The 243,511-nt window shown below is 38.4% G+C and overlaps 2 protein-coding genes across 13 annotated transcripts; both read left to right on the forward strand.

Annotated features, from left to right (window-relative positions):
- Nucleotides 1–30,966: 30,966 nt before the first annotated feature.
- On the forward strand, nt 30,967–148,437 carry PPP1R12A (protein phosphatase 1 regulatory subunit 12A). Of its 7 annotated transcripts, none has more exons than XM_061454704.1 (25): nt 30,967–31,313; nt 77,850–77,980; nt 93,981–94,099; nt 102,523–102,682; nt 104,530–104,674; nt 107,492–107,566; nt 107,994–108,082; nt 108,210–108,367; nt 111,029–111,156; nt 114,447–114,662; nt 115,430–115,524; nt 118,379–118,501; nt 120,341–120,502; nt 120,943–121,119; nt 123,547–123,637; nt 124,861–125,058; nt 125,238–125,403; nt 127,480–127,598; nt 128,335–128,397; nt 133,400–133,416; nt 134,552–134,693; nt 135,359–135,463; nt 136,335–136,382; nt 140,384–140,434; nt 146,275–148,437. In XM_061454704.1, the coding sequence occupies exons 1-25, from the start codon at nt 31,077–31,079 to the stop codon at nt 146,359–146,361; spliced, it is 3,102 nt and encodes a 1,033-aa protein (XP_061310688.1). In that variant the 5' UTR covers nt 30,967–31,076; the 3' UTR covers nt 146,362–148,437. The 7 variants fall into 7 exon arrangements, with proteins under 7 accessions (XP_061310688.1, XP_061310686.1, XP_061310681.1 ...); XM_061454702.1 differs by lacking the exon at nt 146,275–148,437 and adding an exon at nt 142,132–142,567; XM_061454697.1 differs by lacking the exons at nt 133,400–133,416; nt 134,552–134,693; nt 135,359–135,463; ... (1 more) ...; nt 140,384–140,434; nt 146,275–148,437 and adding an exon at nt 113,965–114,081 and having other exon boundaries at nt 128,335–128,450.
- A 13,695-nt stretch (nt 148,438–162,132) lies between these two features.
- On the forward strand, nt 162,133–241,441 carry PAWR (pro-apoptotic WT1 regulator). 6 transcript variants are annotated; one of them, XM_061454707.1, is made up of 7 exons: nt 162,133–162,458; nt 162,817–163,479; nt 202,177–202,305; nt 221,704–221,738; nt 229,836–229,983; nt 231,350–231,454; nt 235,464–237,372. In XM_061454707.1, the coding sequence occupies exons 2-7, from the start codon at nt 162,976–162,978 to the stop codon at nt 235,548–235,550; spliced, it is 1,008 nt and encodes a 335-aa protein (XP_061310691.1). In that variant the 5' UTR covers nt 162,133–162,458; nt 162,817–162,975; the 3' UTR covers nt 235,551–237,372. The 6 variants fall into 6 exon arrangements, 5 of the variants coding, with proteins under 5 accessions (XP_061310691.1, XP_061310692.1, XP_061310693.1 ...); XM_061454708.1 differs by having other exon boundaries at nt 162,133–162,412; XM_061454709.1 differs by lacking the exon at nt 162,133–162,458 and adding an exon at nt 162,568–162,662.
- Nucleotides 241,442–243,511: the final 2,070 nt, after the last annotated feature.

Here is a 243,511-nt window from a genome sequence, read left to right on the forward strand (position 1 = left end):
CATCTACTTTTTCATGACTGTTTGTATGGAAAATAGATTACTAACCACAATTAGCTCTCCATCAGCACATAGTCTCTTCCTTTAAACCATAGACTCACAGAATCATAGAATACCAGGTTGGAAGGAACCTCAAGGACGACCTGGTTCAACCTTTCTTGGCAATAGCACAGTCTAGACTAGATGTCCCAGCACCCTGTCCAGTCCAATCTTAAAAGTGTCTAGTGTTTGGGGAATCCACCACTTCTGTAGGGAGATTATTCCAATGGCCGGTTGTTCTCATTGTGAAAAATATTCCTTTTGTGTCCAACTGGAATTTCCCCCAGAGTAAACTGTGCCCATTAAACCCTTGTCTTTTCATGTGAATCCTTGTTAAAAGGAAGTCTCCATCATCTTTGTAGCCACCCTTTAAATACAGGAACATGGTGAGAAGATCTCCCGTAAGCCTCTCTGCTAAGGTTGAACAAACCCAGTTCTCTCAGCCTTTCCTCACATGGGTTCCCAGTCCTTTGATCACCTTTGTGGCCCTTTTTTAGACCCTCTCCAGCCTGTCCACATCTGTTTTGTATAGCAGGGTCCAAAGCTGAAGACTCTTTTCCAGGTGTGGCCTGTCAAGCTGTGAGTAGAGTGGACAATGACACCTTTAACTCTGCTGGTGATGCCCTTGTTGATGTAACCCAGCATCCTGTTGGCTTTCTTTGCCACAGCAGCTCACTGTTCACTCATATTGAGCTTGTTTTCCACCAGCACCCCACGTCCCTTTCCACAGAGCTGCTCCCCAGCTGGTAGATCCCAGCCTGTGCTGCACTCTTGGATTGTGTTTACCCAGGTGCAAGACCTTACACATGTCCTTGTTGAACTTCATAAGGTTCTTGTTAGCCCCCTCTTCCAGCCCATCCAGGTCTCTGCCTTCAGAACTGTCCACTTCTCCACTCAGTTTGGTATCGTTGGCAAACTTGGGCAGGGTAGGCTTGATCCCATCTTCCAAATCACTTATGAAGATATTGAACAGTGTTGGGCCCAACACTGATCCCGGGGTACCCCACTTGTGACAGGTCCTCAGTTTGAAAAGGAGCAATTCACCACCACCCTCGGGGTGTGGCTGGTCAGCCAGTTCCACACCCACCGCACAGACCCATGGTCTTTGTTGGAACAAGTTCAGAAGAGGGCCACGAGGATGATCGGGGACTGGAGCACCTCCCGTATGAAGACAGGCTGAGAAAGCTGGGGCTGTTCAGCCTGGAGAAGAGAAGGCTGCGTGGAGACCTCATAGCAGCCTTCCAGTATCTGAAAGGGGCCTATAGGGATGCTGGGGAGGGACTCTTCATTAGGGACTGTAGTGATAGGACAAGGGGTAATGGGTTAAAACTTAGGGGAAGTTTAGATTGGATATAAGGAGGAAGTTCTTGACTGTAAGGGTGGTGAGGCACTGGAATGGGTTGCCCAAGGAAGTTGTGAATGCTCCATCCCTGGCAGTGTTCAAGGCCAGGTTGGACGAAGCCTTGGGTGACATGGTTTACTGTGAGTTGTCCCTGCCCATGGCATGGGGGTTGGAACTAGATGATCTTAAGGTCCTTTCCAACCTTAACTATTCTATGATTCTATGATTCTAGATCACAACACATCAATTTCTCTAGGAGGAGACTGTAGGAAACAGTACCTTGTAGAACACCAAATAAACTGTTCAATGTCAGAATAGTGAAACACACCAAATGAAATCCTGGCAAGGCTCTTTCTACGTTACATCATTAAAATTTTATATTTAGATGAAGCTTTTTGGGTGACCCAGTTAGCTGTGTGTTAGCTGATGTATCTTGACTTTTTAGTATGTGACAAACACAGCTATTCCATAACTCTTCAGGGTGGCTTTGTCTTTATTTAAGAAAACAGGACAAAACAAGTGGGGATGGTGCATGCTGTGAGTGAGACTCACACCCATGCGCTGTGTGGCACCATGCTCCCTCCAAGAGTGTGGCTGCTGGAGCTGGTGAGAGACTCAACTGGGATACGGGGTCAGCACCCAGGCCAGACAAAGCAGCAACCACAAAAAAAGACATTCGTACACATTTGCGGTGGGTTCTTTTGTTCATATGCATTAAGTACAGATCTCTTACAGCAAAAGAGGGCTATCGCTTATTCCTGTGTATACATGGAAGAGAGAACAAAGTCCGATGGTGAGGAAAGACCTTTTCCAGAGAGCACTGCCATAAGCCTTGGCAAGGGTTCTTCTTTATGTGAAGGGCACTAGGCCAGGGTATATATTACGTCACAAGAGAGATTCTCTGATTTGAGTCAGCTGGTTCAGACAGAAATAAGTCTGAAGCACTGTGCAGCAATAATTGCTGGCTGAGGCACTAATTGGAACAAATTGCCCTTAGGGGGGAAATTAAAAACAAAGGGTACAGCTTCCCATGGTCTTTGCACTGCTGCATCCATTTACAGCAGTGAGCTCTCCATCCCTGTGGGCAGGGGCAGCAGCGGCTCTGAATCAGTGCAGAAATGGAACAGCTATCAGCAGGTGCCATGAGGCAGCTCTTCAGGAGGGAGAGAATAAGACAGGCTTAAAGGCTCCTATTGTTTGTAGGATTATATAGCTGGAGACAAAAAAATTAAACCTTTAACTTTCTCATTCAATATAGAGATGATCAACAATATGTCATACTAATAGGACCTTCCCTGTGCAAGGATCATACTCTAGTAAAGCAAGAAACATTGTTTGGTTTCTTATGGTACCGGAAGCAACTCATAACAAATAATTTTGCACATTCTACTGGTATCATTTCCCACTCTTAAAATGATCATCATTGAGATCAACAAACTTCATCTTCTTCTGACTTGGTCATAAGACTCAGAAGTGCATGGAGTATGACTTATGGGGCTAAACTGTTCTCTGGGAACTTTAGACATATTCAGCCTGCTACATTTCCTTTTTAGTCCTTTTCAAAATGTATTTGAATAATCTCACCGGGAGACCTTCTCCACTGGATTGCCTGTGGACAATGGGGTTTATATTCCTGGGCACAAAATAACTTTTATGGCTTATGTTACAGGTTCTTTCTTGAATATAGGCAAGCTTGTAGTGACACTAAATAACTTGGCCAGTGCTGAATTCCACAGTACTTGTAAGTATGCAGCAATAGGTCCCATTCTAGTTTGTTTATGCTACCCTGAGCAGCAAAGATTCAGCTACTGAAGCCAGTGTTGTAGTGCCTGAAAGAGCAAGTTCAAGTTAAGGGCTTTTTCTCACTTAAATACATTATCCCAGAGGTGCTACCACTGTCTCTGATGGGCTCAGATTTGGCCAGGGGCAGGTCCCTCTTGTAGCCAGCTGGCATTGGCTCTGTTGTACATGGGGGAAACTTCCAGCAACTTCTCACGGAAGCCACCCCTGTAGCTCCCAGCTACCAACACCCTGCCATGTAAAACCAACACAAGAATATACCAAGGACACATCATTATGTGTTTGTCCTGGTTTTATATTCTTCCATAAACAACTGCTTTGGCCATTGTCAGAGACAGCGTCCTAGGCTAAGTGGACTTTTCAGTCAGACTCAACCTTGTTATTCCTCTTCCCTTATATCCTTCTGCTAAATTTATTTTCTGGTTCATTGACTCAGTCTTCAGTCTGCAGGGCCCATTGCTTTGTTATAAAGAAAATCAGATAGACAAAGGATTCTTGACAATTCCTCAGGGACTGCTATTCCTCACTCCTTGCTTTGTTACCCTCTCAGGATGCACAGGGACAGACCGGGATACCTCTTATTTGGGTTTGCTTTCATCAAACTCTCATTTTTCCTATGGCCATAGCAAAATTAAATTTTACTTTAGATAGGTACATCACAGCAATAGGGACTATTCTATAGCTCCTCTAATTTTTCTTTTCAAGCCAGCAGGCTTTCCTTTGCAATAATTCTTACTTAACCTCTAGATAAGAAGTGCTAAATTCAGTAAAGATAGATATGAGGCTTTAGCATTTAGTGACCTGGTTAGGTTGCCTATCTGAAAATAATGGCGTATGAGTTACATTGGAACCCAAATAATATAGCTGAAAAGCAGGATGAACTGTGTCTTTGATGATGATGTACCAGAGAAGACTGTTATTTGCTTCAGTGGAGAAAGGAATTTACTAACATTGCTATTGCATCCTTTAATCCATCCTTTGACCTCCATTTCACAGTTCAGTTGCAGCGCTCTGAAAAATATTGCTTTCAGCAACTGTCCCAGCAGTAGAATAGGCAATCCTAAGACGCAGGGCACACAGTACAGGAGTCACAGAGTTAGTTCCACTGAAGGGTGGTGTATGGGGTGACAAATCCCAGACTGCAAGTACCAATGAGACAACAAATTGCTTCATCATTTACTTCTGACACGGTCTTCTTGTAGCTTAATCACTTTCGTAGCTCAAATATATTTCTCATTCAAAGACAGTGTTAGGTCTCCAAAGTCATGTTCATTGTTGTTTAGGTAACAACAAGATTTTTAGATATGTTTAGACACTTTAGACATGTAAACATGTTACTAAACATGTCTAGACATGCTACGTGTTACTGCTGGTTTAGATTGAGCATCAGTAACATTCTTAATTGGCTGGGTACAATTTGCTAATTTTGATTTTCTTAATACAGTGGTTACAGAGCTTCTAACAACACCTGACTGACGAGGGATTTCAAACAGCTCATGGGCAATGAGAGCTTATTTAACATTTCTGAGTCATTTTCAATTCTCTGAATCTCCAGTTAGATGTCTGTGCAGCTCTCTTGACACATTCTCACCAGGTCTATACGCTGTAGTTAAGTATATGGCTTGACAAAATACAGGTGAAGCAAATGAAATCATAGATGAAAATCTGATTTATTCTGTCATTAATATCTTTAGGGGTAATTTATTCCTAAGACTAGGTTTGTAAGAGAAATTCTGAGGTGCTTTTGCCCAAAATAATGATTTGGTTTGATTAATGTCCTTTGCCCCTTTTTTCCCTAAAACTTGGTATGTTGCTAAATGTCTTGGCCAAGCCCAAATTCAGCAAGTTCAGAGGAATTTTGTATAAGCACTGAACACTTTCCTCAGTCTGAATGTTCTCATTCAGGTATAGTTCTGTCACAAAGGTGCAAGAACAAGTGCTGCTCACCCTGTGTGCTGGGCATGCTCCAGAGTTAAATAGAGCAATATTGTAGGAGCCCACTTCACCCCTGTTGAAGTTTCAGTGCAAACATGCAGAAGATTCTTTCCTTGTTCTTTTCCTGAATATTTTTCTTGTTTTCTGCATAAGCATGTGTAAATATGTTTGGGAGCAGGAAGAAGGTTGTACGCACACTTCCTCATTTCACAGTACCTTCAAAACAACCATGTTTTCTGAAGTCACCAAAGAAGATCAAAGCAGCATTACTCTTCCTTGCCCAGAAGAGTTCCGTGTCTCAAATCCACCCCCCACTGAGGACAACGCATACATATTTTTACACTGTCTCTGCATTGCTTTTGGCAGTTCAGAGATGCCAAAGATCCTGCTCTGTATGGTGACAGCATCCTCAGAGGCCTGAATTTGGCCAGTGGAGCAATTGCTCCTGGTGCTGCAGCAGTCAGTGCATGCTGGGGCTACGCTAGGTGACAGCCTTAACCATCCTTTCTGTCCAGTAGTGACCACTGCAAAAATGGTGCTTGGAGGTGGCCAAGCCAAGCACAAGCACTCTGCATCGCAGAAAAGAACATGTCTGAGTATAATTCAAAGTACAAGGCACAGCTGATGGTTTCCTTCAAACATAAGATAAAGGTATCTCCAAGAACATGCTGGAGTGGGCCTGTTGCCACACTTAGTACTGCGGCTATAGCCACCCCTGACTTCAGTGGATCTTAACTGCTTCTCTACTTTTCAACATAGATATTTTCTCCTTTCTTTTATCACCATGTTTTCTATTCATACCTTGCAAAGTTAAATGTGGAACTTGTTTATATCAACATTGTTATTAATAGTTGGACTGTGCCACTTAGCATATTATCGTGACATAAATTATGTTTTTCTATAAAAATACTAAGCTTTGCAGAAAACCACAGAACTCATCAGGATATCCCTGATACCGGATTGAACATTTTTCATTGTACAACTTCAATAGAGTTGAAAAGTTAAAGCCTTTTCATTCAAGAGCAAAAATTGGCTGAAGGGGAGAATACTGGATGTTTGTTCTGTAAATTGATGATTAAATTTGAAAGATTGAATTAAAAAGTTAAATATCCTTAGAAGAACTTAATGAACCTCAGATGCTTTTGAAATTAATGGGGAAAAAAAATCCCAACAACAAATTCCCCACCCCCAACATCTGGACTAAGCCAGAGCCCTGGTATCAATTCAATAATGGGTTGTTGATTTGCCAGTTCATTTTAACTTGTTTGTTGTTTTAGTTTTATTGAGCTTACCTGAAGGTAGAAATACACAATATCAAGAGCACAACTGCCACTCTTTTGTTTATATCTGGTTTTTTTTGTTGCTAGACAACTTACCGTTTTTTAGCTGATTCCCCATCTTTTAAAAAAAAACACTATAGCAGATAACATTAGAGAAAGTAAAATAACATACTACCTCTTTTGTCCTAATAATGAGAAGGTATTTGTCTGGATAAGGTCACAGTTGCTTCTAAGTATAAATTACTTAATTGTTTTCAGTAGGGCTGTTATGAGCTCCAGGACTAGGCAATCTAATCTAAAGCAGAACTCTTTGCCTTTGAAAGAATGTTTTCGGGAGATGATCTTTGCAGGATATAGAGACTGCTAGGTCACCAGGGGCTGGACAGCTCGGGTTTTATTAATACTTTTTATTCTGGTTTTGAACAGAATATTGATAATAATGAAACATCATTTTACTGACATTGTCTTCTATGGCTGTATACTTTAAATTCTTTGTACTGTTTGGGCAGAGAAGAAGACACTGCCAAAACAAAGGTTGTCTTCACAATAGCTGCATACACCTGCAAGCATAGTTTGTGAGAAGTTTAATAATAGCCTCGGGGGGTTTAAACAAAGATTTTATGCTATTTATGTTATCCATGTGGTAGCAAAGATCAGTCAATTTAATAGGGGGAGAGTGGCTCCCTGTGATGCACATGTGCCTGATGCAGCTGGAACCATGTTGCTGTGCGCTCACAGGGCAGCTCCATCTTCCTGGATAAAAATAAATGTAATTCCATCTAACTTTGTATATGCCTGGAATATGGATGGACAAGCCTGTGTGCAAAGCTTTGCAGAGAGCTCTCCGTCTGCATAAACACTCTCTCACAAAGCCGAAGCTGGAGGACAGTTCAGTGAAGATACGTACTGGTTTAACAACAAATTGTACCAAGGATGGTTTTATAATTGACATATCTGTGGACAGTCTAACTCCCTTTTTAACCTGGCTTGTATCAACTAACAAACCCACAGCTTTTGTGGGAAAACAAGCCTTGGCCCTACCCAAACCTTGTGCTTGTGCATGGAGTTTATAGAAAACTATGCAGCAGGCTGGATTAGTTACAGTGCAATCAAGGATTCACTGGGAGGGAACAAAAAGAACTTGTCCTTGTGTGAACTGTGCATAAGATGCCTTTAATTATTTGTGTAGGCATTTGTGGTAACATATATTGAGGGAATGCTGGAGACAGAATTACAACATAAATTTATGTAAGTTTTAGGAGCACTTTTGAAATTATTACTGAATCCATTTTTAAAATATCCCTTTTATTAGCCAAATGCATGCAACAGTCCTAAGATGAGCAAATGCCAATACTGCAAGAATAAATATAGTATGCACCACTATGGTAACAAGCAGCTATCCAAAACCCAAAGCTTGAGAGGGGTGGATTTCAGGGGGGGTTGGTTGATTCTGGTTTTTTGTTTTCAGATTTTCCTCTGGAAAGCTAGAGTAATCTTCTTGGAAAAAAAAAGGCTTGCTTAGGAGCTTTTTCCAGGGCAAGCAGTACATATGCACAAACCTACACTTGCAAACACTTGCAAACACAGATAAATACTTTACGTTGCCAGTGGAAGAAGGCCTGTTCAACACTGGGCATGTAGGGAAAGCAGGGATGAAAATAAATACTTGATTAAATATCCCAAGCCTCTCTGCTTAGCACTGACGTTTGAATAGCTTACTTCCAAGTGCTTGTTACATGTTTGCATTACAACTTTGACTTCCTTTTCTCATCTCTTGTCTTGAATCATGTTCTGTCTTTCCCCTCTGCCTCCATTTATTCGGTCCTTACACCTCTCCTGCTTAGGGCTTTTTTCTTGTAAACACAGAGTAAACTTAAATGTGGGAGTATCTGTGATTCCTTTACTATGCTTTTGGTGCTCAGGAATGCTAACAGAAACATTTCTAGTTTTACCTTTTGATTTCAATTGTTTAATCTTCTGTGTGTTTAAATTGGACATCAGCATGGTTCCAAACCTTAGCAGGCAATCCTATTCCTCCAGTGAGGATGCCTATTTTGTATAAAACATGTGATGTTAGAAAGGATTGTTAGCATATACAACAATGAGACAGCTAGGATGCCATCTATGGTTTTTGCTGCAGCTGATTATCTTATACAGCAGCTACAGCCCGATAAATGTTTAAATGCCTGAAAGTGTGTGTTTAGCATGGAGCAAGCATTTATATATATGCAACTCTTGTTATTATCAGTAGGATATATATCTACGACGTGCTTCACTCTTGGTGTGATACATTAACTGTTGGATTTATAGCTGCACTCCAAAAAAAACCCAAGGATTTCTGTAAAGGTACTGCTGCATATATTCTGGAGTATCTTTATTTTACTATGTTCAAGGGAATAAAAGTTTGCTAATAGTCTTCATATCTTTCTGTACAGCTTCAAGAGCAAAAAAGGAATAATGTATAGTTGAAATGCTTCACCAACACTGAAAGGCTCTGGAAAGCTGCAGCAGCACATAAATAAAGAGCAGCCCACCACTCTGCGCCAGCTACTACTTAGTTGGGAAACTATGCAATGATTAAACAATGAAATTAAACACATAGGACCTGGTACATTTAAATATTTAAATGCCACTTTCATAACAAATCATGCTAATGCATTACTGTGAGTCTGACCTTGCCCTAGGACGGCCCATAACACTGCATGCAAGACAGCTAACTTTGTGCACTCCTCCTCATCTTCAGTTAAGATCTGTGCTCCCACAGAAAGGCAGGGCTACCTACATGAGATGCTTATTATGAAACATATTTGTCCATACATATTTATCAGTAGCATGACTGTCATTCTAAGTGAAAGGAGTCTGCTCTCATATAAGCATAAATCTGAAGCAAATCCACTGCTCTCAGTAGCACTACAGGAAAACATGAGTCTGGTTTCTTGAAGGCTGTTACTTTAATAATTCCTCATATTATTTTAACTGCTACCTACATTACCTGTTGAGTAATTCCATGTTTTTTTTTCCGTGGAGCTACCTCCCCCCTTCATCTGCCATTCAGGCAGACTTCAGGGTGGAAGGTCCACAGAGACGTCCTTCAGGAAAGAGGGTTACAGGTAGGAGGAAACCTCCAGCAAGAGGAAATCTCTGTACCAGCTGTGCAATGAATTCAAATATTGTTATGTGTTTCCAACACAAGTTTATACTCCAGAAGGGGAGGGTCAGCAGGTGTCCATTCAGTGGCATCCTGAGCAGTAGTCCTCAATTTTTTGTGATTTGATTTATGTCACCAAAGAGCTGGTTATAACATATTGGCCCCTCTTTGTTCCCATATCAAAACTGTATTAGAAGATGCATGTCAATACATTAACTGCTTTCCTAAAATTAATTCCCCTTGAAAGCAATTGCATGGTTATAGCAATATCGTGCAGTCATTGAGAGGGTAACTTGCTACTCTGTTTACAGCATGCCCATGGGGCAAAAAGAAATGCCTTGTTAACAGCTAAGCTTGCTTAACTAACAAGTTAAAACAGCAAGAAAAGCAAGGTAACTTGGGATCTAATCTGGATAATAGTTCGAGTTCAAATCAGCCCTTTCCACAGGTGCCAAGCAGAGCTAAACCAGACTCGCACTGTCACTGTCTCAGCCAGGGCTTTGTTCTGCTAGAACGGGGTGGGAAACAGATCAGTCTGGGACTATGCTGTTCTAAAGGTCACTCTGCCTTGCACAGGCAGCCTGCAGCAATGTGAATTCCTGAGTCAAGATGGTCAGGAAATGTTTTTTAGCTGGAACTACCTTTGAAACCATGTTAAAAAGCCCAAAATAAATAAAAAGGGATCATTCTCACAAAGTCCCTTATCAGAGGGACATTTTCTCTTCAAGGCAATTCATCTTGATAGAAGTTTTTAACCAGCTTTAATCGTAAAATACACTATTTGTGGAAATATTTGCAATGGCCCTTGGGGGTTATTATAGTAGTCCAACCCCGACACCTGCACATCTTCTGTTTGTTCAGATTTTGCCCCAGGGGAAACATTTGCCCCTACATGCAATCTTAACAGATTTTCTATCACGGATATTCTGTCTCAAAATTTCAACTCATATTTTTGAAATCTGTCAAAGTACATACTCAATTTACGCTAAGGACTACTGACACATTGTGCTTTGGCTCCATCATTCATTCTTTTTCAGTTGTTCTTGTGGGGTGCTTGTATGTGTGTGTGCATGTATATCTACCCCACCATGCACGCATCCATTCATCAATCCATCACCCATCCATTCATCCATCTGTCCATCCATCCTATCTACCTGCCTGTATCTTTTCCCTTTCATAAGATAAAAACATACATAGATTGAACAATCTTTTCACTTCCTGTTCACATCAACATGAAAAAAAACACCAACATCCACATACGTGGATAATATGGCTTTAGAGATGGCTAAGATAGAAACAATTTTCAATTGTAAATGACTGATATATGTCATCTCTTTAGCTCTATCCATTCAGCAATTGATTAATTAATTAATTAATTAATTTCCTGGTTTATGGTTTTAGAATATCAAGAACTTCTTTGCCTTTATCCATAGCCACTAGAAAACTGATTTCTTCCCTTTGAGGAATTCTGTTTTATTTATCCATTTCACCAGTTTACAACAGTGGGCTTAGAGCAATGTGCTACCTTAAACCTTTTAAAACGCTTTTCTTGTAATGTAGGGGCAGACTTATCCATAGAGAGCAGGACTAAGTACTACATCATGAAGATCACACAAAGGTACTGAGAGTGGAGGCAAGGCTGTTCGGCAGTGGGAGCGGTGGGGACATATGTCAGTGTGGCTCAGGCTGTGGCCCTCTCACCCCTAGGCTGAGAGTGGTTGTTGCAAATCTCATTTTCCGATGCTGTGGACAGAAGCCTAAACAGTTAGTGGTTTTATCTCTCAAAAAAGACACTGACCAAGGGCTTCTGGAAGTTGGAGATTTCAGGGCGTATTTTGGAAAGAAAAGGGGAACAACCCCAATGCCTTGGCCGACATCCCAGTCTTCAGCAGAACTAGTATCAAAACAGTGTGATTAATGCTAAGTGCATAATAGCTGCCACATTTGCCTTTGCAAGCAGGTCTCCTGCAAACCAGCTTTTTATTCTTTCTTTCTGGTTCTGGTTAAAAGTCACAAACTTTACTTAACTGCAGGACAAGCACTGTAAAATATGTTGGTGCTCTAATGTTTTACAAAGATTATCTTGATTTACAAATATGCTTTCACTGCCAATTTTAAATTGATGTAATTTAAATACTTTCAGAAGATTTCCATTCTTCTTAAAGGCAACAGTCTGTGGCTGAACTTATTCTCTTCACATTCAACACTGCTGCTCTGATCTGTGAAAACAGAACGGTACTTACTGTTCAATGATGGCACTATTCAATGAAATAAAAAGCTTTTTTTTTTTTTTGTTTCTGTTGCTCTTGAAATGCAATGTTGCTAATGCTCAGGTGGGCAAGTTTAATTTGATTTTCAGAATTATACTCTCCAAAAAAACACGTGTTTAGAAAATTACTATGATCTTGCTAACATGTTCTTAAGCATGTAGGAGCTCAGACTGTGGCTCAGCCACGCTGATCACATATGCTTCAGACTTAGCATATAAACAGCATCAGAATCAAACGTTACAATTAAAAATTATCTTAAGGCATATACAAATTCACTTTCACAAGCAGTGAAGTTGAACTGTGGTAGCTGTTTGGGGCAGTCCACATCAGCTGCACAGCTCCTAGCTGGGGAAAAGAATACTCCCTGAACTACCTACTAGCCTAGTACTTGCAGGAATTAGCCTCTAAAAAGTAGGAAATTAATCATTGAAATGGCAGAAACTCACAATCCTAAAATGCAGGAAGTAGAGAGGTGAAATACATCCACTTCTGAAATGCAGCCTTAACTCTGCCCCAAGGCCTGCAAAGGCAACACTGCATGTACCAGCAGGCTGCAGTTGCAGATGCACCCTTGGAGAGAACCCGTATGAATACTGTAGTAAAGTACTTGCTCTAACACCTTCTCTGTGCTATGGCAGAGCTCAGCAAACAGGAGATACATGGAGTTGGCTGATTTTCAAATACTCAGGTCATGTCAGCACAAGGATGTTCAGCTGCTGGGGTTACTTCTGACAGGCAGCTGCCAGAACCGCAGTTTGGACAGACCATGTGAGAAGGCAGTGCTTTTTACCTGTGGTGGCCTTCCCCAGGGAGCCCTGCAGGGACATGTCCCATCGTCCCCCGTCCTGCTGCAAGCTATGGTACTGCCCCAGAGGACAGCGTAGTGTTGTGCTGTGAGTCCAAAATCCCTTTCTAGGCTTGTGATGGGACCTATGAGGAAAAGTTCTTACATACCAACCTACACTTCCTATAGTCTTCTCTTCTCCCGTCTTTTATTTTGCATTTCCTGTGTAACAGCCATATTCTTTTTCCTGTCACGGTTCACTCTCTTCATTAATTTGCACAGAAATACAGGTGATACATCAGTCAATAAATGTTTTGGTATCCGAAACAGGTATAATGGGGGGGGGGGGGGGGGGGCGTTTTGTTTTGTTATTTGCAGACTTTCTACAATTACTAAAATGACTGGTTGTAAAGCAGTGAAAATAACTGAAGTGGACAATAGATGAGTTCCTAAATGTTACTGGGAGTCAAATAACACCTACACTTGGTAAAGTAAAGCTACAGATTGCAAAACAAGTAATGAGAAGTGAGGCTGAACTTTCGTGATGATCACCAGGAGAAGAGAAGCTGTTAAAAACAACTCTCTTGGATTGCTCAGCCCCAGCCCTACAACTCGGCATTCACTGTACAATCAAAGCTTTGAAGGAGCAAAGAGGTGACACACTGCAGAAGACTATTATTTGATTTTTTGGCAACTACATGGAAGCTGGAAGATGCAAGGTGTTTCATCCAAGACTGCATTGTGACCATGGGCAATATAGGGAAAGTAACAGAGGAACACAATGCAATTTGCCTCCCAAACTCTGATTCAGAGGGAAGTAATATCACAGCTTTGCCATCCACAGCCTCCTCTCTACTTTGCCAATGAAAGAAAAAGAGCTAATTTACCAGGGTTGCGCAAATGTTACTGGGTGACTGGGGACACATCATTACTGTGATCATAATTGGCTGGGGACATCCGTAAATCTTCAGAATGAAAGGATTTTTTTATGCTTTTTGAAAATCCTAAGGGGGACATCTTCCTAGACTGGCTCATTCACATTAGTATTGTTGCCAGACTAACAGCTTCCTGAGGAACCACTTATTTTTCCTATTCATCATTGAGCCACTGGGATGCAAAGGCAGATGTAAGCATAGCTTGAACATTTTGCATTGCCATGCAAAATGACTGTTTAATGTGTATTTGTAGACGGATGCTGGAAACGCCTCATAATTAGACTGTTCCTAAGTAAGTCAAAATATTTTTGTTGTGATATTTAAATGTTGCATTTTACAGAATATTTGTAAAGCAAAAAGGAAAATGTTACCAGAAAAAGGAGTAGGGACAAAAATACCCCTGCTGATGCTGAACTTCCAGACACAAAGGCAATTATCAGAGCAGACTGGAGATGTGCACCTGAAGGAGGCCTTACGGGCATGCTTTGACAGCATGTCAGAATCAGAGGAATATCTGCTTTGTGCTAATTTGTGTCATTGTAGTTGGCTTGCATTTAGACTTTAAATGAACTGGGGATTTTAAATGAGTATGTCAGTTTTGAAAGCCAAAATAAATCATCATCTACATAAGAAATCACACCAGAGACGTTTCCATGAAGATTTAAGCCATGAACAAAGAAAATCTGAGGTACTGACCATTCTTACAGGACTCACAGTTTAGCATATCATTCCCCTTAGTATATGCTATGGTCAAGTGAAAAGACCTGTTTTGGCCATAATATGTTATCATGTGGCAGAAGATGCCTGTAAACCTAGATCACAATACCATCTGTACATCTCCTAGCAAGTAATTTTACATTCTTCTGTGTCCTAATGTTTTGTAATACATTCTTTTGGTATTTGCAAGGCTGTATACATCTTGTATGCTTCCTGAACCACCTCCTAGTTCTTCTGCCTTCTCTTGAAAAGATGCTCTCTTCACTTCTTGACTTCTGCACACTCTCAACCAAGTTAGAGACCATGTTCTTTTTTTATTCTTTCTTCTGGGTAAGTTCCCATACTTGCTTTTCAAGCATAGCACAGGAAGGCCACCGAGAAGTGTCTAACGAGCAAGGAGAATACCATGAATCAGAAAACTCTTTAAAGTTTTCCATAAGGATATTAGAAGTATTTATTTGCTTTTAATGGCTCATTTAGGAGAGTTCAGCAAATCCCAGTAGAATGAATACCTGAAGGACATGACCAGTGGACTGCTGGATGTCAGCTGTGGTAACTGACTATTCTTGAGATTCTGACTGATGTTTTGCTTGTCAGGGTGCCAAAGGGCTGTTAGAATAAGCTGAAATGGATCAAGAACTTATGCTGTGGGGTAGTTCAGAGTGATAATTCTGCCAGAGTATCATCATTATTCCTGGGGTTGTTCTGCAGCCAAGCTTATCACCAATTCTTCTTCATGTGGATTGAGGAAATTCAGGCTTCTTTCCTGGGAGTGAAAAGGACATAGACTTCGAATGGCTTTTTTTTTTTAAGATCTGCAGTAAGTCACAATTTTATGCTTTAGAGGTGAATGTATTGGAAAAGAGACATCTGAAAAACACACTGGGAATTACAATGGAGGGAAAGGAAGGGCTTGAGATGTAATCGCTGTGACTTTGGGCCATGGAGTTCAAGTCAAAAACATGAACAGTCCTACTTGTAGAACACAAGCATCTTTAGTGAAGGACTGCTTTCACTGAGGATCAATGCAGCATCCAGATATGCAGTAACAGAAAAGAAACAGACAGGAATATGTATCAGCTATTTTTATTTAATCAGCACACATTTGAGATTTTACCAACTAGATTTCAGATTGCAACATGGACATAAATGCCAAACCAGGAGCAGTTCTATCGGTAAAATCATGGTGCATAGACCTTGCCTGCCTATATTTAACAGTAGCCACATCAGATTTGCTAAATGTTAGCAGTCTTCATCATTATTCTGACAACAGCTTGTAAAATACGCCAATCTTTACTCATCATTATACCATGGAAACTATAGTTATAGCCTGCAAACAGGCTGCTGACAATCAAATTGACAAGATATCTTTCTGCTTCGACCGTTCGCAGTCTACAGCCTACAGACTGGTACATTAATTCCATCTATCAGGAAACCTGTCTTCATATCTCAGTTTATATATCCACTGCTCAGGATCAGCCTTAAGGGTCTCCTTCAACAGTGCAACTCAGAGAGAATTTTTTTCCTTGCCTTTCTCTAGGTCCCTGAATGCCTGGCTGCCCAAGGGCTGGATTATGAAACAAGGAAAGGAAGAGTATATCTCATGTCCCAGTTCAACAGAGTGGCCAGGCTGGAAGGCATCAGAGGGCTGAGCTGGAAGAGTGATTATGTCTGGCTTCCAGGGCAAATACAAAATCCACACTAATTATCCTTGAAGACACAGCAACATAACAGAAATTCTTGCAATCTTCTCAAATTAGAGTCTTCATCATTCAATAAAGACAGAGTGAATCTACAAACTCATCTCTTCCAGATGGTTGTAGCTGCTAAAATTTAAATCTGTAGAAAATTCAAATCAGGGGAAGCCAGCTCAATAATGACATTATTGTTGTTGTTATTATTATTACTATTAATCATCTCTGCTTATTATCGAACAGCAGTGGCTTCATAATTTTTAGTCACTATTACCATAGAACTCCATGGAAGCAATTGAAGCTTCTCTCCACTAAAGGCATATACAATACTTCCTTAGCAGTAGTTTCTTTTAAGTAATTGTTTTTCACCCAAAGACATTTTAACAGACTCTGAAATACAATCCATCTTTGGAATGCTGGAAAGACTTTGTTACACTAAAGACACCAAAAATACTTTTCCAGTTCTTTCTAAAGAGAATCATCCAAATCTCTGCAGTAGCAAGCACCTCCATGCAGATTCTAAAGCAGAATCTTCCTCTCCTGATAGTTACTGTAGCATTAATATTTTAACAGATTTAGGACACTAACCACCAGCAAAAATGGGTATTGCTCTTATCACACCTCCCCTGAACACCTCTAAGGAAAAGTGGTAGAAAAAACCTAGACTGTGATTCATTTTAAAGCATCCCCAGGGCTTCTGAACACTCCTCAAATTATATTCATTATATGGATGCTGTTTATAAATAAACTTTTCCAGTCTGGGCTACCTTAGTTGAAACCTAATTTTCTAAAACCTCTGAAATTTTACATGCTTTATACTCCTAACTCAAATTAGTTTAAAATTAGAACCTCCTCTCGTGTGTCTTCAATTTTACTGTGGTTACTCTTGTTTAGAAGTTTTCAATAAACTCCATTTGTTTGTAAAAACAGAGCTTTTGAGATAATAGATTTCTAACCTGAAACTTGGAGTCCCTTCCCAAGGATTTAATAGACATGACAGCTTTTGTAAAGCAGTTACCAAATGTTACAGAGGTTGCACAAGGACCAGGTGCTTTTATTATTTACATTAAAATTTGAAAGTTAGAGGAAAATAACTTTTATTAGTAGGCAAGTTAAATAACCCCTTTAAAATCATTCATCACTATGGCATTAACATGTACTTTTGTTGCCAGACTTCTCTGTTCTGAGCTGGAAGAATCTGTTTAAAGTGAGCTGGAGATTAAATGCCGTTATTGTCAGACCAAAAAGTTCATGCCCTGGGACAGCAGCAAATTCTTCTGAGACATTACAAATGTAAGAAGACCAAGGGTAATTTATTAGGAGCATATTTAGTGAAATACAAGGGTTTAGATTATTATCATTCATATATTCGCAGTAACTTATGTCATGTGTTATTCGCTTCTAAAAATGAAAACAAGCATCTCTCTTCAGTTCTTTAAAAGTGAATTCCTCCTGCATGAAGACCCAGGATAGCTCTTTTTTATCCACTGTACACAATGAATGCCACAAAACAAACTAAAGTGAAAAACTGCAAATCTCCAGTTTCCATTGTTCTAAATACAAGGTTTAGCAGTGCTGAAATAGCAGGCTGATGTAGTTCATCACCCAGATGTGCAGCAACATTATGTGCATTTTTATTAAAGGCAGTGGTCCTTATCCTGCTGAGGATTTGGTCACTGATTTACAGTAGCACAGGAGCAGCCTCAGTAAGCAGTCTTTGGTTCCTAGAAGCTGCACTTCCAGCAGGGTTTTTGTTCAGAATAGGAGTGAGGTTTTGAAGTGAATCCTCTGATCATCCCCACTCACTGTGTGTTGGCTTGGTTTGCAGAGTGGGGCTGGTGCATACAAAAGGTACTGTTTCTGGGTGAAATGAACCTGCACGTTTCACTCCAAATGTGTATCATCTGCAGTGCCCCATGCCTAATTAGGGCAGAAGGATTTTGAAATACACGGATGGTAGGCAACACCCACAATGTAAAACTAGAAATAGTTCAAGTATCACAGTAAATTTGATCTAAGATGCCCATACATACAGAATATAAATGTAGGACTCAGTACCAGCCATTTCCAGCTGCTGATCTGCTCCTATTGCACTGAATTACTTGTTGATGTAGATGTGACCATGGCACTAACGCACAGTAGCGTGCAGCTGACTACTGAGTATTGAACAGGGGGTCAAGTCTGAAGTGTGTAATAAAGCACATTTCCAAAACAAATCTACAAAGCATGGGATCAACAGTGAAAGCTGCGGAAATCCAAGAGCTATAACTAAAGCTGTGAATAATTACTCCTTCCTTGCTCTGCAAGCTGAGTCTTTGGATCCTTCTTCCTTTGCTCATATCAGTTGCATATTGTCAGTGAGTTTCTTTGCAGGCCGAGATGTAACTGAAAGAGCTTAATTTACTGTACAGCCACTTACAGGTGTGCAAAGAAAATATAAGGGGAATCTTTAAAATTATCCCACCAGAAGCCTAGTCCTTTCTTTCCACTTTGCACTTGCATTTGGTTGGTTTAAATGAGTGTGAAACGGGGGACATTAATGCTGCCTGACTTCAGGCACCCATCTTAGGATAGCAGACTCCTTGGATTCTACAGTCACTGGAAAGCAAAAGACCTTTCTGGAGGGGAACTCTGACCACCTAATTTGATGACTGAACTCAGACTGTGCAAACACTCTCTAAAACACAGCATCAGAGAATCAAACCTCTTGTCAATGGAATTAGGACCTCTATAATGTAACAGTGCATTGATATAGCGAATTAATGCATTTTAATGTGCTAAAATCAATGGGTTTTGTACATCATGGAATTGAAAATAAACTGTTATTTCATGAAAACCCATGTGATTCTTAAATCTGATGTAACAGAATTTTATGTTGTAGAACCAGAGGAAAATAATCCTAAAGCTTTATAAAATCTTCCTTTTTCTAGAGCAAGGCCAATACACGATTGCAATCTGTTTACTGGGACATGACAAAGTCATCCAAAAAAACATAAAGTAGTGGAAATCTCAGTATTTACTTTGGAAACATATCCTAACACGATATGCATATCTAACAAGATATGACGTTACCTTTTTCATTACCTTATTTAACATGGAAGGAATACAAAAATTATTTGAAATTGTTGCTTTTTTTCTTTACTCCTTTCTGCCTTCCCACTGGGGGGGGAAACATCATTGTCAACAGATCCTGAAGATAAGCCAATGTGAGTGCACTTTACAATCTTATGTATGCTACTTCAAGAAGAAAATTCTGTTTGAGGAAGGTGCCTGAGAGAAACAAGTGAATGTGAGTAATTCAGCATGCAGAAAAACCCATTTCATTGCTGACAGTAATTAGTCTTACTAATAGTTTGTAAGTCTAAAGGTAAGGTTCAAGTCTAAAAGTAGGTAAGGTGGGGGTGAACTGGTGCACTGTCTAAATGGCAAAGGCCAAAAGCTTTTTGGTTTTGAAGGACCAAAAGACGGAATAGTGTCAAGTGGTACGTTGGCAGAAGCTCAGCTTCTCACATATATATATATAAGCCTCACAGCTTTCCAGATAGCAGCAGACGCACCAAAGGAAAAAGACTCGTATCCAGTTCTGTTGGCACTGCACAAGAGCAATGGGTGCTACAGACACAACTGTTGTTACATGCCTTTGATTAGATTAACGTAAGTATTGCCATGAATCTCCTGGCAGTCATTTCACAGGCCCTATGCAGAGATGCATACACCTCTGCAGCAAAATGTTTTATTATAATGACTGGCAGACATGCTAGGAAGCTAACCCATCTTCTTGCACCACCTTCAGCCCTACGGGTACTGAAATGCCCATTCCACTGTTTATTACATCCTTTCATCACCTTAAAAATTAAGGCTCCTTCTTATATTGAAGTACAGGCCTTAATAAGTGTATGCTTACTTAATAAGTGTACATGTAAGCATATGCATACCTACTACACCTTATAGGTTTCAATAGATCCGATTATATGATTGCACCTCATTATTACACTGATTAATATTATGTGGAAACAAATGTTCCACAGATTTCTTTACCGTCCTCTTCTAACTTCATTAAAATTAATAAATGCAGTCCCTTCTAGGTATGACTGTGCAATGACTAGCCAAGAAAGATGACTCTTCCCTCACATAGCCAGTCATTGGGTGCTGTGCCGTCAGGAAGCAGACCCAGCTCCCAAAACTGGTGTTATAGCCAGCAGACAGATGTCATTAGATGTTGGTAGATAGGGAGTGCACAAAAGATGTCCTAAGAACAAGTACAGTCACTTAAACTCTGTTCTCTGCCTTGCCTCTAGGCCTGGTCTTGGTTATTGTCTTTGGTTTCATTGTTCAGGATCCAGCTCACATCTGCTGCCTGTTCAGTTGTAGTTTGGCCGAAGCACACAAGCTGCTGCTCTGTTTGCTCCTTCTCCTGGACTCACCTCGTGAATTGCAGTGCCTTGTTTCCTGGCTCCATGTGAAGTTTAACTGCTCTCTTGTCAACATGCGTGCAAGCTCCTTGGTGCCAAACCCTACCTCTAACCATGTGCTTACCTTACTCTGTCAAGCTAATGAGTATTATATGTTTCTGGTTCTTGATTTCAGATTGCCTTAATTACATCACCTGGCTCCTGCCTCCACCCAGACTCCAACCCTGGGGCCTCACTATGAGGCTTGCAACACCCATGTCCCGTCATAACAGTCTACACAGACAGGTGCTGACAGCAGCTTGTTTCGCTAGTGCTCCAAGCTGGGCAGAAACAAGCTACCTTTGGTCTAGGAGCTGTACACCTACAATACCTGAAAGGAAGAGCTCTTTTATTTCCAGACAAGATACACAGCAGCTTGGAGCACAGAAAAACTGAATCCATCTCTGTCTATACTTGCTTGCTCAGCTAGACATATTGTGTACACCTATACTAACTTTTAGGATACAGAGTGATTTTAAATGCTAAGTACAGACACACTGTGTAGATGCCTCAAATGTTTGCCAAGATGCTGAACAGAGACACAGAGGTAGACAGAAATCTACCATGTGGATCAGAGGGCACCAAGGCATAAAGATTTCTACTGACCTTTATAAAAGCTGGTTTCAGCTTGCCTGAGAGCATTATCTGTGTTAACCGTGCCACTCAGGTGAAGCACAGCAACTGTATTTCATTATCACATTATATTTGGGTATCAACCAAATTCAAGCACACTTTTGTGAATTAGGTGTCTCCATTTGTTTCAGTAGAGGTAGAGTTAGTCTGGACTTTCTCAAAACATGTATTTCTATGAGTGAAACACAAATCTTATACCTAAAGTACTAAAATCCAAAGTTCAGGCCTTCATCCAGTGTAGTTAAAATACATTTATATCAGCTGATGATTTGATCCTGTTTAAGTTACATGCCAGCAGGTGAAAGAAACATCAACAGATACAGGAGACGCAAGGAAGATGTGCTTGAATTACCTTAAAACTAACTAGCTGGGCTACTGGTAGTAGTGTTCCCAGAGCTGCATAAAGCTTAAGTGTAAACTAAGTTAGGCTAGATTTAACTTAGACTACCAGAATTTTGTAGCTTAGGCTGAGCTCTGTGCTTGCATATCTTGCACCCAAGCCAGGTAACACAAACCTAACAAAGCCACTGTATGCTGGAATCATTAAAGCAAATACTGAATTTAAATGGTGCTTATTTTAGTGCAATTTTAAAAGCAAATGAAGCACTTATTAACTTCCAAATTGTTTTTAATACTCTAGTACCTCAATGACACCGCTCGTAAGTACTGTACAATGTGAGCAACTGCAGCAGGATCTGACCATAAATGCTTTCAGGCGTGTGATAGAGACAGAGACTTTTGTGCTTTTGTTTCTAGGTAACTGCCTGGTTTTGTTTAACTATGTTTTGATTATGGTATGGAGCTCATGTAGCATTGTATGAGCAAATGGTGTGCTTTATGTTATATTTAGCTTTATCTCTCTACGCAAGAGGACCAGAGGGGTAATTGCTTCTTTGAGGCCTGATTCTCATCTCCTTACTCAAGTGTGAATCTGTGGGAACGTTATGTAACAGAGGAATACAATTCCAGATCTGCTATAATACATTTAACCTGAACAAATAGTAAGGCTGGAAATTGTCTGTTTGCTGTATGACCTCATCAGTTACACATAACTAAATTTCAGATTTTGGAACTTATACTGGAAATCATTTACTTGCATAAGTAACTCCAATGGGAGTGGGAGCTAATATAAACTCACTAAAACATGTAGGAGTTCCTAAATCAAGCCTTGACTGTTTTAAATGAAAACAAATTAATACATTTAGACATTCTCTAGACAGAGCAAGTGTCTAACATGACCTATGTATGTATGTACCACCAATATGATTATTATACTTCTAGAAGAAATTTTCACTCAAATTACTGCATACATTTTGGGTAGAAAATATTAAGAAATGCATTTTCCTTTGCTGCTGCAGAGAAGTGCGAGTGTGATATGATGGAGACTGTATGCAGGATATGGTTGCAGGATATTCCTGGTTTGTGCAGGGAACTGCCTGGCATCTCTATGTAAGTAAGAATCTTCTGAAATATGCAGTGTGGAAAAGCAGTGACATAGATTTTGAATTTAAGTATGGAATAGCTATTTGTTACAGAAAGAAGACATTGGGATGATACTTTAAGCTTTTAATTTTTTACACTGTTTCCTTTTCTATAGTAGTTAGGCCTCTCCTCCAATGTTATCTAAATGCAAAGTGATGAAAGAGTAGGGCCTGATCCTTCTCTTTCTGAGGTAATAATTTGCCCTTTATTTTCCTGGGAGTAACACAGTGATTTTTCCAAGCTCGTAAGATTTAATATTATGCGCAACTTCAAAATTGCAAACCCTACATTTTTTAAATATAGGAGGCTTCAGAACTGTAATGCAGACATTTTAGCACAGAAATCACTTTAGTGTTTTCTAACACACAAGAGTGTTTGTGTTTCTTTCAGGGTACTCTTTGCTCAGTCAAAATTCCCACTGCAAAACAAGTTGCAGCATTGGGTGCTTCATCTCTATCAGGCTTTTATATCTTTATTAAGACTTTAATTTACATCTCTTAAATTATGAACACTGCGAGTGGAAACATTCTAATTCATGTGATTAAAATTCTTTATTCACCTCTTGAGGTTTAATACAAACTGAGGCCAGAAATACAAAATTAAGGACTTTGAGTTATTTATCCCATGCAAAATCAAGATTTAGATGCAGAGACAGAAATGTTTCAGCTTTCTATTAGCTATTCTATTTATCAGCCACAGTCCTAAATAAGTAATCAAAATGTTAATAATAAAAATAATCAAAACGATTCAATTTTTAAATTGTACCTTTAAACTATTATACACAAGCAGAAAGTTAATTTACTGTTATGAGTCTAGCTGAAATAATGTAATTTCATCTATCTATCTATCTATCTATCTATCTATCTATCTATCTATCTATCTATCTATCTTTTTACCCACCCATGCATTTGTCTTAAAATAAGTGTAACACAGAACTCTTCTGGGAGCAGCTTTTACTTTCTTGAGCTGGTTCCATTAGAGGTATAGAGCAACAAAATGCATGTAGATAAAAACAGAAATCAAGGAATGCTTAACACAACCTGGAGCCAAACGTCTGACCTCAGCAAAATCAGTGGTTTAGGTCTCAGTGCTTGAAGTAAAAGTATACCATGACTGTTTCATAATCATAAAGAAGTAGCTATACCAGTGTTGTACAAAAGGAAGTAAGTGATCATGACCTAAACATGCTTGGGAGGAAAGGGCAAGTGGACATGGGTGATAATATCAGCATTGCCTGGTTGTGGCTGGTGTGTGAGTTTCAGCTGGGGTCCTGGCTTGCTTTGTGTTTGCTCACCTTACTCTAGTTTACCTTGCTCTAGCAGATATATTTTCCACAAGCCAGAATCCAGGTCCAAAGTACATCAAACCATTAAAGAAACCTTCCAGAGAAGAAAAATAATGACTTACTGGTCACAGCTAGAACTATGGGTGTGCTTTCACGTGATGGTTGAGCCTACCTAATGTCTTCCTGCTTCTGAGGAGAGTGCTTCTGTCCTTCCTCAAGGCTTGCCATGCACTCCCATCAATTTTGGAAGCCACATGTCACCCTTTGATGAGTCTGCTCAGTTTGCTAGACCAGCCGAAAACTAGTCAAGCCAAGAAGTAAATAGTCTGCCAGTACAGACAACGCAGGTTTTACGAACACCAAAGCCTGAGGAAAGGTTGGGAATGCTGTCTGTGCATCCGGGGGTAGGGAATAGGCAGTACAAAGAAAGGAGGATTGGCCCTTTCCATGGCAGTAACCTGCCTGAATGTCACCATTATCTAGTGAAACATCAGCCTATGTCTCTGAGAAAATGCTGGAAGAGGTGCCTTTCTTTCAGGGAAGCAGAAGCTGTGTCCTAAATCCAGAATGTTTAAGAAAAGGAAAGAAAATTAGTAAAGATCTAGGGGTTACAGCCTTTTCCTCAGGTTACACTATGAGACTGAATAATGTGTTGGTGGGAACAAGATGGTTTTGAGTTACTTTAAGCATCTGCTAAAGGAAAAAGATTTTTACGGGTTCCTTCTCAATGGGGTCTTTTGAGTTATTGAGATGACTGAATGGGGGAGTTGCAGGTCAGCAAGCCAGTTTAGGAATGGTTTGGAAATGTGATTTCATCAGATGAAGGTTGAAAGTCCTAAGCCTTTCAAACCAGAAGCCATTTAAAAAGATTCTGAAGTGTACATCTCTGTGCGTTCATGATACAGACATTAAAGCCTCTGGAGTACCTTAGCATTACATTAGTGGTTGCTGCAGATTAATGTTGCCTCAGTTTAATTGTCTCAATTAAGCCACTCTTCTTTTGAACTGCCAGGATGAAGCAATTCAATGTCTTTATGGCCTTGTGCTAAGGAACAACAGGAGGCCACTGAAGGAGTCACTTGATGGTTTGGGATGAAGTCTGATCAGTTAAGGTGTAGCCTGAGGAGCTACTGACAGAAGAAGTAACTTTCTGCAGCACAGAGCTAGTAATAAACACAGGGGACAGAAAGCAACAGCACAAGCATTTACTAGGACACTGAACTACTAGAAAAAGTGGTTTCTGAGCAAGGAAACTGGCTTAAGTTGTTTCTGTTGTATTCAGTGTAACAGGTCTTAATGAGTATTATAAAAGCATCACTGTACTCTATCAAAGCAGTTCTCTTTTAAAAACTACTTGGTTTTCTTTTTAACATCTGTCTGAATAGGATAAGGATGACATTATTTTTGTCAGTGATACAGGTGTGTTACCTGTGTTACTACATTGCTAAGACTAAACATGATGTGTGCAGTTACATCATATGCTCTGCTGGCTCATAAAAACAGAGCCTGCAGGTACCATGAACAGCAGCGCATACTTCTAGATGCCCAGAATTCAAGCCAAGCCAATTGTTCATCCGCACAGATTTTAGTACTTTAACCCCCAAGTTAGAGAAAGGACATTTGCAAACACCAAATCAAATACGCAAAAAAGGAAATTCACATACCTTTCTGGTAGCAGAAAGGCAGAAATCTAAGTATTACAGCTGTCAATAACCCTCGAGTGTATGTATATTTGCATTGTGAGTATATAACAGGATATCTTTCATTTCTCTTTGTCCAAATCATCCTCCCATGGCTCTGGAAGTGTGCTTCTCAGCTGTGATATGTTCAGAATGCAACTCACAGGGAACATCTTGCATGCATTTCAGAGGGACAGGTCATTCCTTTCCCCCTCAATATTTAAACTGTGTTTTTCAACAGTACGCTCCTTGACCCGAGCCACACACAAGAGTAGAAAAGAAACACTTTTATCTGCAGAAATGCTGAAAAAAGGTTCATAAAAGCTACTGTAAGATTATGCAGCCTTTTGGACATCAGAATTAAGTGAAGATACTTGTTCTGAACAGCAAGAGGCCAAAATGGACAACTGTCATGACAGTATCTAACATTATGACTACACCCATATGTGTGCAGCATTCCCAGGACTGCAGAGACTGAACAGAAACAGAGTGCCTGTATTTCTGTTACACAACATATGGCTCGGTTCTGTTTTTTTCATTAAATGACTAGGCAAAACTTAAATTTAATTGAAAGTAAGAATGATTTTATAATGTCAATTTTATAAATAAGTGTATTTCCCTATTTCTAAAGGACACGGTGTTACTTTTTAGTAGCCAAGACAACTATTTTTAGCTTAACCTACACACTGCTGAAATTGTCAGTAGACAGAATGCTGCTTTAACAGATGGGTACATGGAGAAGTATGTGAGAGCACCTCTATGTGCATCAAGTTTAAATGTTAGCTTGCATTGCCATACAGGAATACAGAGACAGCAATCTATGTAAAGCTCATGAAAGATGGGAGAATATACCATTGCAAACATTCAAAACTGCATAGTTTATAAATATGTGCCCTGGTTGCTATGGCACTTTTAGTTTTGGTGACTTAGGATTATACAGCATCTAAAAGTAACCCACCTTGAAAGGCAGGGTTTCTGTGTAAGAATCACAGCTGACAAAATCAAAGAGCAAGAAATCTGTTTCTTATGTAATTTGCTCTAAAATCTTGTTAGCACTTTGTGCATGGTTTTCTTATCTCTTTTTTTCTGGATAAGAAATGTACCAGAGTTTTTACACTGTAGCTTATGTGGGTTTGTCACACAATCAGAGTAGAGAACAACCAAATTTAAAAATAGAAAGAATTACGTCTGTCAAATAAAAAAAAATGAAAGAAATGCCTTATTCTTATGGTAAATATCTCTGTCATGGCCTTTCCATGTTGAAAAAGGCTTTTATATTTTCTTATACCATCTCTCCTTTTACATAAGGAGATAATTACAATAATTTCATAAATCCTTATAAAATTCTGGAAGATTTATTAGAAAGCTTTGTGTCAATATATACAGTATTTATTACTGTCTCTTCAAATTACTCATTTTTCCCAGAGCTGGAGTTGATGAAATTAACTTTGATATATTAGTTTACTTCACTGGGGAGAAAAAAATGTTAGGACAAGATTTTTAGAAGCCACACTGTGTCTGTTGCAGATCAAGATGAAAGACAAGACAATAATTACCCTTAGGAGGTCAGAACAATTATTCCACATCCCAGAAGCTGACTATTTTGGGTAGTGCAAAAGCTGAATCTGTGTATTTCTGTGGTCCAGAAGCTTGCATGAAATAGCTATGAACAATGATTGTAATGCTTTTAAACAAAAACGGGCACCAGGAAGGCACACTGATAACAATCTCATTGCTAAATCATTTTATTAATCACTTGAAGCCTGCCATTAAAGTAACTGAAAATATATACACACTTAGATGCTATCTCTGCAAATGTTTACATGGTTACCTCTAGAGAAAAGTAGTCCTCCTGAATTCAGTGCCAGTATTTGTATGTGGAAAATTACATATTCAATCACCTTTAGTGCTATGTATATACACTCAAACAAAAGATTTTCCAGCACACCTAGTGTGTTGGGTAATCTGGTAGAGATACACCAAAACAGCCTGATAAAACTAGGTCTACTTAGTGTGTCCTCAACTTGCACACATCAGGTACCCCAAATGGTGTCTCTTGTTAGCATACCATTATGCAGTTATCTAATTTGATCTCATGATATTTTCATGCAGTAATGACTGCTTTAGGATGAATTTTATACTCACTTTCACTATGATCTTCAAAAAGAGCCCTAATATATAGGGTTTGGTCTAACTCTCTGCACAAATTTCATCCTCCATGCTTGGGGAGCTAATTGGAAAAGAATATCAGATTTCTGCAGCAAGTATTAGTGGTAACCATGTATGTTTACCCCAATTAGTACTGAATTAGAAGCTGTTGACAGTCTCACCTGCCCTCAGCTACAGTGATTTTACAATGAAATTGAATGACATCAAACTGGTAGGATGGGATAAGGAATATGGCCCAGTATGCCTCTGCTATTTAAGTTATAGACCTTTATCCAAGATATGAGATAGAAAAAATACAGAAATTAAAACAATAATAATAATGCTTTTACTGCTATTCCCTTATTGTTCTGAATTTTATTGAACACAGAAAATGTAAACAATCGCAAAGATCAACCAGTTTACATGTATGTCAGCTCTACTTTTTGCTTAAGGAAGACCATATGCTTTGCTAGATCACATTTAAGGAGCATATATAATTTACTGCAGAGCACAAAGCTATCTGGGAAAGGCATATATACTCCATATATGTGGAATATCTGAATTTCAGCTGGCTGCAAAAATGAATAATACATTGGCCGTGGAGTCTGTAAAAAGCCTCACACATAATGTAACTCCCAAATGAGGTGAAAGCCAAAAAAATGAAAAAGTCAAGGAAAAATAGTCAGTGTAAGGAAAGATATTTGCTGAAGTTCTCTGAAGAGCTGGAGCTGAATCAGTGAAAAATGCCCTGGAGAAAGAATAAAAGGAAGCTATGAGACCTGGTCTTTTAAACCTGTCTTCAATGATACTTCAGAACACAAAAAGGCATGCTTTCTGAGGTGTAGAACTCTGCATTTCACTAACAAGCTGAAGGAGTTAAAGGAGGATCCATGACCAGAAACAAAAAACTGAGCTGGAGGAATGAAGTCAAGGAGAGGACACTGCAGCCCTGATGGACACATAAAAACATGCTCCCTAACAGTAACATTCTTAAAACTGAATTTTGAGTCAATGCCTATCTGCTTGCCTAGAATTACTTTGCTCCTAATAAAGTACTTGATTTAAACACTGCTTGCTGAAATCACTGTATTACATTCTTCAGCCATGTGGCGTTTTTGAAAATTTTTCAGCCAGCCAACTGAATGAGAGCAAAAGAGAAGCAGCATGCTGGGGAGGGTACATGTAAAATATTAGAGACATCTGGGTAAGGAGGACGTGGCTTTTATCTTGCACTGTGTTTCTCTGGGTTATAGTCCTCATCTCTTTAGGAAATGGCACTCAATTGAGAGTCTGTCCCCAAGGAGGACTGCCCACAAGGACAAGGCCACAGCAGACAGCTGGAGCCTGCAAAAATCCCCTCCTTTGGCATGAGTCAGTCGATGCAGCCAAGTTCTTGGCTGGTAAATACCATACTGGGCCGATGGTACCAGTGCTATGCCAAAGCACAACTCAATCACCCATGTGAGTAATAAACACTGCAAACACTGCTTCAGAAGAGCGTTATGGAGACAGCCATACCTTCAAACCCAGGAGCCTGAACTGTACCCCTGCATAATCACAGGGGCTCGCAATGGGAAGGTATAAATGACGTGCCAGGCAATTTTTCACCCACCTACCCAAGACTGCAAATCTTTCTCTGGCAAATCTTTCATCTCAACTGCCATCTTTTGCTCACAATCACATTGCACCTGCAAATTGTCAGTGCACTGTATGTCATGCATTGCTGTATGAGTGAATCTGGTGGTTACCATGCAAATAGCTCAAGATGAAGTTCTGCTCTGACAGACAGTAAGAACAACACATTGTTGCAAGTACTCTATAGCTACTACTTCCTGCAAAATGCTGCTGACATTTATATCAATAGAAGTGGAAATACGAAGCCTGCACAGGCTGTGATACTGCCCACCGTAAGCAGGAAACATTGTAATTAGGAAAGAACAAACCATGCAAAATTCAAAGTGTATGAGGTTTGGTGACCCTCTCAAACTATGCTTTGTTTCCTATAATTAGTTGAAAATAAAACTTTTTTTTTCCAGTAAGTTTAAAACTATTTTCATCCCCAGAGATGATTCAATTTAAAGCAAAATACATATTGCTTTTGGCTAAAGAAAACATGTTATGCATGGCAAAAAATTTACTATGTACAATAGCTTAGTTCCTAAAGTCACAACTCCAAATGAATACATTTTAGTCTTTGTATCTTCAAATACCGTATGCTTTGTTGTGAAAACTACTTGTTTTCTCTCAACAGAAAAGATGGATGTGCTTCCCCAGGTTTTCAGATAGCAGAAGTGACCTCTAAGTAAAACAGAGTACAAGCACAGGGATTTGCCCACTGCCACACTGAAGCATCATGGCATATGGGAGATGGTGCTTCTGTGCAGCAAGCTGCCCTAACAGATGAATCTAACCTCCCAAAATGAGGGATCCTAAGGAAGACATCATTGAATTGTTTGGGTTGGAAGGGACCTAAAGGTCATTCAGATCCAGCTCCTCTCCCATGGGAAGGGACACCTTCCACTAGACCAGGTTGCTCAAAGCCCCATCCAACCTGGCCTTCAACACTGCCACGGATGGGGCATTCATAGCTTCTCTAGGCAACCTGTACTAGAGTTTCACCACCCTCACAATAACTTACTACAAACTCACTCCATTTCTCTCCTCCTTTCCTCTAGGTGGGTGCATTTACCCTATTTGCAAGTGCAAGCAGGAATGCTGATGCTTTATCACGTCTGACACAGAGGTGGCTGGCAGGGACAGCCAGCACCCCTCATGAAGGTGAAGAGCACCATGACTCCAGCTACAAAAGCAGCTGGGAGCTGCACCTCTGAAGCTTGGCACAGGTTTCTGGGGGCAAGCCAAATAAACTGCACCATTCCCTATCCCCACACGCTTCGTTCTGGAGCAGCACACCCGTGGTCACCCTTCTGTGACAACCGCTTTACTGGAAAATCCCCCATCGCTTTCTGAGTGTGTTTTCTCGACTCTGACAGCAGGCACAACCACAGCGGGCCCTGGGGGCTACACCCAGGCAGGCAGCGGGTGCCGTGCGGCCGGACTGCTCCCCGGCTATGGCGGTGATTTCCGCCCCAGCAGGGCAGGGCAGGGCAGGGCAGGGCAGGGCAGGGCAGGGCGAGCCGCTGAACTCCTGAACTCACGGGCCCGAGCTGAGGAAAACCAAGACGGCCCCGTCCCAATCACAATACGCGCACAGGCACCGGCACCACCGACACACCCCTACTCGGCCCCCGCCAGCCACACCGTCCCTAAGCCCCGCCCCGCGGAAGTCTCGCGGTGTTATGCTAACGAGGCGGAGGACGCACCGCCCCTCCGGTTGCCTCCCGCCTTGTGCCCTCCATCTGGGTGGGTGAATACGGGCCGCGGTGCTCTGTGGGATACTGGCGGTATAGTCTATCCTCTGTGCGGCCGCAGCGGAGGGGCCAGGCAGGAGCAGGGTATGAAGATGGCGGACGCCAAGCAGAAGCGGAACGAGCAGTTGAAGCGCTGGATCGGCTCCGAGACCGACCTGGAGCCGCCCGTGGTCAAACGCAAAAAGACCAAGGTGAAGTTCGATGACGGCGCCGTCTTCCTGGCCGCCTGCTCCAGCGGGGACACTGAGGAGGTGCTGCGGCTGCTGGAGCGGGGCGCCGACATCAACTACGCCAATGTGGATGGGCTCACCGCGCTCCACCAGGTCGGTGCGGCGCTGTTCCCGCCGGCCGCGGGGCGGGGTGGGGGGAAACCTGGGTGAGCTCCGCGGCGGGAGCAGGGCTTGGGCAGACAGGGAAGGGGAGGGGGGCGAGGCCGGCCGGCCGGCGGAGTGCGCTCCGGGAGGAGGTGGAGGAGGAAGGGGCCGGAGGCGGCTGCTCTCCCCTCCGCTGGGGGGTGTCGGGGCGAGGAGGGGCCGGCAGCGCGGGGCGGGAGGTGGTGGCCCCCGGGGTCAAGCTCGGGGCCGGCGGTGGCCTCGGGGAAGCGGCCCGACCCCCCGGGCTGAAGGAGCGAGAGGCTGCGCCCTCTCCCCGCGGGCCGACTGGCGGAAGGGGGCGGCTGGGCCTTTCCTTCAGTGGGGAGGAGGTGCCGGTGACCCTCTTTCGCTTTGCCCGTCGCCTCTTTTCCCCTGCTGGCAGCGCCTCCCTCGGGCGGGACCGGGGGGCGGCCGGGCAGGTGCCCCCCGGCGAAGGGGTGGTGGCCGGCAGGTGAGGGAGGCGGGCTCGCCTTGGGGGGCGCTTCCCCCGGCTGCCTCTTGCCTGGGATCCCGGTAGCAGTTTCCTGCTTCCCTCGTTCCCCCGGTTTCGCAGCAGTCGATCCGATTAAACCCGGCTCCTGCGTGCGGGAGGGCGTGCGGAGAGACGGATCGTCTGTTTCTCCCTGGTTTCTAAGGGGAGCCAATGTTTTGTTCCTAATATAGAAACGTGTATCGATAACAAGCTTCTTGCTTTCTTTAGTGATGGCTTCTGCCGCAGTGTGAAAGCTGAACTTTAAGGGGAGCAGAGCTCTTTACATTTTTCTTCCGTGCGTTGGAGAGCAGTTAAAAAACGAATCCATATTGCTTTGTTCTAGCGCGGGTATGTGGGAGGGGGGGCTGGTGCAGAGGGAGATAACTTTCAGTTGGGGTAGGGGGGGAATGGAAGGGAAACTGGCTGTGAAGTTTCCTCAAAATGGATGCTTTGTGCATGTTGAACTTCGTAGCAGTCTGATTGGAATCTCAAAACGTTAGCCAAATAAGGAAAGGCTGTGGCAATCCGGAGATAATGCGGGTTTGCATGAATAGTTTTTGTTTCTCTAGAAAGCCAAAAGCTTCCACACGATATTAGATTCACTGCATATCCAAAAAGCAAAACCAAACATACATAAAAAAGGTATTTGACAGGCTAGCTTATTGATCTTTAAGTTTAGAGTTTGTCCAGTAGCTTGAAAAAAGTATCTGTTAATGATTGAGATGTAGGTTGATCAAGTAGAAATCTTCCCAGAATGGTTAGGTGAGGTAACTATATATACACACACAGTGCTTTTTTTCAGTTCACCAGCTCATTTTTGTTTAATGTATTTTATCCATCCCATATAGATTTTTCAAGGATGTCAGGCTCTGACAAACATACAAATATGTACGTTTACCCATAGTCCTGTAGAGAATCTTCTCCTGAACTTAAGATAGAGAATTCTGCTAGTCTTTGCTGTGTTTCCTGTGTGTAAGTTGTCGCTTGCTCCCCTGTGAAGGGTATTGGTTTACTTTCAGTTGTGAACTGAACTGGAAGAATGAACGTGTGTTGTTGTTAAGGCTGTCAGCATGTTACTACAGCATGGTTACCTGACTTAAGGCTAGCTTGTCACTTCACAGCAATGTTTTATGTATTTAGCATTCTCTAATCAAGCTATGATTGCTTAATGCTTCCAGGATAGCTCTGTATCAGAAGTCATACCTTAACTGGTTAGAGTGTTGGGTCCAAGAGTTACTGTACTGCAGTGATTGGTAGGAAAGGATGACGTTTGATTTAACTGTATTGTTAGAATATGAGATGAGTGATGTTCTCCCTTTGTGAAATCCAGAATGCATTTTCAAGATGTTTATGATGCTATATACCACAAAACCTCCATCAAGATCATTATGAGCTTATTGTCCCCTTCTTTTTACCTGTAGTCAGCTTGCAGTTTTGAAGGGAACAGAGGTGAAGATTTACATCACTGCTAAAACTTGCTCTCTCTCTTCCTCTCCTATTCCCCTCCAGTGATACTGAAGAGCCTTTTCTGGTTTGATACATTGGAAAGCAAATAAAAGATCAGTTGTGAAGTTATAATTGTCTTGAGGCTGTCCTGTAAATGAACATTGCCTGTTGCTATAAAAATGAACATTGCCTGTTTGCTATAAAAAGCATATAAGAAATCCCTGCTTATGACCCAGCTGTTAATGGTTTCACTTTGTTATTATTAATAAATCTTATTTTTCTCTAATATGCCATATAAAAGGTGCAAATCCTACATGATGCAGCTTATAGCATGAATTAATTTTATCAGTCTTGGCTGTGGCATGGAACAAAGCTTTCATCTGCTCCCAAAGGAAACTCTTCAAAAACTTGTCATTCTTTCTGATAGAATTTTGACTGACTGATGTCAATTGTGCTGAAGTTTGTGTTGTTGTGCTTAAGACTGCCATGGCTTGCTGTTGCTTTGTGGTTTGTTGATTGTTTTGTTATTGTCTGTCACATCCTGTGTAGACTTTACTGCTCACCAGAATACATTTGTTTCAGCAAAGATAGAGTCACTTTATCTTTTTTTTTTTTGGGGTTGTGGCCTTTTTGTTTTGCGTCAAACTTTTTTTTGTTATTGAGAACAAATGAATGTGTGAAATAGCAATAAATATTTAACATATTAGTCAGCTTTTTTTTTCTGCTAGATATGACAGTTACAGACAGAAATATAAGTGGTGTTTTCTTTTCCATGGCCCAGGTAGTTGGAAGTGCTAAGGGGAAACTACCATTAATGCTGAAATTCTGATGAACTTCAGATCTGGTCTTTAATGGAGCATCAAGCTTTGTTACTAAAGCCATTAACTACTCTGATACCAGTGAGGTAGACAGCCATCGCTATCGGGAAGCTTTGTGTAATACTGTTTTTCTTAATACATATGGGAAAGAAAAAATTACAACTGGCTTGGTAGCTCAGAGGCGGAGGGGGGGAGAGTGTGTGTATATATGTGTATGCATGCATATATCTATCTATATAATGTAGGTACTTTATTCATGTTTTGACAGTGTCAGTAAGTGATTTTGTTTTATATTTTCATGTGCATAAGTGAGTGGACTTGAATGCATAATATTTGAGGAGGCATCACATAAAACTTCTGTGAAGTAAAGATCTTGCAGAAGGGGAAAAATATGTCATTAGATGATGATGATTATTCCTGTATGTGATGTTGGGTTCAAATGTCATTCTCTTTAAGAACTTGTTTTAGCATAAGTTCAGGTTAGCCCTTCAGCACAAAGGAGCAAACTAGGTATACCAGTTTTCTTTCTGTGGGAGATATAAACAATGTAGAATATTGCATCAGGGTAGTATGTATTCTGCTGCAATATTCTGTTATGTAGGTATTATAGTTTGTGTATATCTGTAAGACCGGAAAACTTGCATTTAAGTTACACCTTAAATTTACAGTAGGATTTCTGCTCTGTTTAGTTAGTGGAGGTTGAAGTTGGTTGTTTTTAAATCTTATGTTCTGAGACAGTTCTCATGCAAGATGAGATCTAATTTATAGATAGTGCAGCTTTTTTTAATCTGCTTTAACAATTGTATGCAAGGAGAATGTGAGAGAAAAAAGAAGCCCAAAGGTGATCTATGAGCTTGCAGATTAATAGTTTCTGCAAAGGGGGTGAGAAGTGGCATTTTCTGAAATAATGTAAAGAAGAGACTATATACTGCTTTCTAAAAATCTTGGTCCCTTTTAGGGAAGGCATATTTATTTAGAGTGGGGCTAAATTTGATCATACTGAAAACTTAGCATCTATCATTCCTCAGAATTTGGACTCTTCCTCTACTTCCATGAAAGATACCTTGGTTCAGTAGCTCTGATTGGAATTTATTGCTGAAGTTACGCAAAGTAGTTTGCCTAAACTTGTAGAGCTTTGTACAGGATAGAGGAGCCTACCCTGTCTGGGCAGCACCACGGGAAGGCTGCATGTGGTGGGGAGGGACTGTGGTGTGACCAGTTTCCTGGAAGGCTGGATTTCCTGTGCTCACTGCTCCCCTGGGATCATGGGGTGTGCGCTGTGGAGTACCTGCACGTTCCTGATAAAGAAGCCAGTTGAGATTAGCCTGTGGTTAGGTATGACAATTTATGCAGCCAGCTTTTTGGCTGCCCTTTTTCTTTGAGTCTGCCCAGACCTGGGAGGTGCTAACCTGTTTTTTTGGCCTCATTCTCTCTGGGTGAGGAAGGTGGGAACCGCAGCCTAATTCCACCACATAGAAAGCAGCATGTTCTGCTGTCTTGATCTTGTTTTTTTTGTTTTTCTGGGCAGGGTACTGCTTTGGAAGTAAGTTAAAGGAAATAGTCTTGGCTGCGCATGGGAATCGTTGAGTACTGTACGTGTTGTCATTGGTGAAGGCCGAACAGGCTCCTAATCATTATGGAAGCTCCCATGTGCTCTTTTTTTTTTTTCCCGTCCAGTTTAATTAAGCAAAGTTTCCCAAAGTTCTCTTTGTTGCCAGTACCTGCTGCAACTGTTCAAGTACTAAATTGAATCTGAGCATGAGACTGTTTTACCGACATTAGTTATGTGTTAGCTTGCAGGCATAGCAGTATGCAGTGTTAAATAGAAATTTTGATTTGATGCCACTGCTGTAGGGCCCTGCCGTGTTGATCCCTCAGTAGTAGTTAAGATACTGAGAAACTGCTCACAAGCGTGTTTCGCTGAACACTTATTCTCTCTAGCTGATTGAGGATGGTTACTGTTGTCTTAATATTTCCTGTGAGTTCCATGGGATTAATTTCTTTGATAAGAAGTACCTTCCTTTGCAGGAGTTTCTGCAATGGCTTAAGTGAAAAATTCTCTCAGGACTCTCTGTGGCATGCTTATAGTACCTGATATGGTAAAGGGTGTCGTTACTGTGGGCATTAGCTGTTATCCTTGTTACAGCACCCTTTCAGACAGCAAGGAGTGATGAAAAAGGGACATAAAATCTACCAGCACTGGTTCCCTTTGCCTTAGAACTTGATAGAGGACATTAAGGCTATGCTGTTGGAATCCTTTTTGACAAATGATAACACAGGTCACGTATTTGAGCTGGGGCCACAGCATGCCCAGCATGTCAAGTCGTAAGAGCAAAGAACAGGTTGCTACAGTCTTAAATCTCTAGGGTGTTTGAATCATAACAGTAGCACCCAACAACCAAGGATAAGGAAGATATGGAAATAGCTCAAAGCTATCTTGGTAACCTCCTAGCTATGACTTCTGCACTGCCTCGTTTGGAGAGTGAAAATACTGCTGCGTATGGTAAACTTACTGTTTTTTCAAGACTGTCAAGTAAAAGAGCTTCCTTTTGTGCATAAAGGTTGCTTAAATCTCATTGTTTGGAGAGGAAACAGCCTCCCACCCACTGAACCTCCTAATGCTCTTGTTGTAGGTGATACAGAACTGAGGATTTTGGAGTCATTTGCTCAGCTTTTATTATGTTATCCTGTTGATTTTTTTTTTTTTCCCCTTTTTTCTTAATTCTCTATGTGTGTGACAAAGCAGAGCAAATGAGTCTTGGAATAAGTGTAATGTTGACTTCACTCAGTGATTAGACTACAGAGGCATATTTGTTTGAAATCCCTTTGTAATAGGAGTGGTTTCTTGTGCAAGCCGTAGATCTTTCTCTCTAGTTACAGTAGCTAGGTTCAGATTCTACAATAAGTACTTGTTAGCTTCCTACTGATCTTGTCATCTAAGTTTTGGGTTCTATTTTTTTTTCCCCTTTGAAATGGAAACAAGAAGAGGAAAGAAGATGTGATTTTTCATAATGTACTTTAATAATAGAAATATAAATGCTGCATTCAAAATAATTGTGTGCTGTGTGGTGTTTTACAAAAGAAACAAGTCACATTCTTTTCATGTTTTAGTTTTATATCTACAAGTGTTTCTTAGCCTTATCATGGTCTATCAAGTTTGAACCTGGGATTTCTGTGCCTGGTTACGTAGCAGTTGCCGTTGCTATGGATATTTCATGTGCACAAGTAGAATAACCCAAGTGAATTCTAGCATATAGTAGTTAAGTATTTAAAGGAAGTTTCCCTGTTAGTGTGACTGACAAATTTCTTAAATTTACTTAGTCATGGAGGAAGAGTTATGTTCAATGTAAAAATGAATTCAACTGGTAAGGCGTTAGTATTTACCAAAGCTAATGTTTGGGGATAATTTCTGCTGGTCTTTAGCTATGAATTTCACTGTGGCATTGATGCTGCTTTTACAGTAAGGCTTTATCTATGGATTTCTGTGTATACTGGCATATTCTTGGTATTGTTAGAACACTCCATGATAAATCATCAAAAGCCTGTAACATCTCATCTGGACTTGTAAGAGTAGATGAGGTGTGCTCTTGTATGAATAAAATGTATGTGAACATGCTTGATTTGAGGCTTTTTGATCTTGGCATTGTAGTAGCAAGTGTATTGTTTTTTACCAAATTACTAATTTTCAGTTTGTTAGCTAAATTTTAGGGTAGGAGATAGAAGCAGTCACTATAAATCATTACAAGAGGTACAGTTAGGTCTTCTAACTGAGGTTCTACATTCCAGGCTTAAGGGCATATGCTGAATTTTAGTTGGAACAGATGGTTTGACAGGCTCTTGGCCAGTTCTTCACTTGTTTGCCCTTTGCTCATACTCTCGCTTTCTTTCTCAGAGTTGTTATTTGGGCTAATAAGATGCTTATTGCAATATTCTCAAATTAAGAGCCCAGAAAATGGCTTGCGTCTTTCTGTGTCATTGTGACTTCTGAGGGTGGACTGACAGTGGAACTGAGGAGCATGCATGTGCTCTAGCACGTACTTACATTTTATCCAGGACTATGTTCTGAATGTATCAGACACTGGTATGTTCTGAAAGGAATGTGGTGGTAGTTTTGGATAACTATAGCATGAGTACACCTTTCTGGGACTCTTGCAACCAAGAAATTGTGAATTATGCCTCATTACTGTCATGCAGTGGTATCAATATAGAGTATATGCATATTGGACATGCAGTGTATGAGGACATTTACCTAACAAAAGTTATATCAGTGCTTTACAAAATCTTTCTTTGTTGATCTGGGCATCTGTAAAATGCAAACTGGAATGCAGCTGCAAGACAGTGAAGCTGTTGGTAAGCTGGACAGCTTCTGATGCTGCTGGGTGGGTGGAGACATTCCAAGCTCCTTTACTTTCCTATAAGCATTCCTGAAATGACAGTCAATGGAAAGCATGGCATAAGAGTGGCAGCATTCCTCAGCTGTTTCCTTTCTAGTAATTTCAGGACTGTAAGGATAGAACAAGAAGGCAGAAGATGAACAGGGTACTTAGGAGCAGAGGGGAACTACTTCTAGATTTATTTTTTTAAATGCTTTGTATTAACAAGACCAGCTTTCAGTTGGTTTTTGAGAACACGGAATCAGCCACTGTGCTTATCCTGGAAACACTGAATCTTTGACAACTCATTCACAAAACCAAAATTAGAGCAATATGATGAAGTCTTTGAAGAAGACTGTTTCCCATTTATGCCTTTGTGGTGTTAGCACTTAACCCATTAACAATATATTTCTCAGACTAATGGCTTGTAAAGGTCTGTTAAACAGTGAAGAGTGAAGCTGGCTGTAAGAGGAGGTAAACCCCCTGGAAAAAACCAGCAAACGCATCCTCATTTTGGGCCTACACTCAGAAGTGAGTTTGTCTGCAAGGCTCCAAGTTACTGCTGTAACTTCTGAATACTTCTATGTTTGATCTGTAGCAAGCGCATAGCCACCTGTTTTAATACTCAAATATTTGTAAGAGATGGGGGTTAGAAATGGTTCCAGCTCTAAAACGTTCTGTCAGAGACCAAGTCTCACAGATTTTAATTTTATTATTTTTAATCAGTCTGAAATTTCCTTTGTATGTTATGACTGTAATTTCAGGGTCTTGAGTTAAAACAATAAGAATTTTCTTTGATGTGATCAGTTAGCAGCCAGCGGTGATTACTATGCGAGTTTTAGTTCCGGGCTTATTATTTACTTAGTTCTGCAGTTGCTGTTTTACCATCCTCATAGTGGAGCTAGAGGAGTAACCAAAGTGTCTTCTGTATACATACTTGAGTATTTGAAGTTTCTTGCGCATCAGGAGATTACATGCAAGTGTTAGCCTTGTGCTGTGGATTTCAAATATCCACAAATATACAGATACATTTATACCACTTCTGGTGTGAATTTCATTTTCTTGCTACGTTTTTGCTTCTTTCACAGAATGACTGAGATGCAACATGAAAGCTGCTTGTTAATAGTTTTCTTCAAACTTACAGGATGAATTTGCCTAACAGGGTTTTTTTTTTTCTCACTTGAATTGAGTGTTTGTCTAAGGCAAAATAACAGTATCTTCATCTGGTAACAAAAGTGAACATAGTTGACAAGCGTGTACCCTGATAAATGCGTGTACACTGATACATGTGTATGGTCAGTGCCACCTTTTGAAACAAACTTAACTTGGATGAAGCTTTTGCGGAGAAGCTGCATTCCTCTGTCAAATTCAGGAACCTTGTGGGCCCCTTTTGAAACCAGAATACTGTCTTGGACTTCTGGCTTTGAAACTCTTGGCTTACTGGTGTCCTGAAATTTGCTTTAACATTCTTGATTGAAAACCTGTGCTTTCATTACTGAAGGGGAAACTTTGTTATTTTAAAGCTGCAAAATATGTTCTTCCTAAGTTCTAACAGAAGTATTGCTGCTTGCAGTATGTTCATGCATCTATGCAATTGTACTTGAATGAGTAGGCTTTTAAGAATGATCTTAAAGAAATCAATGAGACTTCTCCAAAAGTATGTCCCCAGTCCCAGAGATGGAACAATCCTAAACATTATTTCTTTGATCAGTCTTAATATTTGACTACCTTCCCTGTATCCCATAAAATATAAGTAACCCTGCATATTGTTGTTGTAGCATTAAGTTATTTTTTAAATCTACTCACAAAAAGTCAGCAACTCTTGAACTTGCTTTATTAACCTGTTTTCTGGAAATGTTTTCAAATCAGTCCAGCCTGGTGCTTTAGGTGTTAAACTTGTTGCAGACTTGGGCAAAAATGAATTGCCTTAGGTTTTAATCAAAGTAGGGTAACAGCACTGTGCCTATGGGCTAGATTGGGACTCCTGTTGTTGAGTAATAATCTTATTTCTATAAAATCATATAAACCAGTGTTTTAGAAAACTTGCCAAACTTCACAATGCTTACCACTTATTTTGTTCAACTACTGCCACGTGAATTATGTTAGGTCCTAATTATTAAAATTTCATCCGCGAGGAGCTTTCTCTTTGTCTCCTGCTCAGTTGAAAATAAAAGTTAAACACTTTCATCTCTGAAATGAGAACTTTTGTGTAATGGCAGTTTCTTGGCTTCTGAGGGGAGGGGGTGCAAGGTTTCACTAACAGGGTCTTGTGAGTTGGGGTATTGTTTGTCACTCTAGACATGGCTTTCTGGTCACTCATTTTCTACTTGCTTGCAGACAACCTAGCCAAATGTTTGGCATGTATTTCTCTGTATAGCTACACTTGTATGTGTGTAATAGTGGTATTAAATGCCAATCCTCATATGTCGCAGTGAATATCAGGTATTTGTATGCTTAGGAAAAGAAACAACTTTTCTCCATTTCCCTGAAGAAGTAACTTAACAGACCTGGAGGCCCTTGTGCTTTATGCTTGTAACATACTTGTAAAATACTGAAGGCAGTCACTTACAAGTATATGATTGCTCTCTGTTTTAGTTGAGCTGCCCTCAAACTTGGTTTTGTGTGAAATAGTTTCTTCATATTTTTACCTGCCATTTGCAATGTCATGTCTTAGTCACAGTCTACCTGGCTTTGGCCTCATCTGTCAAATGTGACTTCAAAGAAAGCTCGTTAAATTACTGTATAAACAAGTTTTACCTATTCCTGTATGTAAATATAGCAGTGGTGATTTAAAACCTGCAATTTCAGAGGAAAATGATATGTGAATTTTGGTGTGAATGCTAGGAGATACAGTGCTTATTTTACAAAATGTTCATCAGTTACTGGCCACGGTAAGAAGATGTGGCAGCAGGGGAGCGAGCTCTTTTCCAATTGTTTTCTCAGCAATCGAAGGGGATGCTGTACTTCTCCATAAAGTGTCGATTGTAATTAAAGCTCTGCATTTGCAGGGTCAAGTGGTGTTTGGATTTTTAGAATACCTCTCTGCTGCTTGTTAAAAAAAAATTGCTGCAAATAAATACTGCTGAAAATGTGGCACTTGCTGCTCTTTGTTTTGGTACACAGATCGCTCCAGATATAAAAATAATGAATGTAAAATAATGGGAATCTATATTCATTTTAATAGTTTTGTGAGAAGAAAGGCCTAAGAGGAGCTGTAGCTGGGAACCAGGAAGAGGCTGTCTTGAGAAACTTAATGCTTTAGCAACATATACCAATGCTGGATGCAACTGTAGATACTGATGTGAAGTATGGAAACATGGGCAATCCTGGCTGCTTGTATATAGAAATTACAGTTTAAAAGAGCTATTGCTTTTCTAAAAGTAGCATGAGAGATGTGGGGGATTTCATCCTTTCACTAATTTCCTCTAGAGAATTGTTCCTGAATTAGATTATGCTAGTGCTAACCTCTATATGTAGTTATCTGTCCTTCTCTTAAAACTAGTAATTCCTAACTAATTCCTTGCTAATGGGCTAGCTTTGCACTAATGAGTAGCAATGATAACCTAATTTCATAAGGTTGTCAAGTTTGGAATCCATGTTCTGTCCTAGTGTGTAAGAAATGTTAATGATGTCTTACGATGAGGTTACTTAAAAGAAAAAAACTAAAAGCAGATAAGGCATTTTTGCCTTTTTCTCCCTCTAGAGAAGACTGCGCTTCATTTAGGGATAATTGTAGCTAGATAACTACCATTAATTGGGAAGAAATATTTAGTATCACATACTCGGTTTACATGATGATATGGTAGATTACTTCTGCCTCTTTAGTAGTGCCAGCATGTTGGATATAACTCTTCTGTTTTTATGAGGGAGAACGTGCAGGAGAAGAAGGTATTTGTGTCACTGGGAGAAAAAGCCCATTCCCATTTAACTCTCCTTTTATCCTTTTTTTTTTGTCATGCAGTTGTTCTGTGACAGCTTGAAATACTGCCTTTTGTATTTAAAAAAAAATAAAATAACTTAGTTGCTAGAGTTCATTCAGTGTATCTAAATTCTTAGACAATACTTTTCCTCCCCAGTCCCTAGAAAAGCAAAGCTATATGATATCAATAGGTCTGAGTATGTTGCAGATGATGGAAATTCTGTTTGGAGAAACTTGCATGGTAGGCTTAAAGTGCTAGGTGATTCTGTGGTACTGTCTTAACATGCCTAAGAAGGACTGATTTATCTTCTCGCTAGTTATAGGTTAGCTCATATTCAGGTTTAGTTTGTTGGTTTTGGTCTTGCTTAAGCCTAGAGGTTTCCCCAAAGTATTTGAATGTCACATTGCCTTCAGTAAGAACTTCGTGCTCAAACATGTCATTGCTCTTCTCCCTTCAAGAAGAACTACCATCCTGAACAAACTTTACTGAAGACTAATATAAGTATTTAATACAGTTTTCAGTACAATTGAATACAGTTCTAGAGTCAAATGACTGTTGGAGTTTTTCTTAATCAGCAATTTCAGTGGAGAGTTTGAAAAGATCATTTAAATATGAAATCTTAAGTTGCAGCTACAACATTCAGTACCTGGTTATATTTGGTAAGATAACTGGAGGCCTATGACTGATTACCCACTCACTTTAACTAGCTGCCTTATTTAGTATCTACCGATTGAGATCTATACATATGAACTCTATTTGTCCAGTTTGAGAAGCGTGCTGTGTCCAGAATGCAATAGGAATTGTCAGCTCCTAATGCAAAGTGCCGTTAAACTTATGCCAGCATAAAAAGGACATGGACCTATAGGAGCAAGTCCAGAGGCTCCGAGGAGACCTTAGAGCAGCCTTCTAGTACTTAAAAGGGGCTCTGCAAGAAATCTGTAGAGGGACTTTTTTGCAAGGGCATGTAGTAACAGGACAAGGGGGATGGCTTTAAACTGAGAGGGTAGATTTAGATTAGACAGTAGGAAGAAATGCTTCACTATGTGGGTGATGAAGCACTGGAACAGGTTGCTCAGAGAAGCTGTGGCTGCCCCATCCCTGGAAGTGTTCAAGGCCAGGTTGGACAGGGCTTTGAGCAACCTCGTCTAGTGGAAGGGGTCCCTGCCCATGGCAGGGGGTTGAAAGTGGATAATCTTTAAGGTCCCTTGCAACCCAAACCATCCTGTGATTGCATTTAAAGGGTGTTTTTTTTGGTGTGTGTTTTTATTTTAAAAATATGGCACATAAATAAAAAGCATCAATAAAAGTTGAAGGCATGCAAACTATGGGCATTCCAATAAAAAGCCAGACAACACTTAAAAGTAGCTTTCTGCTGAGAAGCATTGTTGGCGTCAGAGTCATAGATTCTTCAGTGACATAGTTTATCATCAACTACACCGAGATATGACTCAAGTGCTTGCTTGAAGAGCTGATGTGTAATTTCCCCCTTTTTGGAGATCTTCCAAGGACTTTGTATCTCAGCAGCTGTTCACTTACCTGTACATATAGTAACAAGTTCTGAAGTCTTTTTCAAGACAAACTCATGTGACTTGTGTTTGGAAGGCTTTGCTGTCTTAATTTCTTCCTTCTAGGATTTCAAGCACTTTTAATTTCTTCTCTATGATGTGTATTCTATGGCTAAGTTAAATGACTTGAGCATAGAAGAATTTTCCTGATGTTTTTCCTGTTCATTTTGCTTTGTCATATTTCACTGCTGATAATGTATCTGATGATAACATGCTCTGCATTCTGTTAATACTTGGAAGGTGTTTATGCAGAATTTAAACAAATAACATCCTAAGTCAACTGATTTGGGCTGCTTTATTGTAGCTTAAACTACAAATGCTACTTGGATATTAAAACCATTTAAGCCTTTAGGTAGAACCATCAATTTTTAAAGCAGATATGGCTTAAAATCTGGTGTCAGATGTTTGGCGGTTGAGCTCATGTGACAGGTTGTAAAACTGAGGAGTGTCACTTAACTATGAATGACATCACTAACATTTTTATCAATACACTTCTGTACTTATCTTTGGTAGCTGTCTGATTCATGAGACCCATATTACATTGTACAGCTGCATAAGTTGCTCTTTGAAGAAGGTATTTGACCTACACAAAGGTGGGCACTGGGAAAGACAGGGTAGGAAATATTCCCTGATCATAAGATAGAACAGTGACTGGAATACTTTTTAACCCAGGTAAACTGCCCCTTTTTCTGTTCTCCTGTTTCCTTGCTCTACTTAAGTTACAGAAACTGGATCTTGACAATCAAATTATTTCAAATGATTTTTAATAAATAAGCACTACTTGGTAGTTACTTGTGATTTTAGAGGTATAAAAGCAGGCTCTGAATTCAAGTCTGCATCTGTAGAGAGTTTAACAAGGTGCTAATGCTTATGGAAACCCAGCATGTGCTCTGTGTTGATTTCTTCCTTCAAGAAAGGTCTGTCACAGGTTTGTTTTCTTTCTTTGGTAGTATTGGCAGCCATCAGGACACAGGATATTTACATCTTTGCTCCTCTTCATAAGATAACACCCCATCCCTCCAGACAGAAAGCTGTTCGAACCCTGAACACCATGATTGCACTATGAATTTCTCTGAAATGTTTCTACTCTGCTTAATGCAGGGAATAGTAGAATGTGACGAGTTGTTCCTGTAAAGCCTGTTATGTGAACCCAAGATTTCTGTGAACTCTTGCTCTTGTCAGTCTCAGTTTATATATTGTTAAACGCCTCTGGCACTTTCAAGTGAGTCTTGATTCCTTGATAATATTGATGACTCCATTAGGTTATTTACCTTCTTAATTTTGAATATTTCTGGGTCATGTCTCATTTTAGTAATGCTGTGACTTTAGAAGTTGCATACAAGAACTTAAATTCTTACGTTAAGATGCAAATAATTTGCCTGCTTTAGGCTCAGTGTAGCATGTGGGTTTTCTACCAATTATCTTAATTTATGAATATAAGACTTGAAGTTCCATATACATCAGTTCAGTTACTGAGTTTTATCAGTTGGTGGAACTTGACTTCTTGAAAACATAATGCTTAGGAAGAAAAGTAGTTAACCACCAGTGAGTATTGTGAAAATAATCAGTCTCTTGGAGGAAAATTACCTATTTCCCAGAAACACTTTAGTCATACAACAGTAATAATGTTGCCAATTTAGAAGAGGATGCTGAAAGAAGGGAAGTTGCTGCTTACAAGATCATGCTGGTGCATAAAGGGTGAGTAGCAGACTGTTGGTGGCCTGCTGGAATAAATAGGGAAAGGTAATTTGTCTGTCCCATCTGCTTTGTGGGAGTGGAGAGGATGACACCAGCACTTAATTTGCAAAATTACAGCTTCAGATTGGAACAATGTCTAAACCAAAAAATCAGGCAGCAGGTTACTGGCTAAGTGGACAGGTCCATAATGCAAAGAGAAACCTCTAGCCAGCAGGGCATGCATTCTGGTAGTTGAGCCAGTAGTTCTGGCTACTTTGCTTTTATTTGAATGTGTATTCTGAGGCCTGTTTAACCTGGGGGTTTTGACTTGTCATCATGTTTGTCCCTTTGGCTCTGTCACAGCTAATGTCTACAGAAGCAGAAAACAAAGGGAAGTGCTTCATCTCACTGAATGAGGGAGCACAAAATGTTAGATTGGACCATTTGTGGTAAAGGCTGTAGGAGTTGCCATATGAAGTGAAAAACTTGTGCAGAAGATGCTGTAATTATAAGCAACTGTGGAGAAGAAAAGCTATGTTTTTGCAACAGAAATGCATGTTCTTTGTCTGCAAGTATCAAGAGGTTATAGGTAAGAGCAAACTTATAATGGTTTTGGTTGACTGTGTAGTTTTAAAACTATTTGGAGGTGCCTTTGTGATCTATTCCACTTCAAGAACTTTCAGTTTCTAGCCCAAAGAGTGGTAGTGTATTTTTTAAAATAGGCTGTTGTATATCTTTTTCTCCCTTCCCACTTCAAGTGCAAGCTACATCTGTGGTTAATAATTCTTAACATTGAGTGGTTTTTCTTTGCAGTTATTAGGAGATGTGTTCATGCCATGTAGTCTGTTGAACTCAAGGGATGCCATGAATATCAGGGTTGAATAGGCAGGTGTGCTCTAGAACCTTCAGGTGGTGGTGTAGTTCACCTGCAGTATCCCCATGTTATTACTAGGTCTCCATACTATTTTTACTAGAGTTTTGACAGCCTTGATTAGCAAATGGTACAGGTGCTTTGCTGGTTCACTGTGTTCTTCAGCCATGAGTCCAGCGCAGAGCCACAAAGATGATTAAGGGAGTGGAACATCTCCCTTATGAGGAGAGGCTGAGGGAGCTGGGTCTCTAGCTTGGAGAAGAGGAGACTGAGGGGTGACCTCATCAATGTTTACAAATATGTGAAGGGTGAGTGTCAGGATGATGGAGCTAGGTTTTTTTCAGTGATGTCCAGTTATAGGACAAGGGGCAATGGGTGTAAACTGGAGCATAAGAGGTTCCATGTGAACATCAGGAAAAATTTCTTTACTGTGAGAGTGACAGAGTACTGGAACAGGTTGCCCAGGGGGGTTGTGGAGTCTCCTACATTGGAGATATTCAAGGCCCGCCTGGACAAGTTCCTGTGTGATGTACTCTAGGTTACCCTGCTCTTGCAGGGGGTTTGGACTAGATGATCTTTTGAGGTCCCTTCCCACCCTTGGGATTCTGTGATTCTGTGATAAATAGTTACACTTTTGGCTTTACTTATGTTGATGAATCTTTTATACAGTAAATTTCTAGAATGTCCTTTTTGAGCTTTGGAATTCAAACAAATATGTCAACAGTAACTTTTTTATTTCTTAAAAGAATTTTCAAATTGGCAAGCTTTACTTTTGTCCTCTCTAACTTGTGTTGAGTTTGACCTGTGATTTCAATATACATACCACATACAGTGAAATAATTGTGAATTTTACTGTGTTGCCATATTTTTTTCCTATATTATGCCAGTACCTGTAATGCTTTGTACTTCCACTGTTATGAATCAGTAATGCCTTTTTTTTTCCTGAGTTCTGGGGAAGGAGAAGAATGGATGTTCTGCACTTGCAAATCAGAGAACATATGTTGTACATGCTACTGAATTTGATGACAGAGGAGTCTTTGAATGTGTGAAGCGAAAATGCTTCACACCATTACCGAGTATGGGATTATTGAATTTGTAGTTTACTTCAGGTAAAACTGCTGGAAGCAGATGCTAAATTCTCCACTAATAGCTGAATCTCAGTATTTAAGTATAGTGCAGCTTCTGCCTCAGCTGATGAAGTTCCAGTATACTTGCTTTGATGAACTAACTTAAATTATATTTTGTGCATTACTGGCACAAGCAGATCCTTCAGCTCATAACCAACCATGATATGTAATCAAGGATAGCAAAATCGTTCTGACCTTCTGCAAGTTAGTCCCCTAAAATGGAAATTATTAATTTTGCAGGTGGAAATGGCAGCCAGGCAGCAGTGAATTCCAGGAGACAAATACTGAGGCAAAGTCATAACTTTGTTCTTCTGTTCAACAGCCAAATGACAGTTGATTCCAGTATTTCCCACTTGATTTTCATCTGTGATTTAAAGGTATTTTCCATAAATCCATCAGGTATTTCTACGAGGACATTGCTTAATATCCAAAGTCTGTTGTTGTGGGCTTTTTTTTTTTAATCTTCATAATCCTCCCCTAAAACAACAAGCTCTTTCCGTTCCCCAACCTTTAACTTCTGTGGCTGCTGTTTCAGGCCATTATTGTTAATTTGCGTTTAATCAGCTCTTGCAGACTGAATGGCAGAAAACTAGGATAGTTTGATAAGTTTGTGTGCATGTTTTCCTACGCCTGCAGCAGTGACTCTGATAACCTGCAGCTTGAAAGGTCAGTGTGGAACTGCTGAACTAAAAGGGCTGTTAAAAGTAGAAGTCAGAAACTACACGCTTATAAATGATTACTCCATGAATCCATGCTCCACTGTGGCTCAGTATAAATGTCTTTTCCTAGATGGAAGACTTCCTGTTCCATCTTTGGCTTAGCTTTGGAAATTCAAGACAAAAACTGGGTGAAATTGTGTTACTGCTATTATTAGTGTTTTGTGTTGTTCCTGGGGGACTACATCATCTAACTGATGCAGAAATTTTCAGTCTTTTGCAAGAGATTGCTGTGTCTTTTATGTTTGGATGGAGACTTGCAACTAGCAGTACTTCAGGTTTTGTTTTTGACCAAAATCTGACTTTTACGCAAAAGCAGAGCTAGGAATGTATGCAGGCAAACTACCAAACAGCTCTACTGACATTCCCAATGGTCCTACATAAGCTGGAAGAAAAACTGTGTGGCCTCCTTAAGCTGCAATCCTGGTATTTGTGTTCAAACCTTGCCCTTAAAGAAATAAGGCTCTTGTAGCCTAGGGCTACTAAAAACCTAATGCAGTGTCATACATATGCAGAATGGTTTGGATCCTTTCCCAATAGTTAGGTCAGCCTAGGAATTCTTTTTGGTGGGAAGTGGTCTTTTTAAGGACCATTAAGAAGTTGGAAGACAAAGTAGAACTGTGGTTTGGTTTGAATTATATATATATATATATAAAATAAAAGGCTTCTACTGGGCCTCACAGACAAGAAGCTACCATTGTATGGCTTTCACAACCTCTCTGATTCAGCTGTCAAGTACAGTCAAGGGTGAATGAGATACTACTTCCTGTTATGAGGTGGGCTGCATTTAAAGTATTTAAAGTACCTGGCTGTTGAGTGTCTAGTGGAAAACTGTGCTAGTTCTACAACTGAAATATCAGGAAGATACTTGCTTAAAAGCTCCCCCCCCAAAAAAAAAAAAATAACAAAACACCAAACAACAACCAACCAACCAAAAAACCAAAAAAACCCAAACCCAAACAAAACTGATTTATGTGGCTTTTGATTTATAGAGTCTAAGGAATTCTAACTTCCTCAGATCCTTGGCCATGAAAGGCAAGTAAATATTTAGAGGCTGGGTACTTACTGCAGTTGGGTACCAATCGTCTGTTTTCTGCTATATTCTGGTTGGCCTTTTTGGTTTGATCCCTGCTCTCCCCATTTTTGCCAGAAGCAGTAAGATGATCTTTGCACTGCTCTTCTTTTAAATATGTATTATTTAACAGAGAAACAATTTTACAATGCTGTTTGGTTTTCTGTTGACCTTGATAGCTTGTGGTGTGATCTTTCCTGCTTCAGTCAGTCCAAGCAAGGCATTTCTCTCTGGTCTAAATGCAAGCTTTAGTCTTTTGGGAAGGGATACTTTGCTCAGCCTGTTCCTGGACCTTATTTCTTTGGCAGGTAGGTAGGCTGTGTTATAATCTTCTCACCTACTGCTAAGTTGTCTGGACAGAAGTTGTGCTCATCTGAAGTGGTCTTGGTTCCTGAAAAGCATAATGTACAAAGAAGGGAAACTGAAAGTGCAGAGGAGGAAAGGCAATGGCATACTGAACAGAAAATCTTTAATGAGAAAAGAGTAACAAGCTTTGTTACAGCAAAGTATTCTTTGTTCCACAAAGCAGCAATGTATAATGCTGTTCCTAAGTGCTATATAACTTAGAGAATCTTTATTTAATGCATAGATTACCTTACATAACCTTTCTGGAGTTTGCAGCAATCTATGTCTTTAGATTGGCTTTAGATTTTATGTTTTTTTTAATGTGTCAAATGTGCAAATAAGAGATATGGGGCCCTGGCTTGATGAAAAATAAGTTTGAACAGAAGGTTTTCTTTAATGATGGTTTAGATTGTCTGCTTTGAATACTCATTTGTATAATTGGATGCAGAAATTGAGGTGCCCAGGATACTTCTTCAGCAGTCTTGTTTGTGGAGTTCAGGACTTATGGTGGTGTGCTAACTAATGCACTAACTATTTTATTTATTTATTTCCTTGTTGGAGACTCTCCTATTTTTTTGCTACAGTCGTGCAGATTTTTTTTTTGGCTACTGAAGCAGAAACCTCTTCCGGAAAACTGACTTGCTCCACAGATGTGGGTGTAGATTCTTCGGAAGATCCTGGTCTATGTCTAGAGCTCCTAGGTGGAATAGTAATAGAAAGTAACTGCTGTAATGCCATGATATGCCTGATGTATAGACCAAGCAGAAATCCTTAATGAAACAGTGGCTTCACTTTGCCTAGGCTCTGTACAGACCTCTGAAGATGTCCTTCCTGTTCTACAGTGCGTCATAATGGAAGACGCATGGGAAGTTTGGGAAGGAAGAATACAGTCAAACACATGAAATTACATTAGTTTGCATTTCTATGTCAGTTTCTTGCTGAAGGAAAATAAAGTTTTGTCTTACTCTCTAGCACCTCTGTCAGAAATGTTGTACTTCATTGGAATCTGTACCTGAATTGAGGGGCACTATATTAATACTGGGGGTTAAAAAAAAAAAGTCCTGTGTTTCTGTATTCAGTTTTTGCTTTGTCATGGGTTTTTTTTTCCTTACCTGTTGAGTTTAATTAGAGAAGTTGGGCAGGAACTATTAGTCAGAATTTCTTTAGGGTTTTACTCCATCTTTAAAACATGTTTTTTTGTTTTGTTTTTTTAATCTGAAAACTGGAACACTGTTGCATATGTGAATTATCTGGTCCTGTAACCTGTAACCTATACAGCAGTGTATGCGTATATTTAATGCAATATCTATTAAAGAAATAAATGTGATCTTGCTGTTCTGGGGGTTTATTTGTCATGTGACAAACGAGAGGATCTTTCAGCAGTCTGTTTTGCTGGGGTTTAAAATTTTCCATTTATCCTGAGGTAGTAAAACAGCACAGTCAATTACTTTCGGGCAGCTGTGATGGTGGAAGTTAAGATCCCTCATGTTAAAAAAAATAATCTGAATGTTGGATCCCTAAAATCCACCCAAAAAGTGCTAAAACTGTTGCTCTGTGTCACTTGATGACAAGGAAGGAATGGGTTAAACAGTGTATTTTTGTATTTTAAATATTGTACAGATTTTTTTTTAAAGTAGATGGGCTGTAACTCTTGCATCAAGCTCATTTTGTTAATTTAAGCAAATTTTATCTTGCTTTAACTGTAGTTCAGAACTTCTGATGTTCTGAACATGCTTGGACTGAAAGAATCCAATAAAAACAAAGTAGCTCGCAGTAATGGAAAAAATGACTCTGTACAAGTCGAGAACAGAACTTAGCTAAAAGGCAAACAGTAATCCTTAAAACAGAAGCTAAGTTTAAGCACTTCAGGGTTGAAGATCAGTCTGTTCTGCTGGTTTTCCAGCTACGCAAGTGCCTCAGTCATAGTGTTCATGTGTAATTCTCCCTAAAATTTCCTAGTTTTGTCAAATGGATTTCATGCTTTGGTTTGGTATTCTAGGGTTGGTCATTTATTACCATATATCAAGTACTGTAAGCCAATGTAAGTGCAGTCATCTGAGGTTAAATTACAATGTAACTGTGGGAGCTCATGCTTCACACTTTAGAATGTCACCATGAGAGTAAGGATGGTGTTAGTTTCCTCATCTTCTGATGGTTGTGCCAACAGGTGCACACTTCTTTGGAGAAATGAGCTTGCTGGTCACATGAAGGCCATCAGCTGTTCAGCTTCTCTGGTTGTGTCTGTGTGCCAGAGTTCCAAGGTGTAGACTAAACGAATCTCAAAGAAATAAGCTATTTTCTTATGAGCAAGACAAATCATGTATTGCAGTTCCACATTTAACCTTCATTTAGACATTGTATCTTCAGTTCAAGACCTTAAGTACAGGCTAATTTTAAATATTAAACATTAATAGGGGAAATTACTGTAATTAGGGACTCATTACTTCATAGTTACAAGTGAGGCTACTTCACAGATGTCTCATATAAAGAGTGGTATTAATCAAATTAAGAGTAAGGTGCTTCTTTCTTTGGATTCCTGTCTAATTCAAGCTGCTCTAACTGTACTTTTGCCCAAACTAAAACTAACTAGAATATTCTGCATAAACTGCCTAGTCATGTTCTGGAATGTTACAGTCTACAGTACAGTAGGTACCTGCTAGACACACAGCAGGTACCTACCAAAGCAATAGCCGGAGCTTATGTTGCAATACATGTTGCAACTGGGCAGAGGTAATGTCTTTTGTTACCTCAGTGATCCCTAAACATGCTTATAACATGGGAGGAACTAACTCCTGATTTTATGACATCCAGATGAGTTCCAAATTACAGAAAACTGGCTTTGTCACCTGGTTTCCAAAGAGGAAGTGAAAATTAACCAGAACTTACTCCTAAGCTTCTTAATGACTTTTTTCAAGGTGTTAATTCTCAATTTTACACTCCTTTTACTTTTTCCACATCCAAAATCTGATTTTGGCTCCTGCATGAATGATGTCTCTGTTATGTAGGTGGTTTAAGGCACAAGCATGCATAGACTTTTTCCCTAGATAACATTTGCTTTCCCAATAAGAATGGGGAAGTTCTGAAGCAAGGGATTTGGGTTACCATGTAGGCATTGGCCGTTGTTGAGTCCATCAATATTTTCTAGTCTCATTGTTGATAGACTCTACAATCACTTGAACACAGTGATTTAAAGCACCAGGAAAATAAATACAATTCATCTTTATCATTTTTTGTTGTTCTATTGGTGATAAAATTTGATTCACATTATACTTCATAACTTCTTAACCAAATACTACAAATCATTCTTCTATGAACATTATTAATTCATCTTCATCTGAAAGCCCTTTCTTTGTATCCTGGGCTGCATATAAAGGAGTGTGACCAGCAGGTCGAAGGAGGTGATCCTCCCCCTCTGCTCTCGTGAGACCTCACCTGGAGTATTGTGTGCAGTTCTGGTGTCCTCAACATAAAAAGGACATGGAACTGTTGGAACAAGTCCAGAGGAGGGCCACGAGGAGGATCAGGGGACTAGAGCACCTCCTTTATGAAGACAGGCTGAGAAAGCTGGGGCTGTTCAGGCTGGAGAAGAGAAGGCTGCGTGGAGACCTCATAGCAGCCTTCCAGTATCTGAAGGGGGCCTATAGGGATGCTGGGGAGGGACTCTTCGTTAGGGACTGCAGTGACAGGACAAGGGATAAAGGGTTCAAACTTAAACAGGGGAAGTTTAGATTGGATATAAGGAAGAAGTTCTTTACTTTAAGGGTGGTGAGGCACTGGAATGGGTTGTCCAGGGCAGTTGTGAATGCTCCATTCCTGGTGGTGTTCAAGGCCAGGTTGGACAGAGCCTTGGGTTGACATGATTTAGTTAGTGTGAGGTGTCCCTGCCCATGGCAAGGGGGCTGGAACTAGATGATCTTAAGGTCCTTTCGAACCCCAACTATTCTATGATTCTGTATGTGGGAACGTCCTTTTTTCAGTGGCTTACATTTCACAGTATCACAGTATGCTAGAGATTGGAAGGGACCTCAAAAGATCATCTAGTCCAATCCCCCTGCTGGAGCAGGAACACCTGGATGATGTTACACAGGAATGTGTCCAGGCGGGTTTTGAATGTCTCCAGGGAAGGAGTCTCCACAACCTCCCTGGGCAGCCTGTTCCAGTGTTCTGTCACCGATTTAAAATCATATATTCTAGGTTTTCCAGAACTGTAGCTATAACTTCATGCAGCTTTGCAAATTGCAAAGGCGTTGTTTTCCCTATCTGTAGAAAAATAAACAACTCCTGTCTAAGCACAGAGTTTGCATCTGCTTTAACTAAATAAATTGCTTTGCAAAAGGAGCTATCTATGTTAATACCTGAACCTGTTTTACTGAAGGCAGTATCAAGGTACTTTTTTCTGGCTGCTGAGTAATTATATGCTCTGCTTTTGGGATAGTGTGGTTAAATGCAAACCTCTAGAGCAGCAGGGTGGTGTGAGTGTCTTCTGTTTCACCACTGGTTTTGCTTGCCATCTTCATGTGGGGATCTGAATTTGACACAACTCAGCTGTTAATTCTACTTGAAAGTAACCTCATCCATTCCTAAGTGTGCTGCTTCTGGTCTCCTTGAAGTCCTGTTGCTTTTCATTGGGGTTGAGAGAACTGATTCTCATAACCACCCTAAAACAAAGCCTTTTCTTCTGAAACTCAAATATGTATGGATTTTAATGCAGATATGTACACATGCTGTTTTATTGATGAATATATGTCATGGTCATGTGTCAGTATTTTTCTCAGACTAAAGCCAAAACACAGCACTGTACCAGCTACTAGGAAGAACCAGGACACTATATAAATGGCTTTAAACTGAAAGAGGGTAGATTTAAATTAGACAATAGGAAGAAATTCTTTACTGTGAGGATGGTGAGGTGTTGGCACAGGTTGCCCAGAGAAGCTGTGGCTGCCCCATCCCATAAGTGTTCAAGGCCAGGTTGAATGGGGCTTTGAGCATCTCATTTAGTGGAAGGCATCCCTGCCCATTGCAGGAGCATTGGAACTAGATGATCTTTAAAGTCCTTTCCAACTCAAACTATCTTATGAAAATCAACAATACAGTGTTGTATGAAGATACAAAGAACAGCTGCAGTGTTACTGGAAGCTTCTTGGCCAGAAAATGACTGAGTTGGGTTTGAATTCAGCTAGTCTGGATCTGAACTTTTCTTCACTTTGACCTCAGAAAGTGATGATTGTGTTCTGCAGTATCATCTTCTTTCACAGCTGTCCTCCCCAGTTGTGAGATGCAGCTTTGTGATAAGAATAAGGATGAGCACTGCCTCAGCATGTGATCAAGGTCAGCTGTTCATAGGTTTTGAAAGAAGATTGCTTGTTATTCTTTGTGACCTTACAAGGCTTAAGACTTCAAAGTTGTCACTCATTATACTAAGATGATGCTTTTGTTTTGCCCTGACCTGAATTACCATTCTTTTGCTAAGTGATCATAAGGACTGCTGGGCTGAATTTTGTTGATAATTAGTTACCCTCTCCTCTCACAGTTCCTAGCCAGCAGGAGGGGAATAAGGGAGGGCCAAGATAGGAACTGATTCTAAAATTTTAAGCTAATGACTGCTAATGGCTGTGTAAAAAGTCACAGAGTGATGGGGCAGCATCAGCTGTTAATCTGTGTAGAACCCTGTACCTTGTACATGGCAGCTTGAGGTATTTTAAGTGCAAAGTACTTTGCTGTTTTAACAACCTTTTGTGTCTCAGACATCAGTTACTTTCATGGGAAAAAAAAGGTAATCTGTAGCCCAGACTAATTTGGAAAGGTGAAAACTCACCTGCTATCTTACTTCCTTCTCCACCTTGCTTGCTAACACATTGCAGAGGACTTTGACATGATCATGGCATTCGTATGTCTGCAGCATGCTATAGTTGTGCTGTGTTTTTTACCTTAACTAATTTAGTCTAACAAGAGCAAGTCCTCAGCAGAGCAGTAGGTATTTTTTTGCCTTTCCTAAGGCCAGCAGTGTATTAATGCTCTATTGTTTCAGTGTTAGCTTGATGTTATATATTTAGTGCAAGACTGTTAGAGAGTGACTGTTGTATTCTAGAAGCATCTCAATACCGAATACAGTCCTTCCAAATGAAAGGTCACCATTTTAGCTGCCATAGAGGCAATCTCGGGGATGCTGATAGGAATTGAATGAGTACATTTCCTTAGACATTTCTTCTGTGTGGCTTTTAAAGTCCAAGGCCACATAAAACATCCTTTTAGCAAACTGATGCCCTGCAGAGCAGAAAGGTAGTTGTTGCTACTATAAAGTTATCTAAAGTAGCTTAGTATAATGATACTTTTTTATAAACTAAGTGTGCATTTAGATAGTTAGGGATGTAGATACTATGAACTACAATGCCATCATTATAATAGTGTAAATGCCTATTTAAGCAGAGTACTTACTCATTGACAGCTCCTGTACATTCCCATGCTCGTTCACTCTTGTGAGAAGCTTAATTTGTCCACTTGGCAAGTAATGTCGTAGACAAGCTTGCAGTTGGAGTGCAGTAACTTCTAAAATATTGTTAGAAGAGCTAATTGTGCAGTCCATTAAATTCCTGCTTAGGACAACCCAATGATAAGATCTTGAGAACTGAAGTCTTAGCTCTCTTCTGTGGACAAAATCACATAAATCTAAATGCTTTACAGCTCCTTAAGGGATCTTTGTAATTCAGGGTAGTGATAGCCAAGTGAATGCCAAACTTGAATAGAGATGGCTCTGCTCCCTGGTGTGGTACATAGGTTTCAGAGGTGGTTAGCGCTGGGGGCAATGTTAAGAGCAGACTGGAATTTCATCTTGCATGCAAATGTTGTTGTCATCTTTGTGTATTTATGCCAAGGTCATGTATGTAGCTAATTTCTGCAATAAAATTGGTTATGAGCCGTGTTGTGGCCATTCTTTTTTGGTTTGTTTTTTTTTTTTTTACTTTTTAACTGATTTAATTGCCAATACTATTTGTCTATAAATCTCAGTGACTGTGAGATTTAAGACTCTCTTAAACGTCACACTTTTTTTATTGGATATATGAGGCAAAATTGAGACATAATGTTTGCAGAGATCTAGCCCAGAAAATTTTCTCTAGGTACATTTTTCTGTCTTTGTTGGTCCAAAATGTTTCCTGATAATTAGATTTTGATGTTGAACTTCTGTACTAAACTTTGTAAGTATGAAACCCTGCCATATAAGCAGACAGGCCTTTTTAGTTAAGGCCTTTAGTTTTAAGGTGTTTTAGTTAAGTTTAGTTAGATAGGCCTGTCCTGGGTTCAGCTGAACACTTTTAGCAGTTAAGGCCTTTTTAGTTATGAGCAAAATCTTTGAAGTCCATTGGATTGTGGCTGGAAACTAAGTGAAACATTATTGCTGAAACATCTGGACTTAACTGATTTTTGAGATTTTTGTCAGTAACTCACACCTTAACTGGAATAGAAAAGGCATCTGCAGGAGATCTGTATGTATATATTTATATAGTTTAACTGGAAAATTGTCTGTTAACAGAAAGTTCTGTTCTGAATCTCAGTGGTAGCCATCATTTTATATTAAATAACTGAAAAGATCCTTCTGCTAAGATTTATTAAATAAATATCTTAAGAGTAAGCAATAGGTTTGTTTATAATTTCTAAAGCTTAATGCTTGAAAGACCACAGTGCTGTCCATTAGTATTAAATCTGTAGCTGAAATCTTACTTGGTCAAAGATGTTCATGCTTCCCACCCGCCTTATGGATTTAGAGCTTGAAGAGTTTCTTCTTTGCATGCCCAGACTACCGTTTCCCCAGAGAGAAGCCAAATTTCTGAGTATTGCTGCTTTTATGCTCTATCCCAAATCTTGGGGACAGTCTCCGTAAATAAACTTTTTGTTTTATCAGCCCACCCCATTCTGAATCTGTTGATTCATGCTGAGGAGAAAACCCCAGGTGTTCTTTTAGTGCTTGGAAGTCTGTTCTTAACTTAGTTGTCAATGAGCAGAGAGTTGTTCGCATTTGTCAGTTATGGCCGTTGTGTTCTGGTTATAGATACAAATACAAATCAGTATCAGAGTAGAATCTCCATCCTGCTGTAAGAGGTTTTGCTTTTCCAAATTTGAGCCCTGTCTTTTGACTGTTGCTTCAACTAAAAATGCCAGTTAATGATTACATAAACGGTAACATTATATAAACAGTGAAGTAGGTGGGACATAATCTTCATCTTTTCCTCAGGAAATTAAAAAAAAAAATAGAGCAAACGTAGGGGATGTGAAGAATTGTTGAAGTTGACTTTAGTTCTGGGATACAGGAGTTGTTGTCTGTCGTTATAGCGGGTGTTCTGTGTGCTGATAGTTAACATAATTCTCCAGTGTGCTTACAGGAAGAACTCGGGTGCTTTTGCAGACAATATAATGAAAATTCATCAGAATCCCCTGTATTTTTGTGGAGGACATGTGAAGTTGATCTCACTATCTGTCATTTTACAGATTCTTTGATGTAAGTGGTTGGAATAGTAGCTAATAGATAGGTGCCATTGTCATTCTGTTTGTAAGCAGTTTGGTTGTGGCAGAGGGAACACCAAAGCAAGTGTTAAAGAGGAATAACATAATCCATATGCAGTGGAGGAAGCATGTAGATTTTGAGTATTTAATGTATAGAATTGTTGATGCCTGATACTAATTACTGTCTGTTGTCACAGCACATGGTTTCAGTGAAAATAACTTACTCTTACGATACTCAGGATAGCGACAATCTAAAATTTCACTTCTCTGTTAGGGGAAGGAAATTTTTAGGTGGAGAATTCTTTATTGGAAATACCAACTTTCAGCATTATGCTACATGAGCCTATTTCATACTGACAGTTGGTAACCAGTGCACACATACTGAGGAAGTAGCGATGCTTTCAAAAACTGCTGAGTATCATTTTTAATTTTAGTACAGAGGTTAGGTTTATGTTAGATGGGGTATATTCTCTTGAGGTACAAGGAGGCAGCTTGATCTGGCAGCAGCTGGAATTTGTTGGAAAGAACTGTTCAGCTCGTATTAAAATACAGACACATTTTTTGTTCTTCTTTTGAATCAATAGAATACGTGTTGATTGAAGAATTATATTCTAGTCCCAGTTAAGGCAGGTACAAATGTCCTAGTTAATGGAACAGATAAGGTGGTCTGGTTTACAGAATACTGTGAGGTTTGGATACCTGTTTGAAAAAAAAAAAAACAATGTTGACCAAACTGCACAATGTTTTGGCAAAACTGGGTTCTCCTAAAGCATTGATCTGTGTTGTGAAATTAATTCCTAAAAAGGTATTAATTAAATTAATTGACCTTTTAATAAATGCAAATAGTAACTGAAGGTAGGATATAAAAGGAATGACAGAGTTTCCTAGTAATTCTGATACTGTGTTAGAAGTGTTGCTTCCCAACATTTAAGTGCTTGATTCCTTCTGAAAAATAAGTCCTAGAGCTGGGAAGATACTGTTGTCATGCTGGCACATGCCTCTGACCAAGGCTTTCTGTATTCCTGTATTTGTCTGTCTGACTGTAAAGTCTGCATATATTTCTTTCTTGCCCCTTCTTTGATTCTGACAATGTTTTCCTTCTGCCTTCTCAAAAGCTCCCAAGCTCTTCTGAAGTGGAAGCCCTGTGATCCTCTTTATTTTGCACCCCCTCCTGTTCAAGAATGGTGCTTTCTCCAGTTCTCCCTGTCCTTTCTCTGTAGACTGTGTATTACCATCTCCTTATAAGCCCTTGCTCGTTAGAGTTATTCTTGTTGGAATCTAGGCTACAAATAATCTTTCCATGCGGCAAGTTGCTGCCTCTGATAAATGCAGGCTGCAGCCAGCGGCTGGCAGGGAGACTCATTTGCTGTCATACCCCTGAATTGTGAATTAGGCTTTTCTGGTACTTTTCATTTGTACCAAAATCAGGAATGTTGTGTTTATGAATGCTGCCTGTAGTTTTGAAATCAGTCTGGTCTGATACTATGTAAAGAAATGTATTCAGTTGAAAGTTAAGCTACGAATTCTTCTGGAAGGCTACTTGCATGAAACTCCGTTAAAACAAAAGTAATGCTGTATCTGTAAGATATAATTCTGAAGTGTCTTTTAAAAATGTACTGTGAATGTTCATATTAACTATAATATATAAACTAAAATGACTGCGTGGATCTGATTTATGTAAGCATTTTCCATGGGAATCCCAGTGCCTTATATGGTCAACTTGCTTTGTAGTGTTTCAGTGAAATGAAGGCAGCCATCCAAAAACCAAAGGGAAAAAAAAAAAAAGCCCAGCTGGCTTTAGCTCTGTCTATAATACCCTCTTTCTTGGCCTCCTTCAGTAGCACAGTAGCTAATTATTAAAACTAAAAATGTGGCAAGAGCCTGTGCAGCTAGTAGAAGAAATTCTTTTTGTGGCGGTGACTGTATACCAAAGATTTAATGCTAATTTAATAAAGAACTGTAGCATATAGATAATACAGCTTTGTTGCATGATGAACTTTTGCCATCAGATAAGCTGCTGTGCCTTTACCCAAGCTGCTTGTAAACTGGTGGTGATTCCTGTAGCTGTTACAAACAAAGTTTAGTCGACAGAATCCAGCATGCTTTTTTTTTTCCCCCTGCTTGAATAGATGCTAACAGTTTAAATAAGTGCCTGTTGAGGCTTGCATATTACGGGATTGCTTCAGAGAGATCTGGTTCAGGTTCCTCTGGAAAGAGCATCTGAGTATGGTAGCACCAGTCATTGAAAATGACTATGTTTGCAGTGAGGTAAGCTGCCCTGTATTTACTCTGAAGTATTAGGATGCACATGAGCTTGACTGTAATTCTCCTTGTGGTAACTTATATACCTGTACTTTAAAAAACCCTTCCAAATGAGAGGCTAGACTATTAAACTTAGTCATATTTCTTCCTTCAGATACACAGAATCCTGTTTTACAGCAAGTATGATAAATCGAGAATGCAAGAATGTTGGTACTTTTATTTGGAATAGTGTTTAAAAACACAACATATTTTCTATTGCAGAAAAGAAAGAAACAGAGCACTTCATCACTTACCTGCTGTGATGAGTGTAGTATGCAGAAAAAATGCTATAGTGTTCATTTGACTTGCAATTAAGGGAGTGGGTTTTTTTTCTGTATCCAGACTGCCTGCGGCCTTTAGGACTCTGTCAGTTAATCATATAGCTCCAGTGCCTGATTTGTATGGAAAAGAAAGGCCAGTCAACTGAGCTCAGTAATAAGTCATCTCTGCTTCTGCTGATACGGGGCATTCCAATCAGCTTTCAGAAAAGCAGCTTTTGTTTCTGTATGTCTTTTGGTTTCAGCTCTTACTTTAGTTAGCTTCATCTGATGACTTCAACTCCTTGTACTAGCAGAAAGGGTGAACAGCTGATTTGTGTTCAGTTTCTCCGTATTATTTCTGATTTTGTAGTCGTTTATTGTACAGTCATCAAAGTCATTTTGGTCTAGGCTGAAGGGTATCTGGCCTATTGAGTTCATGTTTTTCTGGAAGATAATCCATATGTTTGTTAAAAAAAAAATGGATCTCTACAAAGTTTGTTCTCTTACTATTTTCAGCCAAGAGCTGTAAAGGATTTTTTTTATACTTAATCAGATTGGGGGAAGCAAAGAGAAAGTGTTCTTGGATGGATCTCTGTGTTTAATACCCTAGCATTCTGGAGGTTGCTAGGATTTTTCAGAAGGACTCCTTTTTTCAAACATTTTCAGATTTTCCAGAAGACAGGAGTGTTTCAGAGAAAAGCTGATATCCAGCAGAATTTACCAAGACCTAAAGAAAAACTGCAGCATTGTACAGTGATATATCTGAGTTAATTTTGAATATACTAATTCAGAGCATGAAAGCAGTGCAGATGTCAGGTTGCTGTGGACTTCTAAAATTCATTTAGAGATATGTTAGTGCTGTCTGTGCTGTGACCTCTTTGCCTTCAGTAGCACAGAGGAGGAAGCTGCAAGATGCAAAAATAGAGTAGGGATGTAGGAGTGAGTCAGAAGAGTGGAGGCAAAAGCAAGCTGTCAGATGTGGGCTGGCTGTCAGGATGAAACTGAGAGTTAGGAAAATTAAATGGTGGTGTGGAAAAGGAAGGGGGAAGAAAACAGATACTGGGAATACTGAAATAATTGAGCTCAGATATTGGTGTATTGAATATCAGATAATTAATGTTGCCGGTGAAATCTGTACTTGGACTTAACACATGTTAACCTTTTAATACTCCTTTATGTCATCATACCTAGATTGTAGGGCCTGTATAGAGGATTTGCTCTTGGGATAGTTCAGGACATCTGATAAAACAGATAAAACACACTGTTGCTCATGGGACTTCTGTTTTGTCAGTGTGGGGGAAAGAATATGGGTTAGGAGACTGCAGGGAAATCTGTAGAAACATTATGCATTTGTTGCTGTAAATGTAATGAAAGGAAGCTTTTCTTTAGACAGGGAATATGGCTTATGATGATCTTTTTTTCTGTTTACTGTCTGTGAAATAGTAACTCTTGTAGTGGAGGTTTCATGAAAATTTTGCTTGTGTACCTAAATGGTTGTAGGTGCTGATAGGTGGAAGAGCCCATGAGAAAATGAGTTCTGTTTCAAGCAAGATTTGAGTAATACAGGCTGAACACTGAACAGTGAAGAAAAATCTGTAATTTTTAATAGCTGCACATTCTGAAAGCACTGATCATCTATCTCTTAGATTGCATGAAACAAGTTCCTTTGGCCACAAGGAAGTAAGAGATATGTAGGACTGCACGCAGATCGTATGTTTGTAGAGCCAGTTGCTTTGGCTTAGGCAGCATTAGAGCATTTCCTAGTCCTGGAATATTTGGCTGTTCAGCCTTACTATTGCTTAGATATAGGTGTGTGCATAAATGAATATTTAATGTAAAAGTAGAGTCCTTAGAGAAGCATAAAGCTTAAGCATGTTTTGGCTAATTTAATAGTGTAAATTAAGCTGGCAGAACAGCTTTCCCCTCCAGGAATTCCTGTAGAGGTGTGCACCATAGAAGAGAAAAAGCAAGCTCAAGGCAGTGAAGGTAGTCTGCTGGTGCGTCCGGGAGTGGGTTTCTCCTTTCTGTTTAACATGGAGGCAGTTTCTCACTGTGCACTCTGAGGTATTTGGAGCACAGCCCCACACCAGATGAGAAGGTCTTTCATGAAAATAAATTGAGAACCCATTTTAAAAACAGTTTGCTTTGCAGGAGCTTTTGGTTTGGAGCATGAATAGTGGATGATTCAATAATAGAGAAAGCCAGATGGGCCTTTGTCCATTTGTCTGAAATAAGGAAACTTGGAAATCTTCCCTGTTAAACCCTACCCCTGCCCTTGCTACCGCTCCATCCCTGCCAAGGCCACTGAATGGTTATTTGCTAAAACTCAGCAGCACATAGACTTTCCCCATGCTGAGACAATGTGGATGTTTTCTCCATATAATCAAATCTGTTTTGTTTTTTGTGTTCTTTCCACCTGTTAGCAGTCAGTAAAGTCAGTCACATTGCTGTGACTGACCTTGAAGCCAGTGTGCTTTTCAACCAGCCTTTTATTTTTGTGCTCTTTGATAATAATCGTCTTTAACTAGCAGTATGATGTACAAGAAGCAGACTTTAAAATATTTATGGTTAATTTCACGATGACATGCGTACTCCTACAGTCAGGTAAACAATAGATTTCTGGGTTCTTGCTATGTCTTTCAAGCTGACACAGTCCTGGTAAAGAGAAGGGCAGCCTGTTTTCTGTCCTGGTAAAATTCAAAGATGTCAGCAGTCTCTCAGAAGTTAGAACTCAACACAGATGAGTTACTACATAATTAGAAATGTAGGCTTCTACCCCTTTCTTCGGAATTCTTTGTGACAAGGTAAGCCTGAAGTGGTTGCAGCTCCACACGTGACTGCGGCAATACTGTACTTTGTTGCCTTGGAAGGGTGTGCTCTTGCTTCGTACTACAAGTGCGTTTTTTTTCCCTCCTGTTTTCTTAGTTATTTATTTCAGTGGGTGACGAGGGAGAAAGGGTTGTTTCTGCCTTGCCGGTGAGTTGTATTGGCTAATGGATAGTCTGACAAATGCTTTGGGGAGTGTGTGGTTGAGAAGGAGGAGACTGGGACCTCCATGTTTGTCAACAGTGAACTCCTACAGAATCATGCCCTGAGTGGTTAGCATGTGTTAGCTCAAAATTGAGTTAGGGTTTGCTGGTTTTATAATACTACCTCCTGCAGGGAACAGAATATTGCTTAAAACTCATCTTGAAACACAGAAATGCAAATTATCCAATAGGGATGGCATTTATGAGTACTTTCAACACTGTTGTCATCTGAATGTCAGAGATCCTAATGCAGAATATGCAGGTAAGGGTCTAATTATTGTCAACAGGGATATTGATTTTATATAATTGTGTAAAATCAAGTGTAGCAGGGGAAGAAGATCCTATAAGCTCAATTAGAATAAATTATTAGAGTGTGTTTTTATCAGCATTTGACTACAATAACTTTTACCAAAGATGTCTTCTGCTAACTTCTTGAAAGTGATTTTATGTGCTGCTAAAGACAGTGGAAGTAATACATCATTGTCTTACTTTGACTCAGCTGAAAGCTTTCTGTGAAGTGACACTGTTGATGAAGTAGTGACCATAAACACCCTTTTTTAAGTAAAATTTTGGGTTTCTGGCATTTTTCTTCAATGCCTTTTCTCCTTGAAACTTCCAAAATCTGGCATGCTGGACTGAGAAGCTATAGATTACTGCATTAATGTATGAATTCCCTGTGCTGTGGCAAAAGAGCAGATAAGGCATGAGTGCCGTGCAGATTTCTATGTGTATATTATTGACTACAATTGCTCATCTAGGTACAGTATTTTCCTGTTGCTTTCTTGCTTGGATAAAACGTGCTCTTTAGTGAGAAGTGGAAAATGTAGAGGTTGCTAGACTACAGGTTTATATTTGCATACAGAGGTAAAAATGCTCTATGAAAATACAGCTGTGTCCTTGCTCTTTTTGTAAGCTAGATGCTTGCAGAGAATTAGGGGATGGCAAGCATGACCTCTTCGTTGTGTGCCTAAACAGTGGAGTTAGTCTTTGATACTTGATGTGATGGTTTATGGCCAAATCAGGACTTCATGATTTATTGCCAAAAAAAGAGAGAAACCTGTTTAACTCAGATTTGGGGAGACATAATTAAAGGTGTCTTCTGATGAGGAAGCCTGTTTAGGTTCTTCCCCTAAGGTGTCTTTGCTAATAAGCTTTCATGAACATTTATGAACTGTGTGGAGTCAACTTCCATCCAGCAAGGCTACAAGCCTCTTTGGACTCATGTTGGTTCAAAACCGTGTTTGCTAGTGCCCTAGATTTTAGGAGTGTGTCTCAGCTGCATCCTTCAGTGTTGATGAGGTCTAGCTCCATGGTGCAAAAAGAGGCAATGGCGCTCTTGGTGAAGCTAAGCAAGCCCTTGAAGCATTATAACTGTGTTGACATGATACCGCCTTCCTGCTAATAAGCTTAATGAACCTCAGATATCTTGGTATCTGTCACATGGACTTTTCTGTGTGTGTGTTTTATTTATTTTATCCAATATGGCTGACAAGCTAACGCATTTAGGCATCTGTGTTAACACTTGGCTGTGCTGGTACAGTGTTAACAGTCCCTCCACTGTTTCCCAGGTATTTCAAGATCTGTTCAGAAAATAAACATTGGCAAGCTTGACGCTGCCTGAAGTTCTTGAATATGGCTGGAGAGCTGCCTAAGCATACTTGTGATTTCTGTTACCAGGCTCTAGAGAGTTAAACACTGATCTGGGGTTTTTAGTGTTTTTTTTTTATTTCTAGTAGACTAGAAATAAAATAGACTAGAAATAAAATAGACATTACGCAAGACAAAACTTTCTGCTTCTTTCAAAACACAAAGTGGAGATATTTGTTGATAAACTCCTATATTAATTGTATATCTACCCTATATCATTGCTGGTTTTTTTTTCCTATTCTTAATATATTTAAGAAACGTGTTAGCATTGCTGCCACTGCCAGCTTTTTTTCATTGATGTTCATATCTTTTCTCCTCAAATTTCTACTCTCTGTTACTTAGTGTATACCATTTATACTTGTTCTTTAAAATTCCAGTTTTATATTGTCACAGTTTTAGTTGTTAAATATTTTCTTTTTAATTGCTGCCATTCCTTTGCTTTGTCTCTTCCTAATCAAATTGCTTTGTAGAATAATGGCTTCGGAGCTGTGTGATACCCATGAGAAAATGAAACCAAACCAAAACTTTGAAATTTGGCCCATTTAAAAAGCCATGTATTGTGTATATATAGTGGTACATTCTGTTGCAGATGCATCTATAGAAACTTTGATGATTTTAGTTGTCTGTTATCTTCCTGTCCATTTTTCAGTGTAATTGGGATGTAAGGGGTTTCCTAGGAACTTGTGATTACTTGCAGTTTCTTCATTAGTTTGTCATAATGAGTTTGTAATGAGACAACTATACCAAAGTATTTCCTGTTTAAATAGACCAGACGGAGTCCATTGTCAAAGCTGGTACTTCTGTTGTGTTCTTTTGGGAGAAGGAAAGTTCACAAAGTGGATGTTGTTTTTACGCTTGTGGAGGGAGATAAATTGTTAGGAGGTCTCTGTTGAGAAGCATTTGTGGCTATTTTCCTGTGCTTGTGAAAAATTTGGATGCAGTCAAAAGATAATTGTTGGAGGTAGGACTGGAAATGCTGCTGGGGCAGAGGAACCATATGCAAGTGAGTGCAGGTCTCCTCTTGGTTCCAGCCAGCGAGGGTTTGCTGGGCAAGTTCAAGATGTGGCTAGCCTATTGAAAATAGAGTGTTAAGTTACATCGAGGCAAAAATGACTTTTTTAGAAGTTGCAAACCATAACTGTGTAGATGAACAGCTGCATAGCTAGTCTTTGAGAGAGAGGGAGTTAGATGTTGAATACTTTTTCGCATTCTTTATACTGCACAGAGGCTTGCAGTGCATTTGATGACTGTCTCGTTTGTGCAGTTTTGTTAACTATGCATGGCAATGTACTTCGTGTGAGTTATTTTAGAAGATAGTAAACTTAGTAATGGCACAGCATGAGTACACCCTTATTTAACTTCGAAGAGATTCCTGAAGTGCCTAGTCTGACTTCAGTTTTGGCTTTAGGTGTATTCTGAGTTGATCTTGTCCTTGCCAGAGGATTTATTTGAATCTTGGTGACCTTTGTCTGTTGCAAGTACCTTACCTTTTGGGGATGGCAGTGACATTTCTTTTTTGCAGATTAAATGAGAAAAGAAGGCTTTGCACAGGTTGTTCCAAGTGATGCTGATGTGGAATATGACAATGTAAATGGAAATTACCTGACACTGGATTTTTTTTAGCATTGTCTATGCCTTATGTAATCCCCTGAGTAATTCCTTCAAACTTTTGGCAGATCAGAGAACAAACCTGCTCCCAGTTTCTTTAGATTTTTGTTCTGAATATTTTTCTGAAGTCAGAAATGAATTATTTTAAAATGTAGTTATGTGTGTACCACAGCCAGTCTTTTCTGAAAAGGAAAATTGGAGAGCTGCGTCTTGTTTTTTTCTGTTGAAAAGTGAAGTTAAAATGTGCCCACATTACTGGTGAGTGTAACACACTTCTGTCTTTAGGTGTTTAAAACCCTAACAGGATTATTCTGGAGTTTTACCAACATGTCTGTGCTTCCCTGTTTCTGAGCTAGTGCTGCCCTGAGGAGTTGTTCCTTCTGCTACACCTGGCACAGGTGTTGTCTGACACCTGAAGGGTTGTGGGACAGGAAGCTGCAGGTTTCTCACCTTGTTATCGCCTAAATAGACAAAATCTGTGTTAAAAAATACAGTTCTAAGAAAGAGCAACTGTTTGATATTTACCGTAACAAATCTGGCTAATTTGCTTTTGGATCATGTTACTAAAAGTCTGTTTAATTTGCTTTTTAGACCATCCTTGTTTCTCTGCTAAAATTTCAGTGAGGCTGTCGGAATACTCTTCTTTCATCCTGAACCTGCTGATCTGCAACCTAAGTCAGTTTCGAGACTTAGTAACATTTCTGAAGAGCTCAAGATGCTTTCCAATTCATCTAGTCTATTCAGTGAATCATACATTTGATCATACATCAAAAAACTCCCTGGGACTTGTATTAGAGAAGGAATGCTTTTCCCAGTCTAAGAACAGAAAACAGGAGTAGCAATATATTCCTTCCTTAAAAATGGAAAATTATGAAAAACAGTTAAGTTTCCTGTTTATGTCATACTACCTTTGATTGGTTTTATGTGCAAAATGCAGTTTTGATTAATATATTTACCACAATTAAAATAATTTTATTAATGTTTGTGTTTCAAATGCCACTTTGACTTCTAATTTAATTCTTGTTTCCATCCAAGTACAACATGATTGTATTAATTTTTTACATATACAATACATATAAATCTAACCGATGTATCATTTATATTTTAAGTGTACTTTTTTATTCTGTTAAATTTAATTATGCAAATTAGTTGTTTATTTCCATAGGTTCACCTACTTAGGAAAAAAGTCCTGAACAATTCCAGCCTTATCAGCTTACTAAAAATATGCTTTTACTACTAATATATTGTATAATGATAAAAATGATAAAACCACGTGGCAAGTGCTAATTGAATAAAGCATTTATAGGTGTGTATGAATGCTTCATTCATTTATAGTGAGTGTGTTACCTCCTTTTTGTACCTGTATTCTTGGTTTCTTCGGTTAAAGATGCTTTTTACTGTCAACAGTAATGTGTACTAGGAAAGTGAGCACACAGAAAGTCTGTCTTGGTTAGTTTAGTATGCTCTATCAACGTGTATATTTTTTTCCCTCAATTGCATGAAGGATTATCATTTTTTTATTAAATTCAGTGTTACTACTTTTATTCTACTCAGCTTTGCCACTTCACTTGGCTAAAATTAGACAGCAATGAAAACTTCCCTAGATCCTGCTAAAGCAGAAGATTAAGTGTTGGATCTATGTAACCTATGAGAGTTCATAGCAAAGTGCTGATAGATGCGGCCAGATTTGCTTTCTTCCAAGGCAGTGCAGTTTTCCTCTCTGAAGAGCTCAGAGCTGTATAGAGGTGATAGCAGCAGAAGAAAAAAAAGGGAAACTTGGCACAGATGGTTTAAATTTAATCCAGGGTACATAGAAGTGAACAACAAACCTGTCTGTGTATGTAAACAGATTCTTCTAGTAAGTTTTCTTGATGCCTTTTTGTTTTACTAGATGATTAATTTGATTAAGAGCATGTATTAGAGGATATCAGTATGTTAGGTATCTTAAATTGAAAAGCTGCTTTGGCACTGGAAGTTGTTTACTTGCCCATATGCTAAAAGCAGAATATGTCTGCACATGAAAAAATTTAAGTATTTGAAATATGATTGGTGTATTCCTAAATTTGACTGGAACAGAAATACATACACTATGTGACACTGCCTTCTTCTCAGATTTAATATTTACCCATTGGGTGACCATGAAAAATAATCAGTATCTGCCAAAATTGCCGCACTAAATTTTTAGTGAAAGCATAGCTGTATTTGCATAGCATAGCATGCACTGTATTTTAAGGTATGAAAATTCTGTTTAATCCTAGACCCCTCTTTTTTAAAGCATAAAGACTGCTTCCAGACCTATCAGGAGGTGAAAGTGGAAGTTGTATATCTATGTCCTACTCACTGTGGTGCATGAGCCCCAAATGTTGAAATTGCCTCAGAAAGCAAACTGAAGGCATAGGCCAGAGAAGAGTGAGGATGCGATTTGTGAAAGGAATGAGTCTGAAATTTGGTTCTGGATTTAACTCCCAAATTCACAAATTTGGTACTGCTGGACAAATGTCATAGGTTTCAACACCATGTAGCAGAAATAAGAATATCATACATAATTTGTACATACTACCTACCTAAACCTTCAGGGTTCAAGACAACTGTGTAAGTTTTTTCCAGGTATTTTTTTTTGGCAGGTTGTCTGGAAATTTTTCCTTGAGTTGAAAGAAAGGAACACCATTAAAACTTAACACTAAACATTTAGTATGGTATTTTTAATTGAGGTGTAACTTTTAGTTATCTTCAGTGTTCCTGAAGATAGATTTGCACTCAGCTAAAAAAAAAGCCCCAAATATTTATTTAAAAGTAGATTTGAGTGTAATACTAGGTAGCCTGGAATAGTTGGGTTTTGGTTTTTTTTTTCAGCAAAAACAGATAAACACACATTAGACTCGTTTTTTTTTTGTCCATAGAGTGCCTGTCAGAGTGAGTCTTTATCCGTTGCTGGCATTGCTAGCAGAAATGGTAGCATCTCTGGTTATAGTAAATAACATGTCATGGCTGACTCTCTTCTTTCCCTTATTTATCTTAGCAGGAGGTTAAAGGACAAGAATAATTCTATCTCTGCTTGAAAGACAGAAACCCCACTTAAATATATGTATTTTATTACAGTCCTGATTAAAAACTATGATTAAGCATCCATTAGGGTTTAAATAGTGCAAGTCCGTATGAAATCTCTAACACATAGATTGTCAGTTTCAACAGCAATAGATTTTAGTGTTTTTCATGAATTGTGCCTTTAATTAAATGTACAAGCTTAACTATAAATTACAAACTAGCAAAGCTTAAGGGCATGTAATTAATTTAATAGTGCAGTGTAACAGAAAAAAAACAAAGCAGAATTGTATAGAAATTACATTATGCTCTTACTGAATATTTGAGCTAAACGGTTATTGATTTTGTGTAACTCCTGGTTTTATCCACCTCTTGGAGCTGAAATAAAATCTAAGTGAACTTTCATTGAGCTATACTTGTGCATGTGACAAGGTGGTTACATGAAGGGGATATAATAACTAGAGAAGTGTGAGTTCTGGAATGGTTTGTCTATTTTTGTCAATCCTCAACAGCTTTGCAGCATTCAAAGTAATGGTGGTTAATGGGTGCTCGGTTTCAATAGTCTCTGCATGCCTTCCCCATGAGACTTAAATGGACATGAAAGGTTGCATCAGCCTCAAGTAGTGTTTTCTGCTTAAGAGGAAGTGTCTTGCCCACCTGTTTTTGCAGGTGTCTGAAAGGATTCTCCTTTTCTACACTTCATAGTGAAATATTTCCAAGAAATTTCTCTGGAGAAAAGTTTGCTGCAGTGGAGTGGGGGAAAGGGTTTGACGTTGAAATTGATGCCAAGATTGACTCATGTTCTGGGGTGAGAGAAATACAGACAATAAACTTGAAACTGCCACAGCTTGCAGAAGCAAAGAGATGCTCTTGAAATGGTTGTTTAATTGGAGTTGTTGGATATGGCAACTGTCATTTTAACAATTTTGTATGGACCGACTCTCTAGGATTTTAAATAGTAGGCCTGTTCTTAACTGACAGTAACATACGCGTGCATCATACACACAATATTTACAAATAAGCTAAGCAACACTAGTGTAGCAGAAGGGTAATATTACTAGCTTGTCAAGGATTTCTGTGAGTGAAGCGGTTCAAGTTTTACTACTAAGCATGCTGTAAGAAGTAAAATGTTAAATCCTAAAACTAGATTTTGTCAGTATGCAGAGATATCTGGTATTACCCCACCTTACTGAAAAACAGAAGCTGACTTGTGAATTGGCTAAATGAACACTGGAAAGATTATACTTAATTTCAGAATTGAGCAATATTTGTCATCTGTAATACTAGATTAGTGCCTGAAGTTCTCTTACAACACGAGAACTGTCTTGTTTTTTACTGTAAACATGAATATCAACAGCAGCCTTTCCACCCTGTATGTACTGTATTAAAAAGAACAAATGGAAAATACATGCTTTTATAGCCATTCCTTAGATAGTAAATAAGTGTAATAGTTACTAATATTTCATTACTTTATATGTTGGTCATACTTATTACACTTTTTTGCTGGAAGTTTTCCCAAGTACTCAGTGAGTCTTAGGACATTGTCATTACTAATATTAGACACTGGAGATGTTATACTTTATATGAAAACATTGAATTAATGTAACCTACAAATAAATTTAAGGTGCAAAAAAAATATCCCTCCTGTGTTCTAGTGGCTGTAACTGCTGGGTTACCTTGAATCTGTAGTTGGGAAGTTAGATAAGGATCATGTTTACATTTTGAATGCCATCTGCCACTTCACTTGTTTGTGCTGCATTGTTAATGTGCAGAATAAATACATGACCTAACAAGAGGAAAGTGTTGTTCAAGTGTTGCTGTGGATCTTTTGACCAAATATCTTTCTATATCTTCTCAGTGGTTTATTGGCAGAAAAAGATAAAATTAAGAATTGCAATATGTAAGCTTGTTCTTTTCTTTTTTGTTTGTTTGTTTGTTTTCCCAGGGAGAATGAAAATGGGCAGAAGATGTTCACAAACAGTGTAACTAGTGAACTGTAATGTCATCTGTCCTCACAAAACCTTTTCTCAAGAGGGCAGAAATCATTGCAGACTTTGGGACAAGTGTTCTGACTGTCGGGAGCTGAGCTCACCAGAAGGTCAGCGAGAGGACCTAGGTCAAAGTAGTAATTGTTGAGTTCACGCTGTGAACTATTCTGTGGCAGCATTAGTTCAGAGGACTCGTTCTTAAACCACCTTTTCATGATGAATAGTGAATTTAATTCTCTTCAGCCTCTATTCCAGTCTCTATTTCAGTTGAAATTGCTGAGGGAGGGAGGACAACCAGGTAGACAGAGTGATTAACGTGATTTCCTTAGGAAGTCTGTACAAAAAAGAAAGTAGGCTAAAATGTGTTGTAAATTTAAAAGTGTGAGTGGTAGAAGTGGTTTCAAATTAGCAATGTGTTCTTTGAGGTGTCGGTTTGAAACAAGAAGCTTTAACACAAGGTTTGTAATGGGTCAAATTCCATAGTAAAACAAATTTTGTTTCTGATACTGCAATTAGGATGTGAGGATGAATTTCAGAGCACAGCTTCTCTGAGTATAAGAAACAATTTTAAGATAATCAAAGCAAATAATTCTGCTTTAATCAGACACAGATAATACTATATTGCTGTCCTTTTCTTATTTTATGTAATTTTAAATTCTAATTGCTTTTCTGATGCACTTGGATCCAGTTCAGCAAAGTATGTCTGCATAACTATAAGGGTGTGGTATGTGGTAACAGAGGGAACAAGCAACCCAGGGTGAAGAGAACAGGAACTGCTTTTAACCAGCTCTGCTGCTAGGTGTGGATGCCCTCTCTTAATTTGGTTCTTGGGTATGTTAACAAAGATGTTAATGTCCTGCTTAGTTCCACTGGACTCACTGGATTTGGTTCACTAGATGAATCAAAGGAAGGGATAAACTATTCTCCAGGACACTGCGTGAGGTCTTTCTCCTGTTTCTAGCATTCCCACAGGAATTCAAAATGGTTGTTTGGCTTGGTTTATCCCTTTAAGTCTTAACATGTTATTCCATGTTCATATTTTTGATTCCTTTCCATACTAAGACTAAATAAGGAAAAATGAAATGTGATGACAGATATAATGTTTAGCTTCTACTATTAGAGGCAGAATATTTTGTGGAATAGATCAGGATATTAGTCAGGTAACAGTAAAAGGTAGGTTTTAATCTCTCTAGAAAATACTGGTAAAAAAGTACATCTAAACCTGGCATTATCTCATTAGATCTCTTCATTGATGAAAACCAGTAGAAATTGTAGTCTGATGTAAGCTGCATGTACATGGGACAGTCTAACTCATTGATTGCCTCTTTCCCTACAAGATTCCTGATTTATTTAAAACAATAAAAAATACAGATTTTTTTTCCCTGTCTTTTGGGGAGGAGTGCTCTCTCCTGAATTCTTTGGGTGGTTACTCACCGAGGGGCCAAGCACTAGGTACCTCCTTTAAAGCTGTCTATTTTTAAGGTACTTACTAACTTAGGACTACCCTTCATCTATGTACCTTACACCTGATAGTAATGAGAGCCAGCTTAAATCACATGCCACTTGCACTGGGATAGGAAGTCATGCTGAATTACAGTTAACATCTGGTGTGTTCAGGAGGCATCTGGTGATCCCCTTCTGAGTGATCAGAAAGTATTTCCGGAAAAAGTTTAAAGTGTTGTTTCACTTAACATAGACATGTTGTTTCCAGAACAAGTTGTATCTACCTAGTGTTGGTCTGTGTGTGAGCTTGGTAGTGTTGTTGATCGTTGCTGGTCTTTGCAGTCCAGGTTTCAGGCTGTTGTACAAATAGAGAGTGGTTTTCTTTCCTGGGCCTTAATATGCTTCCTTTGAGATTTCATCTCTGTTCTTATCAGAAAAGGTAACCAGACTTTGTATTATCAACTTTGCTTTGTTTTGCTTCCTTTATGACTAATTAGCCTAGTTTCTAAATTAGTTCCCAAAGGAAGCGAGGTTTATATGATTGCACTGTCCAGCTGTTGTTCTGTTTAGGGCCTATTGGCTAACTTCCATCAGATTTGGCAGGGCAATGAGTGCTTCATGCAGAAATGCTGCTTTTCTACACGTTTATAGAGGCTGAGAATGGGGTTGAGAGACAAAACTAGTGCATGGGATCGAGGCAGTCTTGATTGTGAGCTCCCATGCTCATCTTTTGGCTCCTGGAGCTGGCTGATGCGTGCACTCGTACAGATGTGGTGGTTAGCAAGTTCTCGGAAAGAGTTTTAGGGCAACCTGTTGTTTCGCTAAGTGGTGAATGAGGCTCTAGGTAGGAACTAAGGATCATGAAGGGAGAGACGGGGTGTGGAGATGAATGCCAAAAAAAGAGATTAATCCTTTACGGATTGTAGCAAACACGAAAGAGGAATGCCTGTGGCTGTCTGTCCTCTGTGCAGAGAGTAAGACAGAACCAGAAGTCATCATAAGAATTTCTCTTTCCAAGTCACTAACATCAGTGGAACTCTTTTGTTATATACATCTGGTGTGTGCATTGATTTTTTCCTTTGTAATAACTTTCAGGCTGAGATCTACAAGGGCAGACTTTTTGGAGGCTGCTGCTTTAAGTTTATCATGCTGTTTTGACAGGCTTTCCTTTTGGGGCCAAGATGCCAGTCTTTAACAACAGAGACACTTCTGGCACTTGATAAATACTGCTTTTAGAAGTGACTACAAAGATAGTGCAATGACAAGCAGAGTAGAAATGGAAAAACATGAAGATAAAATTTCTCTTATAACATTTGTTCCTTGGTTTCCTGACTAACTATTCTATGATTCTATGGTTCTATTCTATGACTTAAAGTACCTGCTTATAGTCAGAGGTGTCTATCATAGGGAAAGTGCTGAGAGTGATAGGGTCCATCAGACACCTGCATTTTGAGCTGTTAAAAGGAGAAGGGGACAAGGAGAAATAGGATGCATTATGTACCTGTTCTTAAGCAATAGGATTGACTGCACTTGCTTTTCTTAACCTTAAGATGGGTAATAACCTTCTTGGAGGCTATAGTGGGTTTTCTATTAAATATTTTGGGTACAAGGCTCATTTATGAGCAATCTGTATTTAAAGAGGCTCAGAAGTTGTATTTTTTAAATTAGACAACTGTCTTCTAGTTCATCAACTTCAGCTTCTGTTGTTCCATAATAAAATTGTTAAAACAGTTGTTCAGATTGTGTAATCAGTTGAGGAACATCATTTAAACCTCCCAAGTGTGATCACTAGTGATGCCAGTACTCTCCCATTTGCATAAGCAAGTACATTCTTTTATTATCTTAATAGTTACTCTTCTATCGTCCAAATATATGTATAATCTCACAGATTGTTTATCTTTGCTTGTCATGAATGTGCAATCTCTGATAATACATGCGAAGTGTGTTTGAGCTCTCCTGATCCTTGCCATGTATGGCACAATAAACTGCCCAAATTTGGTCAAATATTTTTAGCCACTTAGTCATATGTCTTTTAATGAGCTGCATATGTAAGCCTTTGATTCACTTAGCAACTGTATTTTTATGAGTATGTCTTGCCACTTTTTCTGATGTATACTTGAAAAATGGGTAAGGTCTGTTCTGTTTTGGGGTATGTCACAACCAGATGGTTTGGTTGTTTTTTTGTTGTTGTTGTTTTTAATAGTGCTAATAAATTTTAAGATACCCTTTTTCACAGATTATGAATTTTAATTATTTTACAATATACAAGTACGCAGAATATTGAATGTTAGATTAATCTATACTTTTAAGTGCTCGGGCAGTTTCAAAGCTTTCTGATACATTTTCCTCATAATAAGCTTGTGGACATTAAGATATACATAGAATATCAATGGTCAGCCAAATTGGATATCAAGAAAACTGTATATATGGCATGTGTGAAATATGGCTAGGTTAGTATTTCTGCTAAGTGCAAAAAGCTGTGTTTCTTGAATTTGTTTTCCTTCTGAACTGAGTTATGATGTCTTGCATTTAGTTCCTTTACATTTAAGTAACAAAATGTATTGCAAAGTGAGGTGATTCTTTTCTTTCCAAGCTTGTTGAGAGCATATATACATTATACACTGATGATCAGTGGAAGAAATTTAAGACAGTATGCTTGAGGAGTTTCTAGTCTTTATTCCTGGAGTATGTTAGTAAATTATTTTATTGGAAGAACTGCTGGTTTTAGGGGTGGATGCGACTAAAAAGATAATTCCAAAAATCCTCTAAGAAGGGAGTTTTCAAGAATACCTGGAAAGGTAATAAGGTTTATGAGTATTTTCACTCACAAATGTTTTTTGCTTTTAATTGAAAAACAAATAATGCAAGCAGTATACTGCAGTCTAGTTGCAGTCTAGCTGCAAGCTTATGGATGAACAAGTCTGAATGAGACTTGGTGTTAAAACAGTTCTGTGTTGCATTCTAAACAAAGTGTTGAGTTCATACTTAACTAAAGCAAATGGGGTCAAAGAGGGGTAATCTGCTGCTAGTTTTGTTTGGCTGGTTAAACAGAGCAGCAGCATGCTCCTTATAGTGTAGCAGTTGCCTCTGCGCTAAATAATGGAGGAAAGCTTTGAGATTCATTTTGGAAGGCACAGTTACTTAAATAAGGAAATCTGAGGGGTTTTGCTATAATAAAGCAGTATATAATTTTCAGTCTTTATTGCTGTAGAAGTATTCTGAAAAGTAAAGTTTATAAATTAATTGCATTTAATTACAGGCATAATTCTCTGGAAGGATTTAGCAGCCCAGCAGTAAAAGTTCTCATTTCAGTCTTCTGGTTATGCAGTATTGTTGATTTATTAAGCTAAAAAATTAATACCAGTCTTGTGGGGTCTGGCTGTATTGAGTCCTCTCTGTCCTGAAATGCAGAAGGACTTTTCTCTCTATTGCTCTGCCCTTTTAAGGGCAGCAGTATGGAAGTTGGCAAGAAAAGTAACTGAGCACCCTGTGAGAAAAATACTCAAACACAGAGAAGAAAAGCAAATAGGAGCCAGTCAGGATGGTGTTCTGGAGAACGGCAGTGGTTCTGCATCTGGGCAACACTATTTGCTTGGTAATTAAGAGATGTGAACATATGATAATATTTTTTGCAGTGTGCCAAATTGATGCTGAAGTTTAAGTTTATAAACAGCAGTGATTAATAGACTGTTAAAAGATGTATGGTGGTATAGAATATGCTACATTTGAACACAGCAGGGGGGTATTGAAATGCAACATAGCATCCTCTTCCATACTCCTTAATCTCAACTGCTTTATAATTAAAACCATGTTATGGTATTTTTTTTCCAAACTGCTCCCCGTCTCTTGGTCACAACTTCATGATGTAGCTGTTGTTTCAATCAGTTGTAGTATGCAGTCAAGTGACTGAGCTGAGCCTGGGATGGAGCGAGGGCCTGGGGGCTTTATAAATGGAACCACTTCATGTTGGAGAACAAGGTTGCAGTGGGGATTTTAAGTGGCTTCTCAGAAAACCAGAAAAAATGTAGCTGAGGAAACCATATTTGCTGGTTTTGTTAAACTCTGTGTGAATTCATTCATTTATTTAAGGATTTTTTTACAAATCTGTGACACCTGCTGCTTTTCTCTCAAATTCTTCCCGTCAAGCCTCAACAAATAAATCTTAATCCCTCATCAGACCTTTTTTCCTGAAGATGTTGCTTAAAGATGCAAAGTATTGTAGAATAGCTTTAATATGAACTTATCTCTTAAATCTTTCTTTCTTTATAGGCTTGTATAGATGATAACGTAGATATGGTGAAATTTCTGGTGGAAAATGGAGCAAATATTAATCAACCAGATAATGAAGGCTGGATACCTCTACATGCAGCTGCTTCCTGTGGATATCTTGATATAGCAGAGTAAGACTTTTTCCTCCATTTTTGAATACGTGCATTTTGTTCATTGTTAGAGGGGCACTAGAAGCAGATGACATTCATAAATTGTCTTTTTAGTTGTTTCTGTGATGTGTAGTGAGAGAATGCTTTTATATTGTGTGTTGGTTGTGAAATGTGCTGTGTGCATGATTATTTCTGCATTACATTTGCTCTTTCTAGCTTTCCTACGTAGCTGTAAGATGTAAACATTTAAAACTATTCATGACTGTCAAGTGGGGGTTTTTTTAAGTATTATTTTCTCCTGTAGAAACATCATTTGGAGCGAGAAAGTTCAGATTTACATTTTATTAGTAGTCTGAAACATTATTCCAGGATAAGTCTAAATGTAGGAGATTAATTGTATTTGCAGTCTTAAAACCTTTGTTTTTCAGGTGTGATATGAATTGGTGACTTTTGCTGATTATTTGCTGTGGAGCAAAATTTTATCATTGAAATTAGATGTCTGTTATGGCATTAGTTAAAGCTTACTCAGTACTAAACTCCAGTAGTGGTTTTGTTGTTATTCTTGAAGCCTGTTGAGAGCCATTGAAAATATGCTAAAATCATTTTTTTTTCCAGAGGTTGTCTGTTTTAACCTGAAGTAACGGTTGATTTGAAAAAATATGTGGCATAGGTTTTTCAGTATGCTGTTCTTACAGTAAAGATGGTAACAGTGTCTTTCTAAAGACATTTTGGGTAAACACAAACTTCATTAATTCTGCTAAACTCAGTGTGATGTCTGATCCAGTTTGAGAGTTTGATAAAATATGAAGTAGTATTTTGTCATGTAATTGCATTACTGTACTAATTACAGTGGCAAACAGTGGAAATTTTAAGTGTAGGGGATCATTCATTGATGTTCTGTGAGTTTGAGAGGTTTAATTGCTTGAATCTTAAGGGAAAGAAAAAAATCTGGAGACTCTTGTATAGCGTTTTCCCTGGGAAGGTTTTTTTTTTGGTATTCCTAGAGTGAAGTGCTTTGTATGTCCTTTCTATAACTGGGACACTGTGTGACTGCTAACTTCTGCAGTCTGCCTTTCTACACTGTGCAGATGTTTGATGCTGTAATCTCCCTTGCATGCACACTTGAAGTGTTTACTTGTTGGCTATACCATGACAAGAATTTCCCTATAAACTGAGATAATAAAAGCCTTTCTTCAGTTTAGGGGAGGTAAAACACCTGCCTTCTTCCCACAATAGGAAAAAGTTGAATAAATGTTCTTGGTTTGGTGTTGCAGCCTGTTGTAGGCAGATGTTTAGGGAAGAAAGAGACATATCCTTTGTCCGCAAGACAGGTTTCCACTGTTAACTTGAATATCCGAAATCTGTGATGTCACTGAAGACTCTTCTGGTTTTTATTCTCTCAGACAGAATCGTAGGATCATAGAATGGTTTGGCTTGGAAAGGACCTTCAAAGGTCATCTAATCCAACACCACCCCACCCCACCCGCTGTGAGCAGGGACATCTTCAGCTTTATTGTGTTGCTCAGAACCAGGACCTGTCTGCCTATTTTCTATAGATGCCCTTTAAAGAAATGAGATTATTCAAGTATAATCCCATGGGATGGAGGACATCTAAGATTTTGGAAGAGCAATGTTCCTAAGGTGCATGGAGTTTTGAAGATACCCTTCCACATACAGCTGAGAAGGGTAACCTGACCTGAACGAAGTAACATTTATATCTAATGAGGCTCACAGAGTTTAGATTTTCTTCAAGCTTATTTTTCCAGGATCTCAGCTTCAAATAATTTACAAAACTGACAGCAGACTTTGCAGCTGAAACAAAACTGAGGGAAGTGACCAGAGGTTAGAAATTTTTCATTTTGCCAATAGTACATGCTGGGTCCAGAATCTGTTTTAGTGTGGACACATCTTTCCTAGAAAGCATGAGAATGTGCGTATGCGTCTGTTGCTGCATTTGGTATTTCAGTTTTTGCACTAAATTTCGTGGTTCATGGAAGGGAGCTTTTAATTTGGGTAAATTATGGAGTTCATAGTTCTGAAAAGATTATGCTTAATAACTTGTCATTTTTCTGTTCTATAATGGATTAGCATTTTTGCACAGAGCATCTGTTCATTTCCTATTTTCTTGCAAGGTGCAAGAGAGAAGGGAGTCAAGGAATGGGTTCTGGTGTTTCCTAACTTAGTTATTGAATGGCTGAGGAGAGTCTGACCCTTTCTCCTCCACCATGGAACTGCCTGTTGCACAGCTTCATAGAACTTCTCAAGTTGGAGACTCAGAAATCTGTTTCTGTTTCCTCTGCTGCCATCTTAAGTCTTCGTAGGGCTTCCTTCAGATGAAAATAGCTGGAATTTATTTCTCTTGAAATAGCACAATCTGTAAAATCTGCCAAATATGCAAATTCAGTTAATTTATTGATTTTGTTTTGATTTATTGATTCTCATGTTTTTACAATTCATGGTAAAAATGTGGCATGATAGCATACTTCCCGTATGTCAGGTTTTTGTGTCTCAAAATCTGGAATTGTGTCTTAAGAAAGCAACAGGACTAGGAGATGGAGCTATTTTCTGTTATGAAATACATTTCTATGTTTAGAATGTAATTTAGGGACTTTCTAAAAGTAAGTATGTGCTCTCTATGTTGACCGTGTTCTTCATGTATGTGTGTACATCACTCTCTGGGTTGGGGGGAGAGAAAGCAGAAGGTGTGTTATTGTTGCATGATAACTCTTGCATGATTCATCACTAGGATTAGAGTCTGTGAAATACAGCCAAGATGGGGTGTGTTGGAGTTTGCAGATCTGTTAATAGAATGTGAAACCGTGGTTCTACTTGGAAAACGGAAAGGAAAAAAAAAGCCAAGTTTAATCGTTACTGACCTTTATAGTGCAATCTTTATCATAGTTTTTCTTCTGATGCTCATTTGACTTCATAGGATTCTATTTGGGGTAGTTAATGTACTTTCTTACAGAGCGAGAAAGGTTTCTGTTCAGACTGGTTTCATAATGGAATCAGCACACAATCTCACAGTTCAGCTGTTCCTTCTACGTGTTCCATCCATTTCCTATTATGTACAGTAAATGGGAATGACAGGGAGTCACACCAGTTTAGTACAGAATGGTGCTGCCTATTTAATCAATGCAGGAAACTTCGCATATTGCTGTGTTTTCACTGAACACCTAATCTTCTCTCTCTTGCTCTCCTCTCACTCTATAATGTGCACATTCTTCTTAAGTAGCACCTGCTGCTACTCAGATGTTCCTGAGTGAGTGCACCCACGTTCTGGAGATCTGGGGGATATGTAGGTGGTAGGGAGCTTCTGCAAAAAAAGTATGGATATTTCAGGAAGCCACCACTTCAGCCATCTTTACGTGCTGCTCCCATGCTAATTGCTGATGAGCTGAGTGAATTTGTGACATAGTCCCCACACACTGGGGTTTGGTTTTGCTTTTGCTAGCTGCGCTGTCTGGCCAATGGGCTATTCACTGCAGGTATTTTCCCTGTCCTTGTCATCTTCCACTGTATTTAGCAGTCCTATGGCATCATCACCCAGCAGCTTCTCCTGTCCCATTCAGTTTTCTGCTCCTTTTGGAACAGCCACCTTCTCTTGAATATGTCTCCTGTCTTCTCTTAAAAATGCATCTTCCAGTTTAAGATATATTATAGGAGCCCACTTCAGGTGAAATACAGTAAAAGAATATAATATAGTGTGAAATAAAGGCTCAGCTGGTTGCAGAGGAAAGCAAAAAGATCCATGGAGGGCAACTGCTCCTTGTTGCCATTGTTGTTTCTGGGATCTCTAAATGCTGGAACTGCTTCAGCTTACTGGAAATTCTTTGAATAGCTTAATTTTAGAATTGCCTACTTAAGATAGTGTTAAGCTAGTTTATGATCATGTGAATTAGCTCAAAAGTAATGGTAATATGAACAAGTTTTAAATATTTTTTTTTTCAGAGTTGCCAAAACAGGTTGATTTTGTTCTGTATTTTTCCATTCTTCATTGCTTTTTCGTATACAAAGAAACTTTACACAAAGGAATCTCTTTTTCTACAGTGCGTTACTATGAATTAAAGAGTCAGCATCAAAAGCTTTGACAAATTATAGTTATGTGAAAACAAACTTTAATGCAGGAAGACTTCAACAGTAGTCTTGTGTGTGCATGCTTTAAGATGGTACTTAATAGGTAGGACCATTAAATTACCTTTGTAAAACTCTTGTAAAACTGCTTGGGTGCATATGAATTTTTTTATCTGTTAAATCTCATCTACGGTTTAAAAGCTGGTGTTATTTCAGTATCAGGGAATAAACAGATTCCTTTCTAAAATGCAGAAAATGCAGCAGAGGAGAAATAATGCAAATTGGCATTTAACAAACAGAATTTTTAAATCCTTACTTTTTTATTTCTGTCTGCTTTTTATTGTGCCAGATTATTCTATTATGTAAAAAACGTCTGAAATGGTGGAAATTTCTGTTCAAGAATCAAAACTTGTGTCAAAAACTTATATTCTTGTTGGCTTTGGACCATGCAGAGTTGTGAGTGCATAGCTGATGTATTTTGAAGCTTGCTTGCAAGTATTTAGGGGCTACAGTAAAGTTTTACTACTTAAGTACAACTGCTTTTTAATTTTGCCCAGAATGAAAGATGATGTGTCTTCCAGCAAGTATAAAAAAAACATTTTTCAAAAACAACTAAGACTCCAGTAGTAGTTACATTTTTGCTCAAAAAAAAAAAAGCCCAAACAAACATGGGGGAAGGAGATGTCTCCTGAGGGAAGAATAGGGGCTTTATACCTTCGTGCAATGGGTACTACATCACAGTAAGTTTGCCAGATGTTGCTGTTATGAAAGTTTCTCATGGGTTCAAGGGATGAGAAGTCTGGTGAGGGTGGATACGTAAAAAAATACAAATGCAGAATGCATACATACAAATAGGATCTGGTTCAGAAAATCCATTAGAACAGCGGGAGACTGGAAAGGCAATACAGGAAAAGTAGCATGTATGCCTCAGTTTTGTTCTCCTTGGAAATACGCTCACTTTTGGAGACAGGCTAGATGTTAAGTGGGTGTTTGGTCTAACTCATTATGGTTGCTTTTATGTTTGGGAGGCATGTAGTTATGTGTACCGACCCCGAGACTTAGCAAAATGCAGCTTCTTTATTTTACAGGTTTTAAAGGCTGAAGCATGTGATTAAAGTCAGAATAACTTCTTAAATTCAGAGCCTCCTCATTCAGTTCATTTAGAAAAAAAAGTTCAGCTTGACCAACTCAAGAGCAGCAGCTCTAAAATGCAGCTCGCCTGCTTTCCTTCCTGCCCAGTTTCCTATGTTGCATCCCCTCCCTCTCCTGATATTTAAAGCAGACTTTAAAAGGCTTGTGTGTAACCACTGCCTTGCTGCTGACGCCCATCTGTTTTTCCAGACTTCAGACACCTGAAAGTGAACCCAGCCAAACAAGTTTGCTAAAGCCTCAGCAAACCATTGTCCCAGGATCTCTCTATTTTAGTAACAGTCCATTAAGACTAAATGAGTGATCGTTGTCTGGGATATGGAGGAGAGAGAAACAGTCCTGCAAACCTGCAGTTGAATATATAGATATTCAGTGATAGGTGGTTTACATACAGTTCTGATCACCTTGTGGGCCTGCTGTGGTGCTGGGCGATAGTGATTCCTGCCTGTGGCATGTTGTACAAGGATAGGACCAGTGCCCATCTGGCAACAGGGAGCAACTGAGGGAATTCAGTGCAGTTTCACAGTATGCTTAATGTGATCTAACTTGAGACAACTGAAGAAATAAAAATAGGCAGTCATTCCCTTCTCTCCTTGGTTTTCCCTCCTCCACATGTTCTTACCCCCTCTCTTGCAGTATCTAATGATCACTCAACAATGTGTGAACTATTAGCGTAAGACTACCTTCAGGGGGTTTGGAGGGTTTATTCTCTTTTGGATCACTGAGCTGGTCTGCCTTGCCAGCAGCAGTTGGCATAGGTATGCAGGTATAAAAAAGAAGTCTGGGCTGCTTTTCAGATACAGTTCCTACCTCTGATCAGAAGCCTGTCTGTGGAAAGCTGCCTGTGCTGAGGTAGAGTCGTCTCCTTCATCTCCCAACTCATGAGCCTGAACCAGCTGGCACTGGTGAATGTTCTTCTACAATATCCAGGGATGGTGCTACCACAGAATATGTTTCAAAGCAGTTGCTTCTAATCCTTTCTTCTCTTAAGTTTTAATGACTTGATTGTCTGGAGCTATTACTTACTGAAGTGCTTTTAATTTAAGCTCTTTTGCCATAACCCATTATAATCCTAGAAGAACAAGACATTTTTTAGGCAAAGCAGACTGATAAAAATGTCAGGGATGGCTCCTGTCTCTTAGCTTTGTTCCCACTTACGGTTTTAACTGACTGAGTATGAAGCGATGTTATTAGTGATACCTTCAGAAGTGGAACTTCGGATGATAATCAGAAGTTCTGATTTGTGAATGGCATGGTGAAGTTGGTGGTCTGATGTAAACCACATACAGATTATGCAGACCGGTAAGGGGTTTGGTCTGATAGAGATCGTACAAGGCAAATGAATGTTTTTGTCAGGATTTGAGATGTTACTTTAAATGACACAAGGCAATGTTAACTGGAAAGGTAGAATTAAAAGGAAAAAGGTCCAAAGATGAAATTTGATATAGTCCACTCAGAAAATGGGAAGAGGAGTTCAGAAGAGTATGTTATAAAACAAGCCAGAGGACAAAATATAAGCAGGGGAAGATTTATTCCCAGCTGAAGAACAGCTCTTCTAGAAGAATAACTGACTTCTTACAAGTTGACACTGGTAGAGATGCAGTGTTTGTTTTGAGGCCTGTGAAAAGGTCACTGCAGGCTTTGGAAGATTGTTTCAGTTAATTCATTTGTACTCTCTGCCGGGTTTCTTTCTGGAAGAGCAGATTGGGAAAAAAAAAAATTAGAGAGAAAATATGCTAGTATGGTAGTTGTGTCCCATCCCCCTGCCCCCCCAGTCAAAGTGTGATGCTCATTCTTTATCAGCATCATAAAAGTTCCTCCTCCTCCAACCTTGTATAGATATCTGCAAGGATAAACCTAAAGTCCATTAGGGAAAATAATGGAGAAACTTGGAGATCAGTGAGCTAGCATCAGTTGGCGTTTTCTTTTCTGAAGATGCACCATGGCAGTGTACAGTCTTCAATATGTTTTTGCTGCATGTATGTAGTTCCTAAGAATAATTAAACATCGATGAAGTTGTTTAGGTTGATAGAGAAATTCCCTTCTTAAAATCATGTCATTATGTGGTTGAGTTTAATCTTTTTTACTATGTAGCTGTGATCTGATGTTTAGATAAAAAAACAGCTGGCAGAAATATATAGTAAGATATGGTTGATGGGTTAGAGGAAATTAGAGGATCTAATTTATTTGATACCTATTTGTTCAATTGAAGGAGTCTAGGAGAGTTGGTCACTCTGTGATGCACAAAGACAGTGTGTGCTCTGTAGATGCCTTCTTCAGACTGGATTACTGTGTTCATCTCCACTGTGACCCTAAGTATCTGTTAGTAAGTATATTGCATTTCTCTTCTAAATGTAAATCTACTAGAACTTTAAGTTCAGAAATACCTTCTTAGGTGACATATGATTTAGTGGGAATTATCTTTTTGTCTTCTAATATGCTTTAGCATTGAATCTGATGAAAAGTCAAGGGACTGATGCCTAATGTAAAGCTCAGAGCACCCTAATTTTTGGCTGAAAAAGAACTTGATAGTGCAGCTCATGCCTAAAAGAACTATCCTGCTTTGAGAAGTGAAGTGCATAGGAAAGATTTTACTTCACAGAGCATTGATTTTATTCTGTTCTGAGAACTTTAAAGTAGGTATCTTATGTCTGAATTCTGAAGTTGAATTGTACATATGAATTGGTGATTCATATGGAAGCCTGGGATCTCGGGTAACTTCTGAGGAACATAACACGTCAAGTCCTCCCTGAATGGTGGCTTGTACCTGCCCATTGCCACCAGTGAACTCCTGTTTTCTAGGTATGACTGGAACATGGGAGAGCAGCTCTAGATACACGAGCAGTCAGGTTTTGAATTAGGCAAGTGCTTAGTAAGTATGGCAGACTGTCACTTGTGAAGGCCTCATCAACTCATTCCAAATTGCTGTTTTAGAGATGCAGTGATATTTTTCCCAGATGTTAAATCTATGGAATAGTGTTGTAAATATCGATTATAGTATTTATTCAGTTACCTGATAAAAAAATAATGCAGTTCAGAGTAAAGTTGGTTTTGAGTATTGTTTTCTAGGAGAAAACATGGGTGTGGTGTAGGTTGTCACTTCTGTGCATCTCAGTTTTTATTTGTTTCAGCTTTTACTTGAGCATTTTTCCCTATTGTGAGTTTGAACCTGATCTGCCATGTACAGCAGACTTTCCAATGACACTAGAGCAACTTACGGCCTACTTATCCTTTCATACAGCTGTGGTTTTTGTTGGATATTCTAAATCACGTCATTTCAGTGCAAATGATCCTTATCTGTGTATATTTTTCTAACTTTATCCCTGACTGAGGCAGGATAAAAGCTGCTTGAATTCTTCTGAAATCCGTAAATACAGTGTGGCGTCTCTAGAGACAGAAGGCTGCTGTACATTGATGAGAGTGAGTTATTTGGATACAATTCAGATACTAAAACAAAAATGTAGGGGTTTTTATTTTTATAAATAGCGGGTATGACATGAAAAAAGTATTTAAAAAATGAAATATTTGAAACCTCTTGATTACAGGTGAATTTAGTCACTATATATTACATAATTACTTAAGTTCTGTGATGCAGTGATTATATCTGTGCTAATATCTGTTTAAGCACAGTAAAATAATTGATCTTGGTTTTAATTCTTCTGATATAAATGCCAATGCATGGCTGTTGGAGAAAAATAAGCTTGTTAAGTTAGGCCCATACTTGGAACTTCCTCTGAAAGGGAGAACAACAGTTAAATATCAGAATTTGTGGTGCTACTCTAGCCAAATGTAGCAATGCTGCTCTTGGCACAAGGCATGAGGGATGGTGAGCTAGGGGTGTGATCACCTCTTGGTGGTGAGGAATTGGCTGAGGATACTGGGCAGCAGCATGGTTTTCCTTATTCCTCCTCTTTTTTGCCTCCATGTTGTTGTTAACTCTCCTTTTCAACCAGTGTAACCAAATCACAAGTATTCACCTTAATGACAGTTCTGCAAATCACCACTAATGCTTGGTGACTTGCTGTTGGGAAGCATCCTGAGCAGAGTGTGGTGAGCTAATTACTGCATGTACTGCATGCACTCTTTCCTCTGTAGCTTCAACACAATGTTTTCTCAACTGAGACTTCATTTTTGTGCTGTCAGGTGCAGATTTCAAAGTAAAGGACAGAAACACATGTTCACCAAGGTCCATAGTGAAATTACTGTTTGATACACACTTTTGAAACACTTCTTGTTTAGTTTTCTATCCAGTTGAAGTTTTTGTCTTGTGTTCATCCTGGCATTGCCAGGCTTCAAGGTTTTTACTTTTTTGTCAATAGGTTGTAATATGTTTCCCTATATAGCTTTCTTCATGTTTGGTACTTTTCTCACTCCCTGTTTACTTTCACCTAAACGTTGCTCTGCCGTCTCTCGTGTGTCTTTCCTCTATATAGATATGGTAAAATATGAAGGCTTAATTGCTTTTCATGTGCTGCAAGTAGGATTTTTTTCTGCTCTTTGTACTGTTAATGTTTAGGTGGCTGCCTACTTACAAATATTTCTAGAGTTTATTGCTGGCTTTTTTCAGAGGTTTCTTAGAACACAGGAAGAATAAAACTAACCAGATGCGGTTATCTACCCTGTTTTCTTCTATGCTCCTGCATGCCAAGAAGGAAAACAGATGTGTGCTTCCTTGGGTGTGCAAGTTGCAGTGGAGGATAGGGGCAGAGCTGTGTGCGGAGCTCAGTGCTGTGTTGGTATGTTGTGGAGTCTTGGCTTCATGAATACATTTTTCATATAGGTACAGTATTTAGCACTGATAGTGCTGTTTGCACAGGGGGACTGTATTTTTTTTCCTCATCTCTGTAGCATACTACTTGGATAGCTTTGGGAGCATTAGACGGTTTTGAGGCAAAGATGCGTGTCTGTCCAAAGATGTCTTTCATAACGGCTTCCCCAGGGAGAGTCAGAAACTGGATTTGCTGCTATCTGGAGGAGCTCTTGCATAGTGAAAGATACAGTCTTTTCAGATTGGTCTGTAATTTAGAAAAAAACATGTATACTGAGATCTGGATTAGACTGATGAAAATTGAAGAGATGTCCCTTCTCATTTGCTTAAAATTATTTGACCATTTGTTTCTCAGCTGTTTTTATTATTATTCATTTTTTTTAAGCATCTCTAGTTATCTGAAATTGTCAGCTCTTGTGTTCTGCAAGAGGAAATCATACACTCACCTCAGATCTCTTGTTGATATCAGCTGTCTTAAAATCATCACTCATATTTCAGGAGGAAAAAAAAATCTGGCTTTGCTGAATAATCCTAAGTGGTCTTGTTTGTGTAGCTGCTGGCTGATGATACTGCTCATAGGGGAAGCATTTCTCTGTAGAAAGTGCTGCAGCATGGGGCTTTTTTCCTAAGAGAGAAAGATGTGAGTGGAAATCTGGAATTTGTGAAGAAACACAACCTTAAACATGCTCAAGTTTTATCATTATTTGATTTTAATTTAAATGTCATCACAGAAGCCTGCCTTCTCATGTCAGTTTCTAATTAGTTCTAAATGTTTAGAGGCAGAAGTTTGAGGCACAGCAGCAACTGACAGCGTGGGATGGCATTTTGCAGAGTGCCTGAGTAAGACATTTTAACTGAGCGTCTGAGTAAGGCTGAGATAGTTGGGGTTGTTCAGCCTGGAGAAGGCTCCAGGGAGACCTTAGAGCAGCTTCCAGTACCTAAAGGGGACCTACAAGAGAGGGTGTCCCCTGGAGAGGGACTTTTTACAAGGACAAAGGAGAATGGCTTTAAGCTGAAAGTGGATAGATTTAGATTAGACATTAGGAAGAAGTTCTTTACTGTGAGTGTGGTGAGGCACTGGCATAGGTTGCCCAGAGAAGCTATGGCTGCCCCATCTGTGGAAGTGTTTAAGGCCAGGTTGGACGGGGCTTGGTGCAGCCTGCTCTAGTGGAAGGTGACCAAGCCCATGGGTTGAAACCAGATGAGCTTTAAGGTCCCTTCCAACTCTAACCATTCTGTGATATTGACGTAATTGTTTTTCAAGTAATTAGATTCATTGTAGGCTAGGTTGTCAGTAAAGAGGGTGAGGAGATGCCTAGTTGTGCAGAGCAGGGTGCCCCTTGCCCAGGCAGGCAGGGCTCTGCCGTGCCTTGCAAGACCTGCCTGGCACCTGCTCCGCGTTGCACATTTTAACACCATCCATAGTACGCATATGTGTACTATGCACCACAACAGAATTTAGCACAATGTTATTCTAATGCTATTGTATTTGCTTCAGGTTTGCAGTATTTAAGATTTTTTTTTTAAAAAGGGAGGGGGGGAGAACCTCTAGGCCTTTATTTTGGAAAGTGCATCTAAAAAATTCAAGAATGACATATAAGCTGTTATCTCTTGATATGTTGTATATGCAGGTAAGTATACCTCTGCTTGTCTGGCCTGCAGTGTTACTTGTGCTGCAAATTAGAAAAGAAAGCAAACCAAAACCAAAGCCACTTTTGAGAAGGACTGGGGAGCTTTAGGGAGCTTGAGGTAGCATTACTGCTTCTCTCTGAGTTAGTAACAGCAGCATTAGGAGTTTAAATTTGAAGTGAAACTCTTCTGCAGTGAGAAAATATTTAAAGAAATATTCCCAGACTCCCAAAACAATAGGTCTGGAAAGGAGAGACTTCTAGTGTCCTTCAGCTTCAAAAAAAATAAGATCAGATCCTGCAATGTTAAAATTTTATCGTTTTTATTTGCTAAATGTCTCTTGAAGGTCTAATTGTTCGGCTGATTTCTCATGGATGTCCTTGGATTAGTAATTTGAATTATTTACAAAGATGTAGTAAAAAGTGCATTGATACTTTATATTTTAAACAAATCAGTGAAATAATTCTGAAAGGCGTTGCAGAAGAAGGCCATTAAAATGCATATTCCAAGGATGTGTGCGGTTTTAGTTTGTTTTGTATCCTGTGGGGCACATTTTTTTTCATTATTTGTTTCTTCACATGACAGCTTGCATAGCTGCAAGAACACAGTGACACTTCTTCTGTCTTTGGCTCCCTCTTATTGTTCAGTTAAAACGCTCATGGAATTAACTTGCACTCCACTATGTATGGATTCAAAGAAGAAAAGCAGCTGGGTTTAGCTGAAATTGCCAATTAGTTTAAAACTGCTGGGAGACCAGTTGTGCTGCTGGTTGGTGCCCCCACGAGCAATTAAGCCATGTTTCCCTGGAAGGCCCCACTGAACATGTTTATTTTAAATGTATATACAACACATTAAACCTTTATTAAGCAGGAGATTTTTTTTAGGAGGAGCCCTGTCCAGATTTTAGGAGTTAGAGACTGCTGACCAGTCTTCCGACTCATCTGAAAGGACCTCGTTTTCATTAGTGGGTCTTCAGTGAGCTCAGCACTCAATCTTTAATGAACTGAATCAATTCAGCAGCCACTTCTCTGCCCTGCCTTGTGCTTGTCACTGTTCAGGTGACCTTCAGGTTCAGCGAGTACTTAGAGTTAATTATATCCCTAATGACTTTGCAAACTTGTTTCCAGATATTGGGAACTGGGGCAAGGTTCGAAGGTAAACATACGCCCCTCTTTCTGTTGCTGAGATAAACTAATATTAAAATGTTATCTGCAGCAGATCTTGTTCTCTGCAGCAGACAGGCTTTGTTAAAACCAAAGTTTGAGTGTCTGACAGCTTCTTAGGTTCTAAATTCACAAATAAGATTAAAAGTTGCATATAACTTCAGAGAGAGGTATCTTTTCTGCTTACTTCCTGTCTCTGTATGCACTTTATTAATAGACTTACACACACACAAAACCTCAGCTCTAAGGGTTTTTTTGTTTTGAGGATTTTTTTTAATTCAGAGTGTAGGCCAAAGTTGCTAGTTCAAATTTTTAAGTTCCAGTTCTTGAGCTTGGTTTTGATGTCAACTGTTTGGCTTTTGTACAGTAATCTCAGATATTTAGTATTACTTATTGTTGCAGAGATACTGAAGTTCCAGCCCCTTATGAAAGGTATTGAAATGTATTTTTCACAAAATGATGAGGAAAAATCTGGGTTTTGTAATGGTTCTAGAAAATAAATGTGCCATTTTTTTGTCAAGGTTGTTAACTTCAGTCTGTAATAGCTGTGGAGGAATAGACAACAGTGATTCTTAAAAGACAAATTCAAATAGAAATATTTTGGCTTCATAAACCAACAGTATCACAAAGCAAACTTGTTCTTCCAGTCTTACCCAGACTGCGTAATGCTTGTCATGGAAACATCAGGGCAGAAGCATTAGAAACAGTTTAATTTCATTTTCCTCCTCTTGTCTGTCTTAGTATTCCTGGGATACTTGCAATTCTGCATACTTAGGCCACAAGAGTGTCTAAAGGGTACCTTTAGCTTCAGTATCAACAATTGAAAGCTATAACTCCAGAACCAAGCATGGTATGGATCAAGCTACCATTGATCAAGTTTCTTTCTCATTTATTTACATTTTGAGTGAGCACCTACCAGAATATTATATAAATTATTTCCATATTGTCTGAATTATTCTTCTGTTGCTGTCTGTCGAACCTGGCTCTTTGCCACAAGAGAATTAAAAAAGACAAAAATTTAAGCAGAGTGTTTTTGCTTTTCAGTTGCATCCAAGTTTGCAAAAAGCACCTTTTTCTGGATGTGGCATCAAAGGTCATGGTTCTGTTGACACAGGAAAACCAAAGTTCTGTAAGCACATGCAAAGGGAAACTTTAATAGCTCTACTGTTCCAACCATACTAATCCCCCTAGCTCTGCTGAACTGATTTTGGTCTGTGAGCAGCTTCATTTTTGGAGTCTACTTTAAAGAATCATTTGATCATGAAGTTGTTCATATATCTAAATAATAACTTTCTGAAATGCTTCTGTAGCCTTTCTTATGTGTTGCTCCTTTTATAATGTCTGTAAGTTATTGGCCCAGTTGACCAAATACAACTACTTCAATGAGAGATGTATTTTTCTTACAGAAGTAGCTTAATTTTTCCCTATAGGTATTATGTGTGAACGCGTAAAAATCAATCTTTAAACATCACCTTTTTTGTGTCTTTATTAGAAAAAATAGGTTGAAAGGACACAAATGGTTACTTGGGGTTTCTTTGTTATAAAGGTATTTTTGTCCATGATTCACTTTGGTTTTGAATCAACGTTTTGACTTTGTAAGTTGGTTTCCTCACAGCTCTTTTTGCCTGCTTAGCAGACACCCTGCATAGCAATTATCTGATCTGTGACCTGGAAGGCTGTGTCACCATTAAAACAGTTCACCCAGTATTGTTGAGAAATGCTGTTATTTTGTATTAATTTTCATTCCCGCAGAAGTTAAATCTTTAAATTGAAGAGGGATAAGAGTCACAGCAGCACTGTTAAGAGGGACAGTATAAAACCAGACCTGCATACCAGCATCAAAGTTAGCAGTGGTAGCTGATGATGCATATCCCAGGAGATACAGTTACACTTCAGGGAATTAATTTCCATTTTGTGATCTGTTAGTTATTACCTCTTCTTGACATAATTACAGAGGTTTAATGACAAGTGCTATTTACGTCATACATTAAAAAATAGTACTTCATGCTGAGTTATTGAGTAAAGTTTAAGAACACACGATCCTAGATCTGGAATCCGTTGTTAATTGGCAGTGGCTAAGCAGAAATACTTTAAAACATTTTTATTAGTATTGGATTAATGCTGTGATTGGCTTCTGAATAATTTGGCATTCTGAAATAGTAGCTTTAAGAAAGCACTTTTTCATACACTTGTTACCAAAAGGGTAGCTTGTTCTTCTGGTCTAAGTATTTCCTGATATTTTTTCCTCAAATACATGGAAAGTGTGAATTAAGGTCTGTATGACAGGAGGTATGTTTGCAATTTTTTTGCTTGTGTTGAGTTCTGTTGTGGATCAAACTGTTACATTTGTTAGGGAAGTGAAATGTTACGGTCAGAAGGTGCAAGGCTGATCCGTATTAGTGTTTTAATTGTTGTTCATTGTCTACTTGGAAACAGATTATGTATTAAGTGTAGGTTCTCAGTAACTTCATAGGCTTATGGTTTAATGCAATGAAATAACTTAATCCTTTTGTGGACTTACTGTTGGCATTAATCTATTTAACTTATTTGGAAATTCAGAAATAATTTCCACTGTGTCTGGATTGTTGACTCCCGAGACAGTAGCACTTTAAGTAAGAAAACACTCAAAGGGTAGGAATAGTGTGAAATACTGCTTCCTTGCTCCCTCTCACTTCTCTTCCCCACCAAAAGCTGACCTTATGAACACTTAGGAGCAGGGGACATTCTGGTTTTCACAGAGTCATAGAATCAAGTAGCTTGGAAAAACCTTTATGAAGCTGCCCAGAGACCAAGTGTCATCATTCTGGCAAAGTATAGAAGCATAATATGCCACTGAATTTGGAATTTCTAGGAAGAGTGGTTTAATAGGAGGAGCTTATGGAAATGGGTGATTCAAACCATGTTCACCTTGTGGTTGCTTTTGTTCTTCATCTAACCATTTTCTTCTTTCAGTTCTTGCAAATATTTATTTAAATATGTCAGGAGTCTTTGTGGCAAACTGAAGAGCAAACAGGGAGCTCTTTGTTTTAATGGGAATTATGATGAAAAGACATACAGATATTCAGGCAGTCATGATGGTTTTTATGTATACCTAATATAGTTGTTTATATTAATGGTATGTATGTGTGTATATACCCATACCCATGGCTGCTGTTTTGTTTTGGTTTTGGTTGTGTTTTTTTTTTGCATCAGCTTTACTATATTGCTTACAGTTTGTTTTTCTTTTTTCTATTGGCAGGTATTTAATTAGTCAAGGAGCACATGTAGGAGCTGTAAATAGTGAAGGAGACACTCCATTAGATATTGCTGAAGAAGAGGCAATGGAAGAGCTGCTTCAGAATGAAGTAAATAGACAAGGTAATTTGGAATATGAAAAGATAGTTTTGTGTATTCAACACTAAATATATTTTTGAAAACTTAATGCTAAATTAAAAAATTTCAAGTGACTCTGTTTTCTAAAGAGAATTTTCAATACACGGTACAGTGCTCAACCCATTTTGTAGGTATTCTAGCCTAATAATAACTAAAACAAGAGTAAACAACTGTAGTGCACCACATAAATGACCCATTGTGTCTAGGTCTGACCTTTTGAATGCCCTTCTACAATACCAAATGTCTGAAGCTACTCACTGGGATAAGGACTCTTAGATTGCATTTGTTTAAGGCCTGAGAATGTATCATGAATCTTTTAAGTTCCTTCTGGTTTTGTGTACTCTTCTGAGAACACTATGTAGGTGAGCATTCATGGTACAGATGATGGATAGATAACAAGTTCTGGCAGTATTGTTGAAAATGAATACCCTATATTTATGCGCCTGTATTTATGCTGCTATAAAATTGCTATCACTGGCATAGATGTCTTTACAAGAGAAACCGGGCTTTGGAAAAACATTTTAATTCATTTTTGCCTGCTTTTTTTCCTCTCCTTGCACTGCTGTTTTCCATGTTCCAGTCTTCATGGGTTTTCCAGTGAAAAGTCTTTGAAACTTTCTGTTTTTTTCCATTCCACAGAGGAAAGAATATTCAGTTGTTGCTGACTGACCATCTTGAATCCAATAGAAATGCACTGTCATTGAAAAACTCCCAGTATAAGAACTGGGGTGATGTGGTAGGAGTTACATTATAAATTGAAGGAAAGTGACAATCAGATGGAAGACGTGGAGCCTTTTCAGTTGGAGTGCTAGGGGAATGCATCTCCATTACTTCTAGACCCCTGCCTACCTTTTAATAGGCTTCTTCCTACTTGAAAAACTTACTTTTTGTAGCATTGAATTTGTATCTCTAAGACAGATTTACACAATTTAAAAGTAAACTAATAATTGCTTCAGGCTTTGCCCTGATCTCATTTGTATGGTAAACCCATTTAATACCTAAAGTAAAGGGTAAAAAGAAAACAGATGACATGATAGGGAAATATGAGATACCTAATGATATAAAGAAATAGACTGTAGATTTGACAAAGGCTTTGATTCACTTATTTGGTAGTGTTAATGGAATTCTGATTAACAGTTCTTATAGTTAACACCCAAAGAATTTCAGATTAGATAGCTCTATTTTTTTGTCTGTACTACCATTTGTCTATTTTAATTAGTTTGGAAAGAATACAGTTGTTGCTCTATTTTCTAACATTACTGTCAATCTTTGCTGGAGAGTTGTTTCTAGAATGTGCCTCAGCTTAAATTCATGAAGGCTGTTTTTGAAATGTTTGACTTTACTGATGTGCTGTCATAATTGACTGCAGTAGTTCTTCGTAAAATTGACATTATTTAGGAAAGTAACCCTTTCAAAATCTCTTATTTATATGTTATGCTTTAAAAAAAAATTAATATGGGTGTTTTATGTACATTTTTACAATGCAGATTCAGCATTGCACACTAATATTTATTCTTTTACAAGTTTGTTTTGAACAGCACGTTTGTAAAGTTAGCATTGGCGACCTAAGCTAAATGTTACAATTCACTGAAAATTTCAGTGTGGTTTACATATTTCATATTTAAAGCTTACAATAAACTGTGGTACAGTCTTTACAAGTCTGAGAAGAATGTAGATATAGCCACACTGCAGCTGTTAGTTTCTAAAGGGGTAATTCAGGTTGTTTTAAAATACTGTGTTTCATTTGCTGTGGAAAACTGTTTTCCAAGCATTCTTCTTTTACATTTTTTTGTCAGTTGGCTTGCTGACTAACTAAAGGATTTCCAGAAAATTGGTCTTTCTCAGATGACCAGATTATATTATTATTTTATATATTATTATTTTCTCAGATAACCCAATTGGTTAAACGAGGCATCATGTCAGGTGAGAAAAAACTTGCTAGGGCTGTGCTTCAGGGTGGTTTGACCTCCCTCTGTGCAGAACAGGAACTGGATGCTGTCCTACAGACTGTGACCACACTGAACATCCCTGACAGCATTTCTGCCTTCCTGGTCTTAACAGGACACTAATGCCTATGGTTATATATATGTATATAATTTAATTTTTATATACGTATGTATATATATATTTGCACACACACATACATATTTATATGTATGTATTCTACCTAGTTCATTTTGCTGTTAGACCACTTACTTAGTAGTTTCAATTTCACAGAAGCAGGGAAGAAGGCATACAGCATCCTTCAGAATTTGTGTCTGAGGTTGTAAGAATTAAGGGGATGAAATCATAGGAAATACTTAATGACTATGGATGGGAATGGTATAGAAAGGGTGTGAATGTGGATGTGAACTTTAGTGTATACCTTAGTAAATCATGAGACAGTTGTCTCAGCAGTAAGGTTTTAATCGTGTGCTTTTGATAGCATCCTTAACTTGCATATAAAGTTAATATTATATACAGAATTGTTATCTAGCCATTACAGTGACTTGAAAAGTGCCTAATTGTGTATATGTTGTAGCTACAGAAGTTATATCTCTAAGATTGGAATTTAATTGTTTATCTTAATGTGGAATTAACACTGATGCCTGTTGACAGTTTCATCTTTGACTGTACATGTGGCTCAATGTAATTACCCCTCTAGCTTTAACATTGGTCGTCATATGAAATAAAGCAATTCTGCAGTTTTGATAATGCAGGTTAACTGTGGGATCTGTGGAATTATCAGCCTTGTCTCAGTGTTGCCAGTAGTGGAATATCAGCCTATTGATTTTGAATAAACAAACCTGGGTGCCAAAATATCTTACTCTGTATAGGTAAAAGATGCAGTGTGAAAATTAAGCATACATTTTCTGTAATATGCTTGCTTTGCAAGTTTGTCATGTGTATTTATTCATGCATTCATTATAGTTTAATTTTTGTGTTGCTTAGTTAATGCTGTGAATGTGGCTTCCTATATACTGGTGTCAGCAGTCAGAGTCATTGGGTGGCAAAAAAATGGCCTGGAAAGATCAGTCCATTTCATTGTGATTCCAGATATGTTTAAGTGATGACATTTGATAGAAATCTGAGGAGAATCACTATGTTAGCTCAGCCTTTTTGCTGCTTTTGCAGACTTTCTATCTTTATAGGGAAAGTTCAAATGGAGCCTTCCAGTTGTGCAGCTATTCAGTCTTCTCCAGATCATGAGTTTGTATTTATGCCCAAGTTTTACAGGTATTGAATTATATTTTAAGTATATGTCTTACTACAGGACAAAAACTGGGAGCCTCTGGAAACACGAAATTCACAGAGGTAAATTGTATAATACAGTACAGTTCAGATCTGTGTGACATTACAGGCTGAATAAAAAGAAGGCTCTGCAGTGTTTGCTCATCCTATTTTAGCATTCAGACTCCAAAAACTGACCTGTCTAGAGAGGAGGGGGTCAGTGATCCAAATTAATCTTCTTGGTTTACAAGTTCTGTTGTAAGCCATATTAGACATGATGGAGCTTTTATAGTATTATTATCCTATGTCTGTCTTTCTTCAGTTAGTCTGATCTTCATATGCAACTCTTCTGAATTCTGATCTGTGGTTAAGGCATCTTTTCATGTGTCCTTGTGTGGGCCACATGTCCAATATGTTGAACATGTTGCAGGACCCTGTTTAAAAAATGGACTGTGCAGTAATCTTGAACTAATGGACTAGGTATCCTGTAAGTGATAGCACTCCCAATAGTAAGATAAGCATTTTTCTACCCTGATCTTCAAAGGACAGGTATTGGCTTAATTATGTTTTTTAAGCTTAAAAGCTAGCTTAGTAAATTACATTCATGCTCACATAAGGTATAAAGATATTTTGGCACAGTTATGAACACTTCACAAATAGCAAAACTAGGTGTTCTATGGAAATTATTCCAAAGTAGTGCTGAACAGCTCTTCTCTTTGCATACCACGTGTTTTAACTATTTTGTGTGTTAAACAAAAAAACTTCTCTTAGGACCGGTTCTGTTGTTTCTCGGTATGGCTGGTATCTTTATCATGTGCCAATCCCATGTATATATATGCCACCGCAATCCACATAATTCTTTATCTTTGTTGCAAATATTTTTATTTAGAGTTTCTCAATATGATCTTTTTTGTTTCTACTCAGCAGTGTTTCAATATGTCATAGTTGTGGAAGATGTCTTTTGCCAGTAGTGTAAAATTTTCATTTGCACGGGTGAAAATCAGGAGACTTGAGAGAGATGGGGCTTTAGTCCCAGCTAGCCCTGGCCAGTTTTTAATGTTGCCTCTCCTCAGGTCTTGAGTAGGGTTAACTGTAATGGTTTCAGGCAATTTTTTAGCTGTTTATCATCAGATGTCCTCTTAAAATTATTTTTAACTGCTTAAGCAGTTATTTTGAATTATAGGAAACATTCTCAGGAGGTGAGTTAATGGGGAGAGGTGACACGAGGTGAATCAGGAGTTCATGATACAGTCTGGTAGCTATTCAGTAACTATCAGGGAGATCACTTCTCCTTTTCGAAGGAGAAGCAAGCGTTTCTCATTCTTAATTATAGGTAAATGTAGCAAGACTTTCTCAGATGTATTGCTTAACTCAGCTTTGTTTATGTGGATAAAATGTGAACTATTACATTTGTATATAAACGTTCGCTACATGAAGTAAAAAGTGGGTTGATCTTCCAGGCAGTATCTATAAAACATGCCTTTATATGGCTGAAGAGTCCTGAAACAATGATTCAGCATTTGAATTTATGCTGAATTTCATTAAATGCTCACCGAACAGCACAACTGCTTCCAAACCTGTTTGGAACTGTTGAATAACACTTGTTGATCCGAAAAAACGAAAGCATTTAGCCATAAATTATTAATGAATTAAGAAGTTGTTATAGTGCCAGAGAGGTTAAGTGTCCTGGTGGTGTGAGCGAGTAATATTGCGGCTGGAGCAGAGCTGAGAGGCAGAGCGTTGCCATCTATGGGCCGTATGAACAAAGTGTTGGAAACGTATGACGAGCGTTTGCTTTTTCCCTGATACCTTAATAGAGTCTGGAAAACAAAAGCAAGGAGAAAGGACCGTACAAGGTAGAATAAAGGCTGTTTACATTCCGTTTTCTGTGGTTAATAATGGGAAATGTATTTAGCTTATCTCAGAGAGCAGCTTTTCTTCTGCGACACACAGTTTAATTCCCGTTTTTCTGCCAGTTATTAGCATTGGATTTTTTATTTAGATTGGCAAGATTCACATACTTTCTTCTGTTGAAATATGATCAGAAATTTTCTGCCTTGAAAAATAATGTATTGATGCAGCCATTAGTCCTCTGCAGCCATTGCATCTCGTTTGGGCTTCAGAAGTGCAGTCGACTGTGATACTGATAGAAGTCTGTATTCAGTATTAGTGTTTTCCCTGCAAAAGCATTGCTATTTTGGCATAATTCTCTGCTTCTGCAGGCATACCTGGAAAGTATGCTTAGATTTTAACCATTAGAAGTTCAAGATCAGGCTTTGGGAAGTGTTTTTCCTTTGTTTTTCCTTTATACAGAAGTGCTTCCTGAGCCATACACAAGAAGTTTTACACTGATAGAGGAGTTTACATTGGATTCTTCAGGTGGAGAAGGTTACTTCTTCTTGATAACAATTAGCAGTAAGACCTTGGGCTTGCAAAAAAGGGATGGCCATAAATGCGACTAGCAGATGATATACAAACTATTTGCGTGGTGGTGTTTTGCAGGCAACACTGACATGTAAATGACTGTACTCTAGAGAATTATTTTCCCAGGGTCTGCTGATCTGCACTGCTGTGTCATTCTGAAATGCAGATGCAGAAGGCCCAAGGAAGTTAGCATGCAGTAGTTCACACATCCATATATAGGAGCCTCCCAGAGAAATGAGAATATGTGATTATTGATACATTGTTTCAAAGTTCATGGTTTCTATTCTTCATATCTGTTAGAGTTATAAAGATTGTTAGATACGTAAAACTTATTCAGTCATGGTTTGTCTTGAGAGAGACCATTTTAGAAACTTCCATGTCTCCAATTTTTACCGCAGCTTCCTTCAAAACGAGTAGCTTTTGGCTTTTTTCTCTGCCTAGTGCTTCAGCAGTCTTTTGAATCTTCCTGCATCTTGCCTCTGTATTATGGGTTTTCATCAGTTTCTGATGAAATTTAATTCTATTAAGTTGCCAGGATTGAAATGCTTGCTTTAGTCATTTAAGTGGATGAGTCTAGGAACTCAGTCAGCTGTTTAGAACGCTTAAAATATAACCTGCCTCGGTTATTTTATGATAGTAAAGTTTTATCTTTTCATCTGTCCTTAGCATAAAGTTTTACCAGATTTACTTAGAGAACAGAATTGTTTCTCCAACTGGTCTTGCTTTGTTTGCTTTTGTTTGTTTGTTTTGGGTTGCTTGGGGTTTTTTTACATATTTGTAGATAGGGAATATCTTTTATGGTATGAACTGGTGGAAGAAGAATAATCAAGAAGTGAACTCTGTTATAGCACTGTTGTATGCTACCACAAGCCTAACAAATTACATGTTATGTTTCCAAAAGCATATAATAATTACATTCCTTCTTCCTGCATTTCAGGAAATTTTGGTTCAGGCATGTAATTTTCAAGGTTTTCCTTGCCCTATAATTGGGGAATTACAGCATCTGTGAAATACTAATTCATACTAGCATAATAGATGTATTATCAGTCTGCTATCCGCTGCCTTAAGTATATTTCAGCAGTGGCAATGTAATTACTTTCAGTTTGCCACTTCATTGCTCTGGCTTTCGAGTTGCCAGTGGATTGATAAAAGCTTGATGAATCTGTTTATTGTAATCTCTTTTGCCACATTTTACTTAGTAGAATGATGCACTGCACTACATATTATCATCTCTATATTATCTATGTTTTCATTTTATGATATTAATAATTTCTTTTATGAAGGCCACTTCATCCATTAGCTGTTTGAAGACATTAGAACCTGAAATTGCTGTTCATTATAAAGACTTTGAAAATTAATTCAAAATAATTACGTAGAATAGTTTTGAAAATAGATGTTCTAGCTTTGCATAGTCTTGCTTGTGGTCTGCCGTAGATTGTTGTACTTGATTAGTTGGGCAGTTATGAGTTACGTGATAGAAGTTTTTTGGAGAAAAATGGTTGGGGGCAGATGAAGCTTCAGCAGGGAATACTGAAAGAAGGTACAATTATATCTGAGTCAAGGAGTGTCTCTCTCTTAAGTATTTTAAAAATCGTTTGTTGTAGAGGCTATATAAGGGCTACTGTCAAGGTTTGTGTTTTTATCTAGTCCATCAATACCTGTTTCTGGATATCACTTGCTTTTATTACATCCAAGTTAATGCTTTGCTCCATGAGAAATTAAAAATTCAGAGTACAGAAGAACAGTACATTTTTCCCAAGTCTCTGCATAAGAGGGTCTAAGATTAGACAAATCATAGACATAAAATAATTTTGCTGAAGGTTGGTGCACTGATTTTGTTAGAGGTCAAGCCAGGTACAGTTTGAGCTCTTGATGGTCACAATTCCTAAGTTGCTTTTCCTCACAGAATTGTCACCATTCAGGCAGCATAGGTAGAGCAATGCTCATGCATAGTTCTCTTCAAGACCTCTCTCTGCTATGTTGTTTAGGTCAGTCTGTGTGTTAGTAATTAAAACATGCTTGCACATACAGACTTTGCTTTGCCTGTTCAAGGTCTGGGTTTTGTTTGGTCTGTTTAACCTGATGTGCATACTTGTAAATGTTATATTGCATTTCTCCCTTTTCATCACTGTGTGATAATTTTTTGTGAGACCTACTATAAAAAGTTTTTGGTGGTTTGGGTTTTTTACTCGAGGTACGAAGGGAGATTTCCAAAGGCTTGGTTATTTGAGTGCAAGGTTTATGTGTCACAGTGATAGAAGACAAACAAGACATTCTGTAGAAATTACCAAAAATATAGCTCCATCTTTCTTATCATCACTGATGAGAATATAGGCTGTTCCTCTTCCCATATAAAAAACTGTAGCTGTTTTCTACCTTCCACAGACACATCAAACTAGACTTGTATTTTGGTGCTTAGAAGGTTAAAATATATTTTTTCTCCTTTTTTAATTGGTCACTGTACTGATTGTTACTGTGATGGTAGAAATTCTTAAAACTGAAGAGCCGGTTCTGCTAGCTTTCTTCTCCTTCCCCCCTCCCCATTCTCCCCTTCTCTTTTGGGAAAAACTCTATTATGCATGCAGTAACAGATGTTTCATAGCCTCTTGGAATTCATCTTCAAAAGATACTAATATCTGATTGTGAACATTATTCGTATTGTTCAGCTGTTGTTGCATCACATAAAGATGGTACAAGATTTGTTTCATAATTGAATTAAAGTATTGGAAGTAAAATATTTTGTGTCTTCTCTTTTCCCCCTCTATCTGAATTAGGGGTTGATATAGAGGCAGCTCGAAAAGAAGAAGAACGAGTAATGCTACGAGATGCAAGGCAGTGGCTCAACAGCGGCCATATAAGTGATGTCAGGCATGCAAAATCTGGTGGTACAGCACTTCATGTAGCTGCTGCGAAGGGCTATACAGAAGTCTTAAAGTAAGTATGGTTTAAATGGGAATTTTTCAAATTTGATTGTCTTGTTGATGTAATGCTGCTTGGAATTGATACAGTTGAACACCTCTGACTTTTAGTAGTTGCTGGAAAATAGCAACCTCTAGAACTGTCTTTTCCTCAAAGCTTGGTTTTATGTTTTCAAGCACTCATAAATCAAATCATGTTATTGTTAGCTTTCTACCTCAAATAATTCAAAATATAAGCACAGTGTACATATTCAGCCTGAATACTTATTTGAAAGAAGAAAGCTGACCAAAAAATTGCCCAGTTTCTAAAGCCAACCGTGTAAACAAGCTTAATACCTTTTCATAATGATGGTTAGGGTTCCGATCGATGCATGTTTTCAAAACACCTTATTTATTTGCATACATAAAGCAGTTTGTAATCCAGACTAAAGGTTTTTACACCTAAAGAGCAGAGAATTTAATTTTGGGGCTTTTTGATACTGTTATTTGAGTCATAACACTTGAAATCTTTCCTGAAAAGTTTCAGGCTTTTGGAGTCCCCATAATTCATAGGTACCTCTTCATTAATACAATACAAGGCTATATTGCAGCAGAGGTTTAATTGGGTTTTCATCAAAGTTCTGCTTTTATTGAAATAAAACATACTTAATAATACATTGCTTTACTGTGATTGTAAATGTATTTGACTGCTTTAGCAGTCCTAGGAACAGATAGGTATTGTAACATGAATGAAAATGAGCACACACCTTGGCTGTGTATTACCACCTTTAAGGTCTGCAGAACCTTATAATGTTTTGTCAGCACAGAAGTTGAATGACAGTGCTTTTTTAACCATTATAACTGTTACATACAATTTACTGAATGGGAAATCTGCTTCAAAAACCCTGATGCTTCAACATGATGAAAAGAAATTATTCTGCTGGAAAATAATGATTTTTGATTTAGGATAGCTTGTGTCTATAAGGGAATTTTTTTAGCTGTCTTTGTAGTGCAGTCCATGTACTTTTGCTAGGAGGTGAAAAATACATGTGCAGGCAATTTTCTTGATGGGTTCACATTATCAAAAACGTGTGCTCTGTGTAGGATGCAAGACTTTGCAGCTGAGTATGTGTGAAAGTTGACTCACTGGAAGATATTACTATAAGTATGTTGGCTCTTGAGAAATGGAGAGAAATTTTTGAGAAGAGTGCTTCACAGTTACGGGATTTTTTTATAATTACGGACAGTGTTTCAGAGAGGTGATAGCCCTTTACACAGAACTGTCAGGGTATGTGTCCGTTGTCACTTGGACACTCACATTTCAACCATGGTGAATTTAAGTGTGCCAAATGCAGGCTGAAAAGCAGATTCTCTAACTGAGGAGCTCTGCTCCCTCTCAGAGAGCAATTGAAGCACATGACCGCTAGGTTGTTACAACATCACACCTTACTGACAGGAGGAGGTGCAAGTTTCAAGCAACTGATTCTAGAACAGGAGGAGGTTTTAATAATTTACTGTGTAAGAACATTGTATCCAACAATTTTTGACATTTTACAGCTTTCCTTTCCTTAATAGGGGTTCTCCCTATTACTGCACATGGAGAAAAATAGCTAACTGTGGACTTCAAATGAAGAGGAAGTGAATAAAGAGGAAAATGGAAAAGGCTACTTTTCTTGAATTTTCCTTAAAAATGCATATACCTACTGAACAATGAAAAGGGAAATGCTTCTGTAAGGAAATAAAATTAATCAGTTGTCAATAGCCCAACTAAAATATGTATGATAAAAAGGAGAAGGATGTTATTCTATAATAACTTTTTGCTTTTATGACAGTTCATTGATCTCTGTGAGCAGTGTCAATATCTAATTCTTCTAATTTCTTTAGGCTTTTAATACAGGCTCGCTACGATGTAAATATTAAAGATTATGATGGCTGGACACCACTTCATGCTGCTGCTCACTGGGGTAAAGAAGAAGCATGTCGCATTTTAGTGGAAAACCTTTGTGATATGGAGGCTGTCAACAAAGTGGTAGGATTTTTATGTAATCCTTGTCAAGATACAAAGTTCTGGTCTCTAAAGTGACTTTAGAAGCCAGGGTAAGAAAAGTGATGATAAACTGCTGTTTACTGTATGTGGAGCTTTATGTAATGCATGTTTTGTCAAAACAGCATGTTTGTGTTCAAAACTAAATTCTCTGATCATCTAAATTAATTTCTAGTCCCACTTTATGCTCAGTTCTATATTAAATAATCCATGAATTATTTGACACGAAAATTCAAAATAGAATGAGTTTGTTGACCTTTCAGAGGTACAAAATCAGTGACTTTGAAAATCAGCTTGTGTTAGCATACTGTATGCTAACCGCTATACAGGTTGGGTGCACTGGGAGAAATTTGTAGGCCTCTCTGGACTCCCTAGGCATAACTTAAGTGCTTCCTAAGCTGTATTTCCTCAGCTCTTACTCAAAGGCCTGCATAGCTTGCTGGCTTTGCAACATCTTGCTCCCAACAGATACAAATATACTCATGATTCACATAGGCATCACAAGGATCCAAACCTTTTCATTCAGCTGTGTACATGCTGAAGCTCTCTTTATTCTCTTTGCAGTATGTTCTACAGATAGATTCCTATCTTCTTCCAGTTTCTGTCAATTCTGCATGTGTAAATTACCTGGCCAACTTTTAAGATGGATTCTTCATTGAATTGTTTCATAAACTTTTAAAAACTAAATTAGGGAAATATGCATATGCAGATCACAAATTGGCAAGTATTTAGGTAAGGGCAGAAACTGCTGTGTAACATTTTTAGTCTTTGTTGACTTTTTTTTCCTTAGAAATTGAGGTTTTGTGTAATAAAAACAGTGAAATCTGGAATTGAATTTCAAATAGCTTCAACTGTTTCTGTATAATCTTTATAGAACTGTTATTTATATCAGCTGTTACAACTGTATTTTGTATCAGGCAATCAAAAGCTGATGCAGCTAAAACCAGTTTATCAAGTTACCTGGTAGACTTTTTTACTGGGGTTGTAAAAATGTGGAGGGTGGTATTCCAGAGAGCACTGTCATGAACGTATGTTCAACTCAGCTGATGCAAGAATAAGAATAAAGGAGGTATAGAGAGATACAAGCGATTGTATTTGGTATATGGGCTTGTCTGTGCAAGCTAGGAACAGTTTGCCTGTTGTGTTCTTAAGTAAGCTGATAAAGATTTTTGGTTTTGGAGATACCAAGATTGAAAATTCCTGTATTTGGTTTTAGATGCAGGTGCTTAGCAGCATAGAGAACTTAGCCTTTATGGTTAAAGCACTTTTATGGATTGCATTTAGATATAACCTTCCAACTGCAACAGTTTTTTGCAAAGTGATTTTTTTGTGGTCAAGGTAGGTCTAACTCGTATTTTTTTTGGAAATAAATTCACTTAATAGCTACCTAAAACTAGAAATCTGGATTAAAAACTGTAGTCATAATGCACATATGAAGTTGACATAATTTTGTTGCTTAGTTTCCAGGCTAGTGCTGTGTTACACATGTCAGAGGAGCTCAAGCTGTTTTGGGTAATCCTTGTTGAAAGGTGCACGTGCTTCTGCTGTATGATCAGAGGTTTTACATGGATGTGAAAATTAGTGGTTTGAAGGTCCATCCTTTCTAACTGTTTGATAGCCTTCACAGTGTATTAGGAATACGTTTGTATTTAGTTAACATTCAAGAAACTCAAATAAGCAGAGACAAATATGAACACCTTTATTTTTATAAGTGGCTGTGACCACTTTTAAATGACAGCTGTCTTTAGTGCTAATTATTGTATAGAAGTACTTACTTGGCTGATCTTGTCCTGATACTCCCAACATTTTAGTGTGTCCACCTAGTGTGTTGATGCAGCTGCGTTGATACTGTGTAGGTGAATCTAGGACTTTGCCTAGATTCCAGCCCTCTTGTATTTGAATGAAAACTTCAAATACAAAATGCTGTATTGCAGTATCAAGGCAAGTTGGGCTTTCTTTGTGGAACTGTGTGAGCTTCAGCCCTTTCATCTTCAGGTAGAGATGAAGAAAGGGGAGTTTTGAAATCTTTACCAGTTCAGACCTTAAAGATAGAATCTCGTGTCCTGTGGGTATCTGGTCTAGTCTAGAATTGTGATGACTATATAGATGTCAGATATGGCAAGCTGAAGAAATTCCAGCTGACAGCATTACTCTGTTAGTGAATAGCATGATGGTCTGTTTATTCAAGAACATGTTCCATGTAAGTCATAGACTAAAGAGGGAGGTAAGAAGAAATGGTTGTAGCAGATCTTTTCTAAAATGGAATGTAAAATGTAAAATACTGTTTTACTGTAAAAACATGAAAACGTGACTAATCAAGATTAGTTTTGCTTGCTTAGATAATTGAAACTTTAAAAAATCAAGCTGTATATAGTAGTCTGTAACGGACAGGATAATGAACTGCTCAGGATCCATCCATGCAACAGCCATTGGAATGGTTGTTTGAAACTAATATTGTGAGAATCGTATTCTTTTGATCTCTTTTCCGTGATAGTTTTGTTTTGTTTTTTTTTTCTTTCAAAGGACAGCAATATTTTTCTGAAGTCTTGTTTTATCTCTTAAGAAACATATTTGCTCATCAGGCATTGATATTTCTCTTTCAGTTACCCCAAAAAGTAAAATTGCAAAATTGTTTTCAACTACTGGCAGACTAACAGTTTGTGATAGAGCTTGGCTTATACTTTCTGATTTTTTTCTCCGAATGTGCTCCTTACCTGAATCATCATGTGATAAGGCATCAAAATCCATTTCATTTAAATTCTTCTGTACAGTGATGGTGTTTTACTTCTTCCCCCCCTCCAGGGGCAGACAGCATTTGATGTGGCAGATGAAGATATTCTAGGATATTTAGAAGAATTACAAAAGAAGCAGAATCTGGTAGGCCTTTTTCATATGAAGACATATATATATTTTACTTTATTATACATTATTGTGGTATACAGTTCTGAGTGGTATATAGGTTAAAAATAAAGGTTTGAATTGGAGCTTCAATTCAGGTAATGCCACAGTAACCTCAGAAGTTCTTTTATGCCCTTACTCGGTCAATTACGGTGAAAAGCCTTGAAAGCAAGAAAGTGCTTTTCTGCTTGCCTTGTCCAGTGGGCATTTTTTCATCTGAAGCATCAGCAATGAGAATCTTACTTTAAATAGCAGTTTCTGAGATATTAGAGTTTTGAACTTTCAACACTTTGAAAGCTTATACATACTCTTGTGTTTGTAGTAGTTAGAGAAGATTGCTCTCTGTAATTTTGTCACACTGATACCATTCTATCAATTTAACTACATCATTCTGTATGTTTTGAAGCTTCATAGTGAAAAACGGGAAAAGAAATCTCCCCTAATTGAGTCCACAGCCAACATGGATAATAACCAGACACAGAAAACATTCAAAAAGTAAGTAAACAGGAAAAAAAATGTAATCTCTTAAAAAAGACACCTTTAGAAGCTGTCACAAAATCCTGCTTGACAGGTTTTAGTAATGTTTCCAGGACTTAGTAAGTATTTTTCTTTTCAAACTCAGTAAAGAGACGCTGATTATGGAGCAAGAAAAGAATGCATCTAGTATAGAGTCTTTGGAACAAGAAAAAGCAGATGAAGAGGAAGAGGGGAAGAAAGATGAATCCAGTTGTTCTAGTGAAGAGGAAGAGGATGATGACTCAGAATCCGAAGCAGAGACAGGTATTTATTCAGAGTATTGTCTTTCATTAAGTTTTTACTCTGTAAGTTTACTTGTTTAACATCACATGATCCAAAGTCAAATATGTTAAGTTTCACTTATTCTTCTGCACTTCACTATGTTTCCAGTTATTTTAAAGCAAGTTTATATTATATCTGAAGTCAAGTTATAACAGAGATGTTAAACAGATGTTTGTACTGGTACAGATGTCTTTACTGATGGCTACTTGGGTTAAAGCTATTAGTCTACTTATTTGATTGGTTACAGTTGACACTTTGAATTGAATAGTTGGAATAATATAAGCCTTAAGTAGCACACCAGAAAACATTAATCTGAAGATCGAATCAGAAATGAAGGCTTCATAGCAGTGTTTGCTTGTGGAACTTGGTATAGAGATTGGAAAAGCAGAAGTGCAAACATTCTCATTTTTTCTTGCCTTCCTGAAGTAATTACCAATTAATCTGACAGTCTTGGCTCAGGTATTCATAAAGTAATGGTGCATATATTTTCAGAGTGCACTGAAATGAACTTCTAAATGTGATATTTTAGCGTTAATTGTTACTTTATATACTGTATTACAAGAGGAAATCTCTTTGAAAAGTTTGGAATTGTATGCAAAGAAACACATATTATGTACTTCTATCTTCAGTGGAATTGATATGGGTTTTTTCTTGAACAGTTGTCAGAATCTTCAAGTAGTGATTTAAGAACAGCATTGAACCTTCCTCCAAATCACAAAACAAATATCAGGTGATTTGTGTTTCAAGATGTATGTTGAATCCTGATAAAGAATTTTAGAATTACAGTGCAGCAATGCAATACAAAGGCATAAATGTCATTAGAAATACCTTGTTAATATTTTATACTTCTTTAAATAAGTAACCCTGAGCCGTCTGTCATTATTTTTGAACATTCTTACAAATTTTTTTATCTGAAAAGTTAAGACTAAGGAGGGATTTTAGAGCTAACCAATGTATCATAAATATTTAATGTAGGCAGAAATAAAAATAAATTGTGAAACCAAACTCTGTTAATGGCCTAATTATTTTTGTGTTTTTAAATAAACCAGCATTTCAAGCTGGAAAAAAAAAAATAAATCTATCAAGCTTTGTAATTAGTCTTTCACCTTAGTATACTTGCATCCCTTATTTACAGAGACTGAGCTTTCATAACCACATTAAATATATAACATGTAGTAATTTCTCAGTCACTGAGCTAACTGTAATGTCTCCTGAACTCTATGATTCTGGTAACTGTGTTCTCTTCGTTACCAGTAGATAGTTCGTGCCAGGAAAATATGACTGTGACACAAGAATTAATTTATGTAAACTTTGGGGTTTTTAATATCAACAAGGCTTTATCATACTTTATTTGGCAAGCTAGACTTCAAGCTTTTCCCTGTAGAGCTGCATCTCTAAATTCCAAGTTTGTACTTCCCTTTTTTCCCATTATTCAGCTTAAGGCAGTTTTCTAGTGAAAAATTGTAAGATTTTAAGAAGCATTCTGGTAGTAAAATAGTTTAGTAGAGTTCAATATTCTGCAGTGCTGGAAACTCTGATTTCTAATCTATGGGGATATTAAAATTTTTTTCCTAAAATAAACATTCTGATTCATTGATTCTGAATACAGTTTAAGAATAAATGCATTTCTGTCTGTAAGACCAAGAAGCAAAATACGAATATGAAGCTATATGTCTCCTAAAGGAGGTAAACAAATTTCAGCAGTTCAGGTTTGTTAACCTACTTTGCTTAAAGTAATTTAGTGGTGCTTTGGAAGTTGGTTTTAGCTCAGTCATGCACACAACTATATTCTTGCAGTCCTGTTCTGAAATTGTCAGAAATAATTTCAGAATACAGTTGTAAAAAAAACCCAAACAAACAGTTTTCTCCTTCCACTCCTGATAAATTTTCCTGTATATTTTAAAGCTGTATTACTCATTTGCAGATTTCCGGCAGATCTCCCTGTACATCATCTAAATCATATTATCAGTCCACATTGCCCTGTTGAACATTTTTATCACCATGACCTAGGAGTTTGCCACCACTTATTTTCACTTGTGCTTAAAGAGAAATTTCCATTAAGTGCAGTTAGACGTGTAAGCTGATTTTTTCTGTATTTGTTCACTGCATCAGTGAAATATTTCACTTTGGATCAACATCCTCTGCAGTTCACATTAACTGTTACATGTCAGCATACCTCCTACTGTTAAAATTGTATGGTCATGAGCCATATACTCAAATACAGATGGTTTGGGAACGCTGTGGACTCTCTGTCTCTAGACGTTTTCAGGACCTGACTCATCAAGCCCTGAGCAACCTGGTCTGTACGCAATATTAACTGTTCTTTGAGTAGGAGGTTGAATTAGATTATGTCCTGAGGTCAGTTTCAACCTGAATGGTTCTTTACTTCTGCATCTGCATCTCTGAGTGTTTAACACTTTTTGAATGACAAAATCAAAATGTTATATACATGACCATTATGGAAAAAAGAGGGACCTAAGGTACAGATTGGGAATGAGGGGGAAAACCCCAAGGAATAGATAGTAAAATGCTGCTTGGAAAGTTGACTGTCAGATTTGTTCAAAAGAAATTAGAATCTGTCTTGTAGAAGTGAAGAAATTGTGAATGAAAAATGAAAACTAAAATCTTGTAAATATTTTGCAGATAAGACCAAAACCTTGGCAGCTGTAACCAACAATGCAAATACCACAAGTACACAATCAGCATCAGTAGCTGTGACAGCACCTTCTGTAGCTGGTGTCCAGGGGGCACCTACATCACCTGTTAAGAAGGTAAACTAAAATACCTTTCTCATTATTTTAGATTTCTGTTTCTGTGTGCAAGCAGACACTTTTTGGTCCTTGTATAAAAAGTGGATAGGGTTATCCAGTGAATAGATGAAAATATGCATGGATCCCTAAAATATTCTGTCTTTTTCTGCAGAAACTGTGTTCAACTTTTTAAAGTTTTGAATGGTTTTGATTCTGAACAGGGGTGTAATGTACAGAACTACGAAACAGCTGAGCATCTTTCCAAAAAGCAAAAATCTGTTGCGCAGTGAGTGGAGTTCTTGCTTTTTTGAAGCTAAACTTCATTCTATGGCAGACTCCTCCAAAATTTTTAGGAACTGCAGTTCTAGTGTCTCTCTGTGCCTGTGTTTGTGATGCACTTAAGGAAGTTAAGTATGACTGAAGTGCTTTCAGGAGCTCTTAAAAGCACTCAGCTAGTACTTAGGTGCAAAAGTTGAAAAAGATAGCAGAAAGAAGTAGAGAGTGCTGTAGGTCCCAACCCTGTTTTCAGTATTGTTAGGACCTCATGGATGGGCTAGAGGACTGGGACACGTGTTTTTTATTCAATGCACAGCTCAAAACCACATCTAGCAAAGGCATATTGTGTACAGGAAGCTTTTTAGTTTTGCTTGTGAAGGATATGAAAAAAAGAGTAGATAAAAATGCATAGTCGGAAGGTGGTATACGAGTCAAACTTTCAGAATATCAAAGCAAACTGGATAGCAAGTTAGTAAGGCTTCATTTCTCAGCCATTGTCGCTTTTCTGTTCACATCATAACCAAGGTCTGACCCTCTACTGATGCTGCTGAAAAGCATGTTGAAGAGAACTAGTAGCTGTGATATTTAGAGAGTAGAGAAGATGTACTGCTGGGTGAATACTATGCATTGTATTTAGCTCCTGGGAGCTTATTGGAGTTTTACTTTCATATTCACAATGGAACCTAATGATGATTCATCTTACAAAGTATGCTTTCATGTCACAGATGCAGGGAATATATTGCCCAACTGCATCATATTACGTGATGCTGTACAATAGAGCTGGGCCAACCTTCCTGATCCCAAGAGATGCTTTACAAAAGTCATTGTGACTGACATGCACAAGATTTATGTCAAAAAAACATGAGAGCAAAAAGGGAACTGTGGGCATGGCTCACTGGCAGGAATGACTCCTGTTTCCCTTCACTGAACTTTGTGACTGGGCAGACAGCTAGATTCCAGGGTGATCTTGTGATGTTCATCTAAACATTGTCTGCTGGCTAGTAAGGAATTATGGTTCTCTGTAATGAGAGCTGTGTTTTCATTGCTCAGGAGCTGTGCAGAGCTCAAGAGGTACAAGTTCTCCATACAAACTGTAGCAAATGCATGAGGGAGGGAAGACTTTGTGAGTAATTTGCTGGTTTGCTAACTGTGGCTTGTTGGAAAGAATTCAAATATATAATGTGAATTTTACTGCAAGGAAATAGGCCTACTTCATACAGTTTATCTTTTGAAATCACTTCAGTAGTACAAGCATTTGTGGCAATTGGGCAGTTAAACTGATGTGCTCTCCACCCACTTTTCTTACTGCACTTAATTATCTTTGAATGCTGTAGATTCTACCTCACACTTCAAACACAGACTTTTTCTTGTAATTGCCTAAACTTCACCTTGAGGTTGGGAGTTTACGAGCTTGTCCCTTCTAATCAATTCATCTCATATTATGCAAAAACATTCTTAGTTATATGATCTTCAGCAATAGAATGTTAGCAAATTGTTGCTAGCTGGAGTGTGGGTTGATATTTGGAGTTGAATGATCAAATATACACAATTTTTGATATGAGATTAAATGGCAATGTATTAGGGGGGTGGGGGAGATGGCCACACCGGCTTTATAGTAAGTTTGATTGTCAGCTGGATGGTAACCTTTTATAAATCATTAATATACTGGCATTTTGTTTGTTCTAATTTTATTATGCAGGAATTAACGGCTTATCTTTTTGTCTTAAAAGGTACAGGTTAAAAGTAAACGAGTTATCTTTCTATTACTATATGTGAAAAGTTCAGGGTCTTCTGTAGCTACAAAATAAATGCACATTTGTATCAAGACTAATCGTCTTGTAACATAGCAAGTGCATGGGATCTAGAAAAGCAGTTGCAGCTCCTATCAATGAGCAGAAAGGCTTTAAACTGGTTTTACTACTTAAGGTAAAACAGCAGTGCATGTGAGATGTTGTACATACTCTTGCACCTGCCTTTTCAGGTTTGCACCGTCTGTGCTACTGCACTTAACTCTTCTGCTTTTACACCACAGCTGGCCAAACCCTATGTTGCTCACAAGTGGTGCAGATGCAGTGTACTAAGCTTGAATCTGGGTTTTCTTCAGTCTGTATGGCATTCAGTAATGCTGCTTTCTGTCTGAGGGTACTGAAGTACGGTGAGTTTGGGAGTGAAGGTATGGGGTTTGGTATCTAAGCTAGCATGGGATGTGATTAGGGGATATGAATGAAATATAGTAAGAAGATAAAAGGTATAATAGTGTGAATCTTCCAGTATTCTCAACCATATGAGGATTTAGGTCATGAACCTTGTTAGGTCAACAGGCTTTGCTGTCCTCTTCTATTCAAACTATAATTCTGTCTCTGAAGTAGCTAAACATGCTGTGTTTTTAATAAGAATCTGTTACTAAGGTTTTAAGTCTCTTACTGCTTTTTGGTATTTTGTGGTGTAACATAACATAAACATAGGAACAAACTATGTAGTTTTAAAACAACCTTTTGTTTCTGTTTTCCATTCTTTCCATCTTCATCTTTGTCTTGTCTTAAATGGCTTTAGTATGATTTCATTCCTCCTATCATGCCTGTCGCGGAGTCAGTAGATCCTGCATCATGGAGGCAGGGCTTGCGCAAAACTGGCATTGTTCTTGTGCCCAATAAGGGTGAAAAATCGATGGTGAGGTTCTGGTGTGCACAGGTTTGTGTACAGGTTGCAAAATAACATATTTAATCAAAATGTTGATACTGGATTTGCATGTTTCTAAGTTTGCATCTCCTGATCACAGTGTGTTATTACAAAGTGTGGGTTTTTCTAAGCTAACTTGTAGAGGAGTAGTATACCTTGACCAGTCTTACATTTCTTACCTCATTAACTAATTTAAAGAGGAGAGTGTGTAGGTTATGTCTCATTAAAACTCCCCTACCAGTTCAACACATCTGTGATTATTAAAAAGAGTTGTATTCTCAAATCTCCGCAAGGAGCATGAATTACCGCAGGTAATGAAAATTAGTAATATAAATTCATTTACATGTGTTTTGTAGTTTCCAACATCTACAACCAAGGTTTCTCCCAAAGAAGAAGAGAGGAAAGATGAATCTCCTGCTTCATGGAGGCTAGGTCTTAGAAAAACTGGTAGTTATGGTGCCCTTGCAGAGATTACTGCTTCCAAAGAAGCTCAGAAAGAAAAGGACTCTGCAGGTGTTATGCGTTCTGCTTCAAGTCCTAGACTTTCCTCTTCATTGGACAACAAAGAAAAGGTAATAATTTTGGTGTGAAAAAACATTTTGAGGAAATTATCTACATTATTTAGCATAGATGTTTGTGATGTACTGTAGAATTAAGACTGTACTACGCATCTGTGCTTTACCAACATTCCAAAAAGTCATGCAGTTTCTGTGTATTTTCTTTAAAAGAGTAGTAGGTACCTGTGTTGTGACCTGGTGCATTGGTCTGGGGCTTTTCCCTTTTCGGGACTTGCAATGCTAGTCGTAGTTTTTACAGTTAAGGGACATCAGAGGTTTGATAGTTTCGGCATCACGTGGAGAGTGATGTTAAAAGAACCTTACAAAAAAGGAGTGGTTTTGTATTCCCCGGTCATTTTTATTTACAAAAATATGGTTTTGTAGTTAAAAATGAATACTGAAATAAGTGAAGGACTAATTTGGGGTAGTAACTGACTAGCATAGAACTTGTGGTTCTGTTTCAGGTACAAATGTTTAAATGTTTTCAAGATTAAGAATAATGCTATACTATATGAAAGTACTGAAACAGCTGCTTTCAGAAAACAGTGTTGGAATTGTACTGTAGCAAAGCAGAAAAGAAAAGAAATCTAGTCATTTTCCTCACTAGAATGAAAACGTGAATAGTTTCCTTTTCCTGATGTAGGCCTTATGACATTTAATTAAAGCTTAAAAATCACTAGCATAATCAAGTCACAATAAATACAGCTGAAGTTGTCATAATGATGATTTTCCAGCCAGCAGCAGTATAATCAGTAGCACTTAATAAAAAACGTGTGTTTCAGGAGAAAGATGGAAAAGGAGCTCGACTTGCATATGTTGCACCTACAATACCAAGACGACTTGCCAGTACCTCTGACATTGATGAGAAAGAGAACAGGTGACTGAAGTTACAATTTCTGTTAAATATAAAATTGCTTGATTTTTGAGTGGCTGACAAACTTACAGATTTTAAGAAAATGCTAAATTATAGCATTATCCTTCTCTATAAGTTTTGCTAATCCATATGGTAATCCAATTCCTGAAGGTTTTTGATATTGTAGATTGTAATAACCCTTTTTAAAATCCGTGTTATTTTATAACGAGGAGAACTGGGCAATGAGTGTTGTCATCTTAGGGGAGAAAACAGATAAAATCCAAAGTATGTAGTTGTAAACTTTAAGCTACTGGAAGGTGCTAAAGGCATTTTACTGCTTTGACTTGAGCCTTAGAGTGCTGGTCTCCACTGTTACATTTGATAATAATAAAACGTGGTGTTTCTTATAGTTTTTTCTTAAAACTATATTGGGCAGCAACAATGATTTACAAAAGTCAGAAGTTACTAAAGCATTTTTTATTGTTTATATGTTGACTTTTCATCTTCATTTGGAGATTTTTACTTTCTTTGCTGATACTTCTGTAGCTTTCAGTATAAAAGAAACAGAAGGTTTAGGTGCATAGGCTTGTTACCTATTAGTAACTAGGCTACTAGCTAGGGCTACTTCCATGGCATATTTACGTTGTCGGAAACGTCTAATTTTTCACTTCTCTCCTTTACTACAGTTCTACTTGGACATTTTTTTGAGTTAAGATAAAATACATAATGCAAAACTTAGAATTCTCCCTAATGTCTTATTTCTGTTGGATCAAATCTAGATAGCTGAATGTTGAATGATGTGAACTGAAAATACTCTCATTGCTCAAAATGTACTGTTATAATCATTGTCTGTAAGACTGATAAATCTTCTGTCTGAAGAGGAGATTCTTTGTTGCTGCTCTTGAGAATGGTTCATTTCAGCACAAACACAAGATAAATACTGTTTTTTCTTATGCTTGCAGGATACTGCTGCTGAAGTTCAGTCCCTGGGTGACAAATTCTTTTGGAAACAGGGATATTCTAGCTCTCACGCTCCCCTAAGTAGCATCTCTCGTGTTGCTTCACCAAATTTCTTTAGTTTGCATGTCTGTAACAGGACAGTTTGGAGTTTCGTTTGTGCTTATCATTCTCTGGAGTACTGTATTCTTTAAGGCTGAGTTTGTCAGTTGGGGTTTGCTTATAAGAGACATTATCATTATTCCAATTTTTATTCTTTTGAGATCTTCTCAGAAACTCTTGTTGTCTACAAGTGTCTTAACCAGGTGATACGTTAAGATTGGGATAAATATTTCATTGCGGTTTTATTTCTTAGAAGCTGTTATTGTTTGTAACAAAGGGATTAAATTTTGCCTCAGTGTTGAGGTCTGTGTCCTTCATGTGCCTGTCTTAACCATTCACAGACACAGTTCCAAAACTAGATATCAGCGATAGTAAGTTTTTCCTCATATGCATTGGGTGAACTTGGGTCATCAGTCTCATTAGTCCCAGTGCTGACCAAACAGTCGACATGAGAACTTTCTGTATTCTTTGGTGAACCAGAGATGAAGCCTGCTTTAGGCCCACCTGTTTAGGCACCAGCACTGTGCCTAGTGTGTGATATGGCAGACAACCCAGCTTACTTGCCTGAAGCCGTAAGAGTTCTTTGACATTTAGCCTGACCTTCTTTACATGTAGAATTTAACCATCTGCCTTTCAGGTGCCTTAATAAATTATTGAGGTTTCTGCCTTTGTCCCAGATCTTTGTCCTTGTTACTCAGATGCTGCGTTCTTGTTCTCCCTGTCTGAACACCTGCTTGTCTAGCTTATCGATGATGTAGTGTAATGCAGGTGACATCCCACTGTGAGTAATGGACTTCCAGGATGAATCCTGGCTGGGTTTTTAGGTTAACAAATCTCAGACTTCCAGCCTCAGTCGAGTAGCCAGTGCTACAGCAAAAGTGCTGAAGTATGTAGTGTCCTGGCAAAGTGAAACTTTCAGTAATTATGAAAAACTTGGCATACAGCAGGACCTTTCAAAGGCAGATCACATCTCAGAATTCTTTTTCTTTGGTGGTAAGACATGGGTGGAAAAGACATTTTGGTGTAAGAAAAAAACACATTGGCCTGTGTTTGATCATTTTCTAAGGTCATTTCCAACTGCAGCAAAAAGTGCTAGCATAAATTCTTGTGCAAAAATGGGTACATTCTGAAGGCCATAGGTGTCTGAACATAAAATACATCTTTACAAAACATTGTTTTATTTTTCCCTTGCACACCTGGCTGCCTTTTAGGTATAGTTTTGTGAAAGACTTTTTTTTGTTCTGTCTGAACTTTAGTTTAAATGTTGAGCTGACATTTTTATTAGAATTCAGGGTTTTTTCATCTCATTTTTCAAGGTGGTTTTTCTAAGTAAACTTCTGCAAGGTTATTTCTTTCTGCTATAAACTGCAACAGCAGGCTGGAAATTCCTTATGACTAAAGTAATGTCAGCTAATGATACGTGGCAGGCCACTCAGGAATGGCTACTGCAGGCCTGTTTATACTGGTCTACAGTATCATGCGTTCGAAAGGCTAGTCAGCTGTTGAACTTTTTATAACATCAAAGAGTGATAAAGCCCATGAAATCAATTTGTAACTGATGATGATTATGTCCTCTTTAGTGGTTTTTCTTTTAATGCTAGTTTTCTGTTATATCTCTGACAGCGTTAGCATGACTGTAATATTTTTCCATAGGAGCTTGGAAATTATTGTCCATAAAGATCATTTTATTCGTGTTCCACATGATTCTGTTTAAGTGTGTTATCCAGGGTTTTAATACTTAATGTGAAATGCCTTTTCAGCTCACATCAAGAATAGCCTTCTTTAATACGAATTTGCTAAACTAAAATCTTTTTTACAGGGACTTGTCTGCTAGCTCAATACGTGGTGGCAGTTCCTACACCAGGAGAAAATGGGAGGAAGATGTCAAGAAAAACAGTTTGAATGAAGGTCCTACATCATTAAACACAAGTTATCAAAGAAGGTGTGGGATTTTCTCTTAGCTGCTTTTTTTTTTAATCAAAATAAGCTTACAAATTATAAAAAGAAAACAGTAAATGAAGTGCTGAAATCACTTCATAAGGGCAGTTTGAAATTGAATGCTGACATGTTGAAATGTTGTTAATAATTTAAAAGTATGTACTTATGCTGATGCAGTGCTCTGCTGATTTAAAAGCTACACCATTTTTACTAAGAGTGTTGCAGCATCTACTATATAATTAAAATGATATGCTTTCTTTTTCCTGTTGTTTATTTCAGTTTGAGGTTCATTTGACTCTTTCCAGGTTAGTTCAGTAACCAAAGATAGCTACTTTATATGTTGGAATACAAATAATTCTGCTTGGTATTTGAAAAGAAAAAGGGGAAAATATTGTCTCTGTTGACTTCAGGTTTTTGCGTGACCATTATCGGAGGTTTTGCGCTGCTCTCCATAGTGATAGATTATAGCCATCCCTATGGTGAATATTAGCATCCTAGAATGCAAATGTAAAACTAACTTGAATACAGACTAAATGAAATTAATTTTCAGTCGTGCACAATTCCTGTCTTGCAGGATTTTCGCAGAAGGAATCCTATCCTGCAGATACAGAGATGATTGACTTTACTCCATTGTGTAGTTTCAGTGTAGCTATTTGAGTAAAGTTGTTCATTGGAATTAGTGGAGCAATGAATACCTAAATTGAATAGATCAAAAGAAAAGATTCGGGTAGCTAAGCTGCATATTGATATGTACTGCTGATGTACATGCTACTTGATATTCATTTAGTCTTGACATTGATGTTGTCAGTAACATGTAGACAGGCTGTTTCATACACAGCATAATACGTCTTACATCTTTGTTAACCTCCTATCTTAAAAAAAAAATCAATTTCCTAACTTTAGGTTTAGGAAAGATAATGCACAGATTTCCAGTGCTGGATGGAAAATTATCAGTAGTTGGTGTATGAGAGCAATCTTTGCATGTTAGCTTTAATCAGTATTTATGCTCCAGTCTTCAAACAAAGTGTACTCATCACTTTTAATGGCATGTGGTGCTTTAACAGAGTATTTCCTTAGTTGTTCTTGTACAGTTATTTTTTTCTTTGTCATTATAGAATTGATAGTAATAGAGAAAAAATTATCAACTGCAGAATGAGAAAGAAGCATCTTTCCTTAAATCTTTTGCAGTTGGTAATATGATGTTATGTCTGTCCCAACTGTGATTCTGAGATTCAGTTGTGGGAAAACATCCTGACTTGGTAATATAAAATTTGTTCAGGAGGAATCAATGGATAAAAATGTAGAAACCACTGTATCTTTTTTACAACTTGAAAAGCAAGGGAAAAGCTTGAGTGGGAGGTTAATCTCTCCGGGGATGATTAAAAAAAAACCAGTACATTTAATTTGTTGAAAATTATAAAAGGAGTGATATTGACGACATTTCTGACAAGCTGTGGAGTAAAATTCTGCATTTTCTGAGGTATTCAGTGTGGGTGAAACAGCGGTTTAAAAATGGGATACTGGGGGCCCCATCTGCATGTGTACTTCAGTAGATGTGATTAAGACAGTCATACACAAACCAGTGAGACTCTTTTATCTTCTCTTTGTATGGAGAAATGGTCAGGACTAAGGCATACTTCTGCTGCCCTCTGATGTCATAAATTAGAAGTCCTAGTCAAGGAAATAGTGAAGAAAATAGCTCTTTTGCCTCAGAATTTTCTGAGACTCAACTGAGACACAAGAATGCATAGGCAGGAGTTTATTGGATAATTCACAGCTTTGTGATATTTTAATGAGCAAAGATACTTAATACAAATTCATCCATTGTACATGTCTCCTTCAGTGGCTCCTTTGGTAGAAGACAAGATGATTTGATTAGTTCTAATGTCCCAAGTACTGCATCAACAGTTACCTCTTCTGCTGGTCTTCAGAAAACACTGCCTGCCAGCGCAAACACTACTACAAAGAGTACAACGGGTTCTACATCAGGAGGTGTACAAAGCAGGTAATAGCACCAGCACACTTCTTGTCTTCTTTTTTGTCAGGTCTGTTGTGTGCTTATGTTTGTGCATGCGTTCTTGTTTAGTAGATCCTGGGGCTCTGGATTTTTTCACTTTCCTGTTAAATTTGCTTTGATTTTATACAATTTGGCTCAAAAATTGTGAATGGCTTTCTACTGTAAAGTGACTGTCATATTGGTATAAAAGACTAAATCGAATGTTAGAAGGGTGCAAAGAATAAAAGTTCCATTATTGCGAACTGCTAATTCTTAATGGTTTCAATTTAACAGCTCAAGTTGAGCTTTCATAGTAGAGACATTTCTCAGTTTGCTTTTAAAAAAAATCCATCCCTCAATTTACATGTTATTAGTTGTTTAGTAAAGTGCTTTCATTGTTTAGCTGTTTCCTTTTCTCTTTTTTTGTGTTGCTGCTTGTTATGCTGTAGTACCTCAAATCGTTTATGGGCTGAGGATAGTACTGAGAAAGAAAAGGACAGTGTTCCTACAGCAGTGACCGTTCCTGTTGCACCATCTGTTGTAAATGCTACAGCCACTACCACAGCCATGACTACAGCTACTTCTGGCACTGTGTCCTCAACATCAGAGGTCAGGGAGAGACGGAGGTGTGTAAAGGTCCTAAGAGTAATGTTGCTCTTACACAAAAATTTTCTTCTTTTCTTATTTCAAGGAATGTGTTGGATACCACAAATTTGGATAGTGCAGTATGTAAAGCAGTCTTATTTGCTTGCTGTGTACTGAAACAACTAGCAATGTGCCTCAATTTATGTAAGAGCTTAGTACTGTAGAGACCATTCATGTATTTTTTTGACTGGCCTTGGGTTCTCATCTGGTATATGGTACTTTCATATTTGTATTTCTGTAATAGATTAAATGAGTCCTCCTAAATATACCCACAATGGAACTGTATAAAAACATGAAATTAAAAATAAGAAAATCAATAATCGATTACTTACTACAAGTACGTTGCTGCTGATTGAGCTCCTGTGCCACAGGCAGTATGCTAACATGGTACAATGTAGCATTTTTTCAGTCATCTTGTCTGCCTGGCACTACTGATAAAGGAGTATTGAACCCAACACATTCTGTTTATTTCATTGCATCATTTAGGCTCTCTTTTACTTGAAACATAATATGCAGTTGTAAATGCAATGGTTTCAGAGCTGTTCAGTATGAAGAATGAGTAAGAAGATGGTATAAATGTTATTCTAAAAATACAGTGTTTTTCGTGTTACATTGAGGATGAATTAAGATTGGTGCATATTTATGTTTCTGTAAAGAGTTCTTACCTGTTGTTTATGGAAGCAAAAGGTTGCTAATTCCTGTTAACTTTCCTTGGGTTTTTCTTTCTCCAGATATTTATAAATGTTTATCCTTTAATCCTCCTGCTGAAATGCAAGATCTCTGTGCTTCTTCTGTAGTAGTTTTGAAATGCAGCTTCTGCATCTGTACCAGATTTGTGCATCTCTGTATGTTCACAAAGATAATGAAGTTGTTCATGGGTACAGAAGAAACCTGCATTCCTTTGGTTGACTTAAGACAGCAATAACTTTTAAACATTTCTCATAATTTTAGGCCTATTTGGGGTAGTGTTTTCCATAGTCTTCATACCCAAAACTGAGATGAAATAAATTCTCTGAAATGAGGATTATTTTTTAGTTCTCTGCCATGATTCAGGAGGTGCCCACACATGCTTCCAACCCATCTCAGTAACAACCATAGTTGGAACCAGCATTTTCCGTAGCAATATTTGGCTGAACCCAACACATCAAAAGCAAAATCAGCAAAACACATCTTTTATTTCAGAAGTGGTCCATATTTTGAAATGCAAATGCTGTTTCAGTTTCAGATGAGCTAGAAAAGCAAGAAATTTAGAATTAAGGCTTTTGCTGTCTTGTTTGCTCTCACTAGTGCGTGTATACTAATGCTCATAAACTATATATGTTTTATATATCAGCAGTTGGCCTGAAATGCCTTGTTTTTATCTGGCTCTGGGCTGATCGTGTCATATACTATTACAGATGCATTCTTGATGGCATATAAAATACCCATTAAACCTGAGAAATCAGCAAAACTGAAATAATTACTGCAATGCACATGAAAGATAGTGATCTAAGTATCAGCACTTGCATATCTATCTGTATCTATACAGATACATATATATATGTGTGTGTATCTTTGTATGTTTATATGCAAATGAAAAGCTTCTTTATATATGAAATATTATATGCTAAGTATTTTCCTTAGAAATTAAGTTGGTTAATCCATATTGACAGATTGAAACTGTGTATTTAGAAAGTATGTTTGAAATAGTACTTCAAAGAATATTTGAAAAGTAAAGACAAACTACTTTTAGTAATGAAGCTATGATTCTATATAGTGGTGCATCCTTTTGGAATAGTTTGAGAAGCTATATTCTTTATCTCATTTTTAATACTGGTTTAGAGACCTTGTATGTCTACTCTAGTAGCCTTTTGGCTTTGATTAGAGTTACCTGCTTATTTGGGGGGGGGGGGGGGGGATGTATGAGGATTTATTCTTAAATACAGTTTTTTCAAAGCATGGATGATTCATGTAAAAATATGGTAACCACCTCCTCAAGGACTTTTAATCTCTGATACAACAGCTATAATTAGATTTTTTGTCATTAGCAATACATTTTGTTTTTTCTAAATGCCTAGAAGTTTAGTTGCACACACATTTTATGTATAAATGTGTAATTGACTCTGAGGTCTTCTACCGCTGTGTTAGTAGACTACTGAAATACCAAAAAACCTTAGGTTATATTTAGAGGAAATGGTAAAAAGTAACCTAATTAAGTAGGAAAAACACGATGTATTTTAATTGAGTTCTAAGGCTGCAATCTTGATGAATAAGTGATTATGATATGGATGTAATCTGGTTTATATAAAGATTTTCTTCTAACTGCTTTGGTTTTCAGTCATATTGTGTTGTGGTTTTTTTTTCTGACCATTTAATACATTTGTACAAAAGTTATTGTTTGCCAATTTTGTCTGTAATTAACTCTTTAGATCATACCTCACTCCAGTACGGGATGAAGAATCAGAGTCCCAAAGAAAAGCTAGATCCAGGCAAGCAAGACAGTCTAGAAGATCTACGCAGGTACAGTTTCATTGAAGCTTCCACATTTATGGAATCATCCCTATGTAGCTCCCTGAATACAGTGAAGTACTAATTTCCCAGTAAAGCTCCAAATAAACTGATGGGTCTTCCTGGTATAAAACAGCTTGTCCCAGATAAAATAAAGCCTCTTTGGCCTCTTTGTTCCCCTTTTCTTTTCTACAACCTTCGTTGTGTACTGAAAGTTGCTTTTTCTAATCACCGAAGAGTCATTTAATACAAATTTGAAAGCACAGGCTCCTCCACTAAAAGAAAGATTTTGGTTGCATGGTGGTTAAAATGGCTTACTTGAGTAATCGTATCTTGATGTTACATAGATGTTTAACACTTCAGTTTTTTAAGAACTAACAGCTCTATGCTTCTGACTGAAGACTTAATACTCGAGAAATAGGTTTAGCATACTTTATGTACTTCCATTTCTCAGTCTTTTTTTCTGTATGTGGACTAATAAAGATAATGTGATTGAGCTGACCAGTATATGGCTAGCTAGTAAGATCCATGACATAAAAAAAAAATACATTCAACCTAGTTTCTATGGACATGGAGGAGTACTAAGGAAGAGGGATTTTTTACTTGCTAGTAATATAGAATCTCACAGCATGCCTCCTTTCAGCCTTTCTTTCTTAGTTTACATACTGATACATTTGGTTGCTCTTTCCAGTGTCTGTCAGATCTACCTCACACTAATTGCCAGTGTAATCTTAACACAGGGGAGGATGTGAAAGTAGCAAAATCTCCAGATGGCACTTGAACGCTCTTTGAGCAGTGAAGCAATTACCAACCACTATCCTCTGGAGCATCTTTACCCTTCTCTTCTTGTGTCTGCTGACAAATTGAGAATAATCAGCACATAGTCCCAGATGAAACAGCACAAAAAAATACTCCAGCCATCCTCCTTATGGATGTTAAGGCCAAGTCTGTATCTCCGTAGTTTACTGATGTTACTTTTAAATTTAAAAAACTAAGAATTGTGTTGCTGGAGAATCTGTGGTAGACCACATTGCAGCAAACACTTGCTACTAATCAAAAAGAGGTGTTTGGCTCCAAGGCTCAAGAGAAAAACATACAGGTAGAACATACAGATATTTCCTTATATTCTTAATATTCTTAAGCTGAATTTTGTCATTAAAATAGCGATCATCTACATTAATATGAGTGATACATTGAAGCATTTGCTGAAATGCTGAAAACTGCTGTTTTCACAGGGTGTAACACTGACAGATCTTCAGGAAGCTGAAAAAACTATAGGAAGAAGTCGTCCCACACGAACCAGAGAACAGGAAAATGAAGAAAAAGAAAAAGAAGAGAAAGAAAAGCAAGACAAAGAAAAACAAGAAGAAAAGAAAGAATCTGAAACTAAAGATGATGATTATAGACAAAGATATTCCCGAACTGTTGAAGAGGTATTTTCATGATGAGTGTCCTTAGGTAGAGAAATCATATGAATCTTAACTCCCAAGTATGATGTTTTAATTTTGTTACTATTATAAGAATTACTTATCTAGGTAAATGTTTTAATATCCTATATTTTAATTATTTTTTGATCTTGGTAAATTAATTTTGACATTTTTCTGCCGAATAGCCATATCATCGCTATAGACCAACTTCAACGTCTTCGTCATCAACCACCTCTTCGCTCTCCACCTCCACTAGCTCTCTTTCAACTTCAAGTCAACTAAACAGACCAAACAGCCTTATAGGTATAACTTCGGCCTATTCTCGAAGCGGAACAAAGGAAAGCGAGAGAGGTAGGAGTACTGTTTGTGAAGGGTTATGTTTTTTTCTTTGGTTTAATTAACAAAGGGCAGCATATGCTTCTAGAGGTAATTCCAAATAGGGTGTGATATGTAAGACCACTGGGGATGTATCTTACTCCAAACTTTTACAAGAAATTCCAAAACTTGAACATAAAAAGGAAAATGATTTTCTGTACTTGGTGGTGTTTTGCAGCTGATTATTATGTGAATCTATGTTTTCCATTGATGCATCTTAGAAATGTCAAATATACTGCCATGGGTATCCATATAATGCTTTCATTTCTGCTTTAACACATCAACTATAATAAGATACCACATTTCAGAGTTTAAATACTTGCAGGTATTAAGGAGGAATTTTACTTGATGAAATAACTGAGGTTTTTTTCAGTCCTTCCATATTGGAGGATTGGAACAATGCTTTAATGCTTTAAGAACCTCTCAAGGTTTCATTAGCAGCTGAAAAAGAAGGGAAGAAGACGTTTCCAATGGTAGCTCAGAATATTTCATGGAACCGTACTTTTAAGTACTTCCTGGATTCATGTAACCTTAAGCTGAGGATCAGATGTTTGACTCAGAGGTCAGAAATAAAGCTTTTCTTTGACATCACAGAGATTTTGCTCTTACTGCAAATATGAATCACATGCTATAATTCTCAGAGATGTTGTGCCTGATCAGTTGCCTGTCAAAAGAAGACATTGTTGACAGATAACTGTGATTTCCTGTACTGTCTCAGAGGCATGCCACAGTTGACATGACTGATTCAAGTCATTGATCAGTAACTTTAATACAATTACTGATTGAAATTTATAATTATGTTATACAGAGGATCAGATTAAATGATCCATTGATCAAATCTCCATAAACTACATAGAAGTATTGCAATATTCCCTAGACTTGTATTTTCTGAGGAAGTTACTGGAGCTAAACTTGAGGGATATGCTTCCTGATTTTTTTTCCCCTCTGTGTCCTACTATGAACGGAAATTTGGATTAAGATTCTTCAGTAATGCATGCTTACTCTGGGAAACTCTTTCTAAGATTGCTCTTAGAAATTATTTTCATGGGTAAATATTAGCTACAGCAGGTTCTTTTTTTCAAATTGTGACTGTAGGAGGAGAAATACGTTACCATCTGAAAGCCCAGAGGTAAAACCATCATCTCTTTAATTAGAGAAGGTGTATGTGCACCAGGAATATTTGTGTTTCCTTCTTTTCTGTTTAAATCTTGCTTCACACTGAACAGTTTACTTACCTCTAAAGACTAGTGGTGCTAAAGTCACATTTTTAGTGATGCTTCTATGTGAACTCAAATCTGTGGTTTTCTTTAATAAAAGAACAGCGCACTGAATAGGCTGCATGATAATAGGCAAGTAACTGGCTTGAGCAAGTTTGGTTTTGGTTGTTTGGTTTATGGGGTGTTTTTTGTGCAAATTACTTGTAAACATATAGGGAAACAAACACAATCCTGAGATACTGTGTTGGGCTTGAACTGCAATTGCATTTCTTTTAAAGAAAAGGGGAATCTGTAATATAGTATTAATGTAGTCAAGGGGATCCCATTTTATTCTTCCTTAGATCAGACTGGAGAGGACTGTAATGAAATGGGGGACTCTAAGGAGGATTTAACAGAATTTTTAAAGTTTTTGGGTTTTAGTATCCAATTCTTGATGCAAGCAAAAAAAGCCTTTGTTTGACAAAGAATTGTGAAGAATTACCTTGTCTTATTTTGTACTTTTCTACATCTACTGACACAGATGTTTGAATTATTATATGACAGATTGGGAATGTGAATTTTAAGTACAATTTGTAGTGTATTACTGTCCCATTGAAACATTTTGTTGAGGTGGCTGAGTTGGAATTAGGATTTTGCAATTGATGTTCAAGAATTGGAACAATATTTATAGTATTATAGAGCTTTATTCTGAGGAATGTGTATTACAGCAAACCCTGTATGTAATGAGAAGCTCTTTAGCCACTTTATCTCAGGTCAAAAAAATGTTTGTAAACATTTTAAAGACTGAGAATTGTCTCAGTCATACTTAAATGAATAAGAAAGTTGTTATTAACAGAAGGGGGCAAAAAAGAGGAAGAAAAGGAAGAAGATAAGTCACAGCCTAAGTCTATAAGGGAAAGGAGGCGACCAAGAGAAAAACGACGATCTACAGGAGTTTCTTTTTGGACTCAAGATGTAAGTAAACAACTGCTACTGCTGATCTGTAGCCTTAGCTTGTAGTGATATGACATGTACAGTCTATTCTTAACATAGAGAATAGTTTAGGGTAATACAGCATATAATTAAGTATTCTGGAAAAACTGATGCTTGTTCAAGTTATATATTCTTTGTATCTATTTTGAAGCTTTTGGGAGCATAATCAAAATTAAGTCTAAGCTATGCTGATAATGCTGAAAAGTACTTTAGAATACTTTTATGTATTAACCATGGTTAACTATTATAGTATTAACCATAACTTAATAGGAATTAATCATAATCTAAGGAAAAACTAATCATTGAATAACTCTTTTGTATTGCATGCATCCCAAAGCTGTAAGAATGAGAATCATTTTCTGGCACATTACAGTTGTGCCAGAAATTGTACTTAAAATTGAAAGAACTGCTCTGTCAGATTAGAAGGGTTGGAGTTGATGGTTCAGCCAATTCCCTTTCCCTCTTCTTTGTCATGGAATCAGTATGAAATTTTGTAAAAGCAAGATTTTCATATGCCAGATGCAAAATTCTGTTTCCTCTCTTTCTGGTACTGCAAACATGCACTTGTTCAAGAATTTTCACCATATATTCTCCGTATATTTGATTTGGGTGGAATTCTATTGCTCTTAGATTTTCTCATATTAAGTCTAGAATGCCTTAAAATCTCTGTAAGCTTTCAACAGTTCAGTTGTTTTTCCTCTCCCACCTCTTTTACCAGAGTGAAAATGAACAGGAACACCAGTCTGATTCAGAAGAAGGAACAAATAAGAAAGAAACTCAGGTAATTTTAAAAAGATTATTACTTCATTAACTGTCTAACAGATATGTATTGATTGTAAAACTTTTGTTGCCGTTGCATTAAATTAAAAGAGTACCTACAGTAGGTAGGTAGGTATTCATAATTTGTGGCTACGGTTCAGTGCCATTTCCTTTGCAGGCTTTAATAACAAATTTTAACAAGTTAACAATGGCTAAAATGGATTTTTTTCTCTTCCATTCTGATTATATAGAAATAACATCCATAAAACATAGGTGAAATCTCCTGATGTGTAGGTCAGGGACATGTTCCAGCAAGTTACTGGAGGGCTGTCAGTTTCTATCTTGCACAAGTTTTTCTTCTATCTGCTCTGTTACTTTCAGATAAATTATGTCCAGTGATTTCTGCATACTAATTAAAACGTTTTAAAATTAACCCCAGTCAATAATGTAATTAACATGAGAAGTTAATATAATGAAGCATAGAATGCTGAAGAGCACAATGTACCTGATTTCTCCGTTGAAGAAAATAGATTTCAGAACGTCCTAATTCACCATTATTAGTCAGTGGATAACAGTATAATAGGCTTGATTTGATGGAGAAACTCCTTATAAACTGAGTGGTGTGTGACAGTGGGATGAAGAGGGATTTATAAGGGAAGTAATAACTTAAGCTGCACTATAAAATGGTATAGCAGGATGTATTTCTCTTGACCTAAACCCTGGAGTTACACATTATAGAATCAGCATCATTACTGAGGAATAAAACTTGAATGATATTTCTCTCCTTTTTGTAAAAGCTTCCATTAAACATTCCTTAAATACTTTAGTTAAGAGATTCATTCTGGTTTTGGTTTGCTCCACTTTTTATTTCTGTGTCACATTAACATGAATGCGTAGTCCTGTTTCCTTTCCTCCCACTAGTACATATCATTATCCTTAGATCTTTAATTACTCCTATTCTGTTCTGTAAAAATTCATTTCAGTAGAATGTCCATGTGGTGCTTCTGATTGAATTAGACTCATAAAACTACAGTGAAATAGTGATAAAACAGGCCCAAAATTACTATTACAAGCTATAATTAAAAGGATGTGTGTTGGGGTGGGATGGTGAAGTGCAGAATTAGGCTGCCTAATCATGGCTTGGCTTACGAGTCAAAACATTCTCCTAGCTCTGTACTTCCCACAGAAGACTTTAGTAGTCTGGTTTCATTTTAAGTCAGTATAATATCACGTTTGAGTTCATGAAGAGTTCTGAAATAAATTGAAAGTGTCAACTGTCACTGTCACCTAGCTACATAAATTGATTTTGTTTTGTTGATATGAGCTCTTGTGTCAGCTGCAGAAAATACAAAACCAGACTGAAAGTGAATTAAATTTCAAAACAAGTATTTCATGTGAGTTTAAGTTTTCTTTTCAAGTTTTATCAAATCTAATACAGAATTTCCAGTATGGTGTCAAAATTGCAGAAAATGTCCTAACCTTGTAATTATTATAATTGTTAACTATGTCTTAAAAATCGTATATAATGATTTCATCGTTTTCATATTTAGGTGTGGGGTTGTTTTTTTTCCTTTGCATACAGATGGTTTATCAGAGATTTAAAACATTCTGTAACTTTCATGTACCTTCCTCTCTTTGATAAACAACTATTTAGCATTTTATCAGTGATAAACTGAGCACTAAATATATTACTTTTGTCAGTGCAGTATATTGCCACCTTAGAAATAGAATAGTGGAATAGATCTTGAACATTCTGAGAGGAAGTTTGTTCCCAAATCCATGCAAAAAGTGTATTTTTACTGTTTTTTTAAATGCCTGAAGAAACTGCACTTTCTGTATTGTAGTTGCTAAATCTGCTTTCACTTTGACACAAATCTTAATTGCTTTATTGTAGAAATTCATTATTTGGTTACAAATCCTTCTCAGTTCTAGGAAGAGAAAAGGAAAGGTATGAAAAAACTAGAATTAAAGACAATCAGAAAGTAGTTATGTTTTTTCAGTTCTGGTGATTATTTGATGTACTGCTGTTTAGAAGACAGAAACACCAGATCTACTGAAATTCTCTGTTACTCCCTTATGTGGTGCTGCTGTTGTTTGTTTTTGCTTGGTGAAGCTACAAGCCAGAGGTAGATGGTGGTAACTATAAAATTCCAAAGGCTTTGGCAGTAACTCAAGAATTTAAACTGAACAGAGGAGGTCTTGGGTGCATGCTACAAAGAAAATTGAAGGACCTTAGACAAAATAAGGAGCCAAAAAATTCTTATTTATCTCAGAGGTCTCTGAAAGAACTGTTTTGTAAGATTTCAGTTTGTGCTTTCTTGTTCTTTTGGTCCTTCAGAACTGCCTTTTTACTTCTTATCTGATCCTTTGTCCATAAAGGAGGGCAATTAAAGAGATGTCAGACTTTGCCTCCACTTTGACAGTTTGAGGTTCTAATGAAATTTTCTGTCGGCTTTTTAATGTGAAGAGCTGAGAATTTCCTCAACTCACACAAAACCCACCATGTTACTTAAAGAAAATTGGTGTTCCTGCCAGAAGGATAGCCTTAGAAATAAGTTGTAGGATAGCCATTTAAAAATAAGGAAGTGAGAAGAGATTTTGGCAGCCGAAGGATTCTAAATAACGAAGTGTTTCCCTGAAACCTGGGTTTCAATATGAGGTACTACAACTGTGATTACGTTGTAATTAAATGGGCTGAAACTTTGTTTTAGCTAGAGATACCAGGTATGTGACTTCTGAAAGGTTAGAAGGGTTGGAAGTAATTGTTATTTCAGGTCATGTAGGTAAGGATATGTATGGTTTAGGTTTTTGTTACTGCATGTGTGCTGCTGCTTCGATGGTGGCTGCTCAGTCTACTCTGTTCTGTGACTGTGCAAAGAACATCCATGTTATGATTTGGATGCACAGGGATAGCTTTGCTGATATCGTTTGTCCTCGGACAAGCTTTATGTAAAGTTTGTAAACTCACAGTCACACCTTTTTATAATTCTTTTTAGTTATATGTCAAAGATTGTGACTGAGCTGAACTGACAGAATCTGAAGGGGAAACAGAGCAAACAGAGAAGAGTGCTACAAAAGTAAACCCTAAATATGTTTGTGAAAAGTGAGGGGAGCAAGAAGAGGCATGTGCTTGAGAGATGTGATGTTCTTTCAGTGAGGTACGGAGGCTGGATGATTCTTGAGCAGCAGGAGCAGGGCTTAACAGCTTTCAGGGAACAGAAGCCGCTGAAGTAGTTTTCTGAAGATTATGGTATCCTTGTCCAGCTTCCGAGGTTTCCAGCCTCAGCCAGGAGAATGGGAATGGCCTGTGTCTGTGTTTTCCTACCTATAGCAATTACTGCTTTCTTACCTTACCCATTTGTTTGTTGTTCACTGTGTAGCTGGAAAATTTTGTTTCTAAGATGGTCTCTGTGTGACTTAATAACTTGCCTTTCCGTTTGGGAAGCTATAGTGCAGCAGGGGAATGGAGATCTGGGAGGTTTCACATTCCCACGGCGCCATGGGGAGTCCACTAGAAGGAAAGAAAAAACAGCCTTTAGAAAGCGTATTTGTTAAGAAATAATGTAGGAATGGTTTACTTCTTTGTAGTGGCTGTCCTACATTGTAGGTGAACACTAAAAGGAAGGACCAGCTTAACATTTTTCTGCATACAGCATTCCTTAAAGGTAAAAAGAGAAACCTAAAGTTTTGACTGCGGACAAAGCTTCCTCTGTTTTGTTGAGGTGAGAAGGAAGCAGTGGAAAAGGGATTTCTGTAGATCTTTGATTGTATGGTGGAATTCTGTAATCTCACACTGATCTTACTCAGACATGCAATTATGCAAGATAAGGCTTATGCTTAGGTGGAATTTAATCTTCTTGTGGCCAGTAGCTTAAAAGATACCTACGTATAGGTGTGTGCCACCTGACTGTGATGTATGCTATGAAGTCTCTTAAGTTCTTGGCATTATTCATGCCCCTAACAGAAAATAACAATGTTTTGTTAGGAGTGGTTAGTCTACGGCATGTACTTCTGATACCCTCTGTGTAGTAAATGCACTTCAAGGTGTCAAAGAGGAAATTGCATGTATTGTGGAGAATGTGGCTTTTTCCTCTATGCACACTGAAAAAATAGCTTCCTTCTAAAAAGGGAAACCAAATAAAGCATACCACCCAACCAGCCAATACACCTCCGGGGATGGCTTCAGCCACTGCTAGGTGAGTAACACCGGAGGATATCCAGGTGATGATACATCAGTGGAGTTCCTTGACTAAAATGTCTTCATTCAAGACTGTTATTATGATTGGAATAAATGGTGAGTCTGTGTTGACCACCCAGAGGGGAAAAAGGTTTGCATGACTGATGTAATTCTTAGAGGGCACTCCCTCTCTCTTAAGTCATCACTTTTAATTAAATTCTGCTTGTCAGATAAAGTGAGTGAACTTTGTGCCTATGGATTCACCTGGAATGAAAGTAATACAAAAAATGAAATTATGCCACTCAATTTTAAGTCTAATAAGTACTTCCTTATGTTACTGGTATAGTAGCTTGTTTTCCATTGAGCTATGTTGAAACAATGATCTTGTAGCTTATTTTATATATTACTGTTTTGAGGTGAAGTCCTGATTCTGTTGACCTTTCAAAACGTTGCTAATGATAGAGAAGAGGAAAAAGAACAAGGGAATTCACAGAACACAGTTCTGATGCCTTCGATAACAGGCAGGCAAATTTCAGAATGCACCGACTGCTGAAATTACTAATGTTTAGGCCAGTCCAGACTTTTAGGGTATAATGTTAACATCCTTGTAAATCATATTTTAGCAATCTTCTTTTGGCAGACACATTCTAGAACATATTTCTTTTCTGTTCCAGACATAACAATATTGAAGCTTGACAATGTTCAGATAATACATACTGTTGGATAGTGTGTGCATTTAACATAACTGTTTAGGCATATTTGTTCACATATTGTTATATATTTTATTTAATAAAATTTACTGACTTGATCCATTCATTTTCTCTCTTTCCACCCCTTGCCACCTCAGAGTGACAGCCTGTCAAGGTATGTGCAATTTAAATAAATTAATTTAAAATTGTCACACTTTCTGTTCACATATTCTCATTTTAGGTTCCTCACGTACAACTACAGCTTAACCCCAGTAGTCAGCCAGGTTAATATTTAACCTTTGTATGAAATTGTATGGGAAAACTGTACAGTTGTAACGCTACAGTACTAAATATTTTTTATCATGTGTGGGTGGGCTGCTCCATTCTGGGGAATATACTGGACTCTCTATTAGTAGTGCACTGAAAGCGGGCTGAGCGTTCTGTAGAACACAGTGGATATAGGATGGTTCCCTGCAGATTTTTCAGTATGAAGTCAGATTTTGCAGTGAAGATAAGAGGATCTTGTTGCCCCTCTTTTAGAATACCCTAATGAAAAGTTTGCAAGGAATCTCAAGAAAAGTGCTACACCCTCTGAATATCAGATTTCCTTAAGATATGTTAAAAGGCAATGCAGAAATATCAATCCTTAAAAAAAAAAAAAAGTTTTGTTGTTAGACCTTTCAAATGATTTGATTTTATTATGTTCTGTCTGTGCTGAAAATCTGTTAAATATAACTGCTACAGCACAAGATCAGTGAAGAGTAAACAGTGGACTTTGTTAATACTGGTTGTGATATAGTGATGAATAGGATAAGGACTTTACTGAAGATTTGTTTCATAAACCACATCTGCTGAAATACTAGAATTCACAACAAAAGGTTTTGGAATCTCCTTGGTTTCTCTAATAAAACCTGAAGAATTCATCTAGGATGATATTTTAGAGATTTCCTTTATAAAAACCTTCAATTAAAATAATTCTTTAAAAGTAGATCTTTATAAATAATTAAAGTATCTAAGCTAACATAAAGTGCTTTAAGATGTAAATATCTGCTTGAATATTTTAATTTAAAATACATACAAGGTGCAGGAACTTGGCAGACTGAGCAGTTTGAAAACCTTTTCATACAGCAACTTGAAGTACTGAAAGAATGTAAAAATCAAATTTGCATCAAATTAGAAGACAGTGGCTATACTAAAGCACATAATTGCATTTGGTTGTTTTCAGCTGGGTTACAGCAGATTCCTAACGTTTGATACAGTGAGTGGTCTCTGTTTGAACACAAATTATAATAAGACCTTTTCTTTCACAGATATGATATGGGATCCCTCAGCCTGTCTTCAAGTGATCGTTATGATTCAGCACAAGGGCGGTCGGTGTCACAGAGTTACCTTGAAGATCGAAAACCATACTGCAGTAGACTAGAAAAAGAAGATAGCACTGATTTTAAGAAGGTATATGATCTAATAATTTTGGTGGGAAAATAGAATTTTATTACTGTTTCTCATAAAGTCTCTGGAAACAATCTCACATTGCATCACAAATGCTGCTTAAAGCAGCTCAGCCAAATAGAGGAGCAGAGCATCCACTACACTGGAGGAAAATGCACATTACAAAACAGCTTCTGGCTTTTGCACTTTTCAAGGCAAGGGAAAAATCCAGAGGAGCCAAGATCCATTTTTTATGATAAATACTGGGGTTTTTTTAGTTGATTGTATCATTAAAACTGCTTTAGACATATGTGAATTCTTTTATATTTGCTAGCTTACATACATATAATGTAAAAATTTGTTTAGATCTTGCTTAAAAAGTAGAGGAAGAGTTTGACAAAATTTACTGTGGTGTCTAATCTGTGAATACTGAAGCAAAAAAGAGTGGCAAGTATTTCTTTAATATGTGTAAGGTAAGTTACATGCTCCCTGTACAAAGTTGCTCGTTCCTCGAAAAGCTTGGTTACAGTTCTTACAATTCTAAACATCTTTTCAGTCTATAACTGATTTTTGCTTCTTAATGTATTTGTTCATTTTACTTGCAGCTCAATTGCAGTTTTTAAATTTTTCAGCTAATCTCACTGAATGAGTATTTGGTATTTTTTTTTTTAATGCATATTTTCTCTTAGCTTTATGAACAGATTCTAGCTGAAAATGAAAAACTGAAAGCGCAGTTACATGATACCAATATGGAACTTACAGATCTTAAGCTGCAGTTGGAGAAGACCACTCAGGTTTGTATGAAACAAAAAAAGCATGTACTTAACTGACAAATTGGACAGCAAGCTAGAAGCACCCCAGGCTATAGGCTGCTTTGTACTAGACATCAGCTTTGTTTCTTATCCAAAAATGGGAGTGAAGAAGAGTACCTCTCTGTTTCTAACGAGAAATATGTGCAGGATTCTGGTCTTTAGCTATTAACAAAATGTGTGAGACTGCCTGCTACCTATTTAAGTAGTAGTGATTCTTGCCAGCATGTATCTGGGGCTTCTTTGCTGGGTTGGGATATACACTTTCTACACTGTTAAGCTTATATTCCAACTGTCAGTCAGGATTGATTGATTTAATTCATAAACCTGCTGGCAGATTGGCATAACCTGCAAGTTCTTCCTGGCTAGTTAGATAGCTTTATCTTAGAACTGAAGAGCAAATAGTGCACTCCAGTTGCAGATAACTGCTGTCAGATAACAGTGCTGAATACAGTAATAGCAAATGCATACATAAAAGTTTAATTCTTCTTAAATTGCTATAGAAAGAGTGTTTCCTAGTCTATTTGCCGGAATTTTCCTGTATGTAAGTGTCTTCCATGTGTACCATGTAAATACCAGTGAATTACATTAAAAAGTTGTTTTGTAATGCTTTTAGGTAGAAATACTATATTACCCTTATTTGCCAAAGGCTGTGTAGTGATTAAATTACATAGGGATGGTCACAGAGGAACTGCGTGATAAATCCAGTTCATTATCCTTTATTTCAGTGTTAACTTCCCTGAAAATACTTTTCAAAACATACTTTGAACAGAATACTAAAATGTCCAGCTGAATTGTTTTTTCTTCAGTTCTATGTTGGTTAAATATCAATGTCTTCATTAATTTTGTGTTTCAGAGACAAGAAAGATTTGCTGACAGGTCACTTTTGGAAATGGAGAAAAGGGTGAGTTTCTGCCAAAGTTCTCTTAAGTACTCCACTTGAGACTTTGTTTTAGTTTGTTTTGCAACCCCTGGCTTGGATATATTTTAATGGGAGCAGAAGCCTTTCTCATAACTTGCATTTTTTAGACGATTTGGAGATTCTAGGTTTCCAAGTGGCACTGAATGTGAGATACTGTGAGATCAGATTACTTATAAGAATTGACTTCAGGTTATGTGTTGGTTCATGATAACCAGGCTCCAAACCCTGCTGCCGTCCAGGGATCTGTTCCATCTCATCCAAAACAATGTTGGCATTCCAGAGGGTTAAGCAGATTCGGTGTGTCTCATGTTCTAAGCCATTTCCAAGATTTGGAGACTTTAATTTCCTCAGAGCTTTCCAGGAGCATACATGGTGTTCTACTAGTTATTGTTGGTAAGAAAGTAGCTGTTCCACCTCATAGACATGAGACCTTAAACCTGCTAAGGATATAAAATTAATCATAATCTGTCTCTTTCCCTGTACGGTAACTTTTTCCAGAGGGAATGTAGTACCGGTGAAGGCAGGAAGAATGAGTAAGCAGTGTGGGAAGAGGTGGGCATCAGGATCAGAAACAGCCCTAAATTGAATGGGAAAGGAGCCATGTAATAAATTTGTATGTGGGATAGACTACAAGAACTATTTCAGAAGTTAGACACATGATAACTTTAGGCTGTAGTTTCATGGCAGTTTCAAATCCATCTTAGAAGTGTAGTTCTACAGCAATGTAAAGCAAACTACATTGGTTTTATTGTGGTCCTGGCTTCCTTCATGGTGCTGGCCACATGTTCTTTTCTCTCCTGATCCTGGAGTGACACTTTAGATGCGTAAATGGGACTTTGACAGTGATAAGTGATATGGTATACATTTATTTATCCCTGGTAAACTTCACATTCACTAGCTTTTTATGTTTACTTTCCAGTATTTGAGGTTAAGAAAATGATTTTTACTTCTACAAACCTGTCTGGTGTATAAGCAGGCATTTGGTAGGATTTTATAGGAGCACATGGAGATGTAGAAATACTCTCAGGCAATTCCTGAAGTTTCATTAACTTTATCTTAATAATCTCTCCAGATAATTGCAGCAGCCTTTTAGCACCTATTTCTCCTAGATATGTTGGCATCCTGCTGTAGACACTGATTTCATCAGTAGAAAAGTTTCATCAGCAGCTTTAATTGGTTTCTTGCTTGCTATTGTGGCCACACAAGTGGACATTTAATTGTTTCATAGATGTAGCTGTGTTCATTACTATATAGGTTCCATACTGCAGAGCACTCAGTACTGCAGTTTAAAACATGAACTTAGTGATAATGCCATATGGCTGAAAACATGTTTTACAGCAGATTTAGGAGATTTTTACTTGTATTTATAAATTTAAACTTCCTTTCAGACAAGACTTTAAAACAGGAATTTATTTCTGAATTCCCTTGTTGTTAAAATCTGGAGTTACTTTTTCCCTTTGAAAGTGACTGAAGCAGGATTCTCAGCTGCTAGTCATCAACAGCTGATCTCCAGAAATAAGCTTAATGGGAACATTATTTAATTGGGAACATTTATTAAGCCTAGAATAAGTAATAACATATAGAAAATACTAGCGTTGAATTTCATTTGAGTTAAGCCTTCAGAAGTGGATATCCATGGTGTGATTTGGGAACTGTTCACCAGAAAGGGGTGACTTCCAAGGGAAGGGGGTATAGACTCAATCACAGATGCAGGGTCCTAGCAATACGTAGACAAAAAGGTTTCATTGACAACCTGAAAAGTACATTAAAAGCAGAAGTTCCTATGATGTGACAATAAAACTCAAACTGCCAGGTTTCTGACTGGATCAGAATTCAGAATTGTAGGTGCCTTTAACAAGCGTCCCCTAAATTTAGAATTCATCAGCTGGGAATTTGGGCTATGGAAAGGTATTTTTTTTATATAGCACTGAATATAGAAATATATTGGGTTTACTTCTGGGTTTACTTCTTAATATCTGGGTTTACTTCTTAATAATTTTATAACTCTGGTATTGATTTTTCACCTATGTATATCCCTGTACCGCAGTCTCACTGCATCAAACCCATGGCTCTTAGCTACTTTAAGAAATACAAACGAGCTATTGTATTTTATAAGCTGAGAGACTAGAATGCTTTTTTTTTTCATGTTGAGGATTACAGATGTTCCTTGGCATACCTTATAGAGTTGTTGAGGTATATCATAAAATTCTAGACTGCATAAATTGCAAACTCTGTGAGTCCAGGGACTAATCAAATAATCCTGGTAAATCTTCCCAGTGAAACTGCAGTGTGGTATCATGTTGGCATTCCTCAAACCAGTTAAACAAATCAGAACAATACTTTTTGCAAAAATTCTTACATCTACACCAGTCCACTTAAATATTTCTTTTAAATAAAGTGAATTATATAAAGTTAATGAAATAAGGATTTTACTTGATTGGCTTTTATGCAGCTAGTTGTTCTTAGACAAGCTCAACATGGTAGTTAAGCAAATGCATCAAAAGGACTAATGATTTCTAAACATATGAAATGTTGAAATTTATTTGATGATTTGTCTCTTGGTAATCTTAGGACTTGTCAAATACTGCTTAATATAAGAACACATTTGTTATTCTACAAAGCTAGTAGGTAACTGATACAATTCTAATGTAAGATGGTGTGGGGTTTTTGTTAGTCGCTTACTGCAGTTAACTCACTGGTACTTACTATGCACATTACTATCCATCAGTATCATTATAGGACAAGTCTTAACTTGAAGGAGTTAAGTATATTAAGTATATTAACAACTGCAGTAACCTATTACTTTGATAAACCTTTAAAGTTGTTTGCTAAAATGGGAAAATGGTGGGGAATAACTGCACTATGATTAAACTGAACTCAAATGATTTATATCTGAAAGGTGACCGGCAAGAGTCAGTATCTACTGGGCGGTATGATCTAACCAAAGTTTTACACACCTCAGTCAATGCTGCTTGCTGTTTGCATAACACCGTTGTATGCAGATGCATATGTCCACTTTGCAATAATCTGTTGCTTTTGCCTTTCACACTTTAGAAAGATCTGAATGTAGAGTACTGATAACTGCAGCTGCTTTAAACAAGACACACTGCATTGTCTGACACAGGACAGCAAGCAATCAAGCTATAAAGCCCTGAAGTCTATTTCATTAGCTATTCGTCCATCAGATGTGTTGAAAATCATGTTTAAACTCAATAACATCATTTAGAAATACGGTAGTGTGGCTGCACTGCAGACCACATCATAGTGTAGAAAACCCTAAGCTACCTTTCAATAAGCTTGCTTGGGGACTGTAATCAGTGTGTAATCCAAACAACCTGAAGTTCGCTACAGAGGATAATTCCTCCTGCTTCTCAGGTTAAAAGAAAAGAAAAGAAGGGGGAAATAAAGCCATACTAGAAACGCAGAAAATATTCAGGAAACATTTACTGAAGAAGCAGGTGGTCTTAGGTAGCAACTTTGGTACTCAGCTGAACCCCTTTAATGTAAACTTGGGTGTATCTACACTACATTGCATTTTATAAAGTGTAGACACATCCCACTGATCTGAGACAGATGTTTCAACTAGATTTGCTTGTCTTGAAAAGCTTCTGCTTTTGTGCTTGTTTCTTTTAATATTCTTTGTTTCTGATCATTTTCTGCATTTCTTGTATCCTAAGTTATTACAGAAGCCTAGCTTACGAAAAATAAATCTAAATAAACAGTACTTACAACCTATCTAAATTTGTGTAAAGGAAGGGGTATGTTTTGTAGGACTTGATGTATATCTCTTCCTCCTTTGATACTAAAATTCCATATTGAGAAAATTTCTGTAGATCACTGCCATCACAAATTTCCTGTCCACACTATGCTTTTGATTGTATGATCTTTGAAACTTGAAGTATTTCACTGTTAACACAGTATTTACAAGCAGTAGTTTTTAAAAAATTGTGGTGTTCAGTCTTAACACACATCTTTCAATTTAGGAAAGAAGAGCTCTAGAAAGAAGGATATCTGAAATGGAAGAGGAACTGAAAGTAAGTAAATTATTAACATGTTAAACTATTAATAACGTGTCAGTGCAATATGTAGTCTGGCAGTATTACTGGTCTCTATAATTTCTTTAGAAAATAACTAAGTTATAATTGCGTTTCAGAATCACTCATGTCATAGCTTGAACAAAGCCTGGCATAAGCAGTCATACATGTAGGATCTCTAAGAAAGCACTGAGACTTACAGTTCATTAATGTATTATTGGCTAACAAGAAACATTCAGAGATGGTTGGAGTTGAACACAGCTTGATCTAATAAAGATGGAATTGCAATCCATGATTTTGCTGTGATACCCTCTACTTTATTCACTTAAAAATAATGATAGCATATAATTCCATAGATATTTATGCATTAAATCTTGCTTCAAATCTTATCTCATGCTCTTTAAATTATGTGTTATACAGCATGTTGCCAATATCAAAAGCTTTCCTTTTTAGGGTTAATAATAATCAGGTTTTAGTTAAGAAAAAGCAGGAGATAGGTTTCAGATGCTGGCAAGCAATATTTACTACATTCACTGAATTCTGTTGTTTTTTTTTTTTTAACTGTATATAAACTGAATCTCAGAAGGAAAATATATATATATTTTTAGTATACATTTTTGTTTGGTTTTTTTTTTTTTTTTTTTAAACCAGTCATGGATTTTTTTTAGTTTCCTGGTTTATCAGTGTTAAATCCTCTGGTAAATTAAGAAAGTGATGAAATTTGGCAGGGTTTTTTTTGTATTATGTCCTTGGATATAATATTGGACAGGGCCAGCCAAACTGATAGAATTAAAGTATGACTAGGAAACTAGTGCAGCATGATGAAGTAGGAAACATATTTGTACGCCAAAATTTTTAATAAGTATCGTTGGTTTGACATTTGTTATTTGTCACCTATTGATAAAAAGTTTCCTTTCAAGCTCAATTTTGAGCTCCCTCTGGTGCTTGGAATTGGCATTAACTTCCAAATACTTTTTGTTAAAATGCGTGCATAGTTTTGTTAAAGTAATTGTAGCTGCAGATGTAAGCAGAAGGCAACCACAATGCCTCTAGCTGCCTTGGGTTCAGACCAAGATTGTTTGCTATAAGGGAAGATGCAATGTCTGTGGTTCCTGACGGGTCTTTAGAAGTGAAATACATAGAAAGCAAACTGTGGCAGAGGAAAATAATTGTGTCCAAGAGTGGAAGACAGCATGTGAGCTTCTATCATCATCCTGTAAATTCCTGTTAGGGAGGTTGGGCTGCCTAGAAAAATAGAGGATGCAAATGCATTGCTTTTTTTTTTTTTTTCTTTTTTAAATAAGCAATATGTGAAAGTTTTGAATGAAAGATTAAATACTTTTCTGTGTAAAAGTATACGTTAAAAGTGTCATTATTTACAGACTTTTGAATAGGAGATTTCGTTTGTGCAATTAGGATGTTAAGTAAAGAATTCCAGGAATAGCTTTCATTGTTAATGTATCCTGCACTGTTTTGGAAAGCTGTGACTAATCACGGCTGGTTCTTAGATTGCTTTTCAAGAATGTGCCACTTGTTTGATACTTTCCTTTCACAGCGACTTATCTACTTTAAACAGGACTGTCTCTTACAAGTTTTCTTTCAGTTCTGCTCATCTCTACTTCTTTTAAAACATACATAAATGTGGGGTGGGTTTTTTTTTTTCCTCGTTTTCACTCCTATTTCTTTGATTCCTGCAGAACCTGCAACAAATAAAGCAGATTCAATCTTTGAGACACCTAAATGAGCGACTGGTGATTGAGAATAGGGCCTTGACCCGAGTGGTTGCCAAGCTGTCAGGGTCCCATAGGCAGCTGCGCTCTTTGGACTTGTAATTTCTTCCTGCTCCTTTGTGTAGCCAGGCAGGTGTTGACATTCAGTTTGTGCTTGGGTAGAATTTTACTATTAACACTTGTGTGCCAGAAACTGCCTTAACTGCTGCTCGGTTATGGAAGCGTGGCTAAAGCATGGTGTCTGGTGTACCAACTAGAGGTGTCACAGATGTGTGGATATGGCGTGGTGTTGTCCTTGCTAGCACTGAAGCTTTCCCTGCTCACTTGAAGATAAATGGGCAATGATCCAGGAAACCTTTGACATCTTAAAACCTTGGCAGTAATTCAAAGGATTTGAATTTGCACTGGGATACACTCAAGTCAGTCCCTGACTGTTTCAGAAACCTGTTGAAGATTCAAAACTTCTGTGAGGAACAAAATGTAGTTTCATTCCATACCAAATATATATGCCTTTCTTCCTCCTCTTATATAACAGCTGAATAGGGTGGGGGTTTCAGTGAGCTTGTAAGATGTGTAAGCAAAATCAAGTTTAAGATGTATAGGTGAAACACATTTTAACATGTGCAGTCACTTCTGCACTGACTCTTGCTAAACTGCTTCCCCTCGCTTGCCCTCTTCCCACTTAGAAGCAAGGCAAAGAGTATACATTTTTTCATTCTACTCAGTGTCTGATCTCAGGTGTTCCCCACCAAGAGGCATGAAATTAAGAGGTTTATCCTTTGGCTTTGTGTCTTCCTGGAGCTGATCTAAACAATAGGATGTGGATAGAAAGGTTGCTGCTGGTCCAGGCCCTGCATTCCTCAACATTCCCTTGTGTTAACCCTTTGGCTCACTGACCTGGCTGAAAACAAATCCCTTTATACCTTATATGACTGGATCCACTTCACCCCAGAGTTGTTGAATCACTAAACTAACATGCAGAAAGTAGCAGGCACACACTGCTGCATGAGGAGGGAGAGCCCTTAGGGCAGCCCATTTTACACCAGCTTCAGCTAACAATGTGGGTTTTCAATGTCCACAGCCACACATCCATACCATCTATTTTTGCTAGCACTGGCATTCTTTTAACCATGGTAAGCCAGTTCAGGGTGTTAACCCGTAGAAAACTGTTCAGTATTCCTTTCTGTAGGGGGAGTTTTCAATGGCAGATCATTACGGAGCTTGAGGAGGCTGGCTAGCAAAAGAAACACAATGGAAACGCAGCAGGGAGGTTTGACGTTATGATGGTAGTTTAACCATAGCAGTGTGCCTGATGCATCTGAGCAGGTATCTTTTTGTAATCTTAATTTACAAAGCTGTTTTGTATGTAAAAACTGCTAAATCCTCCAGCAAACACAGATATTATTCTTACTGTACAGAGTTGGGTTGGCTCCATATATGATTATTGAATAGTTATTTGTTTAACAAAAGCACTGCAAAGTTGCTAGGTAGTCATACATAATACAGATAGGCAAAAGAGCGCATTTGTAATCTCCTTCAAGAATCTCATCACAGGAAGATACTTTTCTATTTTAGTGAGAAGCAAATTGGAATTCAGAGTGTTAAGTACAGTATATAACTGTTTTTACTGAACATACTGCAAAACTTTTTTTCCTGCCCTCTGCACATGAAGGGTGTATGTCACCTCATGAGAAGTCAGACTACCATAGAAATGCACTGCTCCAAGAGGATTGTATAAATGTCTTTCGCTAGGTTTAAGGTATGTGGGGATTAGTATAGATTGACCAGGAAGGATAAACTCAAGTAACCTAAAATACTTACGCTTCTCAATCTCCTATTACTCATAACTGCTTTTGTCTCCCACCAGTCTTCCCCTATTCTTTAGCAGACTCACAACAAAAGAGAAAATATTTTTTTAATACCTATTCTACCTACTAGTTTAATCAGGATTAAAATGTATCTACTGAGATTTGAAGACATGTAATGGTACTGGATTATAGTAAAACCCTGCATTTGAACAGCACCTCTTTTATTAAACTAGCTCACCAGCAAATGCACCACTCTGTGGGTCTTCTTGTATGTCACTAAGCATTTTGGGCTGCAGCTCCTTAGTCAGTCGGTTGAAGGAGGACTGTGACATTCCTGGAATTACTTTGAGGTTTCGCTGGAAAGCATACACGACAACACTGATGAGATACCCATTTAACAAGACCAAAACTAGAGCCCCTTGCTTCCTAGATGAATGCCGTTATGATTTCACCCACCATCTTTAGTGTGACGTCTGGAACAGAATGGAAAGGATGAAGGGAAGGTTTAGATTGCTTTGCCTGAACAGATGGCTATCTCATTGTTTGCAGATACACATCATAGAACCACCCCAGGTTTATCCTGTTATTAGAGGTGTATGCACAAATGTGTGGTACACACACCTGTTATCTGGATATGACCCCTAGCACATGTATCTCGGACAACAGCTGTCGGTTTTTACAGCTTAAAAACTTTAACATAGATAATACTTGAAAATAGCCAGACAATTATTTGTGTTGCCCAATTCCAAACACCCTGACGTGGGTTTTGAAAGTAATCAGGATTTTCCAGCACTTTCCATTCAAAGCATATTTCTCACTTGATTATAGTGGAAGCTTCCCTCTGACTCTGTGGAGAGCTCAGTTTAGGTGTCTTGCCCTGAGCTTCACCAGAGCAGAGTTGAAATCCAGGTTAGCAGAATGATTTTTACTTACTCCAATTGTGGAGACCACCTTTTTTCCTCTTATGATCTCGTGTTGTCTTCCTTTCATGTACTTTGGTATTTTCAGGTAAATAAACTATAAATCCTATACCTTGGTCATCTTCAGTGCATCATCATGTTTCACTCTATGAGAGGGTCTGCTGTCTGCTGACCTGAGTGTGGACAGGAATCCTCCAGAGGAGATGTGAAAATGAAGCCTCTAGTGTAATGCATGGTTAATCCCTGCATTTTTAAACCTCTCAGTTCTTTCTGTTCCATAACAATATTCAGAATATAATGGGGTTGAAAGTATAATTTTGCTTGAATCAAATGAAAACGAAACTAGTGGCAAGAAAATTTCTTCATGAAAAAAATTGTAGGAGTTGTTACATAGGTCACTAGCTGGACTTAGACCTCTTGCATGCAATTGCACTTCAGGTTACTGAATAACCACTGTGCAGGAATAGGCTGTTACCTCCTGTGTAAACCTGCTAGAAAACATACACATAATTTAGCCCTGAGTATTATGGGTGGTTTGTTATCAGTGTGTGAATGTAGATACAGAGAACTGCTGAGATTACTGCTGGTTTCTCTGACAAGTTAAATTCTCCCAGTACAAACCTCTGTGCACTGACTTGTCCTTCTTTCCTGTCTGATCCTGTCCAGCTCTCACCTCACTTGGCTTCTGCCTTCCAGCTTCTGTGCTTGTGTGTCACCCATCTCCTGTGGCAACCTTAACTTGCCATCTCCTAACTTGTTGAATGCCTGAGTATGCAGCCTGATGTTTCAGTGATCTCTTTCAATGATCTGATCTTGCGTGAAATATGCTATTCAGGGATATGAGCTGAAATTACAGGATGTGTGCTTCAACATGAGTTTGGAAGTGGTTGGAAGATTAATGCTATGAGCTAACAAGCTGAATCACACTGTATCTGATATAGGTGAAGTCATCCACAAGCACAGTGGTAGATACGCTTAGCCACAGCATGTTTTTATGAAACTATGCAAGTGCAGCATAGACAAGCCTCTTTAAACTGTTGGTAATTAACATTTTTTTTGGTTTGCACTGAAATTTGAAGCGTCTAATTACACTACTGTAATGCTACTGTAACACTACTTTCTTCATGCTACTGTAAATGCTTTTGTTGGAGGCTTGTCATCTGCACCACCAAGTTTCAGTGCATCTAGTCCAAGCAAATGAAACGTCCTAATCTATAACTCTTAACTGTATCATGCCAAAAAGTGCAATTTTTCTGAACTGCTGATACAAAGGGGGAGAACTGCCAAGATGCTTAAGCTGAATGAAGATTCTTATGCCCAGGACTTGTCTGCTTTTACTTGGGGTATAATAGCAAATAACTGTCATGTTTCATTTCTTACAGATGCTACCAGACCTGAAGGCAGACAACCAGAGGCTAAAAGATGAAAATGGGGCCTTGATCAGAGTTATAAGCAAACTTTCCAAATAAAGGGTTTACTACAGCAGCAAGTATCGGTATTGCACATCACTAGTAACTCCAGTGGACCATAGTATGGCAGTCACTGGAAGTGTGGGAAGATCCCTTGGAGACTGTCATTTTTCAGATATCCTGCCAAACGCCCTCTTACCTGTGTGTTTTTTTGTATCAAGATCATTGTTTCTGTTAAAATGCAGCTGCTGAGAAGATGAAATGACTGAGAAATCTTGTTTACAGCTACAGCGTAATAAGGAAAGTGTTCAAGGCCAGATACGCCTCAGATATTTAACCAGTAAGCCTTAGTTGTACATAAACACTTTTACATCAACAACAGCTTTCAGCTCTCACAGAAGACAGTTACTCAATAATGTTTTTGTTGTGCCACAATTCCCAGGTTTTTTCTATACTCAGTTTTTCTTCAAACCTTAAGGGTTGTTTTTTTTTTCCCTTCTAATTATTCATGTACCAGATTTTCTTGTACAGTGTTTTCACAGCTTTACCATTTGCAGAGACCACACACCCTTTTAAATTACATATTTGTGTAGCTACCTAGAGATGTATTGTCCAACCACCTGGAACAGAGATGCTTGGTGGAACATTTGCTTTCACTGTTTGTGCAATATGCATTTATTTCCTAAACAAAATGCTTTAAAAGTCAGTTGAAACTAGAAATATTTTAAGAGTCCTGTTTTCTGCCTTTATTGGTCACTTTAAAAATAAAATTAAAAAAATAATTAAAAAAAAAAAGTTTGTAGTGAAAGATGTTAGATCCTGTAATCGTCACATTCATTTGAGCAGGTACTGAGTGATGCTGTATATATAAATGTGTACTGGTTTGATTTTTCAGACCACCACGTGGCATGCTTGAATATATTTCCCTATTGCAAATGTCTGTTAATGCAAATTAGGCTACTCCAGAATAGTGTGTTTAACAAAGTTCATTAATTTTTATGGTATAAAGAATTTAGACATTGTACATTGTATGGAGCCCTATCATTACAAAAGGTCTAAACTATATAAAATACTTTATTATCTTTTCCTCCCATTTTTTTAATTTGATAGTGTTCACCATAATAAAAAATTGCATAAATATAACTGCTTCACTACATTTCACATACCTGTATTTATCTGAGTGCTGTCCAAAACTGTTGTGCTAGCCAAAGTAATGTACTAAATCATCTGAGAAACATAACCCATTACACTCACATTAATGTTTATATGCACTGTTGCTGCCATGTGAGAAGGCATCCAATTTGGTAACACCATCATGTCAGACCATTTTATACATTTCAGTGGCCTTTAAAAACAAAGAAAGTACTTAAATGAAGATCGCTTTTGTTAGAAACAGCTTTTATATTTTCACTAAACCATTCAAACTACGACATCCTATCGGCACATAGTTTATTGCCTAAAACCACTGAGCAGATCAGCCATTAAAACAGATTGTACATTGTAAAGCTTGTAGTAGCTATTGTATTATTGATTATATTGTATACTATATTAAATGTGAATTTGTACCCCTTCATTTAAAAAGGTCATTGTGTTCTACTGCCGACTTGGGGGGCGGGGGGTAGTTTTTCAGGACTGGGATATGTTTTGGTAAGAAAGACATGATGTCCTCTCTGTTGATTGGTTTTTTGAAGATGTAAGGTTATGCTCTTACTACCAAGCTCAGGATTCTTGATTTTAAAGGTACACAGATAGTTTGAGATATCTTATTGTAATTGATCTGTATGAGAGGTGGGTCTGAACCATAGGGACTTCCATTGTCTTACGCTAACATAAAATAAATAATTGAATGGCTGCAACATATTGAGTTCTGTTACAAGACAGTTAGGCATATTCTGGATTATATTTGGTAAAGTTTGGGTGCCTGTGAATGATTAAATAAGTGTTTCTAATATTTTAGTGTTTTATATTTAGGTTATTTATTCTTTATATCTAAAAAATGAATGGCTACTGTGCTATATTGATTTTATTGGTAGTACTGAGCAGACCTTGTATCTGCATGAAACTAGTTGCAAAACCCACTATTTTGGAAAAAAAAAATTGTATTTTGACATATACAAATAAAATGAATACAAACTATTTTAAATGTGTGAAAGTTTTACTGAGAAGACGTTGAAATTTGTTATGAATTTAAACCATGTTATATATTTAAATTCTTTGGTGGGCATATTTCATTCATAGCGTTACTCAGATGCAAGGTTCAAGTACCTTTCAAAGATTGTAATCAAATTGTGATTATTTGCACATCATTGTACATGCACATCTGTAAATGCAACAGTAAAAATGCCGTATTTATGCAATCTGTAACAACTTGGACAAATGTTTATATATTTTACATAAACCTGTCTGTGTGCAGAATCTGAGAACCATTTTTTACAGGATATCAACCACATCTCACAAAGTGATTGCTAAACTTGTGTCACCATCTTACTGTACTGATCACGTTGCAGGTCAAACACATCCCCAGAAATTCCAGCTACCACAGAGAGAAAACTGGGAGTGGAGGACTACTTTATTATCTAGGAGACAGTTTCATAGAATGGTTTGGGTTGGAAGGGACCTTTAAAGCTCATCCAGTTCTAACCCCTGTGCCACGGGCAGGGGCATCTTCCACTAGACCAGGTTGCTCAAAGGCCCGTCCAGCCTGGCCTTGAACACTGCCAGGGATGGGGCAGCCACAGCTTCTCTGGGCAACCTGTGCCAGTGCCTCACCACCCTCACAGTGAAGAACTTCTTCCTAATATCCAATCGAAATTTACAAGAAATATAGTACAGCTGGCTGCTGACTCAGAACCAGCCCCAGCTGTGAAGGAAGCTTTGGCCTGGGGAGGAGGAGTGACCAACCATGGCTAGGAAAGCAGCCCAGGCAGCAGAGTGTGGGGAGGTGGTTGTAGGAACTGCCTGACTTTCATGGCTCAAATGGTAGCGCTTGCCCAAAAGAAAAGACTCAGGAGCTGGAACTTCATTTTTGCCCACCTCATCCCCTTCACGATAGACAATTCGCTCTGTATTCCCTAGTTCCTGGTATATGCTGCTTTCAGACCACTGACATTTCCTTGCCAGGTTCCAAAACAAGCAGTTGTAATTCATGCTCTGTAGGTTGGTGCATTTGTTTGCTCAGCACCAAGTACAAAACATGAGTCTCACTGTTCCCTCCTTTAGAAACACTTTTCATGCTAAATGCTAATTTGTGCTCAGATGAACATTAAGCCAATAGGGACTCATCTTACCTGCTCAGTATTCCTGGGCCCTGTCCATCTGGTGGTCTTTTAAGAGCAAATGTGTTGTCACAGAACACATGTCCTTTCTTTCTTAGAAAGGTAACTATTTGCATGACATCTTACAGAAGAGGGAAGAAGCATGCTCCTGGGTAGCTTTAGGATTCCTGCTTTAGGAGATCTCCCTCAAGGGAGACATTTCCTTCACCTTTATAACACACAAATGGGCTCCAGACAAGATTGCTCCTACCCCAGCTACCTGACCTAACCACAAGGTCTATAGTCAAGTGTGAGGGCACCACATAATTTCTTTTTTAAGTGAGGTGATTATGAAAACAATCATTACACTGACTTGTACTTGACCTGGGTGATCCTGGCAGTGGCTTGGCTCTCCACAGCTAGCACTTCCCGCGTCTATGGGCACCTTGAGGTTTTCTTCACTGGTGTGTTACACCAGCTCCTCCAGAAAGGAACATGCACTCTTACGTCTGTCTCGTTGCTTATGGTCTCATTGCAGAAGCCTAAATAGAGGTGGGCAAATGTGTCATGCTGCACTGCAGTGCACCGTGTCCCCAGAGCTCCGGCTGGGTCGGCCCGCTATGGCACGAGGGGCCTGTGGCAGTTGCGGGCCTGAGCCTGGCCAGTACAGGAGGTGCAGGGGGCCAGTTCTCAGTTACACTGAAAGGCACTTTCCCCATTGTTCCTCTAACTTCACATGACACAGTGTGGGCAGGAGGTAATTCTGACACTTGAACTGTGCAACTGAGAGGTTAACATGTTTTATAGATGAAATTTAATTTCCAGCTCCAATCCAGAGGGCTGGCACAGCAAAACAACACAAATGCACTATATAATATGTGGGTTTTAGAACTCCCCAGCCACACAAACATTACAGAATGTTTTGTAGAGCTTGCTTTTCTAAAGACAGCAGGGAAACACTTGTGACTGCACTGAAGAGAGTTGCTTTCCCACCTGCTGTACATCTTAGAATAGTTTTGGTCACCTCAGTGAATTGCAGTTTTTCCCCATGTAGGAATAGCCAGTCTGTCTGCTGGGGAACAGAAAGAACGATTCCCTGAAGTTTCTCAGGAGTTCTCGCTGCTCATGGTTATGTACACGGTGTTAACATTTATCTTTGGTGATTCAGCTTCCTCGAGTTCTTATGTCAAAGCCACTAATTACAAGGGTAAAAAATGCTGGTGACGAGTTATTTGCTTTACTTTTGTTTTGATTGCAAGAGCAGCAGTTGACATTTGTTGAGGGTAATAGTGAGTAGCATTGTGCTCTGCCTCAGCATAGATGTAAGACTAGAACAGTCCTAGAGGTGGCTGCAGGTTCCTGCACAGAAGGCAGAATTGAGGAAATAAAAACCAAAGCAAGCCTCCCAACCCCGCAGTGAATTGCTCACACTTTAAAGGGAAAGCTGCTGCCACACTGATGAAGTCACTGGCTATTCCTGCTTGTGTCAGCACCTCCCTGTTTTGTATTACTGATTAGATAGGAAAAGTATGTAGCCTTTAGAGAAAGGAGGAACTGTTTGGTTCTTTCAGCTATAAACATCACCTGTTGGATGTCTAATATTTCTGAGCTGGCACAGGGGTAATTACAGCAGGGACAAAAGCCCCACATTCCAACTCATTATTTCACCCTTCTTACTTGGGTTCTGCATGTCTCTTTTGCAAACCTATTAAGGCTTAGCAGAAGTAGTTAGTCCAGGCAGCACAATTCATCTTCCAGTGTGGTCTTTTCCCTTTGTTTTATTTGCTGGAGGAAAAAAGCAAGGGGGGGGGGGGGGGATGGGCAGGGGAGGGAACATGACACAATCTATTTATTTCCTGGGTAGAATCACAGAATGGTTTAGGTTGGAAGGGACTTTAAAGCTCATCCAGTTCCAATTGCCTGCCGTGGCAGGGACACCTTCCACTAGACCAGGTTGCTCAAAGCCCTGGCCCTGAACACTGCCAGGGATGGGGCAGCCACAGCTTCTCTGGGCAACCTGTGCCAGTGCCTCACCACCCTCACAGTAAGGAACTTCTCCCTAATATCTAACCTAAATCTCCCCTCTGTTAGTTTAAAGCCATTCCACCTTGTCCTGTCACATGTAAAACGCCCCTCTCCAGATTTCTCGTAGGCCTCATTTAGGTACTGGAAGGCTGCCTGCTGCACCTCCCCTTGCCCCCTTACCTGCCCTCAAAAGAAAGCAGGAGATAGCCCTGGTGCCCTCATTCGTGTCTGCACTATATACCCCTGTTCTGATGATATGTCTCCACCTCAAAATAGGACAGGCCTGTGGGAGCTGCATCATAGCATCTAGAATAAAGGTACCGTTCTCCCTGGGCTATTACCTGCATCTGCACCCTAAGTCCTCCAAACAACCAAGCATGACTTCATTACATCAGCTGGTACAAAACAGACACTTACGCAAAACTTACACAAAATACACATCTAGTGGCACAGCCGAGCCCCTGACCAGAAACAAGGTTTAATGAAAAAGTGAAGTTTGTTTAAAAATACAAACCCAGTTGACATGAGCTGCTGACACTAGGGCAGGATGCTCCAGCTGTTACAGCTCATCTCTGGTTTTAGCACTATGAAAGCAGCGAATTACACCGGGTTCTATCCTCTCACTTAATCTGTGGCTACAGGTGTTGCGTGATGTTAAATAAACCGCCTCAGAGCTGACTTTCAGCTCCCCACTGTAGGAAACACCGGTGCTCTATCAAAACAAGAGAGCCTGCTCTCTGGGCTGTTACTATGCTGCTCTCGTCCCTGCATAAAAAAAGGAGCAACGCTACTGAAAATTACAGGGGGGAGGGAAGCGGGAAGCAGGGTCTGTGCGCTAATACCCGTCATCACTCTGTGCCTGGGGACAACGACCCGCCATCAGCCTCCAGCCCGCGGCAGAGCCCGGGCGTGCGGCAGGCCCGCTGCCGGGCGGCTGCGCCAGGAGGTGGCACCACACAGCCTCGCTCCATGGGGCTGCTCCCGGCCTCCAGCTTGGCTCCTCCGTGCGAGGTGCCGGCGGCGGAGACCCGCCAACACTGCGCGAAGGCTGAGCCCCGGGCCGCGCGTGTCCGGGAGGGCAGCGGGGTGTCTGCAGCTCACCCCCTCCGACAGCAGTACGTAGGAAAGGCCCACAGCACAGGGACTCGAGGAACTTCTGCCTCTGCTGTAAACTGAGCCGGCGGTAGTGTGACAGGTGAAGCGTGGCAGAGAACTGCAACCTCGAGTTAGAGTTCGCCTCTAGAGACAAGGGGATGCACTGAGTCAGTGCAGCAAGGACTGCTTTTAAGTATCTTGTACTGAAAGCAAAAGGAGCTGCACGGTTGAACATCCTGGGAATGGCAGAGAGCCACTCGGCTTGGCTGGTGAGCTGAAATCCAGCCCATCAAGAGACACAACCTGCAACCCAAGGGGGGCTGGCCAGAGAGTGTGGGGGATCAGCTCCCCTGTGTGGTGAGCACTCCTGGGCTGTGTGAATGAAAAGACCCACAGGCCAGGAGCAGACGCTCAGCAAGCACCACAGGATAGCTCTGCTACAGCTGAGAGAGGAATAACAACAAAAAAAATAATCCTCCGTATCAGAAGTTGTCAAGCCAGCAGTTCACAGCAGCACTGCGCTGGGCTGAAACGGCAAAATGCTGGTTAACTCCTTCTTGCTCAACCCCCTTTCAGTACAGTCACTACACGCATCTGCTGCTTTGCTTCATAACCGGAGCACTCTACACTGTGAGGTCCTTGTAGTTCTTCCCTTGTCCCCTTCAATCTCTCCTGCCTGTTCATGGCCTTGCAAGTGCATCAGCACACCATAGGCACTCATAGCCTTCTCATCTCCTCAACCTTTTCTCCTCAGCTCTGCAAGGATAGTGTTCTGCCCCTATTTCCAAGCCACCATGTATAAATATTTTCCGTGCGGGAGGGGGCTTTGAGGTCTAATTACATTCCCTGTTATCCCTGGTGATAGCCACAGGAACCAAAAGACCCCAGAAGCCACTTCCCTGGGACCTTGAGCACCCTCCAAATTTCCCCATGTCTGGGGAGTGGCACTTGGAGTTGCTACATGCAGGAGCGGAGTGCAAGAACTCCCTTCATATTTTACTAACAAGTCACTACAAGTTTATCGACGCGCTACAGCTGCTGGTGAGAACAGGCTTTCCTCCGTCTTGGGCTCATCTCAGCTGTCAGGCTTCTCAGTCGTTCCTGTGTGCCACACAGATCACCAAGGGCCCCCTTGGACATCCAGTCCTGATACTTGCTGTCTATTTCTGCCCCCTTAAGACCACCTCCCATTCTGCTTCTTGCTTCTTGCGTTTTTGGCTCGCTGCTTCTCTCCCCTGTTTCACTCCCCCCTTTAGACCCAATCACTGGTCACTTCTTCTGGACCCAACTGCTCTACAGTTTTATTTTCTATTGATTATATTCTTCAGAGTGAGGGTGGTGAGGCACTGGCACGGGTTGCCCAGAGAAGCTGTGGCTGCCCCATCCCTGGCAGTGCTGAAGGCCAGGTTGAATGGGGATTTGAGCAACCTGGTCTAGTGGAAGGTGTTCCTGCCATGGCAAGGGGGATTGGAACTTGATGATCTTTAATGTCTATTCCAACCTAAACCATTCTATGATTCTATGACTATGCTACTTCTACAATTCCTCTCCACATCTCCAGCAGCCTTGACACTTTGCATGCTCTCCCTCCACCTCTGTTACTCACCGTCTGCTCCCCCTTTCCTCGCACTGCCTTATCCTGAAGCACACATCCCTAACAGTTTCAAATACTCCATTAATCTTTCCCTGACAACTGGATCTTCTTTTTTCAGTGATAACCTAATCTTTACTCAGTAGGAATGTCTCTACCCAGCCATTTAGTTCTCACTGCTCTTGGTTCTTTCTAATCCAGGGCAGTGGTTTTACCATAAAGTAAGCACACTCTACAAATCACCTTCCCACTCAGTCCAGTCACTCCCATCCTCAGGAACCAGCACTATTTTTCATAGGCCCCTTTTCTATTTTTCTCCTCCATACCTCTGACAGTTTCAGGGTGAAATCAGTGAAAGTACTTCCTCCCTTGTTTTCAACCCAACAAGGTGCTTGCAGGCAAACAGCCATTCGCTATTTCTTCATTAGTTTCCTTTCATCCCTTCTTGAGTGTTCAACAGTAAAGCAAACACATAAGGGGATGCCTGTTGGGTCCTAACACCTGATTTGGGAATAACTCCTATAAACTGAGCACTGGCTGTGGATTTGCTGGTGGGCAGGATGCAGTATGCAGCTTGCCCTTTCAAGTAACTTTTTAACTTGAAACTTCTTTTTAATATGTATTTAAAGCTTGTCTTAACTACCTTGGCAGTTTTCAGCTTCAGAGAGCAAATAGTGTATATTATGAACAAAACACATAACTTGGTTTTAAGCAGTGTCCACAGTTATTTATAGAAAATCATTAGAAGTTAGGCAGTGTTCCAATTCACACAAAAATTCAGTCTCAAGCTTTTATCCTAGATGTTTATGGCATGGCCACTTATCATCGACATAAGTTTCATAGTATAAAACACCAACATAATTTTAACAGTAGGAAGCATATTTTATTTTTTATGATATTTAAGCTATTTTCTCTCTTTGTTTGGTTTCATACACACCGACTCTAAACTCTTCCACGTGCTTCCCTCTCCTCTGCTTACACTCACTGATAAGTCACTACCATTGATTGATTGCTGTGTTTTGGCCGCTTCCAGATGATTGCTACTAATAACCAGTACTAAATTCCTGAAATATCTGCCTGATTCCTTTTGCAAGGCAACTTTGTTACGGTCCATCATACGGAACACAGTAGGCTCTAGAAATACTGTGGTGCACGAGGAAAATAATCGCCAAATGAACGGGTAGCTCAAACAAAGCCTTGTAAAAAGCCATCACACTAAATTCTGCATGCATCATCTACTGCATTTCAGCACAGGCCAAGTTTCTTAGTCAGCTCTCTGAGGAGATCCGTCAGCCCTAACTCTGATTCTTTTGGAGCAGAGTTTTGTGCCTGCTGTACTTTTCTGCGGTGTGCAGCTTGCCACCTGCGTGAGGTTAGATCAAAAGGATGCAGTGTAACAGCTTAACCAAGAGGCGCACAGTGAGAATCAAGAGACCTAATTAATTTTTACTGACTTTGTATTGGTTCCTCAAAAAATCAAACTCATTCTTAACAGCTAGAGGGCTGTTAACTAAAACCAAATCCACACCACAACAGCCCTGAAGGGTTATGAATTGTAAGCAGTACAAACAAGACACAGACTGACAGCCAGTAACCACGGGATTTCATTTCTGATTATGCATTTGTGTGCTTACGTTTGGAGATACAGAAACACAGGAACCAAACTGTCTTTGGTATGAACCAAAATCTGTTTAACAACGTTTTGAGCTTATAATGACAGTTAACTGTGCAGAGGTCACAGAACCAGATAGTATCTCAAGTTGGAAGGGACCTATAATGATCAAGTCCTCTATTTTGAAAACAGTTTGTTCCCAAAAAGGCAAGTGTAAAGCTGGACTAGTAAACCAGTATACAGTCAAATCCAATGCCTCTGTGTTATGTTCCCTGGTACTTATTGCAAGGAGGCATGGGCATTCTGCAAGAGCACTTCATCTTGACGGTGTCAGTGCTGCTCAAGCATGTCTAGGTGGTACCTTACATTACAAAATTTCTCCCAGCCTAAGTCACTTTACATTTATCTACACTGAATTCTATCTGCTACTTTATCACTCCCACTCAGTTTGGCAATTTCTTATTTTTCACTTTCTCAATTTGTTGTGTTTCTTTCCAATACTTTGATTTTGATGCATCCTCTATAATGAAGAGTTCTGCTGCAAGACACTCCCCAGGTTCCTTCACAGTCAACACAAATGTAGGGACCATGATGGAAAAACTGCCTCCTCCAAGTGCTGTTTTTGTATGTCGATCATATCCTGGCCCTACTAATTCACCACAGGGGATTTCCTTCTATGCCTTTTGCAAACTGGTCCTCAAGCAGATTTATAGCCTGCCTTAAGAGCATCAGCATCAGCTTTTCTCTGCTGCCTTAGACCTCTTTGTGTAACATTTTGACTCCATCCCTGCTTCTCAACAAGTTGCTCTAGTGCCTACTCACCCAAAAAACATTCTCCTCACACCTTTGAAGTCAACTGCACAGACACTGAAACTTTTCCCATCCCCGCTGTTTTCTTATCCAACAACTGCCAGCTGGAGACAGATGACAAAATCTCTGCATTGATTTCTCATATTGTAAAATGAAATAGTTGAAAAAACATGCAAAGTTCTTTCTGTAAGTTTGGGTTTTTTTTCCCTTTTCACATAGCACTCCTCTATCAGCTAGATACATGACTGCAAGAAACAATACTATTTTGTCTGTCAAACCAAACTAGTCCAAAGAAACTATACTATTTTTGGTCAAATGATAGCACTTTAAAGAATGGTGAGACACATACAGAAAACAGACTAGAAGATGGACTCTAGGATTGATCTTGAATCCTAGTATCTCCTGAGAAACCCAGCTTTTTCATAAAGCTCTGTTGTATTTACATGTGAGATTTCAAATCAGATCCTAGCACTTGGGAAAAAAAAAAAGGTTGAAGCATCCAATTCAGGAGCACAACAAATAAGATAAAATGGGTATTTCACTAAAATTGGGGTTTTCAGGTTTGTGTGAGTTTGCAGGCACAAGTCACAAAAGAGTAACTCAGTTAAAGCACTGACTACAGGAACTAGAACATAATTAATTGTTAGAACCTTACAAAGGAAAACCTTGCCAGAAGATTGGTGCCACGACACCCAGATCCAGGGAGGGGGGGAAGAATAATCAGTTTCTGGAAGGAAAGTTGAGGAAATAAAAATCCATGATGATGGGCTAAGCCTCTCAGATTTAGATAGCGAGCATAGCTCAGAAGTAGCAGAAAGTGGTATTAAATTGTGAGGAACAGCAGTTTATCTGCATCTAGACAAAAATGCAGAAACAAGCAAGACTAAACAGTAACAGAATTTGGTAGGTAAGAAAAGATAAACCAAGGATTAAAAGAGAATTTGAAAAGGAAACAGTACAGATGTAAACAGAAATAGAACCTCTTTCTACTTACTTTTAAAAAAGGAAGTTGGTTAGAGACAAAACATGCAATCACTTCACTGTCCAGAAATGCAACTACCAGCATCTCCACGTTACCCTTCACAGCCTCCTGCCTTCACTGAGATCCTCTAGGAATGAATCTTCTCAGCTCATGGGAGGGAGGGCAATGGTCAAGACTACGAAGCACCACCTAATTTTTTACACTCTTTTGACAGGCTCTGACAGAGATATTAAATGTCCTGTTAAAAATAACAAAACAGTGCAAAGAGGAAGACGCTTGCAAAGTATGTTTCAGCAGGTTTTGTCTCAGCCTAGGCCTGTGATTCAAGGCAGCAGGAGTGGTTGGAGAGAGAAATATTGCTGTAGGATAGCAGAGCAAAGGCTTGGAAAGCATTAGTTAGAAAAGGTTAAAAGGAAGAGTCAAGGGGGATACTGGTACTATGTTTGAGGATCATTTTACTTTCAGGGGGAGATTTAACATTAGAAATGTCACAGAGCATAAGTGGGGATTTTACAGGAAGATTAGAGGAAAGTTATGGTAAGAGTTTTAATGTGAAAAGTTTAAAGAGAGGCTTTTGAAATTTTATGGATAAAAGGAGGAACAGATACTTCTACAAAAAAAAAGATGACAGTAAGATTTCACTGAGTCATAGCAATTTTAGGCAACAGTATTGATAGAAAGATAATGCAGAGACAAATAGGTAGGTAGGTTAACTGGGTTCAGTGATGGGGATGAGGATTACTAGCAGGTGAAATTTGAAGCACAGAGGGAATATTTAATGGGAGAGAATCACAGAACAGTTCAGGTTAGAAAGGACCTTAAAGATCACCTAGCTTCAACCCCCTGCCATGGGCAGGGAATAAACAGAGTTTAATAAAGCATGAGTATTTAAAGCAGGTAGAACAAGTATGTGACTGAAAAAAGACTGAAAAGGGAGAAGAAACATGAAGAATTCTGACTGAATGGGCTTCAAAGGGAACTGGATGTGGGAAGGAGTAGATAGGCACACTGAGCAAAAGAGTTTCCTGGAAGTTCATGTAATAGGCATTAGCCAGGTGAAGTCTAGAGGAAGAAGAGTATGTGTGCTTGAGAGACAGGCAGGCAAAGCCAGTAGCCTCAACACAGTCTGTGGGGAGACCTTCCAGAGATGCTGGAGAGGGTGAAAGGGAGGGGATGTTTCAATGGAGAGCACACTGGCATTGGTGGGTGTAACAAATGTTCATAGAATCACAGAACACCAGGCTGGAAGGGACCCAAAGCTCAAAGCATGATGGTAACAAGCAAACAGACACTGGGCAGGAGTTTGCAGGTTGTCCTTTATTTCCTCAGCCTATAATGTGTTATTGTGTTCACTATCTTATTTTCCAGCCCTCGAAAACTGCCACTTCAGAAAAAATTATGGCGCAATTAAAATTGTACACAAAACCTGAATAAGGTTAGATCACATGGTTGAATCCCTAGAAGAAATGACACAAATCTTAAGCAGTTTGCAACCCTTTGCAAAGGAACCAGCTTTGGAGTGCCCAACCCCAAAAGGCACTTCATTTCCTCAGGATTGGAAGAACAAATGATGGGGTTTATTCTAAATTGAAATATGTGTTTTGCCTCGCAAAGGAGACCAAGATCATCCTACCCAGTCCTGGTGACAATTTTACCTCTAAGGGAGAATCCCATTCCATAATACTGAATATATAAAATTCAGTATCTTAAGGCTTAGGGACCCTTGTAATTACTCCATCTAAAATTGTAGCTAATAAAATGAACTGTATTTCTAGGCCTTAAGAATATCCTGACTATTTTTTAGGTAAGAAAAAAGTGCCACTCTAAAAATGTTTGCAAGCTATTAAGCTGTCCTCCATTGTGGCAGAGGAAAACATGCAGTGTGATACTTAAACTATTTGGGACTTTATCCCTGAAAGCTTTCCAGCACAGACAACCTTATTGAGATGCAAACATCTGACAGTCAGCATTTTTGTATTGGGCACTTAAGCCCTACCTCACTCACCACAACATAACTTCTGTTAATATATAACAGACTGTAAGGAACACAAAACCTTTTTGGCACTAAAAAAACATCCCCACAATGCTTTTTATAGATTGGAGGAAAAAAAAAACCAACCATCCAACAGCAATGTCAGATGCAGCTAAATCCTGGCAATGCACCTCCTACATGTAAGATAGGTGGGCAGGTAAGATGCTACATGGGGCAAGCATATCTAAGCTAAGGTCTGCCACAGAGAGAGGGGCCCAGGCAGCAGCTGGAGAGATTAGGGGTAAGGGAGAACAGTGAGTATCCTCAAAACTAAAATACATTGCTATATTTCTCCATACTATAAGTAATAACTTTCTAATCTGACTTTGTACTCACTTTCAGCCAGCTGTGCTGCTCATAGGGTGTAATGGTCAGGGGAGAAATACTGGTGATGTCAGTGTTACGCAATTCTCTCAAGAAAAGCTCTTCATTATGTAAAGGAAAAAAAAAATAGCAGAAAGGGAAAGACAGACAAGAATTCGCATGGAGGAGTCTTTTTCTAATCTGTGTTTTCTAAAAATACAATCAGGTAGTTTTCCAACTTAAAAACTACAAGGCCAGGTTGGATGGGGCTTTGAGCAACCTGCTCTGGTGGGACGGGTCAGAACTGTCTGATCTTTAAGGTCTCTTCCAACACAAACCATTCTGTGACTCTATGATAAGAGTTCAGGTAAGAATGGTGGTTGGTTTTTGTTTGGTTTTTTTTTTCAGGAGAGTGCTTAGTCAAAACTTCTGTTATGTCAACTTTTTGTTATGTGCTTGATGTGCAAATAGAAATATGACCAACTTTACTGAGTGATGAGTATTAAAGCCTAGAGCTAGTACAGAACTATGTTTTCACCATATACTTTTCTATTTACAGCTTTCCAGTGTAACGCAGAACAACTAGCCCGTTTGGTTTGGGGATTTTTCCTTAGCCTAACAGATAAGAGGTATTGTCTGCACTGAGCATCCTGATATCTTAACTTCCATACATACAAACATTTAAACACCCCTTCGAAAACAACCACAGCACCAAAAAAACAACCCTAAACCCAAAACAGAACAGAAATCAGATGAGTGAAAAGTCCAAGTAAATGAATGATCACCAGAACGCCAGGGAAGGCTGGTACGGTGAGACAGTGCCCACTGCTGTGGAAGAGACATACCTAAGGTAAGAGCACTTACATGGACTAAGCCTGTGATTTATACTGTAGGGTGCAGAAAGCCTGCCATCAGATATTCAGAGCTCCATTTTGCTGGATATTTTTTCATCTCTATCTGTAGCATCCAGGGTTTGCTTTTGTTTTGGACTTCAGGTTTTTTTTTCTCTAAAAAGAAACAAAAAACTTTTGCAAAGTTTATATTCTGAAATCCTGATGAATTTTATTAACCAGGTGGACAAACTCAGGACTGAATCTGAAGAGAGAAGAAGGGCCATGAAAAGGTGAGAATGTGCAGTGTAAACCCAAGCTCTACGGATTTACACTGACTCTGCCCTAAGCTGGTATATTCTGAGCCTACTGGAAAGGTAGTGCCAATTGACTCATTCACTTCCCTCAGCACACATTTCATAAAGCAGGGTCAAACAAGCCATAAATCCATTGAAAGCAGTGATATCCCCAAATAGCACAATTTTTCAGGGTGCTATTAAGACATGGTGAATTCAGCCAAACCAAAAGAGCAGCACTGGTCACTTACCAGCTGCTCTGGTGAACAGATACTGCATACTCCCATCGCATTCCCTGTGTGCTCCTTATTCCTAATAGTTAACCCAGTTAGGTTTGCCCACTAAAGGCTGTGTTATTTATACACCAGACAACACATCTTTTAAGCCCTGACAGTGAACCCCCTCAAATCCTTGTTTCTCTTAACATCACGAAAACACGGGGTCCTTCCGCCTGTAGGAGTGAACACCACTACATGACTGCGCTTTGCCCACCAGAGGAGCAAGTTGTCATCTGCGGGAGCGATTAACTCCAGGCTCTTCCCACCGCGCACCGACCCCGTCGAAGGACGGAGCGACAGCAGCGGCAGCCACCGCTTTTTCAGGCCAAACCGGCGACTCTGCCCCCGATGACAGCCAAACAATGACCAAGCCGGGCTTCACATACGGCCTCTCACCCTGCCGCTGATAGCTGCAGGCGGGGCCGGGCAGCCGCACCGCCCCAGGGCCGACCTCCGGCACCTGCCGCGCCGTCAGCGGCCCTACGCCGGGTGTGACGGCGGCTCTCCGGCAGGTGCGAGGCGGGATTGGCGGAGCCGCTCCTAGGGGTGACCCCAGACCGCTCCGGCGGCACCGCGCTGACGTTACAAGCCGCCCGTGAAGCTGGAGCGCAGCCCGAGGCGGGTGGCTGTTGGCTTCTCAGGCGGCCGCGGCGCCCTTCGCCCCATCCCGCCCGCGCTGCCGCTCGTCGAGAGCGCCGGGGTCAGTGTCCCCTCCCATGCCGCGCCGGCCGGGGCAGGTGGCAGGTCGGCACCCGGAGCGGTCAGGTCGCAGTGCCCAGTGCACCGGCCCGGGCGGGGCCTCTCCGTCCTCACCCCATTGTTGAGGCCATCTCGGCAGTTTCCGCCCTGGCTTCGGCTCTGTCCGCGCAGCGATGGGGAAAGGGGAGGGAAAGCAGGGAGCTTGGGGGAGCGCCGCTCCTTCCGGAACGGCGGGAGGCGGTGCCGCTCACCTGGTGCCGCCAGCACGGGAGAGCGCCCGAGCCGCGGTACCGCCGGGCGGGAGGTGAGCGCTGGCAGCTCCGCCCCCCTCCGTGCCGCGCGGGAACACGGTCCCCAGCAGGCAAGCGGGCGTCGGGGGGGATGGCACCCCGGAGGCTCTGGGGGTGGGGGACGGCGCTTCGCGGTCGCTGCGGCGGGCGGGCAAGCGAGAGAACGAGTGGTGGGGGGAGGCGAGTACCACCGGGCGGCTCCGTGCCGAGGGGTGAGGGGAGCCCCGGCGGGCGAGGGGTGCCGTGGCGGGGCCGGGCGGCGCGGTACGAGCTGCAGGAGCCTGACGTGCGAGGGCGGGCGGTGATGGAGACCCGTCCCCGCGGGCAGGGAGGGCTTCCTGGGGGTGCGGCGGAGCGGCGGGACGAGGACGGGCAGCGCCGCGGGAAGGTTCACATCTCCCCTTTTGTTTCTCTCCAGGGTGTTTGTGCTTCTGAGTCTGTCTCTCCGCCCCCGTCTCTCCCGCCCAGCCCCGCCGGGACCTCTCTTCTCCGGGCGGCAGCAAAGCCGCCTCAGGGCGGGCGGCAGCAGAGGTGCTGCTGCTGGTGGGGCGCTCTCGCCATCCAGCCCGCCGGGAACATGGCTACCGGTGGCTACCGCAGTTCTGGGGGCAGCACCACGGACTTTCTGGAGGAGTGGAAAGCCAAGCGGGAAAAGATGCGGGCGAAGCAGGCGCCGCCGGCCCCGGGATCAGTGGCCGGGGGGGAGGCCAGGCCCTCCGGGGCAGCCGCCTCCTCCGAGCTGAACAACAACTTGCCCTCGGGCGGCCCGGCAGCGCCCCCTGACCGCACGGCGCCCCCCGCCGGCGGGGCCGTCAACTGCGTCGGGCTCTCCAGCGCCGCCCTGGGTCGGGCCGCCCCGAACAAGGAGCAGCCACCGGCCCTCGCCGGGGTCCGCGGCGCCGAGCCTGCCTCCAAGCCCCCGCCCGCCGCCGCGCCAGGCTCCCCCGAGGGCGAGGAAAAGCTGGCCGCCAAGGGAAAGAGCTCGGGCCCCAGCGCCAGGAAGGGGAAGGGGCAGATCGAGAAGAGGAAGCTGAGAGAGAAGAGGAGGTCGACAGGTGTGGTGAACATCCCGGCAGCTGAGGTGAGCCTGCGGGAGGTGGTGCGGGAGGTGGTGCGGCCGCCGCCGCACCTCAGCCGCCGCCGCCGCACCTCAGCCGCCGCCGCCGTACCTCAGCCGCCGCCGGGGGCGCCCGCGGGACCCGAGAGCATAGGGCGGGCGGGGGCTCGGACCGCGGGGCCGCGAGCGGGTGAAGGGACCGGGCAGTCCTCCTGCCCCGGCATGTTCTGCGATCGTGACAGCGCAGCATCCAAACGGGCGAGGTGGTGTTTAGTCCACATCGTTTAGACCTGTCATGACCCGTGACTTATGTTTTTATGTTGTCTTGTTGGCAGAGGGTAAGCTCTAGGGCTTTTGGAAGATCAGACTGAGACATGTGCCTATTAAAGTATGGGCAAACCAATAGTAATGAAAGAAAACGGATTTATCAGCTCTGAATAGATGTTCAGGTGTAAATATTACTGAGTTTGGAACCCAAAAGAATGTCCTGCATTGGAAAAAATGTAGTGGTTTATAGAGCATTTTTTCGAAGGCAGAGGAAGATATTTTTATCATCCAACACCACTGTCCTCTGTGGTTTGCTACTAGTATAAAAATCTGGCATTGATTTATACTACTCCTGGAGGAATTCAGAAGAATGATAACTAAGTCTTCAGCTTTTTTTTTGCAGTTAATAAGAAAGTCCAAAGGAAACTTTGAACAAAGCTGGATTTTAGTCTCCAGTTTTGCACTAACACTGATGACCACCATCTCTGTAGAAAAAACTTGTAGTTCTTCTTTTGGTTGACATAGGTTATTTTAATAACATTTGAAAGTAAGACCTTTGTTCTTGAAGCAGCAGGAGGTGAAATCATTTTTTTCATACCTGAAGTCACTAATGCTATTTTTGTGATGTCCCAGGGACTTTCACAGCAGACATTTTAATGCAAGAAGATACTGGGAAGTGAGGTGTGAGTTTTAGGACAATAAAAGACTTTATAATTGGTATTTTTGAGGGTAATGACTTGCACAGTCTTTAGTTTGAGGTGAAGTGTTTTGGCATAGGTCTTTAGTAGTCTTGCTTTGGAAAGTGAGGAATACAAGTAAGTTCTTGAATTGTCTGGCTTCAGAGTGTGCAAGCTTCCTAGACTGTGGTTGGTTTGTTTTATACAAAGCCCCCTAAATACCTGCCCTCTGTGCTTCTTTTGGAGCTATTCAAATGCTATATCTTCCCTAAGTGAACTAGACCAAACCCAGTTACAAATGGTTTTGCACATTGCAAGTGCTGTACAGTGTTACATTTTAGGGGCCTCTGCTGTGTACCTCATCCCCAGTCATCATCTTTGTTAGTTTCTTGGGTTTCTTTTTGCTCTTTGAGACTACTGTCATAGTTCTTTGAACTAGTTTCCTGGTTTTCTACTTTGAACTAGTATTCCTTGGGTAGATTTTGGGTAGTGTGTGGTTTGGGGTTTGGTGGTTTGTTGGTAGTTGTGGTGTGTGTTTGTTTTGTTTAACGGTTGCTCAAAATATGCTTTGCTTTCCAGACATGTTCCTTGCTTGGCAGCAATTAGAATCTTATGTGTGAATTTGCTACTGTAGCTTCTCCTTCACTGTTCAGGGTGGTTTGTTAATTAAGGTTAACATATTCAGACATTGAGAAGCAAGTTCTCACCCATTCCTGTATTTCTGAGGGCCATTTGTTGGCACTCCTTGGAAACTTCTTTTATCTTTATACTAATTACTTCCGAAACTAGGAATTAAGCATTCTATCACAGTTCTAGGGTCAAATTTGGATAAATGTAGATACCTGTTATACAAAGTATTAATGGAGAAGCTTGCCAGTAGTGTTGTATTTTTGACTCGCATATACTTACGCAAAGCTCTCTCTTTTCAGTATTTCACATTTCTTCAATGTTTTTAATCATTGCCACATGCATTCCTAGAACTGTTTAATTAGGGAACACTAGATCATTCCTGAGGGTGGACAGCTTCAAAAACTGTCTCCAGTGTCAAGTATGAGTAACTACTTACCAGTGGATGTTTTGCAGAGTATTTACTTATACTGTTGTTCATGTATCTATTAATTTACAAGAAGATATTTTATATCTTCTTGATTGAACTGAAGTTTTTTTTAAACGAGAAGGCTGTGGTGTAGATGGTAACTTGTTGAAGGTATCTGCAATACTCTAGTTCCTTGGTGTCTTTCTCATTAGATGCTAGATGTAGCTTTATCATGCTACGCATAATGACTTGGTAGTATCACACTCGGTAGTAAAATTTAACCACATACCACTTGTAGCTCTGCATGGTGTGTGTTTTAAAATAGTTTTTAGGAGATTCTTTTAGAGCTTTACACAGTGTTTTATAGTCTTATTTTTTCAAGAATATAGTTGTTCTCTAGAATGGAGCAGCCGTTTTGTGCTAAAGTCTCCATTTATGATCAGCATGTCACTGTGGTGGAGTACCATGATCAAAGGAGATTATGATACTCTGAAATTAAAATGTCTCTATGTTGACAAAATGCACTCACAGATGATACAGAGTGCCTAGAAGCTGCTTTGTCCAAAACAGAGTACAAAACCAGTTTTTACCCCAGAGAGGTAGGATCTATGTTCAGTTGCAGTACAGCTGGAGAATTTAGAATTACCAAAGGTGGTGGAATAAGGAAAGTAAAAGTTTGTGTTGTCTCAGCTATCTTGAAATAGACATGAACAATATTAGCAGATCGTTACTTGTAAATGATTAATTTATCTTCTGTTTCATGGAAAGGTAATACAGCTAGGTCTGAAACAGTTCTGTGTCTTAAATCTAGTTTGTATTGAAGTCAGTGGAGATCAGAAACCATAGGGGAAACTGTGAAAACAGATGGTGACAGGTTGGGAGTAGTGGTGACACTTTGTATTTACAGGCCATTGTGATAAAAGTAAAGGCTGTTTTTCATCTGCTCAGCGCTAGTGCTTAACTGAGCTGATGAAAATGGCTTCTGAAATATTTGCAGCTTTTTTCATTTTCAGTGTTTGTAAAGTAGTTCTTTGATAGCTTGTTGAATCTTGAATGTTGATTTCACACATACATATTAAGTGCTGTGGTGTTTGGTTTTTCTGTTTGTGTGTAACAGTTCTTCAGCTTGTGAAAGGTAACTAAATTGTAAGCAACTATCATTGCTAGCTAAGTTTTCTTTTTTAAATATTAAGTTTTATAACCATTTTTAGTTATGTGAGAAAGTGTTCTGCAGTTTGTAGGTATTCACTTGATGCAGATGTTAGGTTTGCTTGTGACATTTTTCACGTTTATAGGTAGCTGTGCTAGTATCTATCCAAAAAACACACAAAGTTCCTGTTACGCTACACTGACGGTGCTTTGTGAGGACCCACGTATAGGATGAGAGTTATGTTTTGTATTGTTATAGTAATTCTTCTATCCTGCTCCAGGCAAAACAAGCTGCACCGGTGAAAGTACAGCTTTACTTTTGTGGCTGTTTGCACTGGAGATTTCTGCTGGCATAGCTGTGTGGGTAAGTTTTTTTTCTGAACCCCAGCCAGGAGGATAACAACTTTTTTTGGGGTTACCATTTTAAAAAAAGGTGTATATGTAATAAAAAACATGGTCCATCTAGGAAGAACAGTTACTTACCATGGTTTTATTTAGTGTGTGCTTACAGACAAAGTTTGTATTTTCACCTAACCAGATGGAAGTCATCTAAATTCAGAGGTGTTCTTATGTTAATAATAGGGTGATGAATGATCTAAAAAGGTGTAAAGAACTCAAATCTGTGTATTTTGCATGGGAACCTGCCAGATTCGAGACTCAACAGTCTCCTGGCCCATTTGTGGGAAGTAACTAATAGAGTAGGTAGAAGTGATTCAGAGGTGGAATCTGCAGAGGATGTTCAGCCAGTCTGTGTTCATCTCTTGTCTACTTACTAACAGCAGTAAGGGTATGACTTCTTGAAACCATGCTGATGGCTTGAAGCTGGCTTGAAGCCAGGAGTCTGCTCTACCTCTTCAGAAGGCAGTGCAGGTGTGGTGTTTGGTAGGTGTCATACCGAACAGCAGCATTGTAAGTGAGCAGAGAGCAATGAGCAGTTTCTGTGGGGAAAGAGTTCCTGCTACTAGAGTAGTCCAGCATGCTGAGTTGACTGACAGAAAGCTCCCGCATTCCAGTTGGAAATGCTTAAGGAAAATTTAAATGCTAAATGTGTCAACCATAGCAATTACTGGGTATGTTTTAGAGGAACTGAAATCCTTCTCTGAATGGCTGCAGAGTAGAAAAAAGTGGAATCCTGTGCTAGTGGTTGGACTCTTGACCAGAAGTTGCCTTCAGCAGCATCTTTCTTACTGAGTCCCTACCTAAGGATTATGTTAAATGAAAGAAGAGTTCTAGCCATTTTCCATATTAATGAGGTAGTGTCTTTGCATTTTCTAGCATCTCTGTGTATTTTCTTGTAAAACAAATTCCTTCTTTTTACATATGTTCGGGGGGGGGGGGGAATGGTCTCAGTAAGTGTTTGTTCAAAGTACTGGGGGGGGATGGGAAATCCCAGCTATTTCTGATGACTGATACCCTTACTATTCATGCAGAGGTACTAGTGTTAGAATGGAAGCCTGAAATGTGCTTATTTGACCTGGATGACTGTTTGGGATGTGTTAGGCCATCCTCTTGCTTGCTTTGCCTGGTGAACACATTCATCTTCCAGTTCCATTTATGGTTCTTCCTTCAGACGTGGCAGGGTGAAAGGATCAAAACAAGCCTTTTTAGATTCTGATAAAAGGGTTGTGTTTAGACGGTTTACATCTAGTTTGTTTTGCTGTTGATGCCTTTGTGAAATCTGATGTTGTCTGAGCCTGTGGGCAGTACTTGTTCAAAAGGCTTTTTTTGGTGGTTTTTTTTTTCCTATCTTTTTTCGCATAAGCTTATATTAAGAGATTGTGTTAGTATCCTGACACTTAGCTAGGTGAGGGAAGTTATTTGGTCAAATAAATCACATAATAAACTTAGAAGTCTGGAAAGTTTTCAATTCCAGAATCTTTGTACCAGCTTCTAAATCCCTGCGTGTACATCTTGCAAATCTGGGGTCTCTGTGCTCTAGGCATAAAGCTGTTTTGGAATCAGGCTGGGCAGTGCAGTAATTTTCTGGTGGAGAAGATAGATGGAAGTTGTGTAATTTCCCTTCGAAGCGATATGGCTTTCTTCTTGATTAATTTAATAAAGCTGTTTTTGTAGAGAAACGGAGTGTAGACTAGTACCTATAGCTGGAATTCACAGGACTCTACCAGAAAGTACTGATTCTTTTATGTACTTAGTTCTTTTTAATTCCAGCACTCGTTCTTACTGGAATAGGTAGGACGGTGATGGAAAAATGTCAGAAGCCATTAATTTTCCCTCTAATTCTTTTGACTTTGCATATATCTGTAAGTGCAATTTTGGGAAGGTTGTTTTTTAAAATGATTTTTTAATAGTTAGGTATAATTGGAAAACATTATTGTATGGTTGGTTGGTTTCACTCTCCTTTTTGGGGGGTGAATCATCTGAAAGGATACAGTTAGTAGGCAGAAAATAAATGCAATATAAGTAAAGTATTTCGTCTTCTGTTAAGTGCTGAATTCTGCAGCAAGTAAGAAGAGTATTTAGTTTAGGTTGTAATTGGTGGTCGAAAGCTTGTTGATGTTCAGCCTTTCCATTTACTGCCTTTTCTTGCTAGTCTGTCATGTAGCCAATAACCCTAAATAAATGTAGGTGTTGGCTGACTGAAGGTTGGTGTTTCTTTGCATGATTTCTAGGGTATTTCTCTAGTACTCAAGACCGAAGCTCTGTCTGTCCCATTGCTGTTTGTTCCTAAAGCCTACTTAAAAGACAAGATAGTCTGAAAGAAGAAGGTACTGTAGGGTCCAGAGTAGAAGCAGCCTGTCAACTGTACATTTGTCTACTTTTACACTGAAATAAACATAAAGCATTTTTCCAGTGCAAATAAGGTGACTTCAGTCTTACTGAGAATCTTAGGGAGGGAAGTATTGATGTGACCAGTTATTTCACTGAAGTGAACCCACAACTAAGTATTGCTAAAAATTAATTATCTGACTTTTTTTTTTCTTTCCAGAATTTGTATGTAGCTTTACTGTAACAAGTAATTGCTTTGGAAATATTTAATTGTTACTGTTCTACAAGATGCATTAGTCTAGCTTGAATGATAGGTTGATGGTTTCCTACAAATCAAAAAGAAACTTCTGCTGCTTTGGCTATTTGCAAACTAGTAGCTCAGGCATATAAATGAAAATAACTTTGAGTTAATTTCAAGAGATTTAAACTCATATCTGAATATGAAGACTAATATTGTGAGGTTATATGCAGCTGAAACGTCATCACAAGAGATGGGTATGGACCACATGCTCTGGGTCTGATTATGTCTTTAAAGCTGGGTGCTAAAGAGTTTTCAGCATTGGTATATTATACATGGCAGTGTAAATAGACACAGAATCATAACAGAAGTATAGATTGGATCTCCAAAAAAGTTGTCCAGTCCAGTATCCTGCTGTTTTGATCAGTTTTTGTTTTGGGCCAATTTTGATCAGGTTTCTTAGGGTCTTGCCTAGTAAAGCTTTGACTATATTCAGCCTGTTGAGGGTGGTGTAAATAGCAGTTCTACCTTTCAGCCTTTTAACCAGTCCCTACCAGTTTGGTGTTAGCTGTAAACTTTCCTAGAGTACCTTCCATTGCAGGTTGTTAGTAAAGGTGTTGCGTATTACTGTCACTAATACCAGCCCCTGAGGGATGTCACTTAACCTGTTTGCCAGTGGAAGTTTATAATACTGATTTCAACCTTTTGAGCCTGAAGATGCAGCCAGTATTCCAGCCCCTGACAGTACATTTTGGTGGGCCATATTTAACCAGCTTGGCTTTAAAGATAATACAGGGAGACAAGTCAAAGACCCTTCTTCGTCCTTGAAGGGAATTTTCAAAGTTTCTACAATTGCTGGTGCAGAAAGCTCTCATATGAAAGCTGTGTACGCTAATACAGCTGCATTGTTAAAGTTGTGTATGTGAGAGAAAATGTTTAGGGTTTTTCTAGTTTCTTTTTGCTAGTGGAAGTGCTGGAAAATTGCTTTTTCCAAGGCAGCAGGACAAAAGAGTAGTTTGAAAGATGACAGGTCAGTCCATCTTGTCGCTGTGTTGTGTTTCTCAGGTAGATGAAGCTATTAATACTTTGCAAGAAAAATACTGCTGAAAACTTGTGGTGTTTTGATATTTTTAACTATTTAATATTTACACAATATTAGGAAACCCTAAAACTTTATAGCATGTTGGTGGAACTGCTCTGAGTGATGGATAATGAGTTGGTGCTTTGGCTTCATTCTCCAGTTGAATCCACCTTTGCTATCTTATCTTTCATAACACTTATTTAGAACTGTCTTCTGAAGGTAATGGGTTTAAATAGCAGTCTCAGGTATTTTTTAATAGTGTTTTCATAAGTAAGTTCTAATATTCATAATGTGGAGGAAATAATAAGGAGTAAATCATGAAGGTTGAATAAAAAGAACTGCTGCAAAGCTGCTGCTTCTATAACCTCAACATTTGGAATTGTGATTTCTTCAAAATGCCTTCACGACTTTGGGGATCCTGATTCATCCCACCTGAATGCTCAGAACTAGTTACTGAAAGACTCATTTATTGAACACATTAGGAAGGAGATGATAGTAGTAAATGATGGAATATAAAATATATTTTAAACCAAAATTAGACTTCTGTGTTTGTTTCTGTACTAGAAGGAACAAATTATAGACTGGATGCATTTTAGACTTCCTCATTTTGACTTTGCCCATTTCTGGTGAAACTCTGCTGATACTCTGCTGATACAGTCAGGAGAAACATGACTGCTACTGCTGAACCCAGGACAGCTTCCAAAGCTTAAAGTAAATTAGTCTGTGTTTATTTCTCTACTGTAGGTTCAGTGGGCTGAAGAATACTCCCTCAAAAAAAGGAAGAAGGACATTTTTAGTAACAGTGAGACATTTCTGTCTAGACTGGGGGCTGTGGAATATTTGTAATTTATGCCTTTATAACAATATCTTTTATTTGTAAGAACTACTTTTATAAAGTGCTAATAAAAAAAAATGGTTTAAAAAGGAGAACAACTCTACTGAGTTGCACAGATGTAACTTTCTCTAAGGGTACAAGAGAACAGAAACCATGAATGGATTAATTTCCGCAGTCACTTATAAACCACCAGAAGCCTTGCGAATTATTTTATGTCTCCAGACTTGCATTATAACTTTCCATCAGCCTGTTTGTTCTTTGAATGTACTATATCCCAGATGTGTTACTTTCAAAAGATCCAAGCCAAAAAAAAAAAGCCCCAACACAAAACCTCCCAAAACAAATAATCCTTCACCTCCTATGTGAGAGAAGCAAAAATCCATCCCCTGAAAAAACATCCAGCTCTGGACTTTACCCTTACCCTATTTCAGTTTTGCTTTATGCAGCTTGAATATTCATGTATCTCTGATGGCAGCTTACTTTGAGCAGATCTTTCTCTGCAGTTGAAAAAAAAAAAAACAAACCCAAAAACCCCAACCAACTTGTGGATCAGAAATGCAGTTTCTGTATATCCCAGTAAGAGCTGGTGGGAAATAGATTACTGTTTCACAAGGAAAGGTTAAAACAATTCCCATCCAAACTCTAAATTAAACATGATAATATGAATTAATGTGCGAAATACTGGCACAAATTCTAGTGCTTCTTACTTCATTGCATCTCTGGGGCATGGTTGTTTTCTAAATCCCTCCAATAGCTCGAAGTGTGCAGGGGACTTCTGAGAAGGTCACTGTTAAGTGTTCAGTTCCACAAAAGTCTGCACTGATTTCTTAAAACTGTCTGGTTTGTGAACTCGTGTATATTTTTCTCTGTTTTTTTTTATTTTTAAGTCTGAGTTGTGTATTTAAAGACTTTCCAATTGGAAGACTGTAGGTGGATGACTATTTCCCATGCTTCACAAGGTCATGGGAAATTAAAATAAAAGCCATAAACCCTGATGTTTTATTTCAGGATTTTACAGTATTTGATCTGCTTGAATGTTGTTAGGAGGAATAGGATGGAGCATTTAGGCCTTTTATTCCAGGCCTGCGAGTGTCATATTCTGAAGTGTAATTAAGGTTGGAAGGAATCTCAGGAGGTCTTTAATCCAGCGTGGTTGCTCAGGGCTTTATCCAGTCAGGTCTTGAAAACCTCTAAGGACGAAGACAGCACAGCCTATTTGAGCCACCCTTCCAGTACTTGACTGTCCCTACAATGAAACTGTTCTGTTCTGGTCAGAACGTCTTTCCTTTAAATTTGTGTCCAGTTTCCTGCCACGGGCTGCTGGAAGGAGCCTAGCTCTATACTTGGTAGCTGTGGTACTTTGCCTTGCTCTGTGCAAGTGTGTGAACTTTTAGATTTTTGTGGCTCATCTGTTGAAGAAGGTGACTCATCTGATGTAAACCTTGGCTTAAGCCATTGCAGAACCATACCTGAAGATGAGGGGGTTTTGCTGGTCCATTCACATACACATGTTCCCTTGTGGACTTCTGGTTTTGGAAGAAGGTTATTCATACAGATAGATTTAGAATTTTTTTATATGCTCTTCTGTTTTGTTTGAGGTATGGCCCCTGACTTCGAGTAAGAAGGTCTAGATCCTCATCATACAAGTTCTTGTGCAGTCAAGTTCAGGTGACCTCACTAACCAGCTCCTTTAAGTTCACCAAAATTGGTAATAAGGGTGGACTTTGGAAATAAGTATCTTGATGAAGACCTTTAAAGGGAAACCTAATTATCCAAACCAACTACATGTGTTTTTCAGTACAAATCAGCATGTTATTCTGTAAAACCTGCTCTTCTGTAATGTCATCTTCAGTTACCAAAAGCCAATCTCTTTCTTGTTTAGTAATTCAGATAAGAAGCCTGCGTGTTACAACACCTGGGATTTTATCTACCAGATAAACAGTTGTCTTGAGCTTAAAAATGTTGACATTTGTTGTTTGTATATTTTATCTTTTCCTATATTTTGTTCTGGGGAGAGAAAGGAGAAAATTACTCGAGCATTGCTGCTGGCTGTTGTAATTTCTTTAGCTTGTATGTAAAAGTTGCTAAGTGTAGAGACTGAGGCTCCTATCTTTACAAATTGTATGTGGATAAAGGCTAGGTAAGAAGCTAGCTCCTAATGACTGAAATGGTGGCAAAATAAACAAATACAGTATTCATTATTGAATGGGTCACTAATTTAAAATCGTTTCTTAATAGCTTACATAGTGCTTTTTGTCTTGTTTTACCTCCTCTTTCAAGCCAGCAGCACTAAAGGAAATTAAGCTGACCTACTTGTTTTATAATTGGAAAGGATATATAAATTTTTAACACTGAATGCTAAAGTAGCAAATGAGAAATGAGTTATTTGTAGTTTGCAGGGGGGGAGGGGGAGTGTTATCCTCTTCAGTATTTAGGTACATATTTGGGTATTAAAGGTTTGGGGTTTTTTTTAGATTAACAGAAAAGTGTTATGCTCCCCCTTTTTTTAAGAATGCTGTTTTTCTGGCCAGGAATACGAAGCATTTAAATTTAATATGTTTTTCCTGCATTTAAAAAATAAGTATATTCTTCAAGATTTTTTGTGTTTATAAAAGACTAGCTTTATGGCAGAGTTTATGAGGTAATTAGTGTTCTGGTACCCTGAAGCAAATTATTAAATGAACCTAACTTCAGAAAAGCTCTAAAACAACACTATACTGTGAGTAACAATTTAGAAATAGTGCTAAGAACTATTAGTCTGCTCTCGGAGCTCTTAGAACTAATTTAACTGAGTAATTCTTCAGAGGTGCAATGAGCAGACCAGTCAGTGATGTGAAGTATAATCTCAGTTTCTTCCATAAACCTACTTTTTTTGTCACTGGAGGTTAAACTAGGAATTATTCATTATTACTTTTATTAATTAAGCAATGCTTTGCCAAGCCAGAGCTATGCCAGTGTCTTATTAGCCTTAGTTTGTCCTAAATTTGGCAGCAGTTGTGATTGTAGTCTGTGTCCCAGAGAGTTAATAATGGATTTGAGTTGCAGAGTGTGTGTGTTTTTTTACTTGTGCTGATGTGGCTTATTAATTTTTGCATACTAAATCCGATCTGAAATAGTATCATGGCTTTATGTTTTCAACAAATCAGATATCTAAAGTAGTATTAATCACTGGTCAGACAACAGTACTTAGCAATACCTTAATAGAACCTTAGTTAACTGATAAGATCTCCTTAGCAATACTTTAATAGAACCTTAGTTAACTGATAAGCTCTCCTCATCCTATATTACTTGGCACACATTCTTCAGAGTGTAGAAACACAATTTCAGCACATGTAACTTGGAACCCAGTGAAGATTCTCTGCCTGTCTGCTCCGTTCTTTTTACTGGTTTAGTAACTTATCTTTTCAGAGGTACCATTTAATGCTTAGTAATTTTTCCTGAAGCTAGTAGAACAAAAAGTTAAAAGCCTCTCCTTCTCTCTTTCCCCCCTTCACTTGCCCCTCTTCTCCCCCAGTTCCCCCCCTCCCCCCCGGAGTATTGTAGGCTTTTATGCAAACAGTCATGTAATTCTTACATACTTACATTTAATTTTTTTCTCTGACGTCTGTTGTGGTAAGGATCTGGATATATTGGAATGTGGGAGGTGGAGCGGAACCTTGAAGTGCTTGGTCCTGTAGCAAATTGTGTTCCAGAGCTGTACTAAATGAGTTGCTTTAACTTCTGTCTGTTACACAGCCATGTTTAGCATTACCATATTTTTCTTCCTATAAAACCTCTCGGATCTTGTGTGAAAAAACCTGCTATTTAAATTAATGTACTAACTCCAAGATGAAAGGTGGGTTTTTTTTGTGTGTGTGTAATGTTGTGCTTCAAAGGATAATTGTATAACTCTGTCAGTTAAATTAGACATAAGCGACAAAGATCTCTAAAGGCTGAGGCATGCTGAATGATTTAAAAATGGAATGTACAGCGAAATTTTTCAGAGCAGTCCTTTGGGTTTGTTCTCTAAGAAAAATAGGTGAAGGTGTGGTGAATTGAGGTGCTCCCTGTTGGTGTCGATGCGAGCAACCCCTTTTAATTGCATTAATTTCTGCTGCAGTATGCTGAGAACAGGTAAAAGGATGTGTTTGGGGCTTAACGTTGTTAGTTTACAGATTTGTCATTTGTGTTCATGATGTTTGAGCATAGAAATTGTAAACTGCTTTGGGGAGGAAAAAAAAATGAGACAGGAAGAGCATGCAGTTATACTCTAAAGGGTGTTGCAGAACTGGGTGTTAGGGAAGTTTCTATTACAGTGGGCAAAGCGTTTTGCTGGAGGTCTGGGTGTAAGCATGTTACATTGTTGAAGAACTTCTTTCATAAAGTCTTCACATTTCTTTCACAAAGGTATGAAATACTCTAACAAACACAGAAATGTGGTAACTTTTCAGATTTGGAAGTTTGAGTAAGTAGCATGTATTTGGTGTGCTGAGTACTCTAGTTAAGTACTTCACTCCAGTGAAGTATATTGGAAGTGGGCACTTTGAGCATGCTTAACAATTAAATTAGGGGCCTGCATTTGACAATTCAACGTTTAGGAGCCTACATTTAAATACTTCTGAATAATGGCATAGCTAGAGTTTAGTTGGTCCTAACACATCTGGGAAAGAATTTCCTGTTCAGCCTATTTTTCTTTACTCTTGATTTGTTACTAATTGAAATAATTGAAAAAGGACAGAGTCCTTAATACTTTTTAATGGCCTCCTATGGCTAGGAATACACAGAAACCCTAAAGGTAATTCTTTGGAAAAGGGAAATGAACTAAAAATTAAGAAAACTTCACAGTGATTGTGCATAAAGAGATCTTGTATCCTGTTGAAGATGATGTGCATTGTAATTACCTTGCATGAAGGAAAGACGCCTCAGGCACTTGACTTTTACAGCATAATGTAGGAGTTATTTTTAGCCTGAGGCAGAAACTGAGGAGCATCCCATTATCTGACAGTCTTCTTTGGTCTAAAACATAAAGGGATATTTTAATATAATCCCATTTTGTGGGTTTGCTTCTTCCTTTCAATTGTAAAGAAATCGAGCTCGTCAGATGTCAGATCAGTTTTTGTCAAACTTTCTTGGAGGCTGTTTGAATGCAGGTGTTGCTAAGCAGCTGAACACCACAAACCACGTCTTATAGCATGTTACATTTTTTGAGATGCAAGAATGTTTGAGAATCAAACCAAGAAATCAGAAATAGATACATTAATATATTTATACACACATTAAATATTCCCAGCTACCATTCAACTTCCCTTTTTGATTCTTCACAATTGTTTTTGTTTTCTGATTATTTAGAAAGATTTGGAGGTTGTTGACATGTTTGTGTTCTAAAGCATTCAGCACTTGGTGCTAGCTGGCTCTGACTGGAGACTGAGCTCTGAAGCCTGAATTATCTACACTGCAAGGTATCACTGAATTATCTATTCCATTATGATGAGTGTAGACATCCCTACAGAGTTTTAAAAGACGGTACAGTTTATTAGTTTAGAATCCCACTTGGGTTGATCTGGGAGCACCGTGATGGTGAGGTACTGGGACATGTGGGCATGGAAATGGGATGCAGGGGTATTCAAGCTGGCTCTCAGAGTGGATTATTTACCAGAGTAATGTCATCTTCAGTTGTAATAGGTTTTATTAACAAGCAAACTACTGAATATTCAAGTGCCCACGTCTATGGTTTTAGCTTCATTGCTGTTATCATTGTTCATTATGCTTTTTAACATAGTAAATAAAGTGAAGAAATAGAAGATTAGAACAGATTGAATTCTTTTACTACTGGAACATTAGAACTTTTAGTCAGCAACTTAACCTGAAGAAAACTGTTGGGTTCTTGGTAGTGTTTTCTATATGTTTTTCTTTTGTGTCATCCATTGGTTTATTTTTATCTTTATTTTCTTTTGCTCTATTTTGTCTTGAATGTATGATGTGTCCAGTGCTCATACTCACATACGAGTTTGGAGTTTCTGACACTCGGATAAACTGTTTTAAAGAATCCTGGAAAAAATACCAAGCTGGGTTGCAGTAAGTGTTAATGCTTTACATGTGCAATGGCTAGATGACTGGATTGGCCCTTAATTTTCCAAGACACTTGCAAAGTGAGTATGTGGCAAACAAAAACTTGTATTGGAAAAATAGGGGCAAGCACATGACAAAGGGAAAATAGAGCAGCAGAATTTGAGTGTGAGAAGGGAGAAACAAAAGCATGTTCCAGTCAAGTTGTTTTTTAATTATAGGTTCTGAAATAGGAAGCATGTTACTTGCATTCTTAAAACACAGGTGGCCAGAAATTTTGTTAATATAAATGTGTATGAATCCAAGTTAAAATGTGAAAATTTGCTTGGTTTCATTTATATGAGCCTGCATCTAAAATGTACCTCTTTAGTCCGCCATGAATTTGAGATGTTGAACTGATCCTATTTATGTAATGGATAGTTTAGTGTAGTGATCTAAAGCTGAAACAAAAGCTAAAGAGACTTTTTTGTTATAGTTGGTTTGCCACAGTTATTGGTTCTGCATAGCAGGACTCTTCTTGAAGTTCAAAGGGACTGTATGAACCAGGATCTGTTGTTGGACTGGTATTTTGTCCATATCAAAAGTTACTGATTAGCAAAAGGAAAGTAGGGCATGTAAAATATTCTTTCATGTTCTGAGTGGAATTTTTCCATTATAATCTGCTTTCATCTAGTTTACAGAACTCAGATTTTTCTCTCATTTGTATGATTTGTATCTCTCATCCCAAGTGGGGATGGTTTCTTCCACTTGGGCACTGTTTATTAGGAAACTGCACTAACAAATCATGAATTAACCCCCTAAAAATATCACAGGATAGTAGGGGAAAGGATCTATATTTTTTTACCATTAGGATTTCCTTTTATAGATAAGCTTGACGAAAAAAAAGAAAACATTTTTCATTAGTTTCTAAATGCAGCTTAGATATTACTGGTATTAGTATTAAAATAATAAATAGACCAAAGCTCAAAATACCTGTTTGATTATTCAGTTTCATTTGGATGATGCTGAAGAAAAGGCTTATTCTTCATTGGGACATAGCTGTAGAAGTTATACAGAAGTGGGAGCTTGTGTACCACTGTAAAATGGTTGCAATCAAGGATGATTCTAACAGATGCTGCCTTGTATCTAGAATTTAGCATGGACCATACTTTTCTAGCTCTCTTCATGTGTATGAACTGCTTGTGAGCCAGCATGCTATGAACTTCATAGATGATGGGGTGTAAGAAGTGAGCTTAGAGGGAATGGCACTTGCATGGGGAGCTGAATAGGATGTGCAAGAGTGGACTGGGTGAAGGGGGAAGCAGCCTGTCTAGACAAAGAAGCTTCAAGAATTCAGTGGTAGGTCACAGATGTTTAAGCATGGAGCTAGCTACCTGACTCTGAAATAAGCTCTGCATCTAGGCTTGACCCCAAGTAAGTACAGCTGCTTTGATTTGGAGGGGCTTGGCTTTGAATCAGCTATGGGCAGAAGGAAGGACAGACATGTTTTCTTTCTGACAGTCCTTCCAAAGAAGACTTGATAGAATGTAGTCTGTCTGCTCTTTTTTTTTTTGTTTTGTTTTGTTTTTAATATGCAGAGGAAGCTTGTTTGGAAACAAAGGTTTTGCAGTTTACTTGGCTTGTAGTTATGGAAATCTGTATCTTAAAATGTTTTGCTCTGAGAAAATGGCAAGTTTGCTAGTCTGTTTTCATGAGTCAGCAGCTGCTGGTAGAGGTTGGTTTGAAAATGTGCATTTCTGTGAAAGTGAAGATTTATTGAACACAAAAGCAAATTACCTTATTTTTCACTTTTTACTTTGAAGTACTTTATTAAAATTTTAGGTGTCATACATCATGTCTGTAGGAGGACATTCCTTTTATCAGTTGTAGCTGCATGTTTTATTTAACAAGAACAATCTCAAAATGGCATGTTCAGTCATGCCTTAACTCTGTGACAAACCAAATGCCTGAAGTTGATAGAGATAACAGCAAATGGGGACTATCTCCTAGCAAAGAGACTGTGGCTCATTAAACAATCATGTTCATCCCTGGTATTCCAACCCTTTCTTTTCTTTCTTCCCTCAAAATTCTGGCATTGCCAGATACTGGCAGTAGTGTGCACTAGTAATTAAGAGGAGAAAGGATGTGAGGGCTGTATGCCTGAACAAGTTCATTTGAGGTAAAAATATGTGATACCAGTACAACATTTCCCATTGATCATTGAAAGGATTTAGTTTGTAGTAAATCTTTTTCCTAAAATAGAACAAGGAAAAAAAACAAAATCCAAACCTACACTTAGTGAGGGGAACAAAGAGTAGCCTCCTTAAAGTACATATAGAAAGCATCTAAAGTCCTTATTCTTTGTGTTTGTGTGTGTAATGAAGGAAAAGTAGGAGAGCAGGAAAAAAGCTAGAATAATCTTTAAGGTTCAATTTTAAAACTTCTTTCTTAAAGAGTAAAGAATAGGATCCAGGAAACTATATTTGAGCCTTTGCTTGGCTTCATTTAGAGCAAGCAGATAGTAGCAGAAATAGCCTGCTTTTTTATTTCTGATTTTTCTCCTAACCTGATCCTCCATTTGTCTTAGTAATTTGTTTCTGGCTAATTTTTTTAATAGCCTGTTAAGTACCGTGTCTACTTCTGTAATCAATGTATGATTTATTGTTGCTCATTTTTTGCCATAGTATCCAATTTAATTAAATGAGACTGTTTTCATTAGTATGGTAGCCATTTAATTCTTAAATTCACCATGACTTTTAAGTGTATACTTTTAGGGATTTATTTCTTATTTACTGCTTTAGATCTTCATTCTTAGCATAAGCTTGTAATGTTCATGCAAAACTATGCTTTTAGGGGAATGTTTATTAAATTACCTTTTGAAGTTTTAATGGGTTGGGTTTTTTTAAAGGCTGTGTGCTGGGAACTCTAAAATAACACATCCTTTCAGACTGAATGCATGTGGCATGCCTTGGACTTTTTTTTTTGGCTGCAGGTATGTCTGAGGTAGAGCAAAGGTCAAATGTTAACCATCTCCTCAAGTTACATTTCAGATTAAAAAGACATGAATGTCAGGAATTTGCAGGATTGAGTTTAGTGAGGCTAGTAATGTCAGAGTATTAGCTGAAAATGTGTGTGGGGGGGGTGGGGTGGAGAGAAGAGAATGTAGCAAGAGGAAGGGGTATTTTGGAGATCTTTACGTGTTAGCCAGAAAAGATGATGCATTAGGAGGGATCACAGGACTGGTAGTGTTGGGATGAAAATTCATGTGTGGATTTTGTCTTTAAATTAAAAATTAGTTTATTAATTGCAGAGTGGTTTGAATAAAATAAACACTTGCAGCTGTTGTTTTTATTTGTTGCTCTTATTTTTGCTCAAACCTTTTAGCACCTTTGAGAGTTTGCAGTATAAGTGGATGTGTAATCATGGATGTTTAGTTTTGGTTTTGTTTTTTTTTTATTATTATTAATTGGGAAGCTTTTCAAGAATGTGCTTATTTTCTGCTTAAATGCATTTGCTGCTTATAATGTTAATGAGTTTATAGATGAGTGCTTTTTACTTTCAAGACCAGTCCTTTTCAGAAGATGGAACTGTCCTTGAAAGGTGGATTTATTTCTAAGAGCTGTAAAAAAGCCATTTATCTCCAGAAGCCTCTTTTTATTGTTCAGAACATAATCCTATCCTCTAAATATTTCATCTATTGGTCAGAATGCTTTATACACAGCAGTTGGATTGAATCCCTTGATCTTCAGGGAGTATATGGCTGAGTCAGTTCCTGCTTGGAATGGGGCTAGATGTCTACTGCTGCCATTAGTGGACCTAACAAGAACTTGTCAGGGATTCAGTCCACAATCATGTTACATTTAAAGTTGTTTCTCTGTTGGAGTGACTTACGCTGTTGGTATGTCATCAGCAACAGCACCAAAACTGGGACAAAAGATAACAAGAAGGAACAAGTGGAGACTTTTTTTTTTTTATTTTAATTCAGGCAAAAGGAATTTCATTGCTTGCTTTTCCATTTCAGACATTTGGCAGCTGCCTGTTTTGTCCTCATAAAAAGTCCCTTGGTAGTCATCCCTTGGTAATAAATAGTGAGTGGGAAAGGTGGTGTGAAGCTTACACACTGGAAATCACTGTGGTGTACCTGCTAGTAGCATATTGTAACAGGAATGGGCATGTCACATCCAGGTGTGAACGTCTGCTAGGACATAAAGTTTTGAAGTTTTTTTTTGTTTTGAGAACTGAGTAAAATTGAAATACATGGAGCTGTGTGCTTTCTTACTTGAACTTAATTTGAAGGCAGCCTTAATTCCGAAGACAGGCTTTACCAGTTTTATGCAACTATGAGTTGGCCAAAGATTTTTGTTATTTTTGTCACTGATTTCTAATTTTAATAAAATATTTACTATCAGTTATTTTCTGGTGTAGATCTGCTTTTGTCAGTGCAGCCACTGCTTATTGTAATTATTGACTGCAGGTTTATTTGTTTTCATCAAACAGTTCTTTTCTGTCTAATTGAGACATTTAGGAAAAGTATCTTGAGAAATTACTTCATAATGAAAATACAGTTGTGCCTTGTATGCCAAATCATTGTGAAAAACAGGTTAGTTTAATGATGGAGGTGCCTTTTAGACTTCAATAAGTAATAATATGTTTTGTAGACAAATTCTAATCCAGTTTATGAAATTCTGAAAAATTGATATTTATCCTTACTGTGTTATCTTTATTTGTGTCACCTTTCCTTGGAAGTCCTGCTCAGCAACCTAGGAAAGCAGCTTTTCAAAATCGGGGGAAAAATGGGTGTGAAATTGTTATTACTGTAGGTTGTTAAATTATGAAGCTTGGTCTTATTCGTGTGTACTGAAAAGACAATTGGACTCATCCATCCAGTATATATTTTAAAATACCCTTCGTTGGTCTTGTTTCAGTGCCATGCAAAATCAATAGTTAAAGGCTATACAAGTCCCTTGGCTTCTCGCTAAGAACAAGCAACCATATGCAAAGAATAGGATTTGCAGAGTACCTATGTGAAAAGCATGCAGATTGTCTCTTATCTTTAGAAGATGAGCAGGCTTGCCAGCTATATGGGTTGATAACACCTTTCTTTATTGGGGAAGTAGTGGTAAAAATAACCTTTTGTGTTTTGGGTTTTTTTGGTTTTGTTTTTTTTTTGGTTTTGTTTGTTTTTTTTTTCTTCCCTATACAGTTTTTAATGTGTGAGTCCTGTTTATTATTCCTTTTCTTAACATGAGAAAGTTGCTGCTTTCAGCAGTAATAATGCTCTTAGAAATTCCAAAATGGAAGACCAAGAAAAAGAGTGCCAATTAATATGCAACAGAAGGAAATGTATTACAAGTGAATGCATTGCTAGAAAACAGCAGAAAATAAATGACACAAGGAAGTGAGATTTCCAATTTTTTCAACTTTGATTTGATTTTAGCGAGCTGTCACATCACAAATACTTCAGAATTTTATCTTCATTGTATTTGGTGCATTCAGAACTCCTTGCTCAATATACAGCCGTTGTTCTGTGGTGTGTGATACGAGCTATGACTTGACTATATATATATGTGTGCATTTGTATATATGTGTATAGTCAGTAGGGTAAGAAGTGGAGCAGTAAAGCAATAAAGAAACGTTTGGATAGGGCAGCTCACTTTTTGGAGGCAGGTAACTTGCTGAGCAAATGTTACAGGATGAAGTATGCATCTGTCCAGATAGCTTGTGAATTTTTAACAATCTATCTTTCTCTGTTCTCCTAATGAATAGTAGCATATCAACTGGCTGCTTCGAACCAGAAACTCTGGCTTTTCTTTCACGTGTTTAGGAGGACTTTTCTACACGTTCTTCTTTAGAAATGCATTTGCTTACTTGTTTGCTTGAATTTGTTTTTTTTCAAAATTGTTTGCTTCTGCATGTTTTTTGGGATGCATCTTTGGATTTGTGTCTGAATCCTTCTTTGCACAGGGCTTCGAATCACAGAACACTATGCCTGAATCATCGTATGAAGGAAGTATTAATCTTGGCTGTTGCCCGACTGTAAGAAGAATAAAGCCAAGTGGACCCTGAGGTTTGTCTATGGCAGGGAGGTTGTAACTATATGATATTTAAGATCTCTTCCAACCCAAATCAATCTATGATTCTCTGATTTCCAGTTTTGGGGGACAGGGCCCAAAAAAGAAATCGAACAACCCCACTGGCTCTGTAAATGCTTGTTGCTTGAAGGGGGCCTGTGGAAGTCTCTGAGCAGTACTTTCAGTGGCAGTGGATCAGGTCAGCTATGACTTTGTCTTGCTGAGGCTTGAAAACCTCTAAAGATGGAGGTTCCACTGTGCCCAAGTGTTCTGACCCAGTGCTGTACTGCCCTCCCACTGAGCTATTGTTCCTAGTGTCCAGTTAATGCATTTTGTACCTTTTGGTATATCATCTGCTACTTTTGAGAGGAGCCTGGCTCCATCATCTTTGGCATTTAACCTTCAAATAGTTCTAGGTTGCTACTAAATTGCTCTTTGACTTCCTCTTCAGAAGACTAAGCAAGTCCTGCCCTATAGACCCTCTCTAGTTTCTTTTCCTCCAGTTCATTTGGTCACTTTATTTCAGAAATTACTCCAATTTTGCACTTAAATTATGTTTTGTACTTAAGTCATGTTTTAATGTGGGTAAAGGGAGAATTATTTACTACTTCTGTTGCCCAAGGAAGTTGTGAATGCTCCATCCCTGGCAGTGTTCAAGGCCGGGTTGTACCATGACTGACATGGTTTAGTGTGTGGTGACCCTGCTTATGGCACGGGGGTTGGAACTTGATAATCTTAAGGTCCTTTCCAACCCTAACTGTTCTATGATTCTCCTTGCCCTTGTTGTAACTGAGCAGAAGCGTATCTAAGAGAAGTTTCTTTTTGCTGGTTCTACTTGCTGGAGTTGGTCTCAGGAGCATGTTAGAGAGTGTTGTGGTTTGGGTTTTTTGCTTGTTTGGTAAGGAAAAAGAAGAGTGCATTGAGGCAGATGATTCTTTCTCAGAATCTAGTTACAGTTTACCTTTTTCTCAGATCCTTTTCTTTCCAGATGCTTCAGGGTCCTAGGGAGCTTAATTAATTCAGCTGTTCTCTCGATGGCATCAAGATGAATCCAGAAAGAGTATGACCAATGCAGTAATTATGAGTAGGAAATAATGGGGTTTTTTAGGTTGTTCCTCATTCTTTACACTGAAGCATTTTAATTGCTAACAGAACCAAAAGTATTTCTAGTCACAAAAATAGTCAGTGTTTATTTGGATAGATATGTATTCACATATTTCTAGTATTTTGAAGAATTCTGGTATTACTTGCAGCAGCCATCTAGGAGACTCCTAATCTTGGTGAATTGTGGAATGTGCATATAAATATATCTGTTCTTCAGTTATAGATATTTGAGGTTTAAATTTGAATGTGAACAACAGCGTTAAATGCTTTTCCGACCAATACCAAAATACCATAACTTTTCAAATTCATCCCAGTGTCTTAATCATTCTGATAGTGTTTGTTTTGATAAAAGTTATTTGCCACCTTTGTGCCGATAAATACTTACTCTGGTATTTTATGAAGAATATTTGTTCTTTATTCAGAGTTTTAAGTTGCCCACAGAAGTGGTAAGTGCTCCATCCCTGGCAGTGTTCAAGGCCAGGTTGGACAGAGCCTTGGGCGACATGGTCCAGTGTGAGGTATCCCTGCCCATGGCTGGGGGTGTGTGTGTGTAACTAGATTTTTTTAGCTTCTCTGAGTGGACAGTGTGAATCCTCAAATACGTACTTTCTGATGGTGAAGTGCTTCTTCGTTCCTAGGCTGAAAACGAGGTCCGTCCTTTGATTTTGATTTCACTCTTTAGTCATGCTGATACAAAACTTACACTTGAGCAATAAAAAAATTAAATCTGCACTTGCTTTATTAATAAGAATGGTGTGGGATGGCTTGTTTGTGAATGAAGTGCTTGATCTAATTGTGGGACCCAAAAGCAGTTTGGGGAGAGTTCAAGGTAATGTTAATGTTGTATTTTAATTTATCAGTAAAGTGTGTGCTAGGGGCAAGAGCTGGCTATTGAGATGCCTAAAAAACTCTTTTCTTGGACAGTTTGAGGGAGTTTCTCAAGGTTAGCTCTATCTTCCAGTAGTGAAGAAATGTGACAGCCATAATGTAAAATTTGCAAATGGCATAAATCATAGTGTTCAATTATAATGTTAGAGCAGTCCTAAAATCCGTATGATTTTTATGGTCGCCTCATCAAATAAGGCTAAATACGATGTCCCCCTCCCAGCTCTTTTTCTATGACTTGAGTGTAAGAAAAGTTGTTTGATTTTGATTTTTTTATTTTTTCTTAATAACTATTTCTGCTATTAAACTAAAGGTCACGTGAGAATCCCCAGAAATCAGCCATTTCCAAAGAATGTGACTCCTGAAAGATGGTCTGTTTTAACATACTGCTTCTGCAGCCATAATGTGCTGCTCGTCAGAGTAAATTAGAGCACAGCTTATTCGTTCTCCTGCTACATCACAGAAGTTGGATTACTCTTTATTCTTCAGACTTCATTAATAGTTTTGGATCATAAGTAAAGTTGTAGGTCACTGCCCCTTTCCCCGTTAGTGTTAATGGAGCCCTTTTAAAGTCTACTGGAATGTGAAGAATGAAGTTTTACTTCCTTTTTTGGGAACTCCTAATTTTTGCCAGTTATATGATTACTTCAAGCTTCTGCATTGCTTTAAGCAGTAAAAGAGTATCGCTAATTTATTTGCTATGAATAATTAGGATTTACAACACAAAGAAATGACATTTAAGCCTTAGCCTTTCAGGAGACTAATTATCATGTATATGAAGATTCTCTGGAAGATGGGAACTGAATACTGAGGAGATTTGATTTAAGGAGACTGGTTTAAGTTTCTTTTTTTATGTTAAGGGCTGTTTTTATACTGATGCCCTACTGATAGGCTGAAGGGAAAAATCAGACTGGGGTGAACAAATAAGCTATCTTGAAGACAAGCATGTCTCAAATCCTGTTAAAAATCAGGAACTGCATTTGAAATCAGGATGTACAATCCCAGTTCTTAATGTAAAGTTATCTTTTCAAATGTCAGTTCAAAACTAACAGCTTCACCTTCAAGTATTTTAGGATTTTACAAAGTTAGATTCCGTGGTAGTTTGGAGAAGTACAAACAGGTTTAATTTGGTTTAGAAACAGTATTGCAGGAAAAAAAGCCCCTCACATTATCTTATTAAAACGGACTTTGCATGTTGATAGTTGTGATTTTAAAGGAAAAAGATCAGGAGGAATGAGAATGTTCTCTTTTGTGTCTGTGTGTGACTGTATCCAAGTTACTATCCGTAACCCAGGTTTTGTTCTGCAGCAAACTAATTTAAATCCTCCTAGGAATGCACAATATCCTTGCCAAAGGGTTTCACAGACCAATTGAAAGCTGTGTTTCAAAACAGGCATTCTTTACAAATACTTCAATTAAAATTTTGTCTTTAAGAATAGACTATAACAGAGCATGTGCTTTGTGGCAAATAGAGGTAAATGTTTAGTCTGTGCTGTTGAAAGTTAGAAGCTCAGCATGTTTAGTTTTGCCAGTAGTGCAGCTCAGTGGAGGGTGGCATTTGGAGAAAACCACAAATTAAAAGCACTGTAGGAGTGTAATAAATAAAACAAACTGTTGGGCTGATTGAAAAGAAAAACAAAAAAAAACCCTACAGTTCTTGTATCTCTTTTTAAAGAAGCTTATAAATAAACAATGTATCAAAGCCAGCACAGTCAGATAAGTCTCCAGTGTTTCCAACACTTGGCTCCACACCCAGGTTGAACCAGTAGCTTTCACATCTTTCCTCTGGAAGAGCACAACAGCATCTGTTATGGAGATCAGTGAGCACTGCAGATTGGGTTGGACCTGTCCTGCTTCCAGGATTCTGCATTCATCTGCCAGGGGAGATTCTCATGAAACCTACTGCTTTAGACTGGTGCTAAGATCAGCCATTGGCTATGATGGTGTTAGTATTGGAGCTTGTGCCTCTTGATTGCCTTTCTCACTTAAGGTAGAGTTACTGACTGTGTATGCTGTTAGCCCATTACAATGCAAAATAAAGTGTATCTTTCAAACAGAGTGTTTAGATACTTTAAATGAATCCTTGTAGTTCAGAGGTCTGGTAGCATGGCTGTAGCCAAGTGCTGCATTTCATTTGGAGGATCACACTTCACTTAAACATGCCATTTTTTCCTCAAGGAATTATAATCCAAGTCGTGTTTTTGTCATTCTGGTTAGATTAGTAGTATTTTGCTGCATTGGTGAGTGCTTGCTTTTAGGAGTGTGTGTCCAAGCAATATTTTTGTTTCCTGCCTGGTGGAAACAGGAGGAAGTACTCCTGTCAAAAGAGGATTTTCCAGGAGTTAGTTCATCTCCAGTAAGGATAAACATTTGGATATGAGCATGTCCAGATAAGTTTTCCTCAAAGCAGTTGACCAAAGTAATCTCTGGTCCAGTAGTACCAATTTCTAAGAAACCTTGGAGTACTGGAGAGTTTTTCAGAGAATTTGAGTATAAAGTTATGATTATAATTAAAAAAGTAAATCCAGGAGCATAAATCTAGAGCAGCAGATGCTAGCTGGATAGATGCTAGTTCCAGGTAAATGGGAAATCTATGTTACTTAATTCTTTTGACTAAAGAGCAGGGAGTCCAATTTAGCAGATCTCTTTTTCCTAAGATTTTAACAGGATCTTTGAGACCTTCATCACAGAAGTCATTCTGGTTGTCTTGTGAACACCTCGTGTCACTAGGAAGGCAGAGTTTGTAAGAAAGCTAGTCGTAATTTTGACTAACCAAGCAGGAAAAATGAGTATGGATCACAGTTTCTTCAGTAGATATGAAATGATAGACTAGAAGTAATTGAAGTTAATACTAGAGTGCAGACAACTGGAGGTAAGGTCAGGAGGGGAAAAATGTAATTTAAGGGAGTTCTTGATGCATGTGCCTGTATCTTCTGATGAAGAGCTGGAGAGCTGCAGTTCCACTCGTGCTGGATGGTCTGATAGTGGAATTGCCTTGCTGTTTATGCTTGCTTCTCCCAATTTACTGTGCAACTCTAGTTGGTTTATGTGGGATGCATGCCTAAAGGTTGGTGGGAAGAAATATGTTCTTGTTGTGATTTGTTACCCTTATTTGTTACATGTGTTGCCACCACAACTTTTTCTGCAAAGAGTTTATTGTTATAAAATCCTGGAAATAAGGCTGCAGGGAGCGTTGAAGAATCATCTAATTTGTCATCCCAACAGGATCCTTGTACCTGTATTATCCTTGGCATTTATCTGACATTAATGTGTTATCTAAGATCCCCAGTGAAGACTGCTTTTCTACATAGACTGCTCTAAAGCCCTTTACTTCTGTATGGCGTTTTGTTTGTTGTTTTTTGGTGTAATACATTTGTTGATTTTGGAATGAGATGCATAAGTGAATCAGTTTGCACACTGTTTGCAAGGCAATATTTTGCTGTCAGTGACCCAATAAGTTTTTTATAATGGCTAACTGGACTTTTAAGAGAAACCCTTTCTTGAAGTATTTCCTGTCAGTGGTGAATGACTGTGGAAGCCATTGTGGATGTTTGATATGACAGCGCATAGATGTACTTACATCTCCCTCCCTTCTCTACACATATTAAAGCAGTCTTCAGACACAAACCATAAACTGAAAAACAGCTACAGAAGAGTCAGATCCTTTTGTTATTTCAATTCCAGTTAATACGGTACTCTGTTACATATAAGTAAAAACAGCCAAGTGTTACCCTAGCTGTTTCACATTTTCAGATTCGCAGCCAGAAAAGATTCTAGGTCAGACTTGCACTTCAGGCATAAACTACTGAAGCCTAATTAACAGTATTTTCTTTTTATCTTATTATAAATCCATGTCAAAAGTACCATTTAAAGAAGTCATGGAGGTGTGAGTGGACCTCTAATTGAAGAAAAAGGAGTTGCATTTACAGAAATGTAGAAAACTTACAGCACAAGGAAATATCTAAACCCTAGTACGTAGGGCATAGTGTAATAGCCGTGTTACGATCTTTGTGGTCTTGATTTCAATGGATATTTCTTCTTAAAATTGCTTGCATATGTTAGCAGGAGAAACTGCTAATGTGAGGAATGCTATGTATGCAAGGTATACATACTTTAATGACATTTTTGCATATCTCTGCCAAGAAAGGGTATTTTGATAAAAATGTCACAAGCAGTTAGGCCAGGTCTAGTGGTTCCTGTCGTTGTCCTGTCCTCTTTGTTGTGTGTGGACACGTGTTTTTATAAAAGGGGAAGTGGCACATCAGGAAATAACATTTTTGAGGTTAGGTGAATTAATTTACAGCAGGATCAAGGGATTATATAGGTAAACTTTGTGCATGCAGAAGAATGGGCAGTACAGGTTCCAAGACAAGCACAAGATGAGGCTGGGGTTTTTGACCCATCTGTAGATATTTCTGATTTCATGCTATTTCTCGGGGAAGAGCCCTGTTAAGTGTCTTGTCTTTCCGTCCTCCTTACTTATATTTATGTTACATTTTTCTTTCAGTTACAGTGACGCTGCTGTGAGTGGAACCAAGCAGCATGTTAATTTATTCTGTACTTGACACCTGATGGTCTTTTTTTACCTTAGGAATCATAACACAGGGCTACGTGGCACGGTAGTGACACTTCCAGTGGTTGGATGGATGAGCTCTGCAGCTCAGTAGTAGTCCTCTTGTTGCCACATAGCAACTGTATAGGTTGCAGCTGTATAGCAGCTGTATAGGTTACAAGGGGAAAGCTGTTCTGTAGCCTGTATAACCTGCAGGTTCAAGAAGTCACCTTGGCCATGTGTTAGAGCTCCGAAATCTGAATAAATATTTTATTTCCCCTGAAATGCTGATGATTACTATTGTCAGGGACACTATTTGTATCCAAAAGGAGTTAATAATGTTCCACATTAGTATGTGCTTTTAGGTGAATACTTTAGTATTTCTGTGGTTTGAATTGCTGAGGTTTTAATTTTGTGAGAGTTTAACCTTTTCCATGCCCATGGTGCTTTGGATCCTTGCTTTTCTTTGACTTGTCAGTGCTGACCCTGGCACTTTTTTGATCCTGTGGTTAGCTAGACAAAGGTGTACCAAAGACTTTTCACTTTTTATAGAGGTAGCTTTCTGTTGGTAAATTACTCATGGCTTGCCAGTGTGTCAGGAGAAGTGATACAGGGACTGGAAGGTGCTCGCAGGCAGGAGTGAGAAAGAGGAAGAGTTGGAACATGGCTGAATGGACACGGGCTAATTTAAGCTGTTATGGAGACTTAGCCCTTGTCTGTCATGTTGTTGAATCTGTTAGGAATCTTGGAGGAGGGAGTAGTCTTGTTTTCTTGGCTGGAAAAAGCAATTGCAGGGGGGCATGTGAAAATAAAAAATAGGAAGTAAAAATAAAATCAAAGCAATGCAGAGTTATTTCAGTATCCAAAATAAAGTTTGGCTCAACTTCAGGGTGAAGGTTCAGTTCTGATCCTATCTGGAGTAGTTTCCTTTTTTTAAAATTGTCTAGTGCCTTCCTACAGTTAGTCATAGATATGCAGAGAGACTTTTTATTTCCACATTGTTTTAATGGTGTTTGAGAGACTTTAGGATTCCTTACTGTTCCAAATCTACAGACAAGAATTATATGGCAGAAGAGAGGAAGGATATCAAATATTTATTGAACAAAAAGTAATACATGTATGTATATAAAGTCTTCTGCTGATTTTTGTATCTTTTATTGCTGGTGCTAAAAGGTTAATACCAGCCTATCACTTCTATTGTACCAGGAGGTTTTTTTACCCCTAACCTAAAGCAATGTTAATTTCCATTTAAGGAAGAATGTCTGCAGGAGCCAGTGGTATTTACTAACTGCGCCTGTAAAAACATTCCTTTTCACCCTCAGATGCTCACTCAGCCTTCTGTTTTCCAAGTGACATTATTACAGGCTTTAGCTTGTAGTCTGAGAAATTAGAAGCACGTTTTAATAACGTGAACAGCAGAATCCTCAGTCCTCCTGACTCCTCCTGGGATACTTCCTCACTTGTGTTCCTCTGGCTTGGGTTAGAGTGCAAGTCTAGCGATGGCTAGAGGATTCATTTTAGTGTGGTTTCTCCTCCACCCCTGTTTACAACATGAAGACCCCTTCTAGAGCATCATTTTATCTTTGAAAGTTGGTTTGCGGTTTGGTTTGTTTTTTTTTTGTCATTAGGATTCTTAGTAACAGATTTTTTTACTTGGTTTAAAGTATAATCTGGCTGTGTTAGGTTATTGCAGGAGATTAACTGCTCTGAATCTCATCTCCAGTGTTGTCAGCTCATGCAAATTCCTCTCCTTGTCTTCTTTGGTCAGAATGAAAGACTGTGGGGTTGGACACATGAATAATAGCTCAGAGCTACTCCATGGTAACGTGTGAATGCTCCGACCCTGTGGTACCTACAGAGTACATAAAATTGTTTACCTTTCTTTCACTGGGGGATGCTAAAGCTTGAATTACCTTGTGTTTACCACCACAATTTGATCTACAGAAAACAACACATGTGAAAAGTTACCATGGAGAAGACGATGCATGTTAATTTGTGTATCTGTCTTAACCCCTCAGCTCTCCTTACACTGAACAGAAAATGGGAGGGAGGAGTGTCATAGCCCTTTATTCAGTGCCTCAGCAAAGGAAAGCTTTGCCACTGCCTTGGGTCTGCAGCACAGAGCAGATCTGTGCCAGCACATAACAAGGTTTCCTGAGCATCCTTAATGGGTAGGTTTCAGAGTACAGAAAAGAGAACTTCACCCTTTATTCCTGTTTTACAGTTGAGAAACACGTGTAATAGCTGAAGTTATGAATGAAGATAACAGATGATAAGCTGAAATCTTAATGATTTGCTTGAGCTGTCCAGCCTGAAAAGGTAGATCTGTTAACAGACAACTTACTGGTTGCTGAAGACATGGACAAGACTTACGTTACAGTTTATGCAAGTAATTTTAGAGCTGAAAACCACCAAAAACTGCATCAGTCACTCAACAATTAAAAAAAAAAGAGAAGCATTAATGGAAAATTGCCTGGTTTGTACAAGGTTTTTCTATGCTTGTGAATATAAGCTTTTATTTACCCAGCATTTTTCCTGCTTTATTTATTCCTGCTTTGTTCTGGGTTGATTTGCTTTAGCAATATTATTGCTTTCTTGGGGAATGAGTTACAGTAGTGTAAGTAAGGTACCAGTGAGTGCAGTTGTTTGGAACCAGCTGTATAGCATGACTCATTCCTCCCATTACAATCCTATACTATGTTTCCTCACACCTAGATTGATTTGATTTTGTGTGTATGCATGTTCTTCTCTGTTCTGAGGTCACCATATTCAAATGCTACTTTTGTACTAAGGTACTTGAACCTGCTGGTAATATTTGTGGGTTTAAAGCACACACATTAAATGCTCTTGAATGGCAAAGTCTTGTCTATCTGCATCTTCCCATCCTGAAGTCCTAGCTTTAATTCTGCTCTGGGAGTGGAGCACTTCCAGCTGTGTCTTAGACAAGGTAATCAGAATGTGAAGATACTGGATGAGTTCTGCCAGGGAAATTAGGCAGCTCACTGTAGCAGTGCCAGAAAGACCACAAAAAAAGCATAATGTGTAGTTTTGCTTTTCAGACTGATTGCAACAGATGTGTCCCTTGCTTGCTGGCTTATTTTTGCTGCTGTAATCTCAGTTTACTTGAGTAACTCCCTCTCTCCAGGCATCAGCTACATGTTCTTTCTATGCTCCTTTCCCACAGCTCTGTCTCCCACGCTTTTTCCTTCTCAATCCCGAGTCAATACTATAGTTCCCTCAGCTCCTCACAGGGCTTTTGAATGGGAAGAGTCAAACACCTGCTGAGCTGGTTCAGGGCTGTCTACAGCGCTGACTGCTCAGGTGGAAGGGTAACTGCCTGCTTTGTCTAGCCCTTGAATTACTGTGACAGCTAATCTGCATCTTCTACTTTTAACAAACTTGAATTAAAAAACCCACAGTTGCGCAACTTCCATATCTTAGAGATACTCATCTATTATGAAATACTATTTATTGTTGTCTTGAACACCCCCCTCCCTCTATCACTAATGACTGACAAAAAACATGGGGACAAATTGCTGTGACTTTTCTGAGCACAGTTTCAGTAAGAAGCAGAGGTACAAATTCTGTTGACAGAAGACTTACATGCTGTTAGGACATGGGGTTGCACTGTGAGAACCTGGACTGGATTTCTGCTGTGAGCCTTGGACATTGATACGTTTATTAAAAAACAAATGACAGAGGTCTTTCTTCGAAGTGCAGAGCAAGAGTAGTCTCAGAAGTCTGGACAGGGAAACAGCTTCACAGCATTGTTACTAGGATTAATTTTAGGTATATGGTGTTCTCCCAAGAAATAGTTATAGTACTGACTGCAGGAACAACTTTCAGCTTCTTTGATTTTGTCTGGACATTGCCATCCTGGCAGGCTTCAGTACTACAGATGTGCTTTGCATGGCTTTGATGAATACTGTCTTTTCCTGACATCAGTGCTGAGAACTTCAGATGTGCTTATTTATTGCCTTGAAAGTCAAATTCAACAGTTTTTATCCAGATGCGTGCCTGTTCTGTTTAAGGTGCCTTTTCAGTACTTTCTCTCCCTTTCTGCCCCATAGCTGAGTGCAGTCCACATCTGTCAGGTTAGAACAGCTATTTGTATTAGGACTCAAAAAAACCAGCTGTGAGAGCAGTAAACCTGTTTGATATTAGCATTTCTATGGACCCCAAATATCCCACTCCCAAATGAGAAGTGCAGTACAATGCTCAAAAAAACACTGTGCCCAAGTTTTTGTTTTCCCTTGGAATTGGTTCTGAGTCTATTGTCCTGGCCTGTCCAGGCTCACTTGGTTGTTGCAGCCTCTTTGGCTTTGTTTAATTTGACCAATCCCACACCCTCTGTGTGTAAACATGGAATGAGATTCAGTTGGGTAGAAAAAGAAGAACAACAATAAGCCCCTTAAGCAAGAGAGCAGAAAACTGTGAAGGAACTGTACTGTATTTTTTATTAAAAAAACCCCAACATTTTAAATGCAAATTGATATTCAGACAATATAATTTGCTACAAACTGCATGCTTCAGAGGATAGGATAGTTAGAAATAGAGTAACCTGTGTGATCTCCTTTCAGAACATTCCTCAAATACTGATCTCATCTTTATTTCTTTTTAGAGGTACCATAAATGTACTAGGGAGGAGAGCATTCTATATTACATGGTCACGTGAAAAGGAATACTTATGTTTTGGCAGTAGTGGGCTAATCTTGGAGAAGATTGGTTTTTCTAGGTGTTTTTCTGGCTTTGAAGAGAAGGGTGCTCAGTCTGTATGGTCTTTATCTAGGTGAGAATACCTCTTTCTCTGTTTTGGGTCATTCTTCCTATTTGCTTAGTTTTGGTATATGCCAATGGAAGTCAGAATGAGTGTGATTACAGGCATTTTAACTCTATTATCTAACTCTTCTTTGAGTGGCTTTTATTGGGCCATTGTTCCTAGTAGGTAAAGTGCTCCCATTTCACATAGTTTATAAATTCACACCGGCCTCTCCCAGAATCCTGTCTGATGTAGGAGCAAGTTTGTTTTCTATACATCCTGAATGAGTTCTCCTTTCTGTTCTTGCAGTCTGTGATTGCGGTTTCCTAACATGCATGCAGTGGTGCAAACTGAAATATTTCTTCTGTGAACGGTGCAGATATCCTCAGCAGTTCTCTCTTTTTCCTCCTGGTTGAAACACGCAGGCTTTGTTTTGCCAGGTTTCTTCTGCTCAGCCACTGGTTTGCGATCTTTGTATTAGGGAGGATGCATTGTTTCAGACGGTCAGTTAGGAGGCTATGGCGATGTGTTAGATGATTGACTCTGCTTTGGATGTGTGATTTTTTTTATTTTTATTTTTTTTAAATTTGGGGGGAAAGGGCATTTGATATTTGTCAATGTTTCTGTAATTTTCAGATTTGTATGTTCAATGCTATTAGAGGTTTCTATGTACAGAATGTAGTCTTCATTGGTGCTGTACCAGCTGTAAGCCATCAAGGAGAGGAGGGAAAAGATGTGTTATCACTAGCAAAACTTTAGATTATAGTGCAGAGGTAAGAAAGCAATGTGCAAAATGTCAACAAAAAGGGGGATGTTTCATTTCACCCTTCTGTCACAGAAAGCTGTGATATACTTGAAGTTCTTGAAGTCAGGTGGGCTGGAACTGCCTGTTGATCATACTAACAGCAAGAAGAGGATTTGACTGCTTTTTTCATAGTCCCTTCATTTGCTGTTGGGTTTTATTTGCCTTTTAAAAGCAATGCATTGGTACCTCTTTTCAGTGAGTTATTATATACATATAAGAATTTCTCCATGGAACAGGCATCAGCCTTTTGACTTCTTCACGTAAGTATCTTCAGTCGATTCTGCTGTTTGATCCCCTGAGAAAAGCCTCTAAGATGCTAACTTTTAGTATTAAATAGTTTAATGCTTAATTCTGATACCTTACCAATCTTTATTTTTAATCATGTTTTTCCTTTTTCTGAAGGGATTTTAATAATGGTAGATAGGTTGTCTTTTGCAGTTCCTCTTGTATTCCTGGCAGTTTACTCTGTGACTTTAATATCACGTACGAAGTAGTTAAGTTGAGTGTATCCACCGATCATTCTTGACAAGCCTTGTGATAAAGGATTTTTTGACTATTAGTTTTAGTTAAACATTTGACTTCTGAACTCATTCTTGTGGTATGTTTGAAGACAGTGGTGGCCAAACAGTGTATTTTGCTGAATAACAAACTGCAAACATAGCTGCTTTTTGTTATTATAATGAGGGATAATTGACATTCTGGTGTTGATGTAGTTGATGTTTTACTTAAAGCTTTAGAAGAATTCAAAATACTTCGTTATTTTGATCTAATACAGACAAATATGTTGGTTCCCTCCCCTGTCCCTGAAACATTTCTAAGTTGATTTTAAGACTGTAAACTGTACTTGCTCTGAAATATAATTGGGTATATAAAGTAGGCACTTGTGAGAAAAGGATAGAGTTCAGACAAAATGTAGATGTGACTTATAATCACAAATGCTATGAGTTTTGTAGAGCAAGATGTGCATCTCGTTGACCTCAAAGTGATGCTCGCCTTTCTGGATTGTTTTGTTGGCAGTGTGGTCAAGGATGAGCGCATCCTGTGGCTGCAGTCAGCTGTGCTCTGGCCCACCTGCTGGTCACTGACCCATTGCTGCATTCGGGTCTCCTTTGATCTCAGATACCAGAGATTCCTGCCTTAACTCTTTGTCTGGGTTAAAATCCATGCTTGTGATCATACTAATTGTTGATACTGGACTGCTCCACTTGGATACATAGGGGTTTAGAAGTGCGCAAAGATCATTCAGATAAGGTGTTTGAGTTCAGTATCCTTTTTTGGACTGTCTTAATGTGAGAATTAGGGTCAAGTATTATTAAAAAAATGAAACCTTTTACTGGGTAATCCCCATCCATAAAAATTTGTAGGTTTTAGGTAGCTCCTATGAATAACAATAGCTGTTTTCATATCTATGAGGATGTTTTTCAACTTTTAAAAGAAAAGCACTTGGGCAAAGTAAACCTGATTAAAAGCTGGCATAGGGAAAAAGATGCATTTTTTCCAATTGTACTGTTCTAATAAAAGATTTTATTACTTTAAACCCATTTTGCTTAAATACTTTGGGTACTTTCTGGACATTGTAATAAGAGTGTGTTTAAAAATATGATTAAAAATGGTGTTTTTGAAGGGGAAAGGTAATAATTTCAAATCATTGAGCTCTGGGATTTTTGCTTAGTTTTGCTGTGTATTTTGGGAGGTGATAACAGAAAGGTTTGATACTGTGCAGCGGTTAGGAAGGTGGTATTTAACAGATACCGGAGCTATGTATGGTAATAGGAGGAAGCATTTGGTTCTCAGTGCTGCCTTAAGAAATGTGATTAAAAAGAAACAATGTGTACAGTAGTAGTCTTCAATTTCCAGTTAACATTTCCAGGCTTTTCTGAATGATCAGCTGAGGGGAAAAAAGTAATGTTGAATCCCCAGGTGTGTTTTGTTGTAGTTACTTTTTTTTTGTTTCCCAGAGTTAAAAATATTTCTCTTATCTTCTCTTGTATTTCTACTGTAGAAGCTTTTAGGAAGTGTTCACATTAAATAGAAACATTTACACTTTTCCAGCCTCTTGATATGAAGTTGTGATAGTGCACTTTGAACTTCTGCAGAACATTGCACATGTCCTTGTGATAAAATTGATTTTTTTAAAAACTTTTGGTTTTCATTGTTCAAAGTAATTTCAGGGGAATGTGAAGGAGCCTCATTTTGGGGTTGGAACTAGATGTTTTTAAGGTCCCTTCCAACCCAAACCAGTCTGTGATGCTATCATTTTTTTTCCTCTCCTAGATCATTAGGATGGTTAAGAAGCTAAAAACGAGTCAAGATAACCGATGGTGGTTATCTTGTAAAGATTCTGTTTATTGCCCAAAGTACCTGAGCATGGGGTTTTACTGAAAGTATGGTATCCTCTTGCACATCTTGCTGTACTGGTTAAAATATGTTATTATCTCGAGTGCTCATCATTGTTCAAAAGCTGATGTAGCGCAACCGTTCCTGGAGTTCTGCGGAATAAATAGTTTTGACTTGTATATAGTTCACGCAAAATCAGTTGGGCTAATTAAACCTGCTGAAACCAACCTGACTGACCTTTCATGGAATGAGCTGGGAAGCTCTTAGCTATGTGCTCAGACAGCAGAACTGCAACAAAAGCAGGTTGGTGCAGGAAGGGGGATGGGGATAGTGACATTTTGACTCAGCTCTGTGTCTTGTGCGATAGCTTGCATGCACTCAGAAACTGACCTTTTCCATGTAGGAATATTGCTTGTTTTCATGGAAAGGACAGTCCTTCCCCAATTTCTGTTTATTCTTAGCAATTCACAAATGTTTATAAGAAGCAAACCAGTGAATCATTAGAAATGTTCTTTGTACATTGTCTCCTTAAACTGCAGGCTGGTAGTACGCTGGAATGTGGGGATATCTTTGTGGCTGTTTCTTTCATCAGTCTGATTCTTTTGAAAGCATCTTATTCTGCTGGTATTTTCCATACTAGAGGTTTACAGAAAAATGTTTATACTGCAGCTTCAAACATTTACTGAAATGCTAGAAAACCTAAAGAATTTCTGTGGATTCCTTATATTAAGATCAGATGTCGGAATGTCACATTGAATCTCTGCTATACAAAACTCAGATGATTTTAATGGAAAGTAAGAATCTGAAATGGTATGTGCCTAGCAGCAAAATAAAAAAGCAGGGGGAAGGGAATAGGCAGAGAGAATTCTATAATGGGTCAGAATTACACCTCAGTGGTTACAAGTCCATTTCTCTGCTGTGCTGACAGAGAAGGTAATTGCTGCATTTATGTCTTTTTCAGTGACATGAAACTAGTTTCTAAAGCAAAGTGTAGTATTTGAGAGAAGTCTGCAATGCAAGCAATTCAGTAATCCATCTCATTGAAATGTCCCCTGAGCTGAGGCATTTTCAGCTTCAGGGCAGTTTGAACAAAAAAAGGTTTTTTAGTGTAACAATGCTTTGGACATGTTGAATTTTTCAGTAATAATCAATCTGTGAACTGAAATTTGGCATTTACTGGTTTTATTCCTCTAAAAGTTAGTTTAGAATATAAATAGCATTAATATTCACAATCTAACTGAAGTTGATGGACAAGGGCACAAGCAGGATATTGAATGTAATGTCTTAATTTGCTTAAGCAAGCTTATTTCATCATACATCAGAACAAATGGATTTCCTTGTTAAGGCTAATGGTTATTGAAGCAAAACTTAATAACTTTAGTAAAAAGCTGTAAAACGTTAAAATGCCATTTTTATCATCATGTTGATTTGTGCTCAGCATGCATTTTCTGGACACTGTTTAAATTAGCATGTGGGTACCTGCATGTCTGTGTGTTTGGAAGGGGAAGCATAACCTTTTGTGTTCCTTAAACTGCAGAAGGTCCTTGACAATGACTAGTAATCTGCTTTAGGGCAGGAAATCATTGACAGCCCTAGCCAAATGTGCTGCAGTTGGCGAGGATCAACCTGTCCATGACTCTTGTGCCTCATCTGTAACAAGCAATAAAAACCTGCTCATTCTGTGGTTCTTTCCACTCAAACCTGTCTTGGCCCCAGCTGCCTCAGTAGCCTTTAAAGCAGAAGTTATGTGCTCCAAATTTGATATACAGATGATGACGTTTTTTTTTCCGTCCAACATTACTAAGAGAATAGTTAGCAGCAGGTGATGTTGTATTGAAAGAGAGAACATACTTCCTCACAGATGTAATTGTATTCAGAGAAAAATATTCATGTGGAATGCTGGTGGTCTCTGGAAAGCTTACGAGAAGCATGTATCTGAGGGAGAGAATTTGAGAAGAAAAATGAAGAATTTCTCTACTTGGTTCCTACAAAGACTTTTTTCTTGTTGTTTTGTTTTTTTTTTTTACCTACAGTACTATAATTTGAGCTTTATGCTTCTTAAAGAATGTTTGAGGTTTTTGAGGTGTGTGAAGGTTGCTGGTCTCTTCTGTCTCCCATTAGTTTTTACCTACACTTACTAAAGGCTGTTCTTCCAAAGTCATGTTAAGCTATCTCTTTCCTTGGAGTTTACCTAGGATATCCATTCTATTATATGAAAACTTAGAGGCTGGAAGAGCATTCCAAAAGTTTTCCAGTTTTTCTAATGCAGTATCATTCTCCACCATCATGACATTGGTCTTCATTTATGTGATCTCTTTTGTGAGTCTCATTCTGCCTGAACAAGACTGGTTTTGTAAGAGCTGAAGATTGCTCCATTTCTTGTTGCAGTGGTGGCTCATTATTTCTTACTTTGTTACTTCAGAATGGATTACTAAAATAATGGAATAAATCAGAATGCAGGTTTAAGTTTATTGTTACCAAAATTCTTAAGCTTTACAGGTGATAAAAAGTAGAGGAAGTTCATTTAAAGGTCTCCTAGAATCTGTCATGACAGTGGTTTTGAATGTTCTGCTGAAAATGGACCTGAGAGAACCAAATTAAATATTTATTTATAATTATTTTATTAGAAAATACCACTTATTGAAAGTGGTTTTGAATGTTTAGTGATTCAGCTGTAATAATCTTTCAGGTATGCATTTTTTTAGTGATAGAGGTAGACAGGCCTACATCAGTTGCATTAAAAAGTTGGGTAGAAATTAACTGGTGAAATTCCAGTAGTGTTCTGCCAGGAGTGCTACCACAGAGAATTTAAATGTTGACTTTATTATGTCCACTTCTGGAAACATACCTTCCTAGTTTGTCAGTTTCCTAGCACTTGTATCACCATAGTGTTTACTTTAGAGCAGCTAAAACTAGCTTTTTATATGTTAGTGCTATTTTCAGGTAGTAAATAACACCGTGTTTCTTTTTTAAAATTACTATGTTTCAGCGTCTCATTGTATGCTTTTGCCTTTAGTTTTGTGTCCTGTGACAAGAGGATGTCACAGATCATCAGTATCTAAACCTCAGAACAGTGATTTTGGGTTTTATGCATTAGAAACTTCCATTGAAATAATTTGATATTCATTTTTATTCTCTTGTAGCTCTGTTCTTTGTTTATCAAACTATTGCACGTTAATCTAGAAAGATTTTGCTGATGTTTGAGAATGGTTAGTTCCCTGTGTTTTTGTAACTAGGTCTCGCACACCTCATGTTTTAATGTGGAATGCTGGCAAACAACTTGTGTTGTGGTCATTTAGAGCTTATGTCTACTTCAAGTTGGTCTTGTAAACATGAGGTCGTGTTTTGGTTTTTTTCTTTATGTAAATCTGTGTATGTTAAATTAATAGACCAATCTAGACATAGCTGACTTAGTCTAAAGCTGGTTGGGTCCTCCCTCACATTTTTACCTGGGCCTCAGCATGGCTTTGTCATGGCTGTCTCTCACCTGTAAGCAGCCAGTGCTTTAGTAACTTAATCCTTTTGCATCAATCATTACAGCAAATCTAGTATAAACCAGTTCTGTTGAAGAGTCAGAATGTTGTATATAATTCTTAGTGATTAATGACTGTCCACATAATTTAAAAATTATTAATTTTTAATGGTAAATTTTAAAAGACAAAATGAAAAATGAGGAGAGCAAAATTAAGATGGGTGATAGAGACTGACACTTCAGTCTCAGCAGATGCCACTGTCAAAAAAAGTCAGCTGGTGAGTGAAGAGTATGATAAACTCTTTTTCCCTTCTCAGTACTTCCTCAAAGTCTTTTATGTAGAGGTAAAAACTATTGCTTATGACAAGTGGTATTCCATTCAATTGGAAGAAATCTCAGGTATAGTCCAAGCTCCTGCTCAGAGCAGGATTAGCACTGAACTTGGACAACATTGCCTAAAGCTTTGTCAAGTTGGATCTTGATTTGATTATTCTTCATTTTTGTATTAAGAGAAAGTTAGTTATCAAACATTGTTCTTGAAGATACCAGTATCTGTGGAAAGAAAAGTATTTAAGCAGTTAAACTTTTCTGAAATATTAATCTTTGAAAATATTCATTGATGTGTGAATTTTGTGAAGCACAGGAAGCATTGTGGAGCATGAATAGAAAGACTGTTTTATAACAGAATATTTTTGGTTTTAGAGCCTTGATGAGTATGAAGATGATGAAGCAGGGCAGAAGGAGCGAAAGAAGGAAGACGCTATTACCCAACAAAATACAATACAAAATGAGAGTTCCAGTGCAGATAACCCTGGCTCATACTTATTACAGGTGAGATATTAACACTTGTTCACTCTGATATTTTACTCAGTTTTAAAACTCGTACTGCTGCTTTCTTTTTCCTTCTTCGTAACAGTAGATTATACCTATATGAAAACAAACTTGAAGTTAAGGAGTTGTCAGAGCTCAATGCTATTGAGACCAGAGTCTGACAACAGGATCCTCTATTTCTGTAGCAGCTTTGAAGATAATGGTGTTGATATTCACCATCGAACTTATTCTTTAGTGAGAGTTAAGAGAAATCTGAAGATGGAAGTGAAAAAAATGCTCACAGGTCTAGAATATTCAATTAATTGGAGGTAGAGTTTTCAAATCAGAACCCAATTTTCTAATTTATTTATTGGCAGTTAGCAAACTTCTAATTGCTGATTCTGGGATTGAAAAAAACATCTATGTACACTCTTGGGAAAAACACTTCTTGCATCTGTGAAACTTCTTTTCCCTTTTTTGTTCTTCAGTCCCCTTGCCACAGGTTACATTCAGTCCTGCAGCACCCCCTTCCCTCAAAACATTGCCAATTATGCCTGTTACTCCTCTCCTGCATACCACACTGACTGCTGCAAACGCTTTGTCTTTTTCCTTTCATGTCCTTAGTCTCTTTAGAGAGTTTGTTTCTCCTCTTTTGTTTAATCTAACAGCATGTGCAAAGCCGGTGTTACACGCTAAGGCCATCCAGCTGTGCCTGATGACTCTTTAACAGAGGCAATAGCACATTCATGGAGCAAAAAATATTTGAACAGAACAAGCACATGGTGATAATTTTCAAACCACCCATGACCAGAGGGGGCATCACTGAATTTAGTGGGTCTGGATGCCCTTTAGCTGAGAAGTTTTGCCCAGTCTTTCATGTGCTTGTGGATGCAGTTAACATTCAGAAGTCTTCATTACTACAGCTTAATTACCTGGAATGTGAAGAATAGTCTCCTTTTGTTTAAGTTGAATGTGTCATTTGCCATCTGTTTCCATGTGATTTCACCAAGGTGTCCCAGTGGAAGACATGAGGAACAACTGCTTCCTCTTTATGTGACTGACCGCAGCAGAGAGAGCATGGCCCTTCTCAACTGCCTTGTCTCAAAGCTGAAGAATTCTGCTTTATGTAGTTGTTCCTTCTACAGGAGATATTCATTAACACTGTCTACTTTTTCCAGTTTGACTGTTCTATTTGAGATCAGAAAACAAACCAGAGGAGTTCAGAACAGTATGCAGGCGTAGAGTGGTTTAATGGTATTTTTTGTTTTGTTCTCTGTTTCTTTCCTGCCGATTCCCAATATATGCCTGTTTGTCTGCTGAGCACCAAGTTTACTGGTTTTGTTGTGTGTGTCTAGTCTAACTTAAGATTTCGGAGTTATTTGTGAGTGATAATGCATATGTAAATTTAGAACTATGTTTAACTTTTGTCTTGCTTTGTGCTTACGTACACTAAATTTCATCTCCTGTTTCACCTCCCAGCCACTCCTAATAGAGAAATCCTGCATGTTTTCAGTTGACCCTCATCTTCTCTGTTTGAATAGCATCTGTGGACATCTAATCCCCCAATATATTTGAAAACTGAAGTTCCAGAAGAGGTTCCCATGCAACGCTTCTGAGTACTGAAAGCTGACCATCAGTGTCCACCATTATTTCCTGTCTTTTCACCAGTGATTTGTTCACAGAAGGATGTTAAATCTTAATCTAAGTGTATCATACTTTCTTGAAGTCTTTAAAGGGAATACCTTTTTGAAATGCAGTAGGTTGTCAACCAACTTTCTCTTCTGGACATTTTTTACTTAAAAAAAAATAACTGTTTTACAAATGCCCTGGCGACCTTTCCACACTATATCATATTTACTCACTTATTCCGTAATTGTTTTAGACTTACTAGCGCCACTTTGTTCAAGTATGAACGTCAGGCTTACTGGTCTATAGTTATCTGGTCTGCTTCAGAATCTTCTTAGAGGTGGTGATTACATTAATCACTTGTACTAGGGCAGTTTTAAGAGATTATATGTGATCTTGAGTAGTTTAGCTATTACATTTTTTATTAACATCAATAGTTTCTTTAAAGCTCAAGAAGTAAATACCTTCTCAACCTGGCAGTTAGCTTTTTTCATATTTTTGCATTTTGTTAATTTGTTTCTAAGTTCTGTCAGTGCTTCTGTTTGAAAAACACCCTTTGAGTTTTCCATGAAGTCCTGTGATGTGAGACCCTTACCATGCTTTTTCCTGGTGAACTCCAACAAAAATATTTGTGTAGAGAAGCCGTCTCTGAGTATACCTCTTACAATTTGATCTATTGTCTTTGCAGCTTGTTTGGCAGGATTCCTCATTCTGAAAAGTTTTTATGCATTCTGCAGTTTGGTTTGTAGACTCCTTCTTATTCTGTTCACTGTTTCCACTTTTTCAGCAAATATTGTAGAAGTTGCCACTTTTAGTTTCCCCTAGTGGGATTATTACATAATGCTTTGGCTATATTCCCATGCCCCCTTTTTTTTTCATCCATATTTTCTATTCTTCTTGACCAGCAATCTCAATTTCTATTTACCAGACTGCCTGTATTAATTATCTCCTACTCTGTTCCAAGTTTGTCACCTCTGTATTCAAACAGGCGCTACTTCTTTGTTGACAGAGCAAAGCAGGGGTATGCTGTCACTGACAATACAGAAGAGAGTCCCAGGCCTCAGATCTGGCAAAGACCCAGGGTGGCACATGTACAGAACAGATGGAACTGTAGAAAGTTGTAGCTGTTAAGACTTAATCAGTTTATTACTGACTCTGTCAACTCGCCTTTTATTAGAAGACTTACAACTTGCCCAATTTGAACAGAATTTGACAGCAGTATTATTTCAGCTTTGATGACTTGGTTTCCTTTTGATTCTACTCTGTGCAAGTCAAGCCTAATTCTGTTCTTAAAATTTGACTTTGTTTCAGATCTAAGAACTCAGTCAATTCTACTTGCCATTGACCAATATTTATTCTAGTTCTGTCTACTAAGCAAAAGAAATACATTTCTGTAGGAAGACGTTTTCACTGATCTGTCCTTTCTGTTACCATTTTATGAAATTTGTAAATACATAGTTACTGTGCCCATGGTGAACAAGACAGTAAATGTTAACTTCATGTTTGATGGCTAAATATGTTAGTGAATAATATTTTATTTCCAGCCCTTAACCTTGCCTTTCAGTTCTGACATTGTCCGAAGTTGCTGTTCTCCTTCTCATAGGCAAAATGTACATTTTTTGAAAACAGTGGCTGAAGCTGAAGTCCTTGATCCAAAGCACAGAGATATGAGAGTTGTTACACCAGACCTGAGAGTACATTCCCTGAAACAGAACTGTTTCGCTGAAATGAGCTTCTCAATTTTCTATATTGGAAATATGGAAGATGGTAGGTCTGGTGACATTACAGACACTGAGAAACAATTACAGTCAGAACTGTTACTTAACTTTTACAAAAGATAGTGTGGAAAGACACACCTCACCAGGTGAATCAACACTAAATCCACTCCCAGACACTGACTTCAACTCCCTTGCTTGATTTTCCTCCTACTTTTATGCTGCAGTGTTGAGTGGTTCTCAGCTTGTGAGTCGCAGTGCTGTGGACAACTTACATGTATGGGGATGCACACTGAAAGTAAAAATTTATGTGTAATAAAGCCTGGAAAAAAAAAAAAAAACAAAGGACAAGCATAAAGTTACTACTTTAAAGTTACTAACTTTTTGGGAGTCTCTTAGGGGACTTGCTGAGTTCCAGCACATGGAGAAATGGTGCTATAGTGCTAATTCTCAGAAAACACCCACCAAACCCACTATATGCAAGGTCTTTGCTTTGCACCAAAGCATTTAGGTTGTGCTGATACCCTGGCCACTTGCCTCCTGAAATTCACTGTTAGAGGAATATTTTAGGAGACCACATGCACAAATATTGTCAGTTGTAATCGGCATTTCTTGGAGTTGCTGTGTTGCTCTCAGGTTGTGCAGTGACAAAATATTTAAGAAACTAAGATGTTGAATTTTACCAAATTATTTCATACAAGATGTTAGTAAGACATATTTGAGACATAAACATCCACACTGAGTCATAGTCAGCACCACTAGACAGATTTGTTGGACAAAAAAATTCATTGGTAGCATGGAACCTTGTCTTTATACTATAAGTTTTATCACGTTTTTGAAATCCATTCAAATTACGTGCAATAGGAGACAGGCTAAAGCTTAACCCTAGTGCTAAGTTCCAGTGGAACTGTTTACCCAAGACAACAAATGGAGAAGTTGCTTTAGTTTTCAACTCCCAGCACTGACTTGCATACATAGTAGTATTGCCATGTCTCGGATTGCTCTCTTTCCTCCCTGTAGCAGCAATGCAGGTTTTTGTTCTCTGCAAGAAACTAGGTTGTATAATCATTCGACTAATCATTAATGTAGAAATTGCCTGTACCTTTCAAGAATCCTTCTTGTTGATTGAAGGTGAGGGTAGGATGTAATGTCTAGGTATTGTGCATATTAATCTAATGGTATAATTACAAAATCGTGCCACTACAGATTGGGTTCATTGTGGCTAACTTCAGTAGTTAGATGGCTGGTGAAGTCATCTAAACTTGATTTATTAGCTGACCATTTAGCTGACTTGTGCATTTAGTTGTAAGTCATCCAAGAGCCTAAGAAAATTGACGGAAAACCACATCTGATCTTTTTTTAACCTTTTGCTCTAGAAAAGTTTAACATTCTACCAGAACATTGCAGGCAGTTTCTAAAGAGAATGTGGTCAAGCTGTGCTCGTAGAGAAAAGCTCTGATGCAGTTCTTAATGCTTAAATACAGTCCTTTACTTTAGATGTGACCCAATGCATTGTAATTTCTGAAGCTGTGATACATACCATTGTTACAAAGCTGCAGATGTTTAATAGAGGTGCCTTACAAGATATGCTGAAAGCAGTAGATGAAGTTGGGGAATAGAATTCTCCAGGTGACTTCTTAGCAGTGTGACTAACTGTGATGAATGCAGGGAAGTATTACGTGTATTTCCATTAGGAAACACATCTGAAAACCTGCCTGACACAAACTTCCCCAGAGTTTTGTTCTTGGATCCTATGCCAAGAATATGCTGCCAGATAAGCTTCTCAGCTCGCATTCCAGTTTATACCTGTCTGTTTTGCATTTCCTGTTTTTTTTATTTTGTGCAGCAGTGTAATGTCATAAAGCATCATTTTGCAATTACTGTCATTATCCAAAGCATACAGTACTGATGTTTGTATCTATTCATACCTGAACACAGTTTTTCAAAGATGTTTTTCATCTAGGTTGCATGTAGTTCTTGCAAAGGAGAACTGTATGTGTGCATTCAGGAGCAATAAATCATCTTTTACAAGAACATTGTCATGATGTTACTTGGTGTTAATTTGTGTCCATAGAGAAAATGCAGTTGTGCTACGGGTCATGCCCAAATGTATTAAAGCATGTGCTGTTTTTCTTCAGATTAGGTCAAGGGTTATTTTGCGTAACAATGATTATACTACTGGTTGGTTGTGAGGTTTTTTTTGTTTTGTTTTTTTAAGTAAATAAAACGTGATTAGAATACAGACATACATGGATTAGGATGAGCTGTGTTTGAGTGTATGAAGTTGTATGTAATTCTGACCAGTCAAGTTCTGGGACTGTAATATTTGGCAGCTAGTTACCAGATAATATTCAACTTAGGTTTTCTATTCGCAGATTAAGAGCATGATCTGCTTTGTAGGGATGGTATGAAAAGTCATTAGTATTTGCAAAATGCTTAATAATAATGGATGCAACAGACTTATGAGGACATTGTATTAGAAGTCTAAAAATGTTCCCATAAAAATGGGTTTAAAAATATTCCAATTCAATGTTTAAGTGTTAAAAGGTCGCTTATTTTTTAAAATGTATTTGCATCTGAAGTCAATCTGTGCAGTGTTTTTAAAGTAAGTGACATCAGTTGCAGGGAATTTGCTGCCCTGTACAGTTCATGACATGAAACAGGTGCTTCAGCTACTTGACGGCCAAGGTTGGTATGGCTTGGGAGACCCAAATTATTCCTGTGATCTGTATAAGAAAGACAGGAACACAAGAATTCCATCTTTCCATGATCACATGTGATCAAGTCATCACTCAAGTAGTTTCTGGCAATACGGGCATGTTTGAGTATGCTAATAGCAGTAAATCAGGCATGTTGGCCACCTTGTGACAACCAAGCAAATGCAAAATGCTGAATACTACTCGGTACTCTTCTTTGTGTTCCACCAAAAAGATCTTGTAGAAAAATACATTGTATGGTGATGTCAGGAAGGGTAGTATCATGATGCATGTAGATGAGAGAATTTGAATAAGTTTGCTAAGTCAGCAACATTCTGACCTGTTCTGAATTGGTTGATGTTGCAGCCTTCATTTTCTTCACATAATTAAATGTCTGTATTATTAGACACTAGGAAAAAAAAACCCCGAACCAAACTAAAACACAGAAACCCACCCCATGTAGTAATTTTTTTAATTAATCGGTAAGGTTAGGACTAATAATGCTGCATGGTAGTCTTGTTTGGTCTAACTTGAGGCTTTTAATGAATTGTTTTACAGAAGATATTGCTAGTTTTCGGTTTAAATGTGTATGTGTGTTTTTTAATGGAAACTGCATTTTGAAACAGTGGAGTCTGGATTTCTCAGCTGAATGGTGTATGTCTCTGTCAAAATCCCCCTCCTCTTACGTGAGCAAATTTAGTGTATGTGTTGCCTATGCGTGGTGTTGCTGATGAATGCTTGTTCAGTGCATTTTACATTCCCAAAGAATCTGCACATACTCAGCAAATCTGATTCAACTATATTGTGTGTGCCCTATCTAACACTGCTGCTTTCAGAAAGTGCTTACCAGTGAAACTGCAGTCCCTTTGCTCCTAAGAAATGAGGAAGCTGGGAGCTAGCAGTAACCAATATGAGACATAACAGAAAGTGGGTGGCTATAAACTGGCTATGAGCCAAATGAAGTTGTTTGGCCAGTGATGTGTGGCCTCGAGGACGCAGATTGAGTATCCCTACTTTGAGTCACTTGACCTGGCAGTGTTCAAGACCAGGTTGGACAGAGCCTTGGGTGAGATGGTTTAGTGTGCCCATGGCAGGGGGGGTTGGAATTAGATGATCTTAAGGTCCTTTCCAGCCCTAACTATTCTACGATTCTATGACTCAAACCAGATTTAGATTAAACATTCTTTACTGTGAGGGTGGTGAGGCACTGGTACAGATTGCCCAGAGGAGCGGTGGCTGTTTTATCCTTTGCAGTGTCCAAGGCCAGGTTGGACGGGGCTTTGTGCAACCTTGTCTAATGGTAGGTTGGAACTAGATGATCTTTAAGGTCCCTTCCAACCCAAACCATTCTAGGATTATATGACTTCCCCTCTTATAGGGAAATAGTACTACATGGTTGTCATCATTTGTCTTCATAAAAACTGATCAGAAAGATAAATCTTGCAGTTTGTTTGTGGAAGGCATCATCTGTGTCCAGAGGCTCACCATTGTCCGCATAAACTTGATTACTTTTGACAAGCAAACTTTGCTTTTCTTAGAGAAAAGCATTCATAATTTCATATTTCTAACATCTGTGTTCAGTAAAGTTTAATTTGGAGAATAAGTGGTTCAAGCTAAGAATTTTGTTTCAGGAATGTATTTCATTCCTTGTAAATAAACGTACCCATGAAGTCTTCTGTAATTAAATACTTGGTTTTGTGTGCCTGTACACATGTACAACTATTCATTACAGAACCTGCATGAAAACTAAAACTGTCTTAAGCCTGTATCTGTGGAGGCAAGCCAGTGTGGTGGCTTCTTATTCCTGCTTTAGGTTTATGTTTGTGCCCAGGAACTGCAGGGGTTTCAGCACAGCCTGCTCTTCAGGTACTTTCTAAATCCTGTAGACCAAGTGAGAAGCAAAGAAACAAACAGCACAACAACAAAACAAATGCTCATACAGGCTCGGTACATAGCATCAACATCTGCAGATATTAAAGAAATACAGAAGTAATCAAAGCCCTCAAAAATAAAATCTTAATGGAAGGATCATAGCTGCTGATAAGAGCTTTTGGCTCAATTATTACCAAGGTTTTCTGGTATGGTTTTGGTTCATGCTACCTAGTGCTCTCTTGCATCATACCTGGTGACTGTTTGAAGAATAATGTGCCAGGAACCAGTCCTTGCATATGGTGTGAACATCGCAGCACCAGGTCTGACTGCCTGTGTAATGCTGCAAGGACATGGCTAGCCTTTGCTAGCTCAGAAACAGCTGCATGCCGTTAATCAACGCAGTGGGGTGTGCATCACAGATCTAGGTTTCATGTTATGAAAACACTGCTTTGGCCTGTAGTTCAAGCCTTGCATGATTTCAGACACTTTTGACTGGGGAGGAAACCCCAGATTATTATTTCTTGGGGACCTCACATGGAACATGAAGGAGACCTGCCAAGAAGTGGATGTAGTATGAATGTGGTGACTCTCTGTTACTTGGCTTTGGAACCACAAAGTAGTCTCTGACTTGTCAGCCTCCATTTACTCATTTGTTAGTAGAAGCTGTCAGGCCCATTTTGCTGGTATACTCGCCTCTGTTTACTTGGAGCCAGTACCTCGTAGAGTTTGGAGGACAGTTCATTGTTTCAGACTGCTTCCACTGAAGAAGCTGGTTTTATCACTGGGTGTGTTTCTAGTACATAGTGTGCAAACCAAGAAGCAGCTTGGCTTTCTAACTGAGGTTGAAAAAGATGTAATGCTATGTAAAATATGAGACAAATTCCATTGGAAATAATTTTGGGAAATTGTATTTTGTCTGTTTGTATGTGTAGACGCAGGGTAGTGTGTTGTGAAGGACTGTACACACACAGCTCTGTGAGAGGGCTCTCACATATAGCAGGTTTCTATACTTACACTTGCTGTAAAGTACTTCAGCGGGTTCTGTTTGTTTTTTCACTATCGTCATCTCTGCTGTGTGTGTCATTCCATTACAGCTCTTCTGTGACTCGAGATCCTAGAATCATAGGATCATTTGTGTTGGAAAAGACCCTTCAGAATTGACACTAATTCCTTAATTTCCCTAATCTGTAAAGATTTATGTCCATCTGAATTCTATCTTGTTTTAAAATGCTCTCCTGTTTCAGTGTTAAATTTTGTGTTACAGATCCTGTGCTTTTTGCTTATGTGTTGAAGGTTGTTCCTCAGGGTTTCTGGCAACATATCCTTTATTTTTTTATGACTGACATGTTATGTTCAAGTATTTCCAAGTTCCCTTTCTTTTCTGGGAATCTTAGGAAGCCTGCATGTTCAGTTGATGCCTACTCAACACTAATCCATGAAGTTCATATGTTGGATATAATCACTGTCTGATGATTTTCCAGGTCTGCTCTGTCAATGAGTCACTTGAGATCTAGTCAGGTTTTGTCAGCCTCACCTGATCTTCGTAGCTTTTGAGTGCCTGACTGCTTGTCCTGAACCCTTGTTCTTTGGCATCAAATATTGCTTGGGTGTAGAAACTGAGAATCCTGAATAAGGGAAAAAATCTGTTCATATATTTTAGTATTTCAATTTTCCTTATTTTTGGGAGCTGTTTTCTTGTCAGTGACGTGTGACTTCCCTGAGAGCTACTTGTTTAACCTTAGGTGTTCCTTTAATCTCTCACGTAATGTCTGTGATAGATTTCTTCATAGGTAGGAATTGAAGATATTTAACTTCCTGTGAGATGTCTGATTTGATTCCTTAGCCATTCTTGCAGTGTTTCTTTGTGGCCTCCTGGCTCTATGTAAACAGAGAGATGAGTCACAACTCCTTTGCCTTCACAGGAAAAAACTTATCGCTTGCACCCAGGTATTTTAGCCATGTCTAAGTTAGTTCTTGTCTGAAGCCTTTATTAATTATGTATTAATTAAAGGTAGTAGATGACGCTGTAGGAAAAAAAAAAAGTTAAGGTTCACTTCAGTGAACAGAAGGTAGGACACTTAATTTTTCCCTGACTGAAATTTGTTTTTCCGGTCTGTGGTTCTACTTTCCCCTCCCTTTTCCACCACTCCTTTGGGGTTTAGTTCACTACATGTGCAGATAACTAGCTGGAAATAAAGTATTCACAGATTCATAGAATGGTTTGGGTTGGAAACAACCTGAAAGATCATCCAGTTCCAACCTCCGTGCCACAGCCAGGGACACCTTTGTTCCACTCAACCAGGTTTCTCAAATCCCCTTCCAACCTGGCCTTGAACACTTCCAAGGGTGGGGCCTCCACAGCTTCCCTGGGCAGCCTATGCCAGTGCCTCACCACCCTCACAGTGGAAGATTTCTTTCCTAATGTCCAGTCCAAATCTACCCTCTGTCAATTTAAAGCCATTCCCCCTTGTCCTATGTCTACATGCCCTTGTAGAAAGTCCCTTTCCAGATTTCTTGTAGACCCCTTTTAGGTACTGGAAGCTGCTCCAAGGTCTCCCCAGAGCCTTCTCTTCTCCAGACTGATCAAGCCCAACTCTCTCAGCCTGTCTTCATAGAACAGGTGCTCCAGCCCTCTGATCATCTTCATGGCCCTTTTCTGAACTTGCTCAAGCAGGTCCAAGTCCTTCTTGTGTTGGAGGCTCCAGAGCTGAACACAGTACTGCAGTTGACGTCTCACAAGAGCAGAGTAGAGGGAGAAAATCGCATCACTTGACCTGCTCGTCATGCTTCTTTTTGGTGTTTCCTTTTTTCTGAGCAAATTCTAATCTGTAATTGTTAATTTGGTTTATTTTGCTTTACTATTTACAAGTAATAATTTTGAAACCTGTAGGACATTGTAAACATACTATAGTTTTACTTAAATTGCATGCATATGTTTGTCAGTGAACAGGAAAACAATATGCTACAATATTAACAAAACAAAGCATTTTATGAACATACTTACATGTAAGTATGTAATATAACACATAGGTTTGTAACCTATATATTGGCCAAGAAGTAGCCCCAAAAGTTAGGCATTAGATTTAATTCATACTGGTTTTCAGGCAAAGAGCCACCATGAACTTATGTATTCTAGTGAGTTTTTCCTTATACAAAACGTTTATACCTTTTTAACTGTGGAATTATGTAAGAGCAGATAAAACCCCTTATGTTACAATTTTTAATTTATATTACCATTATATGAAATAAGCCTGATCTAAAATTGTGCCACAGTTTAATAATTGGTATACTCATGTCTTGTATTTTTTTATTCTTCATAATTGTATGAGTAGTTAATGGTTGGAATAGTTGGATTTTATCCTGTGGACTAATTAGAGACAGGTAACATATACTACAGAATACTTCTGGAAACATGGTGCAAATATATTTCAGTAGGTCTGGATATAATGACTATCTTTGTGGCAGGCTTCGATGTTGCTGCCCTTGCTGCAGCCTGACTGGCTGCTCTTCAAGGCACTTGAGTGCCTTTGAACCATGCTTCCCACTCCATGGGGCTCAGAAAAGAGCATCATGCCTGTGTCTGCTGGTGTGGTGCCCAGGCAATCTGTGTGTAGGAACGGTTGAGTCACTCTGCAGGAGCCAGGTAAGGCCAGTGCTGAGCCAGAGCTTGTAGGTACCTTTGGGTCCTGGCAGATTTTGGGAAGAGGTGTTATTTGCATGGTTGTCTTCATTGCTCCTGATAGCTAGAAAACCAAAACCAGCATAGGAACGAGCTCTGCGCACGTGCATGTTGAATGTGCGGTACTTCAATGACGCTCTGCTCTGTCAGGTAAAGAGAACTGCAGTTGTTCTTACCTAAGACATCATTCACCCACAGTCCAGAAACATGATCATATCACAGAGAATTACATGTTTTCATGTTTCCGTTTTGAAAAGATAAGTCTAACAGCTTTTCTACTTAGAGGGTTGCATAGTCAAGAGGTAGAAGAGACTGCCTGGAACCTGTTTGAGATGCATGAATTTCATATGGGCTGCAGTGGAAGTCACAGTCAGTCTAGGGAACTGACAACTTGTGGTGCTGCTATAATTTACTTTTAGGTTACTCCACGTCTGTAGGGGTGCCTTCTCTTTGGATTTTCTGTTTGGTGTGTGTCTCTCTATGCAGATGCATGATGGTACTTTTAGGTCTTGCTTGTCTGTATCAACTGCGTCACATAGAAGAGGTTGTTCAGTATTGCTGATCTGGAATTAGGCATCTGGGTGCTACAGTAGCAAAATAGTTCTGGCAATTGAATTTTAATCTCCAGAATACAGGAATGTCTTTTTGCCGCTCAAAGTTTTATTCTGTTGCATGTTATTCATTATGGCTTGTTTTAAAAAAAATCAGTTGGATGTAAATTAAACAAGGCTCTTTAAAAATGCGTTGGTTTCAACTCGCCAGAGTACAAACCAAAGGAAGATCAAATACGAAAAATTTGGTCAGGAAATTTAAGAACAGTAGGTCAGCTTTTGTTTTTGTTTAATCTTACAAGGTTCCTGTTCCAGTTTATTTTGTAACTGATTAATAGGTGGTGATAACTTCATGCTTTCTTAACAGTTTTAGAAATAAAAAGTTCATTTTTAGAATGACTGCTTATAAAAGAGATTTATTGAGTGAGTAAGGAGTGTTTAAGGTCATCTGTAGGAAATCCACACCAAGAAAAAATATAAAATATAATGAATCTTGGAAATGGATGTAAAATCTTGGCATCAAGGAGAGTATGGAGAGGGAAAGGAACCTAGAATGGTTTTGAACATACAAGTATTCTAAGTAGAGATTTAGAAAGTGCACTGTTACAAGGGGTGCAAGCAAGAAATTGCTGCTTTAAGCTTATTGAAAGCACCTGAGAGTGCTTCTGGAAAGAATGGTTTCTGTGGAAATAATGAGTGGAGTTTTCCCTCACCCTTCCTTTTCCGAGTGATGATAAAATTTCCATTCAAAGTTGGATTTATATTGCATTCTGTAAAAACCATCTCTAGACATTTTCAAGGTATTTAGAATCAGGAATGGAAGGTAATCTTCATGACACTGTTGCTTCTGAGCAATGTGTGCTTTTGGGGAATTTTGATGGAAGGGGAAAGAAGTGTATCTCAACATTCTTCCTCCTACTTTCCACACCTGCACTTATTCCTGGCTTGTGTTAGGATCAGATTGTCTTTCAGTTGTCAGCCATTCAGATGTTATCTCACTTTCATATGTGAATGAAACTTTGCATTGCAGAAGGTATGTAACTGGGGTTTCCTAGGAAATGGCAACATAAAGTTGTACAGAATGTAAGAAGAAAGTAGATGTAGTTACTCAGGATGTGACTCAAGGAGGAGATTGGACTTAAATTAATTGGCTAGATAGAGATAAAATCTACCTGTTCCTTGATATGTAAAAGAGCAGACAGCCCTCCTTCCTCCATGCAGTGATATTTTATTTGCCACACATTTTCATATTTGGATTGTATATGAAAAAAAAATTGTTTTGATGGCCTAATTTAAGTAAAAATTTAACCATGCATATTATTATGTAGTCATATCATTGACTGCATAATACATCCATTATGCAGGAATATCATGTAGTCACAATGCTAATGTACGGTCAAATTCTAAAACACTGCACATATTTTACATGCCAGTATATGTACCAGCGTACTCTAAGAGCCTGGTTTGATCCAGATGATTTGATTTAATTGTTTGCAAAGCTTGTAAGTAGTCTTTCAAGGGATTTCAGTGAACCATTTTCCTAGTCCAGCCGACCTCTAGAGTTTGTGAATGTTCAAAAGCATGTTCACTGGTGCATTTTAACAAGTGGATTTGTAATGGTAGGGTTAGTTTAACATCTGGAAATCTTTGTCAGACACTTGTAAACACAGAGAACTATTTATTTAAAGCCTGATGACCAGTTTGTTTGTATAATCTCTGTACTGGCCATGTGAAGTACCAAGATGAGCCAGGAGCAGAGAGCGAGTTAGCAGACTTGCTTACATTCTAGTTTGGCAGAAATTTAATTGGTAATAAATGGTTTCGTTAGTGGAAATAATCTCACCTGCCTGTTCTGCCCTCATACATTCTCTTGTGCTGCAGGTGTATGTATGTGTTCAGCTGTCTGGTGGATGAGATGGAGGAGCTCATGTGAATGAGACAGATCTTTGCTGATTCCATGATCATTTTCACCTAGATCACCATATGTCATGCATTAATACCTGGCTGCATAAACACTTCTGTAGACATGAGAAGGGAGCATGACCAGTTTTCTGCAGCAGTGCTGACCTATGTCAGTCTGCAGTGTTCTTGAACCACTTGAGGTGAATCAAGAGCAAAACTACTTGATTATGTAATTTGTTTGCAGTAGTATATACTGTCATAAGGTAATGCAAGCTGCCAGGGATCATGTGCAAGAAGTAAAAGTATTTTTAAAGCTGTGTTTTGAACACTGAATTGAAATGAGGGTGTGATTTCAACCCTGGATGAAGAACTGATGTCTTTGGCAGCAATATTTTTCAACCATTATGAAGGAAGCCATTAGCATAACCATTATACGTTACTTCTTTACTGACTGCTTGTCCGTTCAGGATTTCCACAGACAATAAAAAGAATTCCTTTTTCAAAGTGAGATGTTCAAATAAGCTGATCTATTCATTGTTCCTAAAGCTTTATTTTGACAAATCACTTTTATAGTAATTACTATTTTAAACATAGGTTAAAACTCAAAGTTTAAAAATGTTAAATGATGTAAGCAAGACTTGTGAATTAGTATTTATATACGCACCTAATCATCTGCTTTTAGCTTAATTCTTTGCAGAACAGCAACCTTCCTCTTCATTTTCTGCCAACCTTCTCTTCTCCAACAGTGATAGAGGAGATAAGATCTTAAATTATTAGAGATGCTTGCTTCATTTTAAGAGCTTATGAGTAGTTTGAAAGCTTATTCTTTTTTGATTAATAGACACATAATGCTGTTTATTATATAACTACATATATATTCATGTTCCAGCAACTTTTGGATAAATAAGACACACAAAATAATTTCTTAACATGAGAACAGAGACAGATAATATATTTCCCTGGTGCTTTCATCATCACCTTAAAGAATTACAGATTCCAAAATAATAAAAGTCACAATTTACCAAATCTGCAGTATTAATTTCATTTTCAGAGGAAATGGTTTTTATGTATTAGATGTGTATTTTTAACTTTTTGTTCATGCTTAGTTTTAACTATTAAAATAAAAACCACTAATACATCTTGAGGAAACTTTTTTACGAAGGGCTAGTTAATTCTTTGGGTTTTTTTTCCTTAGTTTTAACAGCTGTCATTTATAACAAATGAAAGTATTTGCCATGTACTTCGTCCCTGAGCGTGTGTTTGCTTTCCCAGCTTTCTTTTCTGAAGAACTGGCTTTTGTGAATCGTTCTGTCAAACATTTAGAAGCCTCTTTGTTGAGGTATATGTACAAGTCTATGTATATAAATTGCATTAACAGCTTATATTTGCATTTACTACATGAAAAGGGTAAACGATGCATACAGTGCATTCCTTTGGTGTCTAGAGTAGAAAGCAAGCATCCAGGATCCAGAGGTTTCTTTGTACAAGAGTATGTGTGCTTCATTAGACTGCAGTGTCAAATGTAAATTCTCTCCTTCTTGTAGATTCTGCCTTTCACTGTAAGCCAAGGCTTATGTTCACCAGAAAGCATGGCCATAACCTCAAGACTTTGGCATTTTCCTGAAAAAGAAGCTGTTTAAAAAAGTAAGAGCTCAGGAGGCTTAGAGCCCAGAGTTTCTACTCAACTGGCAAGAGTTGTGTCTGTAGATACAATTAGGCAAAATTTTGACCTAGTCACCTGTATGTAACTCTTTTTCCATCCAAGCTTAAAAAGAGAGTTAAACTACTTGTCTATGGCTAGTGGGACAACCAGGGTGTGTCTGAGACCATCGCCACGAAAAGCTGTGACTGATACTATTGATATGGCATTTTAGTTTTCATATATATTGAACATTATCTTTATGTATTAGATGAAACTACTTAAATCTCTTCATACATGAGAGTCAAATCAACTTGTCAGTCATTGCTGACTGTCTTAAAGCTAAAAATTGGACTTTCACAGCCCTCTATATATAAAAGTTCGGATAGGCAAATCCCCAGATAAGTGTTGGAGAGCAGAATGAAGTCCTCTGAAGCTGCAGGATGTTAGGTATGTGTTCACTTAAACTCACTAAGCTGGGAGAAGAATGCAGGTGGAAAACTCAGACAAGCAGAGCAGAAGCACAGAATCATTAAGGCTGAAAGGAATCTCAGGAAGTCTGTAGCCCAAGCCTTGCAAACTGAGCAGGGTCAACTGTAGCAAATTGCTCAGGGTTGTGGCCAATTTTTTTTTTTTTCTCTCCATGGATAAGAACTCCATAATCTCTCTAGGTAACCCACTCTAATGTTTAATCTCGCAGTAAGAAAGTACTTTCTTACGTTTAAATTGAGTTTCCTGTATTTCACATTCTGTCCATTGCCTCTCATCCTTTCTTTGAGTGCAGGGCAGTATGACTCCATCTTCTTTACTGTGTTTGTACATGTTTGCAAGATACCTCCTGAGCTGAACAGTCCCAGCACTCTTAGCTTCTCCTCATGTGTCAGATGTCGCAAACCTTTACTCATCTGCGTGCCCCTTAGCTGGAGTCTCTCCAGTATGTCTTTCTCATACTGAAATGTCCAGAACTGGACTCAGCACTGCAGGTGTCGTCTTACTGGAGCTGAGCAGAGGGGAAGAATCACCTCCCTTGACTTGCTAGCAGCACATCCTGAGGATGACATTGGCTGCCTTTACTGCAAGGGCACATTGATGCCTCATGTTCAGCTTGGTGCTCACCAGGCCCCCCAGATTGTTTTCTGCACAGAAGTTTCCCAGCTGGTCTGCAACATGTACTGGTGCTTGGGATTATTCCTACAAAGGTGAAAGATTTTGCATTTCCCTTTTTTTTTTTTTTGAACTTCATGAGGCCTCTATTAGCTCATTATCCAGCTAGTCTTTTTTTTTTTTTTTTTTGTCCCTTTATATGGCAGCGCAGCCATTTGATGCATTATTAGCTGCTCATCCTATTTTGCATAGCCTACGAATTTGTTTGAAGGTACGCTTTGTCCCACCACTTGAGTCATTAATGAAGGTGTTAAAGGGTACTGGCCCCTGTATCGGCCCTTGTATCAGCCCCTGCTGAGTGACTAGCATCCAGCTGGACTTCCTACGTTATGGGGGAAGATGCTGAAAGCATTGCTAAAATCAAGATAAAAGTCATCTGCTCTCTCTTCATCCACTGAGCCAGTCATCTCATTGCAGAAGGCTGTCAGGTCAGTCAGGCATGATTTCCCTTTCATATATTCATGCTGATTTCACCTTCTTGTCCTTCAGGATTTGTTCCATCGCCTACTCAGGGACTGAGGTAAGCACTGGCATGTGGTTCCTTGGATCTTCGTTTTTGAAGATAGGAGTGACATTTACTTCCTTCCAGTCCTTAGAAACTCCCCCTACTGCCTTGACCTTTCAAAGATAACGTGCCCTTAGTAAACTTTAAAAATAGCATTGGTACCATTTAAAATTGTTTCCTTGTCCTTTTAGAGGTGAAATTAGATTGCTGTTTCATAGCTGTGAATTGCTACTTTTCAGATGCTGTCATCAATGATAAAATAGTTACCCGTGTTAAAGCAGCAATTTTACTCCACTTTGTGGGTCTTTAAATAATTTCCATGATTTAACTTTGTTGAATGTTATTCTTCTGCTAGTATTAGGGAAAGTGTATCACTTATTGCAGAAGTTGAAAATGCTTCATGAAACAAAATACACTTTTCTGTAATGCAAATAATTTTCTCCACTTTATTTTCTGCAATAAAATAGTATTCTTAGCCTATTTTTAAGGTTGTTTGTTTACTTATAAAAACATTAATGCACTGATCAGTGAAATGTAACCTTCTGTAGGATTTTCCAAGTGGATGGAATTTCTCATGCATCTTGTTTTGAGAACTCATTATTCCTTTGTCTGCAGTTAGTGTCATAAACAGACAAAATTTCAAGCTTTGCCGTTATTTTTTCCAGCAAGAGCAATGGTTCAGTTCATTAACTCCTTAAATATTGTTTCCTGACTTTTTGCCTAGTATTTGCTGATGCTGGGGGGGAATTTTTTCTATGATTAGTATAATAATTGGTTCATGTTGTTCTTACAACATCTTAAAAAATATTTGTGGACTTAGGCTCTCTAATCTGAGTAATCATTTACCAGTTGAAGCATGTCTTTATTTTTCGTTGTGATCAGACTGGTATTAGGAAGGTACAACCATTGCATTATTGATGCAAATATATTCTTTCAGGTTTTCCCATTTGCACATATTGTACTGATATTTTTTTCAGGGACTGTGTAACAATAAATGAGCCATTTTCCTCACTGTTACTTTTGTTTCCTTTTCCATCTTTACAAAGTCAGAGTAAAAGCGTAATGAATTTTTTTTTCCGAATTAAAAAGACAAAAAACCCCAAACCCCCAAAAGTAATCTTAGTGAAAATATTTTACTCCATTGTGGGAATCTGAAAAGAAACTGGGTTCTTTACCTTTAGCTAGGAAAATTATGTTAAAACTTGTAATGTGCAAGTAGTCCATGTATGTATCTTTCAGGGGCCAGATGCGCAGTTCCTGCACCATTGAACTTGTGTTTAAATCTGTACTCTTATTTAAAATGTATTCTGTTCCTCACTGTTTCAGTTAAGATCATTTCCAAATAGCAGTCAAAGGAGATGCAGAGTAGTCTTTAAGTTTGTAATTAGAATGCATTAAGCCTCTGCAGGTGCTCAGAAAGCAGTGATATAAAAATTGACTTACCGTAGCTTGACAAGGCACAGTCTGACATTCGAATGCACAAAGTATACATATACAGACCTCTAACCTACCTGCTTAACAGTAAATGCCAGGAGAAGACCTGAGAGAAGCTGAGGGGAGCCAGCCTGCAACACCTGGGTTTTTATAGCAGAGTATACCTATAGTTAACATGACCTACTTGATGCATAATAAATTGATGTCTCAACTGTGACTACTGGCCAGCTTCAGTTTTTGTTCTGCCCAGAAGGACAGCAGTGGTGCCAGAGGATCAGATCAGTTTTGCTCTGTTACTTTTAGAAAAGTAAATGTACAGCTTTTGAAGTGCACAAGTTTCTGTGTTAGTAGTAGTAGTGAAGGGGGCAGAGTAAGTGAATCCAGCCTGAACATACAACCAGAAGCTGTCATTTAAGGGTTCTGAGATGGTTTTCAGGAGCAGTAACATAGTGACAATAATCCTGGGTATTCTGTCTATTGTTGACAACAAAATAGTGCAAAACCGAGTTGTACATTAGCTGTTTGAGGCATGGGCCTCCTGCTCCTAACTCCCGGCTCTGTTTTCTGTGGAGTGATATTTTGGAAGTATAAATATGAGAGAAATGTTAATTAGTTTTTCTTTTCTTCTTCTTTTAGGATTCCTCCAGGATGGTTTCAAGCAGGTATAAAAGGTACGAGATCTTTGTACAATACATTTCTATACATACATAGTGCTTCCAGAAATGAAGCTGATTAAATGGGTGTTTCTGGTAGAGGCCATCATACTGCTGCTATATATAGCTTGATTTCGGAGTGATGACCAGGGAGATGCACAAAACTTATCAAACCCCCTTTATTATGTTAGTATTTTAAAGTAAATTCATCTGGGTCTTCCTGGTGCAGAAGAGATTCCCAAGCAAATGTCTTAACTTGACTACATGTTACCTAAGAGCTAATAGTTTCACAGATAATTTATGAACTACCGTCTTCTGAAATTTAATACAGGAAGACAATTTTGTTGCTCTCCAGAGTCATATTGAAAAGTTTCTGTTTTGTCACACTACTGACTCAGTTGTAGGGAAAGCTGCCCGCATGTAGCATGTCCTGTTTGTAATTTGTTTCTTTGAGCCAAGTGTTACTCTGGTCATTAGTCAAGTTCTTCAATCAAAAAATACTTCAGGTACCTCTTGAGGTACCTGACCAGTGTGTGAAAATTTTGCTCATGCAGAATTAATACTGACACAGCTATCACAATTGGAAAATGTAATGGTAACATGAGGTCTAAAATGTCTCAACTGAAGCAAGGCATTGGGTAAACTTATTTATATTTGACACATGAATGTGTTCTTTTTTAGATTTTAATTCACCTGTGCATGTATATTCTGTCTGTAGAAGTACGTGCAAAGAGCACCTACAGTTATCTAGTCTTCACTGGTGTATTTTCCACCCTTCAGACTGGTTCACCTATAGGATCATAGAATGGTTTGGGTTGGAAGGGGTCTTCAAAGATCATCTAGTCCACCCCCCCGCCACAGGCAGGGACATGTTTCACTAAATTAGGTTGATCAAAGCCCCATCCAACCTGGCCTTGAACACTTCCCGTGGTGGGGAATTCATGGCTTCTCTGGGCAACCTGATCCTCTGCCTCATTACCCTCATTGTGAAACATAACAACTTACCTTGTTATGCTTTTATACATTTTCTAGCCTGATGCTGTCTTTTATATGTATATACCTGGGTTCTCATAAACCTAGTTGAGTGATACTATTTATTGGTGTGGGGGTTTTTTTTAATCTGTTGTTGCAAAATGGGTGGACTTATTGTCACAACAGTAATAACTACATAATTTCATGATTACTTTCTTAATAATAAAAACAATTTTAGTTGAGTCTCCACTTCCTTGTCAGTCCCTGTGCAGAATTTCATTGCTGTTTGTATCTGCTGAATACTTAGTGGTGTTTGTCATAGTGCTTTGTGGCTTTTCATAAACCTTATCTTCACTCTGTTCACATACTATATATACTCACTCACTTGCATAAACTTGGTTGTGTGTGTGTTGGTAATAAATAGAAGTTAGTACAATCACATTTGTAGCTTACTTGAACATAAGCTAATTCTTCTGATTAGCATTGCAAAGATAGGAAGCTCCAAAACTAGAAAATGCTAACATAAGACTTACTTGTGCGGTCTTTCCTCCATTAGGTTTGGTTGTATGTGTGATATACATCCTTTGTCAACTTTCCCCCTCAGGACTGGCATTACATTCAGGAGAACTCTGACTTCTTGTGAGCTGCTTTTCAATATTTTTTTATGCATGTTGCTGTCTTATCTTACACATTGTGTAGTCTTCAAATCTCATGCTGAAAACAAAGGATTGTCCTATGAAGTCAGCACAGTGCCCAGTGTTCACAAATCCTAAGTGGATTTTATTCTAACTGTGCCTCCTTGAGGTATATTGTGGCCACTGTGATTAGAGCTATTTTCCTCTGTGTTAAAAAACTTCTGCCTTCCCTGAAGTAATTTTTCACATGAGAGTACTTGAACAAAATGTGTCTTCTGGCGTCTTCAGTTTCTGGTGTGAGTGTTAAAGGAGTCAGGACCAGAGTCATCTTCTGTTCTGAGAATGTTTGGCTTGTTGGCCCCTTCCAGCATCTGGAGTAAAGGAAAGTCTTACTAAAACCAGCCCCTTCTACAGTAATTCTTAATCAGATCTCCCTTAAGTACCAAGTACAGTACTAAGTTTAGAAACAGAAAATGCCATTCTGTGATCACACCTCAGACTGAACCATAGATGCCAAAAGGATGAGCTGACACCATTAGCTGCTTGAAGACTCAAATATGTTCAACTTCATTGTCTTTTAACAGTTTTGGGTGTACTCATTAGGTTTTCAAAGCAAACTGAGAGTAAAGGCAAGTGCAGTGGTCTGCATCTGGGTTGGGGCAATCCCAAGCACAAATAGTCTGAACAGAGAATGGATTCAGAGCAGCTCTGAGGAGGACTTGGGGGTGTTGGCTGGTGAGAAACTCACAGCCAGCAGTGTATACTCACAGCCCAGAGCCAACCGTTTGCTGGGCTGCATCAAAAGAAACATGGCCAGCAGGTTGAAGGAGGTGATTCTGCCCCTCTACACTGAGATGCCCATCGTCCTGTACCTGCCAAGACAAGAGACTTCAGAGTAGAGAAGGGTCTGTGCTGTGTATTCTCACACAACCATTGTTCTCTCAAGATGTTCTAGGGATCTAGGAATTGCACAGATTTTACTACCTATCAGGCACACTGACCGCTTTGCCTTATATGGATGCAGCAATCCATGGTTAAACTTTTATGTGACATTGCTGAGAAACCTGTTTCACTGAGTGTCCATTGACTGGAAGACATGTTTACAAATGAACTCGGCTGGCTGCTGTGTGTTATTCTACTTCTGTTATGGCTGGCTGAGCCTGTCTTCTTATGCAGTAAAGTAACCAAAAGTTCAGGATGAGGATCTTAGTCCGTAACTGTCTTCTGAATCTGCTTCAAAACTTTCCACACTTAGACCCCAAAAGTTTGTGGAGGGGTTCCTTTGTAGCTGCATGAATAACCATGTGAAATATTTTCAGTAGAAAATGATGGTTTTGTTGTGATCTGGAGTGGTACTGTAAGATTTATTAAAAGCACAACCGTAATCTCCAAGGTTGTGCTGACATGAAGGCCACAGTACATGTTCATCAGAGTATTTAGGAGTTGTGGTCAGTCGTCTGTCCCGACTGTGAGCTTTATGTGAATGATATGTATAGGTGTCCTTCAGTTGTAATAGCCTATATCAACTTCCTCATCTTTAATGTTTCTCTAAGGTTTTCTTAATGTGATATGCCTCATCCTGGACATTCCAAACTATTACTGAAACGAGGTCTACCAGTTTTTGCAGTGCTTTTTGAGTGGTTACTTTAAAGTAACAAGTGTGTCGCCATTAATAAGAATGGTTTTCTGAATCAGGTCTGTTGCTATCTCCATAGCTGATGTCGTCACTGGCTTCTCAAACAAGAGAATGACAAAATATGTTCTGTGTATTGAAATATTTGAGTATAATCCACATGTAAACATGAACTATGTTTCTCTTGCGTTCTGTGAACTAAAAAGTTTGTTTACAAGTATAACAGTAAGGCAAGATGTCTATGTGGACATAGGAATCTTTTTCTAAGCACAGAGAATTAGTTTTAGCAGCTTATTTTTAAGAATTTCTACTAGCTTTTGAAACAGTTCATCTTCTTGTTTAAAAGTATCTTAAGTTGAAAAGGAAACCTTGGAAATCAGGATTTAAAATAACTCAGAAGATTTTTGCATGATTCATGGATCAGACAGATCAGGCTGGATCAGTTTACAGAAGGAGTTGGATTAAAATGTCTTAGTGGTTCAGGGGTGTTCCCCTTACAAGTTTGTTTATTAGTGGAAATGAATACAATATGGTATGGGTTTATAGCTTCCAGACAAAATGTTGAAGTTGTTTTCCTCTCTCTTAGGGGATAGAATGACACATTATCACGGAACACGACAGGTAGAGACCCTTGATCACTATATTCTGAAAGGCTACATTGTATTCAAGTTTATCATTGATGCAAAAGTTGAAAAATAAGTGAGGAAGAGATGACAAGGAGTGCTTCCGAGTACCTGTTGGAGGTGCTCTGAAGGAGCTGCTAGAATTCTCTTGCTTAGTGTTTTTAGATTACTGCAAAGCTTGAACTGTAGCAGTTTACATTGAGTCATACTAACCTTGGTGTCACTGATTCAAAAAAAAAATTACAGCTGCAAAATATGGTTTCATAACACTATGTCCAGACTTGCCTGCCTGCCTGCCTGTATTTGGGAGGTTTGCAGTGAGGACTGGCTGTTGAAGCACTGTCTCACCTAGCTTGTTACAGTAGGACCACTACAGTGCAGATATGAACACTTAAAATAAACAGGGGTCACCCAAGGTGCTTTTCTTGACTTTTGCATCCCCTTTTCAGCCAATGACGATGTTATTAGAAGGCAGGAATGCTTAGGGTTTGTTTCTGTAGAAGTTTTTGATGGTGATTTGAGCCAGCTGCAGTTCCTTGCTTGTCCCTAGTGCCAGTGCTAATGCAGCTGGACGGAGTGATGCTTCCGGGAGCAGCTGTGGCTGAAAGTTGATGGCTTCCTTTTGCTGGGCTGCTGGACTGCTGCATCAGCTCTTTGAATCCTACTCTGTCACCTGTAGGCTGAAGCTAGGAAGACAAGACTGCCTTTCCTTAGCTCTGCTCTGAAAGCCTCAAACTTGACTTAAGCAGTCTAATGTAACAGAAGTCCAGGGTGGCCTATTTAGAAGTAATTGTCTTCTGCTCATTCTTCCAAAGTTGTTAGCAATTGACTGTGTTGCACTGGCATAGATAATAAGGATTTTCCAAATCGAGTATAGTTACAAATACAGTTATAAATGTGTTGTACTTGAAATCAGTGAAATCAGGTTTTGACTGCATGATCTTAATTGGATGAAATTGCAATTTGGACAGTGCTTCAGGAAGACATTGAGAGAACCAAAGAGACATTGGAAGAAGCAAGAGTTATTCCACCTTTCTGTAATATCACTGTTAAACCTGTCCTTGTGTGAATAACTGATTTATTTTAAAGGAAATGACTAGAACATAATTTCAAAACAAAACTTCTGTTTCTGTGTAAGAGTAGTCAAACTGTGATGTCATTTGCTTTTCTATGTGCTTTCTGTTGAAGTACAGCCAGAAAAAAACAAGCATGTCTTCTGAAGCTGCAAAAGTGTTTTCTGTTTTCAGCATTCTAGTACAGGAATGCACATTTAAAATGAGGTGTTTTGATAGTGGCTAATTGAAAGCAAGCTAGTGGAACAACAAGTTGAATTTAGTTAAACATCTTGTTGAACATGCCCTTTTAAAGCAGTGGTGAGGGATGTTTTTATCCTGTTGCATTCTCGTGTGCTGCTCTCTGGGTGAGCGCTCTGATGCAGCATATATATGGCTACAAATACAATACAAATACAAGATATCATTCCTGAAAAATAATATAAAATACAGTGTGTCCTGCAGCCATAGCCTACGGCTAGATTTTTCCTCTGCAAGTGTTGAACAGTCATGTGCAAAGGCTACTTGAATGCTAAAAGGTGGAACGCACTCTGAATTGCATTCTTGAGCAGTGACTCTAAATTTTTTCAACTTGCAGATCTCTATCATTTTCATTCTGGTACTAATGACCACTTTTACCCAATGTACCTCTACTGATAGTAGGCTTTCTTTTCTTTTGTACCTTTTGTGAGATTCAAGCAGCTTCCAAGTTGCAAGTATTTGTAATCCTTTATTCAGTTAGGAAGTGGAGGAGGCAAGCTTTCAATTGCAGTTTCAGACTAAACAGGTTCTGTTGCCGCATGCATGCTTTTTTCCCCTCATCCCCCAAAAGAAGGCATAAATCCAGTTTTCTTACCTGTATACAAAGCTCTTCAGTTTGGACAGGTTATTATCATTGATGTTATGATTAGTAGTAGTGTTGCATATTTATAGATATAAAATAGATTATATAAAATACCCAGGTTTATTTCCATAGACATATGTTTGTTGGGGTTGGTTGATACGTATTTTCTCTTAGTAAAGCTTGGACACCAAGTTCATTGATAGTGTTATTCTAGATATGTTTTCTTCCTTGTTTAAGGCTTGCAAAGTGACATTGTGTCTGAATGCTAAAATTCCATTCTTTGTGAAAGAGAAGTCTATTGTATCTTGGATGGTACTTAGTTTTGCTGTTGCTGTGTACTAGACATCGGTTTTAACAGCCAAAACAGCGTTGTAGCTGTATGGACTGATGCCTCCTTAAATTTTTTTAATCCCATTTCCTAGAAATGAAATGCCCTTTGTACTTGCTGATTCTGAAAGGGAATGTGTTCAGTAGGGTCTGCTCCCCAGTGGAACAGGTGAGGAAATTCTTGAGTGTGAGTTTCAGGGAAAATACAGAAAATGTCTGACTTTTCCTTATTAATGACACCCTGCCTGTCCATGTATTCTTTCTTCCAACTTCCCTGCAGGAGCATCTGCCAACATCACTCCCTTGAGCTGAAATAATTAAGTATATTGGCAAAAAGGTTAATTTTTTTACTGATAAAAAATGGAGGCTTTTTTGTGTGGTCTATCTTTGAGACATTTAGCAGCAGGAAAAAACGCATTTCGGAAAGCTGAATAATCTAGAATTTATAGAGTTAAGCTAAAATATTTCTCTTATGTTGTGTTGCAACATGGGTATCCGGTCCTAGAAATGTTTTGCCTTTTTTTTTTAAATCTTCTGGATGAAGAATAAACAGTGCTAAATATGGTAATAACATTAAGCTACAAAATTCCTTACAATTGTGTCAGTGTGCCTTGGAAACTTCACACATACTGAAGCAAAGCAGTATTTATATCCATGAAAAGACATCCCTTTGCCAGATACTCCTGTGTTTGATTTGCAGTATATCCATCTAGATCTGCGCATTGTCAGCAGTGGTTTTCTAGAGTTAAGAAATGCAGAACTGCTAAATGAACACATTAATCATATACTCTTCTATGTTTTGAAGGAAGTGTAGGGATACTCATAGTGGTTTTCATTCTTTTCCTAAGTGCTCTAGAAAACCATGGTATACATATTTCAGCTGTGTCATATCACAGGATCAAAGACTAATTGAGGTTGGAAGGGACCTCTGGAGGGGTCCAACCCCCCTGCTCAAGCAGAACCACTGAGGGCCAGTCCAGGACCATGTCCAGGCAGCTTTTGAGTATCTCCATTCGAGTTCTCCTGGTGAAGACTGAACAAGGGATTTCTTTATTGTTTTTGATTGCCTGTTTAGCAGTATATTTTCAATTTCTAAGTGTGGTTTTGGTGGCTTGAGGAGGGAAAGATCTGTATCTCACTGCCTGGTCCCAGGGCACTCTGTTATGCTGCTCTTAGTTATTCATTAGATGCTACACTGCTGGTAAATAGCATTGCTATTAGAAGGAAAATAGCTTTAGGAAGAACACTGTTAAATTTGTGACTTTGAAAGTGCTTGAATTCTCAGGTATATTTTTAAATTAGCACGGGTTTTGTACATAGCAGTCATAATGGAGAACCCTTAGTGTTTTATATAAAACTAGTTTACATGTATTTGCTGTGCTTGTTTGTTAAGATTCCGTGGCAATGAGTTTTAAGGAATACACTCATGATCTAAAACAGAAAACATACCACCAGTTAATGAGTGAGTGTCTGCCAACTGAACTATGACAAACTACTGTGTATCCCAACTTCTGAAGTAAAACATTTGGAAATGGCATAAAATTAGTATGTTGTGTTGCATCACTTTCTCACTTTAGTTTGCTTTATAGTTCCTTACAGGCCATATCCATAGTTCCTGAAAAGTCAGTTGATACCTGTAAGCTTCTTACATTTGGTCTTCATCCTCTATTTTCATCTTCATAAACCAAGTATCATTTAAACTCCATAGTGGTACTTTGCTTTTCAAAATAAAGTTGTTTAATATGGGTTTTAGTGCGCACAGTTCGTAAAACTTTTTAATTTTTAAAGGTAATTAAATATGTGTTTAAAGTTGATTACCTATGCAAACAGAGCTGCACTATCCAAGTATCTGACTCCCCGAGGAGGTGGACTTAGCGAGTTCTCAGGAACACAAGAGCTGTGAAATAAGTTCTTTGCAGTTTATTACACTGACCTGTTGAGTGCTTTGGGAAGTACTTCTTGTTACTTCTATCATTTCCGTTTTGTTAAATGTATAAACAAGCATCTGCTGTGCTTTTTGCCTTTGCAGCACAGCTAATACACCAGAAGATGACGCTCCCAATAGGTATTCCCGAACAGACAGGGCAACTTACAGCAGATACAGCAGGGATGCAAATTCTTCTGGCAGTTCCATACCAACTAATGCTTTGGAAAAGAGGATTGAGGAACTTGAAAGGGTAAGTAACAACTAACATCTGCACGGCATGCATACATCTGAAATTAAGTACCTTTGAAACTCTGTGGGGAAATTGACAAGTAAAATAATACAGAAATTATGCTAAATGCTTGATGATCAGATAGTTATGGCTAGAAAAAAGTATAAAGTCATACTGACTAAGTAGAATGTGAACTTTCTAATCACAGATTCTTAGTTTTCATTTGGTATATAAGTGAGAAATAGCTGAGGTAAAGATAATACTCCTTGAAAGCCAGCAGCACTCTCTGTATTTCTTCTGTATACCTCGTGACATACCAACACAGGGCAAATAACTTGGGGGAAGGAGGAGCTCACTGGCTGTTTAGAAATTTAGCAAGCGTGTTTCTGATTTACTTGTTTTGGATTTTTAATATACTGAATATTATAAAAATTAATTGCTATCCAGTTGTTTGTTAAAGTTTTGACCATCTAAAATATGTATTTAAAGATTTTATTACAGAAATTCTTCATACAAACAATTTTGGGAAAATATAATGTCAAATGATTTATCTTTTTTCATCTAAAACAGTACTTTTGCTAAATAATGTTGTCTGTGTAGTCTGTTACTGGCTTCTCAGTCTTCCTCTAAAGTGGATTTTTGTTGGTAACTTGCCAAATATTCTTGAATTTGTATGGATGAAAGTCACTGAATAAACATGATTTAAATAGCTGGTTGTTGGAAAGGATGAAAATAAAGCATATTTTGTAGAAATTCTTTTTCTTTTTTTTGATTCTTGGAGAAGCCTGATTTGAGTGCCACTAGCACAGAAATTAGAAGAAGACTTAAGGGCTTTCTTTCAGTATCCTGAACCCTGATTTACTGAATTCTTAAGAGACAATTAGATTTTTTCTCACATTTAGGCCCACAGATCCAACACCTAGTCTTCCTTCCTTGTTAAGGGTGTGTACATATATATTTATATATATATGAAAAACCCAAGCAAACAAAAAAAAACTCAAAACCCCAAACCCAACTAACCAAAAACCCAACCAATCAACAAGAAAAGACTAACCCTCCCAATATAACAAATTTGGAAGCTAATACTTAACATTTACTTCTGGTTTGGGCCCCTATCCGTTTTGGGGTTCATGCTGAAGTTAAATATTAATTCAGATGTTATCTCTGGAATCAGTGATACCACACAGGTTTGCTGTGGGTAAAATATTTGGACACAATTGTTTAGTCCTTGAAATATATGAGTTTAAAGATGTGGGTTTGACTTGTTGTAGAAAGGAATTATAGGTGTATGTGTGTTTTTCTTCTTTGTTTTAAATGGTAATAACTTAAAACTGTCTCTCAACACCAAAAATTGCATTTCAAACTTCGTTGCATATTCTGGTTTTAGGAACTTGCAGAAGAGAGACAGGAAAATGCAAGATTAGTGAAGATGACACAGGACAAAGATGAACTAATTGGAAAGCTGAAGGAAGAAATTGATTTATTAAACAGTGTAAGCACATATTTTCTTATATGGTGCTATATAAAGAGGAGATAAAAGTCACTGCGTTCTCTGTGCTCTTCTTCAGGCACCTGCAGCCATTGGGCAAGGTCAGAAGAGAATGAAGTATGCGTGGGGTTTATACGTGTGTAACTTTTCAAGAGGCATGTCAATAAGTTATATTTTTTCCAGGTGATTTCTGTTTGTTGTGATTAGGTACATGAGTTAATCATGGAGAACCTGAATTTCTTGTTGCTGTAAGTGTTCATAGAACAAGGGTATAAAAGCAGAAGTTCTTTACTGCCTCTTCTTTACAAATTCAGTACATAGCATACCGAGAAATAAATAAGTTGGGGTTTTGACAGTTTCTCAATAAATTGTTATCCAGAACTTCTGTTAGACCAAGTAATTACAATTTTGGGCAGCTTTTAATTTCTAATAATGGCTTAGATGATCTTAGAAAGATTTGGGAGTAAGTACATTATGACACATACTCTCATGCTCTTTATTGTTGATTCCCACATAAGTAGAACAAGACAGGGGCAGGAGACTTGGCCTAGCATCACTCAGGCGAGGTGTGTAGGCAGAAGAAGAGAGGGTAGAGGAATGAGACGTGTGGGAACAGGACAGGATGAGGAGTTTTAAAGTTGATAGAAGATAGCAATTTTAACAAGTCCCACTTCTAAGTGCGGACTGGAACTCTTCATAGAGTGGATTAGTCACATCTTGCGCTTCCTGGAGGAGATGCAGAGCCAGGGTGTACTAAGGAAATATGCCTTTTCTAGTCAAGTGCAGACATTTTCATATAAATTTAGAAAAAACCCTCAGAACTTGCTTCAGTCTGTCCATCAAGTGAATGGAGTCCCTAACTCTATGTGCGTAGTGGTAAACTTCCATTTTGAGCTGTTCATTTGTAACAAAGGAGGACAGCATTCACAAGTTTGCAAACTAATCTGGAGAATGAAAGGAGATGAGATTATTCTGAAACAGGTTGTTTTGTTTTTTTTTTTATTAAGAAAGTTGGTAGTTAATCTCTAGGATAAATGGAGTATTGTCTGTTTTGGAGAGACTTCTGCTTTAATAGAGAAATCGATCTTTGCTGTTCTTCCATTCTGCAAAGACTGTCATATGTAAGCTGATGACCTTATTGCAGTCAAGGCAAGTGTTCATGCCTTCTACATAATGAATGGCAAAGCTACTTAATACTGCTTGTCACACCTGACTTCCTGAGTCAGAGGTCAGGAAGAGCAAATCAAAAGAACCTAAGTCATAGAAAGCTTGTGGTTTAGGACCTTGACCTGTGAGGTTTGCTGTTCCAGAAACCAAGTTCTTTTTCTTCTGGTATATTTGAAGTGTAATGTCCTAAATTAAATCCATTTAGTGTCTGACTAGAAACTGTCTTTGAGCATATGTAGTGAAGTCAAGCAGTGCCTGTGCTGTGCCTATGTTGATAGCAATTTCTGCTTGTATGGAAAGAAAACATAAACCAGAATATAGTCCTTTCAAAAACCTCTTTAGTGTGCAAAGACTAAAATTGTACCTTTCCATGAGATCTGCAAAGCCATTGTACTGGCCTTCCATAGGTAGCTTCTCTTTAACACACAAGGGAATTGATTTTGTGGGTTTTTTTATTTCTCCATCAGGTCAGCATGTATCATAGCTATAACACTGTTAGCTTAATTGCAGTGCAAGTTACTTATGTTTGCATCCTGTGAACTTTTCTTATTAACTGAGTGAAACTTCTAGAAAGAGCATTTATTTAAATACGAGGACTGAGCAATCAGAAAGCTATGCAATGAAATGGCATTTTAAGTTCATAACCATGGGTACATCCTTGATTGGCAAAGATCTTGTGTCACACTTGAAAAACTTAATCCAAGAATCCTGGAAACTTGGCACACTTTTTCCCAATTTAACTAAACATATTTATTTGATGTAACAATACAATTTTACTGAGATTGGTCCATACTTTAAAGAACATGAGCTACATTTATGCTGAGAAACAGAAGAGGCTTTCTCCCATAAATGGCATTCTTTCACTGCAGTACATTAGCCACTAAAAGTATGTATGCCACGTTTTCATAAGAAAGGGGTAATTGCTTCATAAAAACCTCAAATGTCTGAAGCGAAAAGCATCTCAAGACGTTTAAATATTTGTAGGCTAAGTTCAACTGCTGAATAGTTTACATTTGGTCATCTCTGACCTCACTAAGATGTCATTGTAGTTAAATGTGTGTTTGGAGAGAGTCTGTCAGTGAGGATTTACAATCCAATTAGTGTCAGTTGTGTAGTTCTGGTTCTTTTGGTATGTGAAGTCCAAGTTTTCCTGCTGTTGCATATTTTTACTAATAAACATAAATTAGTGTTAATATTGAAGATGAAGCTTCAAATTGCAGAGTAGCAAAAAACACCTGCATCTCTCAGTCCACTGTTTCTGTAGATACTTAAACTGAAAGTTATTTTGCCTGGCTCATATTCAAGAAGCTTTTATTTGTAGTAATCTCTGGAATGTTATTTTTGTAGCATAGACATTTCACAAACTTTTAATATTTTATTTTGTGTAAATTACAGGTATTTAAACAGAAGGGGGTTAGGTAAGCTTTAATTGAGGCATCTGATAATTAGATTAACGAGTTTAAACACAGTATTATGTGTACTGAACTAAAAAAAGTATAATTTTATTGAAAATGTGTTATTCCTTCCATCTAATTGTTAATCTGAACTAAAAAGAGAAAATAGTGTGTGTTTCTTACAGTTACATAGTAGACTGTATTTTTAGTAGCTATCCATCAAAACTGTCCACTTTCAGATGTTTAAGTCACTCCTATCTGTGGTCAAATGCTTTTCCCTGTAATCACTCATACTGTGATGCAGCGTGAGGCAAAGAGGAATTTCTGCTAGGGATTTCTTGATTCCACATTACAAAAACAGTAAAGTAATAGCAAAGGTATTGCGGTATGGATTTTGGCTTGGCAGTCCAAAGAGGCTTTTAAAAACCATTATTACTGATTAAACACAACATCTCTAGCATGCACTTTTGGAATGACCCCACTAGAAAGAAATAAGAAAATAGGCTATCTATCTCAAACACCACTTAACAAAAACAGAGAAAATCTTTACTGTCATTTTATGTTTAATCTGCCATGGCAACAGTAGAGTTTTGCAGACTTCAGTCAAAAGGCATCTGAGATCTCTAATGAGAATCTTGATTCTTTCTTTGCCCACCTTTCACTTTTCTCTTTAAAGTGCTATTCTTGAGGCCACCCTTCTGTTTTTCATTATTTTGTTCTCATTCTTTTTCTTCTGTGTTTTGTCTTGTTTTGTAAAATTATTTTTACTGAAGTAGCACAGCATTAAACAGCCATTTTCACTTTAAAGGCTTGAAAAGACTTGGTAGGAAGTGAAGAAGTGAAAGGAGCTGGGTAGTATGGTAACTGGTGAAAGACGGATGAACATTTTGGGTAGGAGCAGTCTATTTTAAGCACCCATTATTACTGTCTATGATGTCTCTCAGTAGCAATTTAGACAAGATACAAAATGCCTTTTAATTTTTTCACAGAAAAAGAAAAAATATGGACAGGCAGTACTTTTTCTGAAAATTTGACAATTTAAAGCACAAAGCAGGTCTTCTTTCAGTAATAACCAGTGATGTGTATATGTGAGCAGGATAGTTGCAGACAAACACATTCTGGGGAACAGAGGCAATAACTGACTAACACACTGTATGACAATGAAATAATCATGCCCATCCTATTTTGGTTACTTCATGCATTAATTCCTGCTGTTGCTTTAATTTTGATTATATGTTTCCATTTAAAGATGCTTGTACATGGGAATAGAATATTAATGTTTTGTAATCACAGTAACAAGGCTGGTTTGACAGATTTAATGGTATCTGCTGTGACACTAATTCTTCCCAACCCCAGCTTCTTCATTACAGAGCTAAGGTGCAAAATTCCTGATGCCTCTAATTGAGAGTTTGTATTTACATCCTGAGAAACATTTATTTTTCTTTTTACAGGACCTAGATGATATAGAAGATGAAAATGAACAATTGAAGCAAGAAAATAAAACCCTCTTAAAAGTTGTTGGACAGCTGACAAGGTAGAAGATTCAAGCCTCAATGAGGAAAGATTTAAAAACTACTGATTGAATGTTAAGGTCAATATAGTAATACTTCCTGTGTTGCAGTATGTTATAATAACTGTCTTTATATTTATTGTTAGGAAACCAGATGAATGTTTATTTTCGTAGTACTTTCTTCTTCATTCAATGAAATGGCATCAAATTGTGGTATACTTTTAGCTTTCTTTTTGCATAACAGTTATTAAGTTTTTTGACATATTTCAAAATACTAAGTTCAAAAATACTTGGGTTTTGTATCTTCAGATTACATCTGAATAAATTACAGTAATTTAAAATTCATAGCACCAAGATAACTTTCAGTCCATGTGGGTGTATATTTTTGAAATGAATGGAAGCAATACGTATAAACTTTGTTTACACAGATCCAAAATATATATTTTGGGAAATACTTCCTTTTTTGTTTAAACACAGCTGTAAAGTGGGTGCCTTATTACTGATGTATAGCTTTTTGCAGATTGATTACTTGTTCTAAAACTCTTTTATGTTGAGGTTTTTTACTGTATCTGAAAGACTGACAATAGCACAGAGTAGCAATATTTTTTTCTCTATAACAGTATTCTGATGGGAGGGGGAGGTTTAATTAAAAAAAAATAATTAAGAACTCCAAACAAAACCACCAAAAACCCCAATACATCACCTGTGGTATCAGCATTAATGAATTCTTAGAATCATACTGAAGCTGTGCACTGAAGTTTATATTAAAGCTTGTGTTTTAGCAATGAAACGCAAGTTTGCTATCAGATAGTAAGTCTGTTTGCTGTGTTGAGAATTCAGACAAAACCTGGAGCGTTCATTTTAGCAAAGACACTTCTGCAATACTCTTCTACTTAAAGCCGTCATCTTAAAATTTATAGGGATAATAACTGACATGAATTTTTTGATGTTTTAATTTTTTCAAGCTGGGTGAAATTTCTTGTACATAAAGTAGAGGGGCATACAAGTGATTCATGCCCTATTGAAACATAAAATGGTTTAAAAAAAAACTTTCATCCTTGATTTTAAACTAACAAGGTGTTTTAAAAGTACCTGTTTAGATGCTATAATCCAGTTATGACAGCATGCTGATTCTTCTGTAATATGATAGTAGACAAAATTTTATTTGATGTCAACCACAGACCTCAGTTAACAATTCTCTTAAAATTCTTGTTAGGCTGAAATCTTATGTACTTTATTTCATCTTAATACAGCACATTTTTCATTTGTGATCAGAATAAATGTGTATGTTGAGTTAGGACACTAGAAGTGAAAACATTTCAAAGAGTCCAGGCTTTTTCTTGACAGTGTTGAAGTTTAGTGTCAGAAAGTTGCATGCATGTAATTTTCGTTACCTTAAAACTTAAAGGTGACTTTAATATGTAATAATGATCACCTTTACAGATTTGCCAGTTGTTTTCATAATGCGTATTTACTAACTGTAAGAGTTTCTTAAATTTCAAATCCAGTTACTATTGTTACGCCTTGGATTGTTTTGGATATAGGATAGGTTATTTTGCATTTGTGTATTCTAATGAAGAGGTGCTTTTCAGAGCTTTGAAGTATTTTTCAAGACACTTATATTCCAGGATGCCTTGATGTTTTCCTTCACAGCTGATGCGATCCCATGGGACACTGTTTGAAACCTCTACTCAGGGGTTTAAATGGTATGGGGGTTTGTATTGGCCCTCTGACCTACAATATACACCAATAAATGTTGCTTTTAATAATATTCAAACAGTAAGAAGTCCATTAATTTATCAGTTTCATGAAATTAAAAAGTTTAAGTAATAAAATTAATTTGAGATGTATGTCTTCTGAATAAAAATGAAACTTTCTCTGGAAGAACATCTGATTTCTTTCTCTGTGCACTATGTAGGAAATAAACATACTGATCTATGGCATGGGATGTCAAACATATTGAAGCTTCATTAAGGAGTTTACACAGAACACACAGATATTACTATGACTTGTAAATGAGAGATTTCATAAACTGTATTTCACATACATTTTAAACCTAAGAACAATAACAGCAAAGGACATAAACAAGAGCTGCTTGTCTTCGTATTACCTCTTCTTGGTTTGTATGTGTGTTGACTAAAGTTTAACAGCACTAATTCTAAAATTAGATTTTTTTTCAGCTTGGACATCCAGCTAGCAGCCATATTTGCAGTTTTTTGATACCGTACCTTAAAGAGATCCTGTCAGGGGATGTTTGCAGTTATTTGAAACCAAAAATGCCTCACGCAGACCATGTTGGGAACTCACAGAAAAACTTCCTCAGGATATTATTGTTGTTGTGTGTTATTATACAAATGTAGAGCTCTTCATGGTTTTAAATGTTCCCACAAATTGTGTCTTGAAGCATAACACTTCTGCTGAAGTTTGGAAGATCTAGATGGCTTTTTGGAAAAAAGTATGGCAATAACACTTCATTATCACTTACATTATCAGGTTCTTGCGGGAAGTTTATTGGATTCTAGCAAAAAACGATGTATTATGTAGAATGTTAATAATTGTCTAGTTACTACTTGCCATTACCTTTTTATTTCAGTAGGGTATCCTTTTAGTCAAGCTCCAGTGTGGAGTCAGTTTTTATCCTAGGTTATTTGAAGGTGTTAAATTAGCTACCTTACCTGCAATTGATTAACCCATGTCTACATCTTTCTTTGTCAGTCCAACACCTCTGTTGTTGTCGGTTGTGTGATTTAAAAGCAGAGAGACTGCTGTAATTCAGGAATTGTATAGCCTTTACCTGGGAAGGCTATATGATTCCTGAGTAAATGAATCTGGGTATTAATGTGCCTAGGCTGAATTAATTTACCAGGGCTGTTAGGGATGGTGGTTAGTATGCAATATTAACTTCATGGGTAAGCCTCTTAGAGATTCCTGAACTTTCATATCTTAAAATTTATACCAAACCACTTAGGTCTAGCATCTGTGTTTCTGGGTAACTTGGGTCACCTAGGAAATCTAAACAGAAAAGTAATCCCATTGACTAAAGCAAATAAGACTTTTATTTTTTTAAAGCTATTTTAATAATGAATCTTATTTTGATAATGCACAATGTTACCCTTGTTATGGTCACATACTGTTGTATAGAAAACATACTGTATCCAGAGCTGAAGGTTAAAATTGAGCATTGATGATACGCACTGAAGTTTGTGGGATTTATTACCTAAAGAAGTTCACCCATATATAAGTGTTGGTGATTTTTACAGGGAAATATGAAATGGCTACTTTTTAACTTTTTTAAATAATTAAATGCCCATGCTTCCATTCTGTGTTACTTGACGTATGTATTAACTGAAAGAGTACAGTCTGTATTGGCAAATGAGTGTTTTTTCTGTCTTTAAAGCAAAATTTTTCTTGGTTAATTACCGGGTTTATATTTATATGTTCAGAGATGAGTTATTTCTGTGTTATATTGGCTCTAAATTTGAGAAGTAGAGTGAGAAAAGGGTAACAAGAAATGAATGAATGCCTTCCAAAGGTGGAAGTATAACCTAATGATTTATTTTTTTTTAAATTCAGCTGTATTGAGAATTAGCTGTGGGAAGATTTGTGATTGTCGTAAGCACTGCAAAGGTTACAGGGGCTTTAACTATGTTGGAAACAACTGATTAACCTACATCAAAGCTTTCTTCATCTTGACTCGTATCATTACAGCTTGGAAATTTGCTACTGTAGAGAGACCAAAAGGAAAACTGGAGATCAAATTACCTTCCAATATTTTGCTAGGAGAGCAGAGTTACACTGACTCCAGCTCTTCCAAGGACTTCTGTAAGTTCTTTGTGGCTATTTCCAGTTTGAATTGAAACAAATCAGTATCAGTAGCCAAGAGGAAAGGTAATGATTGAGAAACAAATACATTAGTAATAACTATGGATACCATTAACATATGGCTGAATGTCAGTATTTCTTGGGCTCAGACCCTTTATGAAGATGTCAGTCGAGTTGGTCCGTTTTCATCAGTATTAACGATCATGAACATCTGACATTTTTAATAAGAAACAACTATTTTACTTGGAGAAATTACCACTGCAAGCCATGACTTAAGAACTTAGTACAGTAAAAATATTTTGAGCTGGTACCTATAGCTGCTAATATTAAGAAGCTAAGGATTATATTTAAGATGTTTGTTAAAACTGAAACAAATTAATTCAGGATCTTGTTTAATTTGTTATAGAAGTTCTCTACAGGTCTGTTCCATGCCAATCATTCAGCATTTCTGGGAGCATTTCTCCTGTTATTAAGCATTTCTTTAGGACTGCTTAAATATATCCAGGACAAAAATTACTTCAGTATGTATTTTAGTAGCATTCATGATCTTCCAAATATGTTAACTTACTGTAGCAAATCTCCGCCTACTATTTGTCCTCGTACTGTGGCAGATGTACATTATGTTGTCAGTTTAATCCTTTTGCTTTTATTTCTGGATTTCTGGTGTTAAATGTTCTTGTTCAGGGCTGGTTGTGATTTTCCTGTTCTGGAAAATTTGTTAGTTGAGTTGCAGGTTAAAGGTACATGTTTAATCTAACAATGGAGACTCTGTGCCTTTGTCCAAATAAAACAATATTCTTTTTAATCCAGGCTGTCTACTTATTGTGTTTAAAGGAGAATTTACTGTTGTCTGACTGTGATTCTATGATTCACCACCTCTTATGGAAAGCTCTTAACCTAAACTTTTAAAGTTAGTTTTACATTCAGATTCAGTTCTTCAAATGTGTATGTGTTTGTACCCATGCACAAGAGAAACCTTCATATTTCCACTATACTAATTTTCTGCTTTGGGAATTTAGTGAGCTTCCATCAGTTAAATGGAAATCTTTTCCTGTACTTGGGAATTGAAGCATAACCCTTCCTGGGAAAAGGTAATGAAAGATGTTACAGTGCTACTTCTACTCAAGGTAACTTCATAATAGATATAATTTCTGAGGTTTCTGTGCATGTTCTGTTCTCCTGCACAGGTAGAATCACGAAAGACAATCTCATTTTCATTCACTGCTGCAGACTACACATAAAGAGAACAAGTGGATCATCAGTAAACACCAAGGAGATAACAACTATAGCACAGCTTATCATAAAGTTTGTAATACTGTTTTAAAAAAGCTTGAAGCATAAGTACCATAGACGTACATTTGACACCCTGGTTACTTTATGGACAAGACTATGAGCATTTGCATTTAGTAAATTTTAAAATGTTATGTGAATTCAGTTTAAGATTATTATTCCTACAGCTGAAGCCTAGTGGCCTTCAGATTTTGTTTTAAAATACAAAAGTATGTCCTTACTCAGTTTTTTGCCTTTGGCATTTTATGTTGTATCGTCTTGCTGTGAAATTTAGCTCCCAGTACACAAGTGCCTGTGTCTGCAAGGGTTGTCTTGCTATCTTAGAGATGGAGCAAGAGGCAAGTACCTTAACATAGTGAAGAATAATAGCAGAGTTCTGGAAATGTCTGACTTAAGTTTTCTCCTAGTTTGGGCCAAACCATGCAAAACATGGTTAGTAATTAGTGATGGGCTTGTAGTGGATGTTGCTAATGAAAGAGTAGGAAAAGTGAGGTTCTCTTCTCTTTTTATCTGTGTTTTTTGCTTTTTTCCAGGAATGTTTGTGTGGTTTTAATTGCTGATGGATTAAACAGTAAACATTGGGAATAACTCTGTAAGTTTTATAAAGAATCTTTGAGGTGGGAGGTACCATTGTTGGTATCTTAATTAACACCTTTGACTCTTAGGAATGTTATGTGGTAAATCTCTGTTACAGATAATCAAGATAAAAGCCCCATCTATACTGCAGAGATGATAATCCAAGTCTATGCTGATCTTTAATCATTATGTTGTAAATTATTAAGAATATTAAATAACATGGGTATCAGACTTTGTTTTGAGATCTGGAATTTCTTTAATAAGGGAGGTAATGAAAATGTATGCATATCTGGTGCTAATGCTCTGCCTTTTTTCTGGTAAACAACTACTGTACAGGTTTTGTAATTGATCTGTTCATTGTTGTCTTCTTTAGGTGTTACAGCTAATAAAATCCTTGCTTTCTGAAACAGCAGAAGACTGCAGTTAAAACATGGTGACAGCAAAAAAGAAAACTTAATCTCAGTGTAATCTTCTAGGGTGGGAACTAAGCAGTTTTTATGGGTTTCCCTTGATGAAATGACCTGAAGATATTTAGGTATTACAGGCTTGTTCAACAAGTTATTGTGTAATCTCATGCCACAAAGCAGCATTAACTCTTGTCCTTTCTTTGTATCAGTGTATTTTCTAAGAAGACAATAATTTAAAAGAAACCAGTGTTTTTCTGTTGCACAAGATTATATTTGAGAAAACAGTAGCTTGATAATTGGCATCTTGACACATTCTCCATTAGTGTTTTATCTCTGGAAATCAGATTTTGTAGACTGAGAGCCTGTGGAATGAAATCTTTGTTTCTGTCTCTCTCAGAAATGTTAATCTCTGCTTTTGCCTGAAGGCTCGTTATAACAATGATGTGTTTTAGGGAGTTTAAGATTCTGATTGCAACAGTGTAAGTGTGGTTGCAGCCAGCTACCAAATATATTTAATGGGTGGGGACAATAAAACCACTGAAGCTTTGCAAGTTGAGACTCTCTAGAAATAACTCTCATATTTCTCTGTGAAGCAATTATATAGAAAATGCTAATTGTTCCCAACTGAATCACTCTCTCTTCCCATTTAACTGCTTCTGTTCACTATATTTAGTAATAAAATATCACTTAAACTCCCCTGTAACTCTGTTGCTCTGGCTTCATATGAGAAGGGACATTTAAAAAAGACTAGCCACTTCCAGTCTTCGCTCTCCAGATTCTGGGAGTTGTAAAGATGGTTAAAAACAGGGAGAAGATAAGGAGAAAACAGATGGGTTGAGACTGGGCAGAACTGGTTATCTGAAGAGGAATAGGTGTGTAACGGTAAAGAAAATCTAGTTTTTCTCTTTTTTTTTTTTTTTCACATAGTCTTCAACAAGGAAAGGAAGACAGACTGGATATTTTATAAAGATCTAAAAGTGCTTCCAGTAATCACTGCAGTATAGTTCCTGGGTTTATGAGAAAAAAATGATATCCAGCTTTTTATTTTCTCACCTTTGCTCAAGTACTTAAGAAGGAAAGAATATGATGTTCCACCCTTTAAGAAATGCAAATTACTATAAAACCAGAGCTTTGATCATGCTTTTCCTAGACCATGCTAGGCTGTAGATGAGTAGGCAGAAATTTTGGACATTGCTTTTCCAATATTACATAATTTGTGGTACTACTACAGTAATATCATGAAATCACAGAGTCATAGAATGGTTTGGGCTCGAAGGGACATAAAAGATCATGTAGTTCCAACCCCCCTGCCATGAGCAGGGGCACCTTCCACTAGGCCAGGTTGCTCCAAGCCCCATCCAACCTGGCCTTGAACACTGCCAGGAATGGGGCAGCCACAACTTCTCGGGCTAACTTCCAGTGCCTCACCACCCTCACCGTGAAGATCTTCTTCCTCGTATCTAATTTAAATCTGCTAATATCAGTATGTTTGATGTTTTGGGGAACGTGTAAGGCTAGCCCCAGGCATTTAGATCTCCAGCTGAAATGTTACAGAGCTGTTTCTCAGGATATGGTGGGAGCTCCTTGCTAAAGCACTAGAACCGTATGGAGAACTTCTGATTTGTTTGCATCTGAGAGCCCTCTTGCTGCATACTGCAGATTTAGATGTTAATAGTCAGCTTCAGCAACTAGTGAGAGATTTATCAAACAAATAAACAAGAAGACAACATATTTTGCAGTATACCAAGTAGGGGTATGCAAGTGTTACAGAACACATAAATTTTAGAAGTCTTCTAATAATCTCATTGAATGTAATGTTACCAAGTGAAGTCATTTACTCCATTTTAATGTAATTCACTGTTCTTGTCTAAAATGGTATGAGTTGTGTATGAAT

The sequence above is a fragment of the Pezoporus flaviventris genome, unplaced genomic scaffold (assembly GCF_033815535.1).
Source record: "Pezoporus flaviventris isolate CSIRO_AGI_PZ_B2104156 unplaced genomic scaffold, CSIRO_AGI_Pfla_v1 ptg000016l, whole genome shotgun sequence".
Taxonomy (NCBI): Eukaryota; Metazoa; Chordata; class Aves; order Psittaciformes; family Psittacidae; genus Pezoporus; species Pezoporus flaviventris.

Bases quoted from the DNA above. Each gene is read 5' to 3' on its own strand.
- PAWR (XM_061454706.1), top strand. From the start codon at position 162,703: ATGGAGACCCGTCCCCGCGGGCAGGGAGGGCTTCCTGGGGGTGCGGCG. The intron at 163,480-202,176 runs GTGAGCCTGCGG...TTTTGGTTTTAG, and splicing joins TGAACATCCCGGCAGCTGAG to AGCCTTGATGAGTATGAAGA. The intron at 221,739-229,835 runs GTACGAGATCTT...TTGCCTTTGCAG, and splicing joins GTTTCAAGCAGGTATAAAAG to CACAGCTAATACACCAGAAG.
- PPP1R12A (XM_061454702.1), top strand. From the start codon at position 31,077: ATGAAGATGGCGGACGCCAAGCAGAAGCGGAACGAGCAGTTGAAGCGC. The intron at 31,314-77,849 runs GTCGGTGCGGCG...CTTTCTTTATAG, and splicing joins GGCTCACCGCGCTCCACCAG to GCTTGTATAGATGATAACGT. The intron at 123,638-124,860 runs GTACAGTTTCAT...CTGTTTTCACAG, and splicing joins AGTCTAGAAGATCTACGCAG to GGTGTAACACTGACAGATCT.